The sequence below is a fragment of the Tiliqua scincoides genome, chromosome 4, assembly GCF_035046505.1.
Source record: "Tiliqua scincoides isolate rTilSci1 chromosome 4, rTilSci1.hap2, whole genome shotgun sequence".
Taxonomy (NCBI): Eukaryota; Metazoa; Chordata; class Lepidosauria; order Squamata; family Scincidae; genus Tiliqua; species Tiliqua scincoides.
The window spans coordinates 109433833-109697380 of NC_089824.1; the positions used below are offsets into that span (position 1 = coordinate 109433833).

The 263548-nt window shown below is 43.0% G+C and overlaps 3 protein-coding genes across 5 annotated transcripts; 2 read left to right on the plus strand and 1 right to left on the minus strand.

Annotated features, from left to right (window-relative positions):
* Window positions 1–18617: 18617 nt before the first annotated feature.
* On the minus strand, window positions 18618–111734 carry KIFAP3 (kinesin associated protein 3). 2 transcript variants are annotated; one of them, XM_066625464.1, is made up of 20 exons: window positions 111628–111734; window positions 107776–107907; window positions 103353–103507; window positions 102780–102835; window positions 98934–99075; window positions 96752–96851; window positions 96425–96549; window positions 95970–96068; window positions 93378–93556; window positions 89692–89854; window positions 82976–83076; window positions 76052–76160; window positions 72708–72820; window positions 69407–69572; window positions 68326–68451; window positions 64592–64690; window positions 62229–62314; window positions 58640–58829; window positions 52253–52352; window positions 18618–19325 (listed from the first exon to the last, which is right to left on the minus strand). In XM_066625464.1, the coding sequence occupies exons 1-20, from the start codon at window positions 111657–111659 to the stop codon at window positions 19217–19219; spliced, it is 2382 nt and encodes a 793-aa protein (XP_066481561.1). In that variant the 5' UTR covers window positions 111660–111734; the 3' UTR covers window positions 18618–19216. The 2 variants fall into 2 exon arrangements, with proteins under 2 accessions (XP_066481561.1, XP_066481560.1); XM_066625463.1 differs by having other exon boundaries at window positions 102780–102838.
* Window positions 111621–146380, plus strand: NTMT2 (N-terminal Xaa-Pro-Lys N-methyltransferase 2). Of its 2 annotated transcripts, none has more exons than XM_066625467.1 (4): window positions 111621–111701; window positions 133042–133217; window positions 142397–142646; window positions 144726–146380. In XM_066625467.1, exons 2-4 carry the CDS (start codon window positions 133083–133085, stop codon window positions 145013–145015), a joined length of 675 nt encoding a protein of 224 aa, XP_066481564.1. In that variant the 5' UTR covers window positions 111621–111701; window positions 133042–133082; the 3' UTR covers window positions 145016–146380. The 2 variants fall into 2 exon arrangements, with proteins under 2 accessions (XP_066481564.1, XP_066481562.1); XM_066625465.1 differs by lacking the exon at window positions 111621–111701 and adding an exon at window positions 112340–112372.
* An 85394-nt stretch (window positions 146381–231774) lies between these two features.
* Window positions 231775–247993, plus strand: GORAB (golgin, RAB6 interacting). Its single transcript, XM_066625955.1, has 5 exons — window positions 231775–231842; window positions 233468–233789; window positions 235973–236074; window positions 237351–237491; window positions 241400–247993. The coding sequence occupies exons 1-5, from the start codon at window positions 231779–231781 to the stop codon at window positions 241845–241847; spliced, it is 1077 nt and encodes a 358-aa protein (XP_066482052.1). The 5' UTR covers window positions 231775–231778; the 3' UTR covers window positions 241848–247993.
* The last annotated feature ends 15555 nt before the right edge of the window (window positions 247994–263548 follow it).

The window sequence follows — 263548 nt, forward strand, 5'->3', positions numbered from 1 at the left end:
AGAGACCCCAGCAAGAGCCACTGGAGAAGATATGGTGCTGGGGTGAAGAGCAACAGTTGTTCTTTCCCTACTATATATAAGAGGACTCCACTTTTTAAGATGTCTCTCTGCTCAGTTAGCAGATTATTTGTTTTATTTATTGAAACTATTTATTTTATTCCACCTTTCTCTCTTACATAAAAAGCCAAAGGCAGCTAATCATTAAAAAAATTGTCATAAAAATAGTCTAAAATGCAATGCACAATAATAAAAGCAGCCACCAACCATGAATCACTATAAAGAGAAAGCCAAATACAGTAAAAAGGGGAAAAAGTTTTCAGCCTCTGCTGGAAGGTCAACAGGGAGGGCTCAGGTCAATTCTACAGCAAGGAAGTTTCATAACCTGGGGTGGGGGGGGGAGAGAGCCTCTCCCCCTCATTGCCTGCTGTTGAGCCTCTTAAGAGAGCCCTCCCAGATGACCTAAGGGTGAGCCATTTCATATGGAAGGAGGCTGTCCTTAAGATATCATGGATCAAAGCCATGAAGAGATTCAAAGCCAAACTCAGCAACTTGAATTGCTTTTGGAAACAAACCAGCAGACAGTGCAGCTGGAAGAGAAGCAGCCCCACAGAGCCTTGCTTCTACAACCACTTGAATTGCCATGTTCTATAACAACCACAACACTACATACAGCATGTTATGGTAATTGAGTTGTGATTTCACCAATGCATGAATCACTGTAAGGTCTGAACAGTTTAAGTATTGTCCTAGCTGGTCGTAGCCCCCAACCACCACCACCACCTAGGCCTGCAGGAGCAACAGTGAAGCAGAGAATGCTTCCTGATTCAGATCAGGTTGACGATCAGATATCCAGATATTGCAGGTCTTTGAACTAAGAGGACCTGTGTTTTCTACAGATTTAATTTCAACTTCTTCACTCTCATCCACTGCCCCACTGGTCTCAAGTACAATTCTAAGAGACTTCCACTACTTCACAGGCATTCAGTGAAATAGAGGGTTACAACTGGGTGTCATCCACATGTTGGTGACACCCAATTCTGAACACTTAGATGAACTCATCCAGTGGTTTCATGTAGATATCAAATGACATGGCAGAAACCCAAGGCACGCCACAGGTCAAAGCCCAGGGCATTGAGCCAAAGACCTCCAGTATCACCTTCTATGATCTTCCAGACAGAAATGAGTGGAGCCACTGCATTAGTGGTCCCTAATCCCAAGCTAACCAGTTGACCCAGAAAGATCCACAGTTGATTGTGTAAGAAGCTACTGAGAGATCCAACAAAGGACAAACAGGGATGCATTACTCCTGGCTAGGGTTTGTGACATAAAACCAGATAGCCTAACCAGCCACGGACCTCTGCAGTCCCGCGTCCGGGGCAAAGCTCCATGATGCAAAGCTCCTGGGGCAAAGCCCCCCCATGGGCTATTGCCACCCCCCATGCAGATATCCCCCCCACTCACCAGAGGCTCACAAAGCCTCACGTGACCTCCTATGCTGGAGAAACCTCTGTGAGGTTCCCCAGCACTATAAACTGTGCTACCGGCAAACTGGAAGCACAGTTTCCACCCCCATCGGGAGCCTCAGAGAGGCTTCCGCGGGATCCTCATGGCCAGCACCTGAGGCATTTGCCCCACCAAACCCAATGGTAGGCACGCAACTGAGCTTAACATGTATCTGTCACAACCCCACCTACCTGTCTCTGCAGTTGTGGCTGCTGCATCATCTGGAAATCTGGCAGATGAGGCTGGTATTTGGCATGGTTCTAACATTTCAAACAACTGGAGTTTGGTTTTTGCAGTAGCTTCTGTACATCTGGGAGTTAATGTTGTTTGGTGAATATACATGAAAATTTACGATGGTTGCATATTCACCTGCAGGTCTGGAGAATGTGCAAAGTTGCCAGCACTAGCAGGAGATTTTGCATGTTGCCATGGCAATAAGGATAATCACCAAGGGATTTCAGGGCATGTGAATGATCATAGACATTTTGTGCATTGCCTGGGTAATACATGTACACTGCTCAGACAATATGCATAGTCCCTGAGCATGTATATTGACATCAACCTGTCAAAATACATGCTTCCCAATTGACATTTTCTCCGCTTGAGCACATTCTCCAACATCACTTGGAGACCATGTATGTTGGAAAGGGAATGTGTGAAATCTCTTATTCAGTCTGTTTGATTCTTTCTATAAATGTGTATTGAGTTATGTTTATATTTTTTCTCCATTCAACTTATATTAAGCACAGCACAATAAATAATAGTCTATAAAATTAAATACTTTAATTCTTCTTTAGGAAGAAAATTCATGACAACTTTTTTTGTTCATAGTCTGTGGAACTACTGATTGTGATTGAAAACACTTTCAATCAAAGGTTCAATCAAATTCTATTTGCCCCTTTTCATGGCAAACCAACATCTTGGGCCCCTATGCAGAGGGAATCCATGAAGCTGCAAGAAGGACATTTTGTCCTCCCATGTATGTATGGAAGAACTTTCCATTCATGCACAGGGGTGTGTGTGAGTGAGTGAGTGAGTGAGAGACAGAGAGAGAGAGCGCGCGAGAGCAATAATGAATCCTGGCCCATAAACTTCGGAGTATAACTCAAGCAATTCAATTGTCTTTCTCGTTGTAGAATGTAGAATGCTGCAGGCTCCTGCTCATGGCCTCCACAGCTGTTCCAACACCTCTGGAAGTTTTGCCTGGAATTCATCCTGTGAGTTTGCTTGTGAAGAATTCCTTTTGAAGGGCTCGAGTAGGCTCCAGTGTGATGCATCTGGAGAATGGGACAAAAGCCAGACTGTGAAGATAATGCTTTGGAGTCTTTGCTCTGCATTCCGTGCCAACCACCTTTATTGTCCTTGATATAGCCATCCTGCAAAACATTTGAATTTACCAGTGGTGTGATCTATTTCAGCAGTGAAATGTGAAGTGGTACGTCAGCCTGAAAGAAGCTTTGTAAATTGTTCCCATGCTGAGGCAGAACTGACTTATGGCTCAACCTGTGACTTTGGTTGTGAGGAAGGCTACTCCTTAAGGGGATCGTCCCAGATTCAGTGCTCATCAAGCAGATATTGGTCAGTCAACTCCTTTTTGTGAAGGTAAGAGCCTGTACCTGAAGTACTTGAAACATTCTAAAAACAGCTAGTTGAATTCAACCCATAGCTATAAATGAAGAAAATGTACTACACTTCCCAAAACCTTTGCTTTGCCTATCACACTGTACCAGCCAGCTTCTCCCAGATAAAATATGATGTCATGATAGAAAATAAAGGCAGGAGAATGGCTTCTGATTAGAGAAAATAGGAGCAAGGATGCCTGAAAACAGTACCTTCCTACTGATTTCATACAAAGTACTTTTTCAAACTTTAGCTTCAGGGAATACTGCGAGTGTCCTCCTTCCTGTCTGCGGTATCTCTCCTTATTTGGCTTCTGAAGTGCCTTCGAAGGAAAGGTGAGACTTTTTTGTTGTTGTTCTAAGGTACCTGTTATGTTATGAATTGTATTTTATATGGTGTGTTCAGTATTCTAAATTACCGCAGATACTCGCCTATAAGTCAACCCCACAGATAAGTCGAGGGCAGGTCTTGAGTCAACAATCATGGAATTTTCTATGACCCTTGGATAAGTCAGGGGTTAAACTTAGAGGGGTGTCTGACTATAGTTTTGTCTGATTTTACCCCAGGCCAGCTCCTGAAAAATAACCTACCTCTAATTGTTACCTAAGAACTGTAGCCTCTAATTTATTAAAAACATAGTAAAAGATCATAAGATACATTTTTATTCTTTTTAAATTCTGGTCTTCACCACCTTTTTGTAAACACTATCAGAGTAACTGCACTGTAGACAACATACCAGTAAATCAGTGGTTCCCAACCTGGTATTCATGTACTCCCAGGGACACTCAACAGGACCTTTAGGGGTACTTGAAAAAGAATAGAATAATGGTAGAAAAAGGCAGGTCATGCTCCAGAATACCTTGCAAGGACCAGCAAGGCAGGAAGGGAGGTAGCTAGTTGGCTTTGAAAGCCCCACCAACAGCTAGTTTTTGGTCATCAATTCATGTATGAACCAGTGATTGAAAACCAGCACAGTAAAAAAGCTGAAACATAATATGGAAAGTGATCAATCACCCAGAATTTCTGAGCACACTTCTGGTGCAAAACAGTGCAAAGGCAGAGTCTTCTGTTCCTCAAACAGATAAAAAGAGAAAACACTGTGATGAATACATGAAGTCTGGGTTTTCATAAAGAGGAGATGAAGGCTTGTATTATTACAAGCATTTTGCTAATATGAAGGGTACAATTTATTATTGCCAAGGGATATGCAAGTGAAAAAGGTTGGGAACCACTGCAGGAGAACCATGAATCAAATCCACCTTTAAAGTGTCTGGTGTGTTAAGCCAGAAGCTGTACATACAACCCATAACACATAACTGAGTGTGCAATTCAATTCACAGCAGAGAGATGCAGCTGCATATATTTGCAACCCTTCTTACTCAGAAGTAGACCCACTGCTTTCCATGGGTGTTATTCTTAAGTAATGCTGCATTGAATTGTAGCCTGGGAATTGTAGCTTCAAATGGAAAGGGGATCCCATCCTGGTGTTGAAAGAAAAAGACCTCTGCCAAATGCAAAGCCTTTGTAAAAGGGAATCAGGATGCAGCAGCAAAAGGGAATGGAAGGGAATAAAAGGTTAACTTTGGCTGGAATGTCCCAGGAAAGTAACTATAGTAACTAACCAGCTACCTGCCTAAGCTTAGCAGAGAAAGGAAACTGTTCAGAGTTGAAAGACTCTGCCCTCTGATTGACCTGGAGATAAGGCGAAGTGAGAATTGGAGCTTGATTACTTGGCAAAAATTTCACGTACTATACCTGAGTATACCTGAGTATACTGTATGTTTTCTGATGTTCTTGTTGCTTTCAGCCACAGAAATACAACATAAAAGTCTTTTAGGCCCAAATCCTAACCAGCTTTCCAGCCCTGGCATAACTGTGCCAATGGGATGTGTGCAACAGCCTGCATTTGGGTGGCACTCATGGAGGACTCCTCAAAGTAAGGGAATGTTTGTTCCCTTACCTCAGAGCTGCATTGCCCTTATGTCAGTGCTGGAAAGTGGGTTAGGATTGTGCCCTTAAATTAATTAATTAATTAAATGTTTTGTCCATATGTTATTATCAAGCCATTGCATATTTAGGGATCAACCAGCTTGTAAAAGTCATGACATTTAGCTCAGTTATCCATTCTGAGTCCTATGCATGGCATTGGTGCTCACGTGACCACCACTGAGCATCAGTTGGAAACAAAAAGTGATTGGCTCAAGACTGTTGTAAAGGCAAATCCCCAATGTGACAATAAGCTAGCTTTGACTTTGAATTCAAAATTGCAGAAAGTATTAAGAGTACTAAGAAAAAGGAGAACAATAGCATTGTCTCTCTTGTCCAGATAGCTAGTATTAATCAATGGAATGGTCAGAAATGCACAGAAATCAGATATGCTTGTATTTGTTTATCAGCCATGAAAACAGGATATAAACAAAGTTTTGTGAAAACCTGCTCCTAAACATGTTAACTTAGAACTGAGTCCCAATGGGAATTCAATGGGACTTGCTCCCAGAAAATATGTATAGCAATGATTTGCAACCTTTTTCATCTCATGGCACACTGAGAAGGTGCTAAAATTGTCAAGGCACACCATCAGGTTTTTTGTTTTGACAAGGCACACTAAACTGCCAGCCAGTGGTTAACATCCCCCAAACTTTGCAGCACATAGCCTTAATGTCTGATGCTAATATCTCTTATTTTTCTTTCTCAGGAAAGAAATTTAGGCCTGCCAGTTATGTTGTTTCAGAACTCAGATAGAAAATTCAGAGTAATTTTTGTCTGATACAAATGGTCTCAGGGCACAGTGACTTACCATTTTTTTTAATCTCCATTTTACTGTAGTCGCCCGAATCTTACTTTAGAAGGCCATTTTTAAAGTTCCGCTGACCTAATCTAACACCATCAGATAAGATAGAGAAGAATCACAGACTTTTTGTTATGTTGGAAAACATATAGTGATGGAGTGTTTGTGGAGAAAGCGACCTTAAATATATATTTAAAACTGCAAATGTTGTTTTGTAGGATTTCATGCTGCCCTCAAATGCTGTAGTATTTGAGGAAGGAGAATAGAGAGTGAACAAAAGTCACATATCAGATCACATATCTTATTGGCTATTCTGCCACTAAGAATGGTCTGAGCAAAATGAAGAAGATGTCAGTCTCCCCATCAGTAGCCAGCAGCCTTCTGAGAGCCTGGCTTCTCCATGGACAAACACAGCACATGCTGCCTCTGGACAAGAAAGGATGGTATGACCTGTAAAAAATCTTCCTGCTACACCACAGTGTTGGGTGTAAATTTCCGTGAAGAAATGTCAGTTGTAAAAGAGCATAAACTTGCCAGCGTGGGAATTTTTTTTTTACTATTATTTTATTAAAAGCAAATAAAAAAATTAAAAAGTAAAGATATTGCAAGTTGTGTGGCAATTGTGGAGATCTTGAACTACTTTTCTTTGTTCTACTATAAAATCGTGCAGAGTATTAGCTATCAAAGCATAAACAATTATACTACTTATTAATTTAAACACTTATTAAATTACTACTTATTAAAAAGTACATTTTCAGCTGGAGATGGAGTTAACACTCAGTGCAGTAGCAGGGAACCTGGGAGGACTCCCGGGGAAACTGCTAAATAGATGTGTTTTCCAGAGTACCTCAATAATGAGGAGCTCTTCATTGCCAAGAAGAAGGAACGAAGGCTGAGAGCAGGAATTGGGACTATCTCTAGAGACTGCAGTTTCAGAGATATCCCGATTTTGCTCTAGGCTGGATCACATCGCATGCCGGTCGCCATCTTGGAGAGATTCAGATAGCTGGTGACTCCCCCCCACGGCCCACTAGATACAACATGAGAGTGAACAAAGGTTTTAAACCATGAGTAATCAGTTCATTAAAAGGTTATAAAAGAATTGCAATCAAAAGGTTGGAAGGAGGGAAAGATAACTTTAAGATTATTTACGTTGGCTGGCAGCCACCCAGAGGGGAAAGCAGCGAACTCGGATGTAAAGAAGCCCCTGCTAGAGCACTTTTTTCTTTTTGTAATAAGGGTGATTGGAAGAAAAGACGAAAGATAAGACTAAATAAATAAGGGAAGATAAAAGATCATCCTGTTGTAATGTATGCATGGAAAAGGAACAAACAACTAACTTTTAACAGCTGAAATAATTCTACTTTTGTTTTCGTTGCAAAAGGCTTGGAACTGGATTTAGGCCTGTTGTTGCAAGAGGCTTGAAGCTGGATTCAGGACTGAGTATTTAAAGAGATATTAACTTGATTTGACAGTGTTATGGACTTGAATTGGACTACTGATCCACCCTTTTTGGATATAAGACTTGGATGACTCGGATTATAAAACTTGGGGATTAGCCTTATAAGAAGGTGAAGCAAGAAAATACAACTTGGTGGATTTTTTAACTGCTGGAACAATTCATTTTTGTTGTTATAGCTAGAGAGCTGAGACAGAGCTTTTAAAGACACATTGATTTGAATTGATATTGGTATTGATTTGAATTGGATTATTGATCCACATTTTTTGGATATTAAATGTGGGGATTAGCCTTACAAGAAGGTGAAGCAAGATATCCTTTTTGGATATAAAACTTGGGGATTAGCCTTATAAGAAGGTGAAGTAAGAAAATCAGACTTGATAGATTTTTTAATTGCTAGATTAATGTAATTTTTGTGTCTAACCCCTGGGGGCTGGGGATAAGAATAGGCCCTCAGTTTGGCTGTACTTGTCGTAAGAGGCAACTAAACAGCCACCGGGTAGATGGGACTCGTCAGCCTGGGAAGGCAGCTCATCTGAGAGAAGGAAAACTCTGATCCCAAACCTCCACTGCCTTGTGGCTACATCCAGTTATGGAAAGGCTTCAGGAGTCAACCTCGAGGCAAAATCCGGAGCCGGAGTCCCTGAGGCAGTTCATGGCTGAACACAGTCAAGTTCTGGCAACTCCTGCGACGCCGCTGGAACCAACCGTATTGGCCTCTGCCTTTCCATTGGACCATTTCAGTGACGTGGAGAGGGGGGATTTGCTGCATGGGTAACAGCCTATCCTCCATACCTACTTTACCCAGGCTTTGCGCACTGGAGAGGACACTCTGTTCCAGAACCACCATTCAGAGCGTGACACCATAGTCTTCCGAGACTGAAGGATGCCAACCAATGTGTCTATAAGTGTTTGTGGTTATTGAATTGTGACTATTGTGGTTTTTGAACTGATGTGTTTTTAGATACTGAGATTGTCATTTTAAGGGACTAGATGGATTAGTCTAGTCCCTTAAAAAAAGAACCTCTTTTTTATTAAGAAAGAGAAGAATAGTAAAAAAGAAAGAATGACATCAAAAAAGGAAGTTAGTAAAACTGCACCTAAGACATCACCATTAGTTGGATCACAAATGGCTACATATGCAGCTATGGCGCACAGGAGGGAAAGCCAAACTTCATTACTGGATCTGTTGAAAGATTTTAGAGATGATATGAAAGAAGAGATAGGCAAACTCTCTGAACAAATGAAGCAAATAAAATCCTCCCTGACAAGTATGCAGGATCAGATTACAAAAAATAAACAGAATTTAAAGAGATACGAAGAGAGAGCCATTTAGTTATTTGATTTTTCTCTGTAAACCGCTTTGTGAACTTTTAGTTGAAAACGGTATATAAATACTGTTACTACTACTACTACTACTACTACTACTACTACTACTACTAATAATAATAATAATAATAATAATACGAAGAAAACAAATAAAAGTATGGAGGAGATGGAAAAGAGAATGGATCAAATGCAAAACGAAAACAAAGAACTAGAGACTTCTGTAATCAGACAGGAGATGGGAAAAAGCAGCATTTATTGTCAGAATACAGAACCTTAAAGAAAAATCTTCAGAAGACACCGGAAGTCGAATAGAAGAATGGTTGACAATGGAGTTGGAACTGGAGGAGGATCAAAGAGATAACTGCATACAGAGTCAATTCTAGATATGTAAGATTGAATAATAAGCCAAGAGAGATAGTGATAAAGTTTACGAAAAGAACTTCAAGGAATAATATATTAAAAAGATTGGAGGAAAAACAAAGAGTAGTGGAGGGAGAGCAAGTGAGAGTTTTGAGAGAAGTTCCCTGGAAAGTTCGCCAAAAAAGAACACCTTATAGAAATTTTGCTGCAATACTAAGAAGAAATAGTGTGAAATATTGTTGGCAAATTCCGGAAGGCCTTCTGTTTGTTTATAAAGAGAAAAGATTTAATATAAATTCAATGATGAAAGCTCAAAATTTTTTATCAAAATATGGAGAAAACCTAGGAGAACAAAACAGTGAACTCTCAGAGAAAAAGAGTACATCCTCTCAAGAAGAAGAAGAATCTTCGGATCAAACTCAAAAAGAACAGAATGGGGAAAAGAAAAAAAGAAAAGAGATGGATCAAGATATAGAAGACAGTCCAGAAGAAGAAGCAGCAGCAGAAGGAGCAGTGGGAAGAAGAAGGAAAATACAAACAAGACAGAGAACAAGGAAAATATCAAGAAAGGCAAAAAAAATTTCCAAGTGAAAATGGCTGAACAAGTAAAAAAATTTTCTGTAAATATTAATGGACTGAATTCTCCTCAGAAGTGCAGAAGAATATTCCATCAATTATACCATACCAAAGCAGATGTAATCTGTATTCAAGAAACACATATTAGAAAAAAATGATGTTAGATTTCTCAATAATAGTAAAATGGGAACTTTATTTTTTGCCTCAGACCCACACCAAAAGAAAAGGGGGGTAGCTACATATGTTAACCCCAAATTGGAACCTGAATTGAAGTGGCAATTGGAAGATGGGAGAATTCTGATTGTAGAGATTCAAGTTGAAACAAGGAAAGCATTAATTGTCAATTGTGCACCAAACACACATCAAGATAAGTTTTACAGAAGATTATATGAGAAATTAATCATGGGAGAAGACAGGGATCTTTTTTTATTTGGAGATTTTAATGCAGTTTTTCAAGCTAAATGGGACAGAAAATTTAACAAAAGATCTGTAAAAAGAGGAGGAACCCTACCCAGACCTTTTTTTAAATGGCAGAAGAATTACAGTTGATTGACACATGGAGAACACAATACCCGGAGGAAAAAAAAAACAGTTCACATATTATTCAGATACACATAATTCTTGGTCTAGAATTGATATGTGCTGGGCCTCAATATCTGGTTTGGATAGAACGTTTCAGACTGAAATTTTACCTAATACGTTTGCAGATCATAATCCAATTTTATTAATAATAAATAAAAAATTAAAGAGAAATAGTTGGAAGTTAAATACAACTCATTGAACGATCAGAAATTTTTGAATCAAGCAAAAACAGAATTTTTTTAAAGACCAATTTTCTTCCAGAAATTAAAACACAAATTGTATGGGATACGAGTAAAGCATTTTTCCAAGGATTAGCAATAAGAAATGCAGCAAAACAAAGAATTGGACAACAGAAGAAAATTAAAGATACAAAGATTAGAGAAAGGTGAAATGGAATTAAAGAAAGAACCTGCAAATCAAAGAATTCAACAAAAGATTAAAAAGATACAACATGAAATTAAAATGGATAAAACCGCTTGAAATAGCAACTAATCCTAACTGGATTAAAAAAAGACCAAAATAAATCATATAACGATCTGTTGAATATTAAAGGAGAGATCTTAAGTAAGTTTGAGTTCGAAGAGAAAGCAATAAAATTGGACTGGTGGAATGAAATGCAAATAAGAACAAGATTACGAGAAGACCAAAAAATCGGTTTTTATGAAGAAGATATAAGTTTTGATAAAATATTTTTGATGGATGAGGGGAAATATATATAAAAAATGTACAATTTTTTCCTGGAGATAAGAATGGAAGACGAAATAGTTAAAGATGCAATGGCGTGCTGGGCAAAAAAAATTGAATATAATATATCGATGGACGACTGGAAACAAATTTGGAACATAAATATTAAGATAACTAAAGCAGTGTCTTTCAAAGAGAATTTATATAAAATGTTTTATAGATTGCATTTAACTCCAGAGAAATTAGCAAAAATGTATTCTGGGTCATCAAATAAGTGTTGGAAATGTAAAGAGGTTGAAGGAACCTTTTATCATATGTGGTGGACATGTGAAAAAGCAAAGAAATACTGGAAAATGATACATAAATTCTTGCAAGAGATATTGAATTGTGTATTACCATTCAAACCAGAAATATTCCTCCTAAATGTGACATCAGAAATTAAAGACCAATATAGAAAATACCTTATTGTACATATTGTTACAGCGGCAAGAATACTGTTTGCGCAAAATTGGAAATCTACAGACATGCCAACTAGAGAAAATTTAATAGACAAAACTTATGAAATAGCAGAAATGGAAGTTTTAACAGAAAGAATGAAAGAGAGAGATTTAGGTAGAGTAAGAAAATATTGGAAGCCTTTTTATGATTGGATAGATAATTTTAGTTAAACAATATCGAGTGTTTAGATAAATTTAAATTTTTATAATGGCAAATATGATAGCTTTTGTATTGAATATTATTGTGTTTTTTCAGTCGTTTGCTTTTCTTTTCTTTTTTTTGAATAATGCATGTTGTAATCTAGGGCCATATCCTTATGTGTAACCTGTGTAGTACCTGCCCAAAGTCTAACCCATTTTCCTCACCTGTATCTGTAATAAATAAATAAAATATTTAATATATATAAAAAAGAAAAAAGTACATTTTCAACACAAAAAGAAAAATGGGAAAAACATAAAAATTAAATCCCCCATCTGCTCATCAAATCCATAGGTTATCTGGCCCATTTTCCCTTCAAAGTGCACGAAGTCCATGAATGGTTTCCAATTGTCCATAAAAGTTTTTTCTGACTGGTCTGTAAAGGAATTGTAAGTTTATTCATTTCTGCCAAATCCAATACCTTTGGCCACTATTCTTCCAGTGCAGGTATCTCTGAAACTTTCCAGTATTTAGCATACAATATTCTTGCAGCAGTTGTCATACATAAAAACATAATTTCATAGTCTTCGTGAATTGAGTCATCCAATATTCCCAACAAAAAAGCTTCTGGTTTCATTTGTAAATTCACCTTAAATATCAACTGTATTTGCTGGTGTATCAAAGTTCAATATTTTGTACAAGTCCCCACATACAATCAGTGGCGTAGCTAGGTTATTTGACACCCAGGGCCCATAAATTTTTGTCACCCCATGCAACATAATTAATTTTTCAAGTGATGTCATGGCCAGAAGTGACATCATCAAGCAAATTAAAATAATTATAATTAAAGAAAAAACAAATAAATAAAGGGAAGCCAGCCGTGATCTACCAAGTGAATTTCTTCTGTAGACTTCCTGCAATAACCCCCCCCCCCCACACACACACAAACTGGACCCGTGTCCAGTTCAATTTAAGTTTTTATATTTCAAGCATATCACTATTAGGACCCACATGGCTTTACAAGTCTAAAATAGAAGACATTCATCTTACCAGCAGGAGCCTGTCTTATTCATTTGGGGGGGGGGGGCTGCCTTCTGGAGCATTTAAGCTCCAGTTCCATCAGATCAGGTCCATTCTGGTGGGATCACATTCCCCTTTGCCTCCCTGACCACAAACAAAGGCACTTGCTTGCTTACTCGTGGGTAAAGGCTTAGTTTCGCTTTCCATAGGGCACAATACATTTGTCAGCTTGGGGGGAGGAACTTCCTTCTCGGGTGTTTTTTGGGGCTGAGTCAGATCGGGACCATTCTGGTGCTGTTGGATCCTCTCAGCCTGCCCTTTCCGACAGACTAAGGCAAGCTCAGCTCCTCATCAGTAAACAAAGTTTACTCAGTTTCACTTTCCATAGGGCTCCATGTATTTTTTGTTTTCTGTTTTTCGGCCATAACTTTTGATAGAAAGGTTATATTAAACTCCAGTTTTTTCATTGCATTCTGCTGGAAATTCCACATCCAACGGTATATAGCATGATGGGGTTATTCCTACAAACCATGATGTTAACAATTTTGGTATCTTTTGGTGTCACCCCCACCAAGGCTGGTAGCTAGGGCAGATCACCCTCCCTGCCACTTGCTAGCTATGCCACTGTAATGAGGTAGCCCTAATGTATGGCTTCAAGGGGGTTAGACCCCAATCCTATGCATGTCTACTCAGAAGTAAGTCCTGTTATAGTCAGTTGGATTTATTCCCAGTTAACCTGTTTCTGCCCAGCCCACAGGTGTACACATTTGATCTCTTTGTGTTTATGCAACATTGGGCAGAAATTGCTTAAATGTGGATAGGACTGCAGCCTTAGTTATGTGACCCAGCCTTCACCGGCCTGCACTGCCTGTTTTTGACAGACTTGGGGGGGGGGGGAACACACCAGAAAAAAGACTCTAAAACATTTATTGCCCTTTATTTACACAAACTGGCAAACTGCAGGAGTTCAGCTCTTTGCAGGGCAGTTAGCAACTATCTGATTTTTGAATAGCCCCTGTTTACATTGGAGGCTCTGTGGGACCCACCAAGTGGGTCCCAACCCACAGTTTGAGAAATCTAGGTAAAGCTGAGCTGTAGTACCTGCAGCAGAACACTGGAAGAATAGTAAAGGTGATAGGTGTCTACAGTTAATTCCAGCATCAGAATATAAAGGGATTGGATTGTCAGTATTAGAGAATGGGGCCTGTTCACTACACACATACAAAACAATACTATTTCAGTATACTCTTCCTGTTCTTTCTATACAGTTTGTACCCAGAGACAATTGTCTTCCATCAATTCTCTCCATTCTGTCAGCTTTCTGGTATCCCCCATCTCAGCTTGGGGTCTTCTAGCATTAGCAAAGAAGCACTTATATGTTGTGTCTCTCCCAGATGCCACAAGCTTGTGCATTTCTGAGTGTCCTTTCTAATATGCGTTTGCCACTCAAGAGTTGCATCCCTCAGCAATGACATCCTACTTCTTCCCAAACATCTCATTCTCTATTATGGCTACTCTTTCCAAAATGTATTTTGGGGATGCAAAAGTTACAGAGAATCTTGTGGTACTTTAAATACTAGGAGATTTAGGGCACAATCCTAACTTGTGCTGGAACAGGCAGGCCAACTGGCCTGTGCTGTATCTTGCGCGCAGGTTTGGTACAGGCTGGGGCACAACTCACAGTAAGGGAATTTCATTCCCCTGAGAAATGCCCCCAAGAGCTCTATGGGGCTACTCAGATCTGCACCTGAGGTTTCATGGGCGCGTATTCGAGCAGCCCATGTAATGCTGCTTGGGCCAAGGATGGGAGTTAGGATCCAGACTGCACTGCTTCGGCTGGCCCCAGCCCCCTCCCAGGCCCTATACGCCCCTGGGCCACCCTCCACCCTAAAACCCAACCTCCCTCCTTGCCTCTGTTCCTCCCACCTTCCGTGCTCTCCCACACCCGTGCCAGCCTGCCTGGGTCAGCACAAACTTACCTTGTCCCAGCACACGTCCGGTTCCAACCTAGCCTGCTCCTGATTAGTCACAAATGTGCTTTACAGCACTTACGACACTCGAGAGCTGGCACAAGGGACATGTACCAGCTCAGGGCAGTGTTAGGATTGTGCTACCCTTGTGGTAAAAACTTTAGGGATGAGAACCCACTTTATCAGAGGTGCTCGTGCTGAATATGCATAACAAGATTAACAAACACATATAAGAAAAAGAATTCTTTGCAGAGAGGCAGTCATTTCCATGACTTGTTCTGACCCATTTTTACTGTGTCAAATTTGCTTATGAATTCCAGTATGGCACTCCAACTTGGAGTCTCTATCTGAAGGCATTTGAATATTTAAAAATTACAAAATGTTGCAGTATGCACATCTTCCTTGGATAAAGAATGTCCCAATGGACTCACTGTTAAACTGCAGAAGTGTGTATTGGAATATTAAACTGCAGAGGTGTGTATTGGCGTACGTATTAAGCATGGAACAGTGAGACTTAGGGCGCAATCCTAACCAACTTTTCAGCACTGGCATAGCTGTGCCAGTGGGGCATGTGCTGCATCCTGCAGCTGGGGGGTAGTCTTGGAGGCCTCTTTAAAGTAATGCAGTGTTTGTTCCCTTACCTTATTGTTGCATTGCCCTTATGTCAGAGCAGGAAAGTTGGCTAGGATTGCGGCCTTACACTATCTTATTTTTTCTTCATCTTTGTTTTACATTTTCCCAGTTTCTTCTGTTCTCTGTGTATGTTTGTAATCTGTTCTAAGTTGTTTTACAAACTGACCCTTCATTGACTGTGGGTTCTGTTAAAGGGAAATTTATCTTTCCTGGCCTGACCCCAACCACCAGAGTGATACTTCTCTAGGAATCTTCCCCTTATTCTCCTCTTTTAACCCTTATGATTGCCTAGAAAGTATCACTTTGGGGCTCCCACCCCATTTAAATTTCAAGCCTCTGTAGTCTAGGAATGCACATCACCTTTGTGAGTGATTCCATTTTGGCTACAACCCCTTAGCAAGGGGGTGAGGACTTTAAATATAAACAGAAAGTAACTGCTAAAATTGTCCAAATATTTCAATGTGAGATTTTCCTTTAGGGAATATGAGAAGAAACTCTCCTTCTGATAGTTATGCATGCTTCCCTTCTCTCTTACACACAGTATGTGATGCTGTTCACAATAGCTTGAAAGATACACATACCAGAAGGATGAGCAGCTGTTACATAGACCTGCAAATTTGATGGGCAGAAAAACCTTTTTCAAAATTTATGTTTCGTTTTAGCAAGGCCTGCCAAGATTTTGGACTGACAATCAGCCTGAAGAAAACACAGGTCATGGTTCAGGATGTGGACTCACCTCCCTGCATTACAATTTCTGCACATGAACTGGAGGTTATCCATGACTTTGTGTACCTTGGCTCAACGATCTCCGACACTCTTTCTCTCAATACCGAGCTAAACAAACACATCGGTAAAGCAGCTACCACGTTTTCCAGACTCACAAAGAGAGTCTGGTCCAACAAGAAGCTGACGGAACATACCAAGATCCAGGTCTACAGAGCTTGCGTCCTGAGTACACTTCTGTACTGCAGCGAGTCATGGACTCTTCACTCACAACAGGAGAGGAAACTGAACGCTTTCCACATGTGCTGCCTCCGACGTATTCTCAGCATCACCTGGCAGGACAAAGTTCCAAACAACACAGTCCTGGAACGTGCTGGAATCCCTAGCATGTATGCACTACTGAAACAAAGATGCCTGCGTTGGCTCGGTCATGTCGTGAGAATGGATGATGGCCGGATCCCAAAGGATCTCCTCTATGGAGAACTCGTGCAAGGAACGCTCCCTACAGGTAGACCACAGCTGCGATACAAGGACAGCTGCAAGAGGGATCTGAAGGCCTTAGGAGTGGACCTCAACAAGTGGGAAACCCTGGCCTCTGAGCGGCCCGCTTGGAGGCAGGCTGTGCAACATGGCCTTTCCCAGTTTGAAGAGACACTTGGCCAACAGTCTGAGTCTAAGAGGCAAAGAAGGAAGGCCCATAGCCAGGGAGACAGACCAGGGACAGACTGCACTTGCTCCCAGTGTGGAAGGGATTGTCACTCCCGAATCGGCCTTTTCAGTCACACTAGACGCTGTTCCAGAACCACCTTTCAGAGCGCAATACCATAGTCTTTCGAGACTGAAGGTTGCCAACTACAACATATGAATTTGGAGTGCCGATTCCAAAAAGGGCATCAGTTTTGCCCTAGCATGTCTAGTTTTGGAGATACGGCATAGCCTCAATGAATGGTTCAAGCAGCTTCCTTGTGAGGAAGCCATGGTGTAGGCTTCCTCATGAGGAAACTGCTTGAACCATTCCAAATACACCCAGGAATAAGTCTAACTTTTAAGACATCAGAGGGTGTGTTGGCCTGTGTTATTTAGTTGTTTACCAATGGGGAGAGTATTGTCCTATTCATTTTATGTGTGAAATGTTCTTTTAAAAATCTAAAAATATTGCACTGTAAACTGAATGCTGAGCTTATGTATGTACTCAGGCCAGCTAAGACAGTTCTAGAGAGAAGCAAATCCCTTACTACCTCTCAAATTCTGCTATCCTCTTGGCTAAGCAACATTGCTGTTCTACAGAGGGCTGGTTTAGATGGTACTTTCATCTATCTGATTTTAAATCTCTATAGAGGTTTTTTTCTACTTCAAACTGAGAGTTCGTGTCCTTGCTTATTGGTACAATGTGTTATTTTATGTATACAATTCTAAAAGAACCTTTTTCAATTTCAGATGTAATCTTGGTTGTAATCTGCTACTCAGGGTAGCAGGGCCTAAGTTGCAAGACGGGTTTTAATATGATGTAATACCATGATGACCAGCCTACAGGGAAGGAGTAAACATGGGCTGTGATATTTTAATCATTTAGTGGAAAAACACTACAGAAACACATGAAACTTCTAATATTGTGTAGCCAAGTCCTAGCTTGGATTGGACCAGTCTTGAAGCCTTTAGGAGACTGGTTCATTTTCTGAGTGTTTCTTATATGTGGGATGTTGGTATTCAATCTTAAGCATGCATATGCCATAGTACACCAGAAAGTAACTGCTCAAATGAACCAATGTGTGAGCCACCCAGGTGGGAACCAAACAAGCATGCCTGGTGGTCTGTGTATGGGTAAGGCCCCCCTGCTCAAATAAGTTTGGCATTAGCTTCAATATTTTAATAGCAAGCAACATAAAGGCAGATTTAAGGCTATTAAAAATAGTTCTCCATGCAATGTAGTAAAAGGACTCAGGGGAGACATTTCCTACAAGAATTTTGGACAGCAGAATGAACATGCAAAGGAATTACACTTCCACAGTGGGAGGTCTGGGTTTATCACTCAGTTTTCATATCATAGTAGAATGACTCGTAAGAGACCCAGGCTGGTCATTGTACCTCTAGGTTAACAAACTGAAAGACATTCCTATGTGTTACTGATTCAAGCTGCTCTGTTCAGAAACTGTTAAAAACCAACTGCTTAATAAACATTACTCAATTTCTATGATTTTTCTAACTAGATGAGTACATATGGAAAAAAGCATAACAATTCAAATGATGACCAATATAAGAAGTTTCCTTTTCAGCATTAGCTTCCATAAATATGGGCACAGTGGGCAGTTCTAAAACTTACTAGGCTAAGGGCCGTACCCTATTCAGCTTTCTAGCACCAATGCAACTGCAATGCAGCCCTGAGATAAGTGGACAAATGTTCTCTAATCTTGAGAAGGCCTTTGTAATCCCCCCTCCGCCAGAATGCAGCATATGCCCTGTTGACCTGCTGCAACAGTGCTGGAAAGTTGGATAGGATTGGGCCCTTAGAGCAGCAATTTTCAACCACTGCCTTGGCACACTGGTGAAGGGTGATTCATTACTAGGGCCATTGGGGATGTGTGCCACCTACCACCAGCATGGTGTGCCTTGTCAAAAAAAAAAAACAACAACTGATGGTGCTTTTGCTTTTGTCTTTTTGGTATTTCCCCATCTTATTTCTGACAGAACAGGACAGTACTATACCTGTGATTTCCCTTGTAATTTGAAAGCCATATTGCACATTGAACAGTTTATTTCAACCACAGTTAAAGTTGATACACAATGCATATGCACATCTGTATGACAACTATGGAAAAACAATACAACATATAATTACTTGCAACAGGTATGCTAAGCATGTCTTTTTGGGAGAGATCTTTCAAGATGAAGAGGCCTGTCTCTGGATTTTAGTGTTATTCAGCCTTATTCAAGGACATTAAAACAAGATAAATCCATTAAGTTTTCACAAAGTAATTAAATTATTGCTCATAAACAAAATATCAAATTCAGTTAAGATCTCATGGAGCCTGGGCATCCACTACTAAAGACTGTAGAATCTGTTATTAATAGAAGTTAAATTAGTTGTTTAATCTACATAACCTTTTACGACCTAGCTAATAAAATTTCCAACATCTGGCAAAAACTGTACAAAAAAAATGTGTGCAGCGAAGAGTTACTAAATGACCAATATCGCTTGAATGATACATACCAAAGGAAATGTACCACGCAGACCTGTAAACAGCAGCATCATGCATTACTAAGAAAAAAAAGTATCAATTCAGCTACAGTTAATCAAGAATACAGGAAAGTAATAGTCCAATACAGCAGACTGCTTTATCGAGCTCCAAAGCCGTAGTAGTAAGGTTCGTCTGGTCGATATCCATAAGCAGTGGTGGGGCGATTTGGGATACCCATAGGTTGGCCAAATCCATCCATTGCAGCACTATACAGAAAAGAAAACACAGCTGAGTTGACATTTGTAACATAGCCATGGGACATCACAGATGTCTGTTTCAGATGTCTGTTTCAGAATGCAATCTTTGAAGGTATTTAATATCAACTAATGGAGGCTAACAGAAGCAAAACATATACAGGAATGACTGAAATTTCTGCCCAATCCCAGAGTTAGTTCCCAAAAATCAAATCATTCATTACTTCTGCACATATCTGCTCATGCGAGCAGACTACTCATGTGACTAAAGTAACATAGGAGCAACTAGTCAAAGAAACCTGCCCTTTCCCTTCTAGGAGCAGTAATACTGCAAACAGCAATTCTTCTAGCTTCTCTAGCACAGAAACAGAGCTGGGGTTTCACATGAAATCGAACATTACACTGCCGACATGATTTACTGGATCGTAGAAACTGACTGAGAGATATGGAATATGTGTGTGTGTGTGTGTGTGTGTGTGTGTGTTTGTGAGAGAGAGAGTCAGTGAGTGAGTACACGTGTGTGCACGCACACAAGTAAACTCGAGAGCCAGCATATGGGATCTTAGCACCAAGTACGCTCAAAATATTCACTCCCAGCTACTTATGACAAGTAAATAAGGAAGGCTGCAAATAACCTGGGAATTCTTTCACAGGCCAGGTGAAGTAGGGATGTCTCTCTGAAGTAACAGAAGCTACAGATAAGCACATTTGCAAAGGTCTGAGCCTTTATGGTGAACAATTCAACAAATGTGGAATATTCAAACAAAGAACCTTTGCTGCATGGGCTAAATATACCCCCCCCCCCCAACTAATAGTAATATTTTCAGAGTGGTCACATATGGCATTATGGAAATATGCCTCAAATGTAAGCACAAACTCCCAGGCAACTTTATCCTTATTATCCTTGATTAGAAGCTGGAGCAGGCAGGGGCCAAGGACTGACTCATGAAAAGATGTAAAGTCATAGTGCAAGTTCCTAGTGTGCTTTTGTCATCACTTCCAGTCTACCTAGACCACACTGCATCTAATATGAAGTCTTATAGTGAATGGAAACCCAGGATCTCATCTTCAGTGTAGGTACAAGCATGCAGGATGAGAAACCTGCTACTTTCTACTACCTGCTATGAGAAACCTATTACTTTTTTTAATAAAAGTAAATTATTATCAATGTCTGGCTTTATTGCCATTTCAAAGGGAAGAAAACAAGCACATGGTAGCAGTCTTTTAGGGATACTATAGATAGGGCATTCAGGACAATTCATAAATAAGTCAACACCAGCTGAGTACCTCATGCACACTTTATGTTTTGATGGCACATCTAAGTAGTGGCATATCTAAGTATGCACAGCTGTGCATACTTATAATCACTGGTTACGTAAAGTGCCAAGTTCATTTTGCACTACTTCAGGGACAGCCAATGGTGCAGGAACACTAGTAAATTTGAAAAGATGAAGCTGTCTTATAAATCAGGTGTTCTGAAACTGGTGGGTCACCCACCAGCCTGAGAAGCCCTGTCTCTGACCCCTTAAGGGGCAGGGAAAGGTAGTAATGCAATCCCAAGGATCGTGCTGCTGCCAGGGACAAGTTTTCCACTTACATGCAGCCAGTGCCAGCCTCCTGGGGATCTGGGGAGCCTGCAGACCCCTCTGCAGGGCTCCCCAAGCCTCCAAACATCTTGGAAAAGGGTTTTTAAAAAAATCTCTTCCAGCTGGAAGCTTGGGGAGCCTGTCACTGGTTCATCTTGCCTGGTACTGTGCCTTCTGACCGTCAGTAGCTCTTCAGGAACAAAGTACGTCTTTTCCAGTCCCAGATTTGCAGTAAGAGATCCTCTAAATGGAGAGGATAGAGCCATTTTCAGCCACTGTGCCATGGCACATTGGTGTGCTGTGGATTATCTGCAGGTGTGCTGCAGGAGTTTGGCGGAGGATCATTTGTTGTTAGGGCCACTGGGGGAAGTGAGCCCCTGCTGTCAGTGCCATGGGCCTTGTCAACTGTCAAAAAACTGATGGCGTGCCTTGGCAACTTTTGTGCGTTATTATTATTATACCGCTTTTAAACAGAAAGTTCACAAAGCAGTTTACAGAGAAAATCAAACAATTAATGGCTCCCTGTTCCAAAAGGGCTCAGAATCTAAAAGGATGCAAAAGAACACCAGCAGACAGCCACTAGAAAAGACAGTGCTGGGGTGAGGGGCCAGCTACTCTCGCCCCACTGAATAAAAGAAGAGCACCCACTAAAATATGCCTCTTATCCATGAGATGAAAAAAGGTTGAAAATTGCTGGGATAGAGCCTGAACGTCCCTCACTTCAGAGATTGTTCATCGAATAAGCAGCCTGCATTTCTTCATGCATTTCAAGGGAGCAGAGAAGCAAGTTGCTTATTGAGACAACAAGCTTCTGCTTAAGCCATTAGATGGCACTCTTCTCTTATCTCTGGATAATATCCACTGTTTCCAGCCATTTCCAATTTACTTCAACTTCTTCAGAACTACTCCTGAACATATTTGGAATTAGGTAAGGGAAGAGAATCATGGTTTCAATTATGTTCTGATCAAATCAACCCTTTTAGTTCAATAAACATGTATGTAATTAGACACAGAGCTTTAGAGTTTAAAGCTTGAGAAATTCTGGTTATTTCCAAATGGTGCCAAAGAGAACTGTAAGGACAATTTGAGACAAACGCTACAGTACAAAAGGAAAAAAAGGCAAACCAGGAAAAACCTAGCAGTAAAGAATCAGCTCATTGAACACACTGTGAATCTGGCCTAGTTCACACGCTACTTTTCTGGGATGCTTGCTGCTCTGATTTCCCACATGCAATAGTAACTAGTTAAGTTTCACATGCATGGGTGGTTCCCATTTTAGTGTCAGGTCCAATGGAAGTGTTGCACCAGTATGGAATTTTAGACATTTTTCATGCACTGTGACAATAAGCTAGGGTGGGGAGTGGCAAACACACCACAAAGCCATTAGATACTTCTCTTTCTCTCAATTATTGCTAGAGGTGTTTGCTTCTGGTGAGTAAGATAGGATTACATCCCAAGTCTTACAGAACACAATGGACTTACTTCTGAGTAAAGCAAATAACACAATTTTCAAACATCTCCGCTGCATGTTTCTAGGAACCAGAACATAGCCACTCATTGAGAACACAACAGCTAACCTTCAGACTACCACAACTGTCAAGCTAGATCTGTTATACTGTAAAAATGTGGTTGTCTAAAATAGTTATTTGCCTTTCTTTATTCCCCTTCTTCTTCTACAGGGGAATTCTTAAGTTTCAGAATGGAAGAAGGAATAATCCACACCCTAAATTACAGGCCAGGAGAGACGCACAGACATGTGGCCTGACAATACCCACAACCTGGATGCATTTTCTCCAAAATTTCAAAGAATGCCTCCATCAAGGCATTACAATTACATAATTTCATAGTTTCATGCCTATTAGTATAGATTCTTAATTACCAAAATGGATGGTTTTCCAAGGACCATTCCAGCATTTTTGTGGGTGCAATAAATGCACAAATGTTTCCCCCATCTCAGCAAATGTACCCAATACGATTGCAATTTCAGGAACTGTCGTGTACAGTAGTATGAACACCATGGCATCTATGGCCAAACACCAAAATAGCAGATTCTCAGACCTCCACCATGTAGTAAACTTTAAACTATTTTTAAAATCTGTTTATGGAATAATAGGAATTATGTTCTTTTGGGAATGAGTGCTCTCCTCTATCATTCCAGCTCTTAAGCAACTATAAAAAATGGAGATAACAGTACATCAATCAAGGCTACAAGTTTTCTGTACAGCAATGATTTCCATTTTCTGAACCTTTCACTTTTCTCTTAAAAAAAATAAATTTGGAGACTGTTCAGCTACCTGCCCCTTTCCTAAAGCAGCAAATACTAGTGTCATCATGCTAAACAACAAGACTAATCCCCTCTTCATTATGTGGGGACACTATATTTCAGTAACAGGCACTAAGTCCATACTAGTGCAAGGATTGTGCTAACCATATGCGCAAACTTAAAGGGGAACCATGCTCAATCATAGCCCCTTTCTCCTTTACACTGTGTTAACAAGCTAGCAATCCAATTCAAATTTAATACGTACCAATCACCACCTTTTAAACAAGTTAATTTTTATATGGTTGTCCAAGTGTGCTCCAGTCCTTTACAGAATCTGGATATAAAATTTCTGCTGTTTTGAACAGCGGTTCCACCTTTGTGAAATCCAGCGAAAGTCAGAAGACTAAAACAATTTATCAGTATCTGTTAAACTGGGTTTCAAGGAGTTTACTAGCCCAGTCCTATCTGCTCTGGCACCACTGGGTGCAGCAGTACCAAAATGGCTACCACTGCATCCAGCAGGGCCAGAGAATGAAAGGCCCCTTCCCCGGAGGAAAGCCCCAGGCCCTGCAGTGGAGCTACTGGCATCTGTGCCAGTTATTTTGCCAGCACAGACAAGAGAAGCCCTGTGTCGGGTTTTGTAGCCCAACACAGGGCATAGGATATGGCAAAGGAGGCCTCCTCTAGTCCCCCCCCCCGGGGCCAGTCTCTCCCTGTCCTGACCTCCCCCACCTGAAGGTGTTACTTGCCCCTGGTGGTCACGTGTTGTCCTCCTCCCAGTGCTGAGGCCCAGTGCTGGCGCTCCCTGCTCTCCTGGTGCTGCAAACATGCTTTATGGCACGTTTGCAACACTCAGTCCTGACAGTATGCTCATACCACTGGCATGAGAGAGCTCAGGATTGGGCTCCAAGTCTCTGAAAATTCTTGTTGCTAGTGGTACATACTGACATGTGATGCAGGTTCAGAGGCATAGATTCCTCTTGGACCTTTGCCCACAGTGACTGGGTGACATGAAGTTAAAGTAGTGAACAGCTCAGCTTAGCTAATTACTGTGTAATTCTAACCTCAGTTGCTAGATCATTTTGAAGCCCTTTAAAATAAGAACTGTGTATTTTACCCCCTTGCACTCTTAATGATTTGTTTTTTTAGTCTGAAATCATTTCCAGCCATCAGTTATACTTGCGGTCTCTACATATGCACTTCTCTTGAGCATAAATATTTCTTTTTCCTATAGGTCTGCCAGCCTTGTCAGAGCACATTTCACTGTAAACTGAAGACCAATACTTAAAACCTCTTGGATTACCTAGGCTGCTAGCATGATCTAGGACCACTCCAGAATGACAGTTCAGCTTTTTAAAGTGCCTGTGAGAGAAAAGATTTCCAAAAATTCAAAGCAGTACTGAATTCACAGCAAAAATTATCACATATAGTCAGGATCCCAAAAGCAGCTGAGACTTCAAAATGCAGTGAACAAATAGCATGAGCAGAATTACACTGAGGAGGAAATCTATCCAGCTTGTAGAGGCAAACTTTTTCACAATTATAAGTCTTCAGATTTAAAAAAAAAACTGATGTGCTTAACCGTGTCTTTCGAAGGTCAAAGTTTCCATGAGTAGCAAACCTCTAACTGACCAAAAGAAAAAGTCAGACCTGGATAGAGCAAAACTCTGTGTACAAGTTTAGCAAATGCATGCTACAATCCTATGTGTTCCTAGAATGTACGTCCCATTGAAATCCAGAGGACTGACTTCTGAATAAACTTGCATAGGACTGTGCTGTAAGTAAAGTGAATGTGCAGTGCAGCAGAAACACTTGAGCCTGCTCATTTTCACTTTTCACATTATGTTTTAAAAAGGTAATGTATCATGGTATATGTGTACACTCTCAATACTGGGCACACCTATGGCAAACTCAATACACAATGGGGCAGCAGAATCTTGGCCGTCTATCTCCACAAGTCTTGCCATAATGTCTTTAATCATGTATGTGAGCCCAATACAGGTCTTCCTGCATTATCCACGGGGGTTCTGTTCCAGGAACCCTCACGAACAATAAAGTTTGTGGGTTTCAAGGGCCCTTTAACCCTCCATCTGGAAGATGTTCTGAGGGCCGAAGAGGCCATTTACAGCCTCCCTGGCCTTAGAACACCTTCTAAGGTCTCTGGAGGCCTTAGAAGGTCAGTTCTGGTTTTATGGGAAAAATGGAAATGACATTTTAATTCCTTCAGAGGGCCAGGAAACCCCTCTCTGGTTCTCTGAAGGCCTTCACAGCTGCTCAAAGCCTCCCTGACCCTCAGAACACCCTCACCATAGCTCCCTTCACCTCTGGATGGGCCATGTGGGTCCATTCCGTGGGTTCAGGGACCTGTGGATACTGAAATCTGCAGATCCCAAATCTGCAGATACAGTGAGCCCACTGTATTGACAAAATAGTTGTCTACACGCCAGTGCATCATTAAAGACATCTGGCAAGACTTTTGGGGACTTGGGTGCCCTTTGGGGAGAAAATAAATTTATAATATAATAAATAAATATAAGGTCAAATCCTGCTGCCCGCTGTGTATTGAGTTTTCCAGAGGCAGGCCAGTGATATTGGTTCTTGCCAACTGATACAACCCGATGTGGGAGGTATCCAGTTTTCCTAAAACAAAGTGTACTGCACATCACGAAGAGCTTAATGGGTACAAAATAGTTCATTAATGAATTCAGTATGGAAAACTGATGGCAATTTCTGATCTTAAAAGGAATAAAAATGTACAAGAGTCTCCCCATGAGAATTTGAGTACCCAGAAGAGACAATGATCAATGCATTTTTGCCCATAATGAATCAATGATGCTTTTGAAACTTATCTGATGCAAAAGCTCTCATATACTGTACTTCCATAATGAACCTCATTAAGCTCTCAGCCAAGTTTCTAAACTTAGAACTGCTTAGAGAGACACCCGTGTTCAAACACAATCCTGGATTTACATTAGCTTGAATGCCTCTTTGTTTACTGGTATTCCTACATAAGACTAAACCACAACCATTATTTGACACTTCCACTGACATAGGAAATTATTTATTATGCAATATCAGCAATAAAAGCAGTTTCCCTGCCGAGAAGTCTCAAAACAGAAGAAAAAGGTATAAAAGAGCAGAGGAAAGAAAAAACATAGGTCCACATCTGCACCTTCTCCTGTGGCCTTCCACCAAGGCAGTCCCCTTTCCCTTTTTATTTGAGACTTTTTCCTCTGGAACAAGTATTACAATGTTTTAAAGAACAAAGGACACCATTTCAAAGCTACTGGTCTAGTAAGACAGCTCAAAGAAAATATTTATTTACCCAACATGTCATTAATCTGTGGAGCTCCTTGCCACAGGATGCAGGGATGGCACCTGACTTAGATGTCTTTAAAAGGAAATTTGACAATTTTATGGAGGAAAATTTCATCACAGGTTACAGGCCATGAAGGGTATACACAACCTCCTGGTTTCAGAAGTGGGCTATTGGTGAAATGGCAGATGCAAAAGAGTAGCACTAGGATGCAGGTATCTTGAGTGTCTTGAGAGTTGTCTTGAGTGTTCCCCGAGGCACCTGGTGGCTCTTCCTATGTTCTTATGTTCTAAAACAGAGATTCCCACCAGCCTGGGAAACACTGGGCTATGCCCTTTTAAGGGGCAAGAGGGGGAAGGCAGCAATGCAATCCTCAGGATCATGCTGCTGCCAGGAACGGGGGGGGGGGGTTTCCTTACTTTCTACCAGCAGCGCTGACATCCGGAGGGTGCAGAGAGCCCTGCAGAGGCCTCCATAGAGCTTCCCAAGTCTCAGAAACTGAAAAAAGTGATTGGAATCCACCGCAGAAGTTGGCTCCAACTGAATTTTTTTCAGTTTCTGAGGCCTGGGGAGCCTGGTGGAGGTGTCCGTGGGGCTCTCAGCAAGCCCCCCCCCCATGCCAGTGCTGCTTGTGGAAGGTAAGGAAACCCTCCTTCTGTTCCTGGCAGTGGTTTGGAAACCCGCAGTTTGGAAACCACTGTTCTAAAGAGTTGCCATTAAACTGGCTGTTATGAAGAGGGCCTGGAGTGTTCACAAAATTGTAAATACGACATATGAAATGAAGCAAAATGCAAAAAAGTCCAGCTTAATGGTCAGTTTTCTTTATACTGAAACAGTTTCCATTCTTAGCTTCTGTCTTAAATGTTACATTTGTTAAAAGTAAAACTTTATTATGCTGATTCATGAAGGCTTTAAAGGTAGACTATTAAATTACTGTCAAATTATTCTTTTGAGTCTTGCATTATCCAAAAGTTAAATATCAAATCCCCTCATGAATCTTGTAAACTATCAGATTATGTAACATATAAATATACCTGGCAATGTCATGGGTAACCCCTGCTAATTGGGTAAGAGGCACTTTTTCAGTGGGTGCTCCTTTTTTTTTAGCAGGGGGAGAGTAACTGGCCCACCTCACCCCAGCGCTGTCTGTTCTAGTGGCTGTCTGCTGGTATTCATTTGCATCTTTTTAGATTGTGAGCCCTTTTGGGACAGGGAGCCATTTAGTTATTTGATTTTTCTCTGCAAACTGCTTTGTGAACTTTTAGTTGAAAAGCGGTATATAAATACTGTTAATAATAATAATAATAATAATTAATTTGCAAACTTTCTGGAGGTCAGGCAGCCCAATCCTAACCTCTGCTGGAACAGGCAGGCTGGCGGGCCTGCGCTGTATCCAGCACAGAGTTTGAGGTGGATCCTACGCAACTTGGAGTAAGGGGATCTATTTCCCCTCCCCAGTGTCACATAGCAGCCACCTAATAGGGTTACTCAGATCTGCTCCAGCGAATTTGCTGGTACATATCCGAGCAGCATGGTATAATGCTCAGGAGGGTCAGTTAGTATCTGGGGGATGGGAGTACTAGTATCTGGCCTAAGTGCAATACAGTTTAGACAAATTTTAAAGTTTGTTCTCAAATTTTTGACTCTCCTTTTCAAATGATGATCTTCCCTTTATACCCTTTTGTTTTCCTTCTCTATGTTCCTATAGCTTTAGGCCTTATTACTATTTTTAAATAAATAATTTTTTGGCTATTTTAAAACCACCTCAGACATACACTTAGTTGCTCCTCTTTCTTTGGCTCCATTTTAGCAGTTATCTAAAAATTTATTATTTTACTTTAGAAATCTCACATCTCATGAAGGGAAGATACTTCAAAAAAGTTGAGTTCATTTCCTATCATAATGCAATTAAAATCTGATGAGCAGCTGTTTTACTTAAGTTACAGTTAAGATACCTCCAAAGCTAACCTTGGAGTACAATCATTAATTAATTATACCAATCAATATCTATAGATAAAAAGATCAAGATGCAGTTCAGGAAAAAAAATAATAATAAGAGAAAGCATTCTTTGGTTTTCCAAGGTCCCCAAAAGTGCTGCACAATGCTGACAAGCAGTCATAATGACTGCACATGCGCACAGTCGCTCCAACATCAGAAATGCTTCAGGGGCTCACTGTCTTTCTGAAAACTACTTGTGGATTTCTCAAAAGCAAGCAAAAGTGGTGTTATTTCCTGAAAGAGTGGTTTTTTTGTGTTTCGATCTTAATATTGTTTTATATCGTGCTTTGAGCAGAAATTCTCATTATTTCTGAAAAACACACCTAGTATTAAGTGTTCTAGACTTCAGATTAAGAGCTGCAAACAGCAAAAGAGTTTCCCAACAGGTTTTCATGAAGACCATGAATTCTAAGTCAGAAACCACACCCAAAGACCCCAGTATTATTCTGTTCAAATAGACAGTGAATTGTCTGAAACACCACCCAAATCTATTCAGATACCACTTTTGTTTTTGTTTCTACAAAATTTTGAACATGATTATATTTTTCCTGCACCACTGACTGAAGAAACAGGACTGGAACACAAAATATAGAAGGGCAACAAGCAGGCAGAGATAGTGGTCTCTTAATAAAGTATTTTCACCTTTCAATGACTGAAAATAACCAGATATATAGTTTAGCTGAACCACCTATATGGTTTCTAACATTCCCAGCAGCCATAGCGTGAATTCTCAGTACAATGGTAGCATTTCTGCCATGCATCCCAAGGGTCCAAGAGTCACTTCCCAAGGTCTCCATTTGAGCGGCTTGGGTAACATAGCTGGAAAAAGTTTCTGTTCAAGACTTGAAACCTTGTCAGAAAGACATTACTTGGCAAAATGGTCCTACGGCCTGACTCACTTCCATATATGTTTAAGAGCTAGATACCTACTCATAAAAAAAAATGTAAACCCAGCATTAGGGTTGAACTGACCTCATATCCTTCTAGTCTGAGATGCTGGTTAAAACGCTAAAGGTCCCATAAGAGACAGAGAACAATTCAGTGCTGCAGTTTGGGCTTACATATCAACATGAGTTTTCATTAAGAGTGAACAGTAACTTCTATATGGAAAAAGACTCCACAGGCCAGTCCAAACCAGAGCACTCATCTGAAAGTCCAAGGTGTGACCCAGTGACAGGCAGTGAGATCCAGGTCAGGGGAAGCAACACATACCCATTCTCCCTTTCCCCTTAAGCCCAGTCTCTGCAACACACACACTCTTCCCCCCCCACCTGAAATAAATAAAGCGCAGTTTCTGAAACATACACACATTCTCTCTCTCCTCCCACCCCCATCATTTTTTTTAAACTCACCTCTTCTACTCCCACTTGGAGAGCTTAGTACAGGCTTCCTGAAGCAACTAGAAAACGGCTGTTCCTGGTGCTTTAGAGAGCCAGTCCATTGTGCAGGCTCCTCCCTGCATTTTTTCCCCATGGTGTGTTTATTTTTCAAACAGAAGAGAAACAACTCTTCCAGCAGCCTCCCTAGAGCTTGCTGATGCAGGCATCCTGCTATTTTTTATTAGCTAGTCAGCCATCCTGTTGTTTTTTTTTTTTTTGTAGCTAGCTATGAATACAGCCCAACCTGCAGGAGGCAACTCTTCCTGATGCCTCCCCAAATACTGATGACACATTTTTTTTATAATTGAGCAAACAGAAGTAGCTTTCCCTGGTTGCATAGGCATTTCTGCCTACTTTGTCCCTTGCAAAACACTATAGTAATTGAGTTGATTGGCAGCTCTCTTAGTTCCTTCCATGTGTGTGTTCCCTCCATGTTTAAACAGACTGTGTGCTGTAGCAGAGAGAAACAGCTTGGGAAAGGCAAAAGGTACATTTTTTTTTTACTTGAGTCTTTTTTTTCTTGCTGGGTCAGGTGAGGCTCTGCCTGTCAGGCTCTGCCTTGGTCAAGTGAAGTTCTGCACAACATTGGTGTGACCTTGGACAGCTGGTTTAATTTATGTTCTCCACTACTGTGGACAAGAACAAGAAACCAGTCACAATTGCATGCGTCTTGCTGAACTTCCCTACTACTACAGACTTGGAAGCAAGAGACTGTGAAATCAAGCAGGCCTAGGAATATCAAATGAACAGTGTGGACTAGCTATAAATCTGTTGTGTGCACTTTTATGTTGCTTGTGCAACGTATCACATACGATGATATCAACATATAATTGTATATCTACTACGATGTCTAAATGAAATCAGCTCAATTAAAATTGAGTACATGAGTACCTCTGTTCTTTGCTGGGATATAAAATATTTGAGAAGACTGTAATCTTTCAAAGAGGGTTACAGTGTAGCAAAATAAAAACTGTATCAGTGATCCAGGGAATGTATTGTACTTTGCCTTAGTAATTTTACACATTACTGCATACTTGTAACAATAAGATTCTTAGAACCCCTGATCAAAAATAATTGCTTTCCATAGTTACAAATACAGATTTCAGTGCTTAATGTGTCCCATTTCTGAACTAAGTACCAGGCAAAACCTTGTAAAAAGTTACACTGCTAAAACATGTCTAGCTACCCAAATCATTATAACCTGTTACCTGTATCACACAATTCCTTTTAAAAAACAAAACCTAAGGCCAAATATAACTGTTTAGATTTCATGCCATCCTGACCTAGAAGCCAACCCCTCCCCTCCCATTCAGCTGCTTGAACTTTGGTTGTAATCCAAATAGCCTCCACCAGTGGCATAGCTAAGGGGATGCAGGGAGCACTAACTGCACAGGGTAACAAGCTTTAGGGGGGGCAACAAATTGAATTTGACACTAGTGACCAAAATTGTGAAAAACCTGGTATTTACAAGTAATACCATCATGTTATATATCACTGGAAAGGTAATTTAATGCAGAATGCAGTGAAACAAACTGCACTGGAATATCTGTATTCTATCAAAAGTTATGGCTAATTAAACAGAAAATGAAAACAACAGTCTTGTGGAACAAAAAGTTCCACAAAAAGTTAAGGATTTGCTTAACTTAAAACTGATCTATGAGACTGATTGTTCTGAGAGCCAATGAGATGTTATTATAATACAGTATGGAAACAAGGTGTTGATATTAGTTAGCTCTCATTTCCATGTATCATAATACAGTTACCTTTGCTAACTGGGTAACAAGGCACTTTTTCATTGGTGTCCTTCTTATATTTAGCGGGAGGGGGGGGAATAACTGTTCCTCTTCACCCCAGCACAGTGTCTCTAACCAATAAGGGGCTTAATAATTAAATCTGATTTTGTCATGGGGGATTACAAAATCTTCTTTGATCCCAGATAGCAGATAAATGCCTTAGCTACGCCACTGGCTGGGGAGAGGCAGCCTGTTATGGAAGGAAAAAATATAAAAATTAATATTATGAATGGGTTAACACATTTGTTTGCTGGTTCATGATATGTCCAGCAAATCAGGGTTTCACTGCCTGCCTCTCCACTGTGCAGCGGTGTAGCAGTTACACCAGGCAACAAGCTTTAGGGAGGTAACAAGCTGAGCTCGACACTAGTGGACAAAATTGTGAAAATCTTGGTATGTATGAATAATACCATCATGTTATATATCCTTGGAAAGGCAATTTAATGCAGAATGCAATGAAACAAACTTCATTGGAATATCTGTATTCCATCAAAAGGTATGGACAATTAACCAGAAAATGAAAACACAACTGCCTTAAGGAACAAAAAGTAGATATCTTTAACTCAATACTGACCTATAAAACTGATTGTTCTGATTGTTATTATGATGTTATTATGATACAGCATGGAGTCAATAAGGTGTCAATATGAGTCAGCTCTCATTTTCATGTATCATAATACAGTTACTCCTGCTAACTGGTAAATAGGCACTTTCAAGTGGTATTGGCATTGGCAACCTTCAGTCTCGAAAGACTATGGTATCGCGCTCTGAAAGGTGGTTCTGGCACAGCGTCTAGTTTGGCTGAAAAGGCCAATCCGGGAGTGACAATCCCTTCCACACCAGGAGCAAGTGCTCCTCTTATATTTAGCAGGGGGTGAATAACTGCACCCCAGCACAGTGTCTCTAGCCAATAAGGGGCATACTTTTAATTTATTTACTTAATTAAATTTGATTTTGTCATGGGGGGTTATAAAATCATCTTTGTTCCCAGGTAGCACCTTAGCTATGCTACTGACTGGGGGGAGGTGGCAGATCAAGTGGGTGGTAAGCTGCTGGGGGGAAGAGGCAGGATTTTCCCCAGTTTGCACTTATTGAAAAGCCTGGGCATGATGTCACTTCCAGTTGTGACACAACTTCTGGGGTATCATTTTGAGGTCTGCACTGGGATACATGTTCATTAGCTACACCACTGCCACTGTGAGATGAATAAAGGAAAAGAGAAAATGCAGGAAAGCCATGTGAAAAATCCTCATCCATGGGCAATAATGGCACAGTCGTTTCTAACACAAGAAGGGCCTTCCAATGCTGTTCTTTGGTAATGTTGCACACAACTATATAATATTGTTGTTGGCATCCTTCAGTCTCGGAAGACTATGGTGTCACGCTCTGAATGGTGGTTCTGGAACAGAGTGTCCTCTCCAGTGCGCAAAGCCTGGGTAAAGTAGGTATGGAGGATAGGCTGTTACCCATGCAGCAAATCCCCCCTCTCCACGTCGCTGAAATGGTCCAATGGAAAGGCAAAGGCCAATACGGTTGGTTCCAGCAGCGTTGCAGGAGTTGCCAGAATGTGACTGTGTTCAGCCATGAACTGCCTCAGGGACTCCGGCTCCAGATTTTGCCTCGAGGTTGACTCCTGAAGCCTTTTCCATAACTGGATGTAGCCACAAGGCAGTGGAGGTTTGGGATCAGAGTTTTCCTTCTCTCAGATGAGCTGCCTTCCCAGGCTGACGAGTCCCATCAACCCGGTGGCTGTTTAGTCGCCTCTTACGACAAGTACAGCCAAACTGAGGGCCTATTCTTATCCCCAGCCCCCAGGGGAAATATTGTATGGCATCAAGAAAACTAAGGAGGGCGTGATTTTGCAAGAATGATGACAATGCTTAAAATATAATAATAGGCAAGGTCCATTATGAAGCTGTGTTACGTTACAGCTTCTGAAAGCAAAGTGCTTTGTAAGGCAATAAAATTCTACCTGGCAAAAACTAAAATTTAATTATTCGGCTTGTTAAACAGGCCAGTTATACTTAGAAATATAACCCCTAAGAAACAGCCCATTAACTTTGAGGTCTGGTTAGACCATTCTTGGTCTCTTTAATTTGGAATTATGCAAGCATACAAATTCATAGTCACACACACACTCCTCTTTGATTTATTAGCATTTTAAAATGTTTTTTCCAAGCCTGGTTTTGTGAATGCTGGGTTTAGAAATAAATAGGCTGACTTAACACACACACACGCACAAGCACAAAAAAATTACAATAGACAAGACTACTAAACAGATTGCGCTACTTTTATACTATAGCATGCAGCAGAGCTTTGCAAACATTTCGCTGGCTGTTGCTTGGCATTTAACAGCATGCAATCATTGAGGAGGAGGAAATTTTATTCCATTTAACTGTTGCAGATTTACTGCAGTGAAAAAGGGCTATGTAACCTGAGAAGTGACAGAACAGAGAGATCAAAGCCTCAGTCTGGAAACTAAAATAAACCTTCAGGCTACTTCCTGCAAGAAAATTCACTCTGGCAAACGAAAACAGAGTCCACCTAAAAACTATTCTCGGTTTTATGAGCTGTCACAGCAGCTCAAGTGGTTTGGACCAGTCAAGTTCAGAACATTATATTTCCTTGTTTCTGTCTCACATACTTCTGTAAGCAGTTTTATAGAGTTTTTTTTTAAATTTTAAAAAGAAAAAATATAATTCTTTCCTTTGGGTTGAAATTGAGAAGGTCACAGCTAAACTCATTAAAATACGCAGGTCTTCATTTGCACATTCCATTCACATTTACTACATTTTAATATTTTATTTTTGAGATTTACAGGCAATGTACATTTTCTTTAATAACTCTTCCGTATTCTGTTCAATTATTGTTTAATATAGGCACAAATCAGTTTACACAGCCCAGATGGCTTGTAACTGAGGAGCCAGTCTATTCCTAGCAGCACATCTGGAGGAAGTTCAGGCAGCAGTGAGAACGTGGGAATTAATTAATACTAAATTTCAAAAATTGACCAAATGTTTTCTGCTCTCACAGGACATTTTGAGGAACCTGAAATTACTATGCCAATATTAAAACCGTTTCAATAGGCATTAAAATGTACTGATTAATTCTGCCCAGATTGCAGGCGTAATTACACAAATAGTAACAGAGAGCTGCAGAAAGCCACATGTGAAAAAGCAACATAGCAAAATATCCAAGACATGTTAACAGTCTCCTTGAAATGGCATCAGTATCTGTTCAAAATTAGCACCACTGACAGCAATCTACAGGTCTGTACTGAAATAAGTGGAAACCGATTGTTGAAGCAATTATGGGAAACTCTACAAACCATAAAAGCGAGAGCCATCAAGTGAAATTCATCAAGTGCTGTTACTGAGCAATCCTCCATTCATTCAAACAGAGAATATGCAGAGCCTTACCCAGGTCCAATAAATGAAAATGCAGCAGTTTAATCAAGGAAGATTTCGCTCTTTTTTTATATAAATGAATAATTTGGAGGGAACACATGTATGATGCAGAAACGCCAGCACTTGTCATCTAAGATGTTCTCCACCACAACACACATTTGTAGTAAATGCATCTTTAGAGAGTTGAAAACTCAATGGGAAAACACCACTGAGACAAGAAATTAAAATACCCTGTACTGCTGCACTGCAGTCATAATTGAAATCATAGTGTCGCGCAGTTGTTACACATGAGTAGACTTCAACTTGCAACTATACTGGTGATAAAAAGATTTCAGATCAGGCATGCTTCCTTATCCGTGGGGGTTCCCTTCCAGAACCCCCGTGGATAGCTGAAACAGCGGTACGGGCAAATGCCTGTCCCCACAGGCTGCACCCTCTGGAGGTGAGAGGAGCCCTCCTCCCCTCCCCTCTGGAGGGGCTTCTGAGCTCAGTAGAGACACGGACGTTCATCCCCAGCCTCTGCTGGGCTCAGACTGAGCTTGGCAGCTGAAAACATGTGACTTCCAGTTTCACTGAGAAACCTGAAGTGATGCAAAGCCTTATAAGGCAATGGTTCTCACACTTTTAGTACTGGGACCCACTTTTTAGAATCTGAATCTGTCAGGACCCACCAGAAGTGACGTCTTGACCGGAAGTGACATCATCAAGCAGGAAAATTTTTAACTATCCTAGGCTGCAATCCTACCTACACTTTCCCAGGAGTAAGTCTTTACTATCATTGTTAAAAGAATATACATAATAGCCTATTAAAGTTCAGGTCTGTAACATTTCCCCAAATGCAGTCATATACCATGATAGCATCAAGTCTAATATATTAAAAATAAAATACTGAAGTGAATGGGGAACCACCTGAAATCGGCTTGCGACCCAATATAAAAAGAGACCTTTTAAGAACTTTTACACATTCAGGACAAGGACATCTTTTCACTCTAAAATCTAACAAATGCTACAAGCTCCACAGTGGAGCAGATAACTCTCCAAATCTGCCAGAGAAATCAAGGCACCTATAATCCAATGCCCAATGATTTCCCACCTAAGCAGCAAAGTTCTGGCAATCTTCTTCCCTGAAATTTGAGGCAATATACTGGCTCCCTGACTTACTGACATCCAAGTTACAGGTCCTACATCAGTGCTTTCACACAGGCACAGCACATCTTTTGTGCAGCTCTCACACAGGTGCAATAGCACTAGGTATGTTCTGACTTGCATACAGATTGCCAGAACTGAACCAATACGTACACAGGAGACTTTGTGTACTGTACACACATCTGATGAGAATGTTTTAAACAGGGGTGCCAAATTCATTTCATATAGTTAGCCAAATAGAATTCAGGGAGCCTGCTGAGGGCTGGAAGTGACATCATTAAGCAGGAAGCAGTGTCATTAAACATAGGATGGCCGGAGAAAAGCACTTCATTCTCACACAGAAATTCATTAGGAGAAAATAATAGAAGAGAAAATGTGCAAATCTTGATCATATTTTCAAGATGTTGGGAGGGTCAATTACACGACCACCCTTTCAGCAGTGCTACTTCTGCTGTAGTGTCACTTTGCAGCTCAGTGGCTGAGAGCTGGTCTGTGAATTGACACCTCAGAAGAAGTGGTGCTGCTGTAAATGCATCTTGCGTGATAATTGGGCTCTCCCAGCACCTTGGCTGTGTCTCCCCCTCTCACCCCTCTTAGTCTGACTTTTCCCCTTTAGTGTTCCTTGCCTTCTGAGGCCTTCTTTTGTCTCTCCCTCTCAGAACCTCAGCAGAAGCAGCACTGCTGAATGGGCAGTGCTGGGATAGCCCAATTTTCACGGGACTGGATAAAGAGTTTTGGCGGGATGCATCCAGCCTGTGGGCCCGTTGTTTGTCACCCCTAGTTTAAAGTCTAGGGATCTTGCCCCTTGTTTGAGAGGAGGACTCCAGCTTTTAAAAACTTTAAATCAATTAACATTTTTAACATATATGCAAATTTAACACACAACATGAAAGTAAATAAAGACTAAAATTTTTAAAGAGTCAAATACATTGTGGTATGAGAGTTAATTGATTAAGCATAAACTTAATCTTAAGCATAGGCTGGGGGTTAGGATCTGGCCTAAATGCTGTATCCTGATCCCAATCCCCTTCCCCATGCCATCCCACTTATCTTTGTCTTTCAGCCCTGAAACACCCCCAGAATGCTTCTTTACCAGGTCTGGGCAGCGTGGGATCTGGATCTGGCTTCGCTGAGCCAGCGTATGTCTATGCGCTGGCTCAGCTTCCTCCTAAGTTGTCACAGATGTGCCTTACAACATGTTTGCAACACTCCAGGGCCAGCACAAGAAACTTGCACCGCCCCCAGAGCAAGTCAGGATTGTGCCCTCAATGAACTATATCTGCCACACTTGTGTGCCACAACACCACACTTTTCAGATTAAAACTTTTTTCCTCTGTTAACTCCAGTATTTCCAAAACGTCCCTAGAGACCTTTTCTTATCCACTGAAGGCAGATTTACAGTTTGCTAATGCTGATGTGTGATAAACTAATAAAATGTAACTACCGGGTTATAGGCCCAATTTACTAATAAAACCTAATTCAGTTCTTCCTGGAGAGAGCAAATTGAATGGTGTCCAAAAGTTAAAAGCTAAGTATCACTTCACAAGCTGGATTTCAAGGGTCCTCAGAAACATCTTAAGAATAGTTAACAAAAATGTTAAATTATACAAAGGAATAATTACCACCAACCTGGTTCTATACAGTATTACCCAGACCCAGTACAAGAAATACATAGTTATATGCAAAATCATAATCCAGAATGTAGGTGAGCATTCGTAAAAATACTTAAAATAAATTCAGATAACTCCCCAAATGCATATCCAGTTGAATATAACATGTCGCAGATTGATGACATCCATATCTGGATGCACATCTGATATATGCCCATGGTTTCCAATCCAAACAGGTTATAAGTATGCAGTAGCCTACATACGTAAAAGCATATCAAAATAATACAAATTCATAGTAATAGTATACATGTGTTTAGGTTCCCTATTCAAGTAATTTGTTGGTGCAAAATAAAAGTAGGTTTAATTTTATAAGTTCATACAACTTGCAAAATGACTACCAGAAGAGTAGAAAGTACTATTATTATAAATAAAAGTATTAGCTTTATCAGTCAAACAATTTAACTGTTTATCATTAAAATGAGTGATAGACATAAAACATGACCGATAAACAAGCGACTATGGTTAGGTAAGAGAAGCACAACAAATAAAGATTTAAAATTTAAAATTATGCATTTTTGGTTAAAGATTACATCTTTAAAATGTAATAGCTATTATTATTATTATATATTCAGCCATTCTACAATATGTGTATCCAAAGTGAAGAAAATGGCAGTTCATCACTATTGTTAAAAACCTTATTCTCTTATAGAGAATAGAACCTTATAGAACCTGTATCTCAGGAAGAAACATTTCAAATTTATTCTACTGGAAACTATTCTATGACAGACTGGCTCCCTGAGTTACAGACAGCTGTGTGCTCTTTGCAGGCGCAGTATATTCTTTGGTGGTGCTTTCACAGAGGTGTGATAGGGCTGGGCTGGAAAGAACAGGATGTTTCGACTTACATATGTTTCAATTTCAGTACAGATCCCTAGAATCTATGTACGTGATGTAGCATACTGGGAATTTTCTGGTCCCTCTCTTCTCACTGCAGCCTCTCATGGTGTCTCCCCCAAGATACCAAGGGGCCAGGAGAACCTCTAACAGGGAATTCGATGTGACTTGATCAGTAGAACCCTGTTTCTACTCTCACACAAGGTTGCTTGTATTCCAACCCACAAACAGAAAATGTGAGTTTTCTGAGTTTAACTGTAAAGGATGTACAGGGCAATCCTGGTAGCAGCATCATTACATGAGCTTCTTTGGAAAATAGAAGACATTTTTGCAACATTTTTGAAGATAAACGCCTAACCAATTGAAGAAGTTAAAGAGCAAAAGAAGCAGACATAGTTAATAAAGGTGGAATGTCCTTTTTACTTAAAGGTTTGACACTGCATTACTGTACATACGGTCAAAAAGCATGAAATTCTCTACTTAATGCTCCTATTAAAAAAATATATATATTAACAACCTGAGTTGCCTGGCACGTGGGGCTGCCGCGGCGCTAAAAGTGGTTGCCACAGCATCCTGAGCACAACCAGGCAGCAGCCGCCAGCTACTTGAGGGAAGGGAACTTTTGTCCTTTGTTCCCAAGTAAGGGATGCAAGCCCTGCAATGGGGCTACTTGACTGCAGCAGCTCTTTAGCTGGCGCAGAATCAAAAGCTTCATGTTGGGCCGCATGGCCCAACGTTGGGGCTCCAGATCTGGCTGAGCTGAGCTCTGCCGATCTCACCTCTCCCTCCCCTGCCACGCCTTCTCCCCCACCTTCCACCCACCCAGAACGCCTCCTCCCCGCCTCCCCTCATGTGCCAACTTACCGCAAGGCGCTTCACACAGAGCGCCTGGCGGTGGATCACTGGCCTCTGACTGGAGCTGGGCCAGCTCCAGTGCTGGGCCAGCGCTAACCCGTGCACATGTGTCCTATGGCACGTTTGTGACTCCACACTGGTGGTGAGTTGGCGCACTCTGCATAGGATTGGGTCCTAAATGCAAGAAAAAGCTTGTGTCACCAAATGACTTGTTAACAACCAAACAAATCCTCTCAATATATTCACAGATCTGAAGGACAAGAGAAAATCCAATCGTGAGCTATTTTTAAAATAATTTTGGAAGAACCAGGAATCAAGAGGTTAATATAACTTCCCCTTGTTTTAATTCAATTTCGTCCTAGATGCCTTAGGCATCTGGGTATTCTTTGCTAACCTGGCCTCCTTACATTCAAAGTTTTCACCACCATGCTCCAGAATCCCAGGCAGAAGCCAAACAAACAAACAAACAAACAAACAAACAAACAAACAAACAAACAAACAAACAAGCAAACTAGAAATTCCAAGGGAAAAAACCACAGATTAAAATGCAATATGGAGGCAGCAGCAAACACATAATCTCAGGAAAAGTACCTAGGAGCAGGTATGGAATGTGCAAGAAAAGGTTCCCTCCACAATGATCCTGCAGTGTAATATCTCTGTTTTCTGTAGAGAGTGCCCATCATCCCAAAGAGAGAGGGGGGCAAATTTTCATTGTACACCAAGGTTTTATCTTCAGATCCACTAGCTGACCAAGCAAAGATCTCTTGGCGACAGCAGAATATGCTCCAGCTCAATGAAAAAGAACCAAATTATCTCTTTGCATGTTGCCCAGAGGTCAAACAACACTGAGCAATGTATATAAACAGCAAGAACACGAACATCAACGTATCATATTATAACCACGATTATTTGAACAGTATAGGCGGTATGAGTTAATACAACAGTGGCAGGTAGGATTTATTATTGGGTACAAAAAAAACAGAAGTAATGGTGATATAATGGCCAGTAAAAATGTTGACTGAATACTTTAGATATAGTTGACAACAAGCAGAAGTATAAAACTTTGGAATAATTTCTGTGGTTGGGCAAACAAAGATTAACACTGTCTTCAAAGTAAAACTAATTAAACAGAATGTTTTTGTTTTTGTTTTACTGTGGGGCCTTCCTTGCAGGCACTACAGTCTAAAAGGCATCCTTGTCACCACCTAAGATCTTGCTCCTTTGCTTCCCCACACACACTCACACCCTGCAATGCTGCTGGATTTAACCTGACTCACAACAACTAGACAGAACACACTGAAGAGGCCTATATGCCTAATTCATCCAAAAGGATACACTTTAGGCTTTCTAAAAGCTTTTGTCACTAAATACTAGAAGGCCTCTCTCCCCATGTTGTATCACCATCTCCTTTTAACAGCTTCAATAATAGTGGCACGGGAACCTGTTATTCAAGAAAAACTCAGAACTCAATAACTAGGCTCTTGGAAGAAACTGCAGTTGTTTGAGGGCCTCCAAGTTTAAATCGATAGGACTAGACACAGTGAGCCTGGGTATGATTGGTTTAAGCGAAGCCTACAGGACTATCAAGGAAAGATTGCTCGATATTGAGCGTCAAGAGTTACTCTGTGCAGCTAACACCATTTGCTCCCCTCTCCATCTGCACATCCCAGTTAGCTTTGGGAAGCCGGCTTCTTTCCTTTATCATCTGCAGGCTTGCAGAGCATTCTCCCTTGCGAGATGCAATGCCTTTCCATCAGCTCTGCTAGCGGGCAGGTTTTGTGGCATTCCCTACTCAGAAAGAAGGTGTACCTGTGACAGGAATTGTGTGGAGACATTACATCATATATTTTTTTACTGCCCACTCCATGATACCCTTCGTAAGATCTATCTGGCTCCACTGCTGAACAAAATGCAGGGCTGGGAGGATTCATTTAAATTACAAACTCTTCTTTCCATAGAGGAAACTGACTCTCTTGACAAGGTTACCAACTTTGTTTCTGGGATTCTGGCAGGACGGAATTCTGGGTCTTCCGCTATATTATGGTGAATGGGGGGAGGGGGTATTGGATGATTACAAGTGTTTTATTTTATTGTGTGTGTGTTCTGAATGTTTAATGTTTGGTTGTTATTTCGTATTTCCATTATCTATGCCAATAAAGGTCTTATGTATGTATGTTTGAGGGCCCAATCCTATTCAATTTTCCAGCACCAGTGCAGCTGCAATGCAGCCCCAAGGTAAGGAACAACTGTTCCCTTACCTTGAGGAGGCCTCTGTGACTGCCTCCCCACCATAGGATGCAGTGCAAGCCCCATTGGCATGGCTGCACCAGCACTGGAAAATTGGATAGGATTGGGTCCTAAATCCCAGATATACTTTAAATCAGGGGTGTCACACTCATTTCACACCGAGGGCCGAACAGCATTCATGATGCCTGCTGAGAGCCAAAAGTGATGTCATTAGGCAGGAAGTGATGTCATTAAACAGATCATAACCAAAAATAAGCACTTCTTCTCACTTAGGAACTCATCAGCTGCATATGACAGAGGAGAAAATACGCAAATCTTGATCATATTTCAAGTTATGGAGGAGCCCAATTTTCATGTGGGCTGCCCTTTCAGCAGTAACACTGCTCAGTGGCTGGGAGCCTGCTTTAAATCTATGAAAAAAAATTGGTTGCCTTGTTTAGCTACACACACTCATCCACATGGTAGCAAAGTCCTCATATGGAGCTATCAACCTCAGTGTATGGACTCAGTGCCACTGTACTGCCTGGAATTCTAGCCAAGTTCTGCATGAACATATTGGTTAATAATCAACAACTACTTTAAGAGCTACAGAGAATGGCTAAATACTACAACACGATAACACTACACCTATAAACAGAAATTATGTCTTTTCTCTCTCTACTGAACTGTTTATCTTCAGCCTTTGTTTGCTATAAGATTGATTGTAAAGAAAAAACAAAACAAAACCAACCTCTCCCTTAGAATTTGCAATTAAAAAATTAGAAAAAAGTATGAAAAAGACAAATAATTGATAAATAAAAAGGTAGACAATTTACAGAGTGATGGCAAAGGAAAATATGGCAGTGGTGGCAGGCCAGGCTGTTACAGGAGAAGGTGGTCTGGTCAAAGACAGACTATCCCTCTTTTAGGCCCTTCCTCCTCCCTTGGGGCCCCTTGGTGGCCCTAGTGGTTGCCCTGTGGACCTGAAGCTGCTGCTGTTGAATGCCAGGTTGGTGAACAATAAGACCAGCCTGATACATGACTTAATCGTGGAGGAGGGCACCAACCTGGCTTGTATCACAGAGACTTGGCTGGTTGGGCAGAGAGTTAATCTCACCCAGCTGTGCCAACCAGGTTTCTGTGTACTGCAGCAGCCATTGCAGCAGGGACTGGGTGGTGTCACCACATTGGTCGACTGCGAGTTATTTCCCTTACTAAGTAGCCTGCCCATCAGTGTGTAGGTGTCGATATCATGGTGCTGAGGGGGATGGACAGGAGGGGGATCCTGCTAGTGTATCGATCTCCAAGCTGTACAGCGGATTCTCTGCCTGAGTTTGCCGGGGTTGTCTTGGCTTTGGTGCTGGAATTCTCCCAGGTGATTGTGCTGGGGGGTTTCAATGTCCATGTGAACAATGTGCTGCCAAAAGCCTTAAAGGCTGTGGTGGTTCGTCCTCTTCTGAAGAAATCCTGCCTATACCCAATGGTCTTGGACAGTTTCTGACCTGTGTCCAACCTCCCACTTTTGGGCAAAGTGATTAAGTGGGTCTCAGTTTCAAGAAATTCTGGAAGGAGCTGATTATTAGGACTCCTTTCAGTCTGATTTCAGGTCCAGGATATGGGACAGACACAGCCTTGGTTGATGACCTACACCGGAGATTAGATGGGGGAGTGCATCCCTATTGGTCCTGCTGGACCTCTCAGCGGCCTTCAACACCATCGACCATGGCATCCTTCTGGACCAACTGACCAGGTTGGGGCTTGGAGGCACTGTTTTGCAGTGGTTCCTCTCCTTCCTGACAGATCAGACCCAAATAATAATAATAATAATAATAATAATAATAATAATAATAATAATAATAAAAGGTATTTATATACTGCCTTCTTGGTTGTCAGATTTCTCCTCAGACTTTATTCAAGGCGGTTTACATAGGCAGGATATTGGGAGTGGGGGACACTGGCTCCCTGGACATTGACTTGCGGGGTGCCTCAGGGATCAATCTTTTCCCCATGTTGTTTAATATCTAAGAAGCTGCTGGGGAAGGTCATCAGGGGATTTGAAGTTGCATGCCACCAATATGCAGATGACACCCAGCTCTATTTCTTTTTCCATGTTCCAAGGGGGCTGTTGAAGTTCTGGAGCGCTGTCTGGAAGCAGTTGGGGCCTGGATGAGGGCTAAGAATCTGAAATTAAATCTAGATAAGACCGCAGTCCTCCTAAAGAATCTCCTCCAAAAGGCGGCTATGAAAGAGCAGATTTGCAGCCTGGGAGTCGTCCTGGACCCACAGCTGCCTCTGAATGCTCAGGTGGCATCTGTGGCCGGGGGGCTTTTGCTCAGTTTCGGCTGGTATACCAGCTGAAGCTGCACCTGTGTCAATGTGATCTGGTGACAGTGGTCCATGCCCTAGTGGCATTTTCGTTAGACTACTGTAATGCAGTCTACATGGGGTACCCCTGAAAACAGTTTGAAAGTTGCAATTAGTGCAGAATGCGGCAGCCCCGGTTGGTCACTGGGGCTTGACATGTGGAATCTGCTATGCCATCACTCCGGCAGCTACACTGGCCACCCATTTCTTTCTGAGCCCAATTCAAGGTGTTGGCGATGACCTTTAAAGCCCTATATGACACAGGACCAGAATACTCCAAAGACCGCCTTCTCTCATATATTCCTGTGTGTCCCCCTGAGGTAATCAGAGAAGGTCTTTCTTAGGATACTGCTGCCACCGGAAGCTAGGGAGATGATGGCAACATGTAGGGCCTTCTTGGTTGTGGCACAATGCCTCTGGAACCAGCTGCCAGAAGATCTAAAGGAACCACTTCAGTATATGATTTCTGGAAGGGTATGGAAACCCATCTGTTCCACCTGGCCTTTTGGGAAGGAGGTACTCCCTAGGGACTCCTTACCATTTATGCTGCTATAAATTATTTTATCTGCTCTTTTGTTAGTTTTTAAATTGTTTTTTATGGCTTTTATTTTAATATTTTATTCTCATGTTTTTATCTTGATGCATTTATGTTTTGTTGTATACTGCTTTGGGTTTTTAGAAAAGCAGTATAAAAGTCCTTTAAATAAATAAATAATTGGAGGAGTGGGAGGAAAGAGATGAATAGAAATGTAAATGAATTCACCTCTTTCAGCCTCTTAACTTGAAGATAGAAAAATGGCAATAGTGCAATAGCTGGTTTCACTGTTGTTCAGAATGCCTGGTGGCTTGCACCTATTTTGCCATGAACCCGTAACTTCCCTCCCTCAAATCCCTGGAGCAAACGTTTTGCAACTTTTTGGGAGGGGGAGAGAGAGAGAGAGAGAGAGAGAGAGAGAGAGAGAGTGAAGAGTGTAGCATGAGGACAGCTTGAAGACTGCTCGACTCATGAAGCATTAGGATAAATCGGAGTAGCCATGTATAAATCACACTAACTTAAAATGTTATATCTATCTTCATGAAAGCTCTTTGCCCAAGAACATTTTCAGGGCAAAGGAGGGTGGAGAAGGGGCAGTTTTATTGAATTCCTTTCCTTGTTTTTTGGGCATATTATTCACAGCTAGCTGGCAGCTCCTTCCCTGGTCTGCACATTTCAGTACTCAAAGCAGGAGCTTCTTCCTGAGACACTCTCAGGCAAGCAGGGATCATATAGGTAACACCTGAAGGCAATACCAGATCACAAAACCAATGAAAGTGACTGCAACATTTCCTACCAGCACTCTGCATGAGTTAACATTTTCTCACACTTCCTGAACAACTGGTAGAGGGGGAAATGACACTAAATTTTGCATTCTCTCTTCTTCCATTTTGGCTCAGCTCTAGTCTTCACCATTTGTGCAATTCTATAATCAGGACTTAAGGAATCAACTGCATAGATTAGAACACATCCATCATCCACAGTACTCCAGACCAAAGTTTCAAAATGGAATACAGGTTGAGCCTACTTATTCTCGGATTTTTTTATCCACGAATTTCGCTCAATGCAGGTCCTCTGGACCCCAGTTGAGCAACATTCAGCCCAACCTGAAGCCTCCAGAGGCGACTGCAGCTATGCTCCAATTGCCTCTGGAGGGTCTTCTGAGGCCTGGAGAGGCTGCATGTAGCCACCATGGGCCTCAGAATGGCCTCCAGAGGTCCTAGAAGGGCACTTCCGGTTTTCAGCCAAAAACCGACTCCAGCTTCAGACACAACTGGAGCAAGGCTCTGGTCACGTTCAGAGCTTGGCAGACCCCAAAATGCACATGATTTGATATCATGCGTAATTTGGTATCCATAAGGGGTCCAGGAATGGAACCCTCACAGATAACGAGGGTCCACCTACACTTCCTTACTATCTAATACTTCCCCCTCATAAGTGTTAAAATTTATTAAGTACCATTATTAAACAAGGGAAGAAAAGTGTTCTGTGAGGGAGGAGAGGAAGCTTTGATTTAAAATACAGTAAAAAGTGATGTGCAAAAGCTGGAAGCAGTTTGCTAAATGGAAAGAGGCAGCCTAAAGCCCAAGCATACATAAGGTTCTTATTAGATTTTAAAGCAAAGCATATAAATGCCCTAGAATTATCTTATGGAATGGATGAAATGTATGCTCTTTAATACATAAAATAACTCAGGTTTTCTATGATTACTTTTAATTAGCCTTACTCTCAGGTATGAATCAATTTTACAACACCAGTTCAAATTTGTTGAGGTGGGAGAGTTGAGCCTCAGAACTCAAGGGACTAGCAATTCCTTGTTCATGCCTCAAAGCACTAATGCATTTTACATCTAAGTCCGAGCATCAGGAAACCCTGGCTCCTGGCGCCAAGAAGTTCAAAACGATAATGACACATGTCTGAAAATTGGGATTCACTGTCTAAATGCTGCTGTCTACTCTATCAAGCAAATCACTCCCCCCTTCACTACCTGGAACCTAATATTTGCAGCAGTGTATGTTTTCAATTAGGCAGTCTTTTCCTTATGGGAAGATTCTTGGAAGAACTTTTTTAAAAGTATTACCAAAAAGAATAATCATACCAAAAAAATCATACATAGGATATGTAGAACCATCTAGTCCAGTGTCCCAATCCTAAGCATTAGTGTGGCTATATTTACCTGCAATGTCCCAGATGTATTTGTTGTTAATATTTTATTGTGCCATTGCATGGTTACAGCTGAAATTGCAAGTGTTAGCAAATCCCATGCTATACAGTTTTGTGCTGGCTCAGGAAGTTTTAAGCATAGTCTCTGTTACCAGGCTATGGAAGTCAGTTCTCTTTATATTCAGATTCACTATCTGCGAATTCACTTATCTATAGAGGGCAGAATTTCCACCTACTGCTCATAATCTGCAACTCTATTAGTTATCTGCTAATTCAACCCTAACAATGATGAGAGGCCAAGGAGGAGAGGCCTCTGGAAGGCTAACTGAGGGCTGCTCTGGGGCTGGGTCAAACCAGGGAAGGAGCCAAAAGAGGAGGAGGAAAGAGGAAGCAACCTCCTCCCCATTGCTAAACTCTGAGGCCTCATTGTTAGACCAGCAACCTTCAGTAAGATGAGGGATAGCCATTGCTACAGCCTTCAGCGCATCAAGGGATACCAGCACGGAGGAGGATGCATCACATGTTGGAAATTATCTCTCGCTATCACCCAGCCCCATAGACTTTAAGTTAAGATTCAGGTTCAAAAAGTTAAGAGTGTATGGAAAATAGGGTCCCCTAGAACTTAATCCAATTTTCTCCATAGGCTCAGTGACTCAGTATCCACTAATTCAGTTTCCACTAGGTTTACCATCTTGCCTGCTCTCTTACACCCTTGAAAGTCTGCCTGATAAAAGACAGACAAGGCACTTTTTGTAGAGGACAAAAGCTTCTGAGAACCTACTCTACCCGCATATATTTGCTTAACTAATATTAAACTTCTCCTAATGGCTAAGAGCCCAATCCTGAGGTCCCCGGCATGGCTCCATACCACAGACCACAGCGACAAATGTGCCGTAAGGCATGTTTGTGGGGCTCACCACTGGGTTCCCACTGGAGCTAGCCCACTGCTGGCTGGAGCTGGGCTAGCGTATGGCGATGGCCTGGGTTCCATGGCTTGGCGGTCTCCCTGACCACCAGGCTGCGGAACAGGAGGCGGGGGCATGCCCGGGGCATGGGGGAGGCATTCCAGGGAGGGGGGAAGCCAGTGGGAGGCATGCCAGGTGGCAGGCGGGAGGTGTGGCAGGCGGGAGGTGTGGCAGGCGGAGGCAGTGAGGCGGATCGCCGAGCTGTGCTCTGCAGGATCCTAGGCACTTGTGCAGGGCTGCACGCCCTACACGAGCGCTTTTAGCGCCAACCTTTTGGTCTGCGCTAAAGACAGTAGCCCCATTGTGGGGCTGCTTCCCTTACACAAGGGAAGGGGATGGACGTCCCCGTCTCCCGAGGTGCTTCCCGTGGTAGCGCAGGAGGTGTAGGATCCGGCGGGAGCCCTCCCCGGAGCCACTGAGCCTGGGTGCTGTGGGCAGCTCAGGATTGGGTTATAAGTTGAGAATAAAAATATGTATTTTCTCCAACTTTTTGACTATTTTCTCACCAGCTATAGCCAAAAGATCAATTTCCCAAGATGTTTTACAAACCTATCTTTTTAACAGAAGTTTGCAATTCAGAATTCTGAGGACATGCAGCCTTTCCACAGCTTATTAAAAAAAACAAAAACATAGTGCCTCCACTGGCAAATTTACAAGGTCTCCAAACCCAAGTCAGACAGCAGCCATCACTATCTTTCATATGAATAGGCAGCCTAGGGAGACCTAGTTGATCAAGATGGATTATTGCATGCTAAAAACTGTCAACACAATAGGCTATAACTAAAAATACAGAAGTATCTGAAAACTCCTCTTTCAGACCCTATAAGTTGCTTTGCACATATCTGTGCTCCAGTTCTTCAAGCAGCAAATATTAGTAGACAACTTAAAATCCAATCCTGAGCTTGGCAGTGCCTGCATGCACTGCCACAAATGTGCCATAAGGCACATCAGCAACAGTTACCGCTGGGCTACTGCCCGTGCTAGCCCAGCACCAGCCACTGCTGGGCTAGTGTTAGGTTAGTGTGGGGCAGGCGCCCAGCCTCCGCCACTCGGCGGTCTCACAGACCGCAGAGCTGCGGTACAGTAAGCGGGGAGGAGGTATTCCGGGGAGGGGGGAGGGAGGACAGGTAGGGTGCCGGGGGAGGGAGCGGGGAGGCAGGAGGAGGGTCTTGTCCATTGGATCTTGTCCATTCAAGCAGGGCTCAGCTCTCTACATGAACAGCTTTACCTTACTGCTGACCTTTTGGTTGGCGGTAAAGTGAGTAGCCCCATTACGGGGCTGCATTTCTTACCCAGGAGAAGGGGACGAAAGTCCCCTTCTCCCGAGGCGCCTCCCGCAGCAGGCTGATGTGTGCAGTATGCGGTGGCAGCCATTCTTGGCACCACTGCAGTCACCCACCCTGGGCCGCTCAGGATTGGGCTGCCCGGCACCTGAAATTAAGTGTACAAATTAGTTTTTCTCTTAATACTTTCAATACTTAATACTTTAAATATTTTAGAAATATTTAAAAGTTCCTCACTGACACTCTGAAGAAATGCCAGGTCAAAATATTCTGGAAAAATATTACAATGACCATCTTCCTTCTGCATTTTCTCTTTACATATGAAGACTTATGTACAGTGCAACTTCTTGTTATTGAAATACTGTATATTCAATAGATTGCTTACATTCTGTCAAAATACAGGTCCAGCCTATTTATACACAGATTTGACTCAACACGAATGGCCCTTGCAAATGAGAAGGAATGAGCTGATCCCCGGAGAAGGGGAAAAATGCATCCCTTTAAAATCAGTTTTAAAAACTGAACAGTACTTTAACAACAACCTCCTTAATGAGAGAGAGAGAGAAGGCAGCATGCTAACAATCCATCAATTCTCTCTCCTTCAGACCCCTCCTTTCCCCCAGCAAGAAAGAAAGAAAGGTGATCATTTTGCATTGGTGAAGGGAGGGGCTGAGTGAAGTGCTGATGGATTGTCTTCTTAATGACTCTTATCTTAGAGTCAAAAGGTCAGCAAGGCTGTTCTTCAATCACTGGAGCAAAGAAGTTTGTTTTTTAAATTGATTTGCTATAGTGCGTTTTTTTAAATCCGCGTGAGTGCTTGGAACAGAACCCACACGAATAATTAGTCTCAACCTGTAATACTTTTCACATACCTTTATTTTACAAAATATGGTGGTTTTAAATACAACTCCTATGGAGAACAAAGACCACATAATTTTTTGTAGAACTGGAGGTCACTTATTTAGTGTCCCTAGAAAAGGTGTTGCATGATAAGAAAGGAACAGACCAGTTTGCTTCCCATCTATTTTGGGGAGCAATCAAAACAGATGCACATTTCCTAAGGTGCTATGTATAATTTTCAAGTTAGATTTTCAGCATGAAAAGTGAGCTTTCAAGGGATATGAATAGTGGTTCGAATTGGTGGTTGTTTTTTTTAAGTTCCTTTTCACAGCCCCAATACACAGCTGTTTTCATGTCACTTTTAGAAGTTCACTACTTGACCCCAGCCAATAACAAAGTGAACATGAGTATAATGCAGTATCACACTACATTGCCTATCAGATTTGAATGTGTGATGCCAATTTATCATCACTCTGAATGACCGGGAAGGGGGAATGTGTTTCTAACACCTAAGCAACTGGGAATGGCTGTTTTACCATACTACGCAGGAGGTTCCCATTTTCACCACTGCAGTACTCTTGCCTTGATCCAGCAATGGTTGCATGAGGTTAGCTGGGCAGAATATGGATAAGGATGGATGTGCATTCAAATGTGCATCTGAATGGGGATTCCTATGCACATCTTGATTCTCCTAGTCAACAATGTTTCATTGGACTGGAGGAAAGAGAGCATTAGCAAGTTACCTCAGCCATAGGGACATCTTCCCTTTTTGCCTCCACACTTGGTCCTTTGTACAACACCACCACCACCTTTATTAGGCATAAACATTTGATGGGTGAAGACTGTACAGAAACCATAGAGAGAATAGAAGCCTAAGCAGTACACAAATACATGTATATGTGTGCACCTACGTGTACACACAGATACAAACATACATTACATTTTACATACACACATGATTTATTTAAAAGACAGAAAACAATCAGTTACTTTACAGATATTGCCAAGATGTAATCTACTCAGTGATTGCTTGGTACAGAAAGCTTGGCTTGATTCAGATTACTCAAATTTAGGAACTGTGAGACTGAGAGGGTTGCATGCTCGACATCACCTGCTAGAAGGAATTGAATTATAGTGTTCTTAGAATGCCCTGTTTTAGCATTGAGCAAGGGAAAGAGAAATTGCTGTCTTAGCGCTTGATATCTGGGATGTCAACATAATGTGTATGGATGATTCTACTTCGCCTAAATTACAGCTACATAAACTATCTTCCCAGGAGGCGTTTCTGAATCTACCATGTAAGTCATTAGAGGGGGTCACATTACAGCGTGCCAAGGTAAAGGCCCTTCTCTCCAGGGGGTGCATTAGGAGGGACAGATATTTTGGTTGTTGACCAGTTGTAATTTTAAGTTGAAAATTCAAAGGGGAACATTTTTTCCGTGCTGTGCCTAGAATCTCTTGCCTTTCTATATCATATAGTCTGGTTGTCAAAAGCCTGGTGATAATTGGTCCCTTGTAAGAAATTGCTTAAAATAGTATGTTGCAGGAGCAAGTTTCTGTGCAAGCCGAGTCACACCGTCACCTGTTTGGGTTCAGCACTAACTAGAACTTCAGTCAAAAGAAAATACAAACATCAATCTTTCATTTTTCTACTAGTCTTTCAAGTCTGCAATAATTTTGCTCAGAAGCTGTGAAGACTTAGGGCCCAATCCTATCCAATTTTTCAGCACTGGTGCAGCTGTAATGCAGCCCCAAGGTAAGGTAACAAATGTTCCCATACCTTAAGGAGGCCTCTGTGACTACTGCCCCACCACAAGATGCAGTGCATGCCCCATTAGCACAGAAGCACTGGCATTAGAAAATTGGATAGAATTGGGCCCTTAGTTAAAACAGAGAAATTTTATTTTTAATTACTCATTTAAAATTCTACCTCTGCAAAATCCCAAGTGCATCAAAAGATTTTCCCAAACAATGATGTCTAAAGAGAGTTTCTGAATAACTGTCATAACACTAAAAGTACCATGTGGTTTTGTTTTCTGTTCTAATTTTTTTGCCTCTGGGAAATGATTGGAAATATCTGGATAAATATATTAACAACAAAGAGGACTATTCAAACAATAGCCTGAATTTTCCAAGATGATAAAATAGTGAAGTTTGACAATTTCCATAAGTTGGGTTTTCTTTCACAAATCTGTTTCAAACCATACTTAGAGAGGGAAAAGAAAGACAATCTGACTGAAATGTATGTTTGGAAAAATGTGCTAAAAATGTGTTAATTTGTAATTTTCATTAGCCTTTTTCAGAAACAAATTTACCTGCCAGAGAAAGGATGCTGGCCCACAAGGTCTCCATTCTGAAGATGGTATTCACTGAAGAAATCTGGACTCACTGCTCCATCATGTGCTATCAACCCATCTATAAAGATTGAAAGGGTAGAAGCTGAACATGCATTTTTGAAGCAAGACATAACAGCAGAGATCTTAGAAGACTCCCCTTCCTCTGATCTACTCTACTGCACTGAAGAAAAAATGCTTGTTTGCCCCACACTTTGCAACAGGTTAATGACCTGCCTGTACTGCACTTCCATACAGATCTGCTTAGTATTAGCTGAACCAGTCTGATGAGACTAAATATCATACTGTCAGCTGAAAAGGGGCAAATGTCTCACTTCCACTTAATATTTTGTAAAAATGCATTTAAACAGATGTGCATATATAGCCAAAATATCTTGTCTGCTTCTGTAGTTAGCACACCAACCTGAGCTAGTAGAAGATATCTCATGCCACAGAGGCAATTTGTGCATGTACTGGTAAGGCCAAATCTAACAGCATTCAAGTGGTGGAAGTGACATGTAAAAAAGGAAGTGCAACACCATCCAGAATTATTCTAATGCCAACATTACGGCTTGAGGAATCATCAGTCCACAGAAATTTTGTTATGTAAGATTTAACTTCAGTTTATTTGCCCTAATTTAGTTCATTCCTGATTCCAAACACATGTTCAGAACACTACTGCCTCACTCAAGTAAGATGAAAAGGAGAAACTAAGCATGTACCAACAACACTACACACAAAATCCCTGAATGGCCTTCCCCAGCAGTTCTATGTAAATAGAGGAGCCCTATGGCACTCAATAGCACAGGTCCCATAGCAGAGAGAAGCAGTAGTCATTCACAACACCATCTTATGCAAGTGATGCATCAGGAAGAAATGGAATCCAAGTACTTACAGAGTTTAAGAGATAATGGAATCATTGTGAATCGGAAACTGCTGATAGTATTTCATTGGATGCACAGCAGTAGAATGCCATGTGCACTTTTCTTTTAATTATTCTTGTAAAGGAAATGTTTACAGTGCATTATGCACTATGCTATCTGTGCTATCACAAGCTAACTATAAAACTGCTAGCAGCGGAAGGTTTCTTGGGAAAAAATTTCCACTAAAACAATCAAACAATAGCTCCCTTTGCCTTACACATTTCTAAAATAGATTTTAAAGAAACTTAGGGTGCAATCCTAACCAACTTTCCAGCACTAGCATAGCTGTGCAATGGGGCATGTGCTGCATCCTGCAGTTGGAGGGCAATCATGGTGGTCTCCTCAAGGTAAGATAATGTTTGTTTCCTTACCTTGAAGTTGCATTGCCCTTATGTCAGTGCTGGAAAGCAGGTTAGGATTGCACCCATAAGATGATGAGATGATGGTAAAGCAGTAGGGCTTCTGCATCCTGATTGCCAAGGTATCTGATAACATGCTGCTGAGACTCACTTGAGAAGTTAAAAGCTCAAGAAAAAGTGATGACTACAATCTAATAGCTTGTATATTGGAGAAAATGCAAAGTCAGAGCAGCATTCATTCTTATAAGCCTACCCCTGACTATAAGCATGTGCTGATAGCAGAAGAGGAGAAAAGCTATAATAAAGATTTCATTGTGAACATGAACCCTTGTCTTTAGACATCACTTAAAAAGACTACCATAATCTCCTTGGTAAGTAATGATTTTGGTAGCCTGTTCAATCTCAAATGCACCCATGACAACACATTTCGTCTGGAAAGAGACATTCAGAATAGAACATTGTTCTGCAACCGAATATTTAAAATGATCTTGCAAGCAAAATGTTTGGGATAATTGACATCTCTTTCCCATTTACTCAAGTCCTCCTCTTCCCCTACATCCTTCCCTGAAATGGAGAGTGCACTATAAAGAGCAGCGGACACCAGCACTTCCGCACTGCAGAGTATATTGCTACCTGACCACCCAACATGGAGGTGAGGTGCAAGTTCATTCTGAGTCAGGGCCACCTTGAAGAGGATTAAACCTGACTTGAAATGGGGCCAGAGTTTTAGGGGAAAGGAAAGTTCACATTTTGAGCTCCTCTCTTTTGAAATGCCTACCCCACTTAAAGTCTTTGCCTGTTTTAGTATTTTATTTTACATCGGCGTATGCTTTGTCTGGCCTCTCTATCCACACTAATAGGAGAAGCAGGAACATCATCTGAGGATATAACCAGCCAAGTGTTACTATACGCCATTTTAGTCTTCGGTGCAAGCATCTTATCCTTTGGAGAACCCTTCTCTTTGTCAGATCCGGCCTCTCTATCGACACTAACAGGAGAAGCAGGAACATCAGAAAAGTTGCTAAAAGAAGACCCAGAAGATGAATCTGAGTCTGCAGAAGAGGAAAAGCTTGTCTCCTTGTACTTTTCATGTTGTTTCTTATGTGAAAGAACAGGACTTGTCTCCTTGCTCCAACCATGCTGCTTCTTATGCGGGTCTCTGCCTCTTGTCTTTCAAATTCAGGCAAGAGCCCTGTTTACTCCCCTTCTGCTCTACAGACCATTCCTGCAACATCTCCCTCTCCATTTGGTGCATCTGAGCCTGCAACTTAGGTGGAAACAAAACATGACCCACTTTGGAGGTACATTCCTGAGGGGACAATTCCTCATCAGACAACATATCCTAGATAACAATAGGACCCCTCACAGGTGAAGCAAATTAAAGGAAATACACAGGTTTCTACCTATACCAATGACTGTTGCAACTGCTCCCAACAGTCGTTCTTCAATGTTCTGTTCAGGTTTGAGTCCGCTCCTGTCCACCCCACTCACATTTACAGGGGCGATATCAGAGCCCTAGGGAGGAAGTTCCCTCCCAAAAGCCTTTTGGTACCCTCTGCAACATTCAGTCTTGGGTCCATTCAGCCTTGGGTCTGCTCCTGTCCACCCTGCTTACATTCAAAGGGGTGACATCAGAGCTCTAGGGAGGAAATTCATTCCCAAAAACCTTTTGATACCTCAGAATTAGGTGCATTAAGGGTAAGCCCTCCTGGGTGCAGTGTGCCTGCAAAGGCGAAACCAGCAATAGTGAGGTTGAACAAGCCTCGCTAGCTTCTGCTGCAATCTCCTAACTAGCTCACTCCAATACAAATAAGCTGCACCTCCTTTAAGAAGACTCCAAAACACCCGCTAGCCTCAGTGAAAAAATTTCATAGTTCTCCCACTGAAGACAAGAGGGTTGGAAGAGAAGTAGAAAAATTCAAAAGTAATTAGTCGTGGGCTGTGAGCCCAACCAGCAGACATCTTATCCCTCTGCGATGTAGGGCCAAACTGGAGAAATGGTCAGCCCCGCCCAGAGAAGCAGTTAACAGTCGACCCTACCTCAGAACTGCACAAGGGAACTTTCCCAGTCAGTTAGGAATGCCCTTCTCTGCCAGAGAACCTGGAATTGTGGTGGATGGCATGCCCACCTCTTCCCAGAACAGGAATTTACAGTAAGAAATTCCTATTTTCTCTGGTAGATGAAGGGGGACAGTCCTGACTCTTTGGGATATAATTGAGCCTAGAACTTTCCCAGTTCCTGGGATCCAGGTGAGTAACTACTTCTCCAGTCTACAACATCCTCTGCAGCACTTTCCTTCCGCAAATATCTTCAGCAGATGAGAAAGCATCAATCTTGTAGTGTCTGTAAACATGTACTGTATACTGAAGACTACGTAGCCATCCTACAGATTCCTTTTGAAGAGATGCCCAAAAGGCTGCCAATGCAGCTGCCTCTCTCAGACGTTGGGTGATCCCTGTGGGGAAACTGCTCTAGTGCCTTGTAGGCCAACTCTATGCACGACCACAACCATAGGAACAGTGTTCATGTCACTGGAGATTACTTCTGGAAGGAAATGAGCCTCAGACTTTTTAGTGTGAGTTGTTCAGTCCAAGAAGAAATGCAAAGCTCTTCTCCTGTACAGAGTGTGCCTGCTTTTTTCTTTTGAGTACACTAGGTTAGGGCAAAATGAAAGCAAGATCGCTCCTGTGCACAACGGAACACATAGTTGACTTTTGGCATAAAAGCCTAGTTGGTCTTCAGATGACCCTATCTTTGTGGAAAAAAATGCACAGTTCAGAAAACAGTACATTGAGCTCTGAGACTCTTCTTGATGAAATGATGATAACCAGGAAAAAGGTCTTGTAGGGTAGCCAATAAAAGTCAGTTTTTGCCTGGAGGTCAAAGGGGAAGCCTCCATGAGTGCCAACACCCAATTTAGGTTCCAACTGGGGTATCAGTGGATTTAACAGTGCCACCCCTTTAAGGAAGCATATTATATGAGGGTGCATTGCCAATGAGCAAGTCCCTTTGAACCCCAAGATCCTGCTAAGCGCAGATACATCTTGAGATGCTAGTGCTCATTCCTTTCTGCAACCTGGCTTGCAAATTCCTAGGACACATCCAACTTGAGCCTGTTCAGATATCCAGCATGCCTTCAGAATAGCCAAAAGTCTTTCAGCCTTAATACTGTTAGCTGAAATAGGTGTGGTTAAGGATGGAGGATTTGATCCTGCTAAAATAGGTCCTCCTTCAAGGGAAGTGTCCAGGGCCCTCTTTGTGATAGCTCCAGCAGCTCAAGGAAGCAAGTTCTGTGTAGCCACTTTAATGTGATGAGGATGTCCTCTGCCCCCATTGTCCTTATTTGTCTGAGTGTCCTTGCAATTTAAAGCCTGATGTTTTTTCCTAACATTAAAACACATGCGTGTGCCACGCCTTTCCCACAAATATTTACCTGCCTACTCACAACATATTTGTCAAAAATGTTAATTTTATTTCAGTAGAGAAAGGTTTGAAAACCCTACTTTCATCAGTTCAGCTCCAAAATACATACAATAGAACCTTCAAAGTTGACCACCTCTCTATATTTACCACCTCCTTAAGTTGACCTAATTTTCACAGTTTGGACAGACACTGCATATACACTATGGGAGACCAATCTCTCAATATTGACCACCTCCGTAAGTTGTATCTTGACCACTTCGACCATTGAAAAGAGTATTATCCTTTGTAAGTTGCCCACTGAACGCTAACAAGGAAGCAAGACCACAGTTAGCAACATCAAAAAATGTAAAGATGAGTACTTTGAGAGACACAGTAAAGAAAAAGGAGGCCTACAGCAGAAAAGAAAGAAAACTTCGCTTGATGAAGTAAATGAAGCTACTTTATGCTGGTTCAAACAAATGAGGGCAGTGAACACCAGAATCTCAGGGCCAATGATCCAAGAAATTGCCAAGAAGTTTGCGCAGTAATTTGGGGTAGAAGATTTCGAAGCATCAAGTGGTTGGCTTTAAAAATTTAAACTGCGACATGGGATCTCCCAGAAAGTCTTGTGTGGTGAGTCAAATGAAGTTCCAGCAGAAGTTGTTGAAGAATTTATTTCTAAGTTCCTGGACTATGCAAGAGGCTTCAAAGATGACATTTTTAATGCTGATGAGTGCGGATTCTTTTTCAAAGCAATGTCTGATAGAAGCCTCGTCATGAAAGGTGACAAATGTAAGAGCGGAACCTGCAATGAACCTGATCCTGAAACAATATTCCAAGCAATATTGTCCGAAGTACAGCCCAGCAGAGAAGTGAAGGATGCACCTGGGGAAGAAGAAAGTGAGGACGACATGGATGCAGAGATTCCAAAGGAAGGGGATTTGGGGCATCTGATAAAACAGTTGAAGTCATATGCCGTGAATAAATGTCCAGGCACATTGAATGGGATAGCCAGCATTGATAGCGCATTCTCTTCTTATCTTTACACAAAAAAGAAGAAGCAAACCAGGGTTGACTCTTTTTTAAAAAAAGAATAATGATTCACATACAGTATGTGTACTGTATGTATGTAATTCTGAATGCATTTTTTCTATATCTTCACTGTATATATGTAGGTATGATATCTGTAATAAAGTCTCTAAAAATATTATAAGTACAGTATCAGATATTTTTCCGTATGTTGACCACCTCCCTATGTTGACCCTCCAGTCCCTTGGGTGGTCAAAGAGGTTCTACTGTACCTTTAAACACTGAAAAGCGAACAAAAAACCACTGCTCAGCAAAAAACAAACAAACAAAAACCAGTGAGAAGAACTAATTGATGGCTATTCATGTAGTATTGAAGATATAATAAATTCATGCAATGTTTTTAATGTCACTGTAGAACTATATGGAATCTGGTCTTGAATTGGTAAAACACCTATGCAAGAGCCTGCAACTATACACTTAAGTAAACCAACCTGAAATAAACCATCCTCAACGCCCAGCAGTGTGTGGCACAGTACAGGAACTTTATTAGCACAGCATTATGTCTCTTTATGAGACAGGACACCTTCTGGGTCTCCTCCACAAAATGTTTGAAAATGGAATGTAATGGAAAAATGGGTGTTTGTATCAGTCTCACCTGCATTATAGAAAAGATCAGGTCTTTCTAGAATATCCCCTTCATGGATATAAGGCTCGATGCGGTCATCTCCATACAAGTACTGTTCATTTTCATCCATCTGCCGACTCTCCACCATTTCCAGCCACTGTGAATTGTGCCATCGGAACTTCTCACTCTGGATCTTCTTTGCCCACTCCTCATCATATTCCTGTTGAAAAGTTTAGAGATTAATGCTACAATATGAATGAAATCAATCATTTAACAAGTGCATTGAAGGGCTACAGGTGGAGGAGTTTTCTATTTCTGCTTTCTGTTTTCACATTCAGTAAAAGGAAGATACAGACTTGCTTGGTGCCAGGGTAAAGAAGCCAAAAAAGGTAATGGGCATAGGGGGCACCACCGCGAAGAAGCAAACCTTCAAAGATCAGTAAATAAAGCTGCTTCTAGAGTTGCCAATTGCTAGGTCTCTTGAGATGTATGCAATGGAGACTGTAAGCAAACGTTCAGCAGATTAGGGAGTGGAGCAGAGTCCAGCATACAGGTGCAGAAGCAGAGACTAGTGATGCATGGATAATATATGACCAGTCAGGAGAAGTGACTTCTTGTGCTTAGTGCCTTGGAGCAGAATCTGATCAACATGGAAGAGGGAACTAAGTAAGTTGCAAATACTTTCATTAAACTGTCAAGCTGAAAACAGCCTGCCCCACTAAGTTCTGATCTCTCAATCAGAGATTTTAGTTCTGCCACCAGAGGCACTTGGAAAGTAATTTCGAAACTTAAGACCCAGTCCTTTCAACCCTAATTTCTGTTATGACCGAGTCTAACCCTGGCAAGTATTTTGAAACTACAAGTTCTGGTTGTTACATTTCCTTCACGGTCAGCACAAACCTAAATTATTAAGGGTTTGGTCCTTGCACACAGCATCTTTGCTATCACCAATTCTTGAATGTCATTTTAAAAACATGTAGTACTTTCACAGGCATTCAAATTTTGCCAATTAACCATAATATACGGTGGGATCTGGTATCTGCAGATCCAGAATCCACAATTTGACTTATAGTGGATTCCTGCAGATACTGGGGTCCCAGTGTAAATATAGTCAAAAACAAAAATAGCACCCAAACCAGCATTTCTACCTTGGTGTGGCAAACCATGCCATTTTTCCAAAGCTCTGAGGGCTAAAAAATAGCTCTAAAGACCCACTTCCTGTCGTGAGAAGGTTCCTCTCTCCTCCCACTGAGTGCTGTACTGCAACGCAGGCACTAGATGGGGTTGAATGTAATGGAATAATTTCATTCCATTACATTCAGTTCTGTCTAATGCAGCGATTTTCAATGGTGTAGTTAAGGAGGTGCAGGGAGTAGCAACTGCACTGGGCAACAAGTTTTAAGGGGGAACAAGCTCGTCTTGACACTAGTGGCCAAAATTGTGAAAAATTTGATATGTGCAAATAATACCATCATGTTATATATCACTGGAAAGGTCATGTAATGCAGAATGCAATGAAACAAACTGCACTGGAATATCTGTATTCTATCAAACGTTATGGCCGATTAACCAGAAAAAGAAAACACAACTGACTTATTGAACAAAAAGCGGATTTGCTTATCACAAAACTGACTTATGAGACTGATTGTTCTGAGAGACAATGAGATGTTGTTATGATACAGCATGGAACCAATAAGGTGTTAATATGAGTCAGTTCTCCTTTTCATGTATCATAATACAGTTTCCCCTTCAAACTAGGTGAAGGGATGCTTTTTCAAGTGGTGCTTCTCTTATATTTGGCAGGGGGAGAAAAACCGTCCCTCTTCACCCCAGCAAAGTGTCTGGAGCATATTTTTTATTTATTTACTTAATTAATTAAATTAGATTTTGTTGGGGGGGGGTGGCTACAAAATCTTCTTTGACCCCAGGTAGCAGATAGATTCCTCAGCTATGTCACTGGGTGTGTGTGTGTGGCAGAGCAAGTGGTTGGTGAGCTGCTTGAGGGAGAAAGCGGGTTTCCCCACTATTTTCACTTTTTTAAAAGTGCAAGCATAACGTCACTCCTGGTTGTGATGTCACTTCTGGTGCATTGTTTTGAGCTCACACCGGGCTACATGATCATTAGCTACATCACTGGTGCCATGGCACACTGGTGTGCCTTGAATGCTCTGCAGGTGTGCCACGGGAATTTGAGGGAGGGTCAGTTATAATTAGGGCCATCAAGGGATGTTAGCCCCCCACCATCAGCATGGTGTGCATTGTCAGTTATCGAAAAGCTAATGGTGTGCCTTGACCATTTTAGCACCATGTCAGTAGGCCCGGAGATGAGAAAGGTTTAAAACAGATGATTTAGTGGCTGAATGCAGTATAGCAATGCTATGAGGGGAGAGAAACCTCCATGTGACTGCAAGTGGGTTGTTAGAGCTATTTTTTAGCCCTGTGCAAATGGCTCAGAGCCTTGGAAATGGCATGGTTTCAACATGCCAAGATTTTTTGTGGTTTTGGTGCTTTTTTTGTTTTTAAATACACTTACTCTGGAACCCCTGAATCTACAGATTTCAGTATCTGCACGGGGTTCCAGAGTGGAACTCCTGTGGATACTCCCACTGTATTGCCCTTTCTGTATGTTGTGCAAATGCTCTTCATTTGTATAAACTGAGTTCAACACTGAGTACTTTAGCAGTTGAACTCTATTTTACTTCCACATTGCAGGATTCTGAAGATTACTCCCCTGCATAATAGCTCACTCTCAGAATGCAGACTAAACACAACTGGCATCTAGCCAGGCCCACAAACTATTTTTGCAGCAACAAAAGTTCATATGTTGATACCTGTTGAAAGACAGGAGTGACTCACAGAAGTAATCCAACTTAAAAAAAACCTTTAAATCGTACAATGAGAGACTGCTTTGATCCACTAAATGTGAAATCTAAGACATCCCAGTGCAGGAATACATGCAGAAGTGTTGCAAAAACCACTAATCACCATCATTTTTGCCTCTCTCTCTACGCCAGCAAAAATTACCGGTAAGTATTATTTGCAGTTATTACAAAACAACAAGTCTTGAAAACGTTGTAAGTAATCATCAATTTGAAATATTCAATTACATTGATGCTCTAAAACCAAGAAACTAGAACCTAGTGATTTTCAAGCATGCAGACATTCATAGCTGTATTTCAGTCTGATCACTGAAGGGTTGGTTTTTCTATACCAGCATTCCTAAGTACATTTATGTGGGAGTAGGCTCCACAGAGTACAGTGGAACTTAGCTCCAAGTCAACATGTAAAGTTGCCATATTGCACTGCAATATGGTTCATGTGGTTTGGCAAATTATAAACACGCATCTATACTTGAAAAGGTTCAAGAACATTTCTAATTAATCCAAGATGTTTATATAACTATAATACTCTGAAAAATTAAAATTACATTATGGGGCAAGGACATTTGAAAATATAATGCAATATAAAGCATTTCACCAATCCTGTTTTTTCCAACACATTCATCTATTTTTATAAACAAACATCTTTGAAACATGAGTATCACTAGTCAATTTTCACTTGTCATAGGTCAGAATATGTCATTTTCATTCATGCCTGTACAACAAAAGGAATCACCCACAGCTATTATATCCAGCGTATTGTCGCAGACTTTACGGATCTCAGCATTTTTATCATGCATCAGGTCTATAAGATATGCTGGAGCCTCTAGGAAACTTAGTTAAGGATAAAGCAGTTTTGGATTGCTCTGAATGGTGTTCTGTACAACTCTGCTGTAAAAGATACTGTACATACGAACAAAGCAGAAGTAAGAAACACAGTTGCAAATATCAATGCCTCACTGAGAAGCAGAAAGAAAAGGGACAATTGCTTTTAAGCATGAGATAACTTGTTTGTTAAATTATAAGTTAACACTGATAGTTTTTCCTTCTATCTTTAATATTTTTCATATCTGAAAATAAGAAATACAGAAAATATCAAAATAGCTATAATAATTTTACTAATTTAGGAATATAACTACTGTGGAAGATCAAGGGAAAACATCTGTAATCATCAGTAATTTCAGCTGTAGTTCTTGTTAGAAGGAAAACTAGGTGCGCATACACACCTGAGGCAGCGTAGTGCTATAACCAGTACCATTAACCAATGGTACTTGAGATATATATAGTCTATCTTCTTACAGGTTTGTTGTTAGGGCAACAACAAAATAATACACATGAAGTGCTTTGCACACTAAGAAAGCACTATATAAACATTAAGTATGCTATGCTTTTATTATCTCTCTGCTGTTTTGTTATTTTGATATGCTGTTTATAACTGATTACAGGTTGAGTCTCATTATTCCGGTGGGTTCCTTTCTAAGCACTCACTTGGATGGCAAAAAACGAACTATAGCAAATCAATTTAAAAACAAAGAGCGCAATCCTAACCCCTTATGTCAGTGCTTTCCAGCACTGACTTAAGGGCAATGCAACTCTGAGGTAAGGGAACAAACATTCCCTTACTTTGAGGAGGCCTCCGTGAGTGACACCCAACTGCACGGGAGCCCCAGCAAGGGGGAAAGAGTACAGAAAGTGATAATCATTTATCCTGCCATTTAGCCTTCTTTCATGTGCTCAGGGGGAAGGGAGGAGTGAAGCCTGCAGAGAGAATGACTGATGGATTGTCAGCCAGCTGCCCTCTCTGGCATTATTAAACAACTGTTTTCCTTTAATTTAAAGGGCCCTTCTCATCAGCTTTGACATAGAAAAATCTGTGGATACTTAGGTTATACCTGTAATCACTTGCAGGTAAAAATCACCTGTAATCACTTGCAGGTACTCTCTGCAACAGTAAAAAGCAGTTTTTTAAACTGTGATTTTAAAGGGGTGCATTTTTTCCCTTCTCCAGGGATCAGCACATTTCTTCTCATTTGCAGGGGCCATTTGTGTTGAGTCAAATCCGTGCATAAAAAAATCAGTGTATAACAAGGCTGGACCTGTATTATTATTGTTCTACAAATGCCTGGAGAATACCACTACTAAAGGGCAGGACTTTTTTAATTCTCATGTTGGGGGGAGAAAGGCAGGATAAAAATATGAATTAAAATAAATACATAAAGTTTTGGTTCACGCCTGCTAGCTATTTTTATATGAGAACTTATTCTCCCCTACTCCCCACTTTATACATCTGGTTTGCTTATGTATCCCACAGGAAGGTCAGAAGGTCTTTGAGCTGCTGTGACCTTCTGCTTCATCCTTGCTAGTGTTCCACTGGCAAAGCAATAGGAAAGGTGAAGATTGTAGTGTGCATGCATGTGTGGATATCCAATCCCATCTTGAAGATACCTAAAGTGAATAACTGGGGTGCATAGAGAGGGTGATATCTCATCTGCTAACCATCATTAGAACAGAAATACAGTAGAGGTGGTCACAGTTTATTCAATGCACTATTGTTGAGGCCCTACTTAATGCCAGGAATGTAGCAAGTTCTGAAAACACCACAGAGTATGAATGGGATTGTCAACACTTATCTTTATAGGGTCCCTGTGCCTAAGAAAGCTGCATGACAGAAAGAGGAGTAACAGATGCCGTTTTCACTATCACAGCATCTCCATGCTAGGTTCAGCTGCACCTCTTACATTGCTATCTGACCGAGAGAGGCAAAAGAGTCCTGGAAAAATGGCAACTTCGCAGAAGGAAAGCCAGCTTCCCATTAGTTACTACTGCTCTATAAGTACTATTAAGTAATAGCTTTGAATGCTACAAAAATACTCAAGTTATTATTGCAATATCACATGCAATTCTTTGTTCATTCTAGAAATATTTAGCTATTCTGTTAAAAAAATAAAATAAAATCCTGTAATACACTCTTTCAATCCAATTTCAAACTGAAATGTCTGGTTTATAAAACCATATTGATGCGTTCTTGGTATACACATACATAATCTGTAGAACAAATAAAAACACTACAGTAAGAAATATTTGGTCTATAAAGGAAGGATACGGGTCTCCTTGATAATAACATCTCTAGTGGCTTGATGGAAGACCATCTGGTAAAATACATAAATGATTTGGCACACAAACTCATCATCTTCCTGCTGAGCTGTATAAAAGGAAATAGAATGATTCCAGTCAAACTTTGCAACTCTGATTACAAATATGAACAAAAAACATGTTCTCAACTCACTGGAGTAATACAATCAACATGTATGTGTACACACACACACACACACACACACACACACAGACACAATACACACATACAATTTAAAGCTTGGCACCCGACTACACCCTTTCACTGAAGCTCAGAAACAACAGTTTCTGAAAGCTTCCTTTCTCTTCCTTGTAGAAGCATGTAAACCAATTTGTTTACAGTAGAAGCATGTAAACCAATTTGTTTACAGCAGGGGTGCTCAATAGGTGGATTGCGATCTACCGGTAGATCGCGAGGCAAAATGAGTAGATTGCGGAGTGCCGACCCCCTCCTTCAGGTGCCTCTGGGAGGAAACGCCGGGAGTAAGGCCCATTGTACCTGGGCCTTACTCCCAGGTAAGTGTGGCTAGGATTGCAGCCTCACAGCCTAATCCTAGGCATGTCTACTCAGGAGTAAGTCCTGTTATACTCAGTGGGGCTCAAGGTACACCAACATACATTGTACACATAAATGCTATATGTTATGATGGCGCGAACATTGTAAGAAAAACTCTGGTAGATCTCCGGGCCTTGCTCGGTTTCAAAGTAGCTCTCGAGCCAAAAAAGTGTGAGCACCCCTGGTTTACAGTATCTAAGAAATGTCATTATTTCTTGCAGTGTGGGTTTTATCTGTTTTTTTTAATCAAATTCAATGAATTTGTCACCAGTACATATGCCCTCAAAAGTATGTGAAATTGTGAAATTAATTATGAAAATCTCAATTAATCCAAATGTCTGCCCAGCTCAAAGGAAATGAAATGAGAGTCCCTGGTTCAGATAAAAGAAAGAGTTGCACCTTCAGAGTTTGTTTTTTAAACTCCAAGCAAGACAGTTCAGGATGGCAAGATAGAAAGGATAGCAAGATAGGAGATAGGACATACCAATCTTATTCAGGAGAGGTGGTGCAGCCCAATCCTGAGCTCCCATGGCATGCAGCTGCTGCAGCACTGAGAACAGCTGCTGCTGCATCCAGTGCGCCCACAACAACCACAGGTGGTACCTTGGGAGCAGGAGACTTTCGTCCCCTTCTCCCGAGTAAGGGAAGTAGCGCCACAATGGGGCTACTAGATTCACGGTGAGGGAAGAGCATTTGGGTAGGGCACCGAGCCCTGCATGAACGCTCTGGATCTAGTGGAGCGGAGTTCCACCAGATCCACCTCCCTCCCCCGACATGCCTCCTCCTCGCCCTCTCTCCGCCCTCCTCCCCGCCTCCACTTACCTTACCACGGCTCGGCAGTCCACGTGACTGCTGAGCAGCGGAGGCTGGGCACCCACTCAGTGGTAGCTCAGCACCGGTCAGTGCTGGGCTAGTACAGGCATTGGCCCAGCACTAGGCCTTGCAAACGTGCCTTATGGCACGTTTGCAACAGTGTCCACTGGCGGTAAACTGGCACATCGAGCCCAGAATTGGGCTCGTAGTCAAGAAATGCACTTGCCTGGGTTCATGATAGAGGGCAGGTTCTTTGAACCAGCACTGTTGCTGCCTAAAGACCAGAAGTTCATATTTCACCTTGTGTCTTGAAACTTCTACGTCTACCACTTCTCTACAAAGCCGTTTGGAAAAGGGGGATTTGAAAGTGAAAGTAGCAGGAAGGAGAGATACTTCACAATTCCTCTGCTTGTTTTTCCTTAGCTCTGCCACTCCTGTAGCCTGCATTTCAGAGTTGCATTTGTGGGGAACACATGGGTTTAGAACTACAGCAAAGCTATTCATTGCTTACTTTCAATACCATTTAGGAGAGGAAAAAAGTAGTAGTCAATATTTCAAGACATGGAGTACAGAATGTATAATTTTAGCCTTAATCAACATTTCTAAGGCCGCAATCCTAACCAATTTTCCAGCACAGAGATAAGGGCAATGCAACTCTGAGGTAAGGGAACAAACAATGCCTTACCTTGAGGAGGCTTCCATGACTGCCCCCCAACTGCACGATGCAGCACATGCCCCACTGGAACAGCTATACCAGTGCTGGAAAGTTGGTTAGGATTGCGCTCTAACTCACTCTTCAGCATTTATTTGACCAATGGAACATCTGAAAAGCCCAATTTGTTCACCTCTATCACTTTCCATGCAAAAAAATTTTTTTTAAATACTTACATGGGGCAAAGGGTTTAAAGGCATAGGAGGAGAGGCCCTAGAAGTCCCATTATCCCTGGCAGCAAATATTGTAATGCTCTGCTCCCTTCCTAGAAAAGCTACCTGTTAACTTCCTGCCCCTTTCTCAAGATTTTTTGGACTTGGGGAAGATGGGAACAGGCAGCAAAGGCACAGTCAAAGTAGGGTGTCAGCCCCATTTCAAGCCAGACCCACCTTGAAGGAAGATGGATCTGAATGAAGTTGGGACTGGCACATTAAAACAGGAAGTTCCCATTTCAAGTCCCTCTTTCTCAAATTACTAATCCCATCCCTAAATTCTCTTCTATTATGGAGCCTCTCATTAAAAAGAACATATTCCACTATGGCAGCAAGTTGATTTCTCAGACAAATCATAAAGTAATAGGGGACTGTATTGGAATTGTGGAAGATATGGCGAAAAGCTAGGATGTGGTGTCAGCAGTGGCTCTTTGCGCTGGGGAATACAGGGTTAAGGCCTGGGCTTTCAGCAGAGAGTGTGCTGCACAGCTGCAGCCACTAGAGGTAATGAGGCTTCTAGGGATATAAGAAGCACCTGATGCAAGAAGTATTTGTGGGTTGTAGTTGGAGACAGAGTGGAGGTGGAAGAGGAGACTTGCTGGCAAAACGGACTGACTTTGTGGCTAAACTGACCTACTGGCTAAACTGACCCACTCTCCCTTTCCCTGACCTGGGGCGCCCTGCAGGCGCTTGCACAGGGCTCCCCACACACAGGGACAGCTGCTGCAGGGACTGGAGGGTGCAACCCAGTCCCTGCAGCCCCCTGAGCTATGCGATCCTGGCGATCACGTTGCTGCCTTCCCCCTGCCCCTGCTGCCTCCTCCCTCGCCTCTGCAAAGACTTACTGTGGGTTTCAAACTCCCGGAGAGTTTGAAAACTGCAGGACTAATCCAACCGAGACTGCCAAGTGGTGGAGAGCTGAGGCGCTGCTGCTGTACCCAAAAGGACTACTGCTTGAAGGAGGGACCCTGCAGACCTACAGGCAAGCCAGCCACCTACTGGTCTCCTTCCTGCTGGGGTACAGTGGCAGTTTATGTAGTCTGCTAAATCTAGCTGTGGTTAAGCGGGGAGAACCAATTAGTTCAAAGTGGGCATACGTTCTTTAGGTAAAACGAGTTTGGCAGAACAGGGATCCTGCTTTCTTAAGCTGCAAGTGTAGCCCAATCCTGTGCATGTTGACTCTGAAGTTAATCCCACTGAATGCAATGACCTTGATCTCAACTGAATGCGCACAGGACTGTAGTCAGGATGTTTTATTTCTACCACACTGTTGCTTTTGAAACATGAACATGATTAAGGCAATAAATAATTTTAACATAATAAATAAGCATTAACCATGAGACCTTCCTAGTGAAGTGCTTACAAACTTGTGGGAACTGTGTGTAGTTGCTAAAGAATGTTTAATGCTGTACCATTTAGCAGTTCAATGAGTGCTGGAATAATCCCAGATTTGGCTAGTAGTGCTGCACAGGAGTCATCCATCGATACAGTTCCAATCATTATCACCACTTCCAAAACAAGGTCATCTTCTGCAGAACCTGGTAAGAAAAAAATATGTTTAAACCTCATAGATATCTTGATGGATAAAAAGTTCATACCCAGAGAGCATGGGTGTGATATTTCAGCCTGCCAAACAAAACATTTTATCTTTTTCCTTAAACAGAAACTGGACCATGATGCATCACAGTGTCAAAACTGACTGATGTGACAACTTGGTTTAGCTTACTAACCCAACGAACACAACATGGGGCCATTGTGTTGGACACTGTGGTTGCCATTAACACTTGGTTATCGGTAAAGCACAAAAGATCTACCACCAGAATGTGATTCAGAGAATTTTTGGCTATACCACAGATTCTTGGAAATAATGGCAAACTGTGGGTCATGTGTGTCTCCCAGTGCAGTGTCCGTGCAGCATGGCACCACCAACACTTGGTAATTCAGATTCAGAATGATTATCCTGGGGAAAACAAAGGCCTTGAACCACAGACCTTACATTGTTTACTCATGCACAAGATTCTCATTTGGCTCAAGTAAGCATTAGTCACACACAAAGAGTGCTCCCAAAGAGTGAAAAACTGGCATGTGCACAGCGTGGAAGTAGTTGCATTTGTCTTAGAAACAGGATTTTAAAGCTTCTCCAAGTTAGCTTTCAGTTAACAGATAAATGAAATCATATGCTTAATATTTTTCCAACAAACAGATCCCAATTTCTAACCTGATCAATTAACCTACAATACCCAACTTGTCATCTTATATTCTTGCAAACCTAACTAGTAGATCTGATGCTTTTATTTGACTAAGACGAAGGATGCGTTTGAATTGTCATTTGGGTAATGTTAATCCAGCTCCGAAAGTCTGCTAAATTTATTTCAAATGGACTTCAACTTCTCAAATAACATGAGAACACAAAAACACACCAATTGATGTACCTACCACTATGCTGCACATTAACACAAACATCTTGATAGACAGGCCATTATTTATACAAACCTGGCTTTAGTTTATCTTTGAGGTATGGTACCATTTTGTATTCTTTCAACACAAGTTCCCAATCCAAATCAGGCAAAGTTAAATTGGCCAGGGTTCCTAAACATTCTATCACAAATTCTTCTTCCTCATCATTAGATATCTGCGCAGCCAGGTCACCAACGTAATCCTAAAAAACAAACATGCAAACAGCAAATAAATCAAATTAACACAAGACACTAGAGCAGCCATTTTCAACCTTTTTCAGCTCACGGCACACTGACAAGGCACTAAAATTGTCAAGGCACACTACCAGTTTTTTACTTACATTAAATCACTACATTATAATTAATTGTTAATTAACATAATTAATACAATATTATTACATGACAAAGAAACTCACAAGAAGCTTGGAGAGGAAAGTATGTGTGATTCTGGAAAGGAGGAAAAATGTTATTAAAGTGTTATGCGAGAAAGTGCTGGCAAAGAGAGGTCAGATTGAGCACACAGTGGAGAGCTGTGAGGTGAGGGGCAATGAAGAGACATGAGTGAAACAACTACAGGTTTCAGCTGGGGAGAGAGAAGTTGAAGCAAGTGATTCTGAACCTTTGGAAGGTGGGTACGAGTGAAGGAAGGGACAGTAAGAGAGGTGCTGACTGCAATTATGAGATTTGGGAGGCAATGTGCCTGTGGGAGGGAGTGGGGAGGGGAGAAGTACCAATTGCCTGTTCCTGTATTTAAAAAAAAGTGCAACCAAAACCCCAATCCTAGGCATGTCTACTTAGACGTAAGCCCCATTATAGTCAATGGGGATTACTCCCAGAAAAGTGTGGATAGGATTGCAGACTCAGAGCCCATCCTAGGCAGGTCTACTCAGAAGTAAGCCCCATTCTAGTCAATGGGGCTTACTCCCAGGTAAGTATGGAGAGGATTGTGGCCCAATGCCCTTCCCCTAAAAGGTGACACAGGGAGGGTAGTTGCAGCCAAACTGTGGCAAAGAAAAGGGACTTTCCAGGACCCTTTTAGCCAGCCAGTTCTTAGGCTGGTGGTCTCAGCAGACTCACTCACTTCATACCTGCTTGCCTGCTCCTGGCTCCCTCGTTCTCACACACTCTGCCCACAGAGACCTCCTTCAAGCTTCTCTGGTCACCCAGTCAGCACACAGAGGAGGCAACATGGACGTAACACTCAATACTAGGCATGCCTACTCAGAAGTAAGCCCCATAATAGTCAATGGGGCTTACTCCCAGGTAAACCGGGATCAGGTTGCAGCCTTCGTCTTGCTCAGGAGCAGGAGTAAGCGACAGCAGGAGGTGCAAAGCAGCCGTGACCAGCCCCTTAGCTGGCTGCCTGCTCCTTTTTCTTCTGCTGCGCATGAGGCTCAAAGCAGCTGCTTCCCCTGCATGCACGGCTGCTGCCTATCTGCTCTGGTCCCATGGCACACCTGAGACAGCCTCATGGCACACTAGTGTGCCATGGCACAGCAACTGAAAACCGCTGCACTAGAGGCAAAGAATGAGGACATTTTATGTTAAAATAACTAAGGGAGACTTCTACCAATACTTCTGGATGAGTTAATTGAAGATCTGGGATGAGGCGTCATCAGTACACTGTTCAGTACATTCTACTGTCCTCTTTTTTTTTTTTTTTTAATCAGACCCTAGGAAGGCTGTGGAAACTCTGAACCATTGCATAAAAGCAATGGACTAGTTGGGAGAGATGTACTCTCCATGTACTTCATTTAACACCTGAAATTTCATTCTATCCTACTCTAAAGGCAATGAGTGAAGATGAGGAGCAAGATAATTTGGCTAGTGTCATTGACACTAATGAATGTCACTCCAAGGAGGCCCATGCAGCTTTGTCATTCCAATGTTAAATGAAGACCTGGGAATTCAAGTCACCCAACACTTTAGGTGGGTTCAGCATATGGGTTCATTGCTACTGGTGTGTTGGGAAAGATTTTTTGACTGTAAAATTTTTTCACTGGCTGTATTTTTCTTTAAAGTTATTTTGATTACATTTGTGTTATTATGCTTTTAGTCCTATGTTACTGTATTATGTTTCACATTATTAGCAGTTAAGAGTTCCTAATTGAAAGAAAAACAGGATAATTTTTTAACAAACTAAACAGCAATGACAAAGTCTGCTACATGTATTAGCCTACACCGCACACCTGTGTATTCAGTACAGCCACAGCATACTTCTACAATGGAAAGTCATAATTGTTCATCCTGTGACAACCTATTAAATAATTTTGGTGGTGGACTCATACAGCATCTTTCGAATGTTCAGAGCACTTAATATACACTATCAATACAGGGGGACCTCAATTATTTGTGGGAGTTCCAATCTCTAAACCTCCACAGATACCAAATTGGATGTTCAAATCCGTGGATTTGGGCACCCCAAATCCTCTGAATCTGGCCAGCGTGTGCAGCCTCCCCAACCCTCAGAATGCCCGTTTCAGGCTAAAAACACAACTTCTGGTTTCCCTGAGAAATCGGAAGAGACATTTTTATATCCTTCTGAGGCCTGGGGAAGTCGTGCAGAGTTTCCCCGGGCCTCAGAATGCCTTATAAAGGTTTAAAATCATCATCTTCAGTATCAAGAAAACTGGAAGGTTTTGTTTTTGTTTTGCCCAAAACAGGCATTTGGAAGGTCGAAAAGACCACACACGGCCTCCCTGGCCTCCCTAGACCTGGGTTTGGAGGGTCCAGGGGGGCCCAAATTCATGGATTCAGAACCCACGGATGATCAAATCTGTGGTTTCTGAATCCGTGGATATCAGGGGCCCAGTGTATAAATACTTTTGTAGTTATAATACACTTGTAGTTAGTTCATCACTTATACTCAAGGAAGGGTGGGGCAGGGCCTGACAGATAACAGCTTGCCTATGACTACCTACTGAATTGATGGCAGAGGCAAGTACTTCTTGGTTTGCAACTCAAGTATGGACCTTTCTGGAGGATAGATTCGAGAAGACAACTGCCAGAAGAAAATACTTTTTTCTTTTGGCCTCTACTGAGATTAAAAGGATTAAAAGCAATGTTGGTGACTCTTATTATAGTCTGAATAATTCATAAACTTCTGCAAAAAATTGCCATACAGTAGTCATGAAAGTGAGTTTGTTCTGTCACATGCCTCTGAATTTTAGAACCCTATGGAATCCTAACACAATGAAGGCACATTAAGTGGACACTAGCAAAATAGCACTAAAAGGATTAAATGCTGTGTGCAGCTGAAAAGCTAACTCAGCCATTATATTTCAACAGTTTCGAACAAGCCCCTTTCTCATGAAATGATAAATAGCACAAAAGCTTACAATAAACAGAGTTTTGGTTGGCCCATCATGCTGAGAAATATTTCTAATCATCTTCATCAATAGAGGGTCTTTGAATTTCAATGCTCTCTTCATCAGCATCTTCAGTCCATTTCCTGAAAAAAAAACATTAACTAAAAAATAGATCATGAAATGACTGTTCACATCAACAAAGAGAGAATCCAACATCATTCTATACAATTATACCAACTGTCATTAAAATTGGTCTCCTTACCTAAAGATTGGAAAGTAGCCAAAAAAGTGTCCATTTTTAAAAGAGAGATCTACAGGGCTTTTGGATTTCTTTGAGCATGTCAACAAGCATGAAGATATGAGTGATCTAGCAGTTTCTCAAACTGTGAGTCTGGCCATTTTCAGGTGGGTCCCCCATTCATTTCAATATTTTAATATTTTTTTCAATATTTTACTTTTAACATATTAGACTATCAGACTTATTAAACATCTGTACTTTTAACAGGCTACTATGTATATGCTTTTAACAATGATAGTAAATGGGACTTACTCCTGGGTAAGTGTGGGTAGGATTGCAGCCTAGGATAGTTTAAAATTTTCCTGCTTGATTATATCACTTCTGGTCATGACATTTCCTGACAGATTCTCATTCTACCTGTTGGCATTGTGGTGAATCTGAAGCATCGTTTAGGTATATGTTTTGATCTTGCATAGTCATACATCCCTTCAGGGGATGGTTATTTGCTAATCGTGTATTATAGCAGTTTTTTATGGATATTTATGTTTTGAATTAATTACCCACCTTTGTGGAAGGTATCTGCAGGACAATGGAAATAGACTCTATGCCCTTGTCGTAGCTAAAAGACTTATATTGAAGTGGTGGAATGATGAGCCTTCCCACTATTCAATGAACTGAGAACCTTTTAACTCTATCAAAATTTGAAACTTTAGTTTATAGAAGACAATTGCTTACGGATACATTTTTGGACATTGGAAAAGCCCTTTTTAGAAGTTTATGTATAGTCTATCAATATCTATTTTATAAATAGCTATGCTTATTTGTATTGAATATATCATATAGTTTTCCCCTTTGTTTTCTTTTCCTGCAATTTTTTTATTGTTCTTGTACAATAATTTTCACTATTCACTAATAAATGAAAGAAAAAAAAGGCTTCTTGATGGTCCCTAAACAAGGCGTCTAAGTAAAATTAGCAGTGATGATGGACCCTCTTATGGATCAGTAACTGGTTAAACAGGAAGTCGAGGTTAGGAGTAAATGAACAATTCTTACAACGGGGGCAATACGCAATGGGGTCCCTGAAGGATCTTTCTTCGGAGTCGTAGGCAGGGCCTGCACAAGACCTCCCACTGCCCAAGGCAACATGCTCTGATGGGGCAAAAGCCCTGGGTGTGAGCTGCTAGGACCCCGCAGAAGCCTCTGAGGCTCCTGACGGGGGCGGGAACTGTGCTTCTGGTTTTCAGAGAGGCTTCCCTGACACAGGTGGAGGTTGTGCGAGGCTCTGTGAGCCTCAGGTGAGGGGGGGCAGTGACCGCCTGCGGGGGGGGGCGCCATTGCAGACCTTTGCCCTGGCTGTGGGGCTGGGGAACTCCGCTGCTCCATGCTTCCACAATCCCTAAATAAGACATTTGCGCATGTACGCATCCCCATACATTTACTTACCAGGAGCGCCAACTGCAGCCTGCCTGGTCCAAACAGCTTCTGTTTGAAATGGGAGCAGTACCATCTACATTGCCAGCCTGCACCACTTCTGCTCATATCAAGGCAGGTTGTAAATCACACTCTTGGTAAGTAAATTAAAAGGGGGTGGATGGGCGGGCTCCAAACACCTGCCCCTGTCTGTCCCTTTGTAAGCACCAGGTAGCTGATCCTGAATGCAACAGTGTCACCCCCACCACTTCTTCCAATAGTGCTGGAAAGGGAGAAAAGAGAAGCACTTTACCTCCTCATTGCTCTCCATCCTTGCATGGAGTTTAAATAACAATAATAATAACTCGGTATTTATATACCGCCTTTCTGGTCATCGGATTACTCCTCTGACTTTATTCAAGGCGGTTTACATAGGCAGACGTTTCTAAATCCCTCAAGGGGATTTTTACAATCATATAGGTTCTCTCTTTCAAGAACCAACAATATTTCAGAATGGATCTTCCTGGTTTGGTCTTGCTTCTGGCCTCCAGTTCTCCCACGCAGGCTGACAAGCAGCTCCATCTCTCACATGGAGGGCAGCCAAGACGCTTCTTGCTCACACCAAGAGCAGGTGGAATCACTCAGCTGGGCTTGTCAGCTGCTTCAAGGTCTCGCCATTCTCAGCCGTTCAGGGAGCTGCCGATGTCCTCCAATTGGCGACCTTCTGATGTTCTTAGGGCTAACGGAGGCTCTACCCTCTAGACCAGACCTCCTCCCCTAAATAAAGGGAACACATCCTTTCATGCCATGCAAGTATAGAGTGCTCCCCCATTCTTGCACTCCTTCCTCACAAGACATTTAAAGTTTAAAGTGATGTGTTCCCTTTAAACTCCACGAGAAGATGGAGCACAGGGAGAGACAGGGATAATCAGCTTCCTACTCATTATGGGAATCCAATGCAGGCTGCATCTGTGGTGGGCTGGAGAGAAGTGGTAGCAGACTGGGAATGAAGGGCAGCCTGAATCTACTGCTCCTTCCACCAGCCACCCTGATGTAAGCCGCATCATGTGGCTTCATGTTTGGACTTGTCATGCTAATAGTGTTCATGAAAGATCTGGAGTTTGCAATGAACTAATTGGTCAAGTTTGAAAGTGTCAAAGTATTCAGGCTGGTGAATCACAGAATATTAGAAAAGAAAATATTAAAACATGTTTTATTCTACACAGTAGTGTTTGTATGTTACTGCAGAAGGCAACTCAGGGGAATAAGCTTAATTCTGGGGTACATAACCCAAACCTATGGGGCAAACTGAGCCTCACTTATTTTTCCTCAGATACTTTACAAGGTCCTGTAGAGGTCAAAGAAAAGGTTAGTTTCCTTTTCTGACAGTTAGTTACTCTAATTAGAAACCAAGAGGTAGGGGGTGGGGAGCCAAAGAAGAGTTCTACCTTCGTTATTTTAGTTACAGAAGTTAATTTGTGAAAATCACATAGTAATCATCCCACAAAACAGACACATAGAATTCCAACACCCTATTATCAATCGCATTAAATGGAAGACTAGAATTCCTGCTAGAAAGAACTTTAGTATTAGAATTTTAGTTTTAGAGGAACAGATAAGTATAGGTTCCATAATGTATTTTACACTCTAAAACTCATTTCTATAGAACCACTCAAGTGCTATACGTAGCTAGGCAATTAAACCAAGCATATTCTGCGATACCCACCTTCACAAATCAGTTGCACATTCCTCTTGTTAGCAGCCAGATTAATGCAGAAAGAAATGAGCTCCAGATCAACACGTTCATCAGGGCACTCAAACAGCATTTTCATTAACTACCAACAGATGAATTTTGAGCCATTAGATTTTCTAGAAGAATGACAAAATACATCTAGCAGCAGTAAAAACCAACTCCTCTCTTATAAAGAATCTATATGACTAACAGCCCAATAGTAGCCAGTCCATAGCATGCAGTGCCACCAAAGGAGTATATGCCACATGCTATGGGGAGGGACACACACATAAGAACATAAGGACATAAGAACAGCCCCACTGGATCAGGCCATAGGCCCATCTAGTCCAGCTTCCTGTATCTCACAGCGGCCCACCAAATGCCCCAGGGAGCACACCAGATAACAAGAGACCTCATCCTGGTGCCCTCCCCTACATCTGGCATTCTGACAACCCATTCCTAAAATCAGGAGGTTGCGCATACACATCATGGCTTGTACCCCATAATGGATTTTTCCTCCAGAAACTTGTCCAATCCCCTTTTAAAGGCGTCTAGGCTAGACGCCAGCACCACATCCTGTGGCAAGGAGTTCCACAGACCAACCACGCGCTGAGTAAAGAAATATTTTCTTTTGTCTGTCCTAACCCGCCCAACACTCAATTTTAGTGGATGTCCCCTGGTTCTGGTATTATGTGAGAGTGTAAAGAGCATCTCCCTATCCACTCTGTCCATCCCCTGCATAATTTTGTATGTCTCAATCATGTCCCCCCTCAAGCGTCTCTTTTCTAGGCTGAAGAGGCCCAAACGCCGTAGCCTTTCCTCATAAGGAAGGTGCCCCAGCCCCGTAATCATCTTAGTCGCTCTCTTTTGCACCTTTTCCATTTCCACTATGTCTTTTTTGAGATGCGGCGACCAGAACTGGACACAATACTCCAGGTGTGGCCTTACCATCGATTTGTACAACGGCATTATAATACTAGCCGTTTTGTTCTCAATACCCTTCCTAATGATCCCAAGCATAGAATTGGCCTTCTTCACTGCCGCCGCACATTGGGTCGACACTTTCATCGACCTGTCCACCACCACCCCAAGATCTCTCTCCTGATCTGTCACAGACAGCTCAGAACCCATCAGCCTATATCTAAAGGGAGGACACGAGGGACCAGAGAGCCAGGAAAAGTAAAAATCTTTTTAGCTTATTTTTCTGTAAGCTACCTGGACGTCAGTGGGTCTCCTCAGACCTATGCCAGTTATTTAGCTGGCAAAAATCAAAAGAGCCTCAGGATATGTGGTAGGCCAGGAAAAGGGGAAAAGGATCTTGGTACGCACTGCTGTCACTGAGTTCCTCTTCTTCCAACCTCCAACTGCACCTTCATTTGGCCCGGTCCTGCCTCAATCCTCCCCCATGCCAACACCTTATCCGCTCCAGCAGGGTATCTGGGAGCCACCAGCGTGTACACAGAGCCTCTAGCTGTTTGTGCCAGCACCTCCAAAGCATGTGTTGCCAGAATGGGGCTTACAGCAACAGATCGTAAGATCCACTGCCGTAGGCCATTAAAAGGAATGCCCCATAAAGTCATTCTTTATCAATCAATTTTCACCAGCACTTCTTAACTGTCATAGTAGGCATTGGGGAAACAACCTGGGCCACAAATGAAACAAAAGAGAAGTAGTGCAGCAGCAGCACTTTACGAATGGTGTTTTTTGATAACAGTAAGGAGATATGAAGGCAAAGGAGTGAAGCCATGGAGTCTCAGACCAAAAGAATAGGCAAAGGATAGCAGTGCAATATTTGATGGAGGGTTTGTGTCAAATGTCTCAAACTATACAATGATAGTTACAGATTGTATACCAATAGTAATAAGCACATAAGAGACATTACTAACAATTCATTTGTTCTAAGTTATGGATGAGAGTTATCTAGAGTGGGAGCTCTTGCTTTCTTCTGTTGCCAGGAAAGAAACCTTTAGCCCTGCCCTACAGCCAGCGCACAGACAGAGTTCTTAATCCCTCTTAGTATTTTGAGCTCTTGATTTAATATGCAGGAGGAGAGCTTGTGGAGATCTACATGCCTCTTCAGATATTTGAGCATGTGTATCCATAAACAAAAATGAGTGCTGAACAATAGCTGGGGCATTTGGTGGGCCGCTGTGAGATACAGGAAGCTGGACTAGATGGGCCTATGGCCTGTCTGAATCAGTTCACAACACCAGTGGTATGATTCCTGTTTTCATAAACAGGTTCCAGCGGAAACTCGCCAACTTAGAACCCTTCAGTTTTCCAGTCATATACATCAAATACATATTCGTACTTTTGTTTGCAGTCATGACGGCTGGTCTATTTTCCCATTAAGGTAAAAATCAGAAACCCTATCATTCTGTGAAATATCATCACATTCTAATCTTTCAGCTTCCTAAGGAGGTTTCTGACACTGTGATCATATTCTATCCTCCTAGTAATGAGACATTTGATGACGATAAACCAGAAGGTTTAACCAACTTTCCAGGACCTAGCCTGGACAGAGCTGACTCTGCTCTACATTGAACTATTCACTGTGTTGTGGGCCAGCAAGTCTGAAACCGGTGGAAAGGAGGGGAAATACTAGAGCCCCAACTAGAGGCTGACAGACTTGGGTTGGATGTTCCAGCCAGCACTGTTGCCTCAACACCAGCCACTTGCCTAGTGATCTTCCAGAAAATGTTAGGAAATCTCTTAGGAGGGGAATTGGGTCTCCAGGGCCTGCATAGGTTGAACAGCTCTGTAAGAGGCCAATAAGAAAGGGTGAATGACCAAAAGCTGGACTTCCATGGAGACTCAGCCAGAAGAACTGGAAGAGCAGGAAGAACTGGATGTGGGCATGACCCCCTCCCCTCCCAATATTCAAGACATAAGGGAGAAATACAGAAAGTCAAATTTTGGTTGTCAGTGCTGAACTGAACTGTATTTATTATCAGATGAACTGCCATCCAAATTTAGACAAGATCATTGAGACAGCAATTCATTATTATTATTTTTAAATATGCTTTTCAACAAAAACAGATGAATTTATATTGCCAAAGGAACAGGAAGATGGTTCCCTGTTCCAGAGGAGCTCATAATCTAAAAAGGCAAAACCAGAAGCAGCTGAGAGGGATACCATGCCTCAATGAATTGGAGCAGTTGTTCCCCCTTGCTAAATATAGGCGAGCCACCTATTTTAAAAAGGTGTCTCTGCCCAGCTAAGCAGGGGATAAACATCATTAGACATGGATATTAAAGGCTTTTGCAAAAGCAGAGTTTCTAATCTTCCAAGATAGATTATCAATTGTATCTGTACAAGGCTTAAATATAGCAGATCCTTCACAAATCAGCTGAAATTAAACTTTAATGCATCACCAAATCATGTGACAATCATGAATAATGTTGTGAAACAGGAGTTACCATATTTTATTCACATAAAATAATGAGTTTAAAACACAAGAGAAAGTTGCTCTAAAATTATCTATGCATATCCAAAAGTTGATTATTCTTGCTTTATTAACATTAAACAAAATTTTTAACCTTTAATACAAAACTGCATTTCTCTACAAAGGGAGGAAAAGTCTTGTCATTTTATCTAAAAACAGTTCAAATTTTTAAAATAATCCTTTGATATGAGCTCCATGTTTCCCATTATGTCTTCATTTAATTTGATTGCTACTCGTGCCACTTCAAAGGGGAGCATAATTGCTGCCAAATAGGAAATATTAAAATTAAATTTGTTCTGCTTTTACTATGCCCATTGTCATCTTTTCCTCATTTAGCAGGAAAGCAGTAAAAGGGCTACAGCGTGTGCAATGAAGAGGCAGTATTTTTCAATCAGACAAGTCCCATATTGAGTATCAGATACCATAGCCCAGGCCTAAAATCACTGTGTCTAGACTCTCTGGCACCTGACTTCACTTATTTACCAGTGACCAGAGGCCAACCCCCACAGGTTTCTGTTCATACACCTCAGTGCAGCCCCCTTCCTATCCCCAGCTCAAACATCTTTGAATGATTATGCCAGAACTGCATGCCTCAAGAATCTCTTCTGACTAGCTACTCCCTAACTCTTAATGTTTGAAGTAATGCTCTGGTTTCTGAACTTCAGCAGATAATGGTGGACAAGAGCAAAGGAGGCTGTCAAGGGAGGACATTTACCAGAATTAAGCTAAAAAGAAGCCTGCAGATCAAAGAGGGGCCAAAATGACAACTGTGGCAGAAAACATGTGGATAAGTAAGCTGCAGAGAACTTTGCATACTGCTCTGTGGAAAAATATTGAATATCACTATGACATCACTGCAGAACCATGCCCTTTGATTGGCCAGGCTATTACCTATAATACCTTATAAACATCTGGATGACATTTGCACCTATTTAAATGAAGCATGCACTGCTGGGGTCTAAATAAGAATGGGCTGTTAATGTTAGCATTTCCAAAAGGGAACATCCATTTAACATAATTATAGGATACACTACGCAAAGGGATTTTGAATGCTCAAACTCTTATTGAGATCCAAGGAAATCAATAAAATGCAATTCAACATATTCACGACATCCATTATATCAAGGAAATAATTCAAAATGCCCAAGTTTTTCAACTGCATTTTACACCCTCAGAGATAACTATGTAGCAAAAAATTGACACATTGAATAAAGTTGTAAATATTATGGACATGATCCAACCAAAGTGATATACTTCCATCAAATTTCAATTAAAAGGTAAGCATATGCTCAAATCTCTGCCTTTGAAATTAATGAAGTTTAAGGGAGCTTCACTTTGTCTGAATCAAGTACAGGTTATTCACTGTGGGTTAGTTCCAAGCACTCAGGTGGATGGCAAAAAAAGTACTATAGCAAATCAATTTAAAGAACAAAGTTCCTTTGTTCAAGTGATTTAAAAACAGCCTTGCTGATGCAGCCTTTGTGATGTTAAGATAGAGTCATTAAGACAACAATCCAACAATCAGTCTCTCTCAAAGTGCTTAGAAGGGCTTCACTCTGACCCCTCCCTTCACCAATGCAAAGTATCCTTCTTTCACTGCTCAAGGGGAAAGGAAAGAGAGAAGGACTGATGGATTGTCAGCCAGCTGCCCTCTCTCTCTCTCTCTCTCTCTCTCTCTCTCATTAAAGAGGCTATTGTTAAAAGACTGTTCAGTTTTTTAAACTGATTTTAAAGGGTTGCATTTTCCCCTTCTCCAGGGATCAGCACATTCCTTCTCATTTGCAAGGGGCCATTCGTGTTGAGTCAAATCCGTGTATAAAAAATCCATTTATAAATAGTCTGGACCTGTACTATGTAATTCAGGGCCCAATCCTATCCAACTTTCCAGCATTGGTGAAGCTGCAATGCAACCTGGAGGTAAAGGAAAAAACATTCCTTTACCTTGAGGAGGCCTCTGTGACTACCACCCCAACCGCAGGATGCAGTGCATGCCCTGTTGGCATGGCTGCATCAGTGCTGGAAAGTTAGATAGGATTTGGCACTCAGTTTCATTTTATAAATATATACAGGGACAAGGACAAGTAAGTTACAAAACTGACATCTTACTGAGATAAGCCCAGAATTACCAACAGAAAACAGGCTTTTTTTTGTCCAGTTCATTAAATAGAGAAAAAAAATCTGAATTTAGTAGAGAAAATGCAAAGAATATGGAGATACAAGACTATAAAAATAGCCTGAACAAAACAGAAAACTCTTAAGATCAAGAACCCCAAAGCACTCTTATGCAATATTGCTTTTTTACAACAGATGGTATCCAAAGAACAATAGCAACGACTTATGAACACAGAAATCAAAGAATCAAGTTAGTTATGACTAATTTATTTTCCATAAATTTCAATGGAACTTAGTCATGACTGGATTTCTTTGGATACAACCAAACAATAATATTGCAAACCTGTACCTTTCCTGGAATTTTTCTGAAATAGCAATTTCTGAGGGACTTAGTTAAATGGTAACAACAACTGTACAGCATTTGCATGTCAAATCAATAGGCAAATTCTACTGCCTAGAGCAGTGGTCTCCAAACTAGAGACAGCTGTGCAGATGAAAAGCCTTCCCCATACCAGCCAGTGCTTACAATTCTGCTGTGCTGCTGCTGTTCCTGGCACCCAAACTTGACACAAAGACACTCTAGACAATCACATCTATTGCCAATATCCCCAGCAGGCTTTGCGACAGGATGTCTGGACAGACACAACTGCCCAGAGCCTCCTTGTTACAAGAACAAGTGCCAGGAGCAGCAGCAGTGTAGCAAAACTGTAAGTGCTGCTCACACGGGGGAGGGCTATCTCCACACGCCAGATCTGACCCACAGGCAGGGGTTCGGAGAGCCCTGGCCTCGAGCAGAGTTCTTAACTGGGGGTATGAGAACCAAATGATGGTTCTCAATCACTCAATCACTGAACAATTTTTGAAAGTTTGAAAATTAATGTTTTAACACTTCATTTGATGTTTCTCTTTTTACTTATTATGGAGCTTTGTAAACCGCCTTGGGTATTTGGTTTGGCAAAGGTGGGATACAAATTTTTCAAATTAAAAATAACAACTACCACCATTATCAATGCAGATTGAAGAGTTCCTAGTTATACATATGTAAAGTAAAACCAAGCTATTGACATCTTTTGAAGTAATATTGGTACCCAATAGGATTAATGATGATTTTGACATCTGGTAAAGGGGATATGGGAACATATTGAGCAATCCATTGAGGGTCTGTAATCATAAAAAGGTTAAGAACCCATGGTCTAGAGTAAAAAAAATTTAAAAAAATAGCTACCAAAGATATCATAGAAGGGAGTTAGCAAATATTTTTCAATTTACTATTACTTGAAAAGTCCTTTTGAACTCTGCTAGGAGGTAACTGGGAACAGAACTGTTACGGCTGAAACAATCATCTGAAAAGTACACGTACCTGTGGTATACAGTCTGTGTATGCAAACATTGATTTAAAACGATCATCCATGCTTATATGATAGAGAATACACATGGCCACTTGTTTATAACTTTCATTTCCTAGAGAAAAATAAAAGTTACAAAACGGACATGAACCAGCCATTTATAAATTCAGATTTAACAAGGTTTAGAAAAGATTCTTTTCAAACACTTCTCCTATTCCTTAATTTCTTTTCTCCCCCCCCCCCCCCGAAACATTTTCAAGTGTCAGGGAGATGGTCTCAAAATAGGATCAATGGGGTTGAAATCTCTAGGTTTTGCTCACAGAAGAATCCTATACAGACCTTGTCCTATTTTTTTTAATCATCAGTTAACCTCATCATAACATTCTAATTGGAAAAAATGGGTATGATTAACTCTGGGTATGATTAACTCTGTCAATTAAATCTTGTGGGTAGTGTTCTGTGTGTGTGTGTGTGCGCGCGCACGCATGTGCACGTGTGTGCGCACGCGCGCAAGTATAACTAGAGGTGATTGTTTCCAATGAATAAGATTGAATTAGTCTAAGTTCTAAAATAAGTCTTACTGAGCTCAATACACTTACTTCTGAGTAAAACAAATAACATCATTTTCAAACAACTCTATGTCTAACTCATCTGGTCTGAAGGATGAAATAGAATGCATATAATCAGATTTAAAGAGACCCGTTTCTTAACTTTGATCACAAAACTCACATGCAGCCATTACACTGAAATGAAATGTTTCTGAACTGGCTCAGTGTGATGGAAGTGTGCCACTGATTAAAGTTATTGCCTTAGCAAGAACCAAACTGGATTCAGAAATATAGAGGAAACCAAAACAGAACTGAAAGCTAACATTTAATTCAGTTCCTTGAAAAGAATTATCTGGTATTTCAATAGTACTAATGCACATTGCATTTTTAACAAGTTAGTATGAACCAAGGCAGAGAACAGCTGCAATTTCCATAAGGGATACATTGGCAATTGGACAGGTTGGATACGGACAGGTTCCATCTCAAACCTGGATATTGTAGCATGCTAGTGCAAACAATTTTCTCAAGTATCTTTGCATACAATTCTTTCTAACCCATTTTCTGTTGAGAAAATATATTGATGGTTGCATATAGGCATATTTTCTACAAGTCAGTGCAGAAACACTTGCACAACCTAGTTAGGGATTTAGGAATCTTTGTATGCCATGCACATTTTGATATACATCCAAAGTGCATCCCACTGAAAACAATAGGGTAGTGAAGTTGCATCCATATTTGCACGTGTAGGTCCTGATTTACAACCACGGCACTGAAAAGAAAGGATATCCAAGATGATACCCAGGATCACGGAGAGAGAAAATGGAAACAGGGGGACCAATTTTGCACATCTCTATCAGCAGGAAGACTTCTTGGTTTTCATCAAACCACACAAATGATCAGGCAAGCAACCATTATGCAGATTAGTTTAGACCAGTGGTTGCCAAACTTTTTAGCACTGGGACACACCTAAAAAAAAAGACTTACTAATTGCTCAAGCCTCTGTGGCTAAAAAGGTTATCTGGCCATACTGCTCCCCTCAAGTAGCAATTGTTTAACCCTTGATGCACATCGTCTAATCTAATTGTCTAGTCTAGTTGTTCTCAAATTGGTGGGTCACAACCCACCAGTTCATGTGAGGGTTTGCCCGTCCCTTTAAGGGGCAAGGGCAGCAACACGATCTCCATGATTGCTTCACGAAGAGGGGGTGCTTTTACTCACACAGGGCTACAGGAAATTGCAGGAGCTGTGGGGAGCCCTGTGCAGCTCTCCACAGGGCTCCCTGAGGTTTGAAAAGTTTTTAAAAAGCGAGTGCAAAGCATTTCCGGTTTCCAGGAGGTGCTTTGTGATCACTCATTTTGAATGTTCGAAGCCTCAGGGGAGCTCCGTGGAGGGCTGCTTAGGGCTCCCCACACCACCTGCAATGTCCTGCAGCTCTGTGTGAGGAAAAGCACCACCCCTCACCCCCCTCAGTGACATAATCCTGGGGATTGTGTTGCTGCCCTTGCCCCACCCAATCCCTTACTTAGGGAGTAAATCTCCCTAAAAGTTTGAGAAACACTGGTCTAATCCAACTATCAGTTTCATGACCCACCGGTGGTCTATGGACCCACAGTTTGGGAACCACTGGTTTAGACACACATTGCTTGAATACCTTGGAATTCAAATACTGAAGCTTGCAACAACCACATTACTCGGCTGCCTAGATATAGGTTACAGAGTCCTCTGTGATAGGACAACAAAATCCAATCACATGGTTGTGCCACATCTGCCACCAAATGTTCAACGTCATACCAAAGCAAACAAACCAATGATATCAAGAAAAGGGAGAGAAGTCAGAGGCTGAGGTGGCGACTCAGGAATGACTCAAAAGTGGTCAAGGGGATGAGTACACAATGAGAGAAACTTATGAAAGCATTCCAAAATGTGCTTTCCAGAATTTGCCAATTAAGATGCTACAGGTGATTGTCAATTACTTATGTACAAATATTCAAGTTGACCAGCTGCAAAAACATACCAATATGTGACATTATACTGAAATTATAGTACCAATTATTTTGTGTTACAGGGGAAATAGACAAAGGTGATAGGAAAAGGAAGGAATAAATACATCCAAGCACACCTGTGATGACGCATATAAAGTATGGGTTTGCATGGGATTTCATGTGACAAGTTGTAACAGGACATAGGGCACTAACTCAGATGCATACACAAGACCTAGCATATAAAGGATCTTCAGAGACAGTTGGAAACTACTACAGAAGTGTGTGAAATGCATCCTACAGAGTTTGTAAGTTTTCAAAAGACCCAAAAATGTTTCAATGACTAATGATGAACCGGCCAGAGAAAGAGAGGGTAGTCCTAGAAAATAACGCATGGATGTTATATAGGATGGTGATAAATCTGACCAACGATGAGCTCATTGCCTAATAAATAGTGTGGTCAGGAATACTTTGAATATATTCCCACAGGAATTTATTATTAATTAAATCATTATTCTGAGGTGTTACTCAATTGTCCTTTGCATTTATACTGCCATTCCAGAACACTTGGTCATTCCCAGCTGAGGGCAGTTAATGTTCAACAAACCACTCATTAGCAGCAGTAAGTGATTCTTCTATGGAAATTATTGCCATTATAAAATATACTCCATGGTTTATAGAAATAATACAGTTTAAATTTGCAGCTGCAGTTCATCTGGAGCAGCTGGGGTGGAAAAATATTATGTCCCTTGGGCAGTTTTCACAACAAGTTTTCAACAAATTAAAAGCTTCAACTACACACATGATGGGTCCACAGTTCCAAATTCTTTAAACATTTGGACACTAAGCAAGCAATGTAACAGCAATTATGGACCAAAACTACTGCTCAGCACACAATGGGCAATATGTGCCCACTGTAAAACTGGGACACAGTTTAGTGGGATTTATCACGCCACCTTACCTTTTCTAATTTAAGATTCATCATGCCTTCTCATGTGTATGTTCTATACTATGTGTACTGAAACATCTGCAAACCCATGCAGAAACTGAAGATGCTAGTACTGATGCAGAGTTCAAGTTGTACCACTTTTAAACAAGATGTGCAACCTGTTACAATTTGACATAAGAAATTCCGTATTTGCACAGGGTCATCATGGGCATGCTATACTAAATATATATCAGGTTTCCCTATCATTCTACCACTTTTAGGTCTCAGTCTTATCCAAGTTTCCAGCACTGATGCAGCTACAATGCAGCCCTGAGGGAAGGGAGCAAATGTCTTCTTAACTTGGGGAGGCCTCTGTTACTGGTCCCCCCAGTGCAGGATGCAGTGCATGCCCGGTTAGCATGGCTGCATCAGCCGAGGATAGAACTAGGCCCTTTTTCAATTCCCCACAGCATGAGAAGGCAATGCATGTGCTGCAATGAGCTTATTTTCCATCTTTTTGTTCTTCATTATGTAACACAAGTGCACTCCAGTACCCGTGAAGAGTTCTGTTCTGGAACCCCCTACCATTAACTGAAACCGCAGATACCAGGGAACACCCCCCTACCCTCTGAAAGAGAGGAGCTCTAGAGGGTCCTCTGAGCCCAGCAGAGGCAACACATGTCGGTCTGCAACCTCTGCCAGGCTCAGACTGAGCCATACAACAAAAAAAGCAACTTCCTGTCCTCACCTCTGGAGGGGGCACGTGCCGGGGGGACCTGTTGAACTGATCTGCAGATAAGTGAATCCATGGATACGGGATCCATGGATATGGCCCCCCCTGTAATCTGCAAAATGAGATTGTTGTCAGTGCAGTATAACAAGACCATGAAACGTCACACATTTGATTTTTTTCTTTAATAAAGAGAAGACAAAACAAGTCTGTCTACTCATCCTCAGAGCCAGTTCAGTTATGCTGCATAATTCTAGATGTGTGCAAAATAAATCTGCACCATATTTAGAAGCAAGAGGAGCCAATAGCCAGAACCATGCTGTAAACAGCAGACTCTAATAACCTAAATGAAATGAGGTAAGCTTCAGCACAGGCATAGCCTTTGAGATCCAGTAATATAGACACAATGTTATGAAGAGTAGGCTGTATCTCAACCCCAAAGCCACATAGTAAGTTGTCTTGATATTTTTTTCTTGGATGCTAGCCTTCGACTTAATGCAGACAAAAGTAAACTCAATATTGTCCCTTTCCTAAAAACTATTTCTGTTAATATTGATATTAATAATGATAATTATTTCCTCTTGTTAAGTCCATAGCCTTGATGGTTTTTTGTTTTTTTTAATTCTTAACAAATTAGAGTTCTAACTGAAGTGGGTGAGAAAGTCATCCATTCTTGACTTAGTTCATGCTCTTGCAGCATGAAAGACTTCTGCCATCAAACTCGGCAGAGCTATACTTTGGGATTCAACTTACATTTAAATGACATAATCCAGCACCAAAGGAAGTACAGTTCAAGTACAACCACATTACTGCTCTTGCCAAGGTGTTCTCCATCTAGACAATTCCAGGCTGACAAGTGGATTACACCCAGTCATGAATTTGGAGGGGGCAGCACATTTTTCCCCAAAACTTGCATGCTGCAAATAGCACTAAATCTATCTTCAAAATAAATCTCTAAATAATTACTATTTTCCAACAGAACAGTTCCTTTATTCTTAATACAATTTAGCCAGTTACTGCTAAAAAGAGACACCCCAGGCAACATTCACACACAAAATATTGGAACCAGCTGTGACAGAACTGCTGTAAGAATAAAGGTTTCCTCATTTAATTGTGAAAACAGGAGGAAGCATAACATTTTACTGCCATTAATAACTTCAAGAAATCCCGATAAGGCTTTACTTGCACTCTCAGGGCAGGACATATGCTTTCTGTTACAATCTGCCACATCTAACCCCTATTGTTTGCTCACTTAATCGGGTTGGAAAATGTATGTTTTGTTATAGGATAAATTAGGCTTATTAAAATTAGGAAAACACCGCTGTAGCCAATAAGAAGCGCCTTTCTCAAATAAATGTGAAAACTCCATATTAAATTCATTAATAAAAGGCCACACTGGACCATAAAGAAAAATATGGTGTAAAGCTTCTTAGAAAAAGCTTTCATAAAAAACAACATTTAGAAAACCATCACTATTAGACCCAGAACAGGTAGCCAGTTTTTAAAAAATGATAGATCTATGATTTTGCTTAGCAACATATTGTACCATGAGCCAATAGCCAAAATCATAAAAGCAAGATATACTTGCTATTCTACATGTTTAACCTAGATCCTATTTAATTCAATAGGACTTCGTCATGACTCATTTTCTTTGGAAATAACCTTGGTTGTACATGAGCACAGTCATGTGATTACAAAAACTGAAGAGAGGGTTGCTTGGTCTATAACGAGCAAGCAAGTCAGATCAGAGGTAGGGGCCAGCAGGTGTAGTCTTCAGCCCAAACGTTTTTTTCAATGTCAGGTGCAGTCTTTATTTAGGGCAATGACCATCTATCTGGAGCAGAAAAGGAGCCAGGTTGTTAAGAAAGATGATGAAGAGAGAGAGTGCTAAGATACATCACTGCTTCACCCCCTTATCTACATAAGAAGAGGGTCATTGTGCATGCAGTGGAACCCAGTAAGTTCCTGTAGAGGATTTATGCATGGTCATATACATCAGTGCTCTCAATGAACATTTGTCATAAAAGCAAAGACTCACAATAAAGGGTAGTGGCAAGCCTGGGGGGGGGGAGCAAAATTCCCAGGTGCCATGCCTGTGGGACTTGTGGGGGTAGCATCACCATGCCTGCCTCTGCCTGCCGTGCCACCTCCGCCTACCCTCTGGAGCTGTTCCATGGGCAGACGAAGTCCCATGTAGCATTCAGGATGTCTCCAAAGGCCTTCTGAGACTTTCAGAGTGCTCTTACGCAGTTCTTCCAGGAAACTGGAAGTACTGTTTAAGAGCATGCTGGAAGTCTCAGAAGGCTTTCAGAATGCAAGGCTCCATGTGAATTGGGGGGGGGGGCGAATTGCAGACCTGTGCCCTGAGGTGCCACAGGGGCCAGGTACATAACTGATAAAGAGAGAACAAATTGATTTTGAAGCTGAAATCAAATCTAGCAATTGCCAACATTGCAATATGGGATATGTTTTGCCAGCGATTTAACAACATCTCAAAGTTAAGGCCATTCAGCTATTACAGGTTGTGGTGAAAAAGGAAACCTACCCAACAACGCAGTGAGTTTGGGAAGGAGGCCAACTTGTACCATCTTGTTTCTTAAGCCTGTATCAAAGGAGAGATTCAGCAGAAGCCGAAGGGTGATGTTCAGCAGATCTTCATGTTCACATGGTACCATTTTCACCAGCTTGTCAACAATATCCATTTCAACCTGTGTAAGGAAGATAGAAAAGTGAGAATTCTCAGTTTCACAATCTGCTGAACTAAAAATCTTATTGCAAAGAAAACTTAGATTTACCAGAGTTTCTCGATGACAAGCCACTTTCTTTTATTATATAATCACCACTTTAAAAAAAAAGAAGTCTGCTTGAATTTCCTCATACTATTGAGGAAAGTTGCTAGAGATTACTGAAATATATTTAACATAATAAATCTAAATTTACATATGGGCAGAAGAACCTGCTTCTATGTATAGATGCAAAACAGTAAGCATTAAACTGAAGAGATTGTAGCTTTGAAGTCAGGAAGGTACTGCAAAAATTTGTTTCAAAACATGTTCTGCCACTGCAACTCTACTTATGTTCTAGGAAACAAAATATTATCCTCTGTTGTAATAAGATAATAAAATTCAGCTGCATATTTTAAGTGCCGCAATTATTCATTTTAAGTGATGAATGTTAACATTTTCATTTATCATGTTTTCTGGGCAAAAAATTATAATGGCTGGCAAGCAAATAAAGTATCACCTTCTCAGCAACATTTGTCTCTTACATGTAATAACTTACACAGATTTTGTCCACAAGTACATGTAAAGCATGCCTATTTTTTTGAAACTATGAAATGAAATGGAAGTGACAGAATCTGAATTTCTATAGAACCTTTCTGAAATTGACTGGTGCTGCAGAAGAGTATACAGGTGCAACCTTTTTATACACGGATTTGACTCAAGAGGAATGGCCACTGCAAATGAGAAAGAATGTGCTGATCCCTGGAGAAGGTGAAAAATGCATCCCTTTAAAATCACAGTTTTTAAAACTGCTTTTCTTACTATTGTAGAGAGAGTCATGCAAGGGATTGCAGGTATAACCTAGTTATCCACAGATTCTTGTACCTCAACTTGATGAGAAGGGCCCTTTAAATTAAAGAAAAATAGTCATTTAGCAATAGCCTGTTAATATGAGAGAGGACAGCTGGCTGATTCTCTCTCCAAGGCAGTGACCCCTCCCTTCCCCCAACCTCTGAAAGAACACTTTGCTCTGGGTCACTGGCTGGCCTGGAGAGAGACTGATTGATGGATTGTCTTCCTAATGATTCTGTCTTAACATCACAAAGGCCAGTAAGGCTATTTTTAAATCACTGGAGCAATTGGGCGGGTTAGGACAGACAAAAGAAAATATTTCTTTACTCAGCATGTGGTCGGTCTGTGGAACTCCTTGCCACAGGATGTGGTGATGGCGTCTAGCCTAGACACCTTTAAAAGGGGATTGGACAAGTTTCTGGAGGAAAAATCCATTATGGGGTACAAGCCATGATGTGTATGCACAACCTCCTGATTTTAGAAATGGGTTAAGTCAGAATGCCAGATGTAGGGGAGGGCACCAGGATGAGGTCTCTTGTTATCTGGTGTGCTCCCTAGGGCATTTGGTGGGCCGCTGTGAGATACAGGAAGCTGGACTAGATGGGCCTATGGCCTGATCCAGTGGGGCTGTTCTTATGTTCTTATGTAAGCTAAGACTAGTGGCAACACCCACTGGACTGGAGTATTTCACACATATGCCCCACTGAAATCAATGGCAAAGAAAAAATCCTATTCATTTCAAAGACACCTATGAAGTCTGAGACAGAAAAACATGCCGTTGCAACTTGCATTTTATGCGCACATAGGAATCTGTCATTTATAAACTCTGTAGTGTTGCTATACCATGTTGAAAAAGCAGTTTTGGGGCTAATAAGGTGCATCTATAGAAAGACTTGCCCAGTTGGAGAGTGTGAAGGGGCAGCCTTATGTCCCCACAGTCTCAAACATCCTTGAGTTGCTCTACCAGGGAGTTTGACCCCTAAACCACATGGAAACTTCTCCTTTCCTCTGTACTTTCAAAATATGCCTACCCGAAAAGTAATCCAAGTCGAACTGGTCTTTGTATATTAGAACACCATTGCCACTCACATAACCTGCAGCTGTATTAAAAGGAACTGCCTGCTGTGTTTGCTTGATTTGACTTTTCAGTAAATGTGAAAAGCATATTTACCAGTAGCTGTCAAGCAGCAAATCCAATTGCTAACTAATCCTTATTTAGCTACCAAAGCACTTCAGAGCACTGTATGTCTGCCTGATTGTAGGCAATTCTCTAACTCTGCAGGTTTTTAAAAACCTTTTCAAAATAATTGTTCAGGAATATAATCAATGTCAGCCTCATTTAAATAAATAAATAAAATGGAAGTTGAATAAGAGTACACAAATCATTGTAAGGTTTAGCTAAAACATACGGGGGGGGCAAAGCACTAGGTTTTGCAGGTGCCTCAACATGCCATGTAAGCTGGTCCCCTCACTTTTGGAGCAATTCCAAGTAGTGAGAGCAATGCAGAGAGGACACCTCCACTTTGCTCTCACTGACTCAAATGGCTCTGACAGCGAGGGTCAGCTTACTGGTGCATTGGGAATGCTACCAGCCTCCTGCAGTTCCAATCAATTTAAGCAGGACAGCAGCTGGAAAAGCTTGGGCCTCAGATGCCTCCCCTTCCTCTGCCACTCTGCAGACTGGCACTGGAAATTAATTTCAATTCTGCCTTTAAATGAATTTTACAAGATATTTTAAATTTACACCTATTGTTATCTGGCCCAAGATTCAAAAACAGGTAGGAATGTATTTTTTAAAATTAAAGTGTGCAGTTGTGTAAATCTTTCGAGAAAAGCCTGGGAAGAAAGTGGGAGTTTAACTACCCTTACACATTCACAGAGAAAGTTATTTTTCTCTAGGACAGTTATTTTCAACCTTTTACATCTCACGGCACACGGACAAGACACTAAAATGGTCAAGGCACACCACCGGATTTTGACAATTGACGAGGCACACCATGCTGCTAGTGGGGGCTCACATCTCCCATTGGCCCTATTAATAAGTTACCTTCCCCCAAATTCCTGAGGCACACCTGTGGACCTCTCACGGCACACCAGTGTGCCACAGCACAGTGGTTGAAAATGGCTACTCTAGAATAACCACATGGGTACAGAGTGTGCGTATGTTGTATGAACACATGATGCCAGCTTATTCAGAATCAGATCATTGGTCCATCTAGTAGTCCAAGATAGTTTACTGTAACTGACTGTGTCTCTTCAAGCTCTCAGGCAAAGATCTTTTCCAAGCCTGGTATTCATGGTTCTTTTACGCGAGGCCATAAGGAACAGAACCTAGGATTCTTTTGCATGAAAAACATGCATGCAACCAACAGGCTACCAACTTTACCCATGGGAGAGTTTAACCCATTTTTGCCCAACCCACAGATGTACACATTTGGTTCCTGTTGTGTGCATGCAACGTTGGGCAGAAACGGTTTAAAAGGAGCCAATTTTCATGTACCAAAAGACTTGTACTCACAAAACACTACGGGGAAGCAATGTAGCCTGTGCAGATGCAGATTTGGTTAAAAATGGAAAGCACAAAAGAAATTCTATTGTCTTTTGCCAATTATCCTCCTATACACGTAGTGTTTCAGCAGCACATCAAAATGTTTACCATGTCATTTTTGTTTTCCATAAAGATGCTAAGTTTCTTCAGAAATGACACCACCAGTATCAGCAGTTCAAAGTTTTCTCGGTCCAGAGCTTTCACCAGCATGTGGACAATATTTTTGTTTCTCATCTTCAACTCAGTGCGAGTGTCCTCAGCAAGATTCAGCAGCAAATAAAGGGCAACTATCACAAAAAGGGCAGGGAAGAAAAAAAATCATAGTACTGGGAAATTAAAACATGAGGTCCATCTAGCTGTAATCACAGAAAATATTTCCAAAGATCCAGAGCAGCACAAACATATTTTATGCTAGGCCCAGAAGGCTGCCCTCTTTGCTTGTCTGCCTGATCTCAAGTAAAATGAAAAGGCAAGCCATTGCAGAGACTCTTGTCATATTTTTTAGAGTTTTTGGAAAAGATGTAGTGTAGTCTTTTATTTAAAAAAAAAGATGTGAAATACTTTTTTTAAAAAGGCGTGAAATAGATTATAAAATACGTACATTATCAGAAGAATTAACAGCTCAGTCTCTAAAGTCATTTAACATTACTTTCCCTGCCTGATGGCCCACTCCTGTTCTCAAAATCTGCCATTACACAAACCTCTCCAAAAGGTCCATGAAACACTGCTAATGGTGTGGCAGTTTTCAACAATTTAAAAGCATCAACTACACACATGGTGGGTCCAAAGTTCCAGATTATTTAAACTTTTGGACACTAAATAAATTAGATAAGTAAATAAATAAAATGGGTGTTGTAAAAAAAAGTACACAGACCATCATAAGGTTTAGCTAAAACATACAAACTCAGATCTCAACATCAGTGAGATGCAGCAAGTTGTGCACCAATGTAGTGCTAGCAGTTCTTGTAAGAAACAAGAGGCTGGCAAAAAAACAACAACAACTCTTGTACTAGAGTCCTGGGAGACAGGGCCACATCACTAAGGTTTTGCAGGTGCCTCAGGTGCTGAGTAAGCTGCCCCTCCCCCTCGCCTACAGACTTGGGGTGCTGCTGTCTTCTATCTGCCCAGCCCCAAATAGCAGTCTAACTGCATTTTCTGTACTAACTGCAGTTTCTGAACCACCTTTAGGGCAGCACTAAGTGCACTGCACTGCTGTATTCCAATTGGGACATTAACAGTCCATGAAGGACTACGGGACAGGTTTTTGCTTGGCCTGGAGGGGCTTATTGGCACGCCAGCCTTGATGTCCATAGTAAATGCTTAAATAGTAAGGTCAGAACAAAATGTATATGTTTCCCCGGAGATCTCAGCAGTGTAAGAACTTTCCATTTGGATTGGAATTTGGTGGCTGGTGACTAAACCAGTCGAAAGTTTAAAAAGTAAGACTCACTTTAATTATCTGTAGAACATCCTATCTGCATTAAAACATCTGAGTAGTGTGATATGCATACTAAAAATAGAAAAAGGTTAAGAGCATTCAAATCTATAAGAAAACACAATAAGCTGCAGCATACTTAATTGCACTTTTGGGGTACAATTCTACAAACCTATACATACCTGTAAAGCCTACTGAGATCAATAGGATTTATCTGTGCATCATTAAAGGCACAGCAGCATTCAATTTTCCAGATGAATGGTAACCATAACAAGTTACATAAATGACAAGTATCAAGAGGACTTATGCACCACTGCTCTGCAGTTCTACTTCTGACAAACACAGTTCACATTTTCCCTTTTCGATGGTTATTAATATCAAGTTCATGAACATGAGGCATTAATCTCTTCAATGGATTTTCACATCCAATTCTGGACTCCAGTTTTTAACAACTGCTACAGCTTGCTTCAACTCTGGTGCTTGCTAGTTGCTGCTTGGCTAGTATAAGCAGTGTGCTATGACCTATGAAGGCCTCTTTCCTATATACTGTAACATGACATCAGGGAATACTTTGAATAGATTATCAATCTTTCTTTCAAACTTCCTAAACCAGCAGTTCCCAAACTCTCTAGGAGTTTAGGGATTACTTCTAAGAGTTTGGGAACTGCAATAAGTCTTGGGGGGGGGGGGAGACAGTGACATGATCCTAGGATCGCGTTGCTGCCAAGGACAAAGGGGGCTTTTTTGACTTATCCCCAACAGTGCTGGCCTCTGGGGTGGTATGGGGAGCCTCGTGGACACCTCTGCAGGGCTCCCCAAGGGCTCCTGAAGAGGCGTCCACAGGGTCCCTGCACCCCCGGAGGCCAGCACTGGCAGGGGTAAGTAAAAAAACCCTCTTCAACGCTGACAGTGGTGCAATCGTGGGGATCGGGTCGCTGCCTCCCCGCCGCCCCCACCCCTTAAAGAGGCAGAGACAGGGGTTCCCTTACTGGAAAGTCACAACCCACTAGTTTGGGAAACACTATCCTAAACCAAGGCTGCAATTCTATCAACCCTTTACCTGAAAGTAAGTCCTATTACTCTCAATGGGGCTTATTTCTAAATAGATATGCCTAGGATTGCACTGTAAGAAACACACCACTATCTGATGACAAGATACAAAGTGAGGACACATACAACCCTTGAACATTTCCTACAAGTTTCAATTAAATTTGAGAAAAGCAACTATTCCATACATCCATGCCTTGGGAACTAGGTGCTCGTACCTCGAAGTAGTTGCTCTTGCTTAACAACTAGTCCTTGGTACTTCTTAAAGGTTTTTTCATATTCTTTTTTCAGATTTTGATTATCAACATCTTCATCAAGTGAATAGTTGGGAGTTAAGGAGATGTTTAGCTTATCAGAAGACAATGAACAAAAATGAATGAAATACATTTTGTAAGCAATCCTATACACACTTACCTAGGAGTAAGTCTCACTGAATTCAGTGGGATTACTTCTGAGCTGGCATGCCTAGGACTGCACTGTTTGTGCTTGAGAAGTATATTTTCTGTGTGATTACAAGTAGCTTGATGTCATTACAGGATACTATCTAACACCTCTTAGAAGTTCTGCAATCAAATTGCTCATATTATTCATTTGCTAGTTCAAAGTCACAAGGTAGCTTTTTCCATCAATTACCAACAATGAAGCTCAGCTAAATTACAAAGTGAAAAGATATCAGCTTTTTTCTTCTTGGTGAGTTCTTCTTGCCAGAGTTCATGTCTCTTCAGTTCATGATCAATTATGTTCATGCAGAGAGCACCAATTTTGTAGTGTGTGATGAGTCCATGAAACTGAGAAAAGCTATATGAAGAAAAATACCAAATGTGAAAAACCAACACAAGCTATTTCAAGTTCAAACCAAAACTTATACGCCATCATTCACCCAATGACCAATGAGGACCTAGGAGTTTGTAACCAAACAAAAGTTTTACTGTGCACTACAACTTCCCATTTTAAAAATATTTTCAAAGAATTCATATACATGATAAATCATTTCACATACCTAGAAAAGCAGAAGAAAATATAGATTATATTAGTGGCAAGTTCCACACTTTGTTTCCAGTCTTCTCTTAGTACTCTGGCCAAAGCCCCCAGTGCAGTTTCTTGAGAAAGACAGAGAACATACAATTTTGGTAAGATGTCACCTTATTTGACTAATTTTCTTATGCCTAAATAAGATCAGCACACACATGTCACATGTTTAATATCCCCGCAGGTGCCTGAACCAAAAAGCAGAAGTATCCTAAACAAGTTGAAAAATCAGTAACCCATTAAGGACTTGTTTCTTTATGAGTATAGGTGTAGACACTTGAGATGGTCAGACATCCACCTACACTACACAAGCATGAGCTGCAATCACTTTAGAAATTCTTGCCCATTTTCTCCCAATTTTTGTTTCATCACTTGTATGTGAGTCAGGACTATGCATTTTAAGAACATAGCTGTATTAAGAGAGATCCAACGAGCACTTCTGCAAATTCCTGTAATGAGATCAGAACAAAGGCATCATATGCCCAAGAATTCTTGACTCCTAATACCTTGTGAATTTTGTAATCTGCTTACATCTTGTTTGTAACAGTCACCTTGCTAAAGCTACTTCAGATTATACCCTGACATGATTAATATTCTTTTCCCATTTTTTTAACCTGTGCTGTTTCAGCACATAAAAGTTGGAAGCAGGCAGTATGTCAGCTCTCCAATGGCCTCTGAGTTATATACATCATGCCAAAATGAAAGGTATGAAAACCTTTACGTTTTACAAATTTTAAGTAAGCAGAATACAATAGTTCACAGCAACAGACACAAGATAGTACCAAATCAAAATTATGAATAGAGCTTAAGGAAGATCAATCAACACAAACAAGAGATGTCAATTTAACTTGAAGCCTATTGGCAGACTTAGCTTAACTTTAAGAAAGACTACTAGAATTTGCAGCTAGACAAAAGATTAAAATAAATTCCTATTAACTAACAAGCTTTAATCAATCTGGCTAAAGTTGTGTTGGTAACCAAATGTAGCCAGGGTGGTCACTTCATAGATTACTATTCTTCAGGGCATTCTTCTATGGAATAAAGCTAAAGATTATGAACATATTGAGCATCATTTTGAAGGTGCAGTCCCTTAACTGGCCCAAGTTAGTTTTGTAGGTTTGAAAACTCCTTGTAGGTGCATCCATATCCATTACACCAAAACAGAAATTAAACAGTTTTTCCCAGTCAGGTAATGGTCATCCTTACATTGGTCATGAATATACAATACCACTATTGATTTAGCATTAAAGTCAATTTTTCGGCCTTGCATCTGGTGTTTCAGAAGCTGGTCAGCACTGGGCTACCGACGGGTGACCATCAAGCAGCAGAGAGGTAAGCAGGGGCACGGGGGGAGGTGGTGTTCCGGGGAGGGGGGAAGAGAGCAGGGAGGAGGCGTGTCAGGCAGGAAGGGAGGCGGGACTGATGGAGCAAAGCTCCACCAGATCCAGAGCCCCTGTGTTGACCTTGCCACCCGACACGGAGGCTCAATTCACCACTGACCTTTCGGTTGGCAGTGAATTGGGGCTACTCTCTTTACCCAGGGAAGAGGACGAAAGTTCCCTTCTCTCAAGGAGTCGCTGCCAGCTTTCCAGAGTGTGCAGGTTGCAGGGGCAGCCATTTTCAGCGCCGCTGCAGCTCCGTACCCCGGGCAGCTCAGGATTGGGCTCTTAAGCTGTAATACACCAAGAACTGCTGCTCTCTGAATGAAAGCTGTTTATGAAAACAGACTAATAATTTTAATGTCACATTAGTTTGTCTTTGGCATCCATTCGGAATAGACTTGCACATTCCTTTATAGCAAAGTAAAATGAATGGCAATATAGCAATCTCCAAGACAGCTGAACTAGGAATCCCAAACAACAAATCCTTTCTCTTCTAGCAGCAAGAAGCCTGAACAGCTCACCTTCACAGAACACTATTGCTTATACAGTTCCTTCGACTTCAACTTCTCATTGATAGAAGAGAATTCAGGTTCCCCAAGCAACACAGATGTGCAAGCTATACATCAAAAACCCATTAGCTAGCATAATTTCAGGAGCCACTATGATGCATATGTATAAGTAGAATTATTACCTTACCTAACAAATATGGACTATGTTTGCCATTTACAGAGCTTAAAGCCAACCCAGTGTTATTAATATATATAAAGTTACCATTAAGCAGAAGTTCTTCCAGATTATCAGGGTTCCTGGCCAGCTGCAAAATGAGTGCAGAACCACGCACCTTATCAGGAATATCTTCATAAAGTAATTCAATGTATTCATCCATGTCATTGATATTGGCTACTTCATCTATCTGAAAGCATAACATAGAATAGCATAGCTTAACAAGCAAATACTGAAAAGACAACATTCTACAAATATGAAAAGTTTAAACACAAGTCTTATATAGAAGTTGTCCCGTTGAATTCCAGATAAATCTTAAGGAGTGACTGAGGGGAATAAAAATGTGGTTAAACATATCTGGAGGAGATCTTGGCTGCATCCAAAGTATAGCATTTGTGAAGCTACCAAAGCCAGCTTTTCCACCAAGCCTCTCCAAAAAGTTTCCTTATGTGGCATCAAGGGGAGGGGTGTACAGGGGAAGAAAATATAAAAAATAAGGCTAATTGCTACTACCTTTGAAAACCTGTCAATCAAAAGAACTGTCTCTCTTTATATGAATCTGCCTGCTCATTTTGTTCAATATCAAAACCCTACTCATAGAACAAAGCCCAAAGGGGTGTCTTGGTCTTTTGTCTTTGTCTTTTGGCATGGGTGCAACATCCTGCAGGCGGAGAGCCTGCCAGGGCCATGTGGCCTCATAGGTAACTTGGAGGAAAGATCTACAAAACAAAGCTTACCCAGGTGAGAGTTAGGGATAAAAGAGATAGCCAGTTAGCTTTGTTATTTTAATGCTGATATGTTTCGTAGAAGTTTTATGCCTGTAGCATTTGCTGCCTTTCGTAACTTTATGTAACCCTGTGTACTTAATAAAGTAAAAATCATTTTACTAAGTTGTTTCATTGTCTGTTGGGGACAAAGGTTCAGAATCCTGCCTAGCCGTTCAGCAAGCTACCAAATACTCACTGAGGACTAGTAACTTGAGGACTAAGACTTTAAGTAAAGAAAGTGCTCAGTGCCTGCAAGGGATAAAATTAAGCCTAGAGGGTCTCAGTGTCCCAGGACTAAGACACTGGCACATACAGGGTGATGGCAGTACTACCGAACAGTGGTCCTTGAGGGCTCTAGGGTTCAAGAACCAAGAACTCTGAGCACCCCAAAACTCTGGGAGTGTACAAAATCTACGACAGAGTACACCACGTACAGAGTACAGCACGATCCCCAGAATTGCACCGCTCAGGGGGGCTGCAGGGTCTTGGGTACACTTACCAGAGCCTCCTGCAGCCTCCCCAGGCTGCGGGGAGCCCTGCGCAGCTGTCCGCTGCGCTCCCCGAAGTTTCACAAGTGAAAGTGGAGCGATCGCGCTCCGCTTCTACTAAACCAGAAGTGAAGTGGGATCACTCCACTTTCACTTTTGAAGCATTGGGGAGCCCTGCGGACAGCTGCGCAAGGCTCCCCGCACCCCCAGGAGGCTGCAGGATGCTCTGGTAAGTGTACCCAAGCCCCTGCAAGCCCCCGAGCGGCATGATCCTGGGGATCACGCTGCTGCCTCCCTCCCCTCCCCCGCTGCCTCCCTCCCCACCCCCGCAAGAACTTACTGTGTCTTTCAAACTCCCTGGGAGTTTGAAAACCAAAGAATTATACAAAACATGACAGAAGGGGCAGAGCTAACACTCAGTGAAGTAGAAGGGAACCTTGGAGGGCTCCAGGGGGAACTGCTAAATAGATGTGTTTTTAAAGGACCTCAATAATGAGGTACTCTTCGTTGCCAAGAAGAAGGAACGAAGGCTGAGAGCTTGAACGGGGCAGTCTCTTGAGACGGCAGTTTCAGAGATATTTTCCCCAATATTGCTCTGTGCTGAATCACATCGTATCCCGGAGACGATTCAGACAGCTGAGGACTCCCCCCGCCCCCACGGCCTAGATAAAACATGAAAGTGAACAAAGCCTTTAACTGTGAGTAACCAGTTCATTAAAAGGCTTTAAAAATAATTGCAATCAAGAGGTTGGAAGGAGGGAAAGACAACTTTAAGATTATTTACATTGGCTTGTAGCCACCCAGAGGGGAAAAAGAGCAAATGTGAATTTAAAGAAGCACCTGCTAGAGTAATTTTTTTCTTTTTTGTAACAAGGATGATTGGAAGAAAAGGTGAGAAACAAGACAAGATAAATAAGGGAAGATAAAGGATCATCCTGTTGGAATGCTACGCGTGGAAAAGAAATTAACAATTAATCTTTAAAGGATGGAATAACTTTCACTTTTGCCGCAAAAAGCTTGACTCAGGCCTGAACAATTAAAGGTATACTAACTTAATTTGACAGTTATTAACTTGAATTGGATTACTGACCCACCCCTTTTGGATATAAAAACTTAAAGATTATCTTTGACAAGAAGGGACACAAGATTATAAGAATTGGATGACTCCTTAACTGTGGGAATGTTTGGACACTGATATTGACTTGAAATGGATTACTGACTTATTCCTTTTAGATATAAAATTTGGGAATTAGCCTTACAAGAAGATAATGAGACTTGATTGATTCTTTAATTGTTAGACCATTTTATTTTTATTTTTTATAGCCAGAGTTATATCGGCTTGATTTGATACTGATAAGAATGACATCAAAAAATTTAAAGGATGTTAGCGAAAGACAGACCTCATTAATGGATATGTTGCAAGAATTCAGAAATGAACTGAAGCAAGAGACTGGAAAACTATCTGAACAAATGAGGCAAATAAACTCCTCCCTGACAAACAGACAAACAAAGAAAAGTATGGAGGGATGGAAAAAAAATAGATCAAATGTCAGATGAAACTAAAGAATTGGAGATTTTTGTAATGAGACAGGAGATGGAAAAAGCAGCATTTATTACTAGAACTCAGAATTTTCAGGAAGAAAAAAAAGAGGGAACTCTTAGAGAAAGAGAGTGCGTCCTTTCAAGAAGAAGAAGAATCTTTGGATTAAATTCAAAAAGAATAAAATGGAGAAAACGGAAGAAGAAAAGAGAGGGATCAAGAAATATAAGAGAGTTAAGAGGAAGAAGGAGTGGAAGGAGCAGTGGGAGGAGCAAGGAGGAAAATATCAACAAGACAGAGAACAAAGAAAATACTAAGACAGGAAGTGAAAATGGCTGAATAACAAGTGGAATTTTTTTGTAGTTATTAATGGATTGAATTCTTCTCAGAAGTGAGGAGTATTCCGTTAATTATGTCAAATCAAAGCAGATGTAAATGAAAACAAAGTTGGAACACAAATATTAAGATAATTAAAGTGGTATTTTATATAAATTGTTTTCTAGATGAAAATTTAATTCCAGAGAAAGTAGCAAAAATGTATCCTGGGTCATCAAATAACTGTTAGATATGCAAAGAGATTAAGGGAATTCTTTATTATGTATATGTGGTGGATATGTGGAAAGCAAAGAAATATTAGAAAGATATTGTTACAAGAGATATTGAATTGTGCAGTACCATTCAAACCGGAAATATTCCTCTTAAATGCAATATTAGAAATTGAAGATGAATATAAGAAACATTTTATTGTACGTATCAGTATAGCAGCAAGAATACTGTATGTGCAAAATTTGAAGCCTTTTTATGATTGGATAAATAATTTTAGTTTATTGATTGTTTAGTTAAATCATTAATTAGTATAATGACAAATATGATAATTTTTGTATCAATGACTATTTTTCTTTTCAGTCGTTGATTTCTTTTTTGGATTAAGACATGTTGTAAACTATGGCCAATACCCTCATGCGTAACCTATGTAATCCCAGCCCTAAGTTTAACCCATTTTCCTTACCTGTATCTGTAATAAATAAACTTTGCATACACACACAAAAAAAACATGACAGAAAAAGTTATCTGTAATTTACAACTCAACAATGCCTACCTCCATCCCTTCAAAAGGTGGTGGATCTTTTGGCTTATTGGATTTCTCTTTCTTTTCTACTGAAAGAAAATAAAGTCACAGCTTTGTTCATTTGCACAGATACATTCAGTACAAGCTCTCACTTTATTTTAACTCTGAATTTAACATAAGTTCAGAATAAAAAAGGAGTTGGGAAAAATCTGACTAATGTGGAGTCAGCATTTCTACATACACATACACTCTGAAAACTGCTGTCTTAATCAAAACTTCCCCACAAGCAAGTTCAACTGAAAACAATGAGGCTTACTTCCCTGTAGATGTCCATCTGGCAAGTTTACAAGTACTGACATTTAAGCCGTGATCCAAAAAATGGCTTATTTTGGATTAAAATCTTATTTGCTTAAGCAAAAAATGCACTTATATTTTAATGTCATACTTAACCAATTATTTTTTCTCATAAAGCTCTGTCCATTCTTATGGATGAAAGAGAACCGACCTTCATCCCAATCACCCTTCTCCACAAAATACTGAGCAAGTGAGAAAAGCCCAATTACAGATCATTTACAGCTCCCTACTTAACCTTGCCCTGCTTACCTTTTGCTGAAGTAGTGTCTCTGCGGTTCTGTAGATAGTAGAGCAATTGCTCTACTTCAGCTAGCTTGGAGGGGTGAATAAGTTTGCATTCTTCTACTACCTTCCGAGCCAAAGAAGAAATATCTGTGTTTGCATTGAGACTCTTCAACCGTATGCTGCAAAATATTTTTCACAAGTTTTCACTGTTACCTTATGCAAAAACCATAATTTGTATTTGGGTTGAAATTTACAGTCAAGAATTTGTCAAATGATCTTGCACAAGTTTTAACTTTTTTCTTTAGGGACTTAGTAATGACTTTTTTGTTTTTGTTAAAAGACCGTATGTTTCAGAAACACAGAATGGTAGGGGAGGAAGATGACTTACAAAGAACAAGAACAGTCACCATATAAATCTATAAGCATAACAATTTCTTATAACCTTCAACTATATTTTAGTTTTACCATAACCAAATCAGAAGGTGCCACAGGTTTTATAAGTTTGGGTTGTTGTGTCATTCACCTAGATATTATATTATCTCCAGCAGTCCCTAAAAATCAAAGCATGTGATCCATGTTTTAGTCAGATATAATCCTGCCTGGCTCTTTTACTGGAATCTATCTTATATATCAGGGGTGCCCAAACCCCGGCCCAGTGACCACTTGCGGCCCTCGGGGGCTCTCAATCCAGCCCGCAGGGAGCCCCCAGTCTTTAATGAGCCTCTGGCCCTCCAGAGACTTGCTGGAGCCCATGCTGGCTCGATGCAACTGTTCTCAGCATGAGGAAGGCTGTTCAACCTCTCACCTGAGCTATGGGGTGAGGGCTCCCTCCACTACTTGCTGTTTCATATCTGTGATGCAGCAGTGGCAATGATGGAAAGGCTGGCCTTGCTTTGTGCAAGGCCTTTTATAGGCATTTGAGCTACTGCAAGACCTTCATTCATTCATATAAGTTCCATCTCTAATAAATTCATTTATGTAAATTTATTCAAATTTTAAATGTAAATTAATTTGTTTTTTCTCCGGCCCCCACACAGTGTCAGAGAGATGATGTGGCCCTCCTGCCAAAAACTGGACACCCCTGTTATATATCAAGACCCAGCGCAATTCAGCAGACTGAACATTCAACTGAGTCCACACAACCTAGCATTAAATATTTGCTCTACTATAGACCCTAATGAATAAATTCAGGCCAAGTGCATACATTAAGGATAGGATTAGACTGTAAGACTCAGGGACCAATCCTAACATTGCCAGGGCCAACTGTACAGCTGTCCCTGGGTGCTGCAAACGTGCCATAAAGAACGTTTGTGACACCTGCAAGGAGTGAGCGCCAGTGCTGGGCCAGCATCAGTTGGCACTGGACCTCAGCACTGGAAGGATGCCCACAAAAGGTGCAGGCAGTAAGCAGCACTGCTGGGCAGTGGTGTGGCTTTTCAGGGCATGGGGAGGACAAGGGGAGGAACCAGCAGAGGCCTCCTTCGCCGGATTTTATGTCCCGCATCAGTCTGCAAAGCCCAACATGAGGCTTTTGGCCCAGCAAAATACGTAGTTAGTGCTAATGTGATTAGCTCCATAGTGGGGCCTGGGGTTTTCTTCAGAGAAGGCGATGAATGTCTTCTTCCACCTGAGGAGAACTCTGGTGGCCTCCCTGGCTGCGGATACTGCAGTAACCATTTTGGCACTGCTTTACCTAGTGGTGCCAGAGAGCTTAGGACTGGGCTGTTACGCGTAGTTCCCAGTAGTATATAAAAAGGACAACACAACCACACTGTAGCAATTTGCATACAGAATAACTTCCCAGTTACAGAAAACAGAATAACTTCTGTAAGAATAACTTACAGAATATAGAATAAATACAGAATAACTTCAGAATACAGAATAACTTTGCATACAGAATAACTTCGTAGTTCCCAGTACGTATATAAAAAGGACAACACAACCACACTGTAGCAATTTGCATACAGAATAACTATGAAAGTGGCAGGCAGCAATTCCCTTGACCTTATCAATCAACCCGATTGGTTGGTTTTACATCAAAATTCCAGGGTACATAGATTTTTAAAGAAAGCTGTTCACATACAACAGGCGTGTCCAAACTTTTTGGCAGGAGGGCCACATCATCTCTCCGACACTGTGCCGGAGCCAGGAAAAAAAATTAATTTACTTTTAATTAATTAATTAATTAATTAATTAATTAATTAATTAATTAATTAATTAGAATAAATGTGCATAAATTTACCTAAATGACTATATTAGAGATGGAACTTATATGAATGAATGATGGTCTCGCAATAGCTCAATGCCTATAAAAGAACTTGCACAAAGCAAGGCCGGCCTTTCCTTCGCTGCTGCTGCTGCATCACAGATGTGAAACAGCAAACAGTGGAGGGAGCAGTGGGAGCAGCTCACGCAAGAGGTTGAACAGTCACCCTCATGCTGAGAGCAATTGCCTCGGGCCAGCATGGGCTCCAGCAAGTCTCTGGAGGGCCAAAGGCTCACTGGAAACTGGGGGCTCCCTGTGGGCCAGACTAGAGGTCCCTGACGTCTGCAAATGGCTCGCAGGCCAGGGTTTGGGCACCTGTGACATACAAGATTCATAGACATATGACCTGGGGCTTAATGCTGTAGCTCTCATCTACCCATCCTTTGAGAAACCTATGCAGGTTGCTCAAGGCCACCAACACTACATTAGGCACCGGCACCAGACAGTGAAAAAAGATCCAACAGATGATGAACAGCACATTTTATGATGACTATGGCGCACAGAGATAGAGGTGGAAGGAGTGGCTAAGAGAGAAGACAGAGACAAATAGGGAAAAGCAGAAGAAAAGAGGGATGATGAAGGAAAGACAGGATAAAGAGAGTTGAAGCAGGGAGAAACAAAGAAGAGGCAGAATTAGGATTGAAGTTATCAACAGGGGCTGAGGACAAGACTGCTACCCAGAGTTCACTTCATCAATAGCTAGGAGATCCAAGCAAAGCAGTATGCGGCACCAGTCTGCCAATGGAGACCAGCCCTGAAGATATGGCATGGATAATGCTCCCTGCTTTGAAGCTCTGAAGGAGGACTGCTCTTCAAGTAAGCCCCTCCAAAGAGTCAGCCACAGGAAGTTGTGGTTGACCTTAAACACCATGACCAATAAAACCTGGAGTGTTCCAGAGCCCCACAACTCATGGCAAACTAACAGGTGTGGAGCATTGGTTCTGTCAGCCATGCCAAGCTGTGAATGACTGGGCTTGAGATGTTCCTTCCCCAAGCCCATGACAATATATTGAGAACTTAAAGAAAAATAATCTTGATTATATATATAATATTCCTTTAAAGAAACTATAAGGATTTATATAGCTAAAGTGGGGGAAATGGTTCCGCATTCCCAAAAACGCTCACAATCTAAAAAAAACAACACTCTCAGACAGCAACTGGGTAAGATTCTTATACTAGGATGAATAGGGATAGGTGCCCTTCCTCTGCATATGTCATCAATTAAAAGGAGTTTCATTGCCCAGTTATTAGAGATCAATATGTAAATGTTTCATTTAAATTTGAAAGAAGTATTAGGAAGCAGAATATAGACCATGTCATGATTCCATGGAAGCACAGGCAAAAAGCAGAATATGATACTGGCACAGAAGTCCACTTCCTGATAACAGAGACTTACATCCCAACCCTAATCAACTTTCCAGCACCAATGCAGCTGTGTCAACAGGGCACACATTGCATCCTGTGGTGGGAGGTGGGCAGCCACAGAGGCCCCCTCAAGGTTGCCAGCACCAATGCAGCTGTGTCAACAGGGCACACATTGCATCCTGTGGTGGGAGGTGGGCAGCCACAGAGGCCCCCTCAAGGTAAGGTAATACTTGTTCCCTTACCTCAGGGCTGCATTGGCACTGGAAAATTGGTTAAAATTGGTCTGAAAGTGTATTAGCAATACTTGCTGAAATCCCAGAGGCAAGAAACAGTGGTTAAATAAGGGTTCCAGTGCATGAGGTTAGAGCTGAAGCACCCTGCATAACTCCCTGCCCTTCCCGTACCTAACCAAAACAAAACAAATGATACAACATAAAAGCAAAAACTTAAATAGAGAATGAGAAATTATGCAAATCTCCATCCTGTCTTCAAGCAACAGATTTTAGCTTTGTTTGGCAAAGAATGTGGATTCCACGGAAATGGAATGTTTTGTAATATAGTAATACCATTGTCATCCAAATTATAGCACTGTATGAAAGTTAATAAGGAACATAGGGAGAAAAGAGCCACATATGCGTCAAAGTGATACGGCAAGTTCATCAGATATGCTAAATCACAGTCCAAATGACTTAGGACATTGGAAAGTTTCCCCAATTCAAAAATTCCCAGAAATCCAGTAAAATGAAAAGGTAAGAGATCCAGAAAGTTTTGAAAAGCACTTCTGACAATGCAATATTCATAAAAGGGTAAGCTTACATTTTTTGACACTCCTTACGCTCTCCCAACATAGGATCTCCCATCTCTCCAAGAATGGTAGCTTCCACTTCATAGTGAACAATAAGTGCCTTTTCTGATGGATGTACATCAATATTTCCTCCTTTCACTTTTCTGTTAAATAAAAAGAAAAAATATGCTAAGTCACGACGGGTGATACAATAATTTATTTATTACTCTGTATCAGATATGCACACACGCAGCACAGAAGGAATAAGCAGTCCTTGAATATTTTCCCATTCTGCAAAGCATTCACAGTTGCTTAGATTTTAAGATAATGAGCAGACATATTGCCAGGCTCATATCTTATATTATATAGTAACTGTTACAAGGTTAGTAAAGACTTCATCTTTTTTTGCTTATAAAACTTGGAACTATAAATGGAATAAAACTAAAACTGCTAATAAAACAATTTTCCTTTAAAGAAATCATACCGGATCCCAAAATAATGGTGACAGTTTATGTCATGCTGAATGACTTCCTGATGGGAAATAGCCAAACAGATACAAAAGGAACAAGGCCCAATACTAAACAATGTGTGCCAGCCACTAGCGTCACTAGGGTTCACGTCACCCGGTGCGGAATGCCAGCGCGTCACCCCCCATGCAGTGGGTGGGGCAACATCCCAGGTGGTGGGCGTGGTAATGTACCATCACTCTGCTCCACTGGTTTTTCGGCCGTACCATTTGATAGAACAAAGATAGAACATATTCTACATGAAATTACGCATTGATTGATATATAACATGATGGTATTATTCTTCCAAATTATGATTTTAGTGATTTTGGTCACTAGTGATGTCACACAGGCCCCAGGGTGTCAACTTACTAACATCTTACTGCAGCGGTTCTAAAACTTTAAGCACTGGGACCCACTTTTTAGAATGACAATCTGTCCAAGACCCACCAGAAGTGATGTCACAGTGGAAGTGACACCATCAGGCAAATCAAAATAAATAAGTATAAATAATTAAAGTAAAACAAATAATTAAATAAGCAGAAGCCAGCCCTGTTCCACCAAGTGAATTTGATCTGTAGACTGCCTGCTACAAAAATCATAAGGTTTTCAGCCCTACCCAGTGCCCAGCTCAATTTAAGAACTTCTGTTTAAACCAGATCACTGTCAGGATCCACCTGGCTTTGTAAGTCTCAAAAAGGTTCACCTTATCAGCTAAAGCCTCTGTTTTGATCCTTTTTAGTGGAGGGGAGAGGCTGCCTTCTGGAGCACTTGTTTAGCTGCAGGTGCATAGGATCAGGGCCATTCTGGTAGCCTTGCACTCTCCTTCACCTGATCTTCCACACCAGCCAAGGCACATTTGCTTACTCGCAAGTAAACTCAACCGTGAGGCTTAGTTTCGGTTTCCATAGGGCTCAATACATTTGTCTGCTTGAAGGAAGGGACTTTCTTCTCAGGTGTTTTTTGGGGCTGCATTCATTGGATCAGGACCATTCTGGTGTCATTGGATTCCACTCAGCCTCCCCTTTCTGACAGACTAATGCAAGTTTGCCTACTCACGAGTAAATGCATGATATGGCTCACTTTCACTTTCCATAGGGATCCATGCATTTTTTGTTTTCCAGTTTTTTGGCCATAACTTTTGATAGAAAGGAGATATTTTACTCTGGTTTTTTGCCTTCTGCTTGAAATTCCACATCCAACAGTATATAATAAGATGGGGTTACTCCAAACCACTAAGATTTTAGCGCATCACCCCCCTTTGCGCGTCACCACCCTGTGCGCGTCACCCAGTGCAGCCTGCACCCCCTGCACCCCCGTAGTGACACCACTGGTGCCAGCTTACTGCCAGTGCACACTGTCACAAACGTGCTATAAAGCACGTTTGCAAACATTTAGTGCTAGCACAGTGCTCTGCTGCTATGTGGCTGCCCAAACCACCAGGCAGCAGAGAGGATGGTGAGGATGTGGGGGGAGATGGGGAGGAGGCATTCTGGGGGCAAGACGGGAGGGAGGTGGGACCAGTGGCTCTCAGCTCCACTGGATCCTGAGCTCCGTGTCAGGCTGCTTGGCCCAACACAGAGGTTCATGATTCTACGGCAGTCCAAGGGCCTTGCCGTAGTCCAAGGGTTTTCATTAATTTCATATATTAGGCTTTCTTCTGTCAGCAAAATGGATCTGGGAGACTGAGGCTAAGTGCACAAGACTGGATCTACAAACTTATCTAAGAGAAATCCCATTAAACGCAAAAGGACTAACTTACAAGTAGACATGTACAAGATGGCATTCTATGTCTCCCAGGTCTAACAATCAAGACACAAGAATATTTATTTATTTAGCAGTACAAGAAGAGTCCTATTCTACTAAGTTCTATTAAGGAGACAGCCCATTCTACAGAGCAACATTGACCAGTCAAGTGCCTCTGAAAAACTCAGACTAGACAGTTAAGCTTTAGAAGCATATTGTCTCTTAACACAGAAGCTTCCATTGTGGTTAGAACTCACTGATAAACCAATTCATGGAGGCCCTTTCCATCCAGTTGCAGACTTACCATTAGGTCCAATGGGGCAAATGCCCCAGGAGTGAACCTCTAGGACCCTGCAGAAGCCCCTCTGAGGACCCCGACGGGGGTCACAAACTGTGCTTCAGGAAGCACCGTTGGTAGCATCAGGGAACCTCAGAGAGGCTTCAGCAATGCAGCTCTGGGTCGTGCAAGGCTTTGTGAACCGCAGGTGAGTAGGGGGCAGATTTTCGTGGGGGTGTGTGGCAACAGCCTGGACTGGCGGCATTGCAGACCTTTGCCCTGGGCACAGGGCTGGGGAGGTCTGCTGCTGTTTCCACCCTTCCACCTGAAAGTTGCCCTTACTCTTCCAGTGCACCAAGGCAATACCTGCATTCTACTTCCTTCAGGCCAAGAACACAACATCCTGGAAAACCCCTTAAGACAGTGCTTCTCAAAGCCTGCCCTCCACCATACCACCTCACATGGTCCACCCATTTGAAGTACCATCAGAAATGGTGATGACAAGATTGCCAGTTACTACTGGGTTGGGAGGCCAGATGTGAGACAACACAACGGTGAGAGGCTCAGGGTGGATGGGAGGGCTTTTTCAAGCACCCTTTGGAGCCTCCCACTGCTGTTCGCTGTATCATGTTCCTGGTCATGCTGCCAGGTGGCAGGTACCCAGGGGTGCCGCAGGTACCACCAGGCAGTGGCATAGCTGGAGGGGGACAGAGCCCTTAGTCTGGCGGGGAGAATTGGCGGGGCAGGCAAATGGCCCTTCCTCTGTAGCCATTCCCAGCAGGGGGAGCAAAACTGAGCTGTACAGCTGAGAATGGCTCCGAAGAGGGCACTTGCCCGCCCCGCCGAGCCTCCCTGCCGGACTGAGCGCTTCGCCCCACTCCAGCTACGCCACTGCCACCAGGCACCACCTCAAGTACCACTGGTGGTGCCCATACCACTGGTTGAGAAACGCTGCTTTAAGGTCAGCAGAGCCTCCAAGCTCCCTCACCCATCCCTCCACCACTTCGCCCCCCTGCCGTTCTCTTCCCCTTCACACCCACTGCCACCCCACAAGCAGCCCCTCGCCTCCCCCCTGCTAAAGAGTCAGAATTCGGAGAAGGGCGGGGCCCACTTTGCGCTTGGCCCCGCCCCGCGCCACCCAACTGTCAGGCACAGGTAGGCGCCATCTGATCCCCCCCTTGCAACGGTCATCCTGCCCCACCCCTCGCTCACGCGCCATCTTCCCAGTATCAGCCACCCCTCGAGGATGCAGCGGCGCCTCGCCTCCCTCCCCCCCCCGCATCTTCTTCTCCCGCAGCGCCTGGCAGCCACACCTTCACTGAAGCCCAACACTTCGCCACCCAGCGAAGCGTTACCTTTTGAGGTACCGGGCGTCCTCTCCCTGCATAGCGGCGACACCAATCAGAGAACAGGATGGCTGCCAGCTGAGGTCAGAGCCGGGGAAGCAGCGTTACCAAGGGGAATAAAGCGGGCCACAGAGCGCATGCGCCAACGTGGGCGGGTCTTTTTGCTGCGCAGGCGCACAGAGCGACTCCGGAAAAGAACGAAGGCATGTTTAGAGCTGGCGCGTGCAGCCTGAATGAATAAATGAACTGGGCCGTGGAGCGGCTGGCTGCAGGTTGGAGTCTGCCTGGTGCTTAATAATCCTATGCACACTTTCTTGGGAGTAGGCCCCATTGAACACAATGGGACTGACTTCTGAGTAGACAGGCAAAGGAGGCACTCTGAGGTTGCAGTCCTCTCCACACTTTCCTGGAAGTAAGCCCCATTGACTCTAATGGGACTGACTTCTGAGTAGACATGCATAAGATGAGGCTCAGAGACTGCAGTACTAGCCACACTTTCCAGGGAGCAGGCCCCTTTGAACACAATGGGACTTACTTCTGAGTAGACCCGCATTGCCTTGGGCTGTGACACTATTTTATATCGCTTTTCAACAAAGCAGTTTGTGGCGCAAAAGAAATTGCTCCCCAAGGGCTCAGGTCTGGAAAAGAATGCATAAAAAGCACTAGCAACAGCCAGGCTGGGATGAAGAGCGACAGTTGTGTGCTTGATGGTTGAAAGAAAGGCCTTGTTATGTTCAAGTGGACTTTTTCCTTGGTAAGTAAAAGCACAGGATTGTAGCCTACAGGTAATCTTGTTTAGAAAGGAAGGTAAAAGGGAATTTTTTTTAAAGGACTATTTCTGTGGGAACAATAAACAGCATAGCCTTGTTTGAATTCACTAGCACAGTGGTTGTCAAACGTTTAGCACCAGGACCCACTTTTTAGAATGAGAATCTGACAGGACCTACTGGAAGTGATGTCATCAAGCGGGAAAATTAAACAATCCTAGACTGCAATCCTAACCACACTTGCCCAGCGGTATGAGCCATTTACTATCATTGTTAAAAGCATACACATAGTAGCCTGATAAATGTGTATGTGTGTGCGTGAGATAAAATATTGAAATGAATGGGAACCCACCTGAAACTGGCTCGCGACCCACCTTGTGGGTTTGAGAAACATTTGTCCGCTTAACCCAGATAAAGTCCCAGTCTGACAAATGGGGCTACTGAGATCTGTGCCAGCTAAGAGCCCTATCCTAGGCTGGGTGCACTAGCTCACTGCCAGCACCAAATGGTACTAGGCTACCGCCAGGTGGGCACCTAACTTCTGCTCCTCCGCAGTTGCATGGAGTGCAGAGCAACAGAGAGGTAAGTGGGGGTGTGGGGGGAGGAGGTGTTCTGGGGAGGGGGGAGGTTAGTGGAGGGCGGGGAAGAGGCATGAGGCGGGGAGAGCATGGGAGGAGGCACTCCACCAGATCCAAAGCCTCCATGTCAGGCTCACCGCCCTACACGGAGGCACTTGATTCACCACTGACCTTTTTGAGTAGTTCCATTGCGGGGCTACTGCGTTTCCCTGGGGGAAGGGGACAAAAGTCCCCTTCTCCCAAGATACCACCTGTGGCTGCCTGAGTTGTGCAGGATGTGGCAGCAGCTATTTTCAGCCCCTCCACAACCCCACACCCTGGGCAGCTCAGGATTGGGCCATAAATCACTGGTACAACTCTGTGAAACCCTGTGCTGGGGGGAAGGCTCGGGAGGAGGAATAGCATATGGTGGAGGCCTCCTCTGTGCCATATTCACCCAATTCCACCTTCCCCCATTCCATTACTCCCCCTACCCACCCCTGTGCCTCTTGGCACAGAGTTTACCTGCAATTGTGGTTGCAACTTCAGGTCTGGTGCTGGTGGGATGGTGCAGCCTTCTTGCCAGCATTCCCTATATCAAAGTCATTGCAAATGTGCTTTACAGTACGTTTGTGCTGGCACAGCAATCATTACACCGGTGCTGTGCAAAATTAGGATTGCCCCATAAGTCAAATATCTCCCCATTGCTCTTTCTGTTATATAAGTTTGAAAAAGGGCCATGGATGCAGTTTTAAGCAATTATAGCTGTAAGCTTTACACCTACACCATATTTATCAAATTCAAATTTCATTTTAAAACAGCTTATTTTTAGAAAGATATACCATGATGTTAAATATTAGAGTTATTTTATAATCTCTTGATTTTTGTCCAGCTTGGCTTAGTTCCCAAGGTGTGGTGAGAACTCCACAGATCATTTTTTATTTTTTTGCATTTTTAGTACACAAAACTTGTTCTGATGGCAAGTTAAATCTGCCTGAAGTAAGCTGAACAGGTTCAGCTGTAGTCTTGACTTTGGGTGGGAGACTTTGAATGGAGACAGGAAATCTGCTGATAGACCTCATGAAGGCACACTGTGAGAGAGTGTGGAATGCAGAGGAATGAGCTAGAGCAGCCATTTTCAGCCACTGTGCTGTGGAACACTGGTGTGTTGCAAATGGTTCCCAGGTGTGCCATGGGAGTTTGATGGCATCATTTATTAATAGGACCATTGGGGATATGAGCCCCCCACCAACAGCAAGTTGTGCCTTGTCAATTGTCCAAAAACTGATGGTGTGCCTTAACAATTTTAGTACCTTGTCAGTGTGCCATGAGATGAAAAAGGTTGAAAATCACTGAGCTAGAGTCCGATGAGATCTTGAGCACTGACTGAGGGTGAACTGTGGATACTGTGAATGCTTGAAAATGCAGAGCAGAACCAGGACAATGTCTGTACTTAGATGGAAACATCTGGTGAACAGAACGTGGTTAAGAATTCCTTTGAAAAATAGTGGTTTAGAACTAGTCTATCTATGTAAACAGCCTCCAATGCTGTGTAAAAAAAAAGAGAAAGGCGGTACATAAAGAAATAAAACTTGGGAGACAGTTGATAAGTGTACCAAACACTATGAATGTGTGTTTTCTCCCTGCTAGTCTGTAGAAAGGGGGAAGGGAGGGATAGGGAAGATTAGTTTTCTCTCTACCTAATGTGATAAAACATTTCTACATTAGTAAACAATTTTGTTCTTTAGGGACACAGTCGTAACCAACTTACCAGCATCAAGGTAAGGGCAATGCAATTCTGAGGTAAGGAAACAAACATTGCCTTACCTTGAGGAGGCCTCTGTGACTGCTCCCCCCCAACTGCAGGATGCAGCACATACCCCACTGGCACAGCTTCCCAGTGCTGGAAAGTTGGTTAAGATTATGCCCTATGTTGCTTAGAATTGAGCTTCTTTTGCATTGTGCTTGATGGAAAGTGTCCCTGCATAAACCAAAATGCAACCCAAATGCTGTTTGATAAAAGATACCACTTTAGCTCATTTTGTGTTTATCAGCTTTTATTCATTGATCTATAAAATTACTGATTGGTTTGTTTAGAACTGAAGTCTGATTAAAAATGAATGATGGTAAAAATAAACCAAAAAGTAAACAAAACCAGAACTTCATGGACTTAGGGTGCAATCCTAACCCCTTATGTCAGTACTTTCCAGCACTGGCATAGCGGTGCTAATGGGACATGTGCTGCATCCTGCAGTTGGGTGTCACTCACAGAGGCCTCCTCAAAGTAAGGGAATGTTTGTTCCCTTACCTCAGAGCTACATTGTCCTTGTCAGTACTGGAAAGCACTTACATAAGGGGTTAGAATTGCGCCCTTAACTAGCCAAATTAAAACTGATTAGGTGGCAACCCTGCTCTTTAGATGCAATTAATGTGATGTTACCTTGTTACAATGCTGAAGAGTGGATCCAAGATTTCATGTTGTCCAGGTGCCTCACCCATCATTGTGATCGTCTTTGTTTTTAGCCCCTACTGATCCTTTTTATTCATACCTAAAAGGCAGCAGTGGTCAAAAAGGCATCTGTGTTGCTTAGGCCTAACATCTAAGTAACCAATGAACTATGACATCACTATGACCCCACAGGCTTATTGGTTGAAAAAAGGGCACTTTGTTGTTATTAATAATAATAACAATAAAGAATACTGTATTTATGTGCCTCTTTTCAACCAAAAAAAATTCACTAATAATATGACTAAATGGCTCCCTATCCCAAAAGGGTTTACAGTCTAAAAAGATCCAGAACAACACCAGCAAACAACCATATTAACTTGTGCTCATGCTATCTTTCTGTTTTTCCTTTTTCCTGTTGAAAACACAGTTTATAGATACTAACACAAGGCTGGTCCTTGCGTTAGTACAAATATACCATATTACCAGTGCTAATCCTGGAACGATTTCCAGTCTAGTGGATGACTCTACCAAATATACTATAGTATACTGTATAGGTATACTACAATACAAATACAGGTGGAGCCTATTTATCCATGTTAGTTCTGTTCTGTGACTTGGCGAGATTAACAAACAACACGTTGTGCTAAATTGCATAGAGTTACACAAATACACTGCAGCCTGACACTTCTGGATGGAAGGAAACTAAGGCAGCTGTTATCAATCCCTTCCCCTCTGTACTCAGCCCTCCCATTGCCAGCTGCCTGGCTTCTTTCACATGGGATGCTGATGTTTTAAGAATCCAGCCCTATGTGTTTCTACTCAGAAGTAAGCCCCATTGACTACAATGGGGCTTACTCCCAGGAAAATGTGGAGAGGATTGTAGGCTAAATCTCATGCTTTGCTTGGTGGGCAGTCTTGCTTGTGTCCATGGGGGGGGGGGAGGTTTGCTTGTTGATTGCCTGCACCATCTCAATGGGGGGGGGGAATTTGGCAAACACTCCCTGGGTTTTTTAAAGCAATCCCCTCTGTTGCTACCACGCCTGCCAGTGAGTGAGTGAGTGCGCGCGCGCGCTCTCCACCTTGCTGCATGTGTTCTGGCTACAGAGATTTTTGGCCCCCCCTTCCCCTCTTTGCTGGCTCAGGAGCTCCAGGAGTGTTACTGTCCCTTTGCAAGGGGAACCTCTTCCAGGGCTATTTCCCTGCCTGGGTGAGGCAGAGCCTTTTTGCAGTGTTTTGGGCTTCCTGGAAATGGATCGAGATGCCAGCGAAGGGCAAAGGAGGCAAAGGTGTGTGTGACATTTGTTTCCTCCACCCAATTCACTTTGAGACAAATCTGCAGATAAAAGATCCATGGATAAATAGGCTGCACCTGTATATTAAATTTGGAATAATATGGTATACTCTCAGTCATCACTTCTTTTGAGGCAACTGATACTGTTGTTTTGAGGTCAAATACCTGGCATTTTTAAATTAGGGCAGAAGGTCTGGTCCAGAGGGTAGAGCTGCTAATTAGCCCAAAGACAACACCTGAAGTTCAGGATCACTGAAAGCTTCTGTGTGCAGCAAGACCTTGAAGGTGACGAGCTGAGCTCTCTTGAGTGGTGCACAAGATGAAGCCGGCTGCAATTGTTTGTCAGCATGGGAGGCGACACAGCCAGAGTGATGACCAGACATATAAAGATCCATCTGGAATGTAATGTGTTCTTGAAAGACAGAACTTTATTTATTGTTAAAAAAAATCCTTAGGGGTTTAGAGAAAGCCTGCCAACAAAAACCGCCTTGAATAAAGTACTCCAATGACCTAGAAAGGTGGTATATAAATACCATTATTATTATTAGTTGTTGCCAAATAGTGTGTTAGGATCCATGGGCAGCCCAATGCTGAAGGCTGCAGCTGTGCTGAAATGGCTGCTGTTACATCCTGTGGCTTCGGGTGGCTCTTGACACCCCATTGGTTCCCCTTCCCCCAAGTAAGGGAAACAGTCCCACAATGGGGCTCCTCCAGTCTGCAAAATAGCTGGTGCAAAGAAGCCCTGTGTCGGGCTGGGAGGCCCAACACAGGGCTTTGGATCTGGCAGAGCTAAGCTCCGCCAGTCCCACCTCCTTCTTCCCTGCTCCCTCCCCCCACCATACCTTCTCCCCACCTTCCCCCACCCCAGAATGTCTCCCCTCATGCCCCAATCACCTCTTTGCCGCCCGAGCACCGGGCAGTGGCCAGCCTCTGACCGGCATTAGCCTGGTACGGGCTCTCGCCGGGGTTGCTCCAGCACTGGGCCAGTGCTAACTGCCGCAAGTGTGCCTTATGGTAGCAGTGAGCTGGCGCACATTCTTCAGGTTTGGGCCTAAATGTGTCATAGAAACAGTGACTACTTCAGGCAGTCAATTCTTGAGTAGCATTAAGGGTGGCAAAATGGGAGACAGATTTGATCCAGGGTGTGTAAGGTAAGGTACTGCTCTTGTTTCTCATTTTAGTTCTTATTTCTTAAATGAAATAAAGAAAAGCTGAATAATTTCCTGGTGTTTTGAATCCATGTTCTGGTGGAAGGGGAATGCCATATCAGCCAAAAGAATGCCTTTTTGGTAGAAATTTCTGGGATTTCTCTCACTATTTTTCTGCTGATTTTCATCTGATTTGGACCGTCCTATCACCTATAGAGGCTCCTATAGTGCATCAGCATTGTAAGGAGACTGCTGAGTCACTCAAATGCAGTTGTCATGTTTCATATCTGTTTGCTTTTTCGAACCGGTAAACAAAGGGCTTGACTTTGAGCTAGGACAATGAACTGTGATTTCCAAGAGTGTGAAGGTCACCATTACCTCTGTTAACCAGTCCCACAAGTTGCAAAAATGAGGTCTTGCAGCTCTCCTTGGTGCATCTACCCTGATCTGTTGTTGGGAGCACCTGCTGCTATTGAACATGCTTTTTTGTGTCATTTTAGCACCTTTTAATACTTCATTGCTTCATTGGATAAGCACCATTCTGATGGCCTTGTGTTCTCTTTCACCTATCCTTCAATAAGAATCAAGGCATGGTTACTTACTCACATGCACATGTGGCTCAGTTTCACTTTCAGTAGGGCTCAATACATTTTGCTTGTCAGCTTGTGGGGGGCTTCCTTCTCAAGTGTTTGTTGGAGCTTTTGTTCACCGGATCAGGACCATTCTGGTGGTGTAGCGTTTCCCTCAGCCTGCTCTTTGAAGTGGACTGAGACAGGTTTACCCACTTACGTTTACCTACGTAATGTGCATATGCTGCTTCATTTCAGTTTCCATAAGGCTCAGTACGTTTTCCTTATTGGCTATCAGCCTATTGGTTTCACCACCCACCAAAAATAAGGTTGTGACCCTCTGGTGGGGCCTGACCCACAATTTGGGAACCACTGCCCTAGGCAGAAGAGAGAGACACGAGACCAATTGGCTCCACTGCATTCATCTTTTCAAACAAATGCAGTTGAACTTGCAGGCTTGTAACTCTGTGTTGTGGCTGCACTTTTTCTGGAATACTCCTGCATAAAATGTACATTTTCTAGACACAGAAAATTAGCATTTCTGGGATAAAACTGGGTTAGAGTCTTTCACCCTGACAGCTAAGTTTTTGTTGAGGTAGCCTCTGGGCTGATGTTCTTTCTCCTTTCCAGAGTTTTTAGCTCTAAGCCTAGGTGGGGGATAGTGTCATGTATTAAATTTGTTATGTTAGATGATTTGAATGTCTTTAGAAACATACTAAGGGCACAATTCTTCCCTGCACTGGAATAGGCAAGCCAAGAGGCTTGCGCTGTATCCAGCGCAGTATAGGGGCCTAAGGTGGCTCAGAGAGAGGCGGGGGAAACTTTTTCCCTTACCCCTGGCTAAGATGCCCTGGCCCCAATGGGTCTCCTTGGACTTGCGCCACCCCCCCCCCCGAGAAGAGCGGAGTGGCTTGAAGCCACTCCAGTCTCCCTGGGAATGGGGGTTGGGATACAGCATAACTGCTGGATCCCAGCCCTGCCTCCTGCTTCCCACCTGCCTGCCCCCAGGGCCACCTACTGCCTGCCCTCCCTCTGCCCAGGAATGCCTCCCTCCCACCCACCTGAGTCTTGCATCAGCCCAGCCAGGCCAACGCAAGGCTCACGGAGTAAGCCGTCACGGAAGCTGAATTCAGCCTCCATGTATCGGCGCACTTTTGTGCGCCAATGCAGCTTACTCCCAAGGAGGCACAAACATGCTTTATATCATGTTTGCGACCCTCCTAGGCTGGCACAAGGGACTTTCGCCAGCCCGACTAATTCTCAGGATTGCGCCCTAAGGCTCATAACTACCAAGACAGATGTAAAATCACTGATTTGAAAACAGATACAACTTTTTTCATGAATGAATATGTTGTGAGTACATTTTCAATGGTTTGTCTTATAAGGCGTTTTAGAATTGTCCTCAAACAAATGTCACTTGCAACTCTCTTTCTAATCCAGAGGAAATATTAGCCTAGTAGTCCCCAAGGCTCAATGTCTAGGTGTTGGATATATGATAAACTTAACATGGTCCTTTTTTTAGTGGAATATGGCACTCTTGGGACAGCTTAGTACAATCTAACCCATTAAAAATACAATTTAAGCTTCCCTTGTCAGGTCATTTTAAGAGTTTTTTTTAATTTACTTTTGTTACTTGATCAGGCTCCTTATTCCCAGCTTCTTTAGTCCTTTCATGTTTTGATTATTTCACAGTTCCTGGGGATAACCTGGTAAAGACTTGCCTCTTTTACTACTAGGTTGAACTTGATTGAGCAGAGCTAAAAGCAGTCATGTAAAGCACATAGAATAGTTTCCAATATAGACTGTTTACATTGAGTGGATAACAACAAATGACCACTTAACATGTGAAAAGTTGGTTGCCTGTACATGCCATTAAAGTGGTGAGAATATATTTTTTTTCCATTCCCCTGCTTCTCTTTCTGATTGGGCACATACGTGTATTTAAATTTTTCTGGATATCTGATGGAAAATTATAGGACTGTTGGCTTCCCACATGGTTATCTATTTTATTGATAAAATGCATTGATGGTTCTAATTTAAAAAAAACTGAAAGCAAATTTACAAATTATAAAAGCATGTGCACTACATGTGACTCCCCAAGCTGAACCAGGCCTGTCCGTTGTGTAAGGTGGTCTGCCAAAAGCTCAATACCCAGGTTTTGCTATGTTGGAACCCTTCATCTGATTAGAAAACCTCTTTGTGTGCCTAACATGGTGCTGAGTTGCCAGAGTTAGCTTTGGCAGTTTGTCCATTCTGGCTTCAGCAATGTACACGTTCACAGAAAGCCTTACCATCAGATGTGTATTGGAAATGCCAGGTAATTTGGCCGTGACCAGGTAAAATAAAGGATCAAACAGGAAATGGTTATCTTACTTCAACTTACCTTTACTTGTACATTTTATCTTCATTGTACTTCAAAAGGTTATTAAAATTTATCTTACTGAATTTTGTTTCAGCCAACACCTAACTATTGGTCAAGACCAGTCACCTGACCAGGGCAAAGGGAATGTTCAATGGGCTGTCCTGGGATTTTCCCACTCTTGAACCACCAATTGGTAGGGACTAAGGGCCCGATCCTGATCAGCTTTCCAGTACCGATGTAGCCATGTCAACAGAGAGCACTCTGCATCCTGGAGTGGGGAGGCAGTCATGGAATCCTCCTCAAGATAAGAGAAGGTTTGTTTTCTTACCTCAGGGCTGCATTGCAACTGCTTTGGTACTGGAAAGTTGGATAGGATTGGGCCCTTACGCAGTTGGAACTCCATATAAGACTCAATAGACCAGTGTTTCTCAATGTTTTTCCTGCACTGCACCACTCCACATGGTCCACCTATTGAAAATACACCGGCAGTACAGTAACTGGCAATGATGTCATCACTAGTTTGTTCCGGACTGGGAGGCCAGACGCAATGCGACAGACACCAGTAAGAGGCTCAGGGCAGATAGGACGGCTTTTTCGAACACACAAAATGTACATGCTGGAGCTCTGTCTAGTGAGTCAAGTCTCCTACTGCTGCTTGTCATGTTGCATTCCTTGTCTTGCCTAGCAGTGGGGGGCCTGGGGGTCCTGTGAGTACCACCGGACACCATCTGAGTACCACCGGTGGTAGGAGTACCAGTGGTAGAGAAACGCTGGACTAGACTGAATCTAGGTTTTTGTTCTAGATTTTTGTTTTCCCATTACCCTTTTCATTTTTTACCTTTTAAAAATGAATTTTTGTTGTTTTCTAAAAACTTGCATGTTTCTGTCCAGAGAAAAGAGCTATTTCCCCTCACCCCCAGTGGCCATGCAGGACACTTGATATCTAGTGCAGGTGTGGGTCTCAGGAATTGGGGTTCACCTGGTCTGCCCATGAGGACTCCCTGGTTTGCCCCACTAATCACTGGCTTCCATGCTAAGAGTTCTTAGGGGTTTTTTTGGGGGGGGGGGTCCTAGATGGGAAGTAGAGTGAGAAAGGATACTCTGATTTTATTCCAGTTTTGAGGAACAACTCTCTTTCTGGGGGTAGCAAATTCACTTGGTTTTAGTTTGAAAAGGCACCCAAGGATGCATGGGAAGGTCAGATTCACAAGTTCATGGAAGGCCTCAAGACCTCCTTGAAATCACCATACTTGTGTAGGAGTGAAAAACAGGGAGGAGATGTCAAACATGTGGCAACAGTACATGCCTGATGGGTTGCATTTGACCTGGTTGGTCACTACTAGTTGTGTACGCTTAGGTTAACTACTTTAGCCTAATGCCTGGAATGGTTCCTATGAAAGCACATGTGTACAAATGGGTCATCTGGGGTTCTGTCTTAATATCTGACTCTGTGATGAAATCATGTGACTTGAGAAGCAGAATGCCTGCTGGGTATAACTTATTAATTGTCTTTTTTATTTCTCTATCTTCTACATTTTGAAGTAGCATTGCCCAATATGAATTTAAATCATCAAAGAAGGGAAGCAGTAGGCATGGCTTATGTTTGGACTTTTAAACAGTGGGTGAATCTAACCAACCAACTCAGTAGACCAGTTCAGACAATCATCAGTATGGTTGTTATGAACAAGCCTTGGACTGTCCCTTCCTTCTTCTGCATCAAGTGGAGAAGAATGAAAACTGATTTCACTTTTGGCTACACCATAGTTTCCAACTGTATACAAACTTGGGGAAATGTGGTTTATTTTGACCTTGTTTAGGCAATCCAACAAACCATGATGTGCATACATTTGCAATCCCTTTTTCTTTCCTCCTCCTTTCCATACCTGACTGAATTCAGAGCTTTCTGGTTTGTAAAACCACAGTTTCCTGTGATGTACAAATGGTAACCTGGTTTAAGCTCTCCCTACAAATCAAGGCTTAATCCTTTTGTAGTCCTGATTTGTACACTTAAGCCAAACTGTCCTTTGTTCAGATGGCATGGAAAAGTGTAGTTTAATCAATTTCTGCCCAGCCCACAGGTGTACACATTTGATTTATGTTGCGTATATGCAACATTGGGCAGAAATGGCTTAACTAACTGGCAAGCTTTGAATTCAGCTAGGGGAAGAGGGGAATGTGTGCATACAGCTCATTTCTGATCCAACAAACCAAGGTTTGTTAGTCTTAGATTAAACCACAGTTTGCACAAGATGGGAACCTGGTTTAGCCAAACGTGAAGCAGAAACTTGCACTCTTCTCATGTGTGAAGAAAGAGATGAGAGAGAGAAGCATGCATGGCTAAGGCTTTCTGCAGCTTGATCACAACAATCATTTAAGCCATTTTGTTGAAATGGCTTGCAGGCAGGCAGGCAGGCAAACAATTCCCAGTGAAGCATCGATGCTCCAGGTGTCAGAGCAGAGCAAATGCACAAAGTGAGTTCTTATAACCTAGAGTAGACCCTGCTTCTTATAACCTGGGGGGCATTAAACATCCTTTACCTGTGGAGTTGGATAGGGGGAAGTGGGAGTGACCTGAGCTGTTGACTTTCCAACTTTGGAGGCACTTCCTGGTCTAATGAACCAACTCTACTACAAGTTTTTTGTTACTGGTCAGTTTGGGAAGGAGAGGTCTTCAATAGCACAGTTCAAATGACTGCATTCAAATGACTCAGCAGCCTCCTCAGGATGCTAGGGCATTGCTTGAAAGCCCTGAGGGAATAAAATGGTCCACATAGGTAGGAAAATGGGGGAAAAGCAGGGATCTGCACCACTGTACTCAATCTGCTGAAAGCCCCTCATACAAAAACGGAAAGTTATAGAAACCCTAATGTTGAAAAGTTGGTGATCTGTATGATCCCTAACATACCTCTTTGGACTTCACATGGAAATAAAAAAAAGTGGATAGAGATGCATTTGTCTCCCCATTCATAACATCACAACTCTTGAGTCACTCTGAAATTGGTAGTACATTTTGAACAGGCCAAAGGGACCGTATCTTCTCAGAATGTGCAGTTATTTTTTGGAACTTGTTACTGCAAGACATGATAATGACCAATTTAAATAGCTTTAAAAGAGGATTAGACAAAGAATAGGTCTAGGAATGGCTGTTAGCCATGGTAGATTAACCTCCATGCTCGAAAGCAGTATACCTTTTCTGAAAGTAAACACCATGTTGCCATACCCTACTTGTGGGCATCCTGGCAGCAGTTGGCTGTCATTAAGAACAGGGTCCTGGTATAGCTGAATCTTTGTTCTGAGCTGGCAGGGATATACTTGCATTCATATACATAATTTGACTACTGTTTATTAAATGTGTAAACTGATTCCTGTTAAAAGAATTTCATTTGAGATTATTCTAAAGTTCCATTTGTGGACTATTGCTCAAATGCACTAATGTGCATGTGTGTACTAGGGCATAGTTTGTGACTGTTAAGCTGTTTAGGTCAGACAGATTATAAGTTTTGCAAGTGTTGCAGGTGGCATCATAGCCTTCACTGTGTGCGTACTTCTTGCAGTGGTTTCTCAAGAAATCAAGCTTTACAGAGTTTTGCTTCAAGAACCTGCTTGATTAGAATCAACAATGGGACAAAAAAATGTGTTTGAATATGTTGGGCAATGATGGATTTGCCATACTACCTTCTAAAACATTATCTTCAGCCATTGAGGAGCAACCAAACTCCATTTGAGGAGCAGCCAACCAACAGAGGGCAACATGCCCATATGAAATAATTTTTGTTACTTCTTCCTTGAAAATTATGTCAAAAATATTTGAGAATGATCCGTAACTTCAGGAATAAACCTCGAACAATCTACTGTGAGCATTTATTTGAAACTTTGAATAATCCCCACTCAAGAACTGTTGGAGAAAATGTATGTTGCTGAATACTTACCATCCAGGAAGCACATTTTTACATACAGACATCTGTATTTTCAATTTGTTGCACAAATCTTGCTTAGCCAAGCTATTATTTCTTGGAAGCTTAAAACTTTGTCAAACTTTGCCCTTCCAACTTGATTGAAGTGAGAGAGCTGATTGCAGAAGTCTCCAAACTTTTCAGTACAAGTGCCACATTGTATATTTTACACATTTTTCTGGGCTGAAAAAAACCAGTTTTATAAATGAATGAATGAAATTGTATGAATGAATGAATTCATATTTTACATGAATTTTACATGGATTTAAAAAAAATTGACATGATATGATTCAGAACAGAAAAGAAATGTGACATTTACAAAGCAGCAGTACTGTGAACATAAGAGCCCTGCTGGATCAGGCCAAAGGCCCACCTAGTCCAGCTTCCGGTATCTCACAGTGGCCCACCAGTTGCCTCATGGAGCACACAAAATAACAAGAGACCTGGTGCCACTCCCTAGCTTCTGGCATTCTGAGGTAGCCAGCTTCTAAAATCAGGAGGTTGCACATACCCATCATGGCTTGTAACCTGTGATTCCTTCAGGAATCTGTCCAATCCCCGTTTAAAGGCATCTAGTCCAGACACCATCACCACATTTTCTGGCAAGGAGTTCCACAGAGTAATTACATTCTGGGTTGAGAAATATTTTCTTTTGTCTGTTCTAACTCTTCTGACACTCAATTTTAGTAGATGCCCCTGGGAAAAGAACATCTCTCCTATCTTCAAGTGCCCTTTTTCTAGATTAAAGAACCCCAAACGCTGTAGCCTTTCCTCATAAGAGAGGTGCCCCAGCCCAGTAATCATTTTGGTCACTCTCTTTTGCACCTTTTCCATTTCCACTATATTTTTTTTGCAATGCAGCAACCAGAACTGTATGCAATATTCCAGGTGTGGCCTTACCATCAATTTGTACAGTGGCCAAATTGGCCATGATACTGGGTATTTTATTCTCAATCCCTTTTTAATGATCCCAAGCATGGAATTTGCCTTTGCTGCCATCACACATTGACTCAACACTTTCATCAGGCTGTCCACTAGCACCCCAAGATATGTCTCCTGATCTGTCACAAGATCAGAACTCATTAGCCTATACGTGAAGTTTTGATTTTTTTGCCCCAGTGTGCAAATTTATATTGAAATGCATCTGCCATTTTGCTGCCCATTCTCCCAGTTTGGAGAGATCCTTCTGGTGTTCTTCACAATCCCTTCTGATCTTCACCACCCAGAAAAGGTTAGTGTCATCTGCAAACTTGGTCATCTCACTGCTTATCCCTGACTTCTGGTCCCAGGACAGATCTTTGAGGTACACGGCTTTTCACCTCTCTCCATTGTGAAAATTGCCCGTTGACACTCACTCTGTTTACTGGTTCTCAACCAATTCCTAATCCTTAAGAGGATCTGCCCTTATTCCCTGACTGTTTTCTCAGCAGCTTTTAGTGAGGGACCATGTCAAACACCTTCTGAAAATTCATGTATACGGGTTCTCCCTCATCCACATGCTGCATAGGACTTTTTCAAAGAATTTTAAAAGGTTTGTGAGGCAAGACTTACCTTTACAGAAGCCATGCTAATTCTCCCTCAGCAAGGTTTGTTCGTCTATGTGTTTTAAGATTCTATCTTTTATCTTTATTTTATCTCATGAAAGATAAAATCTTAAAACACTTAGGGCACAATCCTAACCAGGTCTACTCAGAAGTAAGTCCTATTTTGTTCAATGGGGCTTACTCTCAGGAAAGTGTGGTTAGGATTGCAGCCACAGACAAACAAACCTTGCTGAGGAAGAATTAGCATGGCTTCCAAGGGTAAGCGTTGCCTCATTTCACCATCTTACCTGGACTGGTGCATTCTACCATCTTACCCGAACCAGATCTCAGGCAGACCAGCCTATAGTTTCCCAGGTCCCCTCTCTTTCCTCTTTTAAAGTTTGGTGTGACATTTGCTATCCTCCAATCCTCTGGCACCGTGGCTGTTGTAAAGGACAAGTTGCATATTTTAATCAAGTGATCAGCAACTACAGTTCCTTAATAACTGTGCTTAAACTGAGAAATAATACCTAATGAATAAAAATGTCAAACATTAGCAAATGTTCTGACAAAAAAAAAGTTACTGCAGGCCAGATAAAATCTTGTGGCAGGCTGGATGTGGCCCCCAGGCTATAGTTCGGAGACCCCTGCTCTATTGTCCAAATAAGTACAGCTGGATAGAGTGCAGTAGAATTTGCTTCATGTTGATAACACCAACAAGAAGTACATAGGAGAGAAAAGAGAACAAAGGAAAGGAGGGAGTGGAAAATTAGGACATAACTTTAGGTGCCACATCAACTTGGGCCAGTTCAGAAGGGTAACGAATCCAAAGAGGAGGTGTGAAGAAATGGAGCATTTTCTCGCTCTGTCCTTGTCCGTTCTATTTTAAAGCATGAAAGGAGAAGTGAGGGCAAGAGTGGTGATGGAGGAGGTAAGTGATAGTGGTGCCCCCCCCCCATCTGTCTTCTGGGGTTATTGTGGACAGGTTGACCCTGGATCAGAGCAGGGCGCGGAGGGAAGGGTGTGATATTTATGTCCCATTAGTAGCATGTGGGTGAAATTTACTCTAAAGAGATGACCTGTGAAAACAATATTACTGTCTGCAGAGCCAAGGAAAGAGGGGGGAACCCACGGTCAATATTCCTGTCCCTCTCAAAAAGAAGCCAATGTGATTTTAAACAGTAATTAAAGTGAGCTCTCTGAGAACTGCTATACTTTTTCCCTGTCTAAGCAATCTTGTTTTTTATCACTTCCCAGCACCTGCTGGTTTAGGAGCTTGACACTTCAGAGATTATTCTGAGCAAGTGTCAGGAGCCACAGGCGCACAGACTCCCGAATATAGAATGACAGAGATGGCCATGGTTTAAATGACACCAAATGACATCCTTTGAGAAAACAGACAGGTCTCACTTGGGGTGCCACTCAGGCAACTTTCTCTAGGAAATTATGAACAACATGGAACATATGGGGGCCCATTTAGCCTTTAAATCACGCTGGCACAAGACAGACGAGGAACTATGTCGGCACAGTATGTCCTTCATCTTGCACAATGCAATTCGGAATGACTTTTTCCAGAGTTATCTCCACCTGTTGGCAAGTCTACCTCTGGGTGAGTAAGCTAATAAGCAAGATCAGCATGTGGTATGCATAGAATCCTTGATTTGTAGCACTAGGCATTGGAGTTCAGAGCACCCTAAAATGAAACATTTTGCTCTGAAAGCCCTTTGCTCATCCAGGATGTAGGGGGATCATCCTGTTCCTCAGTGATGAAAGAACAGTGCTCTGCTCTGAAACACTGTCTTAATGTTAGTTTGCAAGCTCCAAGAGCTCCCAGAGTACTCCCAAATAATGTTGTATGGAACTGAGCCCAGCCTCAAATTAAGCTGGATGGAGCAGGGTGGAAAAAAGAGATTTTTGGTCTTCTAGTTTTTCTTTGTGGATGTTCAGGTCACACAGAGAAAGTCTCACTCAACTACAGGTATTTTGAATAGATGGAAAAGAGCAATAATGGTATTCCTAGATTTTTTTTTTTAGTTTTCCTAGCTGAGAACTTGGTCAGGTGGGTAGTGACCAGGGAGAGTGGATTCCAAGTGGTTGTGCCCTCTTTGTGAAATATGAGGGAGGCACCAATGCCTTCTGTCATTTAGCAGATTTGTTAAGGTATTTCTGTTTTCCAAGGTTCTTATGGTGCTGGGACTTACTCCCAGGTAAATGTGCAGTGTAGAAGATTGAGTCCTAGACTCATTGAACTCTGTGGGACTTACTTCTGGAGTTGGCATCGATAGAATTTGCACTATATGGCTGCAATCCTACACATAATATTATAATGCCGTTGTACAAATCTATGGTAAGGCCACACCTGGAGTATTGTGTCCAGTTCTGGTCGCCGCATCTCAAAAAAGACATAGTGGAAATGGAAAAGGTGCAAAAGAGAGCGACTAAGATGATTACTGGGCTGGGGCACCTTCCTTACGAGGAAAGGCTACAGCGTTTGGGCCTCTTCAGCCTAGAAAAAAGACGCCTGAGGGGGGACATGATTGAGACATACAAAATTATGCAGGGGATGGACAGAGTGGATAGGGAGATGCTCTTTACACTCTCACATAACACCAGAACCAGGGGACATCCACTAAAATTGAGTGTTGGGAGAGTTAGAACAGACAAAAGAAAATATTTCTTTACTCAGTGTGTGGTTGGTCTGTGGAACTCCTTGCCACAGGATGTGGTGATGGCGACTGGCCTGGACACCTTTAAAAGGGGATTGGTCAAGTTTCTGGAGGAAAAATCCATTACGGGGTACAGGCCATGATGTGTATGCGCAACCTCCTGATTTTAGAAATGGGTTATGTCAGAATGCCAGATGCAAGGGAGGGCACCAGGATGCAGGTCTCTTGTTATCTGGTGTGCTCCTTGGGGCATTTGGTGGGCTGCTGTGAGATACAGGAAGCTGGACTAGATGGACCTATGGCCTGATCCAGTGGGGCTGTCCTTATGTTCCTTATCCTTAACTGGGAGTAGGCTCCATTGAACTCAGTGAGTCTTGCTTCTGAGTAGGCATGCATAAAATTGCACTGTAAGTAACTTCTGGTGACAATGTGTAGTCTTTGCTATATTTTATATTGGATGTATTGTCACTTTGTTTAATATTCAATATCTTGTTTTTAATCTGCTGTTGGTTTTACATTTCTCGTTACATTAGTGTGTTCTGTGAAGCCACTAATTGCACAAGAGAAGAGCAGCACAGAACATTTTCAAACCAAGCTTTTTCACACATGCAGTATATTAACCAGTGCATTTATTGTTGAAGGGTGGACTTAAAATCTTCAGTTGAAGGTACTAAGGGCAAAAAACTTGGATTGTGAGTCAAGCAACAAAATAAGATAAAGCTTGGCATTTATCTCCAAATAGTCAGTTATTACAGTTATTACATGGAAGTGACTGATAATATTCCTATCAGTCACTTCCATGAATCCATGCCAGTTGATGGCTTGATTGTAAATGACAAATTTGCACCAAATGGTACCCAAATAATTTCAAGTTCTTCTTGGGTTTAGGAGTGTTGGATGCTTCTTTCCTGCCTCCATTCCATCCTGCTCTGCCCCAAAGTAAAAACTTTAGATCTGAGTTCCCACAAAACATGAGATCTCTTAGTACTGTGCCTTGAGCAGAAATTTGACGTTAACTACTTTCGGATGTAGATATCATAGATCAAAAGCATACCTTGATTCTTCTTGAATAGCTTGGGCCTGACATAACCAAAATCTTATTTCTTCATCTATTTCCTGTTATAGCCTCCCATGGTTTGTGCAGATGATACACTGTCAGAGATGTGACATTGTTGTTGTCCTTCCTTCCTTTCTCACATAAGATACACACATTTAGGGCGCAATCCTAATCCTTATGTCAGTACTTTCCAGCACTGGCATAGCGATGCCAATGGGACATGTGCTGCATCTTGCAGTTGGGTGTCACTCACAGAGGCCTCTTCAAAGTAAGGGAATGTTTGTTCCCTTACCTCGGAACTGCGTTGCCCTTATGTCAGTGCTGGAAAGCACTGACATAAGGGGTTAGGATTGCGCCCTTATTCTTTTTCTGTTGGCCATCTGTCACTGGCAAACTGGCCGTCCAGGATTTAACAATGTCTTAGGAAGTTCATGCTAAAATCTGAAACCTCATCCTTGAAGTGATACCAATACTACAACTTGCTAGAAATGCTCATGAACTTGTTTGACTATAGTTGGTAGCTATTGGCTAGATAAGATTGCTTGATAAGCACTAATGGATAAGCTATTAGCTAATTAATGCATGATGACAATGGAATGTACTTCCTCCTAGAGTCTAGACTTACCTGTGGCCTCCACCCTGCAACCTTTCAGCATGTTAGAAAACCCTTTTTATATTGTTCCCCAGGCTGGGGAAAAAAGAATTAATTTACATTTAAAATTTGAATAAATTTACATAAGTTTACATAAATGAATATATTAAAGATTAACTTATATAAACGATTGAAGGTCTTACAATAGCTCAAGCTTGCACAAAGCAAGGCTGGCCTTTCCTTTGCTGCCACTACTGCATCACAGATGTGAAACACCAAGCAGTGGAGGGAGCCCTCATGCCACATCTCATGTGAGAGGTCAAACAGTTGCCCTCACACTGAGATAAGTTGCGTTGGGCCAGTGCAGGCTTCAACAAATCTCTGGAGGGCCAGAGGCTCATTGGAGACTGGGGGCTCCCTGAGGGCCGCATTGAGAGGCCTCGAGGGCCGCAAGTGGCCCCAGGGCCGGGGTTTGGGCAGCCCTGCTCTAAGCTGACAAGGAAAATGTATTGAGCCCTATGGAAAGTGAAACTGAGCCACGTGTGTGTGTTTATTTGCAAGTTGGTGAACATGCCTTGGCTCAAGCAAAAGGGAATGCAAGGCCATCAGAATGGTCCTGATCCTATGAACATGGAACTCAACAAACGCTCCAGAAAGCGCCCTCCTCCTAGTAACAAGGATAAAAACAGAGGCTTGAGCAGCTGGTAGAGTAAAAATTGTTAAAGTTTTGTAAAGCTAGGTGGATTCCACTAGAGCAGTGGTTCCCAAGCTGGTGGGTTGTGACTGCACTGGGTTCTGACCCCTTAAGGGATGGGGGCAGAGGGACAGCAACAACATGATCCCCTGTATTGCGCTGCTGCCAGGGAAACTGTTGTGTTTTTTTACTTACCTGAAGCCAGCACCAACCTCCGGTGGGGGGTGCAGGGAGCCCCGCACATGCCTCTGTGGGGCTCCCCAAGCCTGGAAATGAGTATAAATTGTCATCGGAAGCCACTTCGTGGTAGCTGTATAAACTTAGCCTTTTCTTTCTCTCTCCCCCTCTTCACTCTTCCTCTGATTCCCTCATTGCCTGCTCCTCAGCATCCACCTTTCTCTAAATCTTGAGTTTTATTATGAATGCACTAAAGTGGAATGGACATAAATACACTTTTGCAGTGGTGCCAAACTGCTGTAGTTTTTGGTTAGCATTTGAACAACCTGGCTTGAAACAGCAGCCACATTTATAATCAGTTTGTAGACATAATCCATGTTCAAGTAAACTTGGGTTTGCCTTGCACATTTCTGTTAAATCTATATTGTGTGAACTACAGTGCACAGTGGCACTTTTAGCACATGCTGTTACTGGTAAAAAGAAAGCAAACTTTGGGCACATTTACTGCCCCACATAATATGCTAGAAATATATATTATATGTGTATTATGCAATACTAGAAATGCACATTATATAATGTATTGTGCTGGCTATTCATGCATTTGTAGTGTGGGCAGTCTGACTAGCCGAAAAAATTGTTTGATGGATGGAACCACTGTTATAATTCCACCTCCAGTTAATTGTGGATGAGCATTCCACTAGGGCTAAAGAGCCCTAGTGTAGAAGCACCCTTCTTCTTTCTCTCCTAGTCCACCTGAGCTATGAAGAAGATCTTTCTCAAGATTTGCATTTCCTCATACTACCATCATCAAATTTTTACTTTGCTTTCCTCTTCTCCTAGGATAAAAAAAATGAAAAGCCTCTATTACAGAGAGTATTTTCTTTTTTAAATACCCTGCTGTACCCTGCTTAAGTACAGATTAGGTTCTGGAAGCCTGTTAAAGTATTTATTTATGCGCCATGAACAACTTCTGTAGTGATTGAAAAACAGTATAGAAATATTTATTTCTATAAATTATGTATAAAATAGATAATTACTCACTCCCTGGTGAATGTAAACTGTGGTAACCCAGCTTTTTTGTTGCATAGTGTACAAAATGGGCCTTAGAGCACCTTGGGGTGGGGTGGGTCTGCATTTTACCACTTGCATTTTACATTTTACAGCAAGTTGTGGTTTGCATTTGTATTGGTTGGAGAGGAACACAAGTACAGCTGTATTAAGTACTGTACTTTTGCATCTCCAAACTGCAGTGTCTCTCTCTCTCTGACTCCTAAACCAGCACTATTGCACCTGTGCAAAAATGTCAGAGTGGACAGACTGCATCTGCACAAAAGCACAATGCTGCTGTTCTGAGTTGGGACATCTGTAAGTTGGATGTCCTTAAATAGGAGTCCATCTATATACTATGAGTATGTATGCTGGATGTTGCCTGTCATTTTCTTTCCTGTTACTCAGAAGCTGCCCCATTCCCTTCCCTTTCAAAACTTCCATGTACAAGATCAAATCGATTCCTTTTCCTTATCTGTTCTTTCTTTAACTGCAGATAAATTTTAAAAATTCAAGCAATTTATGCAGCTAGCAAAGTTTGTGATCAATTATTACTCTTATCTTCTTGCAGTCAAACTTTATTCCCTGACAAGTGAAGTTATCAATGGTGAGATGCAGTTCTATGCCAGAGCCAAACATTTCTACAGAGATGTGCCAGCATCAGAAGAGGGCATGATGGGGGATTTCATTGAGCTGTCTAATACAGATATCGAGTCATCCAGGAAATTCCTTAGGAATTTTATTGGGGTAAGTTGTCAGTCTTTGCAATTTACATGTATTGTTATACCCCAGGGCAGCCCACCCATGAGTTGGACAAAAGACCCTGTTTCAAGCAATGGACCAGGAGAGACAGTGAACTGGGGGGAGATAACTTGCACCCACCCACCATCTGCTTTTCCTGTCTACTGCCTCATCCTATTCTCACTTGCTCTCCTTGTAGAGCAAGCAAGAGTGTGATGGAAAGGCCTTACTACTTCCTTCTCCAGGGGTGCTGCCAGGGAACATGGCAGTTGAGCTGGAGAAGGAAGTAGGAGTGGCTGCTGTGATCTTGTTCTCAGTTGTTCCCCAGTGATTGGGAAGATGATTGCCTCCTCCCTCTCTATGCTTTCCCTGGCTGGCTACCTTATCCAGCTTGCTTTGGCAGGTGAGGAGCTGGAGATGGCAGTAATATGTGCACAGACAAAAGGAGGGAACTTGGGCACCACTTTGAGTGTCATCTTGGCTGAGGATGAGTTTGGTTATACTTGATTCTTTGTGTTTCTGGTTATGTCTCCATTCTGGACATGAGCCATGTGAAGAATACATTCTTGCATGCTGGACTGAAGAAATATATTGTAGAAAAATTATCTTCACATTTCAGATTTGCATGTGAAATCTATAGCTCAGATTCCTATCTGTACTGGTGAGCATCATTCAGCCTTAGCTACAAAGCTATTACATCTTAAATGTTAGAAGGGGGTGCTGAGACCATTTGTGAAAGCAGCAGGCTAGGCAGACTGCATCACTGCAGTTTTTATTTGTCATCTGCCTGCAGTCTAACACAGGAGAAGCACAGTGGCTGATGAAGGAGGAGGTGAATTTGAGAGAGATGTGGCTAACAGTAGTAGCAGCAGCAGCAGCCACCAGGGTGTTTTTGAACAATGGCTTCTGAGAAGGAGCGGTCTGTCTGAGAGGTGAGAACTTTGGATTTCAACCTGTAAACTAGTATAACCATTTTTAACTTGCCTTAGTGCTGGTTCCTGGGGAAAAGGCATGTAAAACTGGGAGCCAGCACCAAATTGGGAAAGGACCAGTTATGGTACTGACCCCTTGCAACAAATTAGTAACAACTGCACATAAACTGCCCACAGACACCATAGCCTGAACAACTCTGTGGTTCATAGCCCCAAAGAAATTGCAGTTTTCCTGCAACTTTATGGCCAAGCACGCTGCCCCCACAATGAGGTCTCCTTGATGGATGGATGCCCTGGGCTGCTTTTTTCATGTCTTCCATCAGGTGTGGTGGTGCAATAATGCAATTGGCTGCCTTGGCAGATTTTCATTTGTAGTTCTGTCAGAATTAAGTTTAAAGGACTAATAGCTCCATAAGAAGGAGAAAAACCACTTTTAGAAAACCAGAATTAATTTAAAGGAAAAAAAATTAACCAGACCAGCAAGATATATTTTAGACAGGCAGTTGATTTATTTATGTGTTTTATTACAGTTCTTAATTGCCTTTCTGCTAAAAATTAGTCCTAAAGGCAATGTACAAAACCAGTAAAGGACGGTTAAATAAACCAAATCTAAAACCAATTAAAAAAGTGCCACAGAGTAAAAATAAATCAGCATTAAACCTAAAAGCAATTTGTAAAATAACTGTTGAAAAAAGAGAGTGAATGCATGTGGTATTAATCCTCTCAAATTGTCTGGCAGAACACAAAGCCTTTCTCAAGAAGCCCAATATAAAATAAAGAAGACACCTGGGAAGTTTCTCCAGGAAGAGTTTGCCTAAAATTGCCACATTACTCAGAACACCAGGTTTTTCCCTGATTTTAGGTATCCCGCCCCTGGCTAGCCCATTCTCTTCAACAAGGGAAGGCAGAACTAAAAGTGACATATAAGTAAAGCAATGGTATTGTGTTTTAATTCTCTCTCACACACACAAGATGGAAAGACTACTACCACAGCTCAGTTGTCTGAAGATGGAACTTATTGGTTCCTTTATGAAGCTATTGGCATTTCTTACTCTCCCCTGGGGAGGAAATGAGGCAGCCCATGGAATATAATGGAGAAATCCAGGATTTTAACAAGCTGTGACCAGGCACCAGTGACTGTCTGCCAAAAGTAAAGAAAGGATTTTATTTCCCATTCATGGTCTTATTTCCTTTTTCAAATGTGACTTTTTTTTTTAGTTTTTAAACATCTAAAAGTGCAATATGTCTCGTACAGGTCAGTGGAGCACAAAACTTCTGTGTGCTTGGCCTGAGAGGGAGTATGAGGGGGCAATTTAATTTAAGATTGCCTTTTGCTGCAGCTTGAAAAGTGTTCTGTGGGATGTTTTTTGACAGGAAAAAACCAAACCAGCCTTAACCCAGTCTCTTACCTATGAAACTAACAATGTACCATGGTTTGTAGGTTTCCATGGCCAGCAATAATCCAATAATTTAATATATATTTATTCAGGTGAGAAGACCATAGTTGTGTCAAAGAATCAGAATCCATGTTGCTAAAAAGTCCAATGTTTCATTCTGTAACTTTTTCAGAACTTTACCTACCTAGACATGACACGTTGCTAGAGAGCAAGTCAGAAACAGCAGTTAAAAAACCAGTCCCCTCCAGGTGCTTAGAGTTCCACTTTACTGCTGCATTCTTAAAGCAAATTCAGCCTAATCACAGTATCCCATCTCTGCTGGAAACCTCTTACCTAAAACTCTTTAATGTCTGTTCTTTTCAGGACTGGCAGCCAGGTATTGCTAATATGTAGAACCTCTTCTATTCTGTTGCTATTTTGAACATGTTTAACTATGTACCATGTTGTAGGGCTATCCTAAGTCATTAAGGGCACAATCCTAACAGTGCCCTGGACCGGCCAAAGTCCGGCCCAGGAGAGTCACAAATGTGCCATAAGGCACGTTTCTGCCTCCTCAATAGTCGGCTGGGACATCGCACCAGCATGCACCGGTCTGCTGAAGCTGAATCCATCCTCTGCACAGACATGGGAAGGGAGCCTTGTGTTGGCCAAGCTTGACCAATGCAAGGCTCTGTGGTGGATGGGGAGGAGGCAGGAGGGAAGCGTACCGGGGAGGGAAGGCAGAGGGCGGTCCTGAGGGTGGGTGGGGAGTGGGAGGCGGGGCTGGGACCCAGCAGTTATGGGCAGAACCCCCATTCCCGAGCAGTGTGGAGCAGCTTCAAGTCGCTCCGCTCTCCTCAGCCTTGCACTACCCCTTGAGGAGTCCGAGGAGATCCATAGGGGCTGCAGTGGCTTACCCGGGGATAAGGGGAAGAGTTTCCCCTTACCTTTGGCTGAGCCACTTTGGAGTCCTATCTTGTGCTGGATACAGCGCAGGCCTCCTGGCCTGCTATTCTAGCCCAAGATAGGATTGTGCTGCATGAGACAATGACTTAGGGTAGCTTGTGGTTACAAGACAAACTCCCAAACTTCAATATGGGCAAAGTGAACAAAATAGTCATGCCAGCATCCATAGGGTTCAGTTCCGGAACTCCTATGAATGCCGAAACCCACGGAGAATCAAATCTGACTTGGGGCATGCTAAACCCTCTGAATGACTGGAACTCATGTCTAGAGAGCCTTGTGAGGGCTGGGGAGGCCTCTGGAATGCCAAAAAACACAACTTCCGGTTTTTGGTTGAAAACTGGTGCAGCTCTGACGCATTTGCAGGGTACAGGTCCAGCGTACATCCGGGCCCTGTGGGTTTGAACCTGGGGTTAGTTGAAACCATGGCTCCTGAATTTGCAGATAAGGAGGCAGGACCTGTATTGACACTGGCATTATTTATTTCAAATTTTTAGACCACCCTTACTCCAAGGAATTCAGAGTGGAGTACATAGTTCCCTCCCTCCTTTTTACCTCATAACCTTGTTATACTGCAATGCATCATCAGTGTATGTTATGTTTTACAGAGTAGCATAAGCAAAAAAAAGGGCAGGTTCCTAATAGTTGGGAGGGGGAGAGTAAGGTTACAATTGAGAGTTACAGTCTAATCCTATCCAGCACAGGATTAGTGGCTCCAAATGATCCTGTGCTGAATCCAAGCAGGCTGGAGGTCTCCTTGGGTGGGGGACCTTGTCCCCCAATGCTGAGTAAAGTTCCAGTCTGCTCAGTGGAGCTTCTTGTGTTTGTACTAGCTAATTCACTGGTGCAGACTTGAGATGCCCCATGTTGGGCTTCTGAGGCTGACATGAGGATTAGGATTTGGTGGAGTAGGCCTCTGATGGTCCCACCCCTCTTCTGGGCCTGTCCCTCCCCTTGCTCTGTCCTCCTTCTGGTCTGGAACCCTCCCACCACCCTCCCCAAGCCTCTGTGCCACTCGGCGCTTACCTGAGCTCTGCTGGTGCCCAGGGCTCCCACTGAAGTGTTGTCAGGAAGGTACAGGCCTTCTCGCTGGCACCATTTGCTTTCTGCCTGTCCCAAATCTGCCTTATGGCATGTCTGTGACACTCAGCACTGCCACTGTGGCTGCAGCACCAGCACTCAGGCAGCATTAGATCAGGCTGCCTGTTGCACATACCTTGGCTCTGTTTCATTTGAACATGGAAGACAAATTGGTCAAGTTGATTGCATCACAAAAGAAGTGGGCTTTGAGAAGGCTGTTGGTTAAAGTAGCCCATGGCCATCTCTGCAATATCTACGAGGCTGTGAGCAATGGTAGGTCCAAGTTCATGCTAAGAATTCCAGATTGAGGGACCAAGGGTGCAGTCCTAACCAACTTTCGAGCACTGACATAGCTGTGCTAGTGGGGCATGTGCTGCATCTTGCAGTTGGGCGGGGGGCAGCCACAGAGGCCTCTTCAAGGTAAGGCAGTATTTGTTCCTTTACCTCGGAGTTGCATTGCCCTTATGTCAGTGCTGGAAAGTTGGTTAGGATTGTGGCCCAAGAGTCATTTTATATGTGGAAATACATTTTAAAATGATATACTTAGTTTTCTTAATAGATCCTTCATACCAGCAAAGTAGGTGACAGTATAACTTAGTTTTTTGATTACTTACTACTGAATAAGAGCATAATCTGACAAAACATTCTGCTACATAAGCACTGAAAAAATGAATACAGTAAAACTGTACAAAAGCACAATAGTTCATTCATTCATTCAGGATCAAAGTGGATGTTCAGTAGCAGGCCTGTTAAATGTCTAATATTCCTGTTATTCCAGCAGGACTTGTATAGGATGACTTCCTGGTGGAATGTGCCCTATGGCAGTAATGACTAAAAAGATCAGTTGCTTAAAAAGAATAAAAAATGTTCACAAAAGTTGACAATCATTTACCTGGGCAGCACTTTTCTTTTCCTACCTATAATTCCAAAGTTTTGCAACTCATCAGTGGGCTCTGAGCCAGAATTATGATGTGTAGTAAATTCCACTTCAGTGCTACTGGTTATGTTTTTGAATGACTCTCAAGTGGCACTTAATCCTTTGCACTCACTTTTAGCTTCCAGAGTAAGTAATTCATTCATTTGAACACATTCCCCACTCAGAGTACAAAAGCAAGTATTTAACCAATCCAAATAATTTCATTCAGGTTTGTTTGCATTCTGCATACAGGTCCAGCCTTGTTATACACTGATTTTTTATACACTGATTTAACTCAACACAAATGGCCCCTGCAAATGAAAAGAAATGTGCTGAACACTAGAGAAGGGGAAAAAATGCACCGCTTTAAAATCACAGTTTAAAAAACTGCTTTTTACTGTTGCAGAGAGACAGTCATACAAGTGATTACAGGTATAACCTAAATATCCACAGATTTTTCTATCTCTAAGCTGATGAGAAAGGCCCTTTAAATTAAAGGAAAACAGTTGTTTAATAATGACAGATAGGGCAGCCAGCTGATAATCCATCAGTCATTCTCTCTGCAAGCTTCACTCCTCCCTTCCCCCTGAGCACATGAAAGAAGGCTAAATGGCAGGTTATCACCTCCTATCACTTCCTCCATTCTTTCCCCCTCACTGGGGCTCCTGGTGAAGGGCGGGATTGCTGCCTCCTAGGGAAGCCTAAGCTCCTGGAGAGAGACAGATTGCCTCTGTGTGCATTTCAAAAGGTCAGCAAGGCTGTTTTAAATCACTGGAGCAAAGAAACTTTGTTTTTTAAATTGATTTGCTATAGTGCATTTTTTGCCATCCAAATCCCTCAGAAATGAGTCTCAACCTACTTTGATTTTATTCTTGGGCTCTCTGTGTGTGTGTATTTTCTTGATTCCTCAGGGCCACTTCCCCAGTTTGTAAGTTGTGCATAATTCAAATCATGGGCATGAACACTGAGCTCATGTGCCTTTGCTTGTCATGCAGAGTATCTTCAGTATGAAATGGGTGAACACCTACAGAAGCAAGCTCCCACATATGCAATTAGCAGTGGGTGAATTGCAAGAGTGGGGCCTGCTCATGTAGAAATTTATATATGTAGGCTCCTGTTCATGTTCATGTTCATAGCTGGTGGAGCATAATGGCTAAATGTACTTCATGTTCACATGATCACATTAGATCATTTTTTGCCCACAATTATACAGTGGGCCCGCTGTATCCACAGATTCAGGACCCATGAGTTTCACTATCTGCAGGCCTTGAAACTGCAATAGCCTCACATGGACCCTCAAGAGATGAGGGGAGCTGCTCATGAACTCCCCAGGCCTCAAAACACCTTCTAAAGCTTTTGGGAGGCCTAAGAAGATACTTCTGGTTTTCGGGGAAAACTTTTTCCGGTTTCGGGGATACTTTTGGTTTTGGGGGAAAACTGGAAGTGATGTTTAAAAGGCTTTCAGAGGACCAGGGAGGGCTTCAAAAAAGTCAAAAACACCCCCTCCCATAACATTACCAAAAAGTGCACTTGGGGGGATCATATCACAAACAAAAATGGGAAATGCTATGTACATCATTTTATCTCATACCAGAATTCAAAATATGATGAGAATTATTCTAACCTTGATGCTAAATAAGTATGTTATTCATGTTGGAATGAAAATAATGGTTTTAGAGAATATTTTTTCCTAGTCTCTGATTTTTTCAACAGATTATGTAAACCTTGGGACTTTCACATTTAGAGTATTCTTGTAATGTGAGGCCCTTAATTGCAGCTGACTTAGCTTGTATGTAAATCCAGCCCTGGTGGTGAGCAGAATGTTCTACTCTATGAATATGATGGGGGGGGGGGGAATTTAAGGGCGAACCCTAAAGCCGCACTGGTAATCTAACAGCCAATGTATAGCAATACTATTTCTTATCATTTTAGTTTTATTCGGTGTTCAGTCAAAAACTAACTCTTCAAGTGGCTAGCAGCAATTCAATACAAATAATTAAAATACAATACAAATTTGTGTTGCCCAGTGGTGGGGAGGAGGAGGGCTCTCAGCTGGATCTAAATCCATTCATAATGAAAAGGTACCTGGCATTAGGGCACACTTCCCTGTAATGGCCTTCTATAAATGGACTTCTAAAAAGTTTCCTTTACTGTTGTAATACTCCATACATCTTTATCACCTTCAGAAGCTTTCCAAAACAAGGTTCTTGGAGTAGACATAACTGTATTCAAAATGACAGTCAGTTTCACCATTGTTTCCTCTGGGGTGAGACCCTCCTAGGACATTCCTCAGATCACTTATGGACATATTGCCATGGTCTGTCTGTGTGAATGCAAGTATTTCTTTCAAAAAGTGGAAAAAGAATGTGCTGCATTTTTATGATTGATTGATTGAGACCTTTATTGGCATAAAAGCATTTTTATGTTGAGGCCAACACCACTGGTGGAGCCAAGTTAGGAGGGCAGGATGCCTGCTGTTTTTGCATTCTACAGTTTCTCTTTGCAACCAGATGCACCCCTTGAATATTTATAGCAATGATGCCATCTGCTTGCCCCTTCTTTGACCTTAATAAGCTGCTGAATTAACCACTGAAGTAGAACCCAAGAAGCAGTGCTACACAGTCACCTGACATGATTTACTATTAGCCATGTCAGAGGAACTCTATTTGGAGACACTTTGGCGTAACTTCCATGGTAGCCAGATTTGTAGCATGGGGGCTGCACTTGGGCTTTAGTTTTACTTTAATTACTCCTGTGATATAATGGAGGTGAAAAGAAGGTATTTCTTTTTGTGTCTGTGGCATATCACAGCTCCCCATGTCTCTAGATAATAAGATTTTCTAGGGGGCAGGCTTTTTTAAACAGCCAACTCCCTTGTAAGGAGTGCAGACTTTTGCCATTCCAAAGCTCCGCTGCCCTCAGTTCATAGACTTAGATGACTCAGACATAGGTAAGTTAGGTCCCAATCTTAATGAAGCTGGGCACCAGGCCTTCAAGCTGTTGCAAAAGCACTGTAAAGTGCTTTGCAATGGCATGAAGGCCAGGTGCACTGGTGGCCACACATTATGCCCACTGGAGCAGATAAGTCCAGAGAAGGGGCAGGGAGAGCCCAGGAAGGGGCAGGATCTGCAGTGCCAGAGCACACCATACCCTATTCCCCCTTCCCAGGGCTGATTCACCAACACAGATTAGCTTGGACTTGCACCAGTGATATCATTGGTGCAGGTCTGAGTTTACCCATTGCAGCTGCTGAGGCTTCTTTGGGGGCAAGGGGACAAATGTCCCCTTATTTTGAGGAAACCAATAGCTGAAATTCCCCTGCAGGATGTACTGCAACCAGCCACTGTATCGGTGTTGAGAAATTTAGTTAGATCTGAGTAATTAATTGCTACCCTTGCATAGTCTGCCTGGTTTTTACTTACTTTAGACTCATTTTTCCTACCCCACCCCAGGTGGAAGTGAGAACAGTCCCTCCAAAAACCATGGAGAACAAAATTTTAACACAGCTTTGACTCAAACAGTTTGTACCCTCCTCTCCCTGAGGTAGCAACAAGGGCAGACTTTTCTGTCTTTGGTGTTCAGTGTAAACCAGGAAATTCCCCCTGCAGGGATGAGTTCTAGTATTTTCTTATCTCTATGCCCTTAACTTGCTTTTTGGAGCTCCTGGAAGCTCACAGGGCCATTTTTGGTGTTTTTTAACATTTTTAAATCTTTTTGACTAAGAGAAGGAGCTGTGAGCTAGTAAATCCATGGTTTGAATCTAGTATCTGCAGTGAACTCGCTGTAGATAAGCTACCATCTCCCTTCCTTTTCCCACCTGCCTTCATTGCAATATGGGTATAGTAATAGTGACCTTACAGGGTGTTTGTAATTGATGACTGAAGGACTTTGAACACTCTGTTTTCATGTTGTCCATAGGAGCCTGGCAAAGCTGGCACTGATTTTGCCCTCGACTGTGGCTCAGGAATTGGGAGGGTCAGCAAGAATGTCCTCCTTCCCTTATTCAAGCATGTGGAGCTGGTGGACATGATGGATAATTTTCTGGTAGAAGCCCAACACTACTTGCAGGGCCAGGGGAAAAAAGTTGACATGTACTATTGCTGCAGTCTCCAGGAATTCACACCAACACCCAGAAAATATGATGTCATCTGGATTCAATGGGTTTCAGGTCAGTTGTGTGAGTTTGACAAAATGTAAAAATGAATAAGCAAAATAAATGATTGGTGGCATGTTTATAATGTTTAAAACTGACTCTTAGGATATACAGCAGGGGTCTCCAAACTTTATGGCCAGAGGGCCATATCAAATATCTGGCTTGGTGTTGAGGGCAAGAAAAAAAAAATTAAATATAAAATTTAAATAGATAAATTAGAGATGGAACTTAGATGAGTGAATAAACGAATGAATGGGGTCGTTCATTCAACCTCTCTGGCCCTCAAACACCTTCCAGACACAACCAGAGCACAGCTTGGTCATGTACAGTTGAGTGGGCCAGAGGCTTTCAGGGGACAAGAGGCTGGCCATGGGCCGGATAGAGGCTTGTCACGGGCCGCATCTGGCCCCCGGGCCGGGGTTTGGAGACCCCTGATATAGAGTGACTAAAGTAGCTGTGACTGAAAGGCCACCCATGGCCTCTCTCTATCTTACCTTATACAGACTATTGTCCCCTTCTGTATCTTGGGAAGTAAGTATAGAACCACAGCTAAATGAACAGTAACAAGGACTGGTAAGAGAGAATAAAGCTGATCTAGCTCCACAGAGTTGATATGGCAGGGCAGGCAGAAGATGTTAAGACCCGAATGCTGAAAGTGAATGGAGGGCACCAGTGATTCAGAAAGAAAGACATTTCACATACAACAACAAATCTGGGTTTGTCACTGAGTCATATACTTTTCAAAGAGGTACAACCAGTCCTGATTCCCTGATGGGTATAGCTGTATTTGTATCACAACGTGTTTGTGCCATTCACATTTTCCATATTTTGATGTACATCTAAAATGTAAGCAGGGGTGTCATCATAAGGATGTGACCTCTGGAAGCGCTTTATCTGGCTCACATGATAATTGGGCTTTCCTAGCACCTCTCTTTCAGCAGCAGCACTTCTGCTGAGACTCTGGGAGGGAGAGATGGAAGGAGGCCTCAGAAGGCAAGGAACACTACAAGGGAAGGGGCAAACAAAGAGGGGTGAGAGAGGGCAACGCTGCCGTAGGTGCTGGGAGAGACCAGTTTTCATGCAGGCTGCCCTTTCAGCAGCGCCACTTCTGCTGAGGTGTCACTTCAAAGACCACCTCTCGGCTACCTAGCTGTGAAGTGATGCTGTGGCAGAAGCAGTGCTGCTGAAAGGATGGCTCACGTGATAAGTGGGCTCTCCTGTATCTTGAAAATATTGCACACTTTTGGTCATTTGCAACTAATGAGTTTCTATGTGAGAACAAAGTGCTCATTTTTGGCATCATCAGCTTAATGACATTACTTCCTGCTTAATTATTTCACTTCTGGCATTCAGCTGGCATCATGAATGCCATTTGGCCTGCTATGTGAAATGTGTTTGACACTCCTGATCTAGAGTTATCCTTGAGTGATCTTCCAAAAACAAAGCATCACCGATCAGTGTAGAGGACAGTACCAATGCAAGTACAGTGGTGATAGGAGAGAGCAGAAGTGTAACAAAGCAGAGCCTGAGTGGCATCTGCTCCAGGTGCTAAGCCAAGAGGCTGGCACACCGTTCTTCAGTCTCCTCCCTAGTTATGGAGGAGGGGCTCACAGCTTTGTGCTCCTAGTTTCTTTGTGACTCCCCTTCAAGGGGAGCCTCCACAGGAAAAGGAACAGGTGGCATGAAGCCACTGCAGCTAGCACCCTTCTCTAGGGAGAACTGGGACGTGATGTCAAGTGACACATTATCATGTGACCTTGTGCTATCACTGCCCCAAATGCCAGAGCAGAGCATTACACCTCTGAGACAGAAGATAAAGGTTTTGATTTATTTCTGCACTGAAGGTCAATTGTAATGTTGCTAGCAGCCAACATGTTCCAGGAGTGGACACTGAGAGGAAAGTAGTTCTCAGGGTTGCACAGTGAAGTAAACTGTGTTTGTTGCACACTTCTGTCTTTTGTGGCAGTGGTTGACAAAGTTTTAAATAGCAAATAGTATACCTGTGCCTCACAGAACCTTGTGCTATTGCAAGGCTCATAAGCAACGTATTCAAGCCATTGATCCTATGAAAGATATCTGCCTTTTTTCCTGTAGGCAATCTGACAGATAAGGATTTATTGGCATTCTTAATCCGCTGCCAGAATGGCTTGAGGGAGAATGGAATTATCGTCCTTAAGGATAATGTGGCCAGGGAGGGCTGTGTCCTGGATCAACTAGACAGCAGCGTAATCCGAGATTTGAACATCCTCAAGAGCCTTATTGAAAAGAGTGGACTCACTATACTGAGACTAGAAAGGCAAGAGGACTTTCCTGAGCAGTGTGTACCTGTCTGGATGATGGCCCTGCAGAAGAATCCCACCCATACCAGAAATGGGATGTTATAAGGGCCACTGAAGTGGAGTTGGAACTCAAAGACTGGGAATCAATCAAGAGAGAGGGTGTAAGCCCCATTAATTAAAGCCCACTCAAAAAGTAAAGGTTCGTGCTCTTTCTTTCCCCACCGTTGACCTTTCTTTCCCCATCATGAACATAAATGATTGCAAATCATCTGCAAGTTTTTTGCCAGCCGAATCCCCTCGCAACTGATGTTATGATGAAAACATTTCTCAAGGAGAACAAGTCACTCTATCAAAGCCTTATTCTGTATTTCAGGTCAGTCAGTTTTGCTTTCACTTTGAAACATTTCTTTAGATAGTGTCTTTCTACTTCATGAAAAGATCATAGTCAAGGCAAAAACCTGTTAACACTGCACAGTTCTAAAAATATTTACTTGGAAGTAAGTCTCACTAATTTAAATGAAACTTATAACCAGCTAATGATAAATTCACACTTCCAACATGAAGGTCAAATTCTACTTGCCATGCAATGTAACAGGTTATATGACTTTTGCTGCTTTTGCTCCTCAATATGTGATGAATCGGAATCTTGTAGCACAAGGCAGAGGTCATATGAATATCATTGCAGCCTTAGATTTTTAAACAATCAACCAGAGAGGCTTTGATCTGAATGTAATCTACTGGGATCATGACCGGAAAGAGAGTACTCTACTCTAAAGCAAGCCTCCCCCCCCAATCTTGGTCAGGAGAGTTAGCATGTTATATGGCTTTATTAAATAACAATTATAATTGAAGTAGCATGAGTCTATCAGTATCTGCAACTTTGCAATAACTTCAAGATTGTAAAAACTTCATATCAAAAGAGAACCAGAAAAGGAGGTGAATTTTGTCTGGGGGGGGGGGGGCATGGTGTCTTCTTGTTAGAAAAATGTCTTGTTTACTTTAAATATTGCTGTCCTGCCCTCTTTCAAACATAGAGCTTCTTGCTAACAAAGCATTACATTTTATAAGGAGGGTCAAACAGATGTTGTTACTTGAGCAGAAAATCAGCCCCAGCTAAGTAGCATACATGTGGCAAAATCTACTGGGAAGTTCTCATTCACAAACCTAATTTAACCAAATCTCTTATGAAGCTCTGTTAATTTCAGTGGGGCTTCTGCAGAAGAACTTTGGGTCAAGTCACACAGAGCTGTCCACTGCCCTTTCTACTGTCCGAGCCGTCTGCCTCACTTTGCCTCATGGCAGGGCCACCTCTGGCAGAAATTGCTTCTCAGCACAGAGAAGATGTCAAAGTCAATTTCATCATTTCTCTTTGACGATAGTTCCAAAGTATGTAAGCAGCGATTCTTGTATGTAAGGCTTCCATATGTATAACTGGCTGTTCATATTGGACACACATGAATGCCTAATTAAATTCCAACAATTAATGTAATAAAGTCATCTATCACATATTGTATCTTGACTATTATTGCTATCGTGATTTTCTGTTTCCGTTTTTAAACATCTTATAATAGCATGTCAGGCAGCAGCAAACGGCCAAATGAGTTTGACTGTTATATGTGATTAAAACCAGTTGTTTTGACTCCCCTCCTTTTCTTCTCTTCCTTTGATGCCTGTATGATCAAGCCAGAAAAAGGCTGCTGCATTTCTTTGCAACAATTCACTTCTTCTGGAAGGTCATCATAACCCAGCTTAATGAATAAATATGCTTGAAGAAGCAGTTCTGTTTATATGTGAAGAACATCATAATGTCCTAATGTCCTTGGTGGATCAGGCCAGAAGTCAATCTGCCACTTTCAGATGATGATGATGATGATGATAATAACTAGGTATTTGTATATTATATATATTATATACAGCCTTTCTGGTCATCGGATTACTCCTCTGACTTTATTCAAGGCGATTTACATAGGCAGTCATTTCTAAATCCTCAAGGGGATTTTTACAATCATAGCGGTTCTCTCTTTCAAAAACCAACAACATTTCAGAATGGATCTTCCTGGTTTGGTCTCACTTCTGGCCTCCAGTTCTCCCACACAGGCTGACAAGCAGCTCCATCTCTCACATGGAGGGCAGCCAAGATGTTTCTTGCTTACAGCAAGAGCAGGTGGAATCACTCAGCTGGGCTTGTCAGCTGCTTCAAGGTCTCACCATTCTCAGCCATTCAGAGAGCTGCCGGTGTCCTTGAACTGGCGACCTTCTGATGTTATCTTCAGGCTAACGGAGGCTCTACCCTCTAGACCAGACCTCCTGCCCAGACCAGACCTCCTGCCTGATGATGGCATTTCCGAAGTGTTGCAGTACTGATTCAGAGCATCAATCACCTGCCTACCACTTCCATGCCTCTGTTCTTACTGACCATATCCTGTAAGCATGAACATGGACTGTAACAGCCTACCTGTCAGCCCAGACATACATGTTACAGAATGCTGACATTATTCCCAACTGCTGGTGTAGTAATATGAACTTTTACTACGTTACAGAAAAATCAAAATAGATACAGGTCCGGGGGGGAGGGGCCAGCCAGCACTGAGCAAATGTGCCTTTCTTGGGCTCTTTAAAGGCACTTTGTGTTTTCCCAAAAACTGCAGATCCAAGGAGATCCAAGGATTGTTTGTCAGGAGAGACAAATTCCTCCATGTGATGGCACGATTCCTGAGGAGATAAAGCCTGGCCAGGGGGGCTTTCCCAGGAGATTCCGCCGTCTTGGCAGCAATGGTGAAGAATTCATTTTGAATCAAGCTGAAGGCCCCTGCAGGGAAAGATGTTGAAAGACTTAAGTAAGTGTTATTCCCTTTGTGTATGCCTGGTGTGGACTGATTAATTTGATTGCCTGATTTGTTTTCTTGCCCTGAGAAGAAGAGGAGGGGGGAGGTCCCCCCCCAGCTGTTTATCAGTGTGAGGAGAAATCGTAGAAGAGATTTACCAAGCTTGTTATGGTTACCTGAAAATATAATTACAACTTTACAACTTTGAATTTTGGTGGATTATAAATTAACTGTCCTTGGATAAAGTTTGTGCATTGGAGTGTTTATTGCCAATGGTTTGCTACTATCGTTTGGGAGTGCGGCTGGATGTTTTGACATTCTTGCAGATTGAGGAATGCGATTGCCAAGGCTACAAGTATAAAAATAGTAGATAAGAGAAACAAAATAAATCAAGAACAGTGCACCAGTGGCATCTAGTGACATCTAGTGGATTTAAAAAGACATTACAAGAACTGGATTTGTGTTTATAAGTGGAGCAAGGAAGATAATACACTGAGGACATCCAGTGGTCTTAAAGAACATTGCGAGCAGAAGGAAGGAAGAACAAAGATGGCGGCTAAAACAGCAAAAGTCCGAAGCTTGCCAGCATCGGAGACGGGACTTGGAAAATTAATACAAAAGGAATCAAAAGAGAAAGACTGGAAACAGACTATGCAAGATAATATGGAAAAACTGTTGGCAATGGTACAGCAACAAATAAACCAATTTGTACAGACCCAAGACAGCGTGGATGCTTTAACTAAACAATTAGATGAACTTATAAAAAAAGATCAAGATAAAATATCGGAGACAGAAGAAAATCAGCATAACACAGAGACAACGTTAATGGAAATTCAGATGGATAGCGCAGCTCGAGTGGTGAGGATACAAAATATACCAGAAGAGAAAGGAGAAGATACGCCGCAACGGATTGCCAGATTAATATCAGAATGGATTGATACACCAATGGAGGAGATATCTAAAGAACTGGATCCAGTGAGAAGAGTGAGCACTTTTTATCTGAGAAAACATGAATTACCAAGAGAAATTTATGTGAAATTCATCAGAACCTTTTACAGAGATAAATTACTGAAGGCCTCACAAGAAAAGGAATGGATAGTGGATGACAGTAAAGTCAAAATTTTGAGACATGTTCCATGGAGAGTGAGGAAAAAGAGAAAGAGAAAATAATGAATGTGGTGGAAGTGGACAGACTTTCAGAAATTTTGGATCACCAATGAAAACCGACACAAATTGAACAATGGAAACCTTTTTATGCTTGGTTGAAAATGAAGTTTTAGAAATATATGATAGGGCATTTAGATGATTGTATTATATATAATTTGATATGATAGATGAATGATGAATGAAAAATGATATTGAGAGAAATTTAGAAGAGGAAATTGATTAAGATATGTAATGATTTATTAGTTTTAGTGATATATGATTTCCTGCACCCTTTTTTGTGTGTGTAGTGAAGTGTTATGTTTTTTGTTTTTGTTTTTTGTGTTATGTGTGTTTATATTTGTTTTTGAAAAATATTTAAAAAAAAAAATAGATACAGGTCCAACCTTGTTATACACAAATTTTTTATACACGGATTTGACTCAACACGAATGACCACTGCAAATGAGGAGGAATGTGCTGATCCCTTGAGAAGGGGAAAAATGCATCCCTTTAAAATAAGTTTAAAAAACTGAACAGTCCTTCAACAATAGCCTCCTTAATGTGAGAGAGAGGGCAGCTGGCTGACAATCCATCAATCCTTCTCTTTCCAGGCGACCCCTCCCTTCCCCCTAAGCATGTGAAAGAAAGGTGATCACTTTGCATTGGTGAAGGGAGGGACTGAGTGAAATGCCTTTCTAAGAGCTTGGAGGACTACTGATTGATGGATTGTATTCTTAATGACTCTTATCTTACATCACAAAGGTAATCAAGGCTGTTTTTAAATCACCAAAGAAATGTTTTTTAAATTGATTTGCTATAGTGCCTTTTTTGCCATCCACTTGAGTGCTTGGAATGGAACCCACTGAATAATGAGACTCAACCTGTAGAGTATGTATGTATGTATTTTTGTATGTACAAAAAAGTGGGTTGACAGACTTCCTGCAGGGGACACTGAGAAAAAATTGTCATGTGGTTGAGACGCTTCCTTTGGATTTCATTTTTAAAAAATACTGGAAACTGTATTACTGCTCAATTCCACAATTCCCCCATCCCCAAAAGAGTAAAAATACGCATATGTTATGTTCTTGGGTTGTATAAATAAAAACTCAAAAGGTGCCAGCTATTCTTATGTAGTGAGTTTGGCCATCTTGAGCACCATTAAGTATCAAGGGTTTGACAAAAGAATTTAATGTTCCATAATGACCTGGAAATCTTTCTTCCTTGCCTTCAGAATGTGACACTCATTCAAGTTTTGGAGTAAGGATTATTAAGATAATTAGAAATCATTTTGAAGTTTGATTTTAGAGAGACTGAGATCTGTGAGTCTGGCTGGAAGTGAAGCACTTTGGAGTGCTCCATGGGAATCTGATCTAGAGTTAGTGGTCTAATAGTCCCACTGTCCTTGGTTTGTATATTTATAAATAAAGGCCACCAGATATTACAGAGACAAGAAAAAGCCAAGGGCTCAATCCACCAAAATATTTTCTGGCTCATTCCTATTTAAAGGTATATAACCTGCACATCAGGATCTGAATGCTCTTGCCCAGCTCCCATTCATTTCAGCAAGATATGTGCAGGAGAACCTCTTGGCAAGGGTCAAGCCTTTACCCAGTGTCAGCATTTGCACTTGAGAGGCAAGGTCCATAAAGGAAACCCCAGCATGAAACGAAACAAAAAGGAAGCAAATCATCTTTAGCGTTCTGTCATACTTCTTCTATTCCTGGAATCTGATGAAATCTTACTATTCCTTCTTTAAAGCCATAGTGAGTCAGGCAGCCAACTGACCATTCCCTAATTTGCAGATGAGAAACTTGAGCCCCAATCTGTAAATGCCTTCCTCAATGTCACCCACTGAGTTGGATTCTATTTGGGTGAGCCGGCATCCTGCCATTTGCATGGTATACTAAAACCTAAGGATCTATCCGTCTGGGATCCCCTGGAATTTGACTGCAATCTGAGATGGCACAAAGTCTGAGTTGCAGATGGGAGGGGCAGGTATCCTGTGGAGGTACAGTACTTGTTTTTTGAAAGTACTGTAGTTACTACAATTGCTGATCTCTGTGTTGAAAAGGCAAGCTGTTTTGCATTGGACAAATGACCTGGCCATTCTGTCCAGTGACTCTGTAGGACTGAAGATAATAGATGGGTTATATTTGTAAGTGAAGGAGTGAAAATATTGCTGATTTTGATGCTGATTGTTTTGTTGTAGGATTCTTTTTACTGCATTTCCTAAAATTGTAGTTATACGTTTTAAATCAGTTATTTTTAATTCTTGTTGTTAGCTAACCTGGAAGTTGTGTCACTGAAAGGTGGGATACAAGTCTTTTAAATTAATTTCAAAACTTGTTTTAAAATATCATGATATAATCTGGGATGTACCCTACCAGATACGTCAAGCAGTAGTTTCATCCTAATATGCAGTTTCTGGATCAAAGTTTTTGTGGATTCATTTAATCACATTTTAAAATGCCCTGAGTCTTTTTTTTTTTTAATATAGAAAGATATGATATAAACTGCATGAATAAAAAAATAATGCTCCCTCCATATGCATGTGAATTTTATTTTATTCTGTGTTTGTATATTTTTAAAATAGAAAAATTGCCTTAAAAATATCTCAAATATTTACATAAGAATTGTCCTTGCATTTGAGCAAAAATTTCCCTCAGACTTATTTCAGAGTTATTAGAGCAATGACATATGCTCCAGGAAAACAAAAGCAAAGAGAAAAGCAGGGATGGGAAAATCCAGCGGTACTTGACTCAAGTTGAGTCTAGAGTCACCGCTCCCCATGACTCAACTTGAAAAAGAGTAATAACCTGGGCACCTTCCGAGTCGCCAAATCAAATTAGTGACCCTAAAGGACTTGAGTCAAGTCTCTTCCCCCCCCCCCTTTAAAAAGCCAGCCACAGAAAAAGCGGGACTGCTGCCGGGCTCTGTGTGTGTACTTGGGAGTTTATTTTGAAGACTCCTCTGATGCCCTGTCCCATCTATAAAGAGGGTGGGAGGGACTGCATGCGAGCAGGGACAAAAGCGGCAAGAGGGAGGAGGGTCATCATCATCACAACCTTAATCATCACAACCTTTATTGGCATATAACAAATAAGCAAAGTAAAACAACACAAAAATTATTACAATTACTAAAAGGGTAAACATAATGAGACAGGGAGGAGGAGGAGGGAAATAATCCAAAATAAAGGAGGAAAAAGAAAAAGTAAAAGACAATTTTTAGGAAGGGGGAAATTTTAATAATTTGGGATAAAAACTAGCAACTGCTATAGTAATATTTACTTGATTATCACTAAGCAGAACAAAAAGGGGATCAATAAATGGACCGGCAGAATGACATAAAAAGGGCTCCAAATACAGCTTTCGGAGTGTACAGTGCGCTGGGCAATAGATCAGAATATGCTCAGGTGTGTCCGGTTCGAGATGACAAAAGGCACATAATCTGAGGTTCCGAGAAATATGGGAAAATCTGCCAAGGTGATACGAAGAAGGGAAAATGTTGAAACACGCAAGCATAAAAGCCCTTCGAAGGGAGGGATTTATTAGGGTAACAAAATATTTAGATGACTGACCTGGTGAGGGACAGTGACCAAAAAAAAGAGGAGAACATACTGGATTAAGATCAGCGGAAAGAGAGGCAAATTCAGCTTCCCAGAGCCTAGCTCGAATAAGCTTGTAAGCACTGTTGACATCAAGATCCGCTAAAGATTCCAAAGAAAGATCTAGGGAATTCAATTTAGAGTCAATTTTTAGAAACCAGCTGGACAAAAAAGGGTCTCTTAGCAAGTCATTAAGAAGGGAATCTGATGGAAGCGGAGCCAGAATCTAAACATTAAAGCCCATGCAGTAGTTGAAGGAAGGTGAACTCCTAACTCAAGAGTCAGCGTTGCTAACCTGATGGAGTTTGGGACTCCAAGAATCCTCCTAAAAAAACAGCCGCAACTCGGTCCAGGGTACTATTGGCTGCCATAACGCATATGGGAACTCCATATAATAGTTGGGACACAATCTTAGCTCTGAAGATCTGCAGAGTGGCTGGCACAAACTGGTTACCAGTACTATAATGAAACTGAGTGATCGCCTTAAGGTGGTGATGTGAGGTGGCAATAGCTGACTTCCTATGGGGTGCCCAAGATAATCAATAATGGAAAAGTAAACCAAAATATTTAAACGTGGGGACTTGCTCGTAGATGGAATGGCCAATTCTCCAGGTCAACGGGGACCAAGATTTTGAAAATACTAAGATTTTGGTTTTACTAGCATTAATGGTCAGATCATTTGATGTACAATAATCCTGAAAAATGGTAAGGGATTGATGAAGTCCAGATTTGGTTAGTGAGAGAAGAACTGCATCATCCGCATACAGTAAAAGAGGTATGGGAACACCATTGAAGGAAGGGGAGAGACCCTTTGGTTAGAAAAATAAGAAGGGAGGTCAGATAAGAAAAGATTAAAAAGTAAAGGGGCTAGGATGCATCCCTGGCGAACACCCTTATCGATGGAAATGCTATCAGTTAGCGGACCTATGGGGCTGGATCGAACTTTACATGAATTAAAAAGGTGGAGGCGACGAGGAGGGTCACATGCAGCAGCTATGAGGCTTACCAGTCCTTTGCAGCTCTACTCAGAAGTAGTCCCTCTGCAGCTGGTCATTCCATGAGGCTTCCTCCATCCAAGTAACAACGAAACTTACAGCAGCCATGTCATGTGGTTGGCAAGCATGATTGCTGCAAACTGCCTCTGTCCTCCTCCCTGGGCTTCTGCTGCCAATTGTAAGGCAAGAACCACCTTGGGCTTCTCCTCCTACCCTCCCTCAGCCAAAGATTCAATAATCATTGGTTCCTTCCTTGTTATATGGAACATATATTATATGGGTTATATGGGTGTTATATGACAAAGTGAAACTTCATTGATTTCTTGTGTCAGTTGACAAACTGGTGGGTTGATCTGAAAGCATTATATAGGCCTGAAGCTGCAGAAGCTGTCGTAGCTCCTTCTGGTCAGCGATGCCAGTGACAAATGGCAGCATATAAAGCGGATGAGGGATCAGGAGCATCTGGTTCAAACAAATTGTCATAGTACTGCAGGGCACAAAATAGTAGATTGCCTGAAGCAATGGTTTACAAACCTGCTTCAAGCCATAATTTCAAATCATGGCTTCAAGATAGTCCTTAACCATAGTTAGTGCAAAATGTGGATATTATGCTAAACCAGGGGTCTCCAAACCCCAGCCCAGGGGCCAGATGCAGCCTGCAGTGAGCCTCTATCCGGCCTGCGGCCAGCCTCTTGTCCCTTGAAAGCCTCTGGCCCACTCGACTGAACATGACCAGAGCTGTGCTCAGATTGCACCTGGAGGGTGTTTTGAGGGCTGGAGAGGCTGAGTGAATGAGCCCATTCATTCATTCATTCATTCATTCATTCATCTAAGTTCCAATTTACTAATTTAAATTTTATATTTAATATATTTATATTTTATATTTAAATTTTTTTCTGGCCCTCATTACTGCACCACATATTTCATGCTAAACCATGGTTAAAGCAAACCATGGGGAAGAGCAGGAAAATTGCCTGTGAGGGGACCAGGGACAGCATCAGGGGTTGGCCAGACCAGACACTGGACTGGCTGAAGGCTCATGCCCATCAAAGAGCTTACCTAGCCAGGCAGACCCCCTGTATTGGTGCAGCTGTGACACAAGCTGGCCTAGAGACTTGTGTCATTGCTATACCCACCACCCCCATCTGCAAGTGGGAGTATCCCCCAGTGGCCCTGCATCTTCACATGATCTGTAGGAGATATTCCCGTTGGTGAGTGAGGAGAATGGGAGGAGCCATTGCTGCCCATTGCTGGTATGTTGAGAGACACAGGGCCCAAAGCACCATGTAGGGCCAGTGCAGGACTGCTCCCCAGACAGAGGCATATCTAGGGTGTGGCAGGTAAGGACACCTGCTTTGGGCATCACTGGAAGGAGGGTGCTACTGACTCTCATTGAGCCTCTTCCAACAGAGGAGGAAGGGGACAGCAGCCAGTGACCATCAGTGAACTTTAGAAACACCACTGGATGAAGGTGTGCCATGCAGTAGGCACTGTGGGACCGCTGGCAGTGGTGAAGAGGAGGGGAGCGGGCCAGCCCAAGCAGAGAGCAGTGGGTGAGCGGTGGGTGGGTGAGCGCAGAACATGGTCTCTGTGGGGCCCGGGGCTGGATGGTGTGAGGCACAGCTTCTGTGGGTTGCTGAAACCTCCTGGTGCACTGCTGGACCTGTTGCCAGCCCTGGAGAGAGGTGGCAGAGGGAGCACCATCTCGCACACTCCTTTGTTATGTTCCAGGAAGAACCCAGAAGTGATGTCACAACATCATGTGATGTCTCTGCCTCAGGCGCCGCAAAGTCTAGATATGCTGCTGGCCCCAGAGCTTCCAGAAACTTGGCACCAGCACTGGAGGGGAAAGAGTGAGCACATAAGCCCATGGTCCATTCCTGATCTTCAGAATCACATCTATGCCAAGCCATAATCTGTCACTATAAAAAGGCAGAATCTTATGGATGCCAGTGAGTTTTGGATCCATCAGCCACATTGTAGCTGGCCTCATCTCTGTCCAAATATTATGACACTTTCAGTGCAGTGCCTTGGGTGGTTCCCGTAGTGCTCTGGCACTGCTTGGAGTTTAAAAAACCAAAAAACAATCTGGCTAGTTCTCCAAAAAGGCAGAGAAAAAAAACTTCCTTCTTCTCAGTCAGATGACTGATATGGAAAGCCTCCACTGAGACTTCTCCGTGGAGACATTGGGTTTTCCTGGCAAGCCGGGTTGCAAGATACTCAGCAGAATGTCTACGGCTTTGCATGTCAAGAGGAGCCAGGAGGCTGGGCATGCCAGCCAAGGGAAACACGGCTTTGGTCCCAAGAACGCTTTCACAGAGACAGAGGCACATAGCGGATTTGGAGGAGACGACTGTACTGGGGCCTCTTTTTCATAAATTTCTTGCAGAGAAATTTCAGGATCCAAATGGATATGGGTTGTTGAGGTTGATGATGGTGCTTGTATGAATTCCTGATACTTCAGGTTTATTAAGAGACCCTTGATGGGTCCTCCCTCCCCGTCTCTTGAAACACTCGCATACAGAGCAATTTGTTAGGCAAGTCTTTCCATGGCCAAGCACCAAGAAAAGGGAGCTCCCCTCCAATCAGGGAATGAAAAGGCCAAGAAGGGAAAGGCAGGACTTGTGTGTGTCTTGGTGAAGCTGCAAGCTGTTACTATCCAAATAATCTCTGGGAGGCCTGAGCCTCTGCTGATTTTAAGGGGACGCAAAGCACTGGAGAAAGAAACAGAATTAAACCACAACTGAAGTGTAAAAATGGACTCTGCCCAAACTATTTTGGTCAGAGTATTGTGACACCTCATAAATTGCGTGCAAGGGCTGAAACAAAGCATCAAAGGGGTGAAATGGGATGCTGAGGTCAGCATTGGTTTTTCCATCTCCTCTCTGCTGCAAGAACACTTTTAGTTGTTCTTTGGCAAACTAGAACAGAGGGGAAAGCAGGAGCAAGAGGAACTCTTTTTTTAATTTCTTTTAGTATCATAAACAGGACGGAAAGCAGTGAGGCTCCCCAAACAGGAAATGTTAGAAAATTCAAACAACTGATCTGTACTTGCAGCTCCTGTTCACTTCAGTGGGGCACCTACAGCAAGGTGCAGGGTTTGTTCATATTATACTGTGATATAATAGTGGGGAGCACTCACTCCCACACAGTTAGGACATGAGCTCCCCCCCCCAAGCATTCTGGAATGCCCCCACCTAATTGCTCAAAGGCAAGTGTTCATTTGAACTGCTCCTCTACGTGCTATTGAAATGCAACTTTAACCTGAATGCAGAGGTGGCTAGACAATAGTGGGATGGGAGGGAGGAGAAATGTTCATGCTCATAGCACATGCACATCCTCATTTTATGTGAGAGGGGAGCTGCTTGTTCGAATCAAAAGAGCTCTTTAGGTTCACATTAAAGATTATCTTACTGCTAAAAGTGGCTAGTCAGCTGCTTTTGGAAGCCCACAAACAAGGCATGAAGGCAGCAGCCCCCCACCCCACTGTTTGTCCTTTCAACAACTGGCATTCAGAGATACGCTGCCTTGTATCCCTTTGTAACCATCTAAGGGCCCAATCCTATCCAACTTTCCAGCACCAGTGCAGCCGCAATACAGCCCCGAAGTAAGGGAACAAATGTCCCCGTACCTTGAGGAGGCCTCTGTGACTGCCCCCCAGCTGCAAGATGCAGTCCATGCCCCATTGACATGGCTGCACCAGCCCTGGAAAATTGGATAGGATTGGGCCCTAAGCTGGTGGTTGTCCACATCTTGGAGCAGCAAGTTCCACACATTGTTTATATGCTGAGTGAACATAAGTGATTCCTTTTGTCTGTCCTGAATCTTTTGCTAATCAATTTTATTGTGTGACTGCCTCCCCTGGTACCTGTGTTAGAAGACAGAGAGAGAGAGAGACACCTCCATCCACTTTCCCCATCCTGCTTATAGTTGTATAAACCTGGAGCTTCTCAGTAGATTGTGCTCCGCAGATCGGATCTGTGCATCTCCTGCTGTGGTGCCCTTAACAGCATCCCACATCTGCACTGCTTGCTGCAGCCACCTGACCTTCCCTCATGGTAGGGGCCATGTATGATCACAGAATACTCAGGTTCAAATTACCTATTACTCCTACCCTTAATTATCACCATGCTTCTCTTGCATAGTTTTAAGCTTGCTGTAAAACTAGACCACAAGCATTTCCTGCCACTCCTGTTTTACTTATTATTATTTTATTTATAAATGTGTGCACATATATCATATAAATATTTCTTACTTATTTCTGCACCAGTGCCAGCGTGTGCATGTGTCTGTCTGTCTCTGCATGTACACACACACACACACACACACACACACACACACACCATGCATCTGATGAAGTGGACAGTAAACTATGAAAGCTGAATATCTTGTTGCTGTGGTGCCCGAACTACTGAAAAGTAGCCTTGTCTGGACTAGACCCATGCTCTAGGTCAGGGGTGCCCAAACCCTGGCCCAGGGGCCATTTGCAGCGCTTGATGACCCTGAATCTGGCCCACAGGGAGCCCCCAGTCTCCAGCAAGCCTCTGGCCTACCAGAGACTTGCCGGAGCCCGTGCTGGCCTGATGCAACTACCCAACGCTAGCTGCGGGTCACGTTTTCTCTCTCTCTCAGATCTGTGAAGCAGCAACAGCAGCGAAGAAAAGGCCAGCCTCGCTTTGCGCAAAGCCTTTTACAGGCCTTGAGCTAATGCGAGACCTTCAGGTCTCTGCGACTGCTGCTTCAGGCTCTCCAGGGTTGCCCGTGTGATTGCCACCCTTAACTGTACCTACAGAGAAAAGTGAGTCTTGCTAGTCTGGAAACACATCCCTGATTGGTGTTATTTTAACCACCCCCATGTCCCATGTGCATCACTGCCTCTGAACAATTTATGTCTTCTTATGTTACCCCCTTATGTTACCCCCTTATGTTACTTATGAACTTATGTTACCCCCTCCCTTTTCTGACTTGGTCTAAGTTTGGTAAAAGCACATCCCTGATTGTCCCATGTGCATCACTGAGTCATTTATTTGTATGTTTCATCTCTAATGTATTAATTTATGTAAATTTATTCAAATTTTAAATGCAAATTAGTTCTTTTTCCCCAGCCCCTGACACAGTGCCAGAGAGATGATGTGGCCCTCTTGCCAAAAAGTTTGGGCACCCCTGCTCTAGGTCTTAGAGTCTAGGATACATATAATATCCATTATATCATAAAACAAAACACCAACAGCAGCTGCTTGTGCCATTATTGACATCGCCTGCCCCCCATGGAACACATCCTAAGCAAATGCTCAATTTCTAAACTATAGGTCAAAAGAGAAAGGGGGGGGGGTTTGCATCATGCCTGAAGATTCCAGAGCTAAAACGTTTGGAGAAAATAGATAGTAGTCAGTCCCTCTACCCTCAAGACCACTGGTGGGCAAACATTTTGGCAGGAGGGCCACATCATCTCTCTGACACTGTGTCTGAGACCAGGGGAAAAAAGAATTAATTTATATTTCAAATTTGAATAAATCTACATAAATGAATACATTAGGAACAGAACTTATATGAATGAAAGAATTTTACTGAGCTTATTTATAATACACATGAGAACTATAATACAGGCAGGTAGAACCACATGAGAACTATGAACTGTTTGCCACACACACCTCTTGTACAGTGAAAACACACCAACCAAGCCAGAAGTACATGAAGACATAAGTTGTTCAGAGGAAATGGGGGGTGGGTTAAAATAATGCCTTGCTCTAATTCAACCCACAGCTCGTGCCTGGCAATTGCGATTGGCAATCACAGGCCAGCGTGGGTTCCAACAGTCTCAGATGGACCAGACAGAGGCTCAGGGGTTCATTGGAGACTGGGGGCTCCTTGCGGGCCAGATTGGGGGTCCCCAAGGGCTGCAAATGGCCCTGGGCCAGGGTTTGCCCACCCCTGCTCAAGACCAATGAGAAGACTAACTGCATAGCAGGGCTGGTCCAAGACCTCATGGTGTCTGAGCTCCAGGTGCCAAATACTGCCCCCTACTGGTTTTGCCAGCCTCTGCTCCTTGCTTTCCCTGGATTGGAAAAGAAAGAGTGGAATGGAGTAGAAGAGAACATGTGGAAATTAGGAGAGTCTCTGATGCTGTGTCCCACAACTCTCCAATCAGCTATATTTCCACTTCTTTCCCCTCTTCCTTTTCAAATTCAGGGAGCAGGAGAAGGAGTGGAAGCAAGTGGACAGACAGAGGAGGGCACCTCCTATCAATCTTGTCAGTGTCAATGACAGGCCAGACCTGTAGCAGGGAGGCAAATTAATGATGTCAAAAACCTGGCTGGGGTCAAAGGCTGGTCAGTGAGCAGAGCATGCTGGAGACATAAGTTGTTCAGTTGGAGACATAAGTTGTACAAGGGGGACATAGCTGATAGTGAAAGGTACTCCTTAGGCTGGTTGTTGCACACAAGTTAACTGAGCCTGAGTTCTAGTGCAAGGTGAAGGAACCATACAGGAAGTGAGCAGGCCACAGAGCTGCTGCCCCCCAAATCATCATATTGCTCTGACTCCCCCCCCCCCCAGTAGCAGCTCAACAAAACCTATTGGGGCTGGCTATGGAGGAGGCAGCAATCATATGTTTGTGTAGTCTCATGCAACAGCGTGTGAAATGGTATGTTGAAATGGACCTCAGTGATCTAACTCCTTAATGCATAAGCACGAGCCACATGGTAGATGCACCTGTGGACTAAGTAAAAATAACTGCACCAGATTTTCCAATTGCTTTACTCAAAAAATGATGACAATCAGCCTCAAATTTTATATACATGTACACATAAGTCTGGCAATGGTTCAGACTGGGGTAAGGGATAGGAATGGACAGCCAGGTAATTTATTTTTTTCCTGGGTTGGCTGACAATCCTAAATGGCATAAATATGGAGGGGGAGGGAGAGAGTTACATCAAAATTTGGTTTGGCATATAGCCTGGGTATCATTGAAGTAGGAAAAAGTTTCTGTCATTCACTTTTGGTAATCACTGACTTTTACAAGGTTATTTTAGTAAGTAATTATTTTGAGAACGCTGAAACTTGCTTCACTGAATTATAAATTAATCTTGGACAGCTCTTGGAATAACAAACTGATCTACCATTAGAAGCCTTGTTCACCCGATCAGAATAGAACTGCACCCACTGACTGCAGAGCTGGGACTTAAAAATTTGTCTGGGTGTGATCTGTGCTTTCTTCATTTGGATGGAATTGTGCATGTGCAGAGATAGGATTGTGTGTAAGGTTGAAAGAGCAAAGGAGGAATAAAATCTCCCTCTGGGAAACTTAACTCTGTGACCATGTTGGGGGTGGGGGAGAAAGGATCAGATAATTGGGATCTTTATGATGGTTGTTAAAAATGTTCTGGAACCAATTCAAATACCAATCAGAAACCACATTGTTCAGCTAAATCACTTTCAGATGCCATTTCAGATACAGAATACAATTACTCCCATTTTCAAATGTAATGTTCCCTCTTTTTTAAAAACAAAAAACAAAACACCCTTATTTTCCCTTATTTTATTTCTCTCCGCTTTGGCAGGAGTTCAGGACTGCCACAGATGATCTACGGTGGGCTTTCTCCTTCTCTTTCACAACTCAAGGCCTGCTGAACCTGCCATGCTGTTTTTAAGAGTTCCATGAAATGGATATAATGGCAGCTTGCTTTCTATACTATAAATATTTGGCAGAGATGAAGGGGACAAAACGATACTCAGGCTGCTCACTGGACATGTGTGCATGTATTTAAAGGAATGAAACAAAAATGCTGTGAAAGGTTTCCAGATCTGGAGACTCGGGAAGAGGAGCCTGGGAAAGGAAGAGGTGGTGCCTAGCAGGCCTTGGATGGGAACCTGTTGCAGTTGACACCTAGTGTGCTAGGTTACAAAGTCTGGCTAGACCTGGTGGATCAAAGGTGAATGGTTAGCTGGGTGTTGATGGATTGGACATGGTTGGGGAGGTATTAGCAAAAGCCCTCATCAAGTCAAGCAGAGAGTAGCCTCTGTCACCCACATCTCAATTCTGACCCCACCCCCTATGAAGGGAGTTCTTTCTCCTTTTCAGATGTAACTCTGTAATAATGTTGAAATTGTGAGATTTCAGGTCAGATTCTTAGACCCAGAGTCCTAAGATGTTGAGGCTTGAATGGTTTGGAGTTTTATTCAGGTAAAGGATTATCCATTTCAAAAGGAATTTTGATCCCATTCTCCCTCCCAAATTTTGTCACATCATCTACCCATTTTTATCGGTACAGGTCCAAGCTTGTCATACACAGATTTTTTATACACAGGTTTGACTCATCACGGCTGGCCACTGCAAATGAGAAGGAATGTGCTGATCCCTGGAGAAGAGGAAAAATGCATCTCTTTAAAATCACAGTTTTAAAAACTGCTTTTCTTACTGTTGTAGAGAGACAGTCATACAAGCAATCATTCCATTCTTCAGCTGAGCCAGGCAAAGGCAGGGGTCCTTTGCATTTCTAATTGCTGACTGCCTCTCTACAACAGTAAGAAAAAAAAAAGTTTTTAAACCACAATTGTAAATGGACACACTTTTTAATTTTTTAAACTGCTTTTATTTAACACATTTTATGATATTAGCAGGGAGTCCCAGAATCAAACCTCTGCAGATGTCAAGGCACAACCTTATTCCATTAGGAGCAATGGAGGGGCAAGGAACCTGGAAGTGGGTCTTTAAATCTATTTTTCCACTGTTTTTTATCCACAGATTTTTTTTTAGCGACAGGGTTCATGGCAACTTTTTCTGCTCTCTGTAATATTTGGTAACAGTGAACAGTACTGGGGGGCAGGGAGGGAGCGGCAATGGGGGCAAGGATGGGTAGATTATGTCCCAGGAAGTGGGTGGGATTGACAGTGGATCCTCTCTCTCTCTCTCTCTCTCTCTCTCTCTCTCTCTCTCTCTCTCTCTGAGTTGTGGCACAAAAAAGGTTGAAGACCACTGGTTTAGATCATAACAAGATAGTAGTTCATTCCCTTTCATTCCAACTCCCCCCTCCTTTTTTTTTTTGGTCCTTTCTTTAGGAGAACCAAATATGTGTCTAGCACATATTAGGCACTTTACAAATAAAAAACGAAGTATTGTCAGACTCTGGACTGACTCCACCTGCTCAGACTGGCAATTGGGTCCTCCTAGACAGGAAGAGCTACAAAGGTTTCCTGTTTGACCTGGAACTTTGCCTGAGCAACGAGGGTCTTTGTGGCTTTGGCTCTTGGCTTTGTCCCTAGGTTCTGATTCTCTGGCATAATTCTTGGCACCAGTTCTTGGCTCCCCTCTGACTGCTGCCTCCGGCTTTGCTCTGACATTGTGCCATTCTATTCAATGAGCCGTAATGTGAAAATGGGCCTTCCGGAAAAAAAAGAGCAATGCATTCAAGGAAGCTCATATTTCAGTGTATATTTGGTGTGCCACCATCACATCCATGGAGGTTACTTACTTACTTGGCTTGGTCACATTAAGAATGCCATAGCATCTTAGCATGAATGTAAATAAAACAAAACAAATAAAAACGGACCCTTCTTCAGCCAAGAACTGGAAGGTGTAATTCACTAAAAACATATCTTTTTATCCCATGCCAGAATTTAGAACTATTCAGTGTTAAAAATTAGAAAGCCTTCATCACAGATGAGAAACAGAGCTCCAATTAGAGTAAAATAATTATTTTTGAAGGGAAAAAATTGCAGTATGGCTGCTCTTGCAGAAATGAATCCCCACGGGCTGCATTGGTAATGGTCGTTTTTATACTCTGCTGGCATCCATGTGCAAGTAATCAGCCACACAACAACAGGGAAAGGTCCTATTTTCTGAAGATAGATCCAACCCAAGCCACTTGGAAGGAGAAGTGACTCTGTGTTCCCCACCTGTGGGGTTGTTAACTCAGACTCTCAGGGGCTGACCCGACTGGTTGGAGGAAATATTTTCATTCTCTAGGGCAGGGGTCTCCAAATTTTTTGGCCAGAGGGCTGCGTCAAATATCTGGCGTGGTGTGGAGGGCCGGAAAAAAAATTTAAATATAAAATGTAAATAAATAAATTAGAGATGGAACTTAGATGAGTGAATAAATGAATGAATGGGCTCATTCATTCAACCTCTCTGGCCCTCAGAACACCCTCCAGACACAATCAGAGCACAGTTCTGGTCATGTTCAGTTGAGTGGGCCAGAGGCTTTCAGAGGACAAGAGGTTGGCCGCGGGTCGGAAAGAGGCTTGCTGCGGGCCACATCTGGCCCCCAGGCCGGGGTTTGGAGATCCCTGCTCTAGGGGGAAAAGGTTCTTTTCCAAATCACTCTTAATACATTTCAAAACTTCGTGTGTGCTTTAACTCCAATGGGTATGGAACATATTTGTCAACTTTCCCATAGAGTCAACAGAGGGTTGTCCACTCATGGGGTAAGGTGAAATGGCAGCTATTGGCCGCAAGCTGAGGACAGTAGAACACTAGCTAGGTTTGCCCTGTGCTCAGTCATGCCTGCCCGTCACCTGCTGCCTGGCTTGTTCCTCACTCTGTGAGCCAGCCTGGAAGCTCACTCTGCTTTGCTGGTCTCTCTTATGTGGTGTTGGGTCATGCTGGCTGGCCCTGTAGTACAGCCACTGTCACAAACATATCTTTCTTCCAATGCAGTTCTTTTTTGGAATGGAGCACGCATGGGGAAAGGATCACAGCAGTGGTGTGGCAGTGACCTTTCTCTTCTTCTTAGCTCTAACTTGGCCATTGTGTTCCAGCTCATGGTATTTCAATGAACAGAAGAAGAAATCTATAGGGTAGAATTGGGTGGTCACTCCCATTAGCCACCCATTCTGTACTACAAACTTCCTTCTTCCATTTGTTGAAGCACAGTGAGCTGTATGACAATGGTGAGGTCAGGCCAGAGGTATAGCATGCATGTGCCAAACACAAAAAATGGGGTAGGAAAAACATATTGCCTCATACATGAGAGTGGCTTAGGCCAAGATTGCCCTCTCATGTGAAAGTACTCTAGCAGCTCAACCCAATACCCTACCATTGACAATGGTGCAGCCTTGCTAACAGAGTATATGCTGCACCCAATGGTAGAGAAGGAATGATCAGAAAGCCACTCAGAAGTAAAAATATTTTTACTTATGTGGAGGCAGGGATGGGAACTTGACTTGTAAAGACTTGATTCAAGTCACAAAAGCATGTGTTTTCCATATATGAATAACTGCCCATTATGACTCGTTTGTAACTCAAGTGAAGGGGTGGAAACTTGCGCCTCAGCGCAGTTACTCTGGCACATCCTTGCCTTGAGATAGTCCTTCTGGCTGCTATGGGTCTCCTTGAAATGGAGCTAGTGTAAGTACAAGGAAGGAGAGAAAGGAGGCAGGACAGAATTAAAAATGGGAGATTGGATCTAGTGTGTTCGTTTGCCACTGAGATTCACCCCCTCTACCCTGCTCCCCACCCTAGAATACCCCCAAACCTTCCCCTCCAAGCCCCTGCCCAGGACCTAAAAAAGGAATTTTATCAGGAGGCATAAAGTTTCTTTAGGAGTCCTTCCAAAGGGAGAGGGGAGGGGCAAAATAGGGCAGAGGGAAGCGTGGCAACAGCCAGAATAGTCTTTGGAACCCAAGTCTACCGGGCTTCCCAATATGGAGGTCAGGTCTACCTGCCTGCATTGCATCAGCAGCTAGATACATACAGTAATACGGAAAACCAACCACACTCCTAAGTGAGTCTAAAATATTTTAAATATAGAAAATTATTGCAGAAAATTAGCATTATCTTCTTTAGGCTCACACTAGTATAGAAAATGTCTGTGTGTACCAGAACCTACTTCTAAGTGGATTCACAAGCCAAAGTGCAACTGTAACAGGCTAGCCTCCTCCCAGATTTACAAAGTGCAACTGTAGCAGGCTAGCCTCCTCCCAGATTACACATCATTTACTATTAAGCCACAAAAGTTGTCTCAGGAATGGTGCACAAACATCACCCCAGGCACAGGCCAGGTTCACTGTGTGAACTTGGCTATATTGCAAGCTACCCAGAGGACCAGGTAAGAGCCCCAAATTTCTGACTGATAACCCTGCTCTAGTATACTTGTTTTCTACATCTTTGATGGAAACTGAATTTACCAAATTGCTTTATACTGAGTCACACCATTAGTCTGCTTTGCTTTTAATATTACCTACTCTGATTGGCAGTGGCTCTCCAGCATCTTACATCAAGACTTGTTCCAGCCCTGCTACTTGAGATTCATTGCCTGGAGACTGAACCTTGACGTTCATACTGGAGACTAAACCTGGGACATATTTTATGTGAGACATACGCTCTGTAGCAGTTACCTTTAGTTATCAGCCCCTCAGACTTTGGGGAATGGACATTCTCCATATGTGTTGGTGATGGTTCTGGAAGGGAAAGAACCCCACCAATTTGTTCCACTTGTCTCAGCATGAACAGGCACTATTCTCCCTGCTTTGCAAAACCCCTTCTCTACTCCACAGTCCTCTTGGAGAGGCCCCCATGCTGACAATGGCAATAGGCTCTCCTGGCACCTCAAGTTCCCCCCTCAGTTTTTCAGTTACAGAGTAGTGTATTAGTGTTGGCAATGCCCAAATGCTAGCTTCCTTCTTGTTGTGACTTGGTTTCATGGATTGTCACATCAAGGTCTTTGATCCTCCCAGGATCTGAGCCTTGCCAGAAGGTCAACTTTATTTGAGATAATTGCCCGGGAGAGCTTTGCAGAGTGTAAAAACCAAGGTAAGGAGGAAGCTGTTAGGTACTCTTGGGGATATTGCTCACATATTGTGCTCTCTGAAAGGTATGCTGGTGGAAACATTCCTTATTTTGATTGTCCCACATCCACAGGAAAAAGGAATGGAGGGGAAAGGATGTGACTGGGAGGAGAGCCAGATGTGAATTTCTCAGACCCTGCTACTCTTTCTCTCTCCTTTTCTTTAAATCTAAAACAACTCAGTAAGGAACAGAAAACTTGAACCTCTGCTATAAGCCAGGTCTGCACAATTAGGACTGACAATATTACAAAAGCATAAATGTAATTATGACTGTTTTAGTATACAATAATATACAAGCTGTTAACCAACTGATAGTTGAAAAATAGGGCTATTGGCACAAACCCAATGTTTTTCTCTGATTTAAGACATGGTTCGTGTATGCTGCAGTTTTAATCATTGCCCTGGATGTAAAACATTTCTCAGTTCTTTATCACCCTGGACAACTTCAAATGTCATTATGGAATAGTAGAAACAAAACATGAAGCTTCTCAAATATACAACGAACAGCCCAATCCTATCGCCTGCCTCACTGGCAGAACAAGCATTCCGCCAGTACTAAATGCCTTACGGCAGTTGTAAAATACGCTCCAGCAGCACGTGGAGGCATGCACTGCCAGAGCACCAGCGGGAAAGTCAGAGCCTTCCTGCATGTGCTGGCAGATCCCCCTGGATTGGCGGAGACAGGAAAGTTGGCGGGGGAGGCAGTATGGGATGAGGAGGGCAGAAGGGGCATGGGATGGCAGAATGAGGCTGCAACAGGGTGGGTGGATCGATTCTGGGAAGGGGGGCAGGTTTGGCAGCAGTGGTGACTGCCAAATCCTAGCCCCCTTCCTGAATCCAACCCTACTGCACAGGTTCACATGGACTTGCACCAGCAAATTTGCTAGCACAGGTTCAAGTAGACCCCTCTGTGCTACAGAGGCTTACCCCTGGGATAGGGAACAAATGTTCCCTTACTCTGAGAAGACCTTCGCAATTGCTCCTCCACAGGATGTAGCGGTATAAAATATAAATTGTACTTTGTCCCTGCTATGGTTTTGATCCTGATCATGCCCCCCATGAGCCATTTTTGGTTGGCTGTTGGCTGTTCATGTTCCCTCCAGCTTCATTAATTAAAAAAGGACCGCAGGCCCTTATTGTGTATTTAGCTGCACTCTAGCTTGGCCCTAAAAAGGAAAGACAAAGCGGTTTAGCTGTAAATAGAGTGGTGTGTGATGGATAATTGTAAAAGAGAGAGAGAGAGAGAGAGACAGAGATGTTGATATTGACTGTAAAGGTGAGGAGAAGTCCCTGTTCTCTTTGAACACTAACATTTTGTGTCACCTAGACTGTATGCTTGAAAACACAGTCCAAAGGCAGAGGCTATTCCTATGTATCCAGCCTCATTGGTGTGTCGTTCCATCCCACACACTATACACAGTCAACAGCAGAAAGGCATTTGCCCTAAAACAAGGTTATGACCCTTTTTTATTACATGGGAACAGGACTGATGTTTACAGTGCAATATAGTGCTACTTTCTATAAATCTTTCCATCAACAGATAAAGGCCCAAACAGATGAGCTCAGCTATAAATGTATGTGCATATATTATAAAATCCTAGGGCAGTGTTTCGCAAACTTTTTTGTCTGGCAGCTCCCTTGGACCATTGGCCACAGCTCTCCATTACGTATACAGTCCTATACATTGTATAGGCAGTAGGTTTTTCCAAGGATTCTGTGCTTCCTTCTGTGGCTCCCTAGGGAGCCATCGCTCACAGTTTGGGAATCACTCATTGTCCTAGGAAAATACACACAACAAATAATCCTGTTTCCTAAGGCTAAAATCCAACAACAGGAACAGGCGTGTTGGATGACAGTACAGTATTTTTAGCATTTTGGAAATCTGGCCTTTCTTTACAGTGTTGACCTTTACAGACACACTGTTTTTGTTTACTAAGTGAGCTGATGAATCATAGCAAATTGTACGTTCAGTTCGATTTTGCTGCCAATTGCCTGTCTTCTGAGAGTGCCTTCTTAGTGCTGAAGCCAACGAAAAGGGGCCATTTGATCAATGCCCTCAATATCCCCAAAACAGATCCTTCCACAAAAGAGTGAATCATTAAGGGGGTAGATTAGATCCTGTGTGTGAGTCATGCTCTCTGCTGGCTGTTGGAGAAATGAAAAAAGGAATTTCCCCATCCAAACAATTGCTGTTTCATATGTTACCCAACAGAGGAGCCCCATTCTAGGAACTGTCCAACCCAATACAAAACACTTAAATTGATAAATAGTTGTAAAAGATGCAAGACTGTCTGAATGCCTGTCTGACCTACGAAGGTCAACTCCCTAATTTCAGATGGACTGATTTGTCATTCTGATTAATCAGTGGTGAGGAAAGGGCACTAATCATCTGTTTTAGGAAAGGGCAGTCTTTCCCTGTTTTAGGACAATGCAAAAATTTCCAGAGCTCAGTACTGGTATGAGTTCTCACTTCAAATATATATGTATGTGTGTGCGCGCCATACATGTGTGTGTGCATGCTACATACACATACACATATACATGCACACATAAATATAGCGAGAGGTACTGGCATTGCTAGGCTCTATCACAGGATTATATCTTTAGGATTCTGGGAATGCGACAGTAAAGGCAGGTAATTTTTGAATCAGGTTGGATTCCAGACAGCCTTGGAGACTTTTCTTAAATTAATCAGAGATGGAGGTGAACACCAAAAATTGGGTGTCCAACCCTCCAACCATTTTGAAGTTTGTCACATCCCTAATCAGAATTCTACAGGGCATGAAGATCACAAAAGCAGCTTGTGGACTCAGGGCCCAAACCTATACAACTTTCCAGTGCTGATGCAGCCATTCCAATGGGGTTTGCACTGCATCCTGCAGTGGAGGGGGGGGGGGGACTGTCACTGAGGCCTCCCTCAGTGAGGGAGTCCTCACTGAGGACATTTGTTCCCTTACCTTGGGGTTGCATTGCCGTTGCATCAGTGCTGGTAAGTTAGATGGGATTGGGCTCATAAGCTACTTTTGCTGACTGATGATCCTAGCATGGTGATACCACTTTTGAATTTAATGCAACTGAAGGAATATTAGAGAGTCAAACTTCCTTTGAAAGACATAGACAAAATTAATTTGTAGGTTTATGTAATATTGTTTCATTTGGGATTAATTGGTAGCTATTCGTGTGTTTTATTTATGTACTTTATTCAATTTCAATGGTGAGTTTAACTGTTTTTGTTTAAGAATGGTTCAAGTCAATGTTTAATCCTTTCTCATGGTCCTGCGTATGGCAATTCTCTGCCCTTTGTCATATCCAATATAACAAAGAGATTTCAAGATATTACAGTGCCAAACCTTTGGGCCCCTGTATTCTGAAAGGCACAGATCCTAGCAGAGTCTCCAGTGGAGACATCAGTTTCAGAAGCTTCCCTTTCCTCAGTTATCTATCTAGTGAGTTATTGCTGTGAGAGATTGGTGTTTGTTTGTTTTTTGCCTGTGTCTGTACCATAGTAGCTGATAATTAAAGAGGTCCCTCTTATGTCTAGGACTGGAATCCCGATCGCCCCCCTTTAAGGAGGTGGTCGGAGTTTGTTTTGCCTGACCAGGACACGAGAGTCCCTCCCCAAGGGGGAGGTGTAGGGGGCTGGGTCGGGCAGCTACGGTGGTCCTTTAAAAGGGGACGAGACCCAGCCCTCTTCCTCCTTGTGCACGTGGGCACCGAGGCACACCTCAGAGGCTCAGCGGCTCGAGGTGGCGCAGTCTGCTGTCCGGCTGCCTTCTCCTTAAGGGATAGACATGGATGAGACGTGCCGTCCCAGCAGCGGGGCGCAACTCGGAGTCGGGTGCATGCCTGCCTGGGGGCAGAGGTTTCTGATACCGCCCAGAGGTCCCTCCCTGCACCACAGGGCTTTCACTGCCTCGGATACTGCAGGTCTCAGCCTCTGCTCCTCTTGTTAATGTACAATAAAGTGGCCCTTTCTTCCATATCTGTTGTCTCGAGTGTTCATTGGACAGTGCGGAAACAAACAATAATTTTCAGAATATTTGAAAATAACAATTACAAAGCACTCAGAAGTATCGTAGCCTGTGGTGTATGTTTATCTTGCCAGCATCACTGTTCACATGTTTTTATTGTGCTTCATTAATCTGCAAAAATTGTTGGATCTGAGATGACAGTAGGGCAAAAGAAATGACTGTGTACGTTACGGACAATTATTCCTTCACTGCACCCGCCCTTCAAATATCTTTAAAACTATCACTTGTCTCCAACCAAAGTAATCCAGGTGTATTTTCAGTAGGACTTTACAGCAACACTCCAACTATAGATAGAGGTGGAGATTTTTTTTTGGTGAAAACCAAATAAAAACACATAACACTGCTTTCTGCACTTCTAATTTTTGTTCAAACACACACATACATGCAATATCTGCAAAATAAACAATTCTCTAACACTTCCATATATTCTCTAACGCTTCCATGTGTATCTGGCTGCATCTGCTGACACTATACCACCTACTTAATACACTGTTAAAGGAATTATAATTATAATCGATCAAAATGCACCTTAGAATAAACCTGTTCCTAACATGTGCCTTTAAGAAGTATGGAACTGGGCAGCAGCTAGGTGGAACAGGTGGTTGATTAGGTAGTTGGGGGTATGAGGATAACAGTCAGTGAGCTGATGAGCTAGGACTTCTTGGGTTAGAAAGTCTCTGGGTATATACGTATATCCTTCCCTTTTATCTCTGCATTCAGATGGGAATGGGCTTTTGTAGAAACCAGAGTTTAACCTAAATTTTCCGGGCTTAGGGTTTTTATAACTTTTGGCTGGGACAATTTGTTTTATTCTCCACCCTCTGTGAAGAGGGTTTTATTCTCCACCCTCAGTGGAGCGTTTGCTTCTTTCCTCTGAGTGTTTTCATTATTTCAGTTGTCATCTCAGTCCTTTGATAATGCCTATAATCAAGGGTAAAACATTAGGGAGAGCTGAACTAATTGAATGTGGTCTTAAAGCTCTGGAAAGGATTTTTAATACATGACAACTCTGATGACAGAAACCTCAATTCCTACATAACACCACTTTCTATGTACATCTCTATCTTTGGAAAACAGTGAAATCCTCCCAAAAATAAAACCATTTTCACCCACCACTATCTATACAGCTATATTTTCTTAACAGATGCTCCATGCTCCAAGCCGCCTTGGGTGCCCTTCGGGGAGAAAGGCGGAATACAAATCCAGTAAATAATAAATAATAATAATGTTGTCAGATGTGAAATTTGATTGGTAGTTCTGAGCATCTCTGAGGAAACACCATTAATAAGGCATTAATTGCCATGTGGCAGCACAATGTGAATGCATTTGCATTCAAAACACAAAGCTTTCACAGCGTACAGCCATGCACGATACTACCAATGCAGCTACTATAATCGTATGTGGTGTGTTAGTACTTATGTGCACACTATGATAACATATATTGTTGCACTAATAGCAAAAAAGAGTTAGGCTAGAATATTTTCTGCCTTTGCGTTCTCTGGTTCTAGCGGATAGCCAAGGGGGTGAGAGTCTGGTCAGGTCAGGAAAGAAAGTTCTGAGACCATGTAGGTGATATCCTGTTGGTTTTAAATAGTGTTCCAGCAGCACACAAATTCTGGGTCCCCTTTGCATCATATGCCCCAGCTGTTTGGAAGTTGGAAGTGGCATAGGAAAGGGTTAAACAGTGTTGTTCCTTGTCACATGACTCTGAGAATGTGAGCTGAGTAAGAACCTTAGGAGTTGAGAGCAAGAGCCGCTGCTGGAGAGGCACATCTTGCCTGCACATGTGGCCCAGACCACAAACACTTCAAAGTGCTTCCCTCAGACTGACAGAACATTCTGACGCCGACTGTAAATGCCCTTGACTCTCGGAGTGGAAAATATCAAACGTTTCAGCGGCCCCCAAAATGCAGCCTGTTTTCTCTGGAAAAAGCCTTAATGAACCTGCAATGAGGAGAAGGGAAGACTGGGCTGGGTTGGGAGAGGTGGGATGCAGGGTCTGAATGATCCTTTGTGCTAGTCCAGGTTGGACTAGCCAAACTGCCTTTTGTTGTGGATTCAGGTGCAATGTGAGTTTCCTTCAAACCTCAAGAAAAGCTGGGATCTGTGCCCTAATCATGCTGTTTCAAGAGCCCAATATTGATTGCCACATACCAGGGATGGGAATTCAAGACAGGTGACTCAGACTTGAGTTGCAAAAATACTCATTTTTCACTGAGTTGTGGACTCGTGAGTCGTGCACATGGAAGACTTGGAGAAACACTTGAGTCAGGGGCCCACTGACTTCTGACTTGCATTCCACTCCGATGACTCAAGTCACGCGCCAACAGACATGGGTTGTGCTGCCTCCCTCTCACACGAGAAATCTCTTACGTTCATCCAGGAAGCCACATTTTGTGCTCACAAGCTCCAGCACCAGCAGCTAGCAGAGTATGCTATTTTCAGAGATGGGCTGGGGGGTGGAGAGAAAAGGTTAACTTTTTTTTGGTTTGTGGTCTAAAAAATTGGCTAAGTCTCATGATGCAGCACCTGCAAAATGTTTCTCTGCAAAATGTATCCATTTGAGCTGGATGCTGCAAACAACCCAGACAGTGAGGCGCCTCCAGTAGCCTTCTCTGCATCCGTTGGACGGAGGATGTGTTTCTGGGAGAGGGAGGGGGACAGGAGGAGCCATTCTTCTTCATAGGAACAAGTGGGAGGGCACCAGGATGAGGTCTCTTGTTATCTGGTGTGCTCTCTGGGGCATTTGGTGGGCCACTGTGAGATACAGGAAGCTGGACTAGATGGGCCTATGGCCTGATGCAGTGGGGCTGTTCTTATGTTCTTAAGTGGGTTTTGCAAGGAGAGAGAGGGGCAGCAGGAGGTCAGGACAGCAGGGGAGTGACTTACATCACTTACACTTTTGTCCAAATCTCTCTTGGCAGAGTTTCTTTGTTGTCCTCCTACTGTTTTTTTTAGTAACTTTTTGTGTTGCAGAAGGAAGGGAAGCATTCCGCACTGCTGCCTGACTGGTGGGACAGCAGGAGAATGTTTAAATGGAACGCCGAGACATGCCTAACACCCTGCATAGTCCCGTTCTCCTCCATGGAGCTGTGGTGGGCTTTTCCTTCTCGCTTGGTTTGCGCTGCTCCAACCTGCACCCTCCCACCTGGCTGAGCTGGGATACACCCTCACTCTCTGCTATTCCTGTGAAGTGAACAGGGAATTTCCTTCGTTGCAGCCAGGGTGGGATAGCGCAAGGGGTGTTCTGCGCTCCTGCTGGACATTGGGGTGAGTGGGAATGGCAGAGAAGTGTTGAAAGAGAACCCCCGAAGCATGCACACAGCCCAGCAGCAGCCCCGTTTCCCTCCACAGAGCTGCAGTGGGTTTTTTAAAGGGGGCGACTCGACTTGAGTCCTGTCGAGTCACAAAAGGATGACTCAGTGACTCAGAAAGTGCCCCCGTTATGATTTGTTTCTGAGTCAAGTCTCGGGGGGGCTGTGACTTGTAACTCAAGTTGCGCTTTCCCATCCCTGCTATACACACACACTTTTGGAAGCAGGGAATCTTATTCAAAGTACCTGTGGCAATGCCTCTTGTCACTTTACCTTTCAGTTTACCCCACTGCCAATTCTTTGTGCATTTCCCGTACAAACATTTCCCTCAAAGTGAAAGCCTTTGTTATTTTATTGCTGAATTTGTGCTATTATAACAGTACACCTCTCTGACAAAAAAGCAGTAATTCTGATCCTATATGGAAGTGGGGAGGGTGGAATCTTGTTGTTAGGCATCTCAGGCTGCAATCCTATTTACACTTACCTAGGAGTAAGCCCCATTGATTGTAATGGGACTTACTTCTGGGTAGACTTGCATAGGATTGGGTTCTCAGTCACTAGCAGTTGGTAGACTGAATCTGGAACAAGCCTTGTGGCTTCTGCCTCATATGTATAAGAATGTGCATAGGTGGGTGACTCAGATACCTCAGGAATGTGTGTTGCATCTCAGTTGTTTCCCTTTGACCATCTGGGAAACATCCTCCCCCTGTAACCGTAGCTACATGCTCCCAAAGCTTGTAATTTTCACTGTGTGATGAAGTGGGAAGAGAGGGAGGAGAATAGATATCACACATTTGGGATCAAAGACGTCCTCTGGTATGAATCTTTTCATGAAAAGCTGTGATTATATGGTGTCTTGCCTGCTTCAACATACAACTGGTTGGTGGTGCAAATTTGAAATTGGCAATGCCCTGCCCTCCAGAAACCCTGCTGTGAAGTAGAAGACCACACCCCCTGAACACAAGCTTGAGTTACTTTCTCTTTACTCTGCCCTGCCTAGTTCCAACACAGCAATGGCTTCAACCAGGCTGAGGGGGGATATGAAAAGAGCCTAGTGGTCAGGGAACAGGATGGACAGCCCTTGACCACTGGTGTAGTACAGCTGAAACTAGAAATGTTATCTCCACTGTGGTTCATCACTGTTAATTTTGTTAGCTCCATTGTGGGGCTACTCACCTTATCTGGGGGAAGGGGACAAAAGTCCCCTTCTCTTAAGGAGCTGCCCGGGTTGCACATTGGATGCAGTGGCAGCCATTTTTGGCACCACGTAACCCCTGCGCACCGGGCAGCTCAGGATTGGGCTGCCTGCTTCCCTTGTTGAAATTTGTTTGTTTATTAACAATGTCACTTTGGCAATGCACTTTCAAAACACCAATGAGTGTTATCACAATAATAAGTGGGATGAAATCAGAGTGGCATCAGTATCACAGTATTAGTTATCTAATTTAATTAATTGATTTTAATTCTAATTTAATTACAATTGATTTAATTGTAATTACACAGGCATGCAATATTGAGGGTCATAAAAACTGTTTTCAAAATGTATGGTGGTTTTATATGAATTTGTGGTGCTGATTCCAAAGATGGCATCAGTTTTGCCCTATCATATCTAGTTTCAGATATGGTATAGACTCATTAGTGAATGGTTCAAGCAGCTTCTTTATGAGGAAGCCATGGACACAAGGAAGCTGCTTGAATCCATTAACGAGGCTATGCTGTACCTCTGAAACTAGACATGATAGGGCAAAACTGATGCCATTTTTGGAATTAGCACCCCAAATATACCCACGAATAGGCCTAATTTTTAAGACAGCAAAACGTGTGTTAGCCCTGGCTTATTTACTATTATGTCATAACCCACCTGGAGGAATCTTTTACTGAAAAGGTGTCTTACATATTAATTACATAGAAGCAATATTCAAGATTACTCATCATTAGTACATTGCCTAAGTGACATAGCATCCATCCAACCAAATTTTGTTGCTATATGTTTTGAACTGGACCCTGAACTCCAAGTAGTCACCTGGTATTCTGATAGAACAGCCCTGCATGACAATATATATTAAAAGGACATAGAGCAGAGGAATTGATCTAAATTTCTTATGAACAAAATTAATTTGGTCCAGATCACGTTTCTTGGTTCTCCAATGTGGTTTTGTCTATATGCACTCTAAAACAATTTAAAATTAATTTAGCTTTTAATCTTTAAAAAGTATATTTAATACCCAGCCTTCTGACACCCAGCTGAAAAATGTTCATATTGGGATTGATTTAATTTTCCCCACTATTTAAAAATCATGAACAGTCGCAGTACAAGAAACAGTAGCTGTTGTTAATTAAAAGTTCATTTGGCTTGTTTTTGCTGATGATTGATATGGCGAAGACGGGATAAACCAAGACGGAGGGTGTTATGCTTTGCAGAAGGAAAGAGAATGTGTCACACACGTTACCTACTTAGATCATGTTAGTACTGGAAGAGATGGAGTTTTGAAAAATAATAATTTGAAGGTTAAGTAGGTGTTATGCCAGGATTTGGGGTTGTCTGATGTCTTCATGTACCAGATGTGTCCATTCTAAATAGTTAAGGAATGTAGGCAGAACCCAATCACTACAGAGCATTTTATGACCTGTCGAAATAATGCAGTTGCTATTGAGTAGTACAGTGCAGCCTCCAGTTGCCAAGTTTAACATGCTCACATTAAGTCGCATGGGTCACATATCTCAACATTGGGAGAATCTGATGATTTGGGACGAGCGACACTTCTTTGCTTAACAGTTTACGCTGCAATCCGATATATGCCTGCTCTCAGAAGTAACTCCTATTGTGTTCAATTGGGCTTACTCCCAGGAAAGTGTGCATAGGATTGCATTAGTTGAAAACCAGAATCAAGTAGTAAGCTTCTCCTGTTTTGCAGAGTTTTAGCATTCCTTCTACAGTACTTGTGCACAGGAAACCAGCACGCCAAGAAGAAATGTTCTCTCATTGACATGCAAGTTTCTGATTTTTTGGTGTTTTTGTTTTGCCTTTTTTTGTGAGAAGACTCCTCAACCACAATCTGAAATGAAACAATCCAAATAAAACTTTACCACTTGATCTTGTTGGAGATCACAAGACCTTCGGAGAAACTAAGGAAAATGGTAAGAAGTTCTGTCTAACCTGAAGTTTTTATCACAGTGGAATCACAAGGCCAGGGCAATGGGGGCAGATGCAAGACTTGGCAGAGGGTGACACAATACTAATCAAGCCTTCCTCCTGCGATCTTTGGGGCCATTTCAGCCCAGCCATTGTGTGCTCTCACCTTCGATTGCACACGGCACCTGGACCTGAAATGATTAGAAGATCGCTGAAGGGAGGAGGGCTTTTCACATTTAAACCAATGTGAGAGCCTAGAAGGTTGAGGGTGAGATAATTATGTCATTCTGTCACCTCTGAATTTCTGGAAACCTGCTGAAGGTAAATAATGCCATTGCTGCCACCTGCGCCTCGTATGCACTCTGAGGCAGTAAAGCTTCTGTCTCATCATGCTGTCTCATCTCATTGTGCTTTGATTTTTTTTAGGACTTCCTTACATAAGCTGAAGAACTTGGTCTGTGGTGTACGGCTTTGTGGTTGGAGTTGCAGATAAGTGATGAGATTGCACAAAGCTGACATCAAGGGTAGAACAGCAGGTTGTCCTGGGGATGCAGCATTTCTAGAAACCAGTATGAAGAGACCTTCTGTTGGCAAAAAGTGCCCATCATTGGCTTTGGGGTTTCCAGGATATCCAGTCCAATCTAGCTAAGCAGATTTGCAGTTTTAAGCATGCTTCCTTCCAGGCATAAATCACTTGCTGGATCAAGAACTGTGGGCGTAAATTTAATGCACATATGAATGCACATCCAAATGTGGATGCCCTTTGTCCACATTGCATTGCTTTCAGTGGGATGTGCAGTTTCAACCATCATACATTCTAACACAAGTCATGTATATTCAAAGTGTGGCTAGAATTGTATTGGATTCATTTGCCCCTTGAAATAATAATAATAAAAGATGGCTATGATCCATAAGAACAGCCCCACTGGATCAGGCCATAGGCCCATCTAGTCCAGCTTCCTGTATCTCACAGTGGCCCACCAAATGCCCCAGGGAGCACACCAGATAACAAGAGACCTGTATCCTGGTGCCCTCCCTTGCATCTGGCATTCTGATACATAGCCCATTTCTAAAATCAGGAGGTTGCACATACGCTTCATGGCTTGTAACCCACAATGGATTTTTCCTCCAGAAACTTGTCCAATTCCCTTTTAAAGGCATCCAGGCCAGATGCTGTCACCACATCCTGCAGTAAGGAGTTCCACAGACTGACCACACGCTGAGTAAAGAAACATTTTCTTTCGTCTGTCCTAACTCTCCCAACACTCAATTTTAGTGGATGTCCCCTGGTTCTGGTGTTATGTGAGAGTGTAAAGAGTATCATCCTATCCACTCTGTCCATCCCCTGCATAATTTTGTATGTCTCAATCATGTCCCCCCTCAGGCGTCTCTTTTCTAGGCTGAAGAGGCCCAAACGCCGTAGCCTTTCCTCATAAGGAAGGTGCCCCAGCCCCGTAATCATCTTAGTCGCTCTCTTTTGCACCTTTTCCATTTCCACTCTGTCCTTTTTGATATGTGGCAACCAGATTCCATTCCTATCCTCCCCATCCTAGCCCTACTATTTTGATTGTGTTCATTTTGAACATAGTGTAGCTCCTTAAAAACAGCCACAATTAAGAAAATATGTAAACCATGAAATTCTGGTTAATCAAGAAAAACATTCTGCCCTTGGGTATGAAGGGATGACTGGAAAACAAAAAAATGCATGCAGAATTCAAAACTGCACACCAGAATGGCCAGATCTGCCAACTTCTGTGTACAGAAAGGGCACTTGTTTGTTGAAATACTCGAAGCAGAACTATTCGCTTTCAGGGGACCATGGAGCTAAACCCAAGGTCATGTTTCCCTGATAATGCTAATGCAGGGAAGACTCGATAGGCAAGAGGGGATTCTTCTCCCACTTGCTGTTCTCCCCTGCAAATGCCTCTCCCCCAGCATTTGTCATTAATTTGTTCCCCAGCTATATTCTGAACCCAGAAGTTTGACTGAAGCTGCCAGGAGGGGGTGTTGGGAATCATTTACAGAGAAGAATTGATACTCACAGGAGGGCTTCAGTGTGTCCTTTTGCCTGAAGCTCCTCTGTGACAAATGCCCTCCCTACCGCATTCCCATTATTCTGGCAAAAATGGATAAAAAAAAAATAACTTGCCAAAATAATGTCCAGGGATGGGAACTCAAGTCAGGTGACTTGAGTCTGAGTCACAAAAACACATGTTTTTTGCTCACTTGCATACACTCAAGTCACGTGTGTCAGTGACTCCAGCGCTGACTTGAGTCTGAGGCCACTGACTTGGAAATGAGTCCCCCCCACGTGTGCAGACTCAAATCTGTCTGTCTGGGTGTGCTTGCTTACTTTTTTGTGTGAAAGACCTTGTGGGACCATCATTCAGACCGGACAAACAACAGCGAAGTTCTAGCAATGGGGCAGAGAAGGATTAATGTTTTGGTTTTGCGTTGAGCAGGAGGTGGAGGGGAGGGAGGCAGGAGTGGGCTCTCTTGTCCATCTATGAAAGAACCAATGGGCATTGGATGAAGGTTTTTTCCTGAATGAATGAGGTGGTTTCTAGCCGTAGAAGAGAAACTGCTCCAAAAGTGTCAGTGAATGACTGGCCACATTGGGACTATTTCTGAAAAGCACTGCAAAGGATTGGGTCATACTAGTAAGCCTCCCAGTTGCTGCATGCGACCCTCCTCCCACTTGCCTCTTCTGTCCCTGCTCTCATGCAGATTGTCTGAGCTCCCACCTTGCTGAGCTCAGGCACCTCCCTGCTGCTCTGTGTCCTGCTGTGCCTGGTGCTCCTTCTGAAGGTGTGTTGTGAATGGGAGGGAAGGTGTTGCATGGTGGGGGTTTGTCAGGAACTAATTGGCACTTTCTGCACTTTGTTTACAAATGGGATGGGTACATCAGGGGAATGTTAAAGAGAACTCCAACACGTACTCACATATCCCACCAAGAGCTCAGTTTTTCTGTGGAGCCGTGCCTGACATGTGCATCAAAAAGACCCCTGATTCAAATCAAATCAGAGTTCTGAAAACACTCTGGACTAGTCCCCATGGCCACCCATTTAGACTCGCGCATGAGTCAAGTCAAAGGTGGCAGAGACTCAGGAAGCTCAAGTCTAGCTGCAGTGGATTTGCACATCCTTGATAATGTCTAGTTCAGATCTGTACTGGTCAGTGACCGTAATAAAAGATTCTTCTTCTTCTAGTTCAGATCTCCATGCTATTGGAATGCTATATATAGTTTAAAAAAAACTATTGGTTTTCAGTAGAAACCTACATAAAACTATAGAGTGTGGAGGGGCATTTGAGATTGAGATAGGAACTGTGTCAGTGGCTAAATGTCAAAGTTTCTTGTCCAAAGGAACATTTAGCCCCGTGTCAGGGGTTAAATGTCAAAGGTGAGAGGGCATCTTCTTAAAAAACTCCTAGGCCCCTGCAAAATACTGTAGTGCTGGTTGAGTGAGGGCCCAATCCTATCCAGCTCTCCAGCACGGATGCAACCACAATGTAGCCCCGAGGTAAGGGAACAACTGTTCCTATACCTTGAGGAGGGTTCAGTGACTGCCTCCCCACCACAGGATTCAGTGCATGCCTCAATGGCACAGCTACACCGGCACTGGAAAATTGGATAGGATTGGGCCCTAAGTCACCAGAGTTCATTTCTGTCATTCTGACCATTTTCACCTGCATGTCCATTGGCAGTAACTTGTCTTAATGTATGCTGAAGGCACTGGACCCCTGCACTGCCTTACCTGCTCCGGCAGGCATCTGGCATCTGTCTTCACGCAGACCCAGCCACTTGTTATGTGCAGTGGTGACCAGTCTACACACACTGGTGCTATCATGTTTGCAACAGCTGTAATGCTGTTTACACCAGCAGAACGTGTGTTCCACCAGCCTAAACAGCCAATAAGCTTGGGCTGTTAGATATACATAGTGACTGTGGCCCATTTAGCTAGAGCACACTCTTAGGGAAAATTTCTTCCTAGCCACAGATAAGTCATTATCTGGAGTTTGTTATAGAGACTGAAACAAGTAAGTTAATTCCTTAGGGAAAAGAGAGAGAATGAGAGGAAGAGATTGAAAAGTATTCAGAATTCTTTTTAACATCCTGACAGTGTTGCACATGGAATCCAGATGTCTACCCTTCCTTCCCTTACAAATAAAAACTAATGCTAAGGGATGAGGATGAGTCTGACCATGGAAGATGCCAGTATGGAACTTAAGGAACAGAAGCTCACTAGCATTTGCAGACACCGTAGACATGATCGCCATAGCGGCAATCTAGGCCAGGGGGGCCCAAACCCCGGCACTGGGGTCACTTGCGGCCCTTGAGGACTCCCAATATAGCCCTCAGGGAGCCCCCAGTCTCCAATGAGCCTCTGGCCCTCCAGAGATTTGTTGGAGCCTGCACTGGCCCAACACAACTGCTCTAAGCGTGAGGGCAACTGTTTGACCTCTCCCATGAGCTGTGGGATGAGGGCTCCTGCCACTGCTTGTAGTTTCACGTCTGTGATGCAGCAGAGGCAGCAAAGGAAAGGCCAGCCTTGCTTTGTACAAGGCCTTTTATAGGTCCTGAGCTATTGCAAGACCTTCATTCATTCATATAGTTCATCTTTAATATATTCATTTATGTAAACTTATGTAAATTTATTCAAATTTTAAATGTAAATTAATTCTTTTTCCCCCCTGGCCCCTGACACAGTGTCAGAGAGATGAAGTGGCCCTCCTGCCAAAAACTTTGGACACCCCTGATCTAGGCTCAGGAGAAGCAAGGGAAAATACATTGGGTGAAGTAAAGGGTAAGGGAAAAAATTCCCAATCGCCAATGGGTCTCAAACCTGTGTCAGCTCTTTAGCTGGTGCAAGTCTGAGGAGTGAAAGGGGGCATGTTGGGAGGCAAGGAAGGTTGCATGTGCAAGAATGTACTCCCACCTGCCTGACATGCCTCTTCCTCTCCCTAGTCTCTTACTGTTCAATCCTGATCAAAAGTACAGGAGTTAGAAGACCCATCTTTTTGGGGATGATGATAGAAACATGTTCATGCTAATAAGAATAGCATGATTTTGTCATGGATAAGTGTCTGAACAAGCAACAGCTTCATGAGTAGTTTTTGCTGATTTGTGAAAAAGTAGCAGATCAATATATGAGATTTTGCAGAATTCTGCTGATTGTACAACAATGATAGCGCAATCCTATGAATGTCAACACAGAAGGAAGTACCACTGTGTTCAATAGGGTTTACTTCCAGGAAAGTATGTATAGGATTGCCGCCTGAGCCAGATTAGGAATATAGCCGCAATGCAGCACGAATTTCAAGTAGAAGCAATGAGCATAGTTGAGATGATAGTCAGGTAGCCCAATCCTACTTCAGTTCAGTTCACAGTCGAGAATGGGGGCCTAAGGTATGATGCCAGAGGCTTCATGGACAGGAGGGCTTTGAGAAGGGATTTGAAGAAAGTAAGAGTGAAAGCATTTTACAGGTGTCTCTGGAGGTAGTTCTAGGCATCAAGGATAGCAACAGAGAAAGAACGGAGATAGTCAGCAGCTTGAATAGTCAGCAGTCAGCAGACAGTCAGCAGAATAGTGGCAGATCCACTGCCTTCATAAAATTCGTTGTGAATTTCTTTTTACTCTTGACTTCTGAGTTTCAGGATTTTTAATATGAATATTTAAGGCTTTTATGCATTAGTTTTATGAGCGTGTTTTTTTTAGCGTTTGCTGCTTATTTTCTACTCTTTGCTCCTGGCTTCTAATGATATTTTTAAATTGTATACTGTTTCTAGGGACAGTTAATGCTTATATTCTTTATATTATATTTTATAATGTTTTTGTTGACTTTTTGTAAGCTGCTTTGAAGGCCCACTTGGGAGATAAAGTGGGATATAAATCACTCACTCACTCACTCACTCACTCACTCACTCACTCACTCACTCAATCAATCAATCAATCAATCAATCAATCAATCAATCAATCAATCCCAGGACTAAAAGTTAATATCTTAGCTAAGTTTAACTGTGCCTTCTCACCTTTTTCTTGGGGTTGGAGATGAATCCTGACCTACCAACCCTTTCTGTTCCATATAAGAATTACGGTGGATATAGAACTAATTTCTTGGATCTGGATGAAAAAACCACCAAGAGAATGTTTCATTACGGAAAGGGTAACATGTTTATCCCTCCCTCACACATTTGCACATCAAAATGTTTTGCAGCGTTTAGTGTGGTATTCCTACTCTCCATTTCCATCCAATCTGGGATGAAAACAAATGCTTGAAATATTGGAATTTCCCAACAGGATGAAAATATTTTTCCCACCAGCCACGATTCTGGCCTTTAGCAGTACTCTGTATCCTTCTCCCTGTGACTCACTTGGTAATGAGATGACTCACGCTTGCTGACTGGAGCCACAGGGCTGTGTTGCCTGTGTTCCAGAAGAACTCACAGTCCAGAGAAGTTGATTGTATACTGGGAACTATCATGGTGAGCATAACATGAAAACTACTGAGATGTCCACCAAATGAGAAGTACGTGTGTGGGCATGCACAGTTTTTGTGATGTGCCTGAAAGGACATTTCTCAGCTGGCTTTGCTCTTCTCCTGCTGACTTTGCCCACCTTTTTCTTTTTTATATTTTCCAAAATTATCCTAACTGATATGAAGATATTGTTCTTAATTATCAAAAGGCGCAATCCTAACCCCTTTCCAGCACTGACATAAGGGCAATGCAGCTCTGAGGTAAGGGAACAAAACTTCCCTTCCTTTGAGGAGGCCTCCGTGACACCCAACTGCAGGATGCAGCACACGTCCCATTGGCACCGCTATGCCAGTGCTGGAAAGCACTAATATAAGGGGTTAGGATTGTGCCCAAAGTGTTATAACCCTTATTAGTGATTTATAATTGTGAAGAATAATAATTAAGTTCTGTGCTTTGTCTGCTATGGCTCAAGCCTAATGAGGGCCTGTGCCAGTGGAATGCAGTTTCTGTCAGCACACACTGTTGCAGAAGCATCACAAGGTGCTTTGCAACACACAAGGACCAGGCACGCCAGTGGAGCCTTACTGGTTGTTGGAAGGCTTGCTGGAGCAGGCAAATCCAGTGCATAAGAATATAAGAACAGCCCTGCTGTATCAGGCCCAGGGCCCATCTAATCCAGCTTCCTGTATCTCACAGTGGCCCACAGATGCCTCAGGGAGCACGCACAAGTTACTTGCATCTTGCTGCCACCTTCCTGCATCTAGCATTCTATTTACACTCACACCCTCCAGCAAAGATATCAGATTGAAATTGGGTTGAACTTGTGCTACTTTATTAAACAGTGACCAATTTTTAATGCATGAAATTTACTGAATATACCTTCCCTCCCTTGCCAGTCTGGAGTAGGCAAAAAAACTACCATGCACAGCCAATTCGAATGACAGAAAAAAATTCCTACCTGGCCTCATAATGAGCGACCAGCTAATTTCAGACTGTACACGCCCATCATGGCTTGTAACCTGTGACGGAGTTTTTCTCCAGAAATCTGTCCAATCCCCTTTTAAAGGCATCTAGGATGGATGCCATCACCACATCCTGTGGCAAGGAGTTCCACAGACTTATTACATGCTGGGTTAAGAAATAATTCCTTTTGTCTGTTCTAACTCTCCTGACACTCAATTTTAGTGGACATTCTCCGGTTCTGGTGTTGTGTGAGAGGGGAAAAGAGAGAATAGTGCAGGGGCTGGGGGAAGAGAAAGGGTGTTGAACAGGTGGGGGAGGACAGAACAGGGTGATGATGGGGTGGGGGTGGGTGGATTGGGCCCAGGATGGGGGGGGCAGGACAGTGGCACTGGCACATGCCATATCCAAACCCCCTTCCTGAGCCTGAACTACCTGCACAGATCAACACAGACTTGCACCAGTAATATTGCTGGCACAGTCTGACTTGACCTGCTGCAGCTTCTGGGACTTACCCTGGTGTAAGGGGACAAATGTAACCTGTGCCAGCATTACTACATTGCCATCTGGGGATTTATATTGGATTGTGCTGTTAGTCCAATATCTTTTAAACATTTCCAGTTTCTTTCAGACGTACAGGCTGAGTCTCGGTATTCATGAGGGTTCTGTTCCCAGAACTCACATGAATGGCAAAAATCTCATTAAAGTAAATCCATTTAAAATACAATGTCCCTTTGCTAGGCTATTTAAAAACAGCCTTGCTTACCTTTGTGATGTAAGACAGAGGCATTTACTAGACAATCCATCAGTCTCTCTCCAGGCACTTTGAAAGGCTTCACTCCAAGCCAGGGATCCCTTCCTTCACTAATACAAAGTGATTATCTTTCTTTCAAGTGCTCAGGGGGAAGGGAGTGGTACCTTGCCTTGGAGTGAAGCTGTTCTAAGTGCCTGGAGAGAGAATGATTGGTTAGATTGTCAGCCAACTGCCCTCTCTCCCATTAACAAGGCTATCAGGTTATACTTGTACTTATCTTTTGTCACTTTTCCTGCACACAAATAATGTGAACACAAGTTGTGTTCATGTATTCATAATGGTGAAATCCATTAAAGTTTGGTCCAAACTTTGGTCAACCAAACATGACTGTGACTTTCTTTTGTACCTGATGTTTATCATAAATGTAGCCTTGTAGCAAACATCATATGAAATCAATGCTGTTCTTCCTCTACTTACAGAATGTTTCAAATATCTATCTACTTGTATTTATATGTTGCTGTTGAAATACAGTTTCAACAGTGGTGAACATAAGGCAATGAACAGTTAAAATAAGCAAAAGCAAATTAAAAAGAAAAGGCAAGAAACAATCAAACATTTGACCCTCATTAATTGAAACCAGCATTAAAACCAGCAGTCAGGTAAACATCAGTTACAGGCATGACAAAATAAAATTGTTTTCAGTAGCCAGTGTAGGGGCCTGATACCAATAGCGTAGTTAAGGCGGGGGGGGGGGTTACAGGACCCCTTGAGGGGTGCAGGAGAAGGTACTCTGGCCCTCCTTCCCTTTGGACACTCACTTGTCTCTCCCCTTCTCTGGAGTGCAGTGCTCCATGGAAGACAAGTGGCCACAGAGAATCCTCCTTTTGCCAAATGGCACATGCCCCGAGGGTGCCCTGCCCTTCACCTGGCAAAAGTTGACCATTTTGCAGGGTGACTCTGGAAGTGCTCACCTCTTGCTCGGCTTCTGCCCTTTAGAAAGATGGTGCACAAGCTGACTGGGCCCAGTGTCTACATGGGCTGAGGAGTCCGCATGCCCAACTAGGACTTCTACTGGGAAGGGACAGGTGGTGGTGTGAGAACAGGAGACCCAGTTTCACTTTGCCCATAATGCCCTGGCCCCCACAGCCACAATGCCCTGGGCCCCAGCCTGGTCCCCAGAGCTCTGCAGCAGTGCTGCCTATACGGGCACCCATAATGGCCTTTTAAGGAATGGTGTTGCTCCTGGGGGCAGGCAGGGCGCTGTTGCCTCCATGGTAACTGAAATTCTCCTCTTGCTCCTCCCTGCACAGCACTTCTTGCATCTGGATTGGGCTGGGGCACCGTGTTCACCTCCCTGCAGCATGCCCATGGCATGGAGATGCACCATGATGGAGGACCTCATCCAATGATGCCAGGATCAGTACTTTTTCCTGCATCTCCCCTGTGGGCACCCAGAGTGGTTGCGAGCTGCTCTGAATAGCCAGCCACTTCTTTCCTTCCTCCCTTTTCAAGGAAAAAGAAATGAAAAAAAGCCTTTGGCCACTCTGTGCGGCATGCAACCACTCCAAGCGAGCCACAACGTGAAAGTAATTGGTGGTGACATCATCATATCACTGCCAATTACTTTTAGGTCAGGCACTTCTGGGGCTGATGTTGGGAGTCACAGCCCTGGATACCAGTGGGGTCAGTTACACCACTGCCTGATGAGCTAATTCCATAACCACTGTGCTCAGGGCTGGCCCACCTATGAAACCAACTGAGGTGGTCACTTCAAGCAGCAGATTGTGGGGGTGCCACTTCTGTCTCCCCACTTGCCTCTACTGCTGCTCCTCCTCTTCTTACTTCCTAAATTGGAAAAAGAAGAGAGGTAGAGTGGAAGAGGAATTATAGAAGAGTGAATAGTGGTGAGTTAGAGGATCTCTAGTACCCTAGCCTCCACTCTTCCTTTTTTGCCCCATTCCCCTCTTTCTTTTCTAATCCAGGGAGCGGGAGAAGCTAAAGTGGCACATCGCCAGGTATGGGAGGGGTTCAGCATTGACATGGCACCTGGAATGGACTGTCAGGTGCCAGAAGGCCTTGGGCAAGCTCTAACTATTCCACCAGTGAAAAGGCCCTGTCCCTGTACTTGCCAATTAAACAGCCCAATCCTATCCTTCTTCCCCGCTGGTGAAGGTGCACCAAAAAAAAGTGCGCTATATCCAGCTGTGGGGTGGGGCTGGTGGCAGGTGGATTAGAAGACTTCAGCAGGGAAAGGGGATTTAAATTCCCTTACCCTGTGTAAGCCTCCCGCTCTACAGTGGATCTCCTTGGTCCTGCGCTAGCGATTTTGCTAGCAGAAGTCTGAAAAGAGAAAGGGAGTGGGAGGCTGCTGAAAAGGGGGATAGGATTCAGCACGCACCATCACTGCTAGAACTACTCCCTCCCAAAGCCCCCCACTCCAGAAATGCCCCCTTCCCACCCATTTTCATCCTCCCCCCACCCCTCTTGCCTCCCCTACCATCTCATCTCCATCAGAAGGTCTTTCTAGGTCTACTGGAGTGCATGGGAAGACTCCAGCCTTTCCACTGGTGCTCTGGCAGCATGCTATTCAGTGCACTGCCAGAGCATACTTTTCAGCAGCCACTACTAGAGGAATGTGTGTTCCGTTGGTGGCTTAAGCCCATAAGATTGAGCTGTTAATTGAAGAAGTGGTGGGCCCAGAGAGGAGAGTCTGAGATGCAGATCTTTATATCTGGGTACATTCATTATGGGCACAGGAAGTTCTTGAGATAATTTGGTCCTTTTATGTTTTTACCCTATTTACACTCTTATCTCAGGACTCCACATTGTTCAGCTTTTTCCTTGAGTTCTGTTCTGCTGTGGCCTATCCTTCTGACCATATTAGAAAAAAGTGATTGCCTTCCTTATATTAGCAGCTATTGCATCAATCCCTACCTTTATCTCAGACCCCTTTGTCCCTTTCCTTAGGTTTGTTATTGCTGGACATGCTACCTCTCCTGTCCCTATTGCAAAATCATTTCAGAAGGAGGTGGACAATGCAGAATGAGACATTGCTATTTTGATTCATTGGTGCCTGAAGTCCACATGTGACCACGTCCACTTTTACATATATCAGCTGCAAAAAGAACATGTATGTGGAAGAGGTAGGGTCTCACTGCATTTTTGCTGGTATATTTGAAAGCTATGGCCTGAGTACACCAAATAATACCAGAAGCCTTGAACAAGAGCACATGCCCTCCTGCCTTTGAAGAACCAGGATTCCATCTGGGACATAATCTGCATGCTGAGATCAGACAAAGCTTTTCTGCTCTGGCACTGAAGTCCGCAGTAATACCTCTTTGCCCAAATACCTTTTATGAATTCATTAAGTTGCAGGAGATTATGATACAGCTTTTCCTGAAAATCTGTGCAGAAGTGGAAGATTGTGTTTTGTGTGTTTGCATTTGCCTGTGTAGTGAGCCAGCTGTTGTTGATTATTTTCCTTTGGGATAAATTGCATGGTTATAATGGGAAATTAAGCCACAAGCCCTTCCAAGTTTATGACCTGCAACTGAATGCTGTCCTCATTCATTTTATGAGTAGATTTGTGAAACCTTTCTTTTATATGTCAGATCTGGAAGGGGACAGGAAGACGTGCCCTGGCCCCCATGATGTAGGCAGGTCTACATTTGAGGATTTTGTGAAAGGAGTTTGATGAAGTAGATTTCCTTCCGCAGTTCTCTGAGCAAACCTAACCATCCTTGTGATATTACACATTTAGTCATAAAGCTGTGGTTGAATTACAGTTATCATTGTAAACCAGTAACAACTGTGCAGTTACTTATTATAGTACTTTAAGTTACAATGATAATAAATCTGTCATAATCACCATGGCAACCCACTTAAGTTGCACTGTAGGAGTCCCGTGATGTTATTGATAAAATCTGCTGAACTCTGCTCTATCTGAGCCACCACACAGAGTAGCAGATCCATTTTATTATAACAAGACTAGTAAAATGGTGATTTTACAAGGCAAACCATATTTATTTTCCACAGCAGTTTTATTTTGTTAACTTGCATAAGACCCCAAGTCTCATATTGACTAACCTGGGATTTTGCAAGAGTCAACAAAAGGCCACAATTCTAGGCACACTTTCTTAGAACAAGCCCCATAGAGTGGAATTTACTTTCGTGTAAGTATGAATAAGATTGAATGGTAAGGTGTTTGAATTGTAAGATGTATAATACATGATGATGTTCCCAGGCTAGGGTCAGTGCAGTGCAGTTGCATCACTAGGTTTGGTGGCACTTGGTGCAAGCAGCAGTCAGCCCCGCCCCTTCCAGCCTTGTTGGCATGTCACTACTGGCCCATTCTCTCATGAAGATCCTCCAAGCCACCTGCTTAGCCCTGCACCACCCAAAGTCAGGAGTCGCAGCGCCCCAGCCAGTATACTGCAAAGCATGGTTGGACCTTAACCAGGTGAGGAAGCTGGCCGACATAGCGCAAGGCATTCTGGGGTGAGGACCAGCGAGGTCGCCAGCTGCGCTGTGACCCTAATGTCAGGTGGTGCAGAAGGTGGTGCAGAGCAGAGCGGGTGCACAGGAGGCCTTACAGGGAGTGAAGAGTAATTTTGGTGTCACCCAGTGCACAGCCTGCAGTCCCCACATCCCCCTAGTGATGCCACTTTCCCAATAAATGTCAGTAACTGTAGCCAGAATATTTTCCTGGTACTTTGAAACAACAAACAAACTCCTGACTCTGTTCAGATGCACAACTGCGGAAATATTCCATGGAAAAGGTTTCCATTTTACAGAGGAGGCATTTATCATTCTTCCAAAATCTATGGGACAGGAGGAGCTATCTCTATGGACATATTCACCCAACTGACCTACACTGGTTTGACAGTCATTATTTCTTCCTTGGATAATATTGAAGTTCTTTAATATAGATATTCTTTGAGCGGAGCTAAGGATCTTTGAAGCTAAAGATGTATTTTTAGGACTGTACAACAGTTCTGCTCTAGAAGTACCTATCACATAATTAAATTCAAACAAACAGGGTCAGTGGCGGACCTCCCCAGCTCTGCGCCCCAGGGCAAAGGTCCACAATGATGCCCCCCGCAGGATGATGCCGCCCCCCCCATTCACAAATCTGCCCCCCCACTTACCTGGAGTGTGACGAAGCATCGCATGATTCCAAGACTCGTCGGGAAGCCTCTCTATGGTTGACCAATGCTTTAAACGGTGCTTCCAAAAAACCGGAGGCCCAGTTTCTGACCCTGTCAGGAGTCTCAGAGAGGCTTCAGCAGGGTCCTAATGGTGCGTGAGGTTCCGTGCCCGGGGCATTTGCCCCATCAAATGAATGGAAAGTCCACCACTGAACTGGGTTTTGTCCTCATGGTTCAGTTCTGGCAAAAGCATTTCTGCAAGTCTGTGACAGAAGCCAGCTGTGCTTAATACTGATTGGCTAGTACTGATGATGTCACCAGAAAACTGCTGTCCAATTCCTTTGCAGTTTTATACATTTAAAAAATGTTTTTAAAAAGGAAAAACGAATAAAGCAATGAATGAACAAGCAGACACCTGAACAGGACCGGACCATGTATGAGGCAAGATGAAGCAGCTGCTTGGAATGGTAGATGGGCATAGGTGGTATCCTGCACCCATTGGCTGCCTCACCTTGCCCTCAAGCTTCTTCCTTCTTGTTCTATGTTTTCAAATGGAAAAGTGAAATGGGATCAAAACAAAGAAGCCAGGAGAAGTACAGCCCCACTTCCAAAAATGATGCTTCCCACCCCCACCCCCCCTTTGGGAAGCAGGAGATGTGGCTCCTGACTTCCATATGCTGGCCCTATTCTGATGCTCATGAATAGGCCAGCCCTTCACCAGGAGAAGACAGTCTCATGACAGCATATGTGGCTTGCAAGCCTGCCTTTAAAGCAGCTTGATAGGGATTCTCCTGCTGCTCATTTGGGAGCAGGAAGCAGTGGCATAGCTAAGGGGGTGCAGAGGGTAGCAACTGAGGGCGCAATCCTAACTGACAGTTATGCCGGCATAGGAGGCCCTGGAGGGTTGCAAACGTGCCATAAAGCACATTTGCGCCTCTGTGGGAGGAAGCTGCGTTGGCCCATCCAGATGGGCCGATGCACAGAGGCCAACAGAGGCCTCTGCAGCGGCTTCCTCCCTGTCACTTGTGCCAGTGCTGACACAAGCGGCGAAGGTAGGCGTGGGGGGAGGCAGGGAGGAGGTGGGAGGGGGCATTTCTGGGTGGGGGGAGGGTGGGTGTTGGGCAGCCCCGGGGGCAGGCGTGCAGAGAGCTAGGGGTGGGGCTGGGACCCGGTGGTTATGCCGGATCTCAACCCCCATTCCTGGGGTGAACGGAGCGGCTTTGAGCCTCTCCACTCTCTTCGGACTTGTGCCACCTCCAGAGGTGGTGCAGGTCTGAGGAGACCCATAGGGGCGTACGGCCCTTACCCAGGGGTAAGGGGAAGAGCTTCCCCTTGCCTCTGGTTGAGCCACTGCACCCAACGAACCTGCGTTGGATGCAGCGCAAGCTTCCTGGCCTGCCTGCTTCAGCGCAGGTTTGGATTGCGCCCTGCACTGGGCAACAAGCTTTAGCGGGGCAACAAGCTGAGCTTGTGGCCAAAATTGTGAAAAACTTGGTATGTATGAATAATACCATCATGTTATATATCATTGGAAAAGTAATTTTATGCGGAATGCAATGAAACAAACTGCATTGGAATATCTGTATTCTATGAAAAGTTATGACCAATTAACCAGAAAATGAAAACACAACTGCCTTATGGAACAAAAAGTAGATATTCTTAACTCAAAACTGACCAATGAGACTGATTGTTCTGAGAGCCAATGAGATGCTATTATGATTCAGCATGGAACCAATAAGGTGTTAATATGAGTTAGCTCTCATGTCCATGGATTGTAATTAAGTTACTCCTACTAACTGGATAAAGAGTCACTTTATAAATTATTATTATTATTATTATTATTATTATTATTATTATTATTATTATTATTATTATTAACAGTATTTATATACTGCTTTTCAACTAAAAGTTCACAAAGCGGTTTACAGAGAAAAATCAAATAACCAAATGGCTCCCTGTCCCAAAAGGGCTCACAATCTAAAAAGATGCAAATGAATACCAGCAGACAGCCACTAGAACAGACATTGCTGGGGAGAGGTGGGCCAGTTACTCTCCCCCTGCTAAAAAAAGGAGCACCCACTTGAAAAAGTGCCTCTTACCCAATTAGCAGGGGTTAAAAGTGGTGCTTCTCTTATATTTAGCAGAATAATTTCTGCTTCACCCCAGGACAGTGTCTCTAACCAATAAGGAGCATATTTTTTATTTACCTAATTAAATTTGATTTTGTCATTGAGGGAACTACAAAATCTGACCCCAGGTAGCAGATAGATACCTTCCCTATGCTACTGGCTAGGTGGAAGCGACAGAGCAAGTGGGTGGCATTTGGAGCTCCCTGGGGCATTTGGTGGGCCACCGTGAGATACAGGAAGCTGGACTAGATGGGCCTATGGCCTGATCCAGTGGGGCTGTTTTTATGTTCTTATGGCAAGATGCTGGGGTGAGGAGGAAGGTTTTCCCCTGATTTTCACTTTTTTAAAAGCCCAGGCGTAACGTCATTTCTGGTTGTGACATCATTTCTGGGACATCATTTTGAGCTCAACACCAGGCTACACAATCAATAGCTACATTAGCTCAGGATTTTGAACCTGAGAGAGAAAGAAAAAGGCAGGCTCAGGGGAGCCCACTCTTAGCAGCCAACCCCCATAACTCCTCACAATTTCAATTTATTGAGCTTCAGCATGTGTTCTCAAATTCTCCACCAAGCCCCTTGATAGATGGAACAATATGTGCCTAACAATGGAACAAACTTCTAGCAGTTCCACTCCAACAGGGGTTTCCCAGTATAGACAAAATTATAGGGTCAGGAATGCTCACAGCCCAGCAATTTGATTGGCAGACTCTCCCGTGAGGCTTCATAATCAAATATTTGTTCATCTAAATGGAATCAAAGCAAAGCAAAGAGTTTGCAAAGTAAGTCCCACAGCACACAATATTGAAATAACAGATGGAAATATCACGGAATCGAAACATTCTTTCTATGCAGAGGCCTCTTTGAAGTGTGCGTTTTGCTGAGCCAAGAATGAGAGGAAATGGACGATGTCAGCACAGTCAAGCATTTGCTCTTCCCAGAAAATGCATATCCCAGCATGCACTGCTAGCAACCATGGGTTTCTGAAGCTCTCCCCTGGGGGTACATCCCAGCACACTAGCGCTACGGAGCATGCTCAGGAGAGATTTCTCAGAGGAAATGTTGTTGCGACCACACTCATAATTTGAATTGGCTGGACTTCTATCACTTGAACATGGTTTTCAACGGACCATTACATTTTTGTTTTCAGCAAAAAGGATTTGGCACCCATTTGCCCCCAGAGATGCAAAGCTGAAGAAACGAACGTTCTAGCAACTTGCCATTTTGCCGCTGGAAAAATTCCAATCTTTCCTCAGAAAGAAAAGCATAAAGGAACTATGGGGCACTTTCTAGCCAGAGCTAAGCACTTTTAGTTCCCCTTGATTTCAGTGAGAGAGTTAAGTCTCTAAGAGTTAAATAATTCCTATTGAAATCAGCAGGATTTAAAAGAGTGTAACTTTGGCTGGATCATGTTTTCTGAACAGAAAGCCCAATACAATTAACTGAGTGCTGTCTGTATTTTTAAAGTGCCACAGCAAAAGAGCAGAAGATTTAGCTTGTTTTCCTTAAGCCTGGATACAGAATGTTTGAAAGTGGGTTAGAGAGCATCCTTGGGCGCAATCCTAACCCCTTATGTCAGTACTTTCCAGCACTGGCATAGCGATACCAATGGGACGTGTGCTGCATCCTGCAGTTGGGTGGCACTCACGGAGTCCTCCTCAAAGTAACGGAATGTTTGTTCCCTTACCTCAGAGCTGCATTGCCCTTATGTCAGTGCTGCTAAGCACTGACATAAGGGTTAGGATTGCACGCTTAGTTTCCTAAACTGTACATATGTACAGTAATATTGCCTTAGCCCCATCGCTGGCTCTTATCAACAGGTTTAGTAAGTTTTTGACAGATGTTCAACCAAAATGGGACGAAACATCATATTTCATATATGCAGAATGGGTATAGTAATCTTCTTTGCAACTGTTTTCAACACTGTGGGGAAAAAATGGTTTCTGCTATCAGCCTAAAAGTAGAGGACCTCTCATTAAACTAAATGTTTTGAAACAGACAAGGAACTGGGGGTGTGCCAAAAGTTTGTCCAGATAAATTATGCTTGGGCACTACTGGTAGATCGCTCTGCAGGTAAGCAGCTCCTAAACAACTGGCACTATGCTTGAATGGGACTTTCCTGGTTGAAGAACACACAGTCTTGCTTGGTTAAGAAGATATGAGGTCAGACCAGCATTGTTTGCTATGATTGGCAGTGACCGACACTTCACAGCCAGCCTCAGGCAAGAGATCTTCATCCCACCTAGCCCTGCTATACTGTCTGAGATCTTTTAATTGGAGATGCTGGGGGTTGAATCTGGGATGTTCTGCTTTTAAAGAATGTGCTGTACCACCAAGCTATGGAAGGTGATTTGTTTTATTTCATAAATCTGGCTATAGCAACCACTGAGGGATGGCTTCTCTGTCATGCTCAGTTTTACACTCAGAACTGGGTACACCACCCAAGGGTTTTAGGAAATCTCCATCAATGTTTCAGTCACCCAGCTCTGACTTAGCTTTCAACAAATGGGACTATAGTCCAATTCCTAATATGTTAATCTGACAATATTTGTCGTGAGCAAAACAAGAAATCACATTTTTAATAGCAGAAAGGGATCCCTGCATCTTGTTAACATCTGGAGTTCAATCATTTCTGGACCAAAACCTGCGGAATGCCTCAGCAGGACATAAATCTTGCCACTTGCCGAAGTTGCTGAACATGGGATCCAGATGTGTAGGGAAGAATTAGCGTTCACTTATAACACATATGGGTGTCGGCAGCTTTGAGCAAGTCCTAATAGAAAGGTTGCTGAACTAATGTGGCATAGCCGTCCCTCAAAGACTTGGCCTTGGAGTCAAACCTGAAAGCTGGTAGTAGCCCCACTCCAGGCATTAGCAGCCAGCATAAGGAGTTTTGAGCTTTCCTCAGAAGCCTCGTTACATTATACTTCCCACAAACTGCCTGCCTGCAGCACCTTTTTTAGTCTCCCAGGAAACCCTAGAATTTTATGTGAACAAAGAGAGGAAGCTCCTGAGTGAAGCTCCCACCTTTATGCTGAAAATCTTGGGTGACAAAGATAAAGCTAAGATTGATGGTTAATGCCAGCCCTTTTGCCTTCCATCTCTGCTCCTAAAATCCTTATCCATGGTCCAGTCATTTCCCACTTTAGCTGTTGTAACCCCTGTGAGGTGGACTCAGGACTAGGCAGAGGTGGGGAAGAGTGTGGGTTTTTAGGGACACAAAGTTCTTTACATTAACTGGGTGCCTCCCTTAATTAGGACTTGAATAACCTTGGACTTGACCTCCTGAAAAATTCACCTGTAAAGAGAGTCCCCAATAAGTCTGAGGGGTCCAAGATACTGTAGAAAGGAACAAGCAACAGGGGATCAAGATCTGGAAAACTATCAAAGGCAAGAGAATTGAATGTTGTGCTTTGATCATGGTTTCAGGTGGCCTTGTCACAGGTGTTTTCGCACCTGGAGCCAAGCCTTTCCCCAGGACTTTCTCCAGTCAGGTTGTCAGGTGCTGGGCTAAACAACAGATGATTAAATGTAGCTCTTTGCCTGAGCCCAGTTAGCTGGTCTGCATGAACCTCAGATAGCCTCATCAAGTTCTCCTTTTCTTCCTCCCCATTTCTAGTCAACAGAAATGATTAAAGGAGGAATCCATTCCTTTCCTTAAAGCACAGACAGGGCCTCCAAGAGGAATTTTATTTTTTTTTTTATTTTTCACATTTTTTATACCGCCCTTCCTCCAAAGAGCTCAGGGCAGTGTACACAGCTGCTTCCCTCCGTTTGTCCTCACAACAACCCTGTGAGGTAGGTGAGACTGAGAGAAAGTGACTGGACCAAGGTCACCCAGGAAGCTTCATGGCTGAGGGGGAATTTGAACCTGGATCTTCCAGGTCTAAGTCCACCTCTCAAACCACTACACCGCTCTGGCTCGGGGGGGGGGGGGCACAAAGATACTTTAGGGCCTCTTCCCAAAGGGGAGGGGAGAAAAATATTGGGGGGAGGGTAGCAATGGCAGTAGGCAGGCCAGGGAGGGGGCAAAACTGGGCAGGGGAAGGGTAGAGACAGCTGAAAAAGTCTTTGCAGCCCAGGAAGACCTTCAAAGCTCCTTCCAACTCTAACATTCTAGGATTCTTTGACCCTTGTGACTCTTGGCCAAGGTGAAAATTTGCTCCTGGTTCCAAGACATGATCTGAAGGCACCCAATGCACCAGCCTTGCTGAAGCTGAGCAGATCCTGTTCTGGTCAATACTCAGATAGAAGCTTCCTAGGAACCTGATGTATATCACCTGAACTTCTGTTTTGGACAAATGGCAGGATATACAATTTATAAACAAACTAGTTTGATCTCTGTTTGTGTCTTAGAATGGCTATACCTTAGGGCTAAAACTAGACTTTCCAAGGAGATGCCACTTTTGTTCTTTTTCGCTTGTCTGTCATAAAGCAGAATGTGAACAAAGCCGAGAGAGAGAGAGAGAGAGAGAGAGAGTAGGGACACATTTCACTTTTTACACCAACAGGGACATGCAGGTGGGTGGAGCAGAAATCTTTTGATAATTTAAAAGAAAAAATCCCCCCACTATCCCATGCTCTAAAAGCATGACACATGAATTGAAAAACACAGTTGTCCCATCATATTTCATTTGGCCCTAAGACATCCCTAGCAGTTGTCTGTCCTCCCTTGTCCTATCTGATTCTTGTTCATCTCACTGTTTGTTATTTATCTAACCAAGAATGCCACTGGCAAGGGAATTCACAGAAATCCTTTCTTAATTGGAAACAGCAAGTTTGTGTATTTTTTCAGTTGTCTATTTTTGAATCTTGTAAAATTAAAGTTAAATAGCTGCATTGCAGCCATTTCCAAATTCCCATAGCCATATCCATTAGAGTGGAAATACATCCTAGGTTATTGGGGAGGGGTAAACACATTTAATTATTAATACACTTTCAGCCCAATCCTGTGCATGTCTACTCAGAAATAAGGCTCATTATAGTCAACGTGGCTTACTCCCAGGTCAGACCAGATAGGATTGCAATCTAAGACTTAGCATTGGAACAAAGTCCTACCAGTTTTATAGGACACATCTGGCAAAGCCTTTTGTCTGCCTGTAGCCAGCAAGGTTCTCATGATCACTTTTCCCTGCTTTTATTCAAACTTCTGATCTGATCTGGGGAACTGTCTTTTACTGAAAAAAATTGAGGTTTTGGGGAGCTTTACTGCCCAATCATATGGCAAACTCCTTTGCCAGAACTAGTTTTCAGGCAGTGGAAATTGCTTTATGGTGCAACAAAATATGCAACTTGTCCTGTAAAACGCAGATAGAAGCGTCCACCTGTATTGCGTACAGCACAGTGGTTGCCCCATCTCAAAAAAGGTAGTAGAACTGTATAAGGTACAGAAGCAACCAAAATGAACAGTGGGTGGGGCACTTCCCTTTTGAGGAAAGGTTACAGCATTTGGAGCTCTTCAAAAGGCGCCTGAGGAGGAATAAAATTATGCATGGCCTGGATCTAATGGATAGAGGGATGTTCTTTGCCATCTTGTACAACACCAGAAAACAATACGCTTTTAGCTGCCCCTCTCCCTAGCCATCGAAGCCATTCCCAGTGGTGAGAGCAACGCGGAGGAGATGCCTCCATGTTGCTCTCCGCACTTTGAATGGCTGTGACAGAGAGGGAGAGGGGCTGCTTACAGGGTGCGTTGAGGCACACCAAAACACAGCACTTTACCCTCTCTGGGAATGCTACTGTTCTTCATGTTCTTATGTAAAAACAAGCATGTCAACTCCAAGCATATGCTTTCATAATGGGTAGTAAGAATTGCATGATGACGTTTGTTCCACTCATCAGTTTCCTGTGGTATTATTTTATAAAGTCTGCAGTAGCAAATATACAATTATACTGTTCTTTTTAAAAGGGTTTGGCTAGGGAATCCAGCTTTTTTTTGTTTTGTTACCAGGGCCTAGAACCAAACCACCAGTTCTTTGGGCCCAGTCCAAATTGCAATATGGGCCCCTTCCTCCTCCCTCCCAATAAATGCTTTGTCTGTTTTGAACCATTAGAAGATTTATTGTTTTCCTTTAGCTTCTTTTAGGGCCAGATCCTATCCCCTGCCAGCCCACAAAATGCAGCACCATAAATGGAGTGCATATTGCATGCTGTGATGGGAGGGGGTAACCAGATGGCCCAGGAGAAGTGGCCACCTGGCCTCTAATGGGTCTCCTCAGACCTAAGCCAGCTATTTAGCTGGTATAAATTCAAGGGTTCTTAGGGAGGCAGTTCAGGACAGGAAAAAAATAGGATGTTGGCATGCATGGCTGCCACTGAGCTCCTCTTCCTCCTGCCCCCTTCTCTAAACCTCCCACAATCCTCTGCCGAACTACCCCCACTACTACCTGCTCCAGCAGGGCATCTGCAAGCTGCTGTCATGTGTGCAGGACTTCCGGCTGTTTGCGTTGTTGGTCCTGGAATGCAGGACAATGGCACAGTGTTTGCACCATTGACCCAGGACACAGGACATAGCAGAACACAGGATCCACCACCATAAGTCCAGGACAAAATTGGGCTGTCAGTTTACACTGCTTACATTTCTGGCAGCTTGGCCTGCATTTTTTAACTACTATATATGAGTGACAAAAGCCCTTCAGACACCGTTCTCATCTTCAGAATCAAGTGTCAGCACATTGGAGTATACTGGAGTTGGAACCAGAGACCTGACTCATTTACTCGCTTGTGTTCTGGGGCTTGTCAATGCAGCTGGCAGCATGGCTCCTACTCTCCCTGGGATCTCACTACAGCTATCACTGATTATTATGACACTTATCATAAAACTTCTCATCTCCTTCTGCCAGGATCATGAAACTACTTCATGATATTCTGGGATTTCTGTTAGATCTTAGGACACTAGCCAGTTAGAGCAATCCTTCATCAGTTCCCTCAGCTCATGAGTTGATTATTTCTGGATGTAAACAGCTGTTAGACGTAAAATGGAGAGATCCCCAATAAAAATCTGCTCTATCAATGTCTGTTTCGCACATTGTTGTCAGACACCACAACAATTTCTGTACTATAGGGTTGACATTTCAGCTTTCATTTTGGGTCAGGCAAAGGAATTTTGACATTAGAACAAGGTTCTTAACAAGCATTACATTGGGGAAAACAATTTTTGTTTGTTTGCTCGCTAATAACTCTTGCAAAATGCAACATGTTATGCATGCACTGGTTTTGGGCTTTTTAAATATCTCATAATAGCTATATTTATGTCTAAATGGTACAGTAGTTATGTTATTTAAATGTATTAAGTAAATAAATATTATTGTTATCCTCTCACCCTTTAAAATGTTTTTAGATTTTTGTTTTAAAAGTGTTGTTTCTATTACCATTTTGACACTGACATACTATAATGTACGGAACACATCTAAAACAAAACTGGTGGCCATCACAAAATTGAAAGTATTTGAGATTACTTTTTTAAAGCAAGTTTCTAGCCCTATTCTATTATCACAGAGTACACATTACAGCTTCCTTTGTGACCTCCAAATCCTTATTCTTCTGCTTCTATACAATTATTTCACCACCCATCCAGTATCCTGTTTTGTTCCTACCTTTTCAGTCTGTAGAAGAAAAATTGGAACAAGACTATCCAAATGTTTCAAACCCCAAAATAATGCATTTCTAGTTATCCACCTAATTTGCATAATTTTTTCCCAGTCACAGTATTTAATGTGTTTGAACTTGGAATGAAAGACTTGCCTGGTGAGTAGCAGTCTCTCTGCCTTTAGAGAATTTATATTCCAACTGACTACTGTTCATATTGGCAAAGGCAAGCAGTGACTGGGCTCACTCAATGTATGACTTATTGTACGATTCATTTTTTCTATCTCTCCCTCTCTCTCAGCCTCCCAGATGGGATCATGCACACTATGGCGAAGAAAGACTGTTCTGTGTTCCATAACACAGCAAGATCTTATCAGTCCTTTTTATCTTGCTCTGCAGATTTGATCCATGCAGAAGGGCAAGCCACGTGGCAATAATTGTGTTAAGAAAACAAACTAATCTCTGAAGAGAGAAAGTGAACAGGCAGCTGTTAAGCAACTGACACTCAGAAAGCAAATATACAAATATTCAGGGAAAGGCATAGGGGGGATTGCTAGTTCACAACAGAGTCATACTTATATTCACTATGAAGGCAGGCCAGCAAGCAATACCTAGGAGGTAATCCCCATAAATAAATAAATAAATAAATAAATAAATGTGTGAAGGTAAAAGTTTATTTATTTATTTAAAAAAGAAGTCTCTACCATGGTTGGTACTGGGAACTACAGCAGTCCCACTCCCACAATTCAGTTTCCAGGTGAAGCACACTTTGAAAGTGTGTGTGTGTCATGGGAAGGAAGTACTGTACATATGTACAAAAATTTTTGACCCAAGTGAAAACTCCTGGGGAAAAAATTGTTTCCCTCTGCTCTCTAATTGATGCCTGCAGTTGTTGACCCAATTCCAATTTGAGTCAAGTTCACTCATTACAAATATAATTACAAATTACAAAAAATGAGGCAAATCTACATGATAGCTCCTGTAATTTTCATGTTTTTGGGAGTCACGGAGGGGCAAGAAGCAGTGCAGGGCAAGAAACCCTTATTCAGCAACTATTCTGCCTTTTGGACTGAGGTCTCACAAGGTGGTGAACAATCTTATGATCGAACATGAAAAGCAAAAAAATACAATGAAATCAAACAATAACATTCCTACAAAACAGAAGAGACAAAAGACAAAATCACAGTATCAGTTAAAAGCCTTTCAAAACAGGAACATTTTAAGGCCTCATTTAAAAGTAGCGGAAGTGGGATCTGCCAAACATCCTGGGCAGAGAGTTCCACAGCTGCAGGGCCATCGCAGAAAAAGTCCCATCTCTGGTCACCATGGGCAATGAGAAACCCGTGAAAGGCCAGAAAGAAGGGTTTGGGAGGAAGACCGCAAGGCAGTGGTTCCCAAACTGCTTCATTGGCCACATCTCCTCATTAGGGTTACAACGCTATGTTGGCCCACAGGGGTTCTGTTCCTAAAACCCCTGCAGATACTGTAATCAATGGATGTTGAAATCCGGGGATTTGGGGGGGCCTTTAAGCCTCTGAAGGCAACCGGAGCACTGCTCCAATCATCTCCAGAGACTTTCTGAAGCCTGCAGAGGCTGCGTGCTTCAAAAGGAACATTTTTAAGAGAACTGCTGGTTTTCAGCAAAGGCTGTGTCCTTTTCAGCGAAAACCAGAAGTTCTCTTTTTTTTCCCCCTCTGGGCTTCATTCTCATGCCCTCAGAGGCTGTGGGCGGACATGTGTGGCCTCTGTGGGCTTCAGAAAGCTCTGATCGCCTTTGGAGGCTACAGGTCAGCCCGCACTATGGGTTCTGGGACCTGCAGTTGAAAAATCCGCAGGATCCAAATTGGACGATATTGCAGCCTGCCTGTACATTGTTTGAGAACCACTGCCGTAAGGCCTGGATGAGCAAAGAGTGTCTTTAAAGAACTTCTGGGGGGGAGGGCTGTGCCCCATGTTGTTGTGTGTGCATGTGTCTTTTGGAGGTGCCTCAGGCACCAAAGTGTTTTGGTCCACACCTTGTTTTGTGGCTGTGTCCTGAGTAGAATTACCGTCACATCTGACCTAATGAAAAGTTCAAGGGAAAAGTTCACCTAGGAAAAACAGCTAAAGCAGTGTTGTTCAACCTTGGGGTCAGGACCCCAATGGGGGTCACAAAGCCTCAGTTTTGGGTTGCAGGAACTTATGGGAATGAAAAGGGTTGAAGACCACTGGACTAGAGCACCACCAGGTAAATGGGGAGGTATCTGATGCACCCATTCAAGTAACAAAAAACTGTGTCCCAGTCCTGCTCAGCTTCTTCGCAATTGTGCTAAAATAGCTTTCACTAGTGCAAGGTTTCATGGTAACTTTTTCTGTTCTCTCTAATAGTATATTTAGTTATAGTGAACAGTGCTGGGAGGGTATTACAACGGCACGGAGTGGGCAGTGATGGAGGAGATGTGGGTGGATAGGGACCTGGGAGGGAGTAAGGGATCCATAGTGGGGTCCCCAGCTTCATGCAATAAATAAATAAATAAATAAATAAATAATTGGGGTCACGGCACAAAAAAGGTTGAGGACCACTGATATAAAGAATTTGGAAGTTAGCTGTACCAGTTTTGAGCATACTGACATACTTTTCCCTGAACACTATATTACCTCCCTTTAGGAAGGTTTTTAGTGGTGTGCAGTGCGAGTCTTGTGCACATAACAAATTGTTTACCTGGTCAGCTGACCACAAGCATGTTATGAGCCTGGACTGAGAACTGTGGGTTTGTCAGAAGTCCAAGCGGTGTGTGTATTTGGGCTCCCAAAGAATCAATTACAGTTAATTTGACTGGGGCTGGAGTGGGTCTTGTCTAAAGCCTTGAGGAAGAAGGCTGAGGGTCAGAAAAGGGCCAATGTAGTAGTTTAGTGGTGCACTTCTGTATGCAGAAGGTCCCAGGTTCTGTCATGGTTCCAGGAAAACAAGACTCTCTCTCTGTGTAGAATTCCAGAAAAACAGCAGCCTCGGTTAACCTTTGCACTTTAGCTTTGCGGGCTAAAATGTATAAGGCAGAGCCAGCAGTGGGGTCAGGGGGTCCTTGGGCCAATTCCACTCCTGCCTCCCCATGGCAATCCTGTGCAAATGCACACTCATCAACACAAACATTCCAGTATCACAGAACAGCTTAGATGTTCCTATTGCAGCACTGGCACCGAAGCTGAGGCAGAATCATCCTCTGGAGGTCACTCCTCTTGTTTCCTGACCAGATAGGTTGAAAAAGGAGAGAGAAGCAATGGAACATGCCAATGGCACTGAAGGGGGAGCATTCAGCGGCCTCCTCGCTCACCCTCCACAGATGGGAGCCCTCAAAGGTCCCTGTGTCATTGCAGGAACTTCTAAGGAAGCCCAGTTCTGGATATGGAGGGCAACAGCATGCAGCAGGGGCAATAGGCACCCAGTTAAATAACTTACGCCATTACTGGATGCTGCATGAGGGTGGGGGGTGTTTCAGAAGGTGACCGGTTGGGCCTCAATGGGCCTGCAGGCCTTCTGTCACAGCCCAGCCTGGCTTTTCTCTGATACCAGCCCTGATATAAAGGAATAGGACAGAAGTGCCCAAACCCTGGCCCTGGGGCCACTTGCGGCCCTTGAGGACTCCCAATTCAGCTCCCTGAGAGCCCCCAGTCTCCAATGAGCTCTGGCCCTCCAGAGACTCGCTGGAGCCCATGCTGGCAAAATGCAACTGCTCTCAGCATTATGGTCAACTGTTCAACCTCTCGTGTGAGCTGTGGGACAAGGGCTCCCTCCACTGCTTGTTGTTTCATGTCTGTGATGCAGCAGTAGCAGCAAAGGAAAGGCCGTCCTTGCTTTGTGCAAGGCCTTTTATAGACCATGAGATATTGCAAGACCTTCATTCCATTCATACGAGTTCCATCTTTAATGTATTCATTTATGTAAATTTATTCAAATCTGAAATGTAAATTAACTTTTTTCCTGGCCCCTGACACAGTGTCAGAGAGATGATGTGGCCCTCCTGCCAAAAAGTTTGGACTCCCCTGAAATAGGAACAAGTACATTTTCAAAAACTGAAAATTTTTGAGATATGAAATCCCAACCCTAATTTGCTGGATTAAATACAACCAAAATGTGACTGCTATTGCATGATTACACAAAGTCGTTCCTCCTCCCTTTTCATGAAGTGCATTTTGCCACTCACCATGCTATGCCAGGGAGTCTCACTATTCTGCTTGGTGTTTATCCTATTCTGGAACCTCTTTGAAACTCCTTTTGAAGCAGATGTTTTTGACTGCTCTTAGAAAGTATGTGTGGCACTTGCTTATTAAGAATTGATTGCAGTACTCCCTGTAGTTAATTAACAGCTCTGTTCGATGATGACAAGTGCCTGATTGTGTCGTGTGTTATGACAGGCACACTTCACGCTGTTATAATTAATGTTGTAAAACAGTTTCCACTATAACCGCCATTTTCACAAGGCTATAACTTTTTGAGACATTAACTTTTCATGTTTGGTCTCTATCCAAAGTTCATTAAAATATATATATATTATTTAAGTGTGACCTCTTAGTCCCTTCTGAATTATGAGAAAGTAGAAGGGACGAAAAGAACCACATTTGCATAATGATATCATAAAACTCAAGTACTCTGAATATAACAGCAGTTTCCTGCCTCTTGCAGCTTGAAATGCGACACAGCTGCAGACTTTTTGAAAATTGGTTCATATACCTAACTCATTATTTTAGAGTAACTCCACCCCCTAGGACAGGGGTGTCAAACTCATTTCCTACAGAGGGCCAAAGTCAGCATACATGGTGCCTGCTGAGGGCCGGAAGTGACATCATTAAGCAGATGATGGCCAGAAATAAGTACAGTGGTGCCTCGCAAGACGAATGCCTCGCACACTGAAAAACTCGCAAGACGAAAGCGTTTTTGCGATTTTTCTGGTGACTCGCAAGACGAATTTTTCTATGGCCGTGCTTCGCAAGACGAATTTTTAAAATTAAAAAGTTGAAGGTTTGTGCTTGAAATTTTTGAAATCCTCTGTACAGTATGTATGCCTTTAAAGAGCACTTAATAAACACTTTGTAAACCAAATTTGACTTTGTTCTGACTTTTTTTGCCCATAGGAACGCATTAATTAAATTTCAATGCATTCCTATGGGAAACCGCGCTTCACAAGACGAAATTTTTGCAATACGAAACGACTTGCGGAATGAATTAATTTCGTCTTGCGAGGCACCACTTGTACTTTGTTCTCCTATAGAAACTCATTAGCTGCAAATGACAGAAGAGAAAATGTGCAAATCTTGTTCATATTTTCAAGATACAAGAGCGCCCAATTATCATGCTGGGAGAACCTGATTCCAATGGGGGCTGGAAAAATTGTTTCCAGGGGTGGCATTATGCGTTTGACACCCCTGCCCTAGGACTAATCCTTTCATTTATCACTTTTCTTATATGATGTCATTGTTTTGTTGCATTTGTCCTACCAACCAACTCCATTAGGTCTGTTCTTTTTAGCTTGCGTTGCCTGAGATCACACACTGTCCAGCTCGCTAACCTGGGTGACACTGGCTCAGTGATGCCACTTTTGAAATATTATTATATTTATGTATCACTTTTCACAAAAAAGGCTTTCAAGATGGTTGTAGCACCCTGGGAGTGGCAAAGTCAGCTGGGTCCACAAGAGGTAGCAGAGGGACCCCACTGGGCCTGGACACAACACAGTACAGCCCACACGGCCTCAGTAAGGATGCAGGAAAAAGGAGTTACATGACCCTGGTCCTTATCCCCTACGTGTCATGGGCTCAAAGGCTGTCCAGCTTCTGCATCAGCAAGCAGCCTCACCAGCAGTGACCGTCATCACAGGCTGGGCTGGTCTTTTATCCAGGAAGGGCCAGTGCCTGGGCCTCGCCCCTTCCTTCTCAGGGGTATAATAATGCACAACCTGGACCCTCACCCCCTTCCCACCTGCCTTTGCTATATCTGGATCTGGCCCTGCCCAAGGGTTTCCCTACAGCTCATGCTGTAGCTGAGGCTGCTAGCCTGAAGGGGGTGGGGACCCTGAGGAGTTCTTGGCCCCTTGGGCCAACCGGCAGCGGAGTTGAAGCAATGCCCAAGTCTTTGAGGAGGCTGCTGTGCCCCTCCCTGCCTGGGGCACCATCTGCTCAGCTCGCCCCAGTCTGGGTCACCCCCCACCACATACCAGCCTCCCCAGGGCTTGTATCAGCAGCGACGTTGCCACCTGCTAGGGGAGGGACTGGGCAGGAGCGTCCAGCTGTAGGTCGCCACCACAGCTGCCGACAGAGGCCTGAGTTAGTGCACCTCCGGCCCTGCCCAGTGAGGCCCCACCACCTGCGAGAGGCAGGTGGTCCTGTTGCAGCCCCACCAGAGCCTACCCTGGGGAGTTGCCAGGGTAGCTCCATGCCACTTCACAGTGGCTCATCCTGTGGGCCTCGACCTTCCTCAGTGGTGACTCCACAGGTGCACCACTGCAGCCACCCATGGGGGCCATTGCCAGCCTCGCCCCTGTGCCTCTCCAGACAACTGCAGGGGCTGTCTTCTGCCCTCCTCTCACCCCCATGGTGCCAGGTAAGCAGGGGAATCCCAGACAATGGTTCATGTAGCAAAAGAATGAGAAGATGTTTCCCTGGACCAAAAGGGCTCACAATATAAACACCATTTGGAGGGGCATTTTGCTGGGATGAAACAGCAGCATTGCTAAGGTGAGGAGCAGCTGGTGTGGACCATCCGAGGTGCCAAAGGAAAGGAGCTCAGTACTGCATTTGGGGGTGGATGGGCCTGCCCGTCCACAGCTTCAAATGGCCACAAATAGAAGCCCCCTGAAAGCAATTCAGCAGTGGCGTGATGACATCATTGTGCCACCACCAAACTACTTCTGGGTGCTGTACATTGTGCCTATGCGCCAGGTGCTGGCAGCTCAGGCTTGCCTCTGCTTGCTAAACACACTGCTCGGCACGGTAAGAGGTGTGTGGTGGGGGGGTGCCACCCACCCTAGGGGGGAGCACTACAGCAACACCACTGAGATGAATGACAGTTGCTCTCCCGCTACTAAATAGAACTGCCACTTTAAAAGTGCCTCTTTGCCCAGTTAGCAGGGGTAGCTAAACTCTCAGTGTGAGCAGTGGGAGGCAGGTTTTGCCTTCACCACAACAGTGCGGCCAGGTTAAGTGCCATATCTCACACTAGCAGGAGTAAATGGCAATCAGTCACACCTATTAACATTTAGCATTTATCCAGCACTTTAGAATGTTCACAATACTTCAATATTCTCATCTCCCATACTGCAGATGGAATGGGGGAGGTTCAGGTGGGACTCAGCCTGGGGGAGAATGACTTGCCCAAGGCCAGGCGTCTGGTCAGTCCACGGCAGAGGCAAGATTTAAGCTAGAGATTTCCTTACTCAGCGCAAACCACCAAAGGACACTACTATGCTACAGCAGCTCAAGTCATTAAAAGGGTGCACTGAGAGGTAGGTTGAGAACAGAACCTGCCTCCAGTGAGCACATCCCAGAGACTATACCTAGGCATCAGGTGGAGTTCCACAATTTACATTTTACTGAGAACTATTCAAGGTACAGGAGGACTCCCCATCTGCATTTGGTTGCCTGCTCTTTTTCCCTTCCCCCTTGAACAACCAAAGAAGCAAACTGTGGTGATGACACTGCTACAACCTACCTTAGGTCACTGTGCAACCCACGTGTAGACCAATAGTTGAAAGGGTGTGGGGACAGAAGGGAGGAGAACTATTTAGGGAATGGGAATGCTGAACTGTAACGCACTAACACACAAATATTACAATTTATTGCAAAATATTATGTAATTATATAATGTGATTACAAAATACTTTATTACATATTTCCTAGGAAGTCAGCTCCATTGACTTCTGGGAGTTACTACACATTACTCCACAGTTTAGAATTCTGCTGTAAAATCAGCAGCTGAAATTAGATGCTCATGTTGCTAAAATACTGGGAACTGTGGAAGGGCTGAAGACAGAGGCCCTGATCCAGAGGAACATGCACACCATTCCCCTTTGTGTGTGCTGTTAGTCTTCTTTACCTCCTGCATGTGCACTTCCTCTCCCTTGGCACTACAAGTCACTTGGATAGGGCACAATACTATCCAACATTCCAGCACTGATGCAGCTGCAATACAGCTGGGAATACAATGCAGTAAGGGGATAAATGTTCCCTTATCTTGAGGAGGCCTCTGTGACTGCCTCCACCACCACAGGACACAGTGCACACGCCATGGGCAAAGCTGCATTATCACTTGAAAGTTGGATATGACTGGGCCCTAACAGCCCAATCCAGACCAACTTTCCAGCTCCAATGCAACTACAATGCAGCCCTGAGGAAAGGGAACAAACATACCTTGAGGAGGCCCTCCACCACAGAAGGTAGCGTGTGTCCCCTAGCACAGCTGCATCAGTGCTGGAAAGTTGGTTAGGGTTTGGCTGTTATTGGTTAAAAACTGGTTTACAATGCTTTGGGGTGAAATGAGAGGGGTTACTGCTGTACTGAAACAAATACAGAAAGCTAAGCTATGTACATTCAATCCCCTGCATGTACGAAAATGGGCTTCCTGGCTCACAGCCATAAAATCAAATAAAGATTAAGAAAGAGATTCAGCAAAGGAAGAAAGCAGGCGATGGGGAAGAGTTTTCAAAAGGGGAGTGATGAGGCCAACATAAGAAAACAAAATCAGAGGCAAGGAAAGGGTTTGAAAGAGAGACAATCTGTTCAAGTCTGCAGTGGGTGGTGATATGGTTTCAGGCCAGTGATGAAATTGTCTCTAGAGAAGGGATGAGATAAGATGAGAGGAGGAATTAGAAAGATGACTATAAAACCACTGTGCCCAGAAGAAAAAAGAAGAAAGAACTTGGGGTGAGTGGGCAGATGATAAGGGAAGCATTCAAAGTGGAAGAGGGGCGTGGGAATTATAAAGGAAAGTTGTAAAAGCAAAATCTGAGGTAGCATTGAGCTGAACCAATTGTTTCCATTCCAAAAACTTTTGGCAGAGAGCAGGGAGACTGTATTCCACTCTGCCAAAACTACAGAGTGGATTCTATAATCTACTGGGCCCCCAGAACACAATCTCTGCATACACCCCCCCTCCCCCGGCCAAGGCCAGCCCAAGACCTCCTGGCACCTGAGGTGGCATGCCAAATGCTGCCTCCTACACCTGATGATGTGCCAGTCTCTGCTCCCTCCACTTTCCAAAGTTCTAGCTCAGCACTCTAGCTCAGCTCAGCACTCATCTCCCCTCCACATTACTTCTTTCTCTCTGTCCCCTTCCTTCTTTTCCAAGCCAGGGAGTGAAAAGGAGGAGAAGTGGAGGTAAACAGGGATGCCCCCCCCCCCAATATGCTGCCTTAGGCAACTTCTTTGGTTAGCCTCATGGATGGACTGGCCCTGCCCTGCCCAAGGCTTCTGAGGCAGCAGGGAGGGTTATCATTTTCTCCAATCCATCATTGTGCCAGAGGCTTTCAGATATGCAAAGCAGAGGCCTTCCCAGGGTGTTGGCCAAATGCCCTCACATGTTCTGATCATTCATGGAGTCACGAAGGGCTCAGTGTTTTCATTTACCTCTTGCTTATTTGGAGTCCATTCTAAGTTGAGTGCCAATGGATCTAGGTCTCAGCAGGTGCTAGGTCAGCAGCTGCATCCAGCATGACTTGAATGCCACTGTCAACAGCCAATGATCTTTTGACATTACCTTTTAGATGCTGCCCCCCAGGCTGTACTCTACAGAGCTGCCACTTGATTCAAGTGGTCTGTCCTACATTCTTCTCAGGTGAATGTAACTGATTGCTTACTTTCTAGTGGTTGCTGTGGAGAAAAGTAAGCATTTCTGTGTTGCTCCTTTAACCAGAATACCTTCACCATGGAATTGGGACAAGTCACTGCCCTATCTATTGATAGCTAAAGAAATACCCACTCAAGGCTTTGAGCCTAGAGTCACTTTTCAGGTTTGTACCAATAAATAAAAGACCAGACAGCATACAAGCCAACCCAAAGTGTGATATTAGAGAAAAATGAAAGATAAACCAGTAAAATCCTGCTATAGTGAATTTCCTGTTATTATATAGTGCAGCTCTGTAGTCTGCCACTGTGAAGTTTCTAGCAGGGTTTTTGCTAAAATGGCCATGAATTAGATTTCCTTTATTCATGCTTGATTGGAGGGGGGTGGGAGAGACAGAGTGAAAAATAGCCCCAAGGAAAGAATCCAAGAAAAATGAACCCTGTTTGGATTTTAGCACAAAAACAGAAGGGTCGGGTATGAAAGAGAGAATGTCTCGTGCTGCTTCTGATATACTCCCACTGTGTGTATGGGTTGCCCCATGTGCTTTTCTGAATTAGAGCCAAAAACTTGAGTTCAGTCCCAAACAGAAAATCTCTCTTTGATTTTAATGGATCTGGGTTTTACTCAAAGAATTGCTTGCTTGCTTATTAGATTTATATTTATTTAAAATATTTGAATCGTGCTACACAAAGTGCCCACAATATATCTAACTATATTCTGCTGCATCCCTAAAGCTGTCAGTGGTTTACATAACTGTTTGAAATATACATTTTTTAGGTGGAGCAAAGCAATGGAATCTCCCTAAAAATTCTGTGAACTGTGGCAGCAGTTCAAAGAGCTGCTGAAAGTTGTGATGAATGTTCTTTTGCTGAAAGGAAGGGTGTGCCGCTTCCAGCTGTCTTTGGTCATCTGGCCAGTGACTTTACAGGGCTAAGTGGAACCCCGTTGAACCCCTGTGTCACCTACAGCCTAATCCTATGAATGTCTACTCAGAAGTAAACCCCATTATAGTCAAAGGCGTTACTCCCAGGTAAGTGAGGATAGGATTGCAAACTTAAACCCTGCAGATTGGCAGGTGCAATACCACCCCCTAACCTCAATGGTAATGGAGAACAATAAAGGGTAGGGCAACAGATCCTTCTTCTTGCAACCTATCACAGTGGTGCACAGGACAAGTGTCTAAATTAAGGATCTCCAAACTATGGTTCACAGCTCAGTAACACCAACCAACACATTTTGACCAACCCACTAATATAGTAACATTATAATTATGTGTCCCTCATGGTCTTCTCACAACCATGTGCTTTCTTCCCTCTGCTGGCTAGAGCATCTGCTGGGCTGAGTCACTTTTGCTGAAAGCCCAGATGAGCGCAGCTGCAAGTAGCCAGCAGTTGCAAATATTGTGAAGATATTTGAAAATCTCTGTCAGGGATTTTCAACAAGTGTGCTGTGGCATATTGGTATGCCGTGAATGGTCTGCAGGGGATTCATGGGAGTTTTGGGGAGGGTCATTTATTAGTAGGCCTATTGGCGGACGTGAGCTTCCCACTGGCAGCATGGTTTGTCTTCTCAATTGTCAAAAATCTGATGGTGTGCCTTGACAATTTTAGTACTTTCTCAGTGTGCCGTGAGACAACAAAGGCTGAAAATGGCTATTTTATGTACAAAATGTCAATGAGTATTATTTCTGATAATTGACTGCTTCCAGCCCTCCATTACAGGAACACTGAATGCTGTGGCCCTGGCAACTGAAAGTGGCCTAGATTATCCTGTGAGAATACCTGATTCAAGACCCACTACTTAACATGCTTAGGGATAACAAAGCAGTTCAGTAGCCGGCTTTCAAAAGTAAAGAGTGGCCTGTGTCCTCTGTGGGGCTCAGAATGGCCATGGGGGGGGGAAGGCACTTTCAGTTTTTTTGTAATACTGGAAGCGACATTTCTATGCCTTTAAAAAGGTCCAGGAGGTCGGGGGAGGCATGATTATGTCATTATGTCACCCCCAAACTTCTGGAATGCCAAGCTGCTGAAGTTAAGCACTGCACCAGGTGAAACACACCTTCAGGACACCTCTAGAAGTAAATATTGCACAGAACTTTTATACTTACCTACTTTGCCACTCCCTGGTCCCCAATGGGCCTGCTCGGATCTATGCCAGCTGCTTTGCTGACAGAAATCCAAATAGGTTCAAGGAACTGTGTTGGGCCATGGCCAGAAGCATCAGTGTTGCTGCAGCCAGTGAGATCTGCCACCAGCATGCCCTCAATATGCCCCTGGTCTGACCTGATCCTTGCATGAGCCTCCCCCTCTGCCACTGTACCTGCTCCAGCCGAGAGTCTGGGAGATTCTGGAACTTGCCATTGGCCTTGTGCACCAGTAGCTCCAAACTGCATGATAGCGATGTGGCTTTCACACCACAACAGCGGTGCCTACAGCAATCTGCTGCTATAGGCCTTTCACAGGACTGGGCCATTAGCTTTGATGTCACTAGTGCATGGACCAGTTCATGTGTGATCAAATCAGATAGGGTACACCATTTGAAGCTGGGCAAATGCCCTCTTGGCTACAACTGTCACCTGATTATTCAGGAGCAGCAAAGAGTCCAGGCGGACACTCTGCTCTTGCAGAGGAAGTGCTACCCCATTCAGAACAGGCTGATACTCCAGTACAGTGGGCTCTTGTTATCCTATCCTACAGTGGGCCCTATTCAGGAACAGTGGTTTTGTTCCTGAAACTCTGGGTTTAATTCCTACTTGTTGACCTCATCCAGCCCCCTCCTACCACAAGGCAGTGCTCTAGGTGTTCATGGTCTCCCCTGTCTTGCCTTTCCCTCTATCTCCCCTGAGAGACAGAGCTGGGCGACATCCACACATTGGTGACATTCAACTCCAAAACCCCAGATGTTCTCTCCCAGTGATTCGTTTAGAGAGATAAGGTTTTCATCTTTGATAGCAGGTTTTTTTCTGACATGGTTCTGGAGATGTGAAATTTTTGCAGCTCTTGAGAAAGCCTTGCACATTGGGACACTTCCTCCTCCCTTCTTCCAAGGCAAAGCCCAGCAAAAGGCACTGGAGGGGGGCAGTGAAGTTGTGCACTACCCTTTCCTCTGCTTCCTTTTCCATATCTTCTCTGCTGCTCTGTTCAAATGGCAGGAATGGGGTAAGGAGAAGGAGGTGGTAGTAGAGGGGTCACAGCCTGGCTAGGACAGCAGCGACAGCAGCAGCAGCTGCTGCCACCACCAAAAATAAGGAAGATCGAAAAGTATGGGGCCAAGTGGCAGGAGGAGTGAACATGGTAAGCTTATCACAACAAGCTGGTTCCAGAGGTCCTGTCTCCTTTAATAGACAGGGGAAAATACTTTTGTTCTGCTGAACACTGAGAAAGATGGAGATGATCACTTTTTAATGTTATTTTTACTCATTTATGTCCCAGTCCTATCCTGAACCTGTACTGATGGAGCATGTGCTCAGGCCTGTAGCCAGGATTCTAGAGGTGGGTGGACAACTATTTTTTCATGATGGGCAATTATGTTGGATATCAATACTGGTGTGCAAAATGAAACAATATGGAGAAACATCAAAGACCCGTAACTCACCCAAATCTCATGAAGAGAAAATTTGGGGGGGGGGGGGGTTGAAAGACGCATCCATTATCTGTAAAGCAATGTAACAATAATTTGCATTTAAAAATGCATCTCTGTATGCAATGTAAAATGTATTTGTCTACACAGAAATAACATGCAACATATCCTTTCATTTTGCACACCAGCACAATACACAGGCTTGCATCCCTGCAAAAGTAAAACATATCACTGTAGTAATAATAATAATAATAATAATAATAATAATAATAATAATAATAATAATAATAATAAAACAACTTTATTTCTATCCCGCCCTTCTCCCCAAAGGGACCCAGGGCGGCTTGTAATGCAGGTACCCACTATAATGCAGGTAGTATTTACTTGTATTGGAAGCCTTTCATTTGCCGATGACACATTGCTGATGCATTGATACATAGTAAAATTATGTAAATAAATAAAATAAAATTTATTTATTTTACATAAAAGCAAGAGGAAAAATATGCAAGTCAAATACAGTAACGCCATTGGAACATTAGTTTTTTTTTTACAATATTCATTACTTTTAAAAAGCAAAGTATAGAAGATTTGAATTGAATCTACCTAGTAGAGCTGAATTCTCCTATCTTACTGAGAGTTGAATCAGAACCAGGGGTGGATCCAGTGTATGTATTGGGGAGGGGGGGCAGGTCAGAGCCCAGGTCAACCTGGCAGATAGACTGGATAGACCTAGGCTCCCAACTGAGCTTATAACCTCTGTGGCTATTTGCTGGGTGGGTAGACCTGGGCTCCCATTCCAGCCAGTCTCCTTGGCGCCCACCCAGTGGGCGTTCCCCTGCACCAGATTTTGCTCTCCATCCCAGTGGGTTCCCTTCCCTGCTGGCAGGACAGTTTGGGGGTGCATGCACCCATGGCCCCCCCATCCACCCCTGCTTAGAATTTTTTCCACTCTTCTTGGTTCTCTTTAGCTCAAATGCTGTTCATGCTTTCTCCCACCAGAAAAGGGTCTCCCCAGTCCCCAAGCAGCAGCCATTAATTTTAAAAATATGTCTGAAAGGCAAAAACCCCACGATGATTTTTCCAAACAGAAATGTTTTTCCCTGCTCCCCCTTTGTAGTAATTACCATGTTCCACAATAGAAGAAATAGCACCGCCCCCCCCTCCCCCAGCCAATACAAGTAGAAATCTCTCCTGACCTTCTTGTAGCTGCTCTAGTTCAGTCCCACTCTCCATGTACTCTGGATGGGGCAGGGTGACCAGAGGTCATAACTTCCAAAGAACCCTCCAGGACCTTGTTTTACTCCCTCTACACACATTCATTCACTCCCCCCATCCTTGCCAGAAGCACTGAGCACTTTTCCTTCCTGTGCACACAAAAAAAACATTGCAAAAAGGGCTTCAACTCACCCCCAACTGACACCCCCCCCGCTCCCCCTAGCTACGGCCCTGCATGTGCTCCACTGGCGCACGTTGTCACAAAGCATTGTAAAGTACTTTGCAACAGTGCTTCTAGCAGGTGCACAAGTGGGAAGGCTGGAGCTTTCCCGCTGGCACCAGCGGCCACAGGGACATATGTCAGGGCAGGTAATTCTGATGCAAGGGTTGGGAAGGGGTGGAATGGGGCAGGGAGAGGGCGGCAATGGGGCAGGGGTGGGCAGATTGGCCCAAGTGGGGGATTGGATCAGCACAGCCGGCACGCACCTTATCCTATCTCCTTCCTGGGCCTGATCTGCTGTCAGAAATCAGCCCGGACTTGTACCAGGGATATTGCTGGCGCAGGTTCAAGTTGACCCACTGCGGCTGCTGAGGCTTATCCTGGGGCAAGGGGACAAATGTTCCTTTAACCAAGGAGTTGTCCAGCAGCCAAAATTCCCTCATGCATTGCGGTATGGGTACCACTACATTGCCATGCAGAAATTTAGTTAGGATTGGGATGTTAGTCATATTGTTGTCCTGTTCAGTATGGAATCTTTTCCTTGCATTTGTTGTAAATCTTCTGAGCAGTTTTCTGTTGAAAGGCAGTCTATAAACACTACAAATACAATTATGCAGAAATAAAATAGCTTTATTCAGCATTCCCAAATTTACTTTCAGCAGTGTGAAATTGAACTGACAGCTTAATAGAAGGCACTCCTGGCTTGTTCTATATATTACAAGTGGTATATTTCAGGGCACTGAAAAAAAAAAATTGGCTATCACTTTAATATGCACCAGTATTTTCCTTAGCCTTTTCTCTCTCAAACATTTTACATGGCTGTCAAGTGAAACAAAAACGCAGCACAACAAGGACACTTCTGTGTGTAGTTAAGGGCAGACTACACTTTTTGTGGCATTCCTTTGAGGAGAAAAGTAGAGGCATGGCATTGGGCTCTCTTCACAAGATGCTTTTCTTTTTCAGAGGCATTTTCCCAATCGCATATTCTCTGCACAAGCTCCTTTTGTTCACTGCTGTGAGCCAATCTCCATGTTACAGCAGCTGCCCAGATGTTCCCTATCAAACTCCAAGCCATGCCAGCAAACTTTGGCACACATGAAAGTACACTGAGTAATGGGCCTCCACAAATACCTTCCCCCCCCCCTCTGATTTCTGCAAGTATTTTAAAATGCTAATGGGTTCCACTCAGCTGCAATCTAAAGGAGGCTGCAGGGCTGGGTTGTATGAGTGTCCAGCAAATTAACAGTTAAGGTCTACAAGGCGCCTCGGTGCTGTGGTGCCCTGAGGGTCTTGTCTGGAGTTCTCTAACCTTGAACCGCTGTCACTCGCTTTCCTGCTAATAGCTTTCCAGCAACTGCGCCAAAAACCGGGTGTTTTTGTTTTCCAAAATGAAACTGAGCTCAATTCTCTGAGCAAACTCCATGTGCTTTCCCCTCTAGGGCTGCAGAGGATGATGTTGACATGGGCTCATGTCTGGCCCAATTCCTTCAGCATCTTGCACACCACCTTTATGCATTCGTTCTCGAAGGGAGAGAAGTCAGTGAAGCATAAAGCCTGTGTACTTCTCCATACCAACAGGCAGTGCCACAGTTTCATGTTAGAAACACAGTACACATTCAAGACATTTTTGGAAAAAAGCATCAAGTGGTATGGTTATGTTGAGGACATCGTGATCTGTTGTAAGCTGCCTTGAGTTGTGCTGGGCCAGCAGAGCTGTACTTTTAATAAGTAAAATAAATAAAACAATTGTTCATTCTCTTAAGTAGTTTCCATGTTAAGAGAATGACATGCAACAACTGAACAGCTATGCAGAGTAAGCCTGTGCATGTTTAATTTGAAGTAAGTCCCACTGTCTTCAGTGGAGATTGCTCCCGGGGAAGTGTGCATGCATAGATTGCAGCTTAAGGGTGCAATCCTAAGGGCACCAAGTGCTGCCAGAACAAGCATTCTAGATGTTTTCCAGCAGTCACAAAAGGTGACTTGCCAGAACTGCTCCAGAAGCGGCGAGTAGCTGGCTCAGCATGGCAGCAGAGTGTGGGTGCCTACTGACCACAGTAAGTCTGCATATGGGGTGGGAGGGAGGCACAAAGTGGGCAGAATGGGGCAGGGAGTAGGCAGATTTGGACTGGGAAGGGGCAGTTTCTGCCGCAGTGGTGCATGCAGAAATCTAACCTTTTCCCGGCCTGGATCCACACAGACTTGTACCAGCAATATCGCTTACACAGATCCACCCAGTGGGCCAACCCTGGGGCTTACCCTGGTGCAAGGGAAAAAGATGCCTTGTCCGAAGGAGGCCTCTGCAGGCCAAAACTCCCCTGTGGAATGCAGTTGGCACCATTGCATCACCATGCAGGATGTTATGGTAGCTTGGGCTGACCAACACATAAAATAGCTTTAGCTTGAGATGCACAAAGATTATCTGCCACTCTTGTAGATACAGGATTTTCCAATATTTTGCAAACAGGTAAGAACAAGCCAGTTCTATCTGATTTGACAGACAAGCTCCCTGTGACTCTAAGCATAAGTGACTGGCTGGTGCTGGTGCAGCCCATCTTGAACCACTCTGTTGGCCTTTACAATTTTTTAATTTATTCCCTAGATATCTGCTGGGCTCAAAGCAGCTGATATGTTGATGGAGCAGCTGATCATTTTGGCTAGCAGTTCCATTACGCACAACAGCAGTGTGGCTTTTGCGTCACCGCAATGGAGCCTATGGCAGCGAGTGGCAAGATTGGCTGCCATAGGCCCTTGCCAGGATTGTCAATAGCTTGGAGCACTACAGCTGGTCTTTTGTGGGTAACACTGGCAGTTTGTCTCTGGTGTCTGTGGGGTTGCTGAATTTGGTGCAGCAGAAGTGTTAGACAGGATGATGGCATTGAGTGTGAAATCATCGTCATCTGATCTTGGAGTCTGAGGGTTACTCTGAAGTGGTATGATGAAGAATGTTACTTGTGCTGTGATCATGATGCCTTTTATTATGATGCTTTGATAGGGTGAGAGATAAAACGGCACTGAGAGTTGGTTTTGAGACTGGGGATTTTAAACCGATACCATGTCTCCTGCTTTGAATAGTACTACTGTGGCTTGCCTGCACTGATCAGCTTGCAGTTTCATTGCTTTTCATCGCACTGATGCGGGAGTGGGACATCAATTTGAGGGCATTTTGTCCATACCGTCATACTTGTGTGCCAAACATGATGTTAGCGGGTGCCATGCCAATAGCACAGTGGAGAGTGCTTCGGTAGCTGCAAAGAAACCTAAATAATCCTTGTTTCAAATCAGCTCCCTCTGCTGTAGCAGTCTGCAGAAGTTTCCTGAGGGTCCTCATGAAACGCAACCTCCCCGTTGGCTTGTGGGTGGTGGTGTGATTTTCCAGTATTTGAATCCAATATAGGCTGAACCCTGACCAAACTACAGACTTGAAAAAGTTGGTTCCTTTTCACTTTTCATAATAGTTGAAATGCAATAAGATGAAAAACTCTTGTCTAATCTGGGAATACAGAAGCTGCTGCAGTAGTTTCCATACCTAGAAATTGGTTATAGTCATCAATAACAACCAAAAGCTGTCCTCCCTTAGGGAGATCACATAAGTCAACACTGACTGCCACCCACAGTGATGGAGGAAGGAGGGGAGAGATATGCAGTGTTGTACGGTGGTACTGTGGCATTGCTCAAGGCACAGTGTGCAAGATTTTACACATTGTTCAGTAAGGGTATCAAATCCAGTAAACCATACTTTCTCTGTTAGCAGGCCTTTAGTTTTAACTGCCCCTTGACAACCTTCATGAGCCAACTCAATCACATGGTTCCACAGAGAATATGGAATAACCAAACAACTGCCTTAAGTGAGATCATTTCCTGCGATAGCAAATTCGGTTTGTACATTTGCAAATGATTGGATGACTGCTTCTGTGCTGGATAACAAAGAGCATAAGAACATGCTGAATCAGGCCAAAGGCCCATCTAGTCAGCTTCTTGTATCTCACAGTGGCCCACCAGATGCCTCAGGGAGCACACAAGACAACACGATACTGTATCCTGTTGCCATTCCTTTACATCTGGCATCCAGATATAATCTACTTCTACAACAGGGGTCTCCAAACCCCGGCCCAGGGGCCAGATGCGGCTCGCAGCAAGCCTCTTTCTGGCCCGCGGCCAACCTCTTGTCCCCTGAAAGCCTCTGGCCCGCACAACTGAATATGACCAGAACTGTGCTCTGATTGTGTCTGGAGGGTGTTCTGAGGGCCAGAGAGGTTCAGTGAATGAGCGAGCCCATTCATTCATTTATTCACTCATCTAAGTTCCATCTCTAATTTTTTATTTACATTTTTATTTAAATTTTATATTTAAATTTTTTTTCTAGCCCTCCACACCACGCCAGATATTTGATGCGGCCGTCTGGCCAAAAAGTTTGGAGACCCCTGTTCTAGAACCAGGAGGTTGTATTTACCCATCATGGCTTATAACCTGTGATGAAACTTTCCTCATAAATTTGTCCAATCCCTTTTTAAAGGCGTCTAGGCCATGTGCCATCACCACATCCTGTAGGAAAGGAGTTCCACAGATTAACGACATGCTCGGTAAAGAAGTATTTTCTTTTGTCTGTTCTAACTCTTCCCAAACTCAATTTTAGTGGATGTTCCCTGGTTCTGATGTTGTGTGAGAGGGAAAAGAATGGAGCCTTTAAGAGCCTAGAACAGTGGTTCTCAAACTGGGACGTCACAATGCCCCAGCCTTGGGGGGGGGGAAGGATAGGATTGGGCTGTTAAGTCCCCTTTGCACATACCAATTCTATTCTGGAGGTCTGTATGGAAGTTGAAATGTACATAGGTTGAAACATCTACCCATCCAGTAACTCTGTACCCATAGCTCTGCAATTTGAGCATCCATCATTCAGTGCCAACCAGTGGTCAAAAGGCTGGATTGTTAAACACAGGCTGAAAAGTTTTGGTGGAATATACAATGGTAAAGATGTGATCATGTGGATTTATCTGAGTGAGAATAGCTCAGCTCCTAGACCAAGAAGGATGGTGTCCACCAAAAATTTAATCCTCTTGCCTGGATCAAAGCAGAACATGACTACATCACTTGCAAGGGTGTTCTTGCAACTTCAGTAATTTGAAAAAAAAACTCAGTAATTTGATGTTTCACCATCCTATGTTTGACCTTTTTGAGTGAGATTCCAGAGAAGCCATGAGATTGTGGTTAGGTTTGGAATGAATCTGCCACAATGGACTGTAAGGCCTAAGCAACTGTAAACTTCAGTAGGATTTAGTAGATACTACAGCATTGTGGATAGTCAAGATTTTGTGGGGATCTGCAATTCCAAGGTAGGCTTTTAAACTTACATTTCTTCAGTTTAAAGTCGGCTTCTCATATAGTCATTGTAAGACTGCTGCAAAGCGAGCCTCATCAGATGCGGTACCAATTAATAAAATATAATTCCTTACAGTAAGAACTTGTGGGAGCCCAGTTAGAACTTTATAGATAGTATTCTGAAATATTTCTGCAACTGACGAAATCCCAAAATGGCATTTCTTATAGCAGTGAAAGTCCAAATGGGTTGAAAAGGTTGTGATGTACCTGGATGTAACTGGGTGCCTAGTGGAGCTTCAGTTGGTGGGAGTCAACTAGGAGGTCAAGTTTGCAGAATAATTCTGCCCCATTCAGATCTGCTATGAAGTTGTGTACTGTGGAAGTAATGTGTCTTTCCTGGTGAATGGCTTGACTGGGGTAAGTTTGATTGAGGTGAGCATCTTTACAAACTTGGAATTTTGCCACTTTTGCCAGGTTTTGAGGCCAGTACTATTAGAGAGCCCCAAGGAGAAGGGCCGGCTACTTGCTCAGTTATGTTAAACTCTTCCACATCAGTGTGGCATCTGCTGCATTACTGCAGGGGAGTTTTGTGCTCTGGAGGCCTCTTCAGGGCAAGAGAACATTTGTAAGCCCCTACTAGCCCACTGGGCCTTCTGCACTGGCACAAGTCCATGTGGACCTGTGAAGGCAGATTGAGTCTTGGGAAGGGGGCTTGGAAGGGAACAGATGCTGCTGCCACCAAATCCTCCCAGTCTTGATCCACCCTCCTCCCCACCTCTGCTGCTGGCCCATTCCACCCACTGCCCACTCCGTTCCACCCATTCCCCACCTCCCCCCATCCCCTGCACAATTGGGCAGCAGGCATCTGGAGTCCACTGCCATGTGGAGCTGACCATTCGCCGCTTCCAGTAGAGGCCAGTCTGCGCACTCCAGTGTGTCGCACTTTGTGACTGCTGGAATGTGCCTACAGTCACCTGAATGCTCATTCTGGCAGTGATAGGCACTTTTAGCATTGGGCCCTAAGAGAACTAGCATGAACTAGAAAGGATTCCAAGCAGAGAAACAAATGTTTATGATGGTCTGAAACCACCAGATGTGGTTAACTTAGCTTAGCTTAACTCTAAAGCTAAGCATGTCTGGGGATGGCCAATACCTGAAACAAACAGAAAGCTGAATGAGTTTCATGGAGGAAAGGCAGAATATAAATACTGTATAGCAAATACAGAAATACAGTGGTGCCTCGCATAACGAAATTAATCCGTTCCGCGAGTCCTTTCGTTATGCGAGTTTTTCGTTTTGCGAAGCGCGTTTTCCCATAGGAATGCATTGAAATTTAATTAATGCGTTCCTATGGGCAAGAAAAGTCAGAACAAAGTCAAATTTGGTTTACAAAGTGTTTATTAAGTGCTCTTTAAAGGCATACATACTGTACAGAGGATTTCAAAAACAGGGGGGGATGCTGAGTGTGGAGCTTGAAGGCTGTAATCCTGTGCACACTTTCCTGGGAGTAAGGACAATGGTACTTACTTCTGAGGAGACACGCACAGGATTGTGCTCTAAGCTGGGGAGGACAGAGCAGCTGCACTCAATTGCTTGCTTTTGCCGTGATCATGGGGGGAAACATGAAGGAAACGGGGCAGTGAGAGGGTGAATGAGCGATGGGGGGATGCTGAGTGGGGAGTTTGAAGGCTGTAATCCTGTGCAAACTTTCCTGGGAGCAAGCATAATGGGACTTACTTGCATAAACTGACATGAAGATCCTCCCCTTACTAGGGTGAACGGGATCATAAACTGACATGAAGATCCTCCCCTTACTAGGGTGGACGGAATCATAAACTGACATGAAGATCCTCCCCTTACTAGGGTGAACGGGATCATAAACTGGCATGAAGATCCCCCCCTTAAGACAAACCAAAACAAAACAAAACAAAAATTCGTCTTGCGAAGCAGGGGTCATAAAAATTCGTTGTGTGAGTCACCAAAAATCGCAAAACGCTTTCGTTATGCGAGTTTTTCGGTGCGCAAGGCATTCGTTATGCGAGGTACCACTGTAGATTACAGGATTTCAAATGGAAAGTTAAACTACGTATGTTCTGCCTAAATTAGGACAGATTAAATGGGCACATGACAACAATTCTGAAAGCTTAAAAAATGTAATATTTCGTTCTATTTTGTCTTTCCCTAGCCATAATCACTAACACAGATTAACAACCCAGTCGTATCCTTGAGATATGCCAGCATCCCTCCATGTACACTGGCGCAATGACAGTTCCACCATCAGCTGACCGATGGGCCATAGATGCCTGCAACATAGCTCAGGCACCACTGCAACTCCACCAGTGCAGAGGCCAAAAGAGGGAGATGATTGGGGCATAATATGGGAGAGATGTGGAAAGAACAAGGAGGAATCAAAGTATGCTGTACCGAATCCCCCTTCAGATGACAAATGGCAAAATCCAGACGTGCCCTCAATGCTGGAAAAATGTTACAGCAATGACAAAGCATATGGAACAATGGGGAGGGGGTCAATAAAGATCAGACCAGCACCCTGCTTTGCCTGACTGCTCTTGAGGTTTCCTTGTGACTCATCCCAGTCCCTCCCTTGGCAAAAGGGTTCATTGCAGCTGTTGAGCACCCCCACAGGGATTTGAATACCTGCCATGGAGCAACTTGAGTGTTTGTTTTACCTGGCTGCCCTCTCCCAAGGATCTTTCATCCTTTGCTCTGCTGTGGGCAGAAAGGTATTCCTTGGATGCATGTTGTGTGTGTGACTTAAGTGATCTGAGCCCTGGGCACTGGATTCCTAGCTGTCCTCTGCTTTTGCCTCCTTGTTCCCTGAGCTAGAGTAGCTCCTATAGATGCTGGGGATGCCACAGCATCCTTGTGTCTTGGGTGTATGTATGGCATGCCATTGTATCATCTCCCCATGATTAGTGGTGACTATTGTGGTATTTGTTCCTAGGGACCCTGGTGGTGGCCATTCATTAGATCTGTGCCCGCCTCTGCCCCCTGCTTGGCTTATCTGGTCACCAGCACTGGGGCTCTGTAGGTACAGTGATTGGCTGCTTTAGGTCACTGTAGGTACAGTGATTGGATGTTGGGCTGATGTCAGGCTGACATCACACTAAAGTCAGACTGACTTCAGGCTAACATCATGCTGACATCAGGCTGCCACTCCATGACTGATGTGCTGTGTTGGGGTTTCCATGGATGCTGGAAGAATTACTGAAAGAGCAGCACCAGCATGGAGTTTCCTCCTCCTCCTTCATGGGCAGGCTTAGAGTATGATAGGCATCATGCCAATGTAGGTGCACTGTTGGCAGGGTATCGGAATAGGATTGGGCCATGAATCTTGACCACTGTGCCATCTCTCAGACAGCTGCACTGTGGAATTTTAACCTTTTTAACTGGGTTCCATGAGTGCAGAACTAAGAGACGTGGCACTGCATCTGGGAAATGCAGAGCAAACAATTCAGAAAGGCAAGGTTTCATCAACTATATCACCACTTTCCTTGGACTGACCATTCCTTTGTCTAAGTGTGTCAATAGTGTTTTGCCAATTGACATATGAAAGGTTGGCATTGCAATTGCATTGAAAGTTTTAAAAAAATCACAAACCACAACAATAGTCTTAAGAAAGAGAAGATGACAACAGGGAAAACATTGGAATGCAGTGGTTGGCACAGAGGATGTTTTGATTCAGCAGCAACTGTTACCCTGTGCATGCCTGATCTCAGAAGCTAAGCAGAGTCAGGCCTGGTTAGTACTTGGATGGGAGACTGCCTGGGAATACCAGATGCTGTAAGGCTTATACCATAGTCTTTCGAGACTGAAGGTTGCCAACCACATAAGAAGTGAGTGAACAAATGATATTTCTTTCACTAAAATTATATTGGGCATAATTCAGCCACGGTTAAGTACTTAAATCCCATTGCCCTCAATAGTAAAGTTAAATACATGCTTAATTCTCTCTCACCAAGATACAGAAGGTGGGATATAGAAGTCTTTAATTTTGGTTGGATGATGTCCACTGGATTTATTTTGGTAACATGTACAAGAAGCATTTGTTTAATGGAAAAAAAAAAAACTCCCTGCATTTATTGCTTAATCAATAAATTAATTGATTGACACCTCAATCCTAAACTGCGCTGGCACAACCAGGCCACATGGCCTGCACTGCATCCAATGCAGTTTAGGAGGTGGCTGGAGGTCTTCTTGGGGATATGTTTCCCAAGTGAAGCCGCAGCTGTCCCTATGGGGCCTCCCTGATTTGAGCTAGCCACATAGCGCAAATCCGGGAAGCCTATGTAGGGCTGCCTGGTCTGGGAGCTGGAGATATCATATGGCGGATAATACCTCTACTGTTTCTTCTCCTCCCCGGCCTGATATCCCCCCTGTTCCGTTCTCCCCCTGCCCAAAATCTCCCTTCCCCACCTCCAAATCACCCTCTGGATGCCGCCACGCTGCTTGGCATGAATACTACCTGGGCCAACCAATGCAGAGTCAGAATGCAGTGCTGCCAGGCTGGCAGAGGCCATCAAACTGGCCCAGCTGGCTCACATGTAGCCACAAATGTGTTCTGATATTCAGAGTCGGCACAGGGATGGCTATGCTGGCTCAGGACTACATTAGGATTGTGCTGTCAATTATTTAGGAATGGCACCAAAGGCTATTTTCTTTCCATGGCAAATACAAACTGTGGCAAGGGCAAAATATTAAGTCCTCTCCTTTTGTACTATAGTCCAAATCTGCATCCCCAGTCACAGCAGGCTGCAATTTATCAACAGTAAACATGTATTTAAATCATGTATTTAAAGTTGAGTTTGGCCCCTTGGCCCCTTAGAAAAGGAGGATTCCTATCTATTATGCCTCAGTAATTACCAAACAGAGAACAGTTGTTATTGAACAGCATCAGTAATTGAGAGAATCATTATGGTTCATAGGATATGTCGGTGTCAGTCTTTCCATGTGAGTGCCTTATATGGTCTACTGCATAGTGGGAAGTAGCAACATTCTTGTCCAGGCAATTATGATGTTTTTAGAATATTCTTTCATATACTGTATATTGAAGGTATAATATATCTTCTGATATATTGAAGGTATCAAGGTAGAAAATCCAAATGACACCTCCTGTTAGCATGGGGCCCAAACCTCAAGGAAATTCTCTTGTGTGTGCCTTAGGGCGCAATCCTAACCCCTTATGTCAGTGCTTTCCAGCACTGGGACATGTGCTGCATCCTGCTTTCCAGCAGTGCTTTCCAGCCAATGGGGCATGTGCTGCATCCTGCAGTTGGGTGTCACTCACAGAAGCCTCCTCAAAGTAAGGGAATGTTTGTTTCCTTACCTCAGAGCTGTATTGCCCTTATGTCAGTGCTGGAAAGGGTGCAGGATTGCACCCTTAATGGAACAAAATGGGAGAGAGGATGTCACACCACCATGCTGCATAGGTGACCTTCATTCTAATTGTCTTATGAAAGCATTATAGGATCTGAATTTCCATAGCATAATAAGAAATTGAACAATACAGCTTGAGCGCATTCTGGACCAGAGAGCTACCAGTCTCACTGCAGAGTTCTCCATAGATTTTCATTTTCTCACCTCTACTTGTGTTGCTTCCCTCTGTAACTTGGGTTGCAATTCTATACACACTTCCCTGGGAGTAAATTCTATTGAACATAATGGACTTACTTCTGAGTGGACATGCTTAGGCTTGTACTGTGAATTTTGTAAGCATGTGGTTTGTCTAAATTTGCATGTGTATCTCCTTATGATGGGATGGAACAGCTGCACAAGTCACAGTCAGACAGCTTTGGAGTGAGAGATCAAGCATGCTATACCCCTTTGAACATTGCTGGAGTACTCCTCTAGTATATTTGATCTGCAGGAATGGTTATCTTCTAGCTTGCTCGAACTCTTTAAAGCAAACTATGTGTGAAATGGTAGCTGCCTGCTCCTTAATCTTCTATAACAGGATCATTTAGGTCCTTTTTTAAAGATCAAACTCAGAACAAGGTGAGCAGTGCCTCAGATTAATATGTGGGAGCATGTGCATTGAACACACCTTCAAATTCCAAATGGATTCCAAATGAATGGGAGCATTGAACACCCTTCAAATTCCAAATGGATGTGCCTATCAGGTGGCACTTCTGCCACAAATCTGCAAAAGAATGCCCTTTGTACTTTCCTTGGACTTAGAACCTCTTCATCCTTTATAGTGAACACCTAAATCAACAAAGTGGGAATACAAGAAAATGTACCGTATATCATAAAAGTAAATATATCAGGGCATCAGGACTGGCTCCAGCTCCCTATTGAATGTACACCTGGTGAGATTGTACAGCAACATTGTATGAAAAGGCTGTCTGGCCATTCTTTCTACAGGTCCTCTTCTCAGGAAGCATTTGACTGTCCTCTCTACCATGTATCAACACATGGTACCCTTGCGCAAATGTTGTAGGCTCAGTACCTTGGAATGTCCCGTCACCATGATACCTGCAAAGGCACTGGGTTCTTTATACATTTTTCCTTCTTTTAATTTTCCCACAACATCCAGAGCAGTGGTATATTATGAGCATTGTGAGGCAATTAAACTGGTGGCTTCAGCTGCACTGGTGCTGAGTAGAGTTGATGGCCCCTGTTCCCAGTGCCTAGTAAGCCCACCAGGGCCCATTCACATAGGGAGACCCATTGAAGGGCACTTTGCCAAGGCCCCCTCCAATATGATGCTCAGTGTGGGACCTGGGAGGCAGGTCACTCTCTCACAGGGTCATTGTGAGGATGAAATAGGAGAAGTAAACCTTATATGCTGCCCTGAGTTTCTTGGATGATGTGAAATAAAACCATCACCATCATGACCATCACTTGAACTATGCTTGTGATTGGGCATTGTCACATGAATCTGTGCATTGCAATCTGAGGCAAGCATTGACATGGTGGACATCTGTTTTAATATACAATCAGCTTAAGAACTGTACTGGAACATAGGGCCTGTCAATTGCATTATATCACTATTGTCCTTTCCCATCCATGATCAACAGGAAAAGGCTAATTTGGATTAGGCTAAATAGCAACATTTTTCCATTGCCTGATAATTTGTTATCTTAGCATGCTGTACATTGACCCAAGACAATTTGGTGCCTGTGGCAGAAAATCCAAATTAGGACCACCCTAACACCATTGTGGAAATAACAATAATATACTATTTATTGGCCCTTTAATGATACCCAAAAATCTTCTGCCTGTGATGGTCTACATCTACATCTAGTAGCAGGAAGTGACTGAAGTTGTTAGGTGACAACAGAAATATTCCTCATAGAAGCCATATTTTCATGATACTGTAAGGCAGCGATTTTCAACCTTTTTCATCTCATGACACACTGATAAGGTACTAAAATTGTCAAGGCACACCAACAGTTTTTTGACAATTGACAAGGCTCACCATGCTGCTGGTAGCAGGCTCAAATCCCCCAACTGCTCTACTAATAAATGACACTCCCCAAAGTCCTGCGGCACACTTACAGACCGTCCACGGCACACCAGTGTGCTACAGCATAATGGCTAAGAATGACTGTTGTAAGGGATGAAACTGGGAGGCACTTCTGAGAGGACCAGGGTGGGATGGGGGTTATTGTAGCACTTGTCAGCTGCTCATGGCTTTTCTACTTAGCATCACATGTAGAATTATTTTACCCTATAGTGGTGTGTTTGGGAGACATAGTAGACTGACCTTCCCCTTCTCTCTAATTTCTGATGTGTATGAGCATGTGCCTCCCAAAAAAGATAGAATAGTAGCACTAATAATGGCCTATCCGTTCAATCATTCTGCTGTTATAGCACCATTCTCAAAAAAGTCAGGCTCTCCCTGTTAATAAATGTGATTATTTAAGCATGGGAAAATAAAGGACAATGGATGGATAACATCATATGAATCACCAGTAAAGAGTGAAAATGGTATGACAATCCAAGACAGAATACCCCATCTGGAAGTGCCCAAAAATTCTACCATGCCATTTGTTTTTCAAGTTTTCAGTCCAAAAGCAGCTACAAGTCCTATGTTTATAAACCTTGTGTTTCTAAATGTCCAAATGCAATGACTTCATCTGATCACAATTATTTTTTGAGAAAGCAGGCCAAAGAAACATGTAATCAGTCTCTGGTTCAATGCTGTGATATTTGTTAGTGAAGCAGAACTAATTTGCCTAGCCTCACTATGTTTAACAATTTCAAATTCTTTATACTTCCATATAAAATACTTGGAAATCCTGGGCCTGGAATATGTGCTGTAATAAAGGGACCCTGGTCCATTCTTGTTTATGCTTTTAAAAGCTGGAAGAAAAGCTATGCCTGCATTTCCATCTGGAATTTGAACTTGCCCATTAAAACTGGGTTGGTCAGCAGTGGTGGTTGGTTTACTACAGCTTAGTAACAGTGCTCTTGGTTTAATAGTAGTTTTGGCATGCTGGGAACACAGTTCCAGCTGTAAACCCTCTTTTTCTTTTTTTTTTTTTTAACTCTCTGCACATGTGATGAAACTTAAATTATGAAAGAAAAAAGACAGTGCCTTGCACAATATACAAGTAGGTCACCTTGGGGTAAGGGGATAGTTTTACCCTTACCCTCTGTCCGGCTCCAGCCTGCCTTATGGGGCTACTTGGATCTGCACTAGCTATTCAACTGTGCCAATCCGAGCAGCCTGTGTAAGGCTGCCCAGCCCAGGAGTGGGAGTTAGAATCTGACATGCACTGCTGCTGCCAATCCCACCCCCCTCCCGGGCCCGATCCACCTCCTGTTCTGCCCTCCCCCCAAAATGCTCTCCTTCTCTCACCCCCCTGCACCACCCAGCACAAATGTACCCCATGTGGCCAGCATAGGGGCTGAGTCCAGCCATGGTGAGCTGACATAGGCCTCTGCACTGGCCCAGCCAACTCCTGAGTCTGAGCAAACATGCCTTACAGTACATTTGTGACACTTAGGAGCTGGCTCAGCCCAAGGTTTGGATGGGTCTGTAAGTCAGACAAACATTACAAGAACAACTTGACATTGGGCTGCTGATTTCAGTGGCAACCTCAGGACAATTTTTACATCCAATTATCTCCTTAGAGTTGCTGTGTCTCTGAACTGTGCATGACTGATCATGTTACTCTTTGTTTTCATTTTCTCTTCTGGCTCCCTCTTTTAAAAAAAATAGAATAATACAAAAATGCTTTCCCTCATCTTTAAATATTTCATTTCCTTGAGTCACTTTTTCCTGTCTTCTCCCTTTCATTTTTACAATTCCAATTCATCCTCTTTGCTCCTCCATCTCAAATCTTTTGATTAAACTTTTGTTTCCTCTATCTTCTCTCTTATATAGGTTTCTTTCACTCACAGGAAAATTTCCTGCATTCTCTTCTGCTAACATCTGCGCAGAAGCATCACTAGGGTTTGTCACCCAGTGCAAGAGCTCACTACATCACCCCCATGATGGACCTCCTCCTGTACCAGTCCATACAGAATAAATTACAATATCAAAGGCACAACCTACAGGCACTGGCATCACTAGGGTTAGCGTAACTCAAATTGACTTTAACACATAATAGTACTGTATTGGACACCCAACAAACTAGAAAACAACAAAAAACCGGTGGCTAGCTGGATGACATTCACACAGCTGAATTAGAGTTCTAGTATTTGTCCAGATAAGAGCTCACTCATACTAACATTTTATTGGTTCCCTGCTGTGCCATAATACTACTTAGTTGGCTCTTGGAATGATCAGTCTCACTGGTCAGTTTTGAGTTTATTTAAATTCACTTTTTGTTACATAAGGCAGCAATGTTTTCCTTTTCTGGTTATAACGTTTGATAGATCACAGATATTTCTAAACTGTTACAGATATTTCATTGCATTCTGCATTAAATTACACATCAAATGATATACAATATGATGATATTCAAAAATACTAAGTTTTGGGGAATACTCTGGGAATGTCACTGCTTCCTCCAAGGGGCTCAGGATCTCTGAAAATCCCTCACATCCATGAGCTAGGTTAGACTGATTGTGACTAATCCAATGTTACCCACTGAGCTTCATAGGTGAAGGGGATCTGAACCTGGATCTCCCCAATAAGTTCAATACTCTAAGCACTGCATCACACTGACTTTCTTCAAGCTGCATCAGCACCTTTGAGTGAAATGGGAAACTATGAATTGGGAACCAGAAACCAAGTTCAGCATTATGTACAAATTAATCCATCTCATCCTGCAGTCCCTGTTTGATCTGCATAATGATCCATGTAACAGGTGGATTCATCAGTTAACCTATAATTTTCAATTTGAAGTTCACAGCCAGTTTGATCTGCAGTGTTAAGTCTAAGCCAAACACTGTACTGTGGCACCTTATACAAGTCAGCTGATGACATGGGTATATGATTTTGGATAGACCCAATGCTTAGTCTGGAGTACAGACTCCATTCTTTTATTTTCAGTGTATAGCATGACATTCCTATGATTGGGGAGCTGCCCATTTGGGAACTTTTTGCAACAAAACCAAGTTTTAGGCCAGAGACACTGCTGCTGAATCTTAGAGCACAGTCTTCCAATTGCATCACCAATTGCTCAAGAATTATTTGATGTTAATATTCCAGTGATTTGTTCAGACTGCATCTGCACCTCTCTTTATTTATAAGATTTATACCCCTTGTTCATGAGATTGCCTTTGAATTTAATAAAGGGATCAAGAACTGCAAATTGAAGATCTGGGAACTAACCAGCTTCATCCAGTGGTGTCAGTTGCCCAACATGCAGTGGGAAAAAGGAGCATCAGTCTCCAATCCTGCCCTTTCCTTAAAATGCCAAATTTTAAAAGCTTTGCTTGGCCCAGAGTGTGTGGTGTGTGTCGTCCCCCCCCCCATCTGCAGCAACCACAGGGGTACCCTGCCCCAGATAGTCTTTGCCTTGCTGTAACTTGGGTGCATATCTGCAAAGCACCTCATCTGCTCCCTTTTTGCTTAAATTTAGCCCAACAACATCTCCCCCTTTCTTTACAGACAGCCTCGAACCTGTGGTCTACTTGCTGGTTAAGCATGCCCAACTCTAGCAAATTAAGAGTCCATTCCTATGCATCAGAAGTCAGTCCCATTAGGCAGTAGGGCTTACTTCCAGGAAAGTGTGGATAGGACTGCAGCCTCAGAGCCCCATCCTGTGCCTGTCTCCTCAGAAGTCAGTCCCATTGGAGTCAGTGGGGCTTCCTCCCTGGAAAGTGTGGACAGGACTGCAGCCTCAGAGCCCCTCCTCTGCCTGTCTCCTCAGAAGTCAGTCCCAGTAGAGGCAGTGGGGCTTCCTCCCTGGAAATTGTGGACAGGACTGCAGAGCCCCTCCTCTGCCTGTCTCCTCAGAAGTCAGTCCCATTAGAGGCAGTGGGGCTTCCTCCCTGGAAATTGTGGACAGGACTGCAGAGCCCCTCCTCTGCCTGTCTCCTCAGAAGTCAGTCCCATTGGAGTCAGTGGGGCTTCCTCCCAGGAAAGCGTGGAGAAGGCTGCAGCCGAAGGATACAATCCTATCCACACTTTCCTGGGAGTAGGCCCCATAGACGGCCATGGAATTTACTTCTGAGTAGACATGCCTAGGCCTGTGCTCGAAGTCAGCGGACCCACCACGCCACTGGGCGGGTTCCTTCCAGGCACGGGCCTGCGAGGCGGCCCGCGTCCCACCGCCCTGCCTCGTGCACGGGAGGGGTCAGCCAGCTCAGCCCAGCCGGGCGCGCAGGCCTCGCGGCGCTGGAGCGGAGCCCCGGCTTTTCCCAGGTCGGGGGCGGGGTCGGGAGACGTGGCAGCGGACAGCGCGGGGATGGTGAGGAGGCGCCATGGCGGGGGGCTGGGCCGGCTTCTCGGAGCAGGAGCTTCTGCGGCTGCAGGGACGGCGTGCAGGTAACGCGGCGGGGGCGGCTGTCGGGGGCTGCGGCCGGCGCCGGCTCTCCCTCGTCCTGCCGGGGCCGCTCCGTCGGAAGCGGAAAGGAGTCGCAGAGGCCCAGGCCCGTCGGGCTCGGCCAGAGCGGCTGCTGCGAGGGGGAAGGCGGCAGGCGGCCCTCTTCGGGGAGGGGGAAGAGCACGAGCCGTGGCCCTGCCGTGCGGGGCTTCCTCCCGCGTCGAGCCCTTTCCGGTCCGTGAAGTGGAGGCTGCGCTTCTCGCTCGGGCTGCAGCCACAGAAGGCGCCTGCTTTGCTCTCTCGCAGCCCCCTCCCCGCCTCCACTGCCCTCGGTTTCCCCCCCCATTCCCTACAGTGTTTCTCAAACTGTGGGTCGGGACCCACCAGGTGGGTCGCGAGCCCATTGCAGGTGGGTCCCCATTCATTTCAGTATTTTATTTTTAATACATTCAATTTGATGCTACCATGGTATGTGACTGCATTTGGGGAAATGGAAATTGCCCTGCTTGGTGATCTCACTTGCAGTCATGACATCACTTCCGGTGGGTCCTGACATTCTAAAAAGTGGGTCCCAGTGCTAAAAGTGTGAGAACCACTGCCCTTCAGTGCAAGGCTGTGATTTTCGACCCTTTTCGTCTCATGACACATTGACAAGACACTGAAATTGTCAAGGCACACCAAAACAAGGACCATGGACAAGGCACACCAAGCTGTTGGTGGGGGCTTCACATCCCCCAATGGCCCTACTTATAAATGACTTTCCACCACACTCCCACAGCACACCTGGGAACCAACCACGGCACAGTGGTTGAAAATGGCTGGTGCAGGGGTTCTTAACTTGGGTTGCAGGAGATCTGTGCAAAGGGTGCCAAAGAGCTTGTGTTTATGGGCATTGGAAGGGGGAGGGGTCCACAGCTTTCCTCAAAAGGTGAGCCTAAAAAGGTCTGCTTCATACTGCTGTGTACACTGCTGCTTCAGGTGAGAGGAGGAGAACAACCCAAGTCATCTTTTCTACCCACTCACCCCCACTGACAGAACTGAGGCGCACTGGCTGCACTAGGAATGGCCACCATGAAAACACTCCTGAAAACACTTTGCACCTGAAGTAAACCTGCGGCAAATAGCGTTGCGCTCATTTGGATGTTATTACATGTATACACATTGTTATTACATGCATTCACATATGAAGACTCTCCTACGTTTCAATAACATTGGAAGGTAGGACAACTTGGACAAAATCTAGCAGGTGTGCTGTTGTGTAGCTCTTGTTCAGTGTTTGGAAAGGGGGAATGCACAAGTTCTCATCTTAGCAGAGTAATACCCACCTCTAGAAATCATAAAAATTTGCAAAAAAAGAGAGGAAGAGGCCAGATCTTCTCTGCCCCCAATAATTTGAGCACTGCTCCTGCTAATATCTGTGTAGGAGAATTTCCTGTGGATTGTGTCCTTTGTTAGTTCTTACTTTTTGTCACATCTGTCTTGAGTTTTTAATGTCTGAGGGAGAGGGAAGGGATCTTTGTATGTTTTTCTCATGTAGCCCACCTTGTTCCAGGCATGTGCAGTAAGTAGCAGTTTCACAGATGTAAATAGTTTAATTGTGCTTTTTAATGTTATTTTGATCCACCAGAACCTCCTCCTGATCAACCGCGTCAGCTGCCTTCTGTAAACAAAAGGCGCCAACATCTACTGTGCAAAAAGACTGTTGGGCAGATATATAAACAAACAAGAGAGGAGGATGGCGCTCCCTTGGCACCCCCAGAACAGTGTCTTTCCGTGCCTAAACTCCCGCCCACCCTTCCTCAGGCATCTCAGCCACCATCCCAATCTCTGTCAACTGGAGAGCAACAGAATGCCAGAAGTCTACAGGATGAACCTGGACTTGCAAAACCTTGTAATGTTGATCCTGCTACAGAATCAAACCATAAACTGGTGAAAAAGAAAATGGAATTGTTAGTAAGTCTGTAATAAAACTTCAAGAATGTTATTCTCATTGCAAATCTGAAATAATAAGTTGGGAGACACGTACCAAATTTTGCAGTGGCTCTTAGAGTGACAAGCGCTTTCCCTGCTTGTTTTCATGTTTTTTACTGCTGTATTTTTTGGGGGAAATTTTTCACTCCTAAAATTGCAATGTTTCCTAAATTAACAACACAATTTATAGATACAATAGAGTCAAGCTGGGCTATTTCAGAACTGTAATTTTTTTTTCAGGTGATTATTTCTAGGAATCATACAAGTATAGATAATGGATGAGTGTGCTAAAATTAATACGTTTACTTTTCAGTCTCTTCATTTTTGGCTTACCATTTATACAGTGTAAAGAAGCACATGCAGCTGAATTGCCATATTTTAAAATATTTACAAATATTCCAATAAAAATAACTTCTAAATAAAACTTTGAATTTATTTGAATATAAGAGTCAAGCCAAATATCCGATTAGTATGCCAGTTGGATATTTCAGTTTAAAACACTGTTGGCAATTGGAGTTTTTTTTTAGATTTATAGCTCATAAAATTAACATGGTGTATTTTTAAAAAATTGTTTTATTAAATACATGTCAGCCTTGCTGAATCAGATCCCGTTTGATTTAGGACATTTCAAAAAATTTCCAGAAATATTTCTAGAAAATGTTCCAATCATTACTTTCAAGGAACCCAGCATGTCAAACCCACCGTGTGACATGTTTTGTGTGGATGCGGTCCTGGGGGCTGGTAGGCGGGGGTGGGACCTGGCTGTTATGCAGGATCCAAATCCTGTTCCCCAAGCAGCCCGGACTTATGCCATCTCCTGAGGTGGCAAAAGTCTGCGAATACCCATTGGGGCTGGGGTGGCTTACCCAGGGGTAAGGGGAAAGGTTTCCTTTTGCCTCCAGCTGAGCCACTTTGGTCCCATATCTTGCACTGGATCTAGTGAGGGCCTCCTGGTCTGCCTGTTCCAGCACAAGATAGGATTGCACTGCATGTCTCATGAACTGAGAGCACCCTCAGTGTTGTCCAGTAAGCTGCAAGTAGCAAAGGATGACCAATAATGGTCAGATAAGTTATTTTGTCTGTCAGTACCTTTATCTGGAATTCTGAAATATGGAACTTTTTGAGCAGCAACATGACTTTTTTTAGTTTTTTGCCTGAAGAAACAAAATCTCAAAACTTGTTTCATGCACAAAATTATTAATAATGTTTTGTAAAATTATCTTCAGGCTATGTGTGTGTAAGGGGTATATGAAGCATAAATGAATTTAGACTTGAGCCCCATCCCCAAGATCTCTCATTATGTATATGCAACTATTCCAAAATATGGGAAAATCCAATATCCAAAAAGTTTCTGGTTCCAAGCACTTTGGATAAGGGATGCCCTACTTGTACTGATCTTCTCATATGTGAATTACTTTTTGTTCAAAGTGGTTTATAAGTATTCTTAATAATAATGTGTCTAAAGAACCTTATAGTTTTGCAGAACAGTTTGAAAACCTTTGATAGAAAGGATAACTCTCTCTCTTAAATTTATCATCAATGCTATCCCAGTAGTTGAATAGTTTATTTCTTCGTTTCTCTGCCAGGTATTGAGAAATATGTAGTTCTGTGACTTGTATAGATTCATCTTAATTAACTGGATAAGTATAAGATATGTTTTTCAGCTCTCTTCTGTTAGTAGTTAGTAATATTAAACTAGCTATAGTAAATCAAAGGATTGTTAGTGTGCTTTGTGGGACAGATAATGGCTGAAATGTTTTGGTTATATGCTTTATCACAGGAAGGGTGGAATTAATGGATTTTACCATAATTAGATATGTTCAAAGGATGCCATGGTATAATACCTGATATGTAGAACTTTAGTGTATTGCTTGCTATAAAGTTTTCCTCCCAAGATCTGAATAATGAGGCACCAAAAATATACTTTCTAAAAGGGGAAATACTAAATTATGAACAAGTGTATTTAGGAGATTGAATATTATTGGAAGTAGTGTAATCTTTAACTTTCTCAAGAAAAAGTAGTGTGTATGCTATCCTTGAGATCTAATATTTTTAGATGGATTTTAAAAATGAAGCTGATTTTAATCCTTTATTTGAAACCAACTCCTGGAAGCAAGGAAAAGATTAACCTTGATAACCTGGTTTCTTTGTCAATGGTCAGGCAGGAGAAGTCTCGTTGGGAGGTCCTTCAACAGGAACAGAAGCTTATGGAAGAAAAGAACAAACGCAAGAAAGCTCTCCTGGCTAAAGCAATTGCTGAAAGGTATTGAGTCTTCTATGTAATCTTTGGACAAGCCAAAAGGATATGATACATATTTTTCCTGTACTTTGTTGCTAGATTTTAGCAAGCCCTGTTGGTTTCATGTCCCCCAGCACTACTATGCAGCCTTTTTCTGTGTGAAAAATAGGATGGAATTCATCCTTTACATTTTAAAGATGCTCTTTTTTTTAAGGTGAGACCTATGACCTCTTGAAAACAAGTTCTGCTGAAAACAATGGGACATACTGTTCCATGTGCTTAGAATTGTGATGTAGTAGGGAATTGTAAGATGCCACTGTTAATGAAAAAAGAGAGGTTACAGTGCACCACAAAGAGGGCTAGGTTACCAGAATAAAAGATCCAGAATTGAGCTTCCTAGTTTTATTTATTTTACACTATCAGAGTAAGTGTCTGTAAACATACCGGTAGAACAATTAATCAAATCCTTCTTGAAGGTGCATGGTGTGTTAAGCCAGAGGCTCTACGTATAACATGCAACATAAAACATATAAGTAGGAGTGTGTGAGCAGAGAACCAAGTAACAAGCACTGAGCATAAGCAAGCACAGCTACACATAGTTGCAAACCTATTTACTCAGAAGTAGACCCATTGCTTTCCGTGGGTGTTATTATTAAGTAACGGTGCACTGAATTTTAGCCTTGGACTTTGTTTCAGATGAAAATGAGGATTGCATCCTGGTGTTTTGAAAACCAGACCCCTAAACTGAGGGGTGTGTGAAATTCTTTTAAAATGACTTTCCAGGAGTGTTCTGAGGCAGCAGCAAAAAGGAGAAAAAGGGACGCATTTTACCTTCTTCTCCAAACTGGAAGGTAGTTGAATGAGCTTATAGGAGTTGTAGGCTTTGTGGGGAATACAGTGCTGCACCTCCATAGCAGCAGCCCTCATGCAGACTACGATTCCCATATGTGCCTTCACTTCTCTTCCTGTTTGGAGAAGAAGCTAAAATGGCTGCCTCTGAATACTGTAATTACTAGTAAAAATTCTTCTTTTTCCTCCACCCCATGTGTCCTGCTTCTCAGCCCATTTCCACCATCCGCTTCACCAAACTTCCCAGAGGCTCCTGCTTTATTCACTGTATTGACCAGGGTATAAGTCCCAGGCTTTCAGAGGGAATTTGACTTATAGTCGAGTATATATGGTATTTCCAGTGTTCTAAAACAGCTCTTAACATAAATGTGAAGTTCTCTGTGGAAGTAATTGTTCTTGAAAATAGAATTTCTTAGGAATTTTAACTTCAGATTGCTTCTTTGTTCCCCAGATCCAAAAAAACTCAGGCTGAAACAGTGAAGTTAAAGCGTATCCAAAATCAGCTCCAAGCCCTTGATGACATGGTATCTGCTGATATTGGGATCTTGAGAAACAGGATTGACCAGGCAAGCTTGGACTATTCATATGCTCGGTAAGTATCTAAGGAGAGGAAGAGTTGCTTGTGTATCCTTCTAGCATCAGTATCCTTCTAAATGCACCTATTTAAGAAAGAGAATTGAAGGAACAGTGGTATTTCAGTTCTTCTATTTACTTTTTCAAGGGAAGCTCACTGATTTTGGTTGCCATCTAGAAATGTTCTTGGAGCAAACTCATCTTGCCATTATCTGCTTTTATCACACTAGAGCAGGGGTGTCAAACTCTTTTCATACAGAGAGCCAAAGTTAGCATTCAGGGCACCTGCTGAAGTGATGTCATTAACCAGAAAGTGATATTAAGCAGCTGATGGCCAGAAATCAGCACTTTGTTCTCATTAACTGTATTAACTGCAAATGACAGAAGAGAAAATAAGCAAATCTTGATCATATTTCAAGACATGGGAAAGCCCAATTTTCATTTGGGCTGCTGTTTCAGCAGTAAGACCTTAGCACTGCTCAGCAGCTGAGAGCCTGAGGGCCAGTTTAAAAGCTTCCAGGGGGGCACATGCGGCCCCTGGGCCTTATGTTTGACACCCCTGCACTAGAGTTTATTTCCTAGCAGGGCTGGTCATAAGCACTGCTCTGTCCCTGTTGCTATTCCTCAGCATAATCCTCTGATTTTTATTCCTCTGCATAATCCTTTGGGCAAAAACCATTTTTAAAAATGATATAATGCACCAGCTCTTCAGACGAAAGTTAAACAAAGTTTAGGAAGGCAACCATGTTGTCTAATTTGTTTGAGTCATAAGCAAAATTAGGATGCAGATCATGTTTTAATTACTGAATCTCTTCTGCATCATTTCAGTAACTCTGCTGAGAGAACTGATGTAACTCATTTAAATATCTGAAGAAAATTTGGCTGATCTAAGATGGAACCATGTCATTTAATCCATGTCCACATATGTGGATTTGTGTTTCATTCCACGATTGGTCACAGATGTATAAATACGCTTATTGCTTATTTGCGTTTACTGATATTAACAGTAGGTTATATGTAAGAGCTTTGGCTCTATTATCCAATACTTGCCTGATCGCTAGTGGCAACCAGGAATCGTGTTTACTCTCTACTTCATACCTCTTCAGCAGTGCTTGAAGTGCTGATTATCTTTCCATCAACCAGCTCGTGCCAGTAGCATTTTTGAAAACACAAAACAAAACTGGAATATACTGGAAAACAATACTACTGTGAGACAGAAAACAGAAATAGCAACAGCAGGAGCTGGCTGTTTTAAGGGGCTGAATGAGGAAGGCTAGTGGGGTAGGGGGGCAGGATTCTTGCCTTTGTATCGGAGCAGCTGCATCTATGGAAGGCTAGAGGGAGGCAGCAGCAGACTCCAGTGAAAACTAATGTTGGGCACGCCCTGCAATCTGCCACTCAATGCATCATGGATGGGCCAGACTTCCCTCAAGGATTGCCTTCTCCCATATGAGCCATCCCAAGTTTTAAGATAGGATTCTGATGCTCTTTTCTCATCCCTGCCCTTGCAGTAGATTAGATGAGCTGAAGCATTTTTGCTGGGTCCCATTTTTAAATAGAAATTGAAGACTTTTAAACATTTCAACAAGCTTTTAATAGTTAATGATCCACTGCTTTTAAGGCCAACTTAATTAAATTAGTGTTTCTTTTTTTAACACATACACACCCACACATACACACATACACTATTTTTGTAAGTCACATTGGATGTGTCTTACAGGAAGATAGGACATAACAAATTAAAGCATTCATATAATTTCAGGTCGGAGTAAACCTTCTGGAACCAGCAGTTATAACCTATCTTCTACAAATGTAAATCTTAAGAATTGATTTTACATATTTATTTCTAGCCTATGCCATATCAATATCCCAAGGATAGAGGAAGCAAGCTAAAAATCATAGATAGAAAATCAGAGTTCTGTGTACAACAACCTTACGCTATCAGTACTCTGCACACAAGGCCCCTTACATGAGTGGAAAGAAAACGCATGGATAGGATAGATCCTTATGAAGGCGAACTGAGTATGTTCAGCTCCAGAGAAATGGGGGAGGGGGGTTTAAAAGATTAGAAGTTTTTCAGATGTTTAAAAACCTTAGAATTAAGGAGAACATTGTTCACCCTGTTCATGGGGATGACAAAAAATGGAGGTACAGAGAGCTAAGTCAATATTAAGCATAAGGAAGTCCTAATTCTTCCAGTTCTGAACTATTTTTGCAGTCAGCCTAGTGAGGTTGTGGAATCTCCTGTTGAGGTTTTTTCAGAAGCTGAAAAAACATCTGTATGGAATCATCTTCTCATAAAAAAGAGCCTTACTGGATCAGGTCAAGGTTCTTGTATCCCACAGTGATCCATGAGATGCCTCTGGGATCACACAAGACAAGAAGATACCTGTATCCTGTTGCCACTTAATTGTGTTAACACTCAGAGATAGATTGACTCTAAAACCTAGAGGTTGCATACAATCATCATCACTTGTAACCAGTGATGGACTTTTCCTTCATAAATTTGTGTAATCCTTTTTTAAAGGCATCAGGTCAGGTGCCATCACAATGCCCTGTGGCAATACATTCCACAGATTAATTACGCACTGGGTAAAGAAATATCTCCATTTGTCTGTTCTGTCTCCCACGAGTCAATTTCAGTGGATACCCCCCACGGTTCTGATGTTGTGCAAGAGAAAAACCCTCTATCCACTGTATTCGCCTCATGCATATTTGTATATACCTTAATCATTTCCCATCCCGTCCCCCCCAACAGTGCCTTCTTTCTAGTCCTTGGCTGTCAAACCTGTTTCATACAAAGAGCTGAAGTTAGCATTCATGCATTTGGCCTGCAGGCCTTGTGTTTGACACCCCTGTTCTAGACTGAAGAACCCTAAACTCTGTAGCCTTTCTTTGTAAAGGACATGTTCCAGCCCACTACTCATTTTTGCCACTTGCTTCTGCACCTCTTCCAGTTCTGGTATACCCTTTTTGAGATATGGTGACCAGAACTGGACACAATAAGCCAGATGTGGCCTTTCCATTTATTTGTACAATAGCATGATAATGTTGGCTGTTTTATTCTCGGTCCCTTTAAAAAATTTTTTCTAAGCATAGAGTTGGTCTTCTTTACAGCTGCCGCACACTGGATCGACACTTTCATTGAGTTGTCCACCCCGTATCTCTGTCCTGATCTGTCACAAACAACTTAGAACCTATCTGCGAATAAAAATGTAACTAAAATACTCAGGGACTTGTACACATAGAACCAAATGTTACCACTTTGCTTTTTCATTTCTTCACTCGCAAATTGGAAATGCTGCATGTAATAAAATCTGCAAGGCTTGCTTGGCATGCTGTAGCTTAAGATGGACAATGAGGGTACAATAACAAGAGAAGACAAGTGCTCTTTTAGTTGAAAGAACTAGAAGACGAAGCACTTGCCTTCTCTTGTTATTGAGTACGGTTATGAAGCAAAACTGTGACTTTTTTCCTTTGGCATTATGTGCATATAGAAAAGAATAGACTTCTTTTAGGTAACAGTACTTCTGATTTTAAACTTGGTTGCTCAAATAGGTCAACAGTGGAGTTCTAACAAACTTCTGTTGTCTGTGCTTTGAATTTGAGGTACAGTACACTTCTTTACCCCATTTCCTTCAGTTGGTTGAATAGTGTTGCTCTGCAGCCGGCAATAAGCTGCAAGTTCCTTTTCCTAGACTTCATGAACTCCAACTGCTTAAGGCCCCAATTCTATCCTATTTTCCAGTGCTGGTGCTGCTGTGCCAATGGGGTATGCACTGCTTCCTGTGTTGGGGAGGCAGTCACAGAGGTCTTCTTAAGGTATGGGAACATTTGTTCCCTTACCTCAGAGCTGCACTGCGGCTGTATTGGTGCTGGAAAGTTGGATAGGATTGAGCCCTAAAACAACTGCTTTTTCCCCCCCAGGAAGCGTTATGACAAGGCAGAGGCTGAGTATGTGGCTGCAAAGCTGGATCTCCAAAAGAAAACTGAAATCAAAGAGCAGCTCACAGAGCACTTGTGCACTATCATACAGCAGAATGAGCTCCGCAAGGCCAAAAAGCTGGAGGAATTAATGCAGCAACTGGAAGTGGAGACAGATGAAGAGAATCTGGAACTCGAAATAGAGGTGGAGCAAATGCTGCTGCAGCAGGAGGGAGAAGCTGCAAGGCAAGTGACTGCATCACAGAAGCTTGCTCCTGTTGATGGGGAGAATGCAGTTTCCCAGGATATTGACAAAGAATGTGAGAGCAAAGACCACCAAGCAATGGTGTCAGAACAATTAGTGGAACAGTCCACAGGTTCCCATTCCAATGACCAGGGTCAAATGATAAACTGTAGTACAGGAGAAATTACGACTAACAGTTATCCATGAACACTGATTCTGATAAAATAACCTTTGCTTTGGTGCTTTACTCATTCAGTTTGATCTTCCACCGCAAGTTCTTTCTTAAATTCTTGTCTTTACTGTTGTTGCTCAGCTATGCATTAGGTGGTAGCTCTCATGCACTGATATACCCTATTGATGGACTTCTCTGCCTGGAACCCACCATTCAACCAGGATACAGTAACCTGACAGTTCTTAGGAAGAGGTGCCCAAAGGAATTCTTCCCTGCCTACAGTATAAGATAACCTTGAAAAACTCCAGGAAGTTCTTTGTGTTTGCAAAACTGAAGAAATATAGAAGACGGCACAAAGAAATTCTAAAAAGTAGATGAAATTATTTGAAGTTTCATGAGCAGTTTTTTCTCTAGCAATGTAATTGCTTTGGCCCTTTTGCTTTAATATCTGAGCCCCTACAAAATGTAGCTGATAATAGTCCTCTAGGTGGAATGGAAAGCTTTAATCCCCTGCCTCTCCAGTTACAGGTTCTGAAGCTTATGTGGGGGAAATGAGTATAATTAGGCATATCATTGGGGAAATAAAGCTGAAATTGATGATGCTTAGATGTTCTTCCCTCCTTTCTCTGAACTGCTTCTATCTGGCAGGTCACAGACTAAAACTGGTCGCTTACAAGAAATTTTGAGAATTGGGAAATTGAACTCCCCTACCAATGTAATAGCATGAGGATAGTGAATTCTGGGTTTAGACAATATCTTCCTGCTTGACTAGGCCACGAAGTAGTATTTTGTTAAAATGCCCTGTCTATATACACTGTATCCTTAGGGGTTCTGTTCTAGAACCACCGCCCCCCACAGATACTAGAATCCACAGATGATATTGGAATCCACATTTAAAGCCCTTTGTTTTAAAAAAGGGACCAATATCAAGGTTCTTAACTTTTTGTGGCCAAACCGTGCTGTTTCCAAGCCTGTAGGGCTGTTTTTGGAGCAAGTCTGGGAGAAGAAAGGAACCTCTGCATGAACTGCAAGTGGGTCTTTCAGTGCTAAAAATAACTCTATAGGCTTGGAAAAGGTAGGAACCAATTTTAACTCTTTTTTTGTTTTTAAGGACTTTAAATGTGGACATCTTCCACATTTCATTCCAGCATCCCCTGACATCTGCAGTGAATCAAACTCGTGGAGGCCAGACCTATAGATACCACAGTACAACTATAGTACTGATGGCTAAGGTTTGGGGCCAGGTGAGAAAGAAGACTGTCGTTTAGACTTGAATGAGCAATATATTGTAGGGTGGGGGTATTTTTACTTCCCCTTCTCAATACTATTTGAGGAAGAGGGAAATGGATGTCAAATAGTGCCTATCCCTGATACTATTTTCATCCAAGATTCCAAAATACTTCCAAGACTTAGTGACTAGTAGAATTGGAAGAGGCATGGTTCATATCTCCTACTTTAATTTTCTCTTATAGAATATGATAAATTGTAAGAATCCAGCACTACACCCCTTTTCCTCCCCCTCCCGTGCGAATTCTGGCAAATAAATGTAAACTTAAAATAAAGGATGCACAAAAATAATTTGAGGAGCATATGGCTAAAAAATACCAAGGTGAACAGTAGAAACTTTTTTTTCAAGGGAAAGCTGCCAGGGAGGCAGTTGGACTGTTAATGGAGGAGTGATAAGAATGCTTGAAGAGAATACAGAAATTGTAGAGAAGCTGAATGAGTGCATCAGGCTTAGGGTATATTGGGGATGTGGGGCTGGTACCTGTGCCTGAACTACCTTTTCAGAGATGGGATCTGAAAATGGAATCAAAGATGACCAGGGATGAACTGGAGCTGAGAGGTGGTGTGCAAAGTGATGCCTCAGCAGAAGCAGTACGGCTGAAAGAGTGACCTGCGTGATAATTGGGCTCTCCCAGAGCCTCGGAAGCAACTCCCCCTCTCACCCCTCTTAGTCTGTCCCTTCCCTCTTGGCATTCCTTGCCTTATGAGGCTCCTTCCATCTCTCCTTCCCAGAGCCTCTGCAGGAGCAGTGCTGCTGAAAGGACAGCGCTTTGATATCCTAGTTATAACAGGGGCCTGATAAAGTTTCCATGGCCTGCACCCAGACCATGGACCTTATGTTTGACACCCATGTTCTAGGGCTTATTGACAAGTTAAAATTTACCAAACATCAGTTCCAGATGGCATGCACCTGGTCATTCTTGAAGCACTCATATATGAAATTGCTGATCTCGCAAAAGCATGTAAAATTCATTAACTGACTTCCATATTGAAGGACTGGAAGGTAGCCAATGTAATACCACTTTCTTTTAAAGGGAATGGTAAGGAGTGGACTGAGGAATTAGAAGCCAGAAAGCTTAGTGTATATTCTAGGTAAACTATTGGAAAACACAATTAAAGATAAAATTATGAAGCATATAGAAGAACAAGCTTCATTAAAGGAGAAACAGCATGGTTTGGGCAAAGGTGAGTTCTGCCCACCAACCTTCTAGAGTTCTTCTGAGAGTATCAACAGGCACAGGAATAGAGGCAATCCAGTTGATACAGCATACTTGGACTTTTAAAAGCATTTGATAAAGTCCCTCACAAAAGGTTTTTTTGTAAATCTAGCAGTCGGGGAATAAGATGACAGGTCCTTTTGTAGATTTGTAACTGATTAAAGAACAGAAAACAGAGGGGCAATAAATTGACAATTTTGATAATGGAGAACAATAAGTTGGGGTCCCAAAAGGATCTGTATTGCTTTTTAACTTGTTCATAAATGACTTGGAATTCAGGTTAAGCAACAAGGTGCCCATGTTTGCAGATGACATCAAACTGTGGAAAAAATTCCCAACAATAATGGTGGTTTGGCAGTGGAAAGATTGCCAAAGGAGGTGGTGAATTCTCCCTCATTGGAGATCTTCAAGCAGAGGCTCAGCAAGCACCTGCTGGAAATGCTCTAGGTCTAGGAGGATTTCCTGCTACAGGCAGGGGGTTGGATTAGGGACCCAATCCTACACAGTGTGTGCCAGCTCACTGCCGGTGCGCACTGTCACAAATGTGCCATTGAGTTATCCATCACAAAATCAAGGCCACTTTTCCTGGTTAGTCACCAACAGCTCAGATATAAGTATAAGTATTGGCAACCTTCAGTCTCGAAAGACTATGGTATCGCGCTCTGAAAGGTGGTTCTGGCACAGTGTCTAGTGTGGCTGAAAAGGCCAATCCGGGAGTGACAATCCCTTCCACACCTTCAAGTGCATATGTGCAATTGAGATTTTTTTTTTTTTGCCTTAATGTGCATTCAGTTACAGAAATGTAGGCTTGTATCTACTTGCAGAAAGGGAGTTGGGAGTGTTAACCCTGACAGCCACAGGGCCTTCTTCAACCTTCTCCTTGCTGGCTCTCTCTGACCAGAAATAGAGTTGTGTAAACACCTTTCTTTGTCAAATGGAAATCACCTGCTTCTTAAGTGTCTGAGTGAGCTATAGTATTTGATTCTTCTATCACCCATCAAGGTAATCTGTGTCCTCTGTGCAAGTCCTTTCTGGTTTATTCCTCATTTACAGCCCACTCTGGGCAGTGTGACAGTATGGAAGGAACTAAGTAGACAACCATGCCAAAGCAATAAGTATTTCTTAGAAAACATTTTATCCTTTTTAGAGAAGCACCTTTCTTTGACTACTTTGATGTGTAGACATTATGCTGGCTGATACTAAACAGCTCCAGGGGGAGGGGGGGGGCTCACCAGTTCTTGAAGTGTGAAGTAGGAAGAAAAGCAGAGGGATATCCTCCCTACTGGAATATCTCATCAAAACTGCACCCAGACCTGATGCAGATGGCTCTGATTCTTCTGTTTAACTCATGGTTTGAGTTCAGTGCCTGTGAATTTCAAATGGTCAGGGCCAGCCGAAGACCTCCTGACACCTGAGACAGCATGCCAAATGCTAGTGCCCTTACCCAGCAGTGTGCCAGCCCTGCCAATTTCCAAAGTTCTAGCTCAGCACTCTCCACCCACATTACTTCTTCCTGTCACCCTCTTCTTGTCACTCTCTTTTCCACTACAGGGAGTGGGAGGAGCAGCAGTAGAAGTGAGGTGAGCATCCCCACCAATCTGCTGCCTAAGTCCACCACTTCAATTAGCCTGATAGCAATAATAATAATAATAATAATAATAATAACAACAGGTATTTATATACCGCCTTTCTTGGTCTTTATTCAAGACTTTATTCAAGGCGGTTTACATAGGCAGGCTTATTTTAAATCCCTTATTAAATAGGGATTTTTACAATTGAAAGAAGGTTCTTTCTTTCAAGAACCACTACATTCAGGTGTTTCATTCCTATCTGGCTTCACATTCTGGCCTCCATCCTTCCATGCTCAGAGCAGATGGAATAGCTCGGCTTCAGCTTGTCAGCTGCTTCAAGGTCGCACGGTGCCGGTGGCCTCGAACTGACAACCTTGTGGATGTTATCTTCAGGCAGACGGAGGCTCAACCCTCTAGACCAAACCTCCTGCCCTGAAGGAGGCAGGATAGCATTGAAGATTCCTCCATAAGGGCAAATGGAGCTTGGTCCCTCCATGAAAAAAGAAAGGGGGCAAATGCCTTAGTTGCATTCAATTAATTAAAAAAAAAAGTTTGACCTAGGCTAAGTCATGGACTATTTAATCCAGGTTGTCCAGTTGCATTGCTTCTGTTTCATGTGCAAGTCTCTGATTTCAAGCTGGTTTTTCATTCTCTCCAAGGATGTCAGGGCATGAAGGAGGGGCCTGCAAGCTAGCGACTTGGTGCCCAATCCTAAACGCACAAAGAGCCAGTACTAGGTGCTGTAAATTTGCTGTAAAGCATGTTTATGGTACCCAGGGAGTAGGGAGAACTGGCGCTGGGCCTGTGCTAATCAGGGGATGGGCCCAGTGCTGGCAAGAGGAAGACGTGCCACCATCTGAGGTGAGACCGCTGGATGATGGTATGGCCTCTGCAGGGTTGTGGGAGGATGGAATGAGGGTGAAGGGATGGCAGGGCGGGAGGGACTGGCAGAGTTCTTCTTTGCCTGATCCTGAACTCTGTGTTGGGCTGGAAGGCCCAACTCAGAATCTCTCAAGTCTATACTGGTAGTCTGCGCTGGCAAATAGCCAACGCAGACTTGAGAAGCCATATTGCAGGGCTTGGGGCTTTTCCTGGGGGACAAAAGTCCCCCCCCCAGGAGACTCTCAGCGGCTTCCTGGAGACCTGTGAATACAGCGGTAGCTACTTTGGTTTTGCTGCTCAAGCAGGCACCAGAAAGCTTAGGACTGACCTGTCACTTGACAAGACTCCTTTACAACAGTCTTCTCAGTGCAGGGAGGCCCAAGTTACTTGTTTCAAATGTTTTGTCACTTCTCAGCAGCAAATGGCTGAAGGTTTTGATAATTCCCTCTTCTCAAAACTTTCAGCCAATTGCTGCTGAGGCTGCCATCAGTTTTGAGGCAATTTCAGCCAATCACATGAATTCAGTGAGCCTGTCATTCCGGTACATTACAAAGAGCCTCAAGTAGCATCCTACTCAAAACATTTCTTGGATACCACTTCCTTCCAACTGGCTGATTCATTATAGGAACCAATTGCCATATTAGGAAGAAAAGGCCCAACTCTAACAAGCAGATTTCCCCTTCCTTTTCAACAGGCCTTGTTCCTAGTGTGATAGTCACAGTCTGTGCAGAAAAGCCTCCTGGCGTAGTAGGCTTTTATGTTCAAATTTGACTTCAGCAACCTTCTTCTCTCACCAAAGAAGTATGTTCAAATTTGAGTTCAGTGAGCTCTAATTTCAGTCCCTCATTCCCCCTTTTATCCTCACAAAAACACTGTAGTTAAGCTGTGAGAATTGACTAGCTGAAGTGATCAATATTCTAGCTACATCTGATCAATATTAATTCTTTTTGAAAAGATAAAATGAATGTTCTTTAAAATTGTGCGGTTGTGTGGTGCATTTGCCACTCTTCCAAGATTGGCTTGAATTTCTCCAGGAATTAGCATTAATCTCCAGAAAGCAATCCTGGAGATCTTAATAGGTTAATGCAGTGATGGCAGACTTATGACATGCATGTAAAGTTGACACATCAGTGTTCACCACTACCTGACAACAACTGAATTTGTTTTACTCACATTTCATTTTCTTATTTGACATTTCTTTATATAATACACAGCAACACATGATTGGACTGTATATTTTTTAATAAATGAATATGTGAAAGAATTTGTTTCTCTTTTGTGTGGGAGGGGTGGGGGGCTGACATGCCAACACAATAAAGTTAGGCATTTTCTGATTTTTTGATACACTGAGCCTAAAAGGTTTGCCATCCCTGAGTGATTCAAAAGTGATTGCTGGGAGGGCTTTGTGAAATGGACTGAAATGAAACAGACCACCTGATGCATCCTAGCTAAACATTTTCTGTATACATTATCTTACCTGAATGAGGGCACAATCCTAACCAGGTCTACTCAGAAGTAAGTCCTATTTTGTTCAATGGGACTTACTCTCAAGAAAGTGTGGTTAGGATTGCAGCCTGAATCTCCAACTCTTTTCACTCAGTGTTCAGGAAGTGGGTTCTCAGGCTGCTAGAGGGACTACAACGGATTTCTGTGTGCTGGGACTTTTTATATTTGCTGGTGTGGCACTGTGGCGTTCCCTGGTTGGGGAACAAAACAGACAGGAATGTGAGCCAATCAGCAGGCATATTTCAGTTTTTGGAGGGAATTTATTACTCCAGAAGAGAAGCTGAATTCCCTCTCATGGCATCTGCAACAAAAGGTCAGAAGCTGATCCGAGCAGTTGAATGATACAGACTGCTGCTGGTGAGCTAAAACTGCCCCAAATGCTCAAAAACAGGCAGAAAAAGCAGGGAAACAGAGATTCATCTCATAACTGAAAACCAATTTGTTTGGTATTTGGGATGGATGGTGGTGGTTGCTGGAGCTTTATGCTACCTTTCTAGTTTTATACAGGTATCTCTTGCATTACATATGTTTGATTTAGACATTTTTAGAATAACATGTTTAATACCAAAACCTAATTTACACTTGAACATTTTTGGAATAACGTGGCCAAACTTCCCATATGTTTGAGGGAAGCAGTTTAAGGGCAAGTGTCAAGGAGGAACCCAAGGAAGGAAGACCAATCAGGCAGTTTAAGAGAGAGATGGAGCTGGGGTGGATGCAAGCAGCTGTGGCTTGGCTATGCTGGAGGTTTTGGGGGGGGGGGGTTCAAAACAAGGTGAAGGGAAGTGCAGCAGTGAGCAAAGGGTTCTTAGACTTTGGACTTAGTCCAATAGGCCAGGGTGTCGAGCAGGCATCCCCGAGTACCACCATCTGGGACCGATCCTCCAAGTAGGAGCGGAAGTCCAAATTGGACTATTCTTAATTTACTTGTTTTTGAGATACATACTGCTTTTCAAAAATGTAACTCTTGCATAAAATGAGAGGTGCCTGTAGTGTTGTTGTTTTTTTTAACAAAGATTTTTAATTTTTATTGTATTGATTATCTTGTACACTGCTTTGGGGCTATCAGTGAATAAATTAAAAAGGAGAAAGTGCCAGTAAAAAAAAAGTGACAGTCCTTTTTACTTACGGGAATAAATTTGTGCTAATAGAAATAATCCGCCAAGATCTTTTGGGATTAATTTTAGAACAGAATCATGATAATATAGCTCAGATATATCACCGAAGTGGACTTTCACAATCTTAACAGATATTTTCTTCTTAATTTTGACATAAGTATGTCTTTTATTAAGGTCTCTTCAGATGTACATTATTGAGGGGAATATTTTATACTTTTCCTCATTCACTTGGAATTCCATTAGAATGTGGTTGTAGTTATATGATTAGACTTGGAAATGCACATATGCATTATATAGGCTGCAATGTTTTGCACACTTACCTGGGAGTAAGCCCCACTGAATATAATGGGGCTTTCTTCCAGATAAACATACTTAAGATTGTACTGTTAGTATATTTTTTTATCTCTTTTTTGTATAAAGTGAGAGCCCAATCCTATGCCTGTCTACTTGGAAGTAAGTCTCATTATAATCAGTAGAGCTTACTTCCAGGAAAGTGTGAATAGGATTGTAGCCTTAGACCTCAGTATTTGTGGGGGACACATTCCCAGGCGTCCATGAACACCAAAACTCATGGATAAACAAATCCACAGTCCAATACATAGGACCTCTGAACGTGATTGGAGTCACGTGTGTGATGTGTTCCCAACCCTGGTTCTTGCAATAGGAACAAATGACTGGATAAAGACAGGAAGGGGGTAAAGGAGGCAGGGAAAGCAGGGCGGAGGCATTTCCTTGCAATAGAAGAGGAATGCCTTCAAAACTCATGACTCAATTTGCAACTGGGCAAGGCAGCAGCAACACATTTTTCTCCTTTGCTGCTCTCCTGTGTGTTCCTCCCAGGCCTTAAATGAGAACTCTGACCCACACAGACCCCACCAGCACCTCTGTTTTTTCTGCAGACTCGTGACTGACTTACTCTGTAACTTGTTTCTTGTAATGACTTGGACTCAAGTAAAAAATTAAGCAGCTCAGGCTGAGTCGCGACAGCTGCCCGTTATAACTCACAAGTTGGGGGGTGGTGGTTGGCAACTTGTGACTCAACTTGCAGCTCAGGTGCAGTGACTCCAGCACATCCCTAGATTTAGTTCAATTGTGTTGGTTCTGAACATTGTTATTCTGGTTTTTGTGGTTTTGAGATTTATTGTATTATTTGATTTTTCTAATATGTTTTGATTGTGTAGTTACTGCTACTCAGATGTGTATGTTGGTTTAAATCAGGGGTGTCCAAACTTTTTGGCAGGAGGGCCACATCATCTCTCTGACACTGTGTTGGGGGCTGGGAAAAAGAGAATGAATTTGCATTTAAAATTTGAATAAATTTACATAAATGAATATATTAGAGATGAACTTATATGAATGAAGGAAGGTCTCGCAATAGCTCAAGTTCTATCAAAGGCCTTCTGCAAAGCAAAGCCAGCCTTTCCTTTGTTGCCACTGCTGCTTCACAGACATGAAACAGCAAGCAGCGGAGGGAGCCCTCAGCCCACAAGAGAGGTCGAACAGTCAGCCACCTGCTGAGAGCAGTTGTATTGGGCCAGCACAGACTCCAGCAAGTCTCCGGTGGGGTAGAGGCTCATTGGAGACTGGGGGCTCACCATGGACTTGATTGAGGATCCCTGAGGGCCACAAATGGCTTCCGGGCCAGGGTTTGGGCACCCCTGGTTTAAATGAATAAATAAATATGAATAGATTTGCTTTTAGTTCTCTCTTTGGCCACATTATGGTGGAACTGCATAGGCTGAACTCCTGCTTGATGCTCCTCAAGTACAATGGCATGTGGTCTCAAATCCTGATGATACTCACACCCTTCTGCATCCCCAGTATGTCACAGGTTTGATACTGCTTACCCGTGTGTTGTTGTTGACGCTGTTGCTGCCGATTTTTTTTTAAACAAAAAGTAGTTCGCATAGTAGTTTATATAGCAAAATAAATCATTAAAATGGATCCTTGTCCCCAAAGGCTCACATTCTGAAAGAGATGCAGAAGAGACACCAGCAACAGCCACTGAGAAAGAAGTCATGCTGGGGTGAAGAGGGACAGTTGTTATCCCCTGGCTAAACATAAGAGGACACTGCTGTATCTTGAAAGGTGGCCCTTTGCCTAGTTAGCATAGCTGACACCAAGCCATTGTTCTCTTGGGCTCCTACCCTTTTCTTTCACTACCTCATGGATCCCTTTCTCTAGTCCAGTCCTTCCTCAAGTGTCAGAGCTGTGCTCTCCTGCTCTTGCTGTTCTAAAAGACAGCTCCACGCTGTATAGTTGTGATGGGAAACATTGGTTTTCCATTGATGGTTCCCACCACAAGCATGTAACACTTGAACATCTTTCATGCCATTTGTATGTATGCGTCAAAGTGGATACCGGGGATAGAAAGCGAAGCAAAGCCACTTTGAAACTGAATGTACCTTCTGTAGAGTTTCTGAAATGACCTGTCGTTTCTAACCCAGGAAACACAAAGAGCACTTTCAGAGTCATGGGTGAATTGCCTGCAGTGATGAGGCCAACTTTGATGATGTGATGTAGTGTTTTCCTCTGTGGCCCTCCCAACCCATATGGAATCCATCTTGTTCCAGCAAGGAGCAGAGAAATGCTCTATGGAACTGTATTTAAAGGGACAGGAGACTGATTTCTAATTGATTGCCTACAAATCAGATAACTGCCACCTCTGCTTTGAACTGTGGCTGAAGCTGGATGGGAATGTTATCTGTATGCATCTGGGTCTTCTCAGAGTCCAGCATAGCATAGCTCATCACATCAGCAAGCAGACTGAATCCCTTCTTGGGCATGATTGTATCTCGGGGCGTGTGTGTTATTTCTGTGGTTTAGGGGTAAAGATGTTTGTAGCATAATTAAGACTGTCTTGAGTTTGCTGATTTGAACATTAATTCCATCTCTTTAAGTGTTTTCTTACACTTTCTTAAGTGTTTTAGGGAAAGCGACTGTTCATGTGTGAATTCCTGGGCACTTGAGGGAACAGTGCTTTTGGGGGAAGGGGGGCTTTCTAGCAAGAAAAATATGAAGTGTTATAAAAAGCACAAAAGGTGCCCACATATAAACTGGGTTTTGCTGTATTGTTGCCAATGTGTATGCAAATTTTCCACTGGCTCTGTTAAAAAAGAAAAAAGAAAAAAAAGAAAAGCACCAGTGCTCTGAAATAGACCAGACTTTAATGCTGGATTGGAGTTCCTTCTGTCTCACACCAGTCTTAAGGCCTGTTGCTTTCAAGTTACAATGTGGTTTATCTCAGAAATAATGATATGAATATGGTAAAACCTCAGAGATTTAATCCCAACAAGTGGAAGCAAATTCCAAAGGAAGAGTCATGTTAGTCTGTTGCAGCAAAAACAGCAAAGAAACTTGTGAGTCCTTAAAGATTAACAGATTTATTGTGGCATCTGACAAAGCAGATTCTAGCCAATGAAAGCATCTCATCCTATCAATCTGGTATTCCTTACAGTGCTACAAGACTCTGCTCTTTCAGATGAAAAAAATCGAGTCAACCAAATGTTCCCTTCAAGGATGTGTTCAATTTTTATTGAATTTAAAATCCGAATTCTGCCTCATTGTAGTGTATTTCACTTCACTTCTGACATGGTCACACACTATTTCATGGGGGGGGGGGTGCTGTCTATCATCTTTACATTGTGTTCCCATAGAGAGTTGAGTTTATCCCTGTAACTGATGTCTACATTTTAATTTTTAACTTCTAAAAGCTGTAAAACAGTTCTACGTTATTAGAACTGTAGTTATTAGAGCTACAGACATTTTGATTCTGCACAAAAATCTTTCCACACTAAGAGAATGTCCCAAAAGGACTTTTTAAAAAAATCCATGGCCATTCTTACCTTTGTAACTTTGTTAACACTTTGCTCTAATTGCCTAGAGGTGCTGTTTTGGGACAGCAGGTTTGGTGTAGTAGCAGATAGTTGCAGTATTTTTTGTTGCCTTTCATGTGTGGCTGCCCTGATTATTTTGGAAGTCCAGGAAAGGCTTATAGGAAAGTTAAGAATCCAACTAGCAGAGGTCTGAAGGCGTGTGCAGCCTACCAGTTCATGGAAACCAAAAAGACTCACAAATAGGAGTGGGAGGGGAGAGGAAAAACGGACAAAATTGATAATGATGATGGTTTCTCTAATAAGATATGCTCATCCATTAACTTCTACTATAGCCCTATAAGGCTCTTTCATTTGCCATTCATAGTCCACAACAATGCTGGCAGTTATATTCTGTTATGAGAAGTGCAGCCAAATCAGCCACTTGAGGTTCAAGGAAGTCCCAAGTGTGCCCTGGATAGCATCTTTAATATATTTGTATACAATATACAGTATACACATGTCAAAAAACAACAACAACAACACCCCATTCAGAGGTGTGCTTTCCTTTTAGGGGAAGTAAACAATGGTCCAGAGCAAATGTTTAATAAGTTTGCTTAGCCTAAGTAAGTTCTGGACTTGACCTTTTGCTTCCCTGCTGATTTCTTAAGTTGCATTTATTTATCTTTGCTCATGAAGGTAAACTTTTTACAGACTGAATGAAGTCCAAGCTGCAAATCCTACAACCACTATTCCAAACATTCACATTTATTACACTTTTAAAAGACAAAAACAGCAACCCAACATGTATTGAAAAGTTATTAAATGAGTGAACAGCATGCAAATGACATAATGCCCTTTTCAAGATTAAAGACAAGTTGAGAAGTCAATGAGATTTTAATTAAATTAAATGGTACTTTAATGGGTACTTACTGGGGAAATTTATGGAAACACATAAACTTGGTTTCCATGAGGTGGAGGCTAAGCTTTTAAGAGTTACCTTACCTTGTTTTTTCCTCCTGAAATATAATACCTCAAATATTTGTGAGTTTGACTAAACGTTGAAGTCTTTTTTTTTTTTCCTCTTCTTCTTTTTTTTTAAACTAGGGGTTGTGGGGATGAGGGGGGAGTTCAGTGGTGCCAATTTGTCTGCCCCTGCTCTGATTATTGGGTGCATTTTTTTGTAGGGGAGAGAGGCGGGTGGAGAGAGGAGGAGTGGGGGTTTCTTCCTTCAGGGTTAGAGATATCTGATATCCATTTGGAGTGCAGCCAGAAGGGCAAACTTTCATCTCAAAGAGGGGAGGGTAAAGAGGAGAGTGGTCAATGGATAGGTGCTTTTTCTTTCTTTTTTGGCTGAACTTTGCGGGAGATCTGTTATTTCCTCTGGGCAATTATGTCTGTTATGGTATTTCTGATTTGAAACACTAAAAAATTTTTTCTGTTTCTTTAAGGAACAAGAAGAAAAATTGATATTTTAAAAAGGAGAGGGGAGTGTTTATTTATTTACCTATTCTCCCTCCTGACTGCCCCTGTCTCCTGTCTAGAAGTGCTATCCAGTGACCCCTGGCACTGATTAAAGTTTCAAGATGACCCCGGAGAGCTTTCGTTATGCTGCCTGGTAATAAAAGCCATCTAAACTACCAGCTTATTCAAACTCTGGGTTTTCTCAGTGCAGAGTTTCAGAGCCTTTTCAGTTCCTGGGCATGGGCCATATTAAAGGGCAGATGAGCAGTAATGAGAATGTGTCTTTTGGAACATGATTCCTCCTCCTCAACTGCAAAAGAGCATCTTGCTATCTTACAGGCAGGGCAGGTTAGGAGGTGGCAGGAGGGCAACTCAGGATAAGGGGATATTTTTCCCTTACCCCAAATAATGCTCCAGCCACCCCTATTGGGCTACTCAGATCTGCGCCAACAAAATTGCTGGTGAAAATCTGATCAGCCTGTGTAAGGCTGATTGGGCCAGGAGTGGGGGGTTAGGATTTGGCTTGTGCTGCCCAGTCAGAAGGAAGCCCAGTTGGGGAGAAAAGTGCTTCAAGTGATTGAATGCAAGGACATAAGAGAGGTGGGGCAAAGGTTCAACTCCCCTTCTTCATGTACTCATTTTTTGGGGGTCAATATTAAACTAGTCCTGCCAAGGCACCACATTAGCCATGAACAGCATAAACGTGAATAAACTAATATAGCTTCCCCTCTTGCATCTAGTTTGGCCTTAAAAGCATCTGTTGTGATTATATTATATATAAAACCTTGTACATTGTCATTCACCACTGTCTGAATATTTGAAAATACAAAGTAAATGCCAATTGTTATTATGGTAAGTCCCAGCTGCCTTACCATGCCACACTTTCTGTCAAATGATACTGCTTTGCATGATTTGGCCTGAGACCAGAACTCAAATTTTCAGACTTATGTATCCCAGACCTTGAATATTCCATCACAATGCAGGCTTTTAACTTATTTTGAAAGCTGTATATTTCACCTTCCTCTGTGATCCTCTATGATTCAAAGTAGCTCATAACAAAATATTAAAATACAGTAAAAAAAGGAATGGAAAAACAAAACCAGCAACGCAAAAATACTGCAAAATAAACAATAATCAAACAAGGCAAATATGCCTTCAGTCTTCTTGGAAAAATGTGAGGAAGAGGTTCAAATAAACCTTCCATGGGAGAGAGTTCCAAAGGGAGGGGGCTGCTACTGAGACTTTATCTGGACTTTCAGAAGGCATTTGATACAGTTCCTCATCAAAGGCTGCTGAGGAAACTCCACAGTCAGGGAATTAGAGGGCAGAATTTTCAAAAAATTCTAAAAGGTTTGTGAGGCAAGACTTACCCTTACAGAAGCCATACTGATTCTCCCTTGTTTGTCTATGTGTTTTAAGATTTTATCCTTGATGAGGCATTCCACCAGTCAGCCTAATGTCTTTCCCGGGTAAGGGAATTAGAGGACAAGTTCTCAAGGCAGGTCGTCCCCTGGATCAGGAACTGGTTGAGGACCAGGAAGCAGAGAGTGGGTGTCAATGGGCAATTTTACCGTGAAGAGAGGTGAAAAATGGTGTGCCCCAAGGATCTGTCTGGGACCAGTGCTTTTCAACCTGGTCGTAAATGACCTGAAGACAGGGTTGAGCAGCAAAATGGCCAAGTTTGCAGACAACACCAAAAGTTTTCCAAGTGGTGAAGACCAGAAGAGATTGTGAAGAGCTCCAGAAGGATCTCTAAACTGGGAGAAAGGGCAGCAAAATGGCAGATGTGTTTCAATGTAAGCAAATGTAAAGTCATGCACATTGGGGAAAAGAATCAAAACTTTACATATAGGCTACAACAGTGTTTCTCAGACTGTGAGTTGGGACCCACTAGGTGGGTCACGAGCCAATTTCAGGCGGGTTTCCATTCATATCAATTTTATTTTTAATATATTAGACTTGATGCTACTATGTATATTCTTTTAACAATGATAGTAAATGGGACTTACTCCTGGGTAAGTGTGGGTAGGATTGCAGCCTAGGTTAGTTAAAAATTTTCCTGCTTAATGATGTCACTTCCAGTCATGACATCACTTCCGGTTGATGTGACATTCTAGACAGATTATCATTCTAAAAAGTGGGTCCTGGTGCTAAATGTGTGAGAACCACTGGGCTAATGGGTTTTGAGCTATCTGTGACAGATCAGGAGAGAGATCTTGGGGTGCTTGTGGACATGTGCAGCAGTAGTGAAGAAGACTAATTCCATGCTTGAATTTATTAGAAAAGGTATTGAGAATAGGATGGCTAATATTATAATGCCATTGTACAAATCGATGGTAAGGCCACACCTGGAGTATTGCATCTAGTTCTGGTCACCACATCTCTAAAAATACAGGTGGAGGCTATTTATCCTCATTAGTTCCATTCTGTGACTACTCGCGATTAACAAAAAATGTGTTCTGCTAAATTCCATAGAGTTACAAAAGATGCTGCAGCCTGACACTTCCGGACGGAAGGAAACTAAGGCAGTTGTTATCAATCCCCTCTGCTCTGCTCCGCACTCAACCCTCCCGTTGCCAGCTGTCCTGCTTATTTCACAGTTGGAATGGTGAGCTTGCTTGGGAAGCCTCTGTGTCCCAGGCAGTCTCCCAACAGCGCTGCAGGTTCTCCTCCTCCTCTTCGCTGCTGCCACCCCTGCAGCCCTCCCTGGCCACCACCATCATGGAAGCTTCTCTGTCCCGGAGCATTCTGGGACGTAGTCTGGCTCTCTGCTAACCCTCACCTGTCTCTCCAAAGCTTCTCAAGGCTTGCTTGGGAAGGCTCACTGGAGCAGGAGAACCTGCATCATGGGGGGGGGGGGAATTTGGCAAACACTCCCTGGGTTTTTTAAAGCAATCCCCTCTCTTCCCCCTCCTGAGCCCTCCCTGGTTCCAGCTGCCTGGGTTCTTTCACAGTTGGAATGCTGAGCTTTTAAGAGTCCAGCCCTATGTGTTTCTACTCAGAAGTAAGCCCCATTCCAGTCAATGGGGCTTACTCCCAGGAAAGTGTGGAGAGGATTGTAGGCTAAATCTCATGCTTTGCTTGGTGGGAAGGCTTGCTTGTGTTGTGATTGCCTGCACCATCTTGGGGGGGGGGAATTCTACAAACACTCCCTGGGTTTTTTTAAAGCAATCCCCTCTGTTGCTACCACACCTGCCCCTGTGTGTGTGTGTGTGTGAGTGAGAGCTCGAGCTCCACCTCACTGCACCTGTTCTGGTTACACAGGGTTTTCCGCCCCCCTCTTCAGCCTCCACTGGCTCGGGGGCTCCAGGAACGTTGCTGTTCCTTTGCAAGGGGAACCGCTTCCAGGGCTATTCCCTGCCTGGGCTAGGTGAAGCCTTTTTGCAGTGTTTTGGGCTGCCTGGAAACAGAGCAAGATGACAGCCAGCTCTGGGCAAAGGAGGCAAAGGTGTGTGTGACTTTCAGTTCCCCCCACCCCATTGGTGTTGAGACAAATTGGCAGATAAAAAATCCATGGATAAATCAGAAGCACCTGTATATAGTGGAAATGGAAAAAGTGCAGAAGAGAGCAACCAAAATGATTGATGGGCTGGGGTACCTGCCTTATGAGGAAAGGCTACAGTGTTTGGGGCTCTTCAGTTTAGAAAAGAGGTGCCTGAGGGGGGGACATGATTGAGACATACAAAATTATGCACGGGAAGGATAGAATGGATAGAGTGATGCTCTTTTCCCTCTCACATAACACCAGGACCAGGGAACATCCACTAAAATTGAGTGTTGGGAGAGTTAGGAGAGACAAAGGAAAATATTTCTTTACCCAGCGTGCAATTAGTCTGTGGAACTCCTTGCCACAGGAAGTGGTGATGGCATATTGCCTAGATGCCTTTAAGAGAGGATTGGACAAATTTCTGGAGGAAAAGTTCATCATGGGTTACAAGTCATGATAGGTATGTGAAAGCTCCTGATTTCAGAAGTAGGCTACCTCAGAATGCCAGATGCAGGGGAGGATGCAGGTTGTGTCTTGCTGACTTGTGTCCTCCCTGAAGCATTTGGCAGACCATTGTGAGATATAGGAAGCTGGTCTAGATGGGCCTTTGGCCTGATCCAGTCAGGCTCTTATATTCTTATTTTACTACTCCCAGGGCAGGTGGAGGTGGCAGCAGTGGAGTGAGGGAAGGGAAGTGAGCAGAATAGGGTTGCAGCAGCCCCCTGCCTTCTCCTCAAGTCTTACCACAATGGCACAATGTCAGTGGTGGTGGGGGGGGGGAATTGAGTCACTACTGTTCTGATCCTATTTTCACTCATAAGCAAGAAAGGGATTAGGGTGAGTGGTGGCTGGGAAAGCTGGAGGGCAGGCAGAGAGTTTGTATGTTATTCTACCAATTTGCTGCCTCCTCCAGCCTACCTCACTTGAGGTAGCCCAGGCTTGTGGCTGGTCATTTTTGTCAGTAGCAAAATGGCAATCAGTGCAGAAGGAACAAAAAGGCAAAATGTGAGTGTAATATCTCACTCCTGTTAATAGTTAATACTTTTAGCTGTGTTTTGTTCCACCTGAAGTTTCTGAAGGATCTTTCTGAAGAGCAGTTCCATGTAAAGCATGCTATAATCCAAACATGGGCTGACAAAGGCATGGGAACCCAAAGTCAAGTCTCACTGAGACAGAAAGAGGCATAGCTGGTGCATGAACTGAAGCAAGGCAAAAGAACTGTGGGCCACAGCTTTCACCTGAGCAGCCAGGATCGGGACTGGATCTAGAAGTAGTCCCAAGCTGTGAACCTGCTCCCTCATGGGGAGTGCAACCCTCTGCAGAACAGGTAAAAACACCATTGCTAAATCAGTAGGTCTCCTGACCAAGAGAGTCTCTGTCATGTCCAAATGTAATCTCAACTTGTTTACCCATATCCAGTGAATTCCAATCCAATATTCCATATTCAATTTTAGGGTATCTACTATATCTGCAGCAAAGGTTGCCACAGAGATGCAAAACTGGATGTCATCTGGATGACACCCCATGCCAACCTTCTGGAACAAAGACGGATGCTGCTGCACAACGGTAATGATCATTTACTAACTTCCCTTGTACTCCCAATCAGTCTTGTAGTTAGATGGAGTGAATGAGACATGACTGCATCAGACCTGAACTCAAACATGAGTTCTTAATGTTTTGGAGAGGGAGAGTAAACTTTGGTTTCAAGTTGCTGCCCTGTTGCAGACTTGATTGGACTCTGATGGTCTGCTCACCCTAAAACTGCCTGTGGTATTTGGAACTCTGAAGACTAATTTTAAACTGCTTGTGGCATTCCGAGATGATATCAAGATGTTTGGATTTTAGTTTTTTGCTTTTTTTTTAAAGATTCAATTCACTGTGGAAAGCAATATAGGCTACCCGAGCCCCCAAAATCATTCAAGCAGGGACAAGACAGAAGAATTCACATTAGCCTTGGTGAGAAACTTGAATAATTTTGGATCAACCTGTGCTTGAATGCAGTAGATAATTTTTTCTAAGCCCCCCCCCCCCCATACAACTAAAGGTGGACTTGACAGGGGTTCATAACTTATCTGTGGTGAGGAGAAAAAGAGTAGAGATAAGTTTTTCTTTCTCTCTCACAACCCTAGAACTGGAGTGATTCCATGAAAGTGACTGGCAGACAAAAGATTCAGGACAGACAAAAGAAAATGTAGTTCACACAATACACATGTACTTTTTGGAATTTACTGCCATAAGATTCAGCACTTCTGTTCTGCCATTGGAGAATTTTCTCTTTCTTTGAGGTGAGTGTTGTTTGAGTGGACCCATGCATAATATCCTGCCTATGGATTTAAAAAAAGTCCTAAAGTAATAAGACTAGGGTGCAATCCAAACTTGCCCTTGGACCAGCGCAAGTCCCCTGCGCTGGCTCAGGAGGGTTGCAGATGTGCTTTACGTGCTGTAAAGCACGTTTGTGTCTCCTTTGGAGTTGGTTGGGCTGGCACAGGGATGTGCACCAGCCCATGGAGGCTGAATCCAGCATCTGCGCTGACTTAGGCAGGGAGGCTTGCATTGGCAGAGCTCAGCTGATGCAAAAGTCTAGGGTGGGCAGGGAAGATGCAGGGAGGAGGCGGGAGGGAGGCATTCTGGAGCAGGGGGAGAGCAGGGGAATGGCAGTCCTGGGGCAGGCGGCAGGGAGCGGGAGGTGGGGTTGGAACCCAGCAGATATGCTGGATCCTAGCCCCTGTTCCTGAGCAGTGCGGAGCAGCTACAAGCTGCTCCACTCTCCTCAGACTTATGCCACCTCCTGAGGTGCTGCAAGTCCGAGGAGACTCATTGGGGCTGTGGTGGCTTACCTGGGGGTAAGGGGAAGAGTTTCTCCTTCCCTCTGGCTGAGCCACTTTGGGTCCCTATCTTGCACTGGATACAGCACAGGCCTCCTGGCCTGCCTATTCCAGCGCAAGGTAGGATTGCGCTGTAGGAGAGACTGTTTTGTCAAATGAGTTCTGGGCTATCTCCATTGAAGGCAATCCCTTATATTTAAACCATTTTTGAAAAGTTCCTGGTGGACTATGATATGGGTGTCTGACTGGTTGAAAATGTGTTATAGTAAGCCTGCTACCAATTAAGGAATTGTTATGAGTCACTCATGTGACAGGGCCACACAGAAAATACATTTCAGAGGGTGGGCTGTGTTAGTCTGCTACAAAACTGCAAAAAGTTACATGCACCATAAGATTTGTTGTGGCATTTGTTTTTGTGGACTTGTGGTCCACTTTATGCATCAGTTGATTTTCAAGTAGGCTGTAGTAGTCCATAAACACTTATGCTACAGCTAGTCGTTCAGGGTGCCACAAGGTTCTCTGTAGTTTTTTTTACAGAAACTAAATGTAACTATAGTACCTTTAGTCTTTCATTTCCAATTAAGATAAGAAGAACTGATACTGCTGAATAAGGCACTAATATAAGCCTTATGTTGTGTCTTGGAGTGTTGTTTCATGCGCAGAACCTGTGTGTTGTAGTGGCTAGCGTGTTGGATGGCCTGGGCAGACCTGGATTAAAATTCTTGTAGAAGCATAAATTCAACCAGGTGACCTTGGGAAGTCACTCTTTCTCTCAGATATCTCTCTCTCACACATGGGGGGAGAGAGAGAGAGAGAGAGAGAGAGAGAGGGAGAGAGAGTAGCTCCATATGTGCCACCCTAAACCCTGTGGAGGCAGCAGAGTGTGATACAAAAGTAGCTAAGGCTAGAAACACATTTTGTTCAAGGATAGCTGCTGACTTCACATTCACTTCTGTTCAATCTGGCTTTTCAGGTTTTTATATTACTTTAGACAGAGGCATTATTAGGGTTTGCAGTAGTGAACCTGCCCTCATGGTGACCCGGGGCAGGTACACGACATGCAACCCCACCTGACATGCCGTCCCCCTTCAGTACGCCACCCCCCGCTCCCCAGAACACTTACCCGGGCATAGCGAAACCTCACGCAACACTCCATAGCAATCAAGAAACCTTCTGAGGCTTCACCCAAAATTTTAAACAAGACTTCCTGATGAAACCGGAAGTATTGCTTAAAACAGTGGGAGAAGAATATTTGCAATATCATATGCATAACCTAAATGCAGTGACATCACTAGGGTTGGTGTCATCCCCATTAACTTTATTTTTTTTATTTATTATTTTTAATATATAACAGTACAGGTCACCCAACAAATCAGTAACCAACAAAAACCCAGTGGCCAACTTGATGACACTGACACAACTAAATAAGAACTCTAATATTAGCTTTGATACATGGAATTGAGAGCTGACTCATGCTAACACCTTATTGGTTCCCCGCTATGTCATAATAACTTCTCATTGGCTCTCAAAACAATCAGTCTTATTTTTCAGTTTTGAGTTAAGACATAAGTTACATAAGACACTTGTGTTTTCCTTTTCTGGTTATTTGGCCATAACTTTTGAAAGCATACAGATATTTCAATGCAGTTTGTTTCATTGCATTCTGCATTAAATTATACATTGAATGATACATAGTATCATGGTATTCTTTGCAAATACTTTCACAATTTTGGCCAGTAGTGGTAATCCCCCCCCTCCCGCAAGTGCATTACTTGGTGTGGTCTGCACTTCCACACCCCTAGCAATGCCACTCGCTTTAGAACATCTTGAAAACTTACCTGAGCAGACACTGGCGTCACTAAGGGGTCCGGGGGGGGGGGTCCGGGCCGCACCGGGTGACGTGCCCTGGGGGAGGATGCGCTAACTTTGCGGCTTTCAGAGCTACTGTGTCATGCCATACACCTTTGGATGCAGAATGTCCAACGGAGTGCAATGCAAAAAGCAGAAATGAAATAGCTCCTTTCCTTCAAAAGTTATGGCCAAAATACTGGAAAGAAAAAATGCATGGAGCCCTATGGAAAGTGAAAGTGAGCCGTATCGCGCGTTTACTCGTGAGTAGGCGTACTTGCCATAGTCCGCCAGAAAGGGTAGACTGAGAGGAATCCAACTACACCACAATGGTCCCAATCCAATGAATGCAGCCCCCAAAAACACGAGAAGAAGGTCCCTGCCTCCCTCCCAGCTGTCTCTTGAGCCCGAAATGAAGCGATGTGGCCATGTTTACTTGTGAGTAGGCGAACTTGCCTTAGTCCAGGCAAGAACTGAGAGGACTCAGGGCAGGCTGAGAGGACTCCAAGGACCACTATGGGACTTACTTCAGAGTAGACATGCATAGGATGGGGCTCACAGGCTGCAATCCTACCCACACTTTTCTGAGAATAAGCCCCATTGACCACTATGGGACTTACTTCAGAATAGATTCACTTGGTGGAACAGGACTGGCTCCCCCTTATTTAATTATTTATTTTATTTTAACATAATTATTTATAGTTTTTTATTTTAATTTG

Bases quoted from the DNA above. Each gene is read 5' to 3' on its own strand.
- KIFAP3 (XM_066625463.1), bottom strand. From the start codon at position 111,659: ATGCAGGGAGAGGACGCCCGGTACCTCAAAAG. The intron at 96,852-98,933 runs GTAACTTTATAT...GTCTTTCTCAAG, and splicing joins GGAAGAACTTCTGCTTAATG to AAACTGCACTGGGGGCTTTG. The intron at 58,830-62,228 runs GTGGGTGATTCC...ACTTTTCAACAG, and splicing joins ATACGCTGGATATAATAGCT to GAATATGATGAGGAGTGGGC.
- NTMT2 (XM_066625467.1), top strand. From the start codon at position 133,083: ATGCAGTTCTATGCCAGAGCCAAACATTTCTACAGAGATGTGCCAGCA. The intron at 133,218-142,396 runs GTAAGTTGTCAG...TGTTGTCCATAG, and splicing joins TCCTTAGGAATTTTATTGGG to GAGCCTGGCAAAGCTGGCAC. The intron at 142,647-144,725 runs GTCAGTTGTGTG...TTTTTCCTGTAG, and splicing joins CTGGATTCAATGGGTTTCAG to GCAATCTGACAGATAAGGAT.
- GORAB (XM_066625955.1), top strand. From the start codon at position 231,779: ATGGCGGGGGGCTGGGCCGGCTTCTCGGAGCAGGAGCTTCTGCGGCTG. The intron at 231,843-233,467 runs GTAACGCGGCGG...TTGATCCACCAG, and splicing joins GCTGCAGGGACGGCGTGCAG to AACCTCCTCCTGATCAACCG. The intron at 237,492-241,399 runs GTAAGTATCTAA...TTTCCCCCCCAG, and splicing joins TTGGACTATTCATATGCTCG to GAAGCGTTATGACAAGGCAG.